General features: G+C 40.3%; 2 protein-coding genes across 9 annotated transcripts; both read left to right on the top strand.

Moving 5' to 3' along the window:
* The first annotated feature begins 42490 nt into the window (after positions 1 to 42490).
* On the top strand, positions 42491 to 241236 carry NCOA2 (nuclear receptor coactivator 2). Of its 8 annotated transcripts, XM_075023431.1 has the most exons (25): positions 42491 to 42667; positions 52552 to 52631; positions 114513 to 114739; positions 144105 to 144202; positions 159551 to 159652; positions 160577 to 160749; positions 185145 to 185248; positions 190173 to 190350; positions 191772 to 191957; positions 193438 to 193539; positions 193630 to 193770; positions 197187 to 197334; positions 199497 to 200766; positions 209794 to 210004; positions 213056 to 213265; positions 215282 to 215497; positions 216139 to 216268; positions 219297 to 219462; positions 221445 to 221723; positions 222592 to 222669; positions 223206 to 223446; positions 225158 to 225335; positions 227650 to 227848; positions 233396 to 233485; positions 237494 to 241236. In XM_075023431.1, the coding sequence occupies exons 5-25, from the start codon at positions 159570 to 159572 to the stop codon at positions 237503 to 237505; spliced, it is 4395 nt and encodes a 1464-aa protein (XP_074879532.1). In that variant the 5' UTR covers positions 42491 to 42667; positions 52552 to 52631; positions 114513 to 114739; positions 144105 to 144202; positions 159551 to 159569; the 3' UTR covers positions 237506 to 241236. The 8 variants fall into 8 exon arrangements, with proteins under 8 accessions (XP_074879532.1, XP_074879527.1, XP_074879535.1 ...); XM_075023426.1 differs by lacking the exon at positions 144105 to 144202; XM_075023427.1 differs by lacking the exon at positions 144105 to 144202 and having other exon boundaries at positions 42516 to 42614.
* A 9025-nt stretch (positions 241237 to 250261) lies between these two features.
* PRDM14 (PR/SET domain 14) lies at positions 250262 to 257562 on the top strand. Its single transcript, XM_075024345.1, is given in 7 exon segments — positions 250262 to 250578; positions 250651 to 250819; positions 251034 to 251405; positions 251593 to 251863; positions 253145 to 253347; positions 255015 to 255116; positions 257335 to 257562. Coding segments are annotated over 7 exon segments (1662 nt in total).
* Positions 257563 to 264876: the final 7314 nt, after the last annotated feature.

The raw sequence follows: 264876 nt of genomic DNA, 5'->3' as shown, positions 1-264876 counted from the left end.
GCACAAAATCATGTTTCACGTCTGATGTTTCTAGAAAGACTTTCACAGATTCTGTGTGCCTTGCTCTCAACTTGTACCTTAAGCCAAAAGGGACAAATTTTTGAAGTTTCTAGTTTGGTACTTTGACTCTAAATCAGTTTGTTTGTGATACCTGGTTGTACTGGGGCTGTCAAAATCATAAGGGGTGGAGGAACAAATTATGAAGGGAACATTTAAGGTACTTCTTGAGATCTTTAAGACTTACGGGAGTCTGAGGATTGTAATAGTTGTTCCCCAAGGCAAACACTTTCTTGTAAACCTCATTCTTTGGTGCAGTAGTCTTGAAATGTAAACTTCAGGTTCACTTCCAAAAACTTCAGAAGAGTATATTCTTGCTTGCTAATGTCAGTAAAGAAACTAACATTGCTTTTTGTCCCCTTTTGGCCTTATGGACATTCTTCGCCTTTGGACTTTTTTTAAAAGCACTTTTGTTTTCACAATGGCTTAATCTTCATCCTTGCCTTATAAGAGTTGTTGCTTTCTGCCAAGTAACAGAGAATAATTTCGATTGTTCTAGAATCTGGATACAGTATTGGAAGCCAGTATCTTTTGTTTCTTGTGTCATAAGTAAAAATACATATTTATCATTTTGAATGAGGCAAAAGCAGTAACTTGTTATTTTTCTGCCTTGGGGTGGAAACACCCATGAATTTAGAAGATTTTGAGACTTCTATTTCCAGTTTGATATTACTTGTTTTGGCATAATATTATTGTTTGCCTGGATAACTTCTTTTGAATTGCTTAAAACTGATTTTCAAATGTTGCTGCATTTTGGCTCTTTGTTTGTAATCTGGGATTCAGTAAGCTGGAAGAAGATTAGTTGTCTAATCATGTTTTCTTAATTATGGAAGCAGGAAAATCAGAAATGGAAATGACTGAAGAGCTCATTGCTGTATTCCTATGCCTAATAAAATAATTTTTGCTTAGGGTGTAGTAATTTATCCTGGTCAATTACCAGGTCCCACAAAGAGAAGGCTTTGTCTGTGTAGATGGATTCGAACTGAGCAATTCATACAGACTTTGGGTAAGGTTTGTTGGGTTGGTTTGTTTGTTTGTTTTCTTAAAACCCCTCTTCCCTGCCCCATCCTGTCAGAACTTTCAAGACTTACTACAGGTGATTTCAAGCCTTTCTCCCTCCCCCCCATCTATGTTTGGTTTATGTGCCAGAATCTACTATCAAAACCAGTATTTTACTAAGTAATTATATATAACTTTAAAGTACAAACAAGGAATGCAGAGCAGCTGAAATTAATTTTCAGAGTTTTTGTTTTTATCTGGACACTTTCTCCTTTTGACTAGTTGCAAAGATTGATTTCTGCTGCGTGAATTACTCATGACTGTGGCTCTTTGGAAATACTGCTTTTTGGGTGATCCCAGGCCAAAACTTAGGAATGATCAAGGGATTTGCTGTGCAGAGAAAATGCATAGGCTATTTCTGCTGACACGAGAATATGCTGAAAGTAAATGAATATGTTGGGATAATGCATTCAGAAAAATCAGTAGTTACTGGTAAGCATTTGATATTTTTCTAAATACTTTTTTCATGAAAATTTTAGTTGTGTTTATGGAGTTACATTACCCAGAATTGTAATAAGCAGTGTGGTGCTTTGGTACAAGTCATCGGACTTCTGTTAAAAGGGTTAATAGACATCTGCAGTCCTTTTGTTCCTTGCAGATTTCTGACTAACTGCACTTGAGGTGATTTTGTTGGGGGAAAGACTTGATATTAAAGGGAAGAGAGCATGTTTATGGTCATGCTAAGCTGAAAGTAATGTAGGTTGCTGCCAAAATTGGGGTTCTGTCCCTTGCCTTGTCTAGCACAAGCCTTCTTGGTTGCATGGTAAGCTAGATGAGGGAGCTGGTGCATCTGCAAACTGGCTTGTTTGCTTGTTTTTCTGCTGGATTAGTTGCCCAAGAGTAATCCTGGAGGTACACGAGCATTTGTGTATAAGCGAGAAGAGATGGAGGGGAAAAGGTGAATTAAGCTCTAAGGCAGCTACCCCTTTCAACTGCACGTTTGGTTGAAAATTACACTAGATTACAGTATGAGCTGGGAGACCACTGAAGGACTTCCAGTCATCAATACCAGAAGGGAGCTGGTCTCTGATAGCTTCTACATGCCAAACTGTTCATTTCCTTAACAGCCAAGAAACTATGGCTTTTTTGGTGTGGCTTTTTTTTTTCCACACAACCCCTTTATGCATTGAAGTAGGTCTTCCAGAGAGCTTTGTAAGAATTGCACTGTATGCCTGTCTAGGTACGTGGAGGAGAGGGTTGCTTGGTGTCTCTTATTTTGTTTTTCTGTTTTCAGGAAGTTCACCAGCTGATGACTAGGTCATACTTGGGTTTGGTTCCATTTGTGACTCAGCCCTTTGGGCCTGTGTTGTAGAAGATGGAGACTGGCAGCTTCAATAGGCTCCCTATGCAGTGTTGGTCATTGCTGTTCTAATTGTTCTCTGTGGAAAATGTCAGTATTGAAGGCGCTTGAACACGAAATAGAGATGGTCGTGATATTTGTAACGTTTACAGGCCGATGAGAGCCTGCATGCAGAGATACTGCGTTCCAGGGGACTGTGGTTTAATGCCTGGAGGCTGTAGTAATAGTCATCTTGGTATGCAAATACTTGGGTTACTTTTTGTGCAGAGTGTAAGAATGTCCTACAAAATTAAGTCTTGGGGAAAATTTAGGAGATCCTTTAAAAAGAATAAGACTCTTCAAAGGACTGACATTGGTTATCATCTCTTCATCATATCTGAATTTCTCATGTTGTTAGTTGTGGATTATCTTTAGAGCACTGATTAGCCTATGCTTGGGGTTTTTTTGGGTTTTTTTTTATACTGTAGGTTGTTGTGGTGGGTGTCTGATGGTTATCCCCTCTTCTCATTGCTCCCCAAACTACTCAGTTCAGGATCTGATAAGCCTAGTTCTGTACACATTAAGTAATTTGGCATGCTCTTCAGAACTAAAATAGAAGTAGTGTTGGAGTGTTTCTGGATCAGACGTGCAAGAAGTAAGTGCATCCATATGCCAGGTGTCATCAGAACCCACTTAATGGGAACTGAAACTCTAGGATGAATACGTTACGATACAACTCATATTGCAATGTAGTGTTTGGATATAGCTCACATCCAGAGAGCAGGTGCCTTTCTGTCGGTGAAATGGAACTGCTATTAGCATCTACAGCCATCCGTTCCCCTTCTGTGAATGATTGATGAGGAGTGCTGGGCTGCAGCTGCAATGGCTTCTTTCTGCCTTTTAGAGAAGTGCTTTTGATGTTGACAAGACAAAAGGCAACAACTCTTAGTTCAGGTTTAAAAAAATAAAACATGCTACCTAGTTTTGAATCCAGTACACTTGCTCTTGATCTCTTTCTATGCTTCACTTTTATTTTAGGTTTCTGCAAATACTTTACTTTTATCCGACTCAAGAATGGCAAATCTGTGATGCAAGTGCCAGAAATGACAACTCCTTTTTCTTTTTTTGTGTTTGAAACTTTTTGCAGAATCAGAACAGCTGAAGTGTAGCTTTATAATTTGATAGCTTTTTCAGTATTCATTCTTTCCTTATTTATTGTGGTTAACATTAAAGGTCAGGCATTGTCATGCAGCACAACTCAGTTGTCACTTCTTCATTCCAAATGCAAGCGTGTTAGGCGATTTGATATACTGAAGTGAAAAAATGTATTAGTAAGTGTTGACTGGTTTAGCAGAAATTTGTGTTCCTGGATGGTTTTGTTTTCCATATTGCAGTTCACTATTACTGCCTTTCTCATTTAGGAAACTGGGCACTTAAGATATCTGAATCTCTAGACTGTAGTTTTGCTGTATACAACTTGACAAATTATGGTCTAGAACTTCAGCTTTGTGTCTCCTTATGTTGGTTATAAATGTTGAAAAATGTATCTTGCGTTGTGATTAACATGAAAATTCAGCCCATGGAGATAAGAATACTGTAACGGGGTAGGAATTTCAACTCATGGCTTGACTTCTAGTCTGGAGTTCAAGACTATCCTGTGTTCTCACACAGGTGATTCCTCCTGTTTGTTTCTTGATTAATCATAATCTTTGTTTTCTTTATTTAGATTGTAAGTTCTTTGTGGCAAGGGTTGTCTTCTGTGTGTGTGTGTGTGTGTGCGTGCGTGCGTGTACCCAGGACAATTAGGCCTGGAGCCCCAGTCTGTGGAAGCTGTAATAAGCAATCACCTTGTTATTGTTTTCCTGGATATCACAATAAAGAGCATCAAATTAAAACTGTGCTTGAATAGTCTGTTACAAAAGTGGAGGCATGTAAATTGCATCTGGCCTTGCTTACAGTCCAGCAGCATCACTAGCAGGAGATACTGGTCACAGACAAATACAATGTTTTGTTTGGGGATATTCACTTGAACCAGTAAACACAGAGCCAGGAAATCTTACACTGAAGAGCAATGCCTTGTAACTCAGGCTGGAGCTGGAGCTTGCACAAAATTATCGGGAATTCTGAGTTTCTCGCCTTCTGTCAACTTGAGAAACTGCATGGGTGGTCCTTCTCAGGAAGGTGGAGCTTTTTTGCTGTAATGCTTGTACAGTGTTTTGTATACTTTGAGTAGCACTTTCAAGCTTGAGAGGGTAACCACGAATGGAGAATACCAAAAACTGCACTGGGCAGTGTCTGGTATGGCCTGGGAGCTTACTATTCAAATTTAAGTGTCTCCACTCTCTTCAGCTAAGCACCTTTTAAAGCCTTCGTAGGCTTCAGCTTCAGTGATATAGAAGAGTTCAATTTCAAATTAGATTAAATTTTACAACTACACTGATCCATCAGTGATCTAGGCAAGATGGTAGGGAGCTGGGGACAGTCACCTGAGTTAGGGAAAGTTAGACTGTTTTGGGGAAACTTTTGCCATGAATGTTACTGTCCTGGTTTCAGCTGGGATAGAGTTAACTGTCTTTCTAGTAGCTGGTACAGTGCTATGTTTCGAGTTCAGTATGCAAAGAATGTTGATAACACTGATGTTTTCAGTTGTTGCTAAGTAGTGTTTAGACTAAAGTCAAGGATTTTTCAGCTTCTCAAGCCAGCAAGAAGGCTGGAGGGGCACAAGAAGTTGGGATGGGACACAGCCAGGGCACCTGACCCAAACTGGCCAACGGTGTATTCCATACCATGGGATGTCCCATCTAGTATAGGAACTGGGAAGCAGGGGGGGGAATCGCCACTCGGGGGCTGGCTGGGTGTTGGGTGGCGGGTGGTGAGCAATTGCCCTGTGCATCATTTGTACCTTCCCATCCTTTTATTACTACTGTTGTCATTTTATTAGTGTTATCATTATCATTGGTGGTTTCTTCTTTTCTGTTCTATTAAACCGTTCTTATCTCAACCCATGAGTTTTACTTTCTTCCCGATTTTCTCCCCCATCCCACTGGATGGTGGGGGGGAGGAGTGAGCGGCTGCGTGGTGCTTAGTTGCTGGCTGGGGTTAAACCACGAGAGTTACCTTCCCCTGGGTTGATTTGTTGCATGGCAGAGAGGTTGACTAGAGATCCAAGGATCTCAGTATTCAGTTCAGCTCAAGATACATCAGATTTGTTGCTTTTGAAGAACTATTGAACTACTTAACCATTCTTAAAACCTGCACCTGTAACTTGTAAATCCTCAAATTAATTGAAAGAAAATGTTAAGTGAAGATTAGTCTTCCATGAAGACGCATCTAGTTCTTGGCTTTGTTGTTACACAATGTAGCTTAAACTGTAGCTTAAAAAGAAATTGTGTTAGAAGATCAATGGAAAACACATAATTTTAAGAACCAATGGGTATACCTGTCAGGTGCCTTAACCATAGCTGGTGAGGACAGGCAGATACTGATACATAAGTGGCATCTAGGACGACTGTAACAAGTCCTGCCTTATCTTTCTGCTGCACCTCTCAAAATCATCATTTCCCCCTGCTGCCACTTTCAGAATGATCTAGCAAATACTGATGGGAAGTAGAGCAGATTGCAGTCTTACGAGCCAAATCATGTGATGAGTTTGGGATGTTGGAAAAACAGCCACTAGAGGCCATCACAGCCTGCGTCAGCTGTGTTTGAATTTGGGTGTCTGGTAGCCAGCAAAAATACATCCAGAGGCCCATGTTTTTGCTGCACTTTGAGCAAAAATGACTTGTTTCCTTTTAAGTAGCATCTCTGCTATAACTCAGAAAACAGAGCATTGAATTAAATTAGACACAACTTGTAGTTTTGGATCTTGGTGGTAGCATAGTAATAAAACCCATGTTGTATTCTGCAGGCCTTGGAAGATGTACTTATTTGGCCAGAAGCTACTTCCTTGCTTCTGGTTGAGAGAGCAGGATATAGACTTCCAGTATTAAAGCTTTAGCTTAATGCAAAAGTGCAACATCTTGGATTAAAAACAGCGTTGAGAATGCAAAGTAAGCCTCAGATTACATCTACTGGCTGTGTTCTGTTTTGTAGGCAAGTACGCAGTGCTGTGGCAGATGCTGATTTCTTTGCTTAATCCTTGGGGCAGGGGGAAGTATGGAAAATCTCTCTGTATTTCCACCAATTTTTTGATGCTTTCAAAACAAAGTTATTGTTAGAGAAGCTTATAAAATTGTTTCCTGCACTGAAAAGAAATTTCAGCTTTTATCTGCCGATAGGACACCCTTATTTTGTGGGAGAGTTGCTTGTGGACATCTCCCTTTAGATGCTGCAGGAGCTGTATGAAAACTACCTGCAGCAGTTAAACCAACTTCTCAGAAAATATAAATTAAAATTTGTAGCTTATAGGTTTTTGTCTTCAATAAAGAAATGTCTTGTTCCTTTAGCATATGCCCCCTTTTATATAGAAGAAAGTTTGGGGGTGACACTGGAAAACAGTGTGTGATATGCTAATTTTTGTTGTTGTCTTTGGGGTAATTTTACCCTGGTCTGCCCAGGAAAAAAAAAAACCATTGTGCACTGGCTTAAGCTGTTCTGAGCCCCAGTAGGATTGCTTTTGCTGCTGGAAGGCATTGCAGTGCAGGGTAATCTAGCTTTGGAAGAATAGTAAGAAATGTGGCTCTCCTTCAGGAATGTCTTGGGACTTTGGTGGAGTGTGGGCAAAATTTTCCTGAACATCTGGATTTGGGTGGTCCTGGTAAGAGATGGCAAACTAGCTGAATCATGTTATGAGCTGTGAACGTACTTTGATTTGTAATTCATGAAATTGCTGGCGACAGGTTGAGTGTCTGACTGGCCTGATGACTGACTCAGTATTGCTATGCTGACCTCCGAGACAGACGTTGTGCAAAAAGTCAATTTGTGTGACTCCACATCTATGAAATGCATTTGAAAACAGGTCACAGGACTTGCAGTACTTGCACTGAGAAGACACAATGTCGAGCACTCTCCTCTTGCTCCGGCTATGGCTTTTGAGGTGAACAGCTGCCCCGAGACCTGCAGGAATGCAGCAGGAGCCAGGAGCTGTGGTTGTGCTGGGAGCAGTTGATTCCCTCAGGACTCAAATATGTACCCCTGTTTCGCCACCACCAAGCCTGCCCTGCTTCAAGAACTTAGGAGATATGAAGTGGAAATCTTTTAATTTGTAGTGATAAAAGCAGTTCAGCAGCATGGGGAATATTAGGAGCCTCTAACTGAATAGAGGATAGAGTATGCCCCACCCTGGAGAGAATGATGTAAATCATTCTAATTCTTGGCACTGGTATTTAAATTTTGTTCATAGCATGCCATAAAAAAAACTTTCAGACATTGTAAACTGTCTGTGCTGTCAAGAAAACTCTCAGAAGCTTTCTAGAGGAAAATTTTTTAGAGGATGAAGGAAACATTGGTGTAGTTTCTAGATGTGGCATGAATGGTGCCATAGTTCTCTTGACCGCCTGTGCTCCTGCTCTCTCCTCTTCCCCTTCTCTGCCCTGCAAGTCAGTGAAGTCATGAGAATGAGCTGCAGTGAAGGCTGAGAGAAACGATGGTTAACCCTGGAGGTTCCTCTTACAGAGGAGCCTGGCAGACTTCTTGTCTCTGCCGCTGTAAGGCTCCTATGCAAAGAGCTGCTGTCCTGGGCAAACCCAGAAGACCACATGCTCCTGTCTCTTGTATTCGTGGCCCTTTAGGGAAAGGATGCGAGACTGAGAGAAGTGTCGTCCTGTTTCATCCACCCAATTTCTGGCAGTCATCAGCTTAGAGACTTCTGAAGCATCTGGTTGCATCAAAACTTTTGTTGGTTGTTTTTTTGTTTTTGTTTTTTTTTTTTTATAGCCACCAATGGAAGTATTCTACATGCATTTGTATAATCCCTCTTGAACCCATTTAAATACTTGGCATCTTCAACACTCAATAAGTTACACAATTTAACTATGCCTTGTTTGGAAAAAGTATTTCCTTTGGCTTGTGTTTTAAACCTGATGATTTCCTTGTGTGAGTCTCAAGCAGTGAATAATCATTCCCTCTTCATCTCTCTTGTAGACCTCTCTGTTTCAAGCCTGAGGGTTCCCGGGCTATTTAGTATTTTCTTGTGCAGAAACTGTTCTGTACATCTGATTGTCTGTGCTATCTTGTATGTACCTTTTCTAGTTCACTGAAATGCTTCATCTTTGAGCTTCTATGTTATTTTAAGTTTATTGGGAAGTAGCTGATAACAATTCATTGACTTCAAGATCTGATTTTTTTTTTAAATCTTAAACTGCATTTTTCTGTTATGCATTTCATGTTGTCTTAGCTGGTTCTGCTGCATGTGTTTACCTGTTAGTTGAGTTGCATAACTTTATTCCCAGAAGAGTGAGATATTAAGATATTATCAATTTTAAGACATTGATCAGCGATACAATAGTTCCTTAACAAGGAAAATAAACAGTAACTTGCCAACATAGAAGCAAAAGGCTTTATCTTGGTCTTCCTTGGCCATGGTCACTCTCAAGTGGCCTGTTGGGTTTGTTTGTAACCTAGTGCCCGTGGAGTGGTTGTTCTCTGTTGTCGTTCCTGCTGATGCTATTAAAACATTTTTCAAATGATTCAGGAAAATGCTTTCCAACAGTAGCATTTGTTTGCAAGCGTATGGCCTGAACTGGCCATAATACCTTAGTTCTGCAGTATTCCAACAGCAAACACTAGATGTTTCAAAGGTCTGGGATCATGAGGTCTTGAAAAAAGGCAGCGGAACAAATTAACCCCTTTTGGCAGGAGTATTGCTGGCCTGCCCTCATTGCTGGAAGTATTTCTTTCACTGGAGACCAGCTAGTCCTTAAAGGGTCATAACTAATCACAAGACTTACTTTTAGAAACAAAAATCTTCAAGATAGAGCTACCTTATTAGTTGTTTTGCCCTCTTCCCATTTTATTAGTTACTTATCTTTGTTCATGGTAATTTCATAAAGTGTGAAGTTGTTCTCTTCCAATGAGGAGCTATCTTTTGGAGTTCAGAGCAGTATGGTTTGATCACCCCAACATCAGCCTGCTAATACTTCCAAGGGCAGATTTAGGTCTGATACCAAACTGAGTTGCTGCATAGTATGGTTAAGACGTTAACTTGAAAACCATGATGAGTTAAATTCTGTTTCTGAATCTGTATCAGTCTTTTTGTGAACCTTGGACTAGTTATTTTAAGCTTTCTACCTGTTTTTAAATAGTGGATCATGTTTAGCTCACGTAGATACTAGGACACTGACTTAAGGATCTGTGACCTACAAATATATTTAATCTGCTGTGCCTTGCAGTTGTTCCTTTAAAGAAAAATGGTAATGCATTGGTTTCTGTATGGCCAGGTGATTCAGCTTCATGGGAAAGGTTGTCAAAAATCACCAATAACTTCAAAAGAAGATTTTCCTACTGAAGACACACTGTGATGAAAACAAGATGCTGTACTGTAGCACTTTGGATTTTCCATACTTTCAACTCAGAGTCCTTTGACCTGGATATCTGAATGACACTATGAGTTAAAATAGCATGTCTGCTCTAGAATAGCTAACGGCTGCAGGACTTGCATCTAAATGTGATAAAAGGTGATCTGTGTATCAGACAAGGAGAACTGGAGAAGCAATATGCTCTCATCTTAGAGCAGGAGAACTGGAGCTGATGGTCCAAAGGCTTCTGTGGTACCATGGGGAACCAAGCCTGAATTACAGTTCAACTGCTGGATGTGTGCATTGGAAATACTGCCCTAGATGCATTGTTAAAATTCATCTGAAGCCAGAAGATGTGTTGATTTTTATATTTGTTAATAAGAAAGAACTGAAGAAAGACTGGGGTTTGAGAGGCCTTCTGATAACCCAGCCCTCAAGACTGTGGAGTGCCAACGTTTAGACGAGCTCGCGAAGCGCCTACAAGAAGAACAACTTTGTTCTGGAAGTCACATGCCTATGAGGGAGCTGCTGACTTCAACGCTCCGGCTGAGAGGTACAGTATAGCCATTTATACAGCTCCAGAAGCATCCCCAGGGCATTGAAAACTTTTTCAGGGTTTTTTTCCCCACTCTGGCACACGGTCCCTTTTCCATGCCTGCAGCTATGAGCAACATTTGTATCTGGGCCTGTAATTTGGTGCGGTTTGGGACTTCCAAGTTCTACAGTGCCCTTACGGTTTTTGGCAGCAGCGAAGTTGCTAAGCGGCTGAACGTTTTGGTCTCCGTTCAGACTGTAAATGCACATTTCATCTAACACCTCCATACCTGTGTTCCCCAGAACAATCAGACTCTTGATTGCCTCCTCCTTCCCTCCCTGCCTCCCTCCCTCCCTCCCAAACCGGAGTACAGCGGAGTGGCTCCACAATGGATGACTATACTTCCAGCAGTGTCTGGAGGACTATAAATAGCCCTAAATAAATGCACGTAAGGATCCAGCGTATTGTCTGAATGATCTAAAATTAGATTGCTCTAATGTTTGTGCATCAGTCTTCTTTTGCTGCAGGAAAATGAATTTCTTTCCAAAGTATTTAAGCTTGAGTTACGGTTCCTTAATGATGGGGGAGGGTGGGGAGGCTGTTTGAGGGGAAACTCCTGTAGGGATGGGTCTAGTTTTCTTAAAAGAACGAGATCAGCTGCAGCCACTACTGAAGGAAAAAAAGCAGCTGCAAGTTCCTGGAAAGCGTGGACATACATAGTTTTAGTTTGCTCACAAAATATCACCTTTATGCTCTCGTTCTTTTTCGCTTTCAAGGACATTCGCACCTTGAATGCAACAAACATTTTGAAAGAGATTTACAGAAGGTGGGGTGGAAAAATCCCAGAGTGCACATTTGCTTTTTTGTCTGGGATTAAATGACATTGTCTGTCCTATGTTCAAGGTATTTTAATTCTTGGCCTCGGACCATTCTTTGCAACAAGTAACAGTAGCTATGTATTTTAGATAAATTTGAATGTTTCCTGTTATCAGCTGGAAATGCCCGAGTTAGCTGTTACTCCTGTGAATAAGCATATTACTCATATATTGAAATAATGCTTTCATGTACAAATAACTTGCTATTGAGTTAAAAGAGAGCACAAATTTCAGTAACTCCATAGTCTCCTATTCCCATCTTCATACTGCAGTGTTTTGAGGGAGGAATTTATTGTACTATGATATTTCATATAAAAATTCCAATATACTTGGCTTTTTATATAAATTGTGATTTGTTAGTGATGAAAGCATAGAAAATCCATTGTTCTGTTGATTAAATTGCAGCTTGACTGGAAGTAGTACTGTTTATTTTATTTTTTGCCTTTGGGGACCTGTTTTTGAAAGTTTATTATGCAAATCTGCATAAAGAAGGGTCCACCGCTTTGAGACAAAATGAGAGGCATCCTCTGTTTTGCTACCAAATTGGAAACCAGGGCGAGGGAGGGGCCTTCAAGCCATTCGAGTGCATTGGTACAGCTCTGTTAAACAGCATTAATAATACATCTCGTATATACTTACACATAGTAAGGGGCTGTGTCATTACACTGTACGTTGAACTTATAATGGCCATTCAGGTGAATTGTATTGTTGAGGTCTCTGGACCCACCAAAGTCTTGAAATGCTCGCAGGAAGTCTTGTATAGGATTCTGCACACCCTGAGAAGAGATTTAAGGGTGTGTGTTAATCCTGTGAAGGAATCCAGTAGTTTCACATCTTTAATTTCCCAGCTAGTCTGTGAGTTTAACTCTTCACTATCTAGGGGGCAACAGTTCAGTCAGTGTTTGTTTGTGGAAAAACTCAATCACTTACAGCCTCTTTTGTATGGAGTTGTAGATTTCTGTACATCAGATCACTGGTAAGTTGGTTTTTTTTCTGGTTTTATCAGCCTTTTGAGGGAGATAATTATTTTTTTTTAGCCTTTTAACACAGAGATACTAGGTGAAAATGTATATGCAATATGAACTCTGTTGCATGGTGCATTATTATAGTCATACTTTTGCGTGTGCGAATATGTATGTGACTGCGCATTGAGGTGCAAATTTAGGCGAATAATACTTTCTTCACTGAATTTTCATGAAAAGATTTGAAGTACCGCTAAGTTAGCAATAGTTAGTTTTAGCCACAAGAGGGAGCGATGTTTATCGTCACTGGGACCATTGCTGTCACTAGAAAGGCTTAGCACTTATTTACAAGGTTAGAAGTCTTTATTTTCCGTTCTTATCGCTCTTCTGTCTTCGTTTTTCTATGTCTCTAGGCGAAGCACATGATAAAGAGAACGTTAAGTAAAAAGTGTAAAGTGCAACATAGTTGATTACAAACCTCCAACTGCATCAACTTTCACCTGAAAGTTGCGAAGTGGTTTTGAACAGAGTTTATCCACTGTACCCTCGTTAATTAAGACTGAACCTACAGCCTGGGTGAGATACTGCTTATGTCAGAGGATTTCTCTAGCAGAGTTGACAGTTGTAGCCACATCTCCTGATTCTCCAGAGCTATGCTTTTCTCTCCAGTTCGCTTCTGTTCCCTCGGAGGCAGCAGTTGGAAATATAATTTTATTTCATAATTTACTTGAGTTCAGAAAGCAAACGACTGTCTTTTACTGCTGCAGGCTGCTGGTACATTTTTTCCATTTGGTTTTGGGTGGTGGTTTTTTTTGGTGGTTGGTGGGTTTTTTAGTTTGGTTTTTTTGGGTTTTTTTTACACCTAAAATATTCTAGTTAATCTATTAAAAAGTTTAAGTCCTTGAGACTGGCCACCTTATTATGTGATTCTTGAGCTGGGGTACAAACACCTGCAGAGGGGAAGCCGAAAGGGCTAAGAAGGGCGTCTGGGTTACCTCCACCAGCTACAGGCTAACGAACATGCATCCAGTTGTACAATAGCAGTCATAAAACAAAGCAAAACAGAGGGGCAGGTGGGAAGCAGTTAGCTGCTGTGGGGAGATATTGGAGATAAAAAGCTTGAAAAAGAAAAGCAACAGCAGTGTGGCAAGGAGGGGTGAGGAGCAAGGAGACTTGGCAGCTGGTCAGGGAACTGCTAAGGGGTGGGAAGGAGAAGTCTTCTGCTGTTCAGCTTGAGGTCCTGTGGTGAGAACGTGGTAGGGAGGGCCGGCGTCCCCGGCTGCTGCAGGGAAGGCAGTGGCTCTCCGGAGGAGAAGAGGTGTAAGGGCTGGTGAGCCTGAGACTGGGAAGTGGCCTCAAGCCAGTCCTAAAAATCCTCAGATCTTGTAGGTATGACCGAATGGCTGCTATATGTATCCACATGGTGGATAAAGGTCTGGGTTAGATGACCATCTGCTGCCTCCGTATTTAGCCCCTTAATAAAAAAATCTCGGTGATCTGGCAGCAGATAGCGATATGGTTTAACAGAAACCTCGTATTGTCATTATGTATTACTCCCAGCTCCACCTAAAGACTTTATATGTGCTTTCTTGACTTACCAAATGAATAAGGCTTAAGTAAAGTTTAAAAGTGGTGTTACAAATGAAAGACACTGCCATTCTCGTGTTTCATTTTTCTTTACATGCAATTTAGCATTTTGTTTTCATGCAATGGCTCTTGCTTGTGGGTTTTTTTTTTTATGTATCTTCCTGTTGATTGCAGGCTAGAGAGCTGGTCTGTAATACTTAGACATTGCTCTCTTAATAGCAGCCTTGTCACTGTTCATGGGTTCTCTTCTCTGGCAAAAATGAGAAATGACATGTATTTGCAGCAGCATAGCTGCAGCAGCCCCTGCTAGCCTGGTGCAGCCTCCGGATACCCAGCAGTGTCCTCTCCCTCTGGAGGAGCTTGTGTCTTTTTTGGGGCGGTAAAGGGAAGGGCCACGGGCAGCTTGGTCTATGGGGTTTTGTTTTCTGGGATCTTACAAGGGCACCTAGCAGTGCTCCCTGCTCTTTCCAAGATTTCAGAGGCATTGTCTAACAAAACCGTGTAGGCCTGTTGTCTGAAAACTGGGTTTTAAACTAATAACAACATATCTGAATTTGTTGCTTGTGATGTTAAGGCAGTTCTTTTCCTGCTGTAAGATGAACACGACAACTGGATTTTACACTTTGGCCATGCCTAAAATATGAAATGATGAGGAACAAATGCACCTGTGGCAAAGTTCTCAGGGTAAGTAAGGCTGTGGATGGTCAGTTAGGCTCGGGGAATCAGTAGAAGTTCAAGTATTTGCGTATGATAGAATTGGCGACTGTTAGACTGTTTTATTACAGGGTTTGATCTAAGCTATAATAAGAGTCTGAGCCTAGAAACAGAAAATGGTCCTTCCTATGAACAAAGCTCTATGTGCGTATTTGACAGCCAACATCACCAAAAATGTTGGAACTTCCCGCTGGGTGTATCCTGAAGAAGGCTGTTTTGTAATCCAGCCAGAAATATGCTTTAGGCCAGAAAGACTGGGTAGTTTTGCTCTGCTTTTCTTTACATAGATATAGTAAAGAAACTTGATCTTAGTCAGAAAATCCTTTGTACGAAAGCTAGTTCTTATATCTTCTAGCTGTTTTGCTGATTAATTATTTTTCTCCGTCTCATTTCTCATGGAAGCTTGGTTGCTTAAAAGGTATGTGTTTACTTCAGTAACAGATACGTGGTTAGTTCAGTTGCCGTTCTTTCTTTTTACAATCCATTTATAGGAAACTAAATTATCATGGTAGTTTGTGATGCCTCAGATTTTTTCCGAAAACATGGATTCCCCTCCAGCACCACTGGACCCAGTGAGCTGTGTCCTCGGTTGCTTTGATACTGTGGCAGGCATCATAGTGTGGCTTTCATTCTCATAGTGAGGGCAGTGGTAAGAAGAAAAAAAAGAGAATAGGAGCACATGTCCTGTTATAGTCATGTTCATTGTATGAATATGCTTGTTTCTAAAAAGGCAGAGGCAAGCTAGTCTTTCACTGTTTGTTTTTCTCTATAAAATACTAGCTTTGATTCACAAACACACCACTAGAAAGTTCCTGGCAGCATCATCTGGAGAATGTGAAAAGGAGTAATGTTGTAGAAATGTTTTAGCAATTTTTGAAATGTTATGGAGGGGCAACTCTTTATAGTGAAATAGTCAAGAAAGACAGCCAGAAGAAATCAGTGCTGAGGTACAGGTGCTGGTGACCAGAAGTTTGAATTTGGTTTGGAAAATAAAACATTATAGGTGCAACATTTTGGGCCCCCTGGAAAACAAACAAATTAAAAAACCCAAACAAAACAACTGAAAAACCCCACCAGCCACAAAAAAACCCACCCCAAAACAAAACAAAACAAACCCCAAAAAACAGTGGGTGACTGGCAAGAGAGAGTTAGTTTCGAACTCAAAGGATATCCTGGTTCACTTTTAGGGATGCTGAAGAATAAATGTTAGCACAATCTGCGCAGAGCTTCTGTGGGGGGAGGAGGGATCTTTCAAGTTCAGCTTTGCCAGTCCCATGATGTTACATGCTTCTGTTGTGCTTGGACATCCTCTTTTCTCTTTTTTTAGTGAGATGGCACGATGAAGGAATAAAACCATATTTCATAATATTGATCATGCTACTAAAATGCAGCTGTGAAGTGCACAACCTTATTCCTGTTTGTAGTGAAAGATTTCCAGTAGTGTGTAGTCAGTCGTTACTAATGAGACATCACAAACATAAAGATAATAACACACCAATATTCACCGAAAAGCTTAGCAAAACAAATTCTTTGTATTTCTAATTGCCCTTTTAATTCCAGTAGAGCTCAGGGAGTTTTAGTATCGGGAGGGTTATTTCACCAATGACTGAATCACAGCCACTTCTGCTTGAAAGAGCAGTATCAGTTTGACAACTCAGAGCTTTATTGCTCAACAGCTTCGAGCAGGAAGAGGAGCCAATAGTCATCTCGGAGGAGGCTGAGGACAGCTTCCAACGCTGGAGCCTGGCCAGGAGTCTGGGCTAGGCTGTCTTGCCGAGACGTCTGTGCCAAAGCCTTTCCCTTCACCCAAAGTCACCCAGCACTTCACGTTTTGGTCTCGTTCTGTAAATCCTGACTGTTTTTTTAAAAAATGCTCTACTTGAAAATCTTTTTAAAATACCAATGATCTAAAAATAGGACTTGTAATGCAAAAGCAGGGAACTTTTTCCTCCAGGCACTAGGTACTTCTGGATATGCTCATTTTAGACATGTTGTTCAAGTGTCAGCTGGATGATTTGCCCACTTCATTATTTATCTGTTTTACTACTGTGACTATCTTAGCTGATCTCCAGTTGCTGTTCAAAAGCACACTGAACAGAGTTGCCCTCGGCTCTAGTCCTAGGCAAGCAAAAGCTTATAGAAATTGTATGATGTTTGATAGCTTTGCCTGTTTTGTTTGAGTCTTCCGTGTTTCCAGGTATATAATCTTACTTTGTACAGTTACACCAATGGAACAAACTGGTGTTAAGCCTCATAACATCCCCATGGAGATCACACCTCTTCCACAGATGAACCTATAGTGTCTCAAAATACACCTTGCCCAGAGTAGATCTGGGAATTTAACACAGACCTTTGTTTTATTACTACATTAAATTTCCTTATGTCTCTTGTCTTTCCTTTTACCTTTCTTTGCTTCCTTGTTGGGTCCCAATTTGGGTCCCCATATAAGATCTTAGATTTGATGGGATTTATTACCTAGGATTCCAAGTGAATCAACATAGCTGTACTGCTTCGGGGGGGGGGGAGGTTGGTTTTTCCGTTTGTTTGTTTAGTTTTCCAGTTGTCTAAGGTTTCCCAGGTCTTCTAGTGCTCTAAACGCTGAAGAGTTGGTTCTATACAGGGTATAACAGCTACAAAAAACATAGCAGCTAAAAGCACATAGTGTGAAGCTAAAAAAAGTCTCCAAATTCCTATACCTGTTCTTACATTGCTGGATTCTTTCTGACAACCAGATCTCGCCTTTTAAATCACCACCTCCTTGCTGCATCCTTCATCTCTGCAGAGACACCCTACTTAGGTAACCTTCCACTTATAGCAAAACAGCCCACATTCCTGTGCAGTGCATCAGCCTCACTCAAGAGGTGATGTTAATAAAATATTGTTACAATGGTAAAGCATTATTCTCCATCTTTCTCTTTCATTTTAGAGTGCTTTTAATTTGTGGTGATCAGCTTACAGGCCAGATTGTGTTAAGAATATTCAGAAAAGTAGACTGATAGGACCTTTCAAACTGTAGTGAACTGGGAAAAAAAGGTGGTCCAGTTTTGTCGCAGTAAGGAAATCCCATGTGCCTTGCATCTGATGAGGGCCTAGCTGTCAGCAAGGTGAGATAAAAAGGCATCTCTCCTCTGCATTGCAACTGACTTGGAGAATGACCTAGGGATAAAATTATTTAACTACGGGTTCATACACCTGGCAAAGCAGTAGTTGGTATCAGTGCTGCCTGTTGCTCCCAGCTGCAGTCAGATGCTCCCTGATGCGGAACGATGACATGTTATCTGTTAAAGATGCAGGAAATGGGACTCACAGGCCACAGATTTCTGAAACTTGCTGAGGACTTTTGCATGCCTTCATTTTTGTTGCTCTTCTTGATGCCAGCTGCCTTTGAGATGCCTGTCTGTTGCACTAACTGCCAGGCCAACTTCTTAAATGCTCCTTTTAGGATTTCAACTTGGGTTCACAGAAAAATACACTCAAAAACAGTAATGATTTTTTGAAATGTCTGAAACTTTGTGAAGCATTTGGAGCTCATTAACAGAAAAGCATTAGAAGCAACTGTGAGAATATTAGGAAATGATATTGTGTAACACACAAAGCATTTGGCTAGGACAGAGGCTCTAGCTGTGCCATTCACTTGTTATATGCTGTCATCCACCTTTCTTTGTTGCCTACTGTACAAAAGAGATTTTTCCCACCTTCAAGGTATAAGAACTGCACTTTATTTCATATTTAAGACCAGTAATGGGGTCACCCAAAGGACTTTACAGACCTTGGACCTCCAAATTCTTGATCACAGTCTGGGGGCATCTACAGATGGTTAAATGGCACGTGCACTGTGAGTGGATCAGGTTGTCTTCATCATACTGAAGATGAAGATTCACACTGTTCACAGGGAGACCAGTGTTAAGAGTTGTTGCACATGGACAGATCCATTTTGTAATGCAATTCTCTTACGTATATCCAGCTCTATCCCCAGAAAAACAATGTGTTCCTAACAGAAAAGCTCTGTCCCCTGTGCTTTTCACATGCCATGTTTGGTTTTTTTTGGTCATATACCATGAAATCACGTAGTATTTGCTATGTCTTCCAGCCCTGCTGCAACTTGTGGGGACTCTCCAAATCTGTGCTCAGGCTCTAGATTCCACCAAGCCCTCTCCTTAAGATGGTACCGCTTGGCTAAAGAGCCTACATAGCCACGTGAGAGCTAATTTTCACAACAGGGATTTTCCATGACCCTTACCTTAGAATACTGAGAAGAGCCATAGCTCTTCTACAGTCCTTTGCCATACTCCTTTTGCAAAATGGAAAGCTTCTGTAAAAAACCTTAATTTTAATATGTGTATAAATAAATCTTAAAAACAGCCACAAAACAAATTAAAAGCAAAAGGAAACACAACAAAATGTTGACGAAAGTCTATCAAAAGACTCTGTGTGTGTATGTGTATACCCATACACACATGGCTTTCTGGATGCTTTCTGGATACATCCTGGTCACAGCTATGATGTATTCTGTGCGTTTAGGTTATTTGGTTTCTTTATGTTGCTTTTGCATCATATATGAACGATACCGTTTAAAGTAGATAGCTGCTATAAATCAGGAAAGAATTTATTCAGAATGACGTTGAGAATTTCTTGGAAATCTGTCTCAATTTTTTGTGAAGCAGTTAGGTTTGATTTCTTTTTGAAAACCACCTGTCACCACAAAAGCAGCATTTTTACGTCGATGATTATGTCAGAGTTTGTGTACTGTAGATCTACTGTCCTTCTCCTTGTAGAAACTTTCTTATAAGCAATGGATGCATGTATAGATGTTTAGGTATAGATTTAGGTAAAACACATTTCAATAACTTTTTTTTTCCTTTAACAAAATAGTTCCATATTTCATGAGGCTAGGGACCGCTTTTGCCAAGGGACTGTTTTTTGCCACTTGTAAAGTCATTACCCCATTGGCTTTAGTCAAGATGGCCAAGCGCAACATACGGAATTGCTGTTCTGTGGAAATGTGTTTATTTTTCCAAGAGGTGATTGTGGCTCCCAGAATAGCTACCATATGACTGTGTAGTAAATTTTAGATTTGCCAGTCTTGGCACTATCCTTTCAAACAATTTATTTCCTCCTCCATATTACTTCAATGGTATCTTTAATGAGTATATGTCTCAAGCAGTCACAAGGGCAATTTGCGCACATCTCGTTTCCTGGTAAACAACCAGTCTTCAGTGAAATAAGTTCTTCTGCATTTTAAGTTTTGTGCAAACTTTCACTTGCATTTATTATCACTTCCTTGGATTAGTCAGTGGATATTATAGCAGCAAGTGAAAAAGAAGACATTTCCTCCAATTCTTGGGGGAGGACGGTAACAGGAAATAAAAGCATAACATGTATTTTTGCTTCTCTTTAAGTATTAATGTTGCTGAAGTGGGTAGTGCAAATCAAGCTTGATTGCTTTTATTCTAATAAGACCATTGAATGTTTGTCATGGTTTAATCCCAAGCGGCAACTAAGCACCACCCAGCTGCTCACTCACTCCCCCCGTGTCAGGATGGGGAAGAGAATCGGAAGAGTAAAAGTGAGAAAACTCGAGGGTTCAGATAAAGACAGTTTAACAGGTAAAGCAAAAGCCACGCACACAAGCAAAGCAAAACAAGGAATTCATTCAGCCCTTCCCATCAGCAGGCAGGTGTTCAGCCATCTCCAGGAAAGCAGGGCTCCGTCATGAGCAACAGTTACTGGGAAAGACAAACGCCATCACTCTGAACATCCCCCCTTCCTCCTTCTCCCCCCAGCTGTATATGCTGAGCATGACATCATATGGTCTGGCATATCCCTGTGGTCAGTTGGGGTCAGCTGTCCCAGCTGTGTCCCCCCCAACTCCTTGTGCCCCCCCAGCCTCCTCGCTGGTGGGGTGGGGTGAGGAGCAGAAAAGGCCTTGGCTCTGTGTAAGCACTGCTCAGCAGTAACGAAAACATCCCTGTGTTATCAACACTGTTTTCAGCACAAATCCAAAACACAGCCCCATACCAGCTACTGTGAAGAAAATTAACTCTACCCCAGCCAAAATCAGCACAATGTTTTCAGCCAAAAAGACACAGACAGGTATAGAAATTGGTAGAAGTTTTGTCTGAAAACCAGGGAGAAATCTCAGAGCACTCATAAGTAATTGGAAGAAAAAATATATTACAGGGATGATACATCAGGAACAAAGCATCAGAAATGCAGAGAAGGCAGAAGAAAGGCTAATGAAACACAGGAAGGTCTACCTGAGGCACACCAGCAATTAGAGGGCTGCTCCTCCTTGCGGGTTGATTAAGGTTGTGAATCCTGACTAAGTCACGCTTTTTATTAAAGACATGCTGTATGGTATTTTCCCTTCCTGCGGAGCAGTATCATTAAGCGTTTCCCTCTTGTGTGGGCTCTCTTGCGTTAAGATGCTCATCTTCCACAACTTACTGCATCCTTCGTGCCCTGTGGGACAGAAGCCAAGGTGCCCTCTGAAAAGGATGTATCCCTTGTCCTGCCAGGGGATGGAAAGGGACGGTGAAAAATAGATTAAAAGAAGCAGCAACTGTCTTTGGGAAGGGCGGCCAGTGGTCTGGGACCTACTGAGAGCAAGGGGAGATGACAGCCCTTTGGAGAGGGGACGTTCCTCAGTGGGGTCCCAGCCAGAGCCCTATTTTTCAGGGCTTTGCCAAGGGCAAGCACTTGGGGCTGGAAAGCAAAGGGCTGCGGGGCAGGAGGAATTTTCTGCTCGTGAGCTCTCAGTGCTTCTCAGCTCTGTAGGGAAGATCTGAACTGCTCAGATCTAATCGCTTGGGATGGGGCAAGTGTAATGCTGGGTGGTGTCTTCTTCAAGGTCTTATTTTAGAAATAAACTTTATCTCACAGTCTGCTTAACTTACTGTTCTCAGAAATAAAGTAACAGGCCTGTTGTTATTCTCTGAAAATGACTTCTGGTCCTAAAGGATTATTTTCTTCATTTTGGGAAAGATATTTATAATTGAAATACCACAAAAATTGAGTTGTTGCTTTACAGATAAGGCGATGTTTACATTTATTTGTGGACTGCCTCCGTAACACCAGTTAAAGACAGATAGCAAAGTCTTCTAGTCTACATAAACCCAAATGCTTTCCACCTTGCTTTCTTTCCAGTTTTAATGCTGTGTTGTCCTATATAGTGAGTGAGTTATGGTAATTAGTAATAGAAAAATCCTTTAAAAAAAAATACTGAAGGCCTGACTTATTTTTATATCAATAAAGCTTCTGTAATTTCTTGGCTGTCTTGTAGCTTCAGAGAAAATTCAGAGTACCAGCAGAGTAAGTGTAGTGTGGGAGGGGTTCAGCTGAAGCATAAATTAACTGTATTTCATTTCCCCTTAATAAAGAATTTCAGTTTTTCTACAGCTAACTGTATAATCAATTTGCTCCCCTGCTGGCTTGCTAACTTGCTGTTGGCTTTGCTTCAATAATATCAAGCCTGTAATGAGGGAAATGGGAGGCTCTAATCACACAGAGGAGAAATAAGCAGCTGCGATTGAACGTGTAGTTTAGCTGTGCAGATTTTTGCTGCGGCTTTTATTGCTGAAGAGCTCAAATACATTTCCCCCCATGCCCGCCTTGCTTTGGAGACTAAAAAGCAGTGTACTCCTCCAGACTCATTAATCATATTTCACTGATTGGGTGACACTAAATACTTAAATCCTATTCAGTTTTCAGCAGCCTTGAGCTTACTCCTTCGTCTCTGTAAAGTTTTGTCTTTAAGCTGTACTTGCATAGCCAGGGTGCATCGCAGCTCTGCTTTTCTGTATTAGTAATGTGACATAATTTCATTTCATTCTGCTGTGAAATTGTTAGTCAAAGTATACTTTAATTGTAACATTATTGTATCACAAGTCTGGGAGAGATTATAAAGCAAAAAAAAAAAGGTATAACAACTGCTGAGTTTGTTTTTCCTGCCTTCGCCATTCCTAGAAATTATACCCTGTGTTATGGGCTTGTTCAGTTACTCACTTGTAATTCCACATTTTTTTCTAACACTTTGGATATACAAGACACAAGTTAAACATACAAGATAAACAAAGATTATCTTTAGTCACAGTATCGCCAGACAAAAGGCTCTTCTGAGCTAGCAGTCCCCACCCCTACATTTCTATTTCTGCTCTTCATTCTAAATGCTCTTCTAGTTGCAGATAATCTGCCTGGCAGAACTCTGCAAAAAGAAAAGTCTTTGTGTCAAATTAAACATACTTTTTTTTTTTTTTTCATTTTTTGTTTAACTTCAGTATTTGTGGGGGAATGACTTCTGCTTCATATTTGGATTTTTTTTTTCTTTTTTTTTTTTCCTGCCAGTGCAGGGGGGGGAATAACTGGGGAGAGGAGGTGGGGTTAAAGTTCAATTTTAGTTTTCTGCGTCATTTGGTCTCATTTTGACTTGTGGCCATGTGATCAGGCAGCATTCAGTGCAAGGAGAGGCAGAATGGGGGAGGCTGAGCCAGTGTCAGAAAAGCTTGGAAGAAAAGTAAAGATCAGTAATTAAAAATGGATTTTATTTACTTTTCTGGGTTTTTTTCTGATTATGAATATACAGTTATAGTTCATAAACAATTTCTTGTTGCTATCTGGGGTGTTTTGGAATCTCCTATGTTCAGAGGCCTGATGAAAACAGCTTTTTTTTTTTTATTGCACACCAGCAACAAAAGTCAATATTGCTGCAAAAATATCTGCCTGTTTTCTACGTCATCAGAGAGTCCTTGATGTCATTCCAGAATACGTGCCCTGTTGTGATGAAAATTTAAAAAACCAAGTGATGTAAATGTAATTAGGAAAACAATCTTGTTTCGATTTAGAAAGGGGATGAATCTTACCATCGATTCTGTCGATGTAGTACCTAGAACAGTGCACAAAATGGTCCTTTTTTTGGGAGGAAAGCAATCAGACCCAGCAGCACCCACCCACCACCTCTTTTTGTGGCTTTGACCGGCTGTCATGCTGTGTGTGCATGCACGCGGGGATGTGAACGCCTGGGTGCGTGCTCAGCTCTCAGAAGTCGCCCGGCGGTGGGATGGCCCACGGCCTTTGCGCTCTTTCAGACTCAGCGGACCACGCCGATGCCCACGGCGCTGGAGCTCTGGTTTTTCTACTGCTGTATTTGGGCTGTACCCGCTAGACACAGTCCGAAACCGGAGCACAGAAGAAATCCTGCGGGCTACAGCCTGGCAGGGAGGGGTTCTGGACACGCTACTCGGTGCCGAGCAAAAGCTGGAGGTGCCATGCAGGAGGCAGTCTGGTTGCACTGCAAGGATGAGCCGAGTACATGTGCTTATTCCAAATGCCATGGGTAACTGCCGGAGGAAGAGGCTTTAAGGAGTAGGGGATCCTGGATATATGTTGGTGAACCTTCTGTTTTCTGTGCTGGCTGGATTGAGCACACCCAGTCCCACTTTTACTTTATTTTCTACTTGGATCCCAAGATTTATGGAGCATACGAGGCTTTCTGTCTTGGCTCAAAAGGCAGAGTTGCATTGCCTTTTAATTCTTGTGATTCACCCTTTTCAAATCTGAGTGCATAAAATTAAGAATGAGAAGTATGTTGTTTTGGTTTTAGCACTTCAGAAAGGGGAAAAAAATCAGTTATTAATGAAGTTTTATATTTCTCGCTCTGCATAGAGTGGTTCATATTACAACATGACTACTCCAAAGTTTCAGAGAATAACAGCAGCAGTGAGGAAAAAGTGCACACAGACCCTACTGGGGCTATAGTAGTTGTTGTTATATTTGTTAGAAACTAGGCTAGAAATTGTCCGTCATCAAGGCAGTTGTCAGTAGCAGCCATTACCTTAAGCACTGGTTGAGAGAGAGGAGCTGGAAAGCCTTGAAATAGAGTCAGGGACAACATGATTTAAGGAAGCTTTGGTGGGATGAGGAAGTAACAAAGTCTAATGGCAGCGGTGCTCTCTGCTGAACAGTGAAGTTTGTGGCTTTCCACTTCAGCTGATTGAACACGATTTGAGTGTCAGCTTTCTGACTGACACATTTTTAAAACATTGGTCAGAATTCTTGTGACAAATGTAGATAATGAGCCCCCGGTCCTCACGATGAATACTGTTCATGATATAATTTGAGCATTACTGAGAGCACGTGCTTCTGAAAGGAAGATGCCTGTCTTCTCCTTCCAGACCTCGACTCTTTTGTTGTGACTGATGGAGATACCATTTGGCAGGAGGCCTTTACAAAAGGAAGCCAGTCTCCCTGGGACTAGTGGAGAGAACCACAACTCATTTCTAATTTGCTACCATTCTTCTGCAAGAGACTGAATGGTTTCTGGCTGGAATGAATTGACTCCATCAAGAAATACACCCATTGCCAACCCCTCCTTCATTTTTCTCCGTCATGTTTTATTTAATCTTTCCAAACTTTTGCTCTCATAACATTTGTAAAAGGGAAAATTCAAAACCTCTTAACAGTTCAATGTTTTCCTTGCAACCTTTAAGCCCTTTACTCTCTTTCTACCCTTCGTTTCAGTTCATTCCAATCTATGCCAGCGTGCTGCATGTCTTCTGGGAATGAAAACTGAACCAGATTTAGCTAGCTCAAGTGGCTTTCTCTGCTGTATTAGAAGAGAAACGCCACAGCAGCAGCCTGAGTTTTATGTACTTTTTGTGCTACTCCAAGACATTGTGAAACCTCCTCCAAACTGCTGTCTAGTGTCACCTGCAGGGCTGCTCTGGCACGCCTGCTCTCACCGGCTCAGCCCTCCCTTCACAGACTTTGCCTGTGCTCTCCCTGCCATAATTTTCAAAGCTTGTTATTGTATTTTCTTATAGTGTTTCCATCCTCTCTGTCTTTTGTATTATCTCCATTCTCACTAATGCCATCAGAGCCTCTTATTTTAGCATTATGTGATGTGATTAGCATGTTGTTTACAACACGCTCTACCATTTTATTAATGAAGATGCTAAATGAGATGAAGCCAATTTATAAACCTCCTTAAGCTCATAGAGAGCTAAATAAACGCAAATACTCACTGCTTACCTTTCTGTTTTTTAAAGATGGCTTTAAATGGTTTTCAAGCCATATAAGCCAGCTTGAAGTCACTCTTTATGGAAGATTAAGAAGACACATCACCGACCCTCACGCAAATCTGTGAAGCAGGCTCTGCTATTTCATGAGGACAACCTGGTTGGGGACTACAGGTGTTACTTCCATTTGTAAAGCATTTTAAATAAGATTCTACCATCAATTTTGTTTAAGCAGTTGATATTTCTTTCAGGTGTACTTGCTGCACCTTATTTGGAACAAGCATTTTCTCTTCCAACCTGCTGCCTTGCAATAAAAATCAAAGCACTTGAGCATTTTCTTTGTCGGGTTATTCATGACGAGTATTGAAAAGGTACGCTGAGGGGCAAATATTCTCCAGAATACACATCAGTAATTCCTGACTTGTAATTTAGAAAATAGGCACCCATGTGACTACAGGTCCAGACTGTGGGCTATAAAATCCGCTTGATGCAAGGATGAGGGAAAAGGAAGATTTTAAGTAGACCCAAATATAAGGCCTTATATATTTTTTTGTCTGATCTTAACTTTCTCTAGTACATATTCAAATATCTTTGAACAACTGTATCTTACTTTTTCTGGACAACAGTCTTGAAATGCATTGGTATTTTTTGTTGTATCATCATGCTTGAGCTATTTTCTTATTGTGGATATCCTATACACTTGGGTATGTTAAAACCTTCTCAAAGACTTACCTACAGTTTTCTGGCTGAAAAATAAAGAGCATTGTAAAAGTAGTAATAAAAATATAACATGTATCACTTTATAGTGTTCTATAGAAATTAAAACACCGCTGAACCCTGTGCTATTAGTATTAATAGCACCTTATCATGGTAATGTGGTAAGAGAGATCTTCCTCAGCATCACACAGCAGTGTGGTTAGGTTGTCAGACTGAGAGGTATTGGCCATTCCTGGCTTTTAGTTTGGTACTGTCCAAAAACATTTAAATACGTCTGATATTGGTTTGCTTGTTTGTGATTATTCTGCCAGCTGATGCGCTGGGGAGGTTGTTTCTCCTTCTCGTAAATAAGTTGGAGGTTTTTTTTCTTCATAACCTTATCAGATAGGATGCTGCATCTTAGTTTTTCTTTTGAGGAGGTGTGACTTACGTGTCAATACTCATTTTTGGACTTTGTGCTATATTCTGTGTTTGCCCAAAATTTTATTTGGAGTCAGTCAGAATATTCATCAGACTTTGTGAGGTTATCTATTTCCTGAAGGTACTTTCAGGCCGCAGTTTTAACAAATTGCTAGTTATTCTGCGTGCCCTAGTTTTTGTGGAAACATCAGAAGGGACCTGATTTTCAGAAAGCATTGAGGACAGGAGAACAGACCACATTAAAGTTTGAAGTACCCTGAAATTACCAACTGTTAAATTTTGGCCATTACTGCATTCATTTCCCCAGATTGTACTCTGTGCTTTGCATATCATCTAGCATAAAAATAACAAGCATTTTGTCTTGCTAATGGATGTATAATTCCTGTGCTTTACTGGATTTACAATAACAATTTCAACTGCCTTAAAAATATGTAAATACCAATTTAAAACCTCTCCCTCAATTGATTTTATCTTTCCTATTTATCATATAATTGAGTATTTTTCACTTTGTTTTTATAATTTGCTTGGTATTCCTGTGGAGAAACTGGAGTTATGAAGGTCCCACTGTGTTTCCCCTTGCATTCATTTGTTCATATCAACTTTTTTTTTTCTTAGGAAGAAAAAGTACTTCCACTGATTTCCTAAAGATACCTTGCTCTGCTATACTATACTCTGCTTTCTGCACAGTGGCTATTTGTTTGTGGTTTGTTTTTTTTTTTCTTTTGAAATTTACTTGATGCAGGTATAATTCTTTCTTTGGCTTTCATCCTCAGAGATGTGGCTTCTTGTTTAATTTCTAATGAGATTAAACATGCATGTCACAAAAGTTGCGCTCAGTAAAAAACAAAGATCTGTTTTGTGTCTTAAGTTATACTGTAGTATTTCAGTGAAGGGCTTAGAGAACTGTTCTTCATTTCTTAATGGAACTGTAAGCAAACCCGTGTTACACGGAGGGGTTTTTTGCTGTCCATTATTTTGTTCATTTTGAAAGAAGATATCTCAGTTTTCCATGTGAAGGTTCTATGATCCTTCTCCAGCTAACCTAAGAAAAATATGTTGTTTACTTTAAAAGAATTCAAAGTCTGGGCAAGCTAAGATAGGGAGACACAAATCTGTTTGCATGACAATATTATACTACAGGCCTGTATATTCTTTTCTTCATCAGAAATGGGATTATGGCACGAGTATACAGGATTTCTTATCCATATAATTTGATGGCAGGAAATATTAAAATAAACTATAAACTCAATTTGCAGCTTGTCTTAGGGAGGAAATTGGGATATGACTGGGTAAAATACAGATTGCAGACTAGCAGCTAAAAAACGTGGATTTGCAGAAATAGAACGATTACATAAGGTTCTCTGTCATTTTCTTTTAGTAACATTGAATATAATTACCTTACCACTTATCTTAGTAAATGTTAGGTTCCCAAGCAAAGCTGTATAAACACAAATTTTTGTATCCCTTAAAAAAACTGAAGAGACTTGACTGTATTTTTGGTGAAGCTTCTATGCCTTAATTATGCAATCAAATTAACTAAGGAATTGAAATCCAGAGAAAACAGTTATTACTTTGTAGGAATATCACTTCCACAAACAGAATTAGTATTTTGTTAATTTTTTAGAACAATGAGGGCCTAATTTTTAAAGGTGCTGAACCTCTTCTAATTAGTTTGTAAGTGAATTAATTGCTTATGGAAGCTATTCTATTGAGATACAAGGAAATTACAAAATGGGCTCCATCCCTGTGCCTCAGGCCTGTCGGCAGCAGACCCGTTTTTCTTATGCTCATTTGGGCCTGTTCTCTTTTTGCATGAAAAGTCAAAGCGGGGGCCTGTTGGTACTGACTTCTGAGGCTGCTCTTCCCGGGCGTGCTGCCTGGTACCCGAAGCCATGCAGCTTCTGATGAGATGCACTGCCTATGGGAAGCGGGGGGTGGTGGTGGTGGTGGTGTATCCTTTTGTTACCATCTTGTAGGGGTTTATTTTATTTTATTCTATTCTATTTTATTCTATTTTATTTTATTTTCCCCACATTTGCCTGATGGCCAGATTTCAAGAAAAGAAGTTCCACAGAAAAGCACCATTTGGGTGTTTTTTTAAAAAGCAAGAAACAAACAAACCTCAGAATTTTTATTATTTTTGTATTGTTTCTTCACCAAACTATTGCTTCGAATTGCCAATAGTGGAATGAATTATTTTTTTTTTCTGGTGCCTGTGAGGGACCATTGAGGTTGAGCACTGGCTTTGGAGGGCTGCAGGACCACATTGCACTTGCCAGTGCTCAGCGGGGCAGGAGCCCCCCGGCCCCAGCCACCCCTGGCAGCACATCCTTCCCCCCCCAACACCTCCCGTCCAGCCACGCTTGCTCAAGATGGGAGAGAAAGCAACTTCTCTGTGGAAAAGGGAGCCTGGGGATTTTTTAACACTTTCCGTGAAAGAGGAAGTAAAGACCAAGGGAAGGTACGATGGAGGTGACAATTGTTTTAAAGGTGTGCAGCTGGGGCAAAAGGAGCACACCGCTAGAAACTGTACAGGTGCAAATCCAAGCGGTGTAAATTTGTGCCTCGGTCCTGGCTTGTACCAGAATGGGCCCCTTCGCCTGACTGGTAAATAATATATCATTATTCTGGCTGAAAAGTTCAAAAAGTAGTTGATTTGTTTTCTAAAAGTCAGATGCTTGCATTGCTTTTTTTCACCATTTAAACCATGCTGGGATTACTAGTTGATGTCAGCTTTGAAAATTTGGCTTCCATAGTGGTTTTGTTCAGAAGTTTCACAAGTACGTTCTTCAGTGCCTACAGATTTTCCTGACTTACAATGCCTGAGCACCTCCTGCATCTGGAACCCCCAAACACACAGGCGTTTGGATGTGAGGGTAGGGCTTATCTTCTGATGTATAAAACACACTATGCAATCGAGCGTGAAATAGTACAGCTGTACCGTGGTTTTTAATAGAGTTAAAAACATAGTATGTTCAGGGAATTTTAAGCCCTCAGTTTGGAGCTGGTGCACTGCAAGCTGTTTGGCTTCCATTGCTCTGCTCGTAGGAGTGTTTTCTCCGGGGTATTATTTGTACTTAAAACAGGCCATAAGTAGCAGTATCAATAGGAAGACCTTGCAATGCAGAGAGAGGACTGCTACCGGCTGGAAAAAAGCGTGGGTTATAGCTGGATAAAGGTTGTCTGTGGTCTGGTTTTAATGCTGTACAACTTACTTGGCTTTATGTCAGTGATGTCAGTGCTGCAGTTCCATCCCGATGCATGGGGCAAGGTAAGGGTAACACAAGGCGTTCATCTAAAAAAGAGCTGATGCAGGGGTTTGATGCAGACCTTCTGCCTACCTGTGTGTGAACCAGTTACACAAGAAGTACAAAGTGCTCTTTTCTTTTTTTTTTTTTTTTTTTTTTTAGGAAGTGGTGGTTGCAGACACTATGATTTGAGGTAGGGCGAGGTTCCTTTCTGCTTGTATTTAGAATAATACTTGCATTTACAAAACACAGCACAGGGTTGAATCTTCTCTTTGTCTCTCTTGGCAGTTCTTTTCAATAAAATCATGCTGTATTTCAATGTAGATTTTTTCCTTATTGCAATCTGTACAGTATTTTCTCATGTTTTTCCTATCTGGATTATAGGTAGGTAGGTCTTCGAGGAACATATGAAGTTTGGGATTGCTGCACATATAAATAAAGAGACAATTCCATACCTTGACTATTCAGGAATGTCTTCAACCCCCCCCCCCCCCTAAACTTTTTCACTTGCTCTGAAGTAGTAATTTAGTCATGATTTGGTTATGGATTATGGGATATCTAATATGTATGTATACTTCCTTGTTTAAGAAACAACTTGATTTTCAGTTTCACCTTAATTTGCATTTAATTTCCAGAATTTCTTACTCCAGTCACCAAACTGGCATTTTGCATGTAAAGAGGAGAAATTATCTCTTGAAAGCATTCTTGTTTATTAGAATTTTATCTGCCCAGAAATACGCATAGTTTCATCTTTTCCTCTTTTAGCTTCTATTACTTTGTCTCTTTGCTTTGACTTCAGCATATTTAATTACAATGAGTATGAATAATTAGAGCTGGTGATTTTATAGATGACATTTTATGCCTATAATGTGTATATAGGTACATTTCGCGATGTAATGCATTATATTATAAACGATAAACATAGGTCTTAAAAGCAACATATTCTGAATGGTGGTGTTCAGATGAGATTCCAAATGTTTAAATACTCTGCTTCTACAAAATAAACAGCATTAATTAGGAATTACTCTTGCATTACTTCTTCATTCCATTGTTTGGGGTTTGCCAGCTCACTTGATTTTCTTGTTTGAGTCATGTGAATTAGGAAGGCTTACTCGATGAAGTCAAGCCTGCTAGTCCTTGCTCATGCTCTCCCTGGTATCCGTGGTCGTAATTTACTTTTTCTAGTTTTTGACAGAATAGTGAGAAAGTACTTGAGACATAAGCTCACACAGTGAGTAAATTGCAATTTATTACTACATAGTTGCATAGGCCATCTGATGGTTAAATAGAAATACAATACATGACTTCTCTAACCAACGCGTTTTCTTACTCCACCAAAATTTGCACGTATTCACAAGCAATATGTCATTGAAGAGGATACTAGGAAACAGGCACTGAGGAATTTAACGCACTTTAAAGTAATGAAGCAAATAGAATTCTTGAATAATATCAGGAGCAGCTTCTCCAGAGAAAATGAATATAATCCTTTTAATAGGAATGTGTAATATTTTACTCAGTTCTTACAGGTAGTCTATATACTAAAATACATTTTGTCATAAAATTGCATGTAAGACAGTCAGCATGGAAAAGCAAACCGTGTGTTTTGTTATAGAACAAAACAAAATGTATTATATTTATGAATATTGACACATTCAAAATTATACACAAGTTATACACAATGATACATTGCTTTCCTTGAATAGTACTCATTCTACATGTTACAATCCAGGCTTCCTTCTTTATCATTGTTATTAAAAGAAAATGAAAGATTTTATCAAAGCAGTAGGGGATGAGATTTAAGTAATTTCTGAAAAAGCCTTTTCTGTTTGCAAACATGTTTTGCCTCAAAATTATAAGTATTTTATGAATACTGAAGTGTTGGATTGATTCATTTCTTTCATTGATTTCATTTTAGCAGAAAAAAGAATACATGGATCTACAATAATGAGTATGAAAAAATTATCTTTAAAAAATATATAAGTAGCAAATAAATTCAACTAAATGCATGTTTGGAAGGCATGTTGTATTTTGCATCATTCTGTCTTGCAAGAACTAGCTAAAACCAGGCCCACCAGCTTCACACAAACAAACACATTTCAATTTCTGACTCCAAATAGCTTAAATAGCCTCCTGATTAGCAAGGTACTTAGGCATGTAAGTAGTCTCGGTGAGTATCCCCAGCAAAGCTAAATATATTTGCCAAATCACTTACCTAAGGGTGTCTCCTGAATTTTTTGAATTGTTGCATTGTTTACCCTGCTCTAGTTTCTACCAAGAGTGACTCAACAACAGTTAAGCAGCTGCTGGAGTAGGACACCTCTCTATCATACCAAACCCTGTACTTTAATTTTGCTTTGTTCCTTTTAACTCCAGTCTCTAGGTGCAAGGTGGGGATGGGGGTTGTAGACTGGGGTTTTTTGGGGTTTTTTTTTTTCAGTCCACCCATTCCTTACCTGGTATTTAGCTTGTAATGTTTAGCCAGGGAAAATCTTTTTGCAATAAACTTGTACAGTCCTTAGCAAAATGGGATCCCATTTAACAACTAATCACTGCAACAGCCAAAGTGTAGTTCCCTGTCTGAACCTATAGTTAGGTGACCTCTTTCAAAAAATATATAGGTATGAATAGAATACCTGAGCAAATGTGATCATCTCCATTTTATAGACATACATAGTATCTTTCTCCATTCTTGGAGGGTTTTTTCTACAAATCAGGCTGTTTGGCTTAAGACCATAATGAGATGTTGTTAATACTTTTCTGTAGTTAAAAGAGTGGTTCTCTGATATTCCTGATCCTGATTTGTAGAGATACTACCAGTACAGAAAATAAAGTGTGTGAAAAAATTCAGGCAGACCTATACACAATCTGTAGCAGTATTTGTTTATTACGCTTTGATTTAGAGTTTGGATTTTGCCAAAATGTACAAACATTAGTGCTCTGAGCACCTCTGTTAGCTGTCTGTCTTTCATATTTTTTTAAAAACAATGACTGGGTGAGGTCTTCGGTTGAAGTAGCATATGTCTTTATATCAATATAATGTCTGTAATAATGCATTAAACTGCATTTTTAAATTTGAGGGTCCTGAAGTTAGGTTGGTAGATCCGATCTCTGAACAACAGTGAGCAATTCCATGTTGTTGGAGGGGTGGACGAGGAATAAAATGCTTATTGGAATGTGGAAAGGGACATACAGCCTGCGTGGCAAATGAAGTAATGCTCTCAGCATCAGTAAGGCCTCAAACTAAGCAGCATGCTCAGTATCAAAAATGCATCCTCTTCTCTGTACCGGCTGGAGAAAGTCCCTAGCAGCTTGAATGAGCAGGGACCGGCGTAACGTGTCCTAAAAGGAGAGCTGGAAGGAACTGGGCTTGCTCAGGCTAGAAAAAGACTGAGGACAAAAACCGCAGCTGCTCTGCACAGGGGTGAGAACTGGCAGAGGGAGAGGGAAAAAAACCCCTCCGTATCGATGGTAGATTTGAGGAGAAGATAAAGGTCTAAAATGCACCAAAAGAAACCATGTTTAAGCATTGGAAAAATGAATGGTGAGGAGAGGAGAGCAATGCAGTAGCCTGGGAGGCTGAGATGTCTTCACCACAGGTCATTAAGAACAGGTTAGACCAATGCATTGGGAGTGAGATAGGTGTTGATCATCCTGCCTTAGAGGAAGGGGGTGGACACAGATGGCCTCTTGACCTCTTTCAGCCTCATGATCTTGTTGTTTCTTTTTTTCTGGATTCAGGGTATATATTTAACCAACCCAGCTGTATTTAAACGAAGAAGGAGCGTGATAGTTTTCTACATAGAAATTAAATTCCTCCTCATACTTTTGCACTCTCTGATGTAAAAAATGGACACCTTTGTCTCAGCTCAGTCTGTCCTTCATAGGACTAGTTTTCCCTTTGGTAAGTATAAGGCTGAGACTGTGGATAGAGGAGTATACAAAGGACGAATGGTTTTGGAAGCCTGCATCCCAGCAAGCACGGTGTCTGTAACCATCTCATCAAATATACTTGAATTGTCTGACGCAGGATCTTTCGTAATTATAAGAGTTAAAATGGGGAAGGGAAAGCTTAGGCTGCAACTTTTCTTCTGAGAGGGACAGCATAGAAAGGACTGCAAAGAGGCGGGGCGGGGGGGGGGGGGGGGGAGGTGTAGCTTTATACCACTTGTCTTCCAAACCTTAGGGCTACAGTGGCTCTTGCAAAACACTTGTTGATTTAAACAGTGCAAGCACAACTATTGACAAATCCATTACCTTAGCTGTCAGGTTGGAGTCACCAGGCAATGGTAAGGTTGAATTGGTTAAGTTACGTGTAAGTACACCATGGTTACAAATTGTGCTTTTCCAAACGATTCAGTGCATTTGCATCATCTTTCAAGCACCTATTCACCAGGTATTATCTTACTGCAAATACAAGCCCTAAGTTAGTGTATCCATTTCTCTTTCGGTTCCTTTCCTCTTTTTAATTTATTGTTTTATGAAACAGCTTTACTGTTTAGTATTTGTTTTTTCAAACATTATGATAATTATTACAAATGTATTTTAGAACTTAGAAGTGGAACGGCTGGAGTGGGATGGCATAAGAAAAAATATCAAAGTTTAATCCAATTGTAGCCTCTTCCTCCTTCAGCCTTGGCTTTGCTAACCTTGCTATTTCCTGATGAGCTATATTTAATGGATATATAACAGGCACATATAGTAAAACCAAAAGCAAAATCTCTGTCCACAAAAACCAGAGATGTGAGAATGTACTAGGTAGGATCGCAACTTCAGAAACATGAAGTATCTTTTGCTGATATAGAGCTGTCTCCTTGAGCATGCAAGGAGGCTGGAGCAGAGACTCATTTTGGTGAGGTGCTAATTCTGATGCCCAGTGTTTATTTAAAATTCATCACCTTTCCTTCCTCGTACAAGAGGAGAAAGAAAACCATAGAATTTCTTGCTGTGAGCAATGTGTCATTTGGATCCTACATATGGAGGTTCCTGTGGTAATAGTATCTGCTCCTAAAACCCAAAAGTGGGGGAAGTCAGTTCAAGGAGACCGCCACAGTCTGAAAATCCAAGGAACTGCTTGGGGAAGGAAAGGGCAGATGTCCAAAACTGATGAGGGAAATCTTCAACTCTTCTGGTTGCTCTGCACTCTCTGGCTCAGTCTTCGAAGGTGTGTGTTCCCCATCCCTGATGCCTTTGTCTGGTGAGTCAGATGAAGCTGACGCTAAGGAGCTTTCAGAGGGCATGCCATTAGGGTGAAATGGAGGTAGTCTCAGGGGATGGAAATCCTCTCTCCTCCTACATAGTCCAAAAAGCTCAGGCACAATATTTTTTTCTAATATTTGTTAGATTAAAATAATTCCATACAAAAATTTGGTTATTCTAGAGTCTAGAGTTGGAAGTCAAACCAAAAACATGAGCTTAAGAAACTCTAATGAAAATGTAATTGTTTTAGTAATAGAAATAAATTAAATTAAAGCAATAATTTTAAAAAAGCCATTAAGTAGCTGAATTCACAGAACTTGAACTTAAAACTCTTAACTCTATCCTGAAATGAAGCCAAACTCGTATATTTCCTTCTTCATACTTTCTGGACTTCATTTAGTTCAGTTAAAGGTTTGTAAGATCAAGCTTCTGTGCTATCTGTAAATCAAAAAGCTATCTGTGGCCTCAAGTTTGGAAAGCCATTTAACTGGTTCTGTGACTAAATCACTGTCATCCTTCCATCTTGATTTCATCTCTTTCATAATGGCATTAAGAGCTGCAACAGAGAGAGGCAGATCTTAAGTCTGCTGCATGAAATGTGCTACTTGTACAGACATGCTGAGTTTTTGCCAGTTGAAAACATGCTTCACCACCACTCTGATTTTTGTTATATCTTCTGTGCTCTAATTACATGAGCTAGTAAATTTACATGTGTACATAACTCTAAATTTGCATGGTAAGCGGCCAATGGAAAACACAGATTGATCATCCTCAGGGTGTAATCAGCTTAATAGTGAATTTAGAAAGTACGTTCAACATAAAAGATGTAGGGTCACTTAGGCTGAGGGTTGCACAACCATTACGATTTAGGAGGAAGGCATCCTAATGTATGTGGTCAGTGATGAGAAGTAATTGTTAAATATGAATTAATAAAGCTGCCTTAGAACAATTTTTCAGAGGACATCCCAAAGACAGCAGCACAAAGGATGTGTCTAGGGGGCTTGTTAAACTGTACATCTCCACTTGCTAATGGTGGGATGGCTTTTAATTCTGACCTTCCTCGGCAATGCTTTTTATTATGAAATTCTTGTGAAGGTACCAAAATTTTTGATTTCAAGTGCAAGAAATCAAGGGAAGAAGATAGTGTTACACAATTCTAAACAAAAGGTAAGTTAACATATTCAACAATGTAATTACAAGGGGAAGACAACATTGGTCTTTAAACAGCAAAACCATAATGAAACAATTCTAATTCTGTTTCTTGTATGCAGCTCAGTTATACTCCTTAATGTGTATGCTTGAGGGCTGTTTACATTTTTTGTTAAAGTCAGAGTATAGGGGTGAGCTGGGCTTTTTTCATCCTCAGTACGAGGAACGGCAATGTCTTTTTGAATAGACTGCATGATTATACAGAATATGTCATAGCATAACTCTTCTTGAGCACATGCTGCAGGATGAGAATATGGGAGAGACTGAGCATAAAAGACTAGCAAAGATAAAGAGAAAAGGGGAAATAAGGGAAAAAGAAAAAATATGGCTAAAGAGAATAACGATTGGAGAAGTTGGGAGAGCAGTGTAAAGTAAAGCAGAGTAGCAGAAAGAATTTTGTTTTCCACAAAAAGTGTCACAGAGCCACACAATTCCTGAGGTTGGAAGGGAACCTTCCTGGAGGTTATCGGGTCCAACCCCCCTGCTCAGGCAGGGCCATCCCCAGCAGGCTGCCCAGGGGTGCCCAGCAGGCACTACCCCTTTTCTCATGGTTGGAATTTGGTGCTACCTCCTCAGCAGTCCCATCACAGTGTGTTGGAAGAACTTTAGGGGCAGATATTGTTTGTCTGATCCAGCACTTCATGGGGTCACAATTGCTATATGTAGTTGAAGGAAAGTGGAGAAGCAAATGGGCTGGGTAAATGGAGGTGCAGATCCAGCAAAGTAAAAATGCAAGGTGTTTGGTATGATAATTACAATATAAGAAAAATATATACACTTCTGGTACCAGCATAGCAGTTGTGCTTCAGCTCTACAGGTGTATTTCCCTCAGTTGAACATTATTTTGTCTTAGCATGAACTGCTATTAGAGTAGCATGAGTAAAATGAGTCATTTCTTCTAGTATAAAAATATTTGCACAAATATTGATTAAAATTCTAATTCTTACCCTATGCATTTATAACTTTCTTCAAAACATTTTATAAGGTGAAATTGATCTTGATTGATTTCTTGTATTAAAAAGGTATGGAGCTTCTCAAGGTTATCTGATTTTAAAAAAGTTAATGTGAGGCAAATTATTGAATTAATAAGTCATCAACATACAATAAGATGTTTGATTAGCCACTTTCTAATTTACAAGTTTGTTTTTTGAGGCACAAAAAATATTTTTTTTATGTCTGAAGTTTTTCTAGGATGAAATAAAATTCTTATTTTTAGTTTTAGCACATAAGCACTATGTGCCTAGGATATGCTCTTCACTGCAAGCTCTTAGTGAGTCTGCTGTATCACTGTATCAAATGGCAATAAAGCCAAAGTGCCACTGAAGAAGCTGAGCCAGATCCCAGATACTTTAAAAGAACACAGCGCCATGTGTTATTTTGACAGGGCAGAACATGGTAAAACGCTAATGGAAGGAGGATAATCAGCAATAGTTTGGAGACGTCATGTGAGGTCAGAGGAGCACAGTAATTGTAGTAGTGGTAGGGTATGTGTATCATGACAGGTGTGTGTGTATTGTGTAAAGGTGATGGTGACTGGGGGAAGCGCTGGGTGGCTGAAAAAAGACAAATGTTGTGTCCATCTTCAAGAATGGAGATCCAGGGAACTACAGACAAGCCAGCCTGACCTCAGTCTGTGGGAGGATTTAGTAAATCCTCCTGGATACCATGTCCAGGTGTTTGAAAGACAAGAAAGTGACCGGGGACAGGCAGCAAGGGTTTACAAAGGACATATTCTGCCTGACCAACGTGACTGCTTTTTATAACGAGAGAACTGAGTCTGCGGAGAAGGAGAGAGCAGCAGCTGTCGTCTGCTTTGACTTTAGCAAAGCTTTAGACACAATCACCCATAGACCTCCTTTAACCACATTGGAGAGGTATGAGCTAGGTTAAGTAGAAGTTAGGTGGAAAACTGGCTGGACCGTTGGGCTCAAGCGCTGTGATCAGCAGTAGCAGGTCTCCTGGTGGCCAGTATACTTCAAGGGTGAGTACTGGCACTGACACCGCGTAACACCTTTACCAGTGACCTCAGTGATAAGATGAAGTGCAGATGACAGCAAATTGGGAAGGAGTGATCAGTGCACTGGAGGGACCTCAGCAGGCTGGAGAAATGGGCTGGCAGAAAGCTCATGAAGTTTAGTGAATGGTGGTGCAGCATCCTGCATCTGTGACAGAAGAGCCATCCACTTTATGAGCTGGGGACCAAGTGGATAGAAAAGAGCTTTGCAGAAAAGAATTCGGGGGTCCTGGTGAGCAACAAGGAAATCAACAGTGACCTTGCAACAAAGAAGGTCAACAGCATCCTGGGCCACAATAGCAAAAGAATAGTCAGGAGGTCGAGAAAAGTGGTTATTCCCATCCATGGGAGTACTTGTGAGATTGCATCTGGGTTACTATGTGCAGTTTTGAGCGCCCCAGTGCATGAAAGATGTGGGCATAGAAAAGCAAATCCAGAGGAGGGCCGTCAGGATGGTGAGGGCGCTGTACACATGGTGTACAAGAAGAGGCTGAGAAGGTCAGGCTGTTAGTCTTAAAAAGAGAAGGTGGTGTGAATTTTATTGTTCTCTTCAGCTACCTAATGGGCAGGTGTAGAGAAGATGGAGCATTCTTTGAGGTCCACAGTGGCCTTTTCACTGTGAGAGGCAACAGGAACAAGCTGGAACAGACCTACTAAATATCAGGGGAAAAGAAAAATTCACAAATGTGGTCAAACACTGGAATGGGTCATCCAGAGAGGCTGAGGACTCTTCATCCTTGTAGACAGTAAAAACTGAGCTATATATGACCCTGGGAAACCTGGCATAACTTAAAAATTGGCCCTACTTGGAGCTGAGGGTTCAGCCAGAAGACCTCAACAGGTCCCCCACATCCCTAAGAGGCTGAAGATGGTATAGTAGGTTTAAATGGTATTAAATTTCATTTTGTTTTCTTTGTGGGTTTCAGTTAGGTATATACTGTGTCAACAAAAATCTTACTGGTTTCATAAAGACCATATTTAAACCCACTTGGGGAGGTTAATGAGTAAGTGGGGACTCAATTCCCCATAAAGGTGGGCAGAGTAATTCTACAGGGTAAATGCAGCTGCTCATGAAAAAGGCTTTGTGCACCAACAGCTGCATTACATATAGTCCCGGTGTCAGCAGGTGCACATAAACCCTTCTTCCTTACGTGTTAAAGCTGCAGATAGAGGTTTATGAGACAGCAGCCATACCTTAGTGGCCCACCAAGTTCATAAGCATTCAACAATTTGTTAATAACCTTTCACCTTATGGAAGAATAACTTTAATTTAATTGAAAATCAGTTAGAAACACACCTGCAAATGTTATTTTTACTCACAGTATCCCATGTACAATTTTTTTAAGAAATATGTTGCATAGGAAAAGTAAGTACAAAAAAAGAACATTGACAATATGTGGCTATACTGATCGGGAAGACATGCTTGCATTCAGATTCTGGTTCTTTTCCTGTTGATTTAGGGGGGGAAAAAAAGATTTAGAAAAAAAAAGTTATGAGAGGAAACTTAACCAAACTTCACTGAAAATTCAAAATAATTAAAACCTTCTCTCTATGTTAAATTTCACACCAGGAAAGGTTTGCAGATCACAGTGAATAATCAAGTGAATACATAAAGTGATGCTGTGAACAAAATAGCCAGCAGAAGTATAAATGGGAGGAGGATGAATATGAGAGGATGACAGAAAGCTTATATTACTCTCGTTTAGAACGGATGAAGCTTCTGTTGAAAAAATAAGCCCAGCTCTAGTCAGCACAATGCAGCAATGGTGACACTGGAGAAGGTTCAGAGAAGAGCTGTAATGCTGAATAAAATCCAGCACTGAAGTGCGTTTATCAAATTTGTTTCCCATCTGGAAGATGGTGCTTTCCCTTTAAAGAATAGCAGTTAGGAATAACATAATTACTGGCCTTTGCACACAGTGATATTTGTAACCAGGGGTTTGGGTTTTGGCCTTAGATGACAAAATGTATTTGCTCATGAGTTAGAAGCTGGTAACAAATTTCAGTGGATCTGGGCATATATATGTAGATAAATCCCCTCTCTCACCCAGTTTGACAAGGACACTCAGCCACATCAGACTCAGGGGGTTTTGTCAATGTTGAGACCATAAACTTTGTGTTGCATAGGCTATCTTTTATGCTTGTACTGCAGCAAGTTAAAAGGTCTTCCTTGCTTTTCCTGGTGGATTTAGGTACTAGTTTAATAAAGACTTTTGGTTACATTAAAGGAAGTGTGAAGTTGGAAAAAATCAAGCTTCCATAAATAAGAAATGCTGGAATTAAAATTACCTGTGCAATTCTAAATTGGGCTGCTTATGGTCATAAAATTAAAGGCATACTTTTTTTTTTTTTTTCTCCAGCGGACCACTGTTTCACTTAGCATAGGAGAACAAATGAATCATGACTGTGAGGTAAATGAGATTATTGCCTGTATAACTGTTAGCTTATTTGCTACAGAGATTTGCACAGATATAACAAATGAGGCCAGAGGGAAAGCTCTGTCTCTCCAGAACTCTTTGCCCCAGGTTTTTTCACATACAAGCTACTCTCATTTGCCATGTTATTTCAAGGTAATATTCTGATTTCTCTGCTCTCCAGACAGAATTAACCTTGAATCTCTTTGCTGCCTGCCTGTGTACGGGCTGAGTGGAAGAGCTTCCTGAAGACGGAGTAATTTCCCTGCCGAGTACGACTGATGGGCAGGGACACTGAGAAAGCTTGTCCTCTCCAGCTGCTGCAGCCCAGTGCTGGAGCATGCCCGCTTGTCTTCTGGAGATGATGCCACAAGTACTCCCCCTGAAACAGTGGGATTTAATGTAGGTAGGATCTCTGGTTAATTTAGCAGCAAAGCTCTAATTAAGCATATACGAACTACAATCCCTCCACTCCCATTTCCTAATGGGGGCTAAATTCCAATAGATTTCCAATGGCCGGCCCTCCCATACTGGAGTTCTTTCTCCAGAAGAGGAAAATATTAGAAGTTTTCAGCGACTTGGTTGCAAAGACTTTTTTAGCATGGGGAAGGATAGTGGGAAAGACAGTTTTCCTTCAATTTGTTTGGAGAAACAATTGAACTATTTTTGCCCAATGAAAGAAAAAAGCTTAAAAAAACTTGAGTCAGAGGCAAGTATGGGAAATTGTGTGCAGCACAGTAGGGCAAAATGTAACCATCTGAAAAACCAGGATTATGATCAAAAAAGTGTTGGACAAGCCTAATTGCAAGCAGAGTTAGGCACGCCACCAGCAACGATGTATAATCTGTGGCTAGCTGCAGAAAAACTTGGGGCTGCACACCCATGTGACAAAATGTCAAAAATAACAGTTGTTACAGTGTGTAGAGTACAGCTTGCCATTATCGACACGTGAAAATGTAAAGCTTTTCTTTTAAGATAGGATTTCTGCGTCCTGGATTGCTTCTTGAACTAAAGGGCAATGTTTAACAATCACCCTCCAGCCCTTAATAATTTTTAACTCATGCATTCACTCCTCCAGCCCAGGAAAAGCCTGCATCTCCATCCCCTGGCTCCTCCTGCGAGTGAGATACAGTTGATGCTGTGTATTTGTGACATGATTTTCAGCATGTGTGTGTTTTCTTTCTCTTTCTTTCTCTCTTTTTTTTTTTTTTTTCCCCGGGGGCAAAGAAAGGAAATAAGACTGTGTCCCGTCCGTCCCCCCCCGCCTCCCTCTCCCTGTTTTTGGGAACATGGGCCACCGACAGCCCTCTCAGGGCTGCTTGCTCGGGTCCCGCTCGAGAGCCAGGTTCCTCCGAGGGCGGACGGCCAAGGGCCACATTTAAAGTCTCGCCCTCCGAGGGCGAAGGACTTCCCCCCGCCCCCCCCCCCCTCCGCTCGGGTGCCGAGGAGGAGGCTCCCGGGAGCGCGGCGCAGGGCTGCGAGGGAGCGGGGCGGCTGCCATTGTCCCCGCGGGCGGGGAGCGGGGCAGCCCCGCGCTCCGGCGGGCGGCATCAGCCAGGGGCGGCGGCGCCCCGGGCCGCGCCGCGGTGCCGCCCTCCCGCCCCGGCCCGGCTCGGCCCGGCCCGGCTCGGCCCGGCCTCCCCCAGCCCGGGGCCCGGCCGCTGCCGCCGTGCCCGGGGGCAGGGGGGAGTGACTTGTGCCTCCCCCCGCCTCCTCCCCGTCCAGCCCTCCTCTGGGTAGAAGGGGAGGAGGAGGAGGGCGAGTGGTGGGAGGGTCTCCATTGAAATAAACAAGCAGGCAGTTATTAAAACGGGAACATGGCGGCCGCAGCCCCAGCTTCAGCTTCATCTTACAAAGCGAAGGTCAGCGCCGGCGGCAGCCGCGGCGGCAGCGGCGGGAGACGGCACTGACCCCGGTAACGGCTCCCGCACGCCCCCTCGGCCCCGGCGCGGCGGGGGGTGTGCCCGAGCCCCCCGCGCCTCCCCGGCCGCCTTGTGTAATGCCGGGGGGACGCCCGGGGCCGCGCCGGTGCGCGGAGGGGCGGTGTTGGCGGGCGGCACCGCGGCCGCGGAGAGGCGGCTTCCCCCGCGCCGGCGGCGGCGGGGAGCGGGGCGGGGGCCGTGGCCCCCTCCGTGGGGAACCGCAGGGGAGCCGGGGGCAGGGAACCGCGGGGCCGCCCCTCGCCGGGGCATCGTGCTCGCGCCCCCGGGGCCCGGCGGTGGCGGGGGGGGGGGGGGGCGGCGGCGGCGCGGGTTTTACTTCCCCGGGACGTCCCCCGTTTCGGCGGGGGGGGTGGTGGTGGTGGTGTGGGATACGGCACCCCACCCTGCCGGGCCGAGGGGGCTGGTTTCCTGCTCCCACGCCAGGCGGAGGTCGGGTGCCGCCTCTGCGCGCCCCTGGCTGGGGGCGGCAGGGGGAGAAAGTGCGAGGAGCCGGGGAGGCGAGGGGTGCTGCGGCTGATCCGGAGGGGGGCAGGGGGCTGCCCTGCCCGTGCTGGGGGAGGATGGGGCAGCCGGGGTGCGAGGGGGGGGTGGGTGGATTTTCAAGGGATTGTTTAGGAGAGTCCTCCCTCACCCCGGGCACACACCGACAAGGAAACTTGAGGGAGGGTCTCTCCCCGGCGACAAAAGGGGTGATCTGGGGAGCTGGGCGGTGTTCCCCCCCTCCCCTTCCCCGGCTGACAACGACTTGGTGCGCAAGGGTGCGGGCCGCTCCGAGTCCCTCCGCGGGGCCGAGCCGGGCAGGGGCCGCGGCGCCCGGTGCCCTCTCCCCTTCCCCCTGCGCCGGGGCCGGGGCGCCCCGCCGCCGCTCCGCGCCCGCAGGAGACGCGCGGGGAAGGAGGGGGCAAAGCGGGCAACTTCTCTAACTTTCTGCGCGGGGGTTGCGCCTGCGTGTGCGCGCCGCGCAGCGCCGAGCCGAGCCGCGCCGCGGGGGCGGGCGGCGGGGCGCCGCAGCCGCGCAGCCAGGCCGCGGCGGCACAGCTGCGTGCGAGCCCAGCCCGGGGCGCCCGGCCGCCGCCGCCGCCGCCTCCCCGCGGCCCGGGGAGGGGTGGGGGCCCGGCCGCCGCAGTGCCGTGTGTCTGCGTGTGTGTGCGCGGGGCGGGGAGCGGCGGCAGGAGGAGGAGGAGGAGGAGGGGATGGCAGCCGGCTGGGCGCGGGGCCGGGGTCCCTGGGCGGGTGCCGCTGGCGGGGCGGGCGTCGGCGCTCGCTCCCGCTTCCCGGCCGCGGGGCTGCGCGCAAGGCGGCGGCGGTGGCTGCAGGCGGGCAGCTTCGCGGCCGCCCCTGCCGGGAGCGGGCTTCCCACCCCCCCCACCCCCCCCACGCGCGCAGGGAGCGGGGGAGGGGCGGGGAGATGCCCGCCGCCTCCGCGGAGGGCGAGTGCTCAACCCCTCCCCGCCTCCGCGGGGGGCGGCGTGTGCGCCGCCGCCACCGCGGGGCCGCCGCGCTCGTCGGAGGCTGCGGGGCGAGGCGTAACTGGAGCCCCGTCCCCTCTCCCTCGCTGCCCCTCGCTCCTTCGCCTCCGCCTGGGCCTGAGCGTTTCCCCCCAGCCCGGGAATCACATGCTTCTCCTTCCAGAGCGGGGCATTCAGGCCGTGTAGTTTGTCTGCAGGAAACCTGCCCCAGAGCCTGGCTAGAAAAGGTTGGGGGGGGGGGGGGGGAAGGCAGGGAGGTTGCTGGTAGTCACCGGGAAATAATGGTATCTGAATCTTAGTTCGTGTTAGCCTACGTACTTCTGCCTGAAGTGTGCGTATGCGGGAGCCCGCTGTCTAAATGCACTTGTAATTTAACCAGGAAAGAGTCTCCTTGTGAAAGGAGGGCAGCCTGCTTGTTCAGTAATAATCAAATTGGTTTTGTATCTCTTGGTTGTGGTTTTTTTTTTTTTTTTTCCTTTCAGAGTAGTAGGAAGCAGGTGAATAGGCTTTAGAACTGAAGAGGTGTAATATTTTTATGGTATTTAAGTATAGTTTGAGCTAAGCATATAGTGTCTGGCTATGACAGTTACAGATCTATTGCTGCTGTAAATAAGTAAGCAGTTTAAGACTGCCAGTCTTTTTACTTAAAGCTTTTTTTGTTTTGTTTTGTTCTTAGTTTGCTGCCATTGTGGCTGAAGGCAGTCATTTGGTTTTTATCCCTTTGGGTTTTTATGTACTGAACTATAAAATCAACTCTAGCCAGTTAATTTCCTGGCACTTTACAACCCGATAGTGGCGTTGGGCCACCTGGTGGGCTCCTCTCATGGGGGAATCCTCTTCGAGCGCCGAAAGGGAGGGAGCTGCTGGTCCGCTGTGTTGGATGCTCTCAGAGAAATGACAATGTTTCACACTGTTGTTAATGTCATACCGAAACTATTATTCCCCAAAGCAGGGCTCTTGTTTGCTTACATGCAGCTTAAGACCACTGTGAATGGAAACCGGTTGTTTTATCGCAGTCGGTGTACGTACTGCGCCTCCTACATATTTTTCAGGACATTTGCTTGTTTACGTCAGTGTCACAGATAGGATATACCAGGCTTGTGCATATTTGCATGTACAGACGTGCATGCAGGCATGTATGGACCCTCATGCATTTGTGTCCCTTACTTTGGCATTTGTGGTACAGCTACTTGGGGACTGGAACATAGAAGTCAGCTCTTCTGTGCCACATGAGATAAAGAAAGATGTAAATTGCCCCCAAATGGTTAATTGTCAAGTTTATGAGAAGTGCTGTGATAAGCTTAATGTTCATAGCCAGTCTTGGTCATCTGTGGTCTTGAAAGTACTTTATCATGGACTCAACCTTCAGAAATATTGAGAACAACTTTAAGAAGAAAGGTTGATCTTTTTAACATCATGCAAATACTTGAAGAATCATGTAATTTTTCATATGTTTGTATTGTTTTGGTGAGCATTATGCAGTAAATGCCTGACAAAGGTGATGTAGTCATTGCATTTTTTTTTCAGCCACCGTACTGTTTTATTTGACATAAAACCTGAAGATTTCTCAGCTTTGTATTTTCTCAGGCTCGTGGTCTTTACTGGTGGCAGGATCCATGTATGACGTGCTTCATCAGTATCTCTGCAATGTCTGAAGGCACTTCTTTACTAAAAGTGAAAATCTCCTTGTGTTCCTTGTTGTGTGTCCTGATGGTGTCAGTGCTAAATTTGAAACTTGAGACATTTGAGGAAGGAATACTTTATTGCTATCAAGAATGATACTTTTGGAATAAGACAGTTGAATTTAAGTTTGTAAACTGGAACTATGTTACTTGAGAGAGAAAATAAAGATTATTTCTGGTGGAAAAATTAGAAAATACTAGGGATTTACATATATTGCAGTGTATTGCATTAAACTGAAGCTCTGAAGTAAAAATTGATTATTTAAGAAAAATATTTATGTTTTTTATTATCATTTAGGATGTAGTTTACTTATTATAAGGCTGAAAGGCTCTTTCGTAAGAGGCATGTAAGCAGTCTGTGTTGTTGACATTCCCAACTTTTTCCCTTGGTCCTCAAAAAAAAAAACCCCATAAGAGCTAGCCCATCTGCAGGGAGCCCAGGTTTTGCAGCAGGAAGAACAAAGTCAGTGAGGGAGCCAGCTGCTGTTACAATGCCCACTGTCTTCTGCTTCTTGCCTTTGTTGCTGCTGTCACTGTCTCATTGGCAAAATCTGGGCTTCTTGCTCAGCTGGAGTTTCTCTAGCACCTGACATCAGAATTGCAGAGGCTTGTGAGGTCTAAGCTTTGAGGATGCTGTTGGTTCATTTGAAAGAAAAAGCCAAACTAAAGCCTGGTACCAAATTCAAGTGTAAACGTAACTCTCTTTGTCTGCCGAGTGCAAATAGACTGTGCATTGAAGAAGAGGAACACTAAACTAAAACTGTTCTTGCCATGTTCATTTTTCGTATGTTTGCCATGGTTGGCCTCTCCAAACAATGCGGTTTGTATGCAGGTAGGTATAAAGTATTTAACAAACTCCACATGTTTCTTCAGTATTCTTATAGACATTAAAATGCTCAGTATTCATTTATTTCTGTGTTTGGCTTTGGAGGTCAGAGGTTAGGTGTGTTGTTACAGTATATACTCTTCTGTGTGACACAACATTTTAAACTAAGAACAGAGTTACATTTATATTTACTTTGTAGAAGCTATATTACAACATCCATTCATCCACCCATTCTCTACTATTAGTGATTTTAGTTACAGATGGCTACTCTGGCAGGATCCCTTCTTTTTATTTTTAAATGAGGTGAAGTTCACTGCACTACTTTATTTTTGTTAGTTGTTAAAACATTCTCGTACTCCTGGCAGCAGATAATGACAAATTCTTCAATGTAATGCTGGGAGCAAGGGAGGTGGAGAGGGAGAAATGGGGAGGGAGGGGGGGAAAAAACCCTCCTGAGCATATGGAGACATCCAGAAAAAGATGTGCATCGTCAGCTGTGATTCCATTGTGTGCTTGCAGACGGGATCTGAGCTCTTCTTCTCTTGGGAATTTAAACCTTACAGAAGTATTCTTTGGCTTTTACCCATCAGGATAATCGAGCTTAGATAACATATATTTCACATATTTGTTATAGATAATATTTTGATAATATTTTAAGATTTCAGGGAATAAATACAGTTGCCAGGATTCCTGCTCTGTGCTGGAATAACATTTTGAACAGGCATACGTATTGGTGAAATGGCAACTTTCAGTAGTAAGAATAATTTGTAATATTACATCAGTGGTTACGTATTACTAAGGCATCTTACCAGTTCTACAGTTAGTAGTTTGTCAGCAGTATTTGCATTATACAAACACTCCCTATTTTTAATGATTCAGTAGCTTAGCCTTTTCAAAACGTAGAAATGTGATGTGAAAAATGACAGCTTGTATAGTTTAATCAATTTAGGATACAGAATTAAAACAAACAAAAAAAGCAAACCAGGGATTTTTTTTAAACAGGGTTTTAAAACAATGCTATATTGTCTGTGTTGTGAGTATTCAGAAATAGTATTTACATGATGAAAAAAACGAGTGGAATAAATTAGTTTTCTTCTATTCAGTCTTGCATTTACCTATTACCTAGACCAACATTTCCTCTCCTGAGCATTTGGAATACTTCTGCTGATTTTATACAATTATTTTGAGTTGATGAATAGTTTGAGAAATAGATTTTGAATGTGGTGGATTTACTGCATTGCGTTTTGTTACTGTTTATGATTTTTCAATCTTGTTCTATGGAAATTGCATGTTATTCAAGTTAAAGACTAATGGAAATTTTGCTTAAGAGTTTTATGGAAATAAAATAGGCACAATTCCTATGGAAAGTGTATGGTCACTGGGGTGCTCGGCATTTTTGAAGTTTGAAATTAGTTCATTAATTTAAATGTCTAAAGCTATACAACAACATATTAACAATACACACATTTTTTTCTTCTGCAGCTGCATCATTATACCATTCCAAGTCTTGCATTTCCTTAAATGACTTCCATAACAATCTCCCATTAATACAGTTACTGGCAGATATTATTCTTGCTTTGCTCTCATTTTAGCAGTTATAACTGATAGTAAATCTCACTCTTTCTGTGAGTGTGCTCCCATTACTTAGATATTCAGAAGCCTCTTTGTAATGTGCATTTGCTTTTTGCAGCTAAGATGCAATGCCTTCTGTAAAGTCTAATTACATTTTTCTGTTTGTTTTTAAACTTCAAGAAGTTACTTGCTGTTTGGAAAGAATAACTTGTATTTTGCTAAAATAGTCCACATTGTATGGAAACCACTAATCTATTAATGAAAGGGCAGAGAGTATAGGTGACAAATTAATTAAAATATCTACTGAATGTGTTGATTTACCCATAAATCTTAAGCTGTATGGATCCCATGAGCTTCTCGGGGCGGGGGGGGGGGGAATCCTGGGACATAGTAAGAACGTACATCTGATGTAGTGATGACTGAGAGTTGCTATTTTGATGCTTTTTTTTTAGTGAGCTATGTAAGACATATTGTTGCTCTTTGGTAGGATTTATAGTGGGCATATCACAATTGGCTGCTTTATTGACTGCCTCAGTGGAAAGGTCTGGGATTGAAGAATGGGCATGGAAAGTGAAATAACATTTTACTTGTTAGGTCAGAATTACTATAGAATTTTACTCTTACTCTGCCCATGTTGTAATTCATCTGTGTGTGAACAGATTTAGTTTTTCATTGCTGTCAGTATTGATCTCTAATGAGCCTTGCCCATGGATTTTGAAGAAAATCACTTCAATTAAAAACAATGCAGTATGTCACCTGTTTGTACCTCACAGATTATGTAGGAGGTACTAAATTGCATTTAAAAAGAAAACTTTATGAGAATGGAGGAAAGTCTGCCTATGAATAAATTTGATAGTATATACTGACACTTTTATTACAGGTATTTTTATGAACTTACAAATTCATCATATGCCTGTGTGATGGAATCAAATTTAAAAAAAAAAAAACAAACAAGCCAAAACCCAAGGTCATATGTTTTAATACTTGTGGAAGGGAGAGTTCAGATGTTACCTGGTCTACAGTGGAGATTACTTTTCTTCATACTTCTTTCACCATGCTGTGAGTTCACAAGGTAGCTCTTCAGTTATTATTCTTTACTATTTCAAAATTAATGTCAGGACTTGCTGACCAACCACTTATGTTATTTCCAGAAATAAATGCAATTATTGTCAACTAATTTCACTTGCTATCCTTACACAAATTTGTACCTTGGTCTCCAGAGATTTCAGCAATGCCCTCCTCCTGTTCTATGAATTTCCTATAATGGATTCTTTGTGGAGGAAGATTATGAGTGTATACAGTTAAATACATCTTTTATTTTAACAGATTTCAATTATATTCTCAAGGAGAAAAGCTCTTCTTCAAGTCTAAATCTTCATATTTTTTCCAAAATAAAAATTTACAGCTAGGAATATACTATTTTGTTTCAATGTGGCCAGAATACTTGTTGCTTTTATCTTAAAAGAAAAAGTCAACCTATTGATAATTTACTGGCTACAAAATGTAGCTCTAATGTACATAGTTTAAAGCTTTTTTTAATTGCTTGCCAATTTGTGTTGCCGTTTGCATTGCAAACATATGTTTGCTTGTTTTGCTGTTGTTTTTAAGAATCATGGCTTACTTTGATACAAAGATACTGAATTTTTAATGAAGCCTCAAACTATTTTCGTGCTACAGTTCTGTGTGAAATTAGCGTTAACTGCACAATGGTGAGATCACTTGTGGCATGTTTTCTTCTTGGTATAAGAATGAGGGAACCTGAAGGCCGTATGTAGATGAAAAAATACCTTTGCTAAGCTTGCACACTGTAGATGATAATTTCTTCCAAGTATGTCTGAAAGGGGTAGTCATTCAGTCCCTTCTAGCTGAACTGTAGTTTGTAGAGTTGATACTGTGTATTTTGTTCACAACTTAGAGTTTTTATGGGGTGAGGAGGTAACACATCTTGGGTATCTGGAATACAGGTGTCCCTTTGCACTGGAAAAGAAATGACTGTGCGTGAATGGAAAATAAAGACGTAAACCACTCTGAAGTCAGAGGATGGCGTGCTCTTCTGGGCCATATCAGTTGCTTTTAGTTATCATTTGACCTTTAGAAAGTGTTCTTTTACTCTTTGTGGGATGGATGGTGTTGGAAAATGGCAAGTGTGGAGGCTGGTGGCTATGGTGTCATTCCATTTTTATATCATAGCTAATGCTGATAATTTGTGTACCGTTTGAGGCAGAGACCCGTTCTTCATGTAGGCCTTTGCGTGAGGCCTACCTACAGGCCTTTGAGCACCACCATTAACAGCGTTATGCTACTGTGAAATCTGGCTTGTATGCAAGAGTGATTTCTCTTGAGTTTTGAGGGGCATCCCAAGAACCTCCTGATTCTTGTGGGGATGGGTGGGAATTTGCATGGGTACTAGCATTGCCTGTTGCTGCAGAGTTGGCTTTCCTTTATTTCAAGCCTCAGAAAGGGCTTGAGAAGGGAAGGCAAAGGACTAATAGGTAATTTAATTGTCCATCACTTCATGTTCATCACTTTTCTTCATTCACAGTCCAGTTTAGTTGTAGGAATAAATCTGGAATATACCAGATTATACATCTATTCAGGTACATAAGCTTGTCACTAGTTGCTGTATAATTCAAGAGTTTTATTTGGAAAGAAAGATCTCAGTAGTATTTTGAAGGTAGTTCTTCTACTGTGAAACTACAATGTATTGTCTTTGTTTTCAGACAGTGTTATTATTAAATGTTCTATGAATAGAACAAATGAAAATCAGCAGCTTGTCATTTCCATTGTTGCCATGTGGCGATCCGCGGGCCCCAGCATAATGGTCAGAAGCCACGTTACTCCTGTGTGGGCTCTGAGCTGCAGTACTGGAGGGCATGTGGATCAGGAGGTGGGACCCCAAAATAAATTGGCAGTAGGAAAATACCAGTGAGCAGCCATGCTAGTTGGCAAGAAACAAAGTGGTAGTAGTCATTCACTGGCGTGCAGCAGCTGAAAGACAGGAGATGAGTGGGAAATGCTTCTATCTGCACAGGCACTCTCGTCATTAGTGCTCCTCTGTGGGAAAGGTCTCCCCACCATGGGGTGGTGAGACAGTGGCTTCCCTTTGGTGGGTCTCTCTGAACTGCAGGTGTGTCTAACAAGCACTGGGAGTCTTGCCAAATCACCGAAAGATCTAGTAGTGTTTTACTTAAAATTTTATTCTAAGACAAGATGATGTTTTCTGTCAGTGAGGACCCACTTGAAGCCCCATATTTGTGATCTGTAGAGCTTGTAAGCTTTTTGGGCATTCCTGAGGAAATAATGTAGTCATAGCTTCTGTGTGTATATTTTGTAGAAGAATACTTCTTTGTTAGTGGCACCCCTGAATAGCCTGTTACTGTAGTGGTATCCTGCCTGTGACTGAAAGAACTTAAGCAGAGTTTGTTTGAAAAAGGTTTATGTGAGATGGCAGAAATGACAGAAAGAATGAAGTTGTTTCTAAATTCCATTTCTCTTGACGCATAATTAGTGTGCTGCTTTTTTTTTCTGTTGATGACTCTTATAGTGTATCTTTCATTTTCTTTATGTTCTGCCTTTCTGTTTGTCAGAATAAGAAGGCAGAAAACTCTGGTAGCTTGCTTGGATACATTTGACATAAAGTACTGTTTGACTTACAGACAGAAATGGCAGGTACAATATTTATGTGGCTAGTGGCATTCTCCTCTTCCCTGAAGGAATGTGTATTGCTGTGCAATGTATGTCCTCTGCTCTACTGGACTCTTAAGCTCTATACTAATTAAGAGCTTTCTGTTTATTTGTCCACTGATACTTGTCACTTGGGTCAGGAGTATTGTAAATGGAGATTCAGAGAAGAAATGTGCTTCTGTATGTACAACTTTTAAAAATGGTTGAAAGACGTTTTATAAGAACACCAGTTTCTCCTTTTTAGAGATTTGAAACTAACGTGTTATAAAGTCAACCAGCCGAGCAGTCAACCAAAAAAGGAACCAACCACTTTCACAGAGAGTTCCCACAGATTCTTTTGTGAAAATAAAGGCTGTGTACTGTGTAAGTTAATGTAAACATCTTAGTCGCTATCACTGTGAATTTGCAGTAGGCAGCAGGTAGAGAGGAAGTTGTGTGCCTGGAGTGATTGTGCAACTGGAGGGGGGTTGTAGTTATGTCTGGAAAAGCAGATAGTGCTCTGCAAACTTTGTTTCCCTCATTGTGTTATGCTTAAAACTGCCATGTGCGAAGCATCGTATTTTTATTTTTCTATGCCTGTCTCCAGAAAAAGACTAATATTTTTCTCTCAATTTTGTTCCTAGCGTGCTTGAGATGTATCTGAGTAGTGAGGCCCTCTGCATGCACAGTCCCTAGAAATCGTTGCCTGCCTTGCTGAGCCTTGGTGAGTTGTCTATATCCTATTGCATTTAATTGGATTGTGTTACAGTTTTATCTTCTTCACTGGGGAATTTGATGTGAGATGTCTTAAGTTGATTGTGTGAATACAGCAGAACAAGCCTTGATTCTAAGTAATGTATGATATTATGAGTTGAAATACAAACATTTTAGACACTTTCAAAAATAATGCCCAGGCTGGTTATGGAAGCAGGGACCTTGCTTTAGTGCCAGGACCAGGAATGAGACTCTCTGCTGAGACAGGCTGAAGAGATCAACATATCATGTTCTTTCACATTAAGTTTGTTTGATATTTTATACTGTAACTAAGGAATTGACATTTTTCAAATGTGCTGATTATGGTCTGTCTTACGGCAAAGGTTGAGTATGAAATAATACAAGCCTTTCCACCCAACTATCTGCACTAATAAATTACTTAAATTGAGGGTTGAAATTGGTATAATGACACTGATGACTTAAACTGCTTGTTGCTCAAGAATTACTGTCTGATGACTCCATCAAGCAGTGCTGTGCCTGTTTAACTCTGCTCACAAGAAGGGATAATACTGCCGAGAACTAGAAAAAGGGACCCCTGCAGATTGTTTAGATGCAGACTAATAATAGTTTGGTAGTGCAGTGAAAGAAAGTAGAATATAAATGCTGTGTTTTTATTTTAGGTGTGTTTAATATATCAATGTACTCACTTGGTATAAATCTTTCTCAAATGCATATTTGTAATTTTATGTGAGAACCTTTTCAGGGTACTCATGAATAAATGTTGTCTTTTAACATGTAGAGTGACTTATTAAGGTCAGAAATATGTATTTTTGAGGCTTGTACACCAAATAAAGAGCTGGGAAATGAGCTTGCTGAAAAGGTTTTCAGTTGTTTGGGGGATAACTGTTTATAAAATGCCAACTGTTTATGGGTAAAATTATGTATGTCCACATCAAGTATCATTTCCTCTTTTGTTAATTATGTTGAGCAATTTTTGCAAACTAACAATGATTTTCTTTAAACTTACTGAATTTTCTAGCATCAGTGAATGAAAACAGATTAAGAAGCTTTCCAGTGCTTGGTTTTTTTTTTTTCCTGCCTTTTCCCTCGGCTATTCTGATAAAACACTTTGTAGTTCACTGCGTTCAATGAAGTTTATAATACTGGTTAATAGTTTGTTTATGTATTATATTAACTTGAAAATGCTCAGCCACATAGATGTTATTACTTATTTACACTTATTACTTACACTATATTACTTATTATTTATTTACACTACTTATCTGGGCTGCATAATGATCATAATGTGCATGTGCAGGTCTTCTCAATAATAAGCTGCTTTTGTGATCATTTAATCAAAGTGTTTTTAAAAAAAGGAAATAGTAAGAGTCTAATTTTTTTTTTCTAGTGAATAGGACTCATAATATAATGAGTTGGGTATATGTAGTGAAGAAAGAGAAAAATGTCACTGCCAAAATTCTCCAAAGAGAACATGAAATTTTGTTGCCAAGTTGATAGTATGTTTGTTTTCAGTTTTCTAAATTGTAGTTTCCCATTAAAAAAGGAATGCATTAGGTAAAGACTGAAAAAGGTAAATATTCAAATAAAAAGCAATTTGCATATAATTGCGCTTTTTTTCCTGATTAATATATGTGGCGAAAAAAGCCCCTCTCTCTTGCTTAGTGTTGCTACATTCTGCAACAAAATTATAAATTTGCTTGTTACTGTGCAAGAAAGTAATCTGGTACCTTTATAGATATTGACTAAAACATAGTTGCTGTGTTTCAAAAGTTAAAAACCTTTAATAAGAACAAATAGGAGATGAATATTTGTATATGAAGCCAATGGTGATGACAGTGAGGAAGAAACCACTGTAAAAAATAGGTGTCATGAAAGGATTTAGAGGGCAAGGATGAGGTAGAGAGGTAGTTCTCCGCACAAAATATCCTTTTGCTCTAAAGGGGGTAGTTATCCATGTGTTCATACCATAGTTCATGCAATAGTTCAGCCTCGGCTTTTGGCTGGAGTTGCTTGTGGAATAGATGTTGGGTTTGACTGTGTGTTGTAAGACTACCACCACTGTGACTGAAATTATGTGTGTTCAGCCTGTCTACCATTGTATTAAGTTTTTTTTGAAAGTGAAACTACTGCTTAATACTTACTGGGTCTACTTTTATATGATATAATGGAGAAGAGTGTGAATCTTGGAGTGGTTAAATGGCTTTAGAACATGTGTGTATGAACTGATAAGAAATAATGTAGATGACAGAATTTGTGGCTGCTACCTTGGAACACTGGTAGTTGGGGTGGTAGGAAGTAGCTGCTGCATGCTACCAAAAAGTCATGCAATTAAAGATGGTGAGAAGTTTAGACTTCAGTTTAAAGAAAAAAAAACCAAACAGATAAAAAGACTAACTTTAGTTTCTAGTCTAAAAGTTTTCAGTCAGAAAACGTTTTTTTTTCCTTTCCTCTTTTCTTTTTTTGCATGAAATGGTTTACTTTGCAAGGAACATTTCTCAGCAAAAAAAGAACGTAGATTAGAGAAATCTGTTTTCTGTCACTCTTGATCTGGAGAGTCTGTTTCAATCTAACTTTGTAGTGATTTCATTGGTGTTTGTGTTGTAGTTAGTGTCAAGTGTGATAGAAAATATTGTGTGTCTGTTCTGAGTTATAGTACTCCTTATTGTTGTTTACAGCAGGAGTAGGTAAAGAAAATTCTGACAGATGTCTCATTTTTGACTGTTCTCCTAATTCATGTGTGTGTAAAGGGAATGCTGTCAGAAAATAAAGCGCAATACTGAAAATAGAGTGCCTTACATTGAAATGAGTTTTAAGAGCCTTCAGTATTAGTTTAAGGATGCAAGTGAGGAATCCGCAGTAGGTTCCAAGTATCAAATCTGAATAAGAGAGAGCTCATTTCTATCAGCATGCAAAGCCAGGCTGGGATGGTGCCTACCTAGAGCTCTGGAGCCAGTTCAGAGCACCTTAATTCCCACAGGAGCTGTGTTTCTGAAATACCTGAAATAAAATGTAGGTATCAATCACAGGTATGGATAATCTTTACTGAATTGGGTTTTCTCATTTGTGGAGGGATCTCTGAGGGATATTTAATCTACATTGAATTGGTTTGTGATAAATAAAGGGAATGTGTTCCCATTCCTAGACCTCGAAATTGGGGAGTTGTGTTTTGCATGAAATATGATCAGATTTTTCCTGTTTTCAGTCACTCCTGTTCAGTAGCGACATTAGTTAATGTGAATTGCCTATAAAGATGCCTGTAAAAGCGGATGCTTGATTATAGTGAATTTAATGCAATCAGTGTTAAAATGATACTCCTAATCTGAGAGTTAAGTTCTGTGTGGGTGGTACAATGAGACCAGAGGTATTGAGAAATGAGCATCTATTAAGATTTATACAATTGCACCCCACAGATACTTTTTTTTTCTCCCTAGAATTGGAAATGGGAGCTTATGGAAATGTTTGGGTTTTATTTCGTGGAAAAGCTGAAATTTGCACAAATGTAATATATTGCATTTCCTTTAAAGTTGATGAAAGTTGAGAGTATTGTAGAGAGAAATCTCATCATGCTTGCAACTAGCAGAACTAGATTTTTTAATAATGAAAGCACTTTTAGAGTACTTTCATAGTTTTGAGGCCACAATGTTCAAATTCATTATAAATCTGGAGTAAACCATTCTTAAATATGTAAAACTCATTAATTACTGTGAATGGATCTAAATGGAGTGCTCTGTCAGTGAACTTTTTACCGAATTGATGGAACCAAGCTTCAAATATATCCAGGACTGTTGAAAACACTGTCATTCAATTGATTGAAGCTTGCCTTTTTTTATGTAGCTATATCCTGGAAGTTATTTTTAACATTTCAGTTTCAGTGACATAAAAAATATTTAGGAAATGAGATTGCTAACTTGATTTTATTAATTTCTTAAATATTGGTTTTGACTTAGTAATGGGCTTTGCTAAGACTTTTTCACTTCTTACCTTGATAGGAACCTTTTTATATGGGCAAAGGTATAGTATATATGCATTCTCAGAAGAAATAGCTGTCATTATCGTCCATGGAAAATCAATATTTATTTTAAATATAGATTGATGACATTGTACCACCAGTATTGGAGCCTGGGAATTCTAGAGGGGTCAAGAACAGGACAACTGAGCACTTGCATCATCAAAGAAGATGAGATGCATTTACTTGGGCAGATTTTCCTCTGGGCCTGCCTTTAGCCCCTGAATTGGGAAGAGTGAAATATTTACCTGGCTTGGCTCTTGACAGTAAATAGTATTAATTAAATACAGGGCTTGAAAATGACACTGGTATTTCAGATTAAGGCCAGTAGATTTTTGCCTTGGCTTTCTGGAAATTGAATTCCAGTAGTCTGTTTATTTGACAGCATTATAGTACAATAATTTCAGGTTCATGGATATTTCTCTACATTAAAGTGGGTGAATTTTTATAATGTCACAATGCTGAGATGTTAGGCTCAGAAGACTTATGTGACTAGAATAGTAACCGAATTTGCAGCTGATTAATATAAAGTGTGGCACAGTGTGTTTCCATCTGATTAATTTACCTTTATATTAGCTGGACTGGCAAGATATTACAGGTTTCCTCTTTAAAACAAACTTTGGATGTTGAAAAATTCAGATTAAAGGTCTTAGATAAATTACAGATGTTAAGAAGGTAAGTATAATTAAAATGATTTAGAAGTATTACAGTATCGTTGAGAAGGGCTCTGTCTATTCAGTATATTTTACAAAATCCTCCTCTAGTCATCTCACCACAAGCAAAAAGGGGTACTGATGCTCCTATGTACACAATATTTGTTAGCGTGTAAATGCTTTGGTAAAACTGTTTACAACTGTGGCCGTGATAAATGAAGGATATGCTCTGTTCTATTGTCCAGATTCTTCCCTTTTTTCATTATTAGTACTTTTATTCCTTCAGTAATCACAGTTCAATACACTACAGTGTTCTGTATACACCAAACTCTGTATCTTTCAAAATGACAGCAATAGGCAATCTAGCAATATTTAAAATTAGAATTGAGAAAGGAGTTAGTTTTATGGTAGGTATTGCAAATCAGTTCATCCTTGAGGGAAACTGTAGTAGTGTCAGAGGGAGTTAAAATGTTTCCATTCAAGTTTTTTCAGCACGTTTTTCTTTTGCTTATTTTTGGAAATTCTCACTTAAACTTTGAATCATCATCTTTAAAAGTAACACATGGAACTGAAGATCCCTTTTTGCATTGGATTCCTTTGTCCTTCAATCTCTAGGTATCTGCTTTACTGCTACAAAAGAGTGAGATGTCTCTGACGTTTCTTTGTTCAGGTTGTAAGCTTGAAACTCTACTGTGTGGTGCTACAGTTTAGTAGTATTTTAAAATGGGATTAAAACATCTACATTACTCTAAAAGTAGGTGGCCAACACATATGAAATTTCACTTGGGCTAATTTTTATGGCCTTTCAGTTTTCAGTTGTGGTTTTTTGCTTGGCTTCTCTTCACAAATCCTGGTTAACTGTGTTTTGATTGCTCAGTCCTGCTGAATAGACTCATGTAAAACTTTTTCTGTCTGGAGTTACAGTATGTAACTTCCAGAATGTATCCTGCAGTGGAATAGGGTTTATGTGCAGCTGATGGTACATGAAGCTTGATGTATGACTACTGATGTTTAAAATAGTTCCTTGTCCTTAACTATGATTTTAGTCTTTCCTTCCTCATAAGCTCGCTCTTTTGTCCTTATCCAAGTTCTAGACTCTTGATCAACTGTGAAATATATCACATGCTGTTCTACTGCTATCACACCGCAATCACACTACCACCGCTACTGTACACCACAGGCTACGTGCTACAACCTAAAAGGTTAAAATGATATTGTTTTAATTTTCTGCTTTTCTTGGTTAGTGTCTAATGTAGTGTGTGTATAGCACATCAGATTCACAGTAGTATGTATTTATTTTTGAATATCAACATGGAACCATGCATATGGTGCTCTGGTCCTGTTTTAGGTACTGTGGGCACTTCTTAAAAGGAAAAAAAAAAAAGTAATGGCCTGCTTATGGTGAACTTGATTCCAGTAACAGCAGTTATCGAAGCTGCCTCCTACTTAGTCTTCATCTTATTTGCTTCATCACTCCATTTCTGAGCTATTTCCTTCCGCCCCCAGCTTCCAGGAGAAGTTTTGTGTGTGTTGTGGTCTTCTGATACAATCTGATAAAGCTTTGGGATAGTCCATTGTCTTCCACCTTTGCCATCAGTCAAAGCTCCCAGGCAGCCACATAGGAGGAGCAGTGTTTTGGGTCAGGACAGCTTGATCCATGGTTGTGAGACGCTCTGATATGACTTGGACATATTTGGGTATGTGTGAATTTTGGGGGGGAATTACTGAAAATGTACTTTTGGCTAGCTTGAAGCTATTAATGAGTTGGCTTGAATTTCGTAGGTAGCTTTGTTGAGGAAGGGGGAAAATTCCCTACTAGTCAGAAATGCTATAGTGGCTTACTTAGGAAATTCTGAAATTAAAAGTTTTGGATTTTTGAGGCTAGATTTGCAGGAAGACTTGGTGGTCAATAAGCTGTGGGGAAACAGCCTGGCTACGGGGTACAGCTCTGAGCGGGAAGCGGCTGCGGGGGTGTGAGGTGAGGGCTCTCGCTGGCTGCGGTTTCAGTGGCACAGCCTGCGCCCCAGGTAGAGGGACAGCTTGTGACTGGTCAGATGGCTCACCTGCTTGCTGGTGTCTGGTCTTGCTCCCCAAGAGCTGCAGTTTACCCTGCCGCTCCCGGCTGCGGGGTGGCCCTGCCTCTCCCAATTGCACCGGGCTGGGGACCGGCAGGTTGCCAGTGTTTTACAGCTGTGGCAGAGAGCAGCTCCCAAGGTCACACGCTTCACCTGGGATGACTGCAAGGGCTGGGGAGCCCTTTCCTGTACCCACAGGGGCACCGGCACTCATGGAAAGGGGGGGTATGCCCGTTTTGGGTTGCCGCGGAGGGTAGAGGCAGGAGGGCAGATTGCCACACATTGCCTCCTTCGGAACACTGGGACACGGGTGCGCAACGAGATGGAGGAGGGAATCGCAACGCTCCTGATTCAGAGCAGAGGTTTGCATTTGGGTCTCCTGCCTCTTGGGAGATTGCTGCCGTCTCTGGGCTGCTGAATGTTTTTGAGTGGAGCTTTGCTGCCTCAAACAGCTCTGCTTTTTATTGGTGTGTAAATGCTTTGTCAGAGAACTGAATTTCCTACGTCGGCGGTGAGTGTCCTATCTGTTGTGTGCGCCCTACGGTAAAGGACAGTAGTTTCTTCATTTGCCCACTTTTATGGATTTAATTTATTTATCTGCTACCTGTAAGGTTGTCTTCTCAGCCAAGGTACTGCAAAGGAAGCTAAGGTATACATTCACAGATATATTTAGCAATTAAATCCCCTCGTGGATGCTCTTAATGCTTTGAGATAGCTTACCCTACTTTGACATGAAGTTAGCTATCTGAAACAAGGCCATTTTTCCTGGTGAATTGAGTACTTGCACAACTTGAAACAGTTTTAAAATATGTTATTTTTTTTCCTGTCCAGTGGCAGAAATGAAAAATCCATTATAGGCACAGCTCTGTTCCTTGTATCAGAGGTATCATTGTCCATAGTTAGATGGATGCATTTGACTACAAAGATATAATACAAATTAAAAGTTTCACATGCATATGCCATCTTCTTTCAAATTCCTTTGATAAGGTCAGTGTGAAGTATTTTACCATGTAAAACTGATGAATTCTTGACAACCTGAAAAGATCAAAATGAGACATATTTAGATCTCTCATAGCAAATGAGAAGTTAAAATGTGAACTGTATATAACATGTCTGGCAAAGGTAGAAATAAACCCTTAAAAATTTAAAACCAGTAGTGAGTATTTTGTGCTATGGTGGGAAGGGCCATATGCCATAACTTTTCTTGCTGTTGACATGATTTGGGGACTGTTCTTAATGTTCTGATTTTGCGGAAATACCGTTGTACAAGCATAGTGGTAACTTTTTCATAATGAGCTGTACTCTGTTCTGTTACACTAGTGTAAATAATTTTTACTCAAGTTGTATTGCAGAAACTGAGAAAGGAAAATGGTGAGCCTGCCCTTAGAATTTCCTCGGGGGAGGAGGGACTTTTTTAGAGAGATGAGATTCTGAGAAGGGAAACAGGAGGGTTTCTTGCAGAAAGGTTGAGCTAACTAGCAATACAGGAAAGATGAAAAATATAAAATCCAATATTGGTTCAAACCTTTTTCTGCTAATTGAAAATATTTCTCACTTGCATTAGCTGAATGTAAAGACAACACTGTATTTTACTGGTTTTGACTGATTTTGCTTACCACTGGCAGAGAAGGAAGTCAGTAAAAGGGAACTGGTATTTTCTTACACAGACAATGTCTTGAGGAGCAGAATAAATTAATCCAACGTGGTTTTCTGTGAGAGTGCATACCTGCAACATGAGAATTTTTTAATTTAGTATTTTAATAATTGAAAATGTGTCGGGGTTTTTCTGTGTGTGTGTGGTTTTTTTCTATGTTGTAATTTGTACTGATTGTATTATCAGTTTATAGTTCTGTCTTGTTGCTTTGTTCAGGGTGCTGGGTAATATCAGCCATTCTTATGCGATGCCAGTGATGGGGTCTGTGGCTTTTATTCTGCCAAGATTCTGCTGTTCTTGTGTTGTGTTGAACAGGCAGTTAAAATGACTTATTCAGGCTGGCTGAGGGTCAGCTACAAAAATTGAACATATGGTTACCTTGGACAACTTTTTCTTTTTTAATCAACAAATAATTTAGATAAGGTGGCAGGAACCATTTGTAGAATTTGGGGACTTACAATGTTTGCCCCTGCATGTGATGGAAATTCCCCTATAATTATGCCCGCAGGAATGATCTTATATGGGTAACAACAGAGATGGAGCTAGTCCTTGTGCTAGAGAGCCAGTCAGTGCCAGATTTGCAGAAGTGTACTAAACAAGTCACTTGAGCCACAAGTCCCTCACTTTATTAGCTGTAAAATTGGGTCAACCCTCATTATTTTCTCTGTATACAGAATTCAGATTCATTGATGTTTGTGGATTGTGTAGGGAAAATAAATAAAAATATATTCAAGTATTTAATTTCCTCAAATGTACATAAAATGCCTGCTTCTATCTACCTATGTTGTGAGTTAATACTGAAATTGTAAAAAACACTAGAGAGAACCTGCCTATTAAAACGTAGAAGCAATGGTCTTTTGCTATTTTATTAAACAAGAATCAACCTAGATTGTTTTGAGTTAGCAGTATTTTTGTCTGCTTATGTCATGAGATAAAACATGGAGTATTGACTTCACATTTCACAGAGGAAGAATTAAAAATTATCTCTGTGAAGGGTGACTATGGAGTTACTCTTTGAAATTCTAATTTAACACTTCAGTAATGGGTCAAGCCTGCTCTGAATCCTCTGTGGGATTATTTGATTTGCTGTCTGGTTAACCTCAAGGAAAATGGGATGTCTTTAAATTACTAGAGGTGCTAGCTATCACCTTATAATGGAGCCACATGGGAGAATTTGTTGTTTTAAATTAGGATTGTCACCTGATGACTAAGGGATTATATGAATGGGGCTTATTTTTCAGATCTATCTTGAGGTTGAAAGTTGTAAATTTTTTTTCTTCTTTTACTTACCATCAGCTGTATAATTGGAGATTGATATAATTGAGGGATAAAGGGAAAATGTTGTCTTTACCTGAGGGGGGGATGGGGTTAGGGTTTTAGTATTTGTTTTGTCTTCAGTGTTATTTATGCATGGAGTAGTTTTACTTCTGTGTTTATTTGAATAAATGTTTTGTACCCCAACAAGAAGAGTCTTTCTTTTCCAATAATAAAATTGATTATTAAATGACATTCATGTGACTGTGGAACTGAAGGGAGAGGTTCTGCTTTTTATAAGTAGACAAAGAAGCAGCTTGAATATTTTGCAAGTTCATGCATGTAATGTTTATCCTGCCGAAACCTTTAAAATTAATTTGCAAAGTATTGAAATACAAGTACTCAACTGTTTTATGCTGTGTCATGCATTAAGGGAGTATTTGGCAGTTAATTAGTAAGTTGAATTTGGGAGGGTAAAGGCAGGATTTCAGTTAGGAATGAATTCACTCCAACATTTTACTTTTCACTCTATGTTGGATATTCTGTGCATATTGCTGTTATAATTTTTTCAGCTGCAGTTCATTTTTAAGAGCCATATAACATACCTAGTCATATTTTAGCAGGTTAGATATTTCTCTATCTTACAAATTAAATTGAATTTTTAAACATCTATAGTTTGTGATGTCATAGGGTATAAATTAATATAATGAAAAGCTTAGCCTAATACATCATTTTAATGGCACTTAGTGTCTCTTCAGGAGTATTGAATGGACACAAGCTGTGCAGTGTACATACTGAGAAATTTTGCAAGACTTTTTGACATCAGTTTTGAAATGAGTCATGGGCTCAGCTCTAGAGCTGCTCTGAGAGTAGCCTGTCCTGCAGAACTTTCCATTGCCAGTCTGTCATGTACCACGTGCCTGTATTTCACCTAAGATTTATTTCTGATTTGAATAACTGTGGCTATACATCGTTTGAATTGCATATTTAACAGAATTTACTTACCATTGCTTCTGAGAATTTTTTGTTCTTTTTAAGAACACAAGTATATTTATTCTTGTACAGTTCCATGTATATCAACTTGTAATCAATTTTTGATTTGTATATCAACATGTTGTGGCACGTTTTTGAAGTTGGTAGTAGCTATGGAAATACAAGTCTTGACCAGGTCTGAGGACTTGTGATTTTGGGAGGAAATACTGGGTAAAACAACATAGTCAACAGTTTTGTACACGTGTAGGGGAGGGAAATTTTTTTAGGATGTGAAAGTTTTTCTGTGCTTTCTAGGAGCTGACAGAGATGTAAATACCCTACTGCACTAAGGATTATAAAGATAAAAAATATGCAGATTTATTTTACAATACTTCCATCAAAGGTTTGTTTACAAAGACAAAAAAGCCCTTCCTCTGTCTGCTGCATTAAAGTGCATACAATGAAGTGCTAGTTGCAGCAGAAGCAAGCAGGGCCGGGCTCGCAAGCCTCTATCTGAAGAATTGCTTGCATGCACGAGTTGGGCTGCTTTGCCACTTCAAGCTGGATAGCTTTCTGGTGATAGGAGAGGTCCTACAGCTACCCATTTGTTGGTTACTAAAAATAGTGGTGCTGAAGTAAGGAGGGTACAGCAGCACAGCACCAAAAAGCCTCCCCAACCCTCCATACCCTAGGATTTTAACAAGTAAATGCTTAAACAAAACACACCATCTCCCCATGGTAGGCAGAGTTGCAGGCTAGCTCATCCCCAGAGTCTGGCTGACTGGCCAGCTTCTGCAGCATGCCCTGAAGGTCATTCATTTGAGCTATTTGGAAAGAGGATGGATTCAAGATGCACAGGTAAAAAAGCTTGACTAGGGAATGCTTGATTTGCTTCTCTTCTTCTTCCTACAGGGGAAATACAAACTGAAGTGTCTTCTGACTCCAGCTGTATTAGGGGAGTATGGGAGTTCACACAGACAACTTCCAGACAGAAAATTAAATACAAAATATTATTGTGAAATAATTAGAAATCTTTAGATCAGGGCTGCTGTTAAGCGTGCAGAAGAGTGATTTTATTATTGGTAGATTAAGTGCATCTTGATTTATCTTTCCCTTAACCCTGAGGTAACCCTTCAGAAGGTGAAAGGTGGTTCAAACTCTTATTAGTTGAGATCTGGAGATTTCCTGAATATAAACTTCCATGTTTTGCTGAGTTGTAAGGCCACAAGTCATCAGGCTTTCTCTAGAATTTCAACTTGGCCCAAGCTGGGACTCAAGAAAAAAAGAATAGCACTTAGTAACATAATTTACACAGAAAGTTTTGTGTGACAACATTTTGCTTTTATTAGCTACTGTTTTGTCTCTATTCTTTTTAATAGTAGATTGGTAGTTTAGGCTGTATTTCAGATAAGTCTTCCTCTTCTGTATTTATGTACAAAATACCACTAAGAATAAAGCAAGAGATACAAATTTTTTTCAAGCTTGCTTATAGCATGCATAGAGAAGTAATAAATGTTCGAAGTCCTAATGGAAAACTTCTTCAGTATTGTAGGGTTTTTTTCTGAGTCATGGTTTTGAGGGATCATTCACCATGAAAGGACTAGTTACTTGGCAAATCTTCCGCTAGTAGTTTGGGTTGTATTTTGATAGGTAATTCGTAAGACATCTTCTCTTTGTGATCATGTCACTTCCCCCAATGGCGACAACTGCTTTCATGGGAAACTAGTAGTAAAAACATGGATTGATGTATTTTTACTTTAATGCAATTAAACATCTGGAAGTAAGCAGCGCCATCATCATGTGAACAGCCAGCTTTCTACAGAATCTCAGGAAATACTCTTGACTGCTTTTTGCAAATGTCTGCTACAGTTATCTGGTGTCTATTTTTTGTTCAAGATACTCAATTTAGTGGCCTGTAGACATTGTTAGGGTCAGTTTGACATCTGGCCAATAGTCCTTCCTGCTTACTATTAAGTACTTATTGTGCTTGTTGCTCTGTGTGAAATTAATATATATTAGGCTTCATGACGGTCTTGTGAGGTAGGGGTGGTACAGGAAAGTCAGTGGCAGAAACTAGGGTAAGAAACTAAACTGTGTGTCTTCTGCATATTAATGAGAAAATGAATAGGATGATGGCTAGTTGCAAATAAGAATTTGTAAGCATGGATAATAGCTCAGTCAACTTGAGTTTCATTTGTAGAAGCACACTGTATTGCAGAGTGAGAAGTTGGTAACTGAGTAGTATCTGTGTAAATAAGTTCTATCCTAGTGAACTTTTTCCCTTCAGACCTGTGCTATGTTTATATTAGCTGGGTCTTTAAATACAGAATAAATGAACAAGAAAAATAACTCTCTGGCAACAACTAACACGAACACTTCATAAGGTGTTTAAGAAAAACAATCTTGATTTCCCTCTTTCCCCCCCTACTTCTCTGCCTTCACAGTCTCTGCTTTCTGCTCATGTCCGGCTAAGATAATATAGTAAATGTCTAAGCTCTCGCAAGTAAGGCTGTCACATTGATGTTTAACTGACTTTGAAGCAGTGCAGCTGTAAAGGGGAAATGAATTCTGTTCTCTGTCAAAGCCTGTAAAAGAGTGTTTGTTTTAGCAGCTACTGAAGATGGAAGTGTTTATTCCATGACTGTGTTGGTTGTCAAAGCTGGACATATTTTCCTGTATTAATAATATTTGGAATTTTTCATTAGTTATCATTTCCTGTTGGTTCTTGAAAGGAGTATTGAGATGCTGATCACTGTCACAATCTTTTTAGCTCTTCTTTCTGCATTTGAATGGAAGTCTTGGAATTCTGGGGGTGGGGTGTGTATATGTGCACACACATGTGTAATTATGTATTATATAAAACTTTAAAAGCAGTTGCAAATGTCTGATACTTTTTGATCCAAAAAGGCAATAGGTTTTTGTACAAGGGACAAAGGGGCAGCTCTTCCAGTTTGTCAGATGATGGAAGACTGTACCTAATATGCATGAAATGCAACTGATTAGTCATCTTTTTGTGGTTTTTTTATTATATGACTTCTGCCACAGACTTTTGCTCCTGATATACAGAATTCTGTCTTGATATTGAAAGACTGATCAGGATCTGGATACTTACTCTTACTGAAATGTAGGTTAGTCTGTGTAATTTATTTCAAAAGTAGCTTATCACACACACTTGCCAAATCTCAGCCATTCAACACAAACAAAATCCTCCTGAACTGTTTCTGACACATTGTTGCTATAGTGAGGCGGGGGGGGGGGGGGGGGGGGGGGGGGGGGGAAGTGAAGTAATGGGGTTGGAGTATATTTCTGATTTTTTTGGCTGTTTAAGATAGATCATCTAGAGCTGAAACTTAATTAAGTATAAGGGTTTGAAATGGGAAACAATAACCATGCTAAGTAAGCCTGTCACGATCTTGGCATCATTAGAAGAGAGAGCAAGTGGTGAGGGAAGCTGGATTTGTGCGGGTGTTGCTTACAATGGTGTGTAACTTACTAATTACCTTTGCTGTAAAATGGTTGGTAAAAAGCCAAAATACTGCTTCCCTAGTTCCCTAGGATCCTTGTTTTGAGGGGATTATACTTCCCGCTGTTTTTACAAGAATTATGTGGATGCCAAAATGTTTCCCAAGCTTCTCTTTGATGATTGGTACAATGTAACAGGGAAGGCTGACCAAAAATTACTGAGGAAGTGAGTAGGAGAGAGATAAAAAGTTGTGAGAATAAATTAATCTGATGGCTGTATATTTATGCATCTTCCCTACCCTCCTCATTTTTAGTCTGGTTTCTAAAGGAAACGAAACTCATGTGATCATGACTGAGACAAAACATGTTTATGTGCGTTTGTGGGGTAGTGTGTGTGTTTGCTGTTTCCTTCCTTTCCTCCAAAGACACTGTGCTTCTACAGGTTGCAAGAAACTGCGTGGTCAGGTCGATGATTGCCATCCTGTTAGTGAAACAAGGACCTTACCTGTTGACAACCCTGATTTGGCATCAGAAAATCATTATGGAAGAGCAAAATGGATGGCTGAGGGCACAAAGCTGGTCAAGTGCAGAGGTGTTGGTGTGTTTGTCAAACTAAATTTCCATGTGCCTTGCTCTTTCTGCTTGTCAGCTGGAGATTGAAACACCTTTTGATGCAGAGGAATTGTGAGGTTTAAGACTTCTATATTAAAAATCAGAAGATATGTTATATCAAGACACTGTCTTACGTGCTTCAAAATCTATTGATAGAAGTCATGTACAGTATTAATATAATCTTCTGAGATATATGGGTAATTAAAATTTAGGGCTCCCTTTCTTTAAAGAAAAGTGTGAAAAGCTTTACATACGTACCCTGAGAAATTTAGGTTGAATATACAAATTATGGATCCTTTCATTGTACGAAAGTAAAGTTATTGCTGATAGTTGTAGCCTTATTTTTTCATCTGTGGGCTAGCAATAATGCCATGTCTTAACATCCATTATAAGTCTCTGTTGATTTTCAAGGTAGAGGCAGAAAGAAAAGATACAGTATTGTCTGGCAGTGGGGCAGTGCAGGCCTTCATTTGTCCTTCCCCATGTCTAACATAATGATTTTGGCTGTCAGTGCTGCAAGTTGTTTGTTTCAGCCTCAGATAATCAATCTGATTAAGTATCTTGGCAGTATTTGATATTATACAGAAAGCATTTGAAATGGCAGTGATATTTCACTGAGCTACTGCTCATGTGGAAAGCTTCCTTTTAATAGTCTTAGTGATAACAAAAACTTACTGAAAAGAGTGAGGTAGATATATATATGTGTATACGTACGTATATATATCTTTTAGCATGAGTGATTGTAGACATAAACCACTATGAGAACTTTTTCTTATGTGCTTAGTTCCTATTTGGATGAGTGAAAGCAGCAAGATTTATGTAGTTAGTCTATTTTAAGTGTTACTCAATAAAAAGGTTGAGGAAAAAGTTCTCTGAATGGTAACATGGTATACACAAGTGTCACAAACTCAATCTTTTACTGGCCAGCTTTGTGTTCATCAGACATTTCTGTGAGGTAGAAGATGCCCTTGGTCAGGTCTGACGCCCCTGGTGAGGCCAGCTGTACTTCAGGAAAACGGGAAGATGCAGTATCTTCTTACTTGCCCTGAACAGAGGTTCTTCAGCGTGATTGCAAGCCAGCTTTAGCCTAGGCTTCATTTAATTCATAAATTCAGTGGTTGGATGACTTTGCTTCAGTTTAACTTGCAAAATGACACCTAATAAACCTTTTTGTACTGGGTTTTCCCCAGAAAAACCTATTACTTGCCAGCTCCCAACAGGACTCACCAAGTCCAGAGCCTGCTGCAGTGTGTCTGCTAGCCAGGAGTCTTAGTTTCATCCCTTTTGTCTCACCTGTCTTCCCTCCATTTCTTACTGCAGAGTCAGTGTAAGAAAGGCTAAAACTTTTCTACTTCATAACATCAAGGCAGAAATTAACTTTGCAAAGGAAAAAAAAATCCCCAATCAAACTGTAAATAAATTTACTTTCTAGTGAAAATTTCCTTCATTCACCTTCCTCAGCATTAAAAGTAAAATGGCATGGTGTGCCTGATATGTGAATAAATGCAAGCCTGATTTAGCTTCCTGACTACAGCAGAAAAAAATTCAGGCATGCTTTTTAAGGAATGGTTATTTAAAAGTAATGTGTTTTTGTTGCAGCATGATTATATATTTAACAGGAAACTAGGTTGCAGTCTTTATGACTAACTCTTATTACTACTGCTCCCTTGGTTTCCAGGAGATGAGTATAATGTTATATAAAATCTTCAGGTATGTAGCACCATCTCAGACAATTTTCTTTTGTCCCATGGTATTACTGCTCAATCATAATTTTATAAAGCAATGTATTAAATTCAAAAGCTGTATCAATATAATGTTTTCATTTTCTTTCTAACTCCTTGTTGTTGGTCTGGGTGCACCATAGGAGGACAATAATGCAAGCACATCCTGAGGTTTTTTGTTTTTTAGTGTTTTATATGCACAGGTACAAAATGTATCTGGAACTTGTGTTTTACATGAAGGAAGAACATTGGCTTTTTAAATCAGTAAAACATACCAAAAATTATTCCATTTTTGAGATTAAATCAAGGAGGGAATTATTGGGAAGAATTTTTTTCCCTATTACATATATTTTTAAAAGACCTTTTTTATTGACAAAGGTAAGTATATAACGGATAGCATTTCTTGACCTATGCCACTTGTCACATAGGAGCAGTATTTACCTACAGTAACTCTATAAAGGATTGCATGTGTAATTGCTCAGAACTCCATGCAAACCTTTTCCAAAAAGTTACCTGGGAAAGAAATAATCTGGGATCTGTCCTGCACAGACTTCCATTTGAGAGTCAGAAGCATTAAGCATTAATATTTTTCTAAAGACCACCAGCCCTGTTCAGTTACTTTGGTAGCAATGCAGATATTTTCATATAGCTGCATGTATTTTATGATTATTCTTTAAAATACCAGGAATGTTGCTGTCAGTGTGCCTTTTACCATCGTATATTACGATGATTTGACAGCTGACAAAACAAGCATGTGAAGGCTGACATTTGTGCCAGATGTCTTTCATTATATATTTTTATAGGCTTAATTTTTCATGTGTGCACTTTATATTGGCAGCTTTAATTTTCTTTGCAGATGAAGCTTAATTGTCTTTCTTTTATGCACATTTATATTTTAGTAGATTAAAATTTTACCACAAAATGTACTTGTAAATGTAACCTAAAAAGGTTCGACCATTCTTTAGGCTTTAGAAAAAGGAGTTGAAAGCATCTTATTCTGATACGGAAGCTTCTGACCACCTGAGGAGCTTAACGCTGTGTTTTTCCTTTCATCGCCTTATGGGGCAGTCCTTGAGAAACTCTTGTGATGCTCCTTTAAGGAGCATACAGAGTCCTGTTATCCATAATAAAGTGTATAATTTAAATTTTTGCACTGACTTGGCTGGATTCTGATGATATATGTTATTTTATGGCAGTCTCTGAATCCTTGACAAACAAGTGAAGTACCCCTGAAGCTTGAATTGTCTCTTGGGTTTGGCCCTCCTGCCAATTGGTTTCCTAATGCACCTGGGAGGTGTCTCACATGGAGGAACTAAACATAATGGAGTCCCTCAATGGTCCCATAGCTCCTGCTATACATTCACACCAGCTGTCAGCCCCTTTTTACACGAGTACCTTAGGAAATGGGAGTGAAGGGTAAGAAACATGGTTTAAGCCTTTAACAAGTGTCAGAAGTTAAACAGGTGTCAGAAGTTAAACAGGGTAGGACTAAGCCAGATTTTTATTTACCTTTTCTCAAAAATAGTGAGATATCTGATATATGCTTGTTATATATAAGTATGAGATTATGGTTTCAGAAATTTTTCACCAACTGTGTGGATGAAAGAGAGATTCTGAAATAACAAATGGCCAGTACTATGGCACTTTCCTGCAGTGACAGGGACTCGAGTTGTAAAATTGCCAACTTGTCTGATTCAAGTTAGGGTTTTAAATGTGTAGTAAGCACCAGGACTGTTTAGTGGGTTGTCTTGGGGTGATACTTTCATCCTCACTCGAAGGTTCATCCTGAATCTTACTCTAACAGGACTCTTGTAAAACTGGAATGTTCTTGCAAAGGAACTGGTTTTGGTAAGTTAGTGGGTTTTTGGTGAATGCTGTCTTGTAGAAAATCTGAGTGCTGCTAATCTGAAGTTGAGGAGTCTGCAGTTCCAGCAGTGCCCCCTTCTCCCTACTTCCTTGCAGTGGGAAGATACATGGAAAGGAGTGGAAAGCAGGTGCCATTGCTTTTGCCCAAACAAGTTTATGATCTTCTTCCAAATGAGATTTTGATTCTGGAGAAAACAAAATGGTGGGAAAAAGACCTGTGGTGACAGCAATAAGATGATGAGGGAGTACACTAAAGTCTTCTGAACATGATGGAACAAAATTTCATGGACATTTTTAAAACAATAAATATAATTGAGTCTTTTATGTATTTCCTTTTACATAATGTCCCACCCGCCCACACACACTTGTTTTGGTCCACTGTACTTTACAAGACTCTGTGTTTGTGTGTAATACTGTGCTGTAATCCTGTCCTTCCCTCCCTCAACTTCTCCCTTAAGAGCTTTCAAATAATGGTTTGAAATGTTAACAGTTCTCTTTGAAAAATATTTTTCCTCAGCTTTCAAATGAGCACCACTTTTAATTGTACTTCTGATACTTTTCATTTTTCTGCATTTAAGAAACTGAATGGTGCACTCTCATTCTTTGTTTCCTTTTGGTAACAGAAACCATAAAAATGAATAGGACCTAATTTGTGCCAGCATTACAAAACTGGTAACATTATCTGCATACATTTGAACACCATTCAGAATTCTAGTTTTATGAAAATTTTTCTCTCATCTCACTTTACCAAATGCAGAATTTATCTGCATTTTAATATAACATAGTCATTGAGATAGATGGAGATAAACATGTGGATGTGGAAGGGCAATAAAATGAGAAATTTGAACTGCAGAAGGCTTTAAAAACTTAAGATACTTGTTTATTTTACTCAAGCGACATGTTTTTGGCAAAGAGACTGTTATGTCATGTTAGTTCAGTTGTAAATATATTAATTTGTGTATTTGACTACAAATAATATGATGGATATTTTTATAACCATCCTTTAAGAATGTATTTTATTTTAAGATATTACAATCTTAAAGTACATAAATTTCTGTTGCACTGTTTACATGAGTAATAGCCAGGAAATTCTAAATTAGGACATACTCTTATTTTTCATGCAAAACTGTATTCTACGGTTTCTGTTCCCAAATCTCTTAAATTGAGAGCTAAAATGGTGATTTCAATAGTCATGAATTTCTGTGTTTTAGTATGGACAACATGTATGGCATTGTTTCAACATAATTATGTGACTTAAGTGTTTATATACTTTCCATATATCTCAGGATTTGGTCAATAGAAGAAGTTAAAAGTCCAGCCTCTTGTGGTTCAAATAACCAAGTAAATAAATAAATTGTCATAAACTCTGGCAGAAGCAGAAAGATTGGGCTATTGTATCTAGTGCTGTTCTAGAAATTAAATGAGTGTTTAGCTGTCTCCCAAGTGTAATACACAAATGGATGTTACTAAAATATGCACTGTTATTACCCTTTGAAAGAGTTACAAGAAAAAAACCTTTAGAGTAACAATTTTACTTTTCACATAAATGCGTTTTATTCCTCTCCTTTACATGTTGTTTTCCTGTCCTTTTTCTATCTACTGGTGTTACATCACTTGCACACTTGGTTTTTAAAGGCTCTTGTGAAAGTATCACTCTATTACTTCCAGCTGAGTAAGTACTCAGTTGCACCTCATAAGCTTTCCAAGTCACGTCTTGCAACAGTGACAACCCTGTTAGGAAAACAACTGAGTTTTTAAAGCCCTGTTCTTGTTCTCATGCACCACACTAGTGATGCTTGGAGCTGATTGCGGGCCTATCGATGAATGACGGTGCCGTAATTTCAATTATTCCATTCAATGGTGATTTAGATGTTGATTGGTTTTCAGATACTAAGCCTGTTCCTTAATATAGCATTTGGCCACATGTGTGAACTTGTCCCGTTCAGGAACAGCCTTCGGGGAAAATGAGTCCTGAAACATTTGGGCCTGGAGTTTATACATTTCCTAGGAACTGGAAAGTAAAGAAGAAATGGGTGGACTATTTCAAAGGCATTTACAAAGTACCACTGGCCTATGCCATTGAAAAGCAAATAAAACATCAGCCTTTTGTAAGGCAGAGTATAAGACTTATTTCCTTCATTGCATTTTATGAAATTTGTCTTGTACTTAAACTTTTAAACAAAGTTCTTGGTCCATTCAAGTGCTGTCAGTAGTGAAAAAAATGTTGGAAGGATATGCAAGACAGTTTTTAGTCTAGTGCCAGTTCTACTATTCAACCTTTATGTCAACAACTTTTGTCACCAGGAATGTAATATAACCAATAGCAGAGTAAAATCTCAGCCCAGCTGTCTGGGGATGATTCCTCTGCTGTTGTAAATTAGTGGGAATTCTTGTGAAAGAAGCTTTCCAAATTGGGAGTGCTTTGAGAGAGTATCAGTGCAGGCTTCAGCTGCCTTTCATTTGCCTGCCTTAACTGTATGTTATGTTCATCTTTGCTCCTCAAAGTTGTACATAAATAATTACCTGCCATCCTACAAATAGCCCAACAGAGCTGCAGTTGCAAAGCCAGCTTTGAATGGGCTGCACACAAAAGGTATTTGAACTGTGTGTTTGGTTGTATTTGAAATTACTTTTTGCCAGAATTTTTCACTGACCTGTTGTTCTTTGCCTCTGTAATTTCAGAAGGCTACCGTACATAAAGTTCAAATCCTTATGGTAAACTATTAGTACTCTTAAGTCCATTTATTTTCTAACATTTTAACATTTTCTGCTGAATTATGGATGTTTGGTTTTGTTATCTTGCTTTAGCCAAACATTTTTGTCTGATACTGCCAATTTCATGATCTGTAGGGAAGGTATGTTTAATTTAAGATCCAAGGACACTTGTGAAGGGCTTGTGTGTGTGTGTGTGTTCAAAGACAGAATTAAGAATAAATCCTCTGGGTTTTTTCTTTTTGACCTTTTAAAACTACAAAAATGTGTTTTAATGGGTTTCCTCAATACTGTGATGCATGGAAGCTTTGTTCTACCTTGTTCTTAACCTGCTTTTCATTGTGTCTTTCTTTTAGTTTGGCTCCTATGAAATATGAGAGTCGGATTTCTAACATACAGCATGTTGAAACAGGTTTTACTGCATCTCCTTTCTTACCATTTGTGTGTTTGGGTACATGCAGGTTTCAGAATTATCTATCTTCAGTTGCTGATTAGAACATTTAATTTCTTGCAGTGTTAAAAAGAAGACCTACTTCTGTAAATCAGTACAATTTTACCTTTCTTCAGCTTAAGCTATAGTTATCTATTTTTGATAGATATGACCTGCTTATTTTAATTCACTTTTGGGCAGAAGTCAACAATACTGAGGGGGGAAAGACCTCAGACAAACCAGGTCTATATTCCAACTGTTGGGGTGGCTAACATTTTCCACTTACTCTGAGAAGTACTTCAGAATGATATTACCTTGTTTTCACATTAAAACTAGGTTCAAGGCTACAGCCTTGAATACTTGCTCTTTTTTTTTTTAGATTTCTTTTTTTGTCCTGCTTCCCACTTTTTTAAAATTACTATTATTTTTTGTATGTTCATGTAGAAAACCTTTAATGAATGAGGCTTCTAGAGTTGAAAGGTCAGGGTACTCCTCAACTTTGCAGCAGAACTATGTATTTTAACAACTTTATGTGAATTAGATATGAACAGTGTTTTCTTTAATTATAAATTGTGGGTGTGATAGTGTTTGTTTCTGGTGGCATTTTGAGCAGATCTACTGTCATAAGGATATTCTTGAAGGGTTTTTTTAAGCATTAGTTGAAATTTTTGCAACACTAAAATATTGTACTATGGCTAGAAATCAAAAAATAGAACTTGTCAGCCAAACAAGATTTTTTTCAGTCTGGTTGAAATTGAGGAAATTAGAAGAAATAATTAATTCCAAGGGCATCTCTAGTATCTATGCAAGACCTTTCTAGGCCTGATTTAGTAAAGTAATCTGTGATTTTTGTGTTCTGAATGACTGCACGGAGAAACGGTCTTAAAATTTGTTTGTATAGTTCTTCTCTCATGATGTTTCAATATGGTGTTTCCTAAAACCTCTCATTAGCTGTTTTAAGATAAGCAAGAGGAAAAAAAATCTGATAATGGTCTGTAACTTCTTAAATTTTGCCTTATGGACTTGGCTTTTAATAAGAATGGCAAGTTCAACAGTTAGAGCAGTTACTCCAGTTGTCCAGATTTCTAATGCCCCTATCATGCTATCTGGTTTTGTGTGAGTTTTTTATTTATTTGGCTTACTTGTTTATGCATATGTTTTTTTCTTTGAAGAATTTCCCTTTGGAGATGTGTTCTTTTTGCTGAGCTAATAGAAGCACTAGAGAAATGCTTTCTTTTTTTGAAAGTGTTACATTTTAATTCTTTTTTAATTTTTTTTACTGCTAAGGCTCCTAAAAATGGAGGCAGTAATGGTTTGTTACTTGAGAAACTTTCATGCTCTACTGGGACATATATATCTCTTCAGAGAACTTTACAACACTTCTGTAACTATAACTGTGCATCACTAAGTACCATCAGTTTTTCATTTAAGAAACCAGAAAGATACATGTTTGTTTCTGCACCAGCATTAAACTGAAGAGTTGCTGGATACCAGTTCCATGCTTAGTTCCCTAGGTCGTGCTGCTTGTGCAAAGGTATTGATCTTCAGGGTGTTCAGCAATCTTTGTGAGTTTCCCCTGTGTACATAGCAGAATTTGTCACACATGGGATATCTTGCCCTGGAAGAGGGCTCATTTGTCAGGAGGCTGCGTGTTCTTCTATTTGGGGCTTTTCTGAATGTTATGAAGCACAATTTAAGTTTTGCAGGAATGCTCAGCCAGTAATCTCAGTTGTCTTAAGTTTTAACATATGTCATATTAGCTTTTTAACACATAAGACAAACCTGAATGTTTCCAGCTGTTATTTGAAATCCTAGTTCACAAGAACACTTGTTTCAAGAACTGAAATTTATTGCATTTGTGTGACAAGGAATAGAAATAAATATGCTACTGTATATACTTGTTTACTAACAGCATAAATCGATGGAAGCAAAATATTTATGTAGAATAGTACTACTTGGAAGAACATTTTGGGGAAACAAAATCTTCTGTAATTCTTTACAAAAAATTATGAATACTAAAACTGAGGGATTGCTGACATGTCTTTTTATCATATCGCAGAGTAGGGCAACCCTGTTCTGTTTTTTTATTACGTTCTGCACAAATCCAGTGGGTTTTTTGACTTCCTGGATTATCTTTTAAACCTTTTTAGCTTCATGGAAAGGACACACAGACTTGGCACTTGCTGTGGTTGTAGGAAACCCAGAAGAAGATGCTTTGCATGGTAAAGTAGAACCTACTGTGTGTTCTGTTCTTAACAAAACTTAAAAGCACAGACATCTAACTCTCCAGTTATAGCTAGTGTTTGTATGGTGTATGTGTTACCTAGGGAAGTTGTGCTGGTGGTGACAGAATACATAGAGCAGTATTCCACAGAACTTGTGACTTTGTACCCTGAAAGTGTTTAGCAACCTGTAGAGATTATAACAGCAAACATTTTAACCAACTCTGAAAAAGTTGCTATTACAGGAAGAAAATAATCATTTAACCTTAAACAAACACTTTATGAAACTTGTTAGGAAAAAAAAATACTGTTTTATTTTTATTTTGTGGTTTTGTTTCTGGATAAACTTTGCACATGCACAGAGGTTTTGCCTCCTTTTTAGTATAATAGTTAATGATGTTGGCCATACAGGGTGGTGGGTAGCAGCAGCATTTTATATGTAGTACAACAACATAAATGCCAATCAAGTTATAAACAGCAAAAAGTGCTAGCTTAAAATACAACTGAGTTAGGAAGAAAAATCAGATTTTGACAGTACAATGTAAATCTGACTATTCTGTACAAAATACAGTCTGGATCGTATATACCTACTTATTGCCAATCTTATGTGTGCGTTTTGGCAAAGTGCATTGGTGTTTTATCAGGTGGACAAAGTAAAAAGTAAACTTAATAGGTATCAGGAAGACTAGCAGTTCAATTCTGGAGCAATATATTATTGCCAGGATGTAGTTATTATGAGGCCATAGTGAGTTTAGTAACAATAATAATACTGAAATTGTTAGCAATTTGAAATCCATTAAGCCCATCTGGAGGTGGGTGAGACTGTACAAACAGCATCCTTTTCTCTCCTTATAGCTCTATGAGTATCTTTGTAACAAGCTTGCCTTATGTACAACTGAGTTGGCTTTAGCCATTGATAGGTTTTGAATATGAAATAGTAGTGGAGCATGTTGTATTTTGGACATTTTTGGTTCAATCTTTCTGAAGATGGACCATTTAACATGGGTTTATTTGTCAGCCATGCATAAAACTGTGGTCCACTACACACTCTAGAGTATGAGAGATCCGTGCCACATTCAGAGGAGCTTTGTGTCTACCTGAAAGGCTGGTGTGCCAGCTTAGCACAAAAATACATGTTATGGTACAGATTTAGGTGTTTCCTCAATTTCTGCAGTGGGCAGAAATTGCCCCTGTGCTTGGGCTTGGCTGAAGCTAAGGGGTAACTTCCCACTTGGTTCCTGCGCTTGTGTGTCATGTTTGACTTTAGGTAAATGAAAACCAGTCCATTTCTGACAAGTGTCTTACTTTACATTCTCACTTTGGTGTAGAGTTTAAGGGTTACTTAAGGAATAAAATGATGCTTCTGATTTGTTCGCCAAGGATAGTAAATTCTGCTTTAGAATTCCAATGAGTCATTGAAACTATACATTTAAATATTGAATAGAATGGTGTTTCCTAAGCAGTTATTTAAACAAAACATTGTCTGAGTGATGTTCAAAAAAACATCTTTTAATTGGCTTAGAAAGCTAATTATGAGAGGGCCTTTAGGTCTTGAAAAACCCTGAGAGTTAATATTTGCTTTTCAGATGTAAAAAAGGGTTATATAATTGATTAGTGTGAGCAGCCTCTGCCTTTCAGACTATAAATAAGGAACATAGCTCCAAAGACACCAATTTGCCAAAATAGCTTGGATATGTTTGAAAACACTATTAAATAATTGCTAGTTTTGACTTAGGTACTATTTCTATGGAGCCTCTAATAGGTATTGAATAGGTATGAAAGGAAAGGTTAACTGTTTGACTTCTTAAATATACTTTTTTTTTTAACTTAAACTGAGCCAGGGTTTTCCAGAATTTTTTAGCAGTGGAACAGCTCTCCTCCTTCAGTATGTTCAAGACCACTGTGCACTTCTAATCGAGACTTACAGGGAAAATACTCTAAATAGGACCATGTACCAACCATGGGCTTTTGGACCACCATTTGGAAACTGTTGCTTTTTAATATTTATTTGGAAGCCTATAGTATAACTCTTTTGGCCACAGCATGAACATATGTTTTAATAGTGTTAGTACTGTAAAAATCATAACACTGACTGTCATGATTTTCTTCTTAGATAAATATTCCACTGTTACTGCATTTTTCCAGTTTTTTCATGTTTGATCTGCTGTATTGGAAAATATAAGTTTTTATACTTGAGTATCTCTACATGTGGCATCATTTAAAAATAATAAATACATTTCCACATACAGGCTTTTCATGGGCCCTGACTTTCAGAACAGCGATTAAATACATGCTCTTTTTCGAAGAAAACATTTATGTAACATTTAACTGAGTAACATACGCCTTGTTAAATAGGGGTATCTCCTGAGCTGGAAATTAAAATTGCTAAATTCTTTTTCCTTGATTCATTCTTTATGAAATGTGAGCAAGCCCAGCTTTTGTAGCTGATTATTATGGACATATCAACTTGGATATTATCAAAGTACAATTGCAAAATTGCAAACAGTAACTGAAAAAAGTTAATATGGTTAAATTTATTCTCATGTTCAGGCTGAAAAGGGGTTGAATGAAATCTGACCCGCTTTTATACTGAATGCTTTCAGGTTTTGGTTGATAGTTTCTTACATGTTTTCCATTGAGAAGACTATAAATACTTGAAAATACTTCTCTTTACCTGAAGGTAGTTAGAAGTTACTTTTGCTAGGGAAGTTCTAGTTAAGCTCTTTGGTTTTAACCATTATGTAAGGCATAAATCATTGGGTTTTAATTTTGTTTCTTGGTACCAAGGTCTGTGTTTGGCAGTCAGTAGGTGCTTAGCCTGAGAATGTCCATAGGTACAATTTGCCCTGCAGACTCCCCTTTTCTAGCGCACCGCTGTCTTGTGAGCTGCCCAGGCCGTATGTCTTGCTGTGCCAAGCAAGTTCTAGGCTGCCGAAGTGCTTCAGGTTGTGTGTGTGCTGGAGGGTGCTCTCTGACTGCACCTGATTTTTGTATCTCATTATCAGCAGAGCGAGTAGGTCCTGTCTTGTTGGTGGCCTTAGGGCAGCCCTAAAGAAGCACGGTAGTTAAAACCAAAGTATTTGGTCTTTGAAATGCCTCTTGCTGTATGACAGTCATTTGGAGGGCCTGCTTTCTAGAATTCCACTCCTCTTTTCTAAACTCTTGATGGAGACTTTTTGGGAAGTCTGTGAGGCTCTCTGAGAAGTCTGTGATACCTGTTTAAAATGATTCTTAATGGAAAAGTTCATGAAGAGCTGGAGTGACCCTGAGATGCTGTCTCAGTAGCAGACTCCTGCTTTGAAGTTGGCTCTGTCACACGTTCTGGCTGCAAGAGCCAGCTCCAGGAGACAGGAGGTCTGTTGATTGACAAACTTCATGCCATGAAGAAATGCTCTGACCAACTTCATCTATCTGTCTGGGGTGGCAGTTACTCCTTCTCCCTGAAGCAGGAAAGATCAAAGATTCCCAGGTGTGGCCCAGCATTATTTGTTTTAACAGGGCTGGCTAAACAGGGGGATAAGAGATTTCATGAGGGTTTCTCTAAGCAGGCACATCTCCTGTGTCAAAATCACGTCAGTTCTGTGAGGTTGTTATGGCTGGATGATTACATACCTTGGAGTCAGTACTGAATCCTTCATCTTTGAGTGAATCAAAGTACAACTGTTTCTGCGATGTTAATGTTGACATATGGGTACTTCTTGGTAAAGGCCTTGTTTTCTTCTGCCAAGGCTGCTTGGTGTCTGATGCAGGTCTGAAATCTTCCACCAAGGTAGTTTTATTCTCCAGGTATCTCAAGTCTCTGTAGTAATAAAAAAGCATTACTTTTTACTCTTAGTGTTTTGGTTTTTTTTCCCCTCACTTAGGCATCCCTTGAAGAAATCTCTGTGTTAAAAGATTCTTTACTTTGAGAAGTCTTCCTACTTTCCTCTCTTACTGCGTAAGAAGTGCCAATGGAACACAGGACTGAATTGGTCTGCCTTGCAAAATGATCACCCTTTCTCCTTGGCTTCTTGGTCAGTTCCATCTGAAGCAAAATCAGTCATCTTTGAAAGGTCTAGGAAGATTCCAGCCTCTTGCTTGCTAAGGCTATGTCTCTTATTGCTCTAGCCAGGACTTCCTCAAGCTTTCTGGAAGTTCTTGTTGAGATACGATGGATATCATATGGGAAGATCTCAGTTTTCTTTGATATTCTGCAAGTGAGCTACCGAGTTACTCAAGTCTTGTTCAGCTATTTTCATTAATGTGCATACTATGAACTGTAGCAGGTCTCTGTCTCCCTTCTAGAATTGCACAGAAAGACAGATAACAGTTATCAGTTTTTCTTTAAAGGTGTAAACGCTTTTTTGAACATTTTAATCAAACCATACAAAGCCACTGAGCTCTAGCCTGTAGATAGATTATGGGAATGTAAATAGAGTTGGGAAGAAGTTTTGTGTGGAGAGTCTGGTGACTGTGCTCAGGAAAGCCTGCTTCTTTCAAGTGGCTTTGAGACATGTATATTCCCAAAGTTGGATGACTCTTTCATGGCAGGAAAGACCAAATACAGTGTTTGGATGGGCTCATTGTAAATGAAAAACTACATAGACTTTGGTCGTTGCCTTGAGAGGTTCTGGAGTCTCCATCCTTGGAGATATTCAAGACCCATTTGGACATGGTCCTGTGCAGCCTTCTATAGCTGACCCTTCTTTGAGCTGGGGGTTGAACTAGATCTCCAGAGGTCCTTTCCAACCTCAGCCATTCTGCGATTCTGTGATAGTGTCACAGTGATTCCAGTGTAAATTTCCTCAGTTTGGGGATGAGGGTGGGATGACAGGGGTAAGTCCATGCAATTCGAAGCAACAAGAAGAAAATTTTGGGCAGTATTGGCCTCTCTTTGAGATTATATCTCTGATTGGGTAATGCCTGCAGCTCTGAGCCTTCCTGAGGTAGGATCAGTTGAAACCTGCAGCTGCGGATGAGGGCTGTGGCTGTTTCCCACCTGTCCTGGTTTCAGCTGGATAGAGTTAATTGTCTTCCTAGTAGCTGGTATAGTGCTATAGTTTTGGGTTCAGTATGAGAAGAATGTTGATAACACACTGGTGTTTTCAGTTGTTGCTAAGTAGTGTTTAGACTAAGTCAAGGATTTTTCAGCTTCTCATGCCCAGCCAGCAAGAAGGCTGGAGGGGCACAAAAATTTGGGAGGGGACACAGCCAGGACAGCTGGCCCAAACTGGGCAAATGGGTATTCCATACCATGTGATGTCATGCCCAGTATATAAACTGGGGGAAAAGCTGTCTGGGGGGGTAGATTGCTGCTCGGGGACTAACTGGGCATTGGTCGTGAGTGGTGAGCAATTGCATTGTGCATCACTTGTTTTGTATATTCCAATTCTTTTATTATTAATATTGTTGTCATTTTATTATCATTATTATTATTTTCTTCCTTTCTGTCCTATTAAACTATCTTTATCTCAACCCACGAATTTTACTTTTTTCGATTTTTCTCCCCCATCCCACTGGTTGGTGGGGTGGGGAGTGAGCATGTGGCTGCGTGGTGCTTAGTTGCCAGGTAGGGTTAAGTCACAACACCACCATATTCCCCTCTTAGTTCACTCAGTGTGATCAGCTGTTCTTTTGGGTGTGAAAATGGACCTCTACTGTCTGGAGAAGAGACAGTTGTCTATGCTATGGCTAGAAAGGATAGGATAGAGGTTGATAGATCATGAATGACATGGAGAGATTAAAAGTGGGATAATTGTAAATTGATTTTTATTTATTTCCCCAGTCCAAGAACTAGGGGCACTAACTGAAATTATCAACGGTTCTTAATTCAAAGTATTGCGAAGCTATGTATGTCCTTCCTTCTGAGGCAGAGGGATGTAGTTTGCATTCTGTTCTGTTGGTACTGTCCTTTGCGAACACTCTTGTAGAATAAACCTTTGTTCTGCACTTCTTTATTCTGAAGTGGGAGGGGAAAAACCAAAGCAAAAGGGAATTCAGAGTTCAAGGTTCCCTAGCTTTTTCTCATTAATACTGAAAAAGTATTTTGCATCTTGAGGAAGAATAACATTACCAGAAGAAATCTTCCTATGGCAATGAATTGAGAGTATGTGAATTAGAGTATGTTCTTCATCTGGAAGTTGCTACAACAGGAGGGTCCTGGTCTGCTTGTATTTGGTTGCTGTACTCATTTGCCTTTTTTAGACATTTGTACATTGTTTTTCTTCACAGTAAAGAAGATAAAGTTAATCAAAGAATGGTATTACATAAGTAAAAAACCTCAATGATAATGCATTTGCATGACACTGTAGAATATCCAAAGTAGCACTGATGACTGTCAAGCTACCATTTCCCGTATTTCAAAGTCTTCAGTGTGTAACCTAAATTAAGTTCTCTGATAACTTGTGCAGGTACATTCCTGGGCTTACTTAGTGGGAAACAATAAGGTGGTAATTTTGAATGGCAGCAGTGATGCCTTGGAGTATTTGACTGAACTACAAAATTGTCATCGGTCTTTGGTGGGATAGATAGTTCAATTTAGGTTTTAAGTTGTTTGGATGGGCAAGAAAATGTCTGCTCATGACTGCTTGTGCAGGTTTTTTTTCCTCTTGTCAAAGACTTAAAAAAATTATTTTGTTTCTTACCACCTTGTGGAAAATCAGCTGCTGTAGCTGTGTGCTGAATCTGTTTTTTTAGGAGCACTGTGTCATGGTTGGAGGTAAGGGCTCTTCTGACCTGCATGGTGACTTTTAGAAGGCAGATTGAGAGGATGTGGGAAGAAAGAGTTTTCTGATGACCAGTTAAAGTGATTCTGGCAATTCCATTGCTGCTTTGGTGTTGAAGTGAGCCCAGCTTTATAACTGCTGGTTATGACTATGGTATGCCGCCAAAAATTTTGCAGGAATGCAAGAGAGGAGAAAAATCTGACTTCAACAGCTTATACATAATCCAAAAGTGAATGGAATTCCATGGGACAGAACAGTTACATAGCCCACGGGGACTTCTGCTGAATATCAAAGCTATACCGTAAATCATTGAGGTGTAGGCACTTCTGCTTGAAAAGGTTTCAAGATCCTTTATGGTGAAGGGAGTTAAGTAGTTGAAGTATAAGGGCTACTAACAAGTGTCATTAGAAAGTACATGGCAGTGTTATTTGAAATGTCCCATTGACCTCAATAGGTCTTTGTTTTATTTCTTTTTTCATTGTTGCTGTTTGACATTTGAGACTGTTGAAAAGATACCCAAAACCATCAAATAGTAGTATGCCTGGCATTTTCATCTCAGTGGCCTGGCTCTCACTGGGCCAAATTCAACTTTGGCAAACAAATGTCCTGAAATTACTAGAAACTTTATTCTTTTAAAAGCAAGTCTTGCGATTACAGGAGTTTGCATATCATGGTTTCTCAAGTTTTCAGGGCATAATGCATTTGTTGGTAGCTAGATGTCTTTATTCTAGTGCATGTGTATTATGCACTTAACTGTTGGACAAAGAATTATTATGATGTGTACTAGAAGATTATAGTCTTTTCCAAATCTACAGAAATTCTAACCAGATTCTTACTACCCTGCAAACAACAGTCTTGAGAATAATAGGAAGCCCCTGGAGGGTGCCATTAACTTTCCTAGTAAACCTTGCAAGACAGAGGCTGTCACCTTATGTTTGTGCAGCTCACAGAAAAGCGAAGCTTTAATTCTAAATAGGGTCTTTGAGAACAACTGAAATATTTGCTTAAAAAAAAGGGGGGGGGGGGGAAGTTTGAGGATGTCTGAGTCACCCACTCCTGATTTTCATTAAACTTCAGATGTATGGGATGTTTTTCTGCCTTTTTGAGCCTTGAAGGCCAGTTGGGTCAAAATTTGCAACTGGCAGACGTTGCAATTTTGAATGTGTTGCTTCCCTAGGTATCCATGCTGAAAACCAAAGAGTTTATTAAAATTGTAAAAGGCAAATATATTTGATAACTTTGTAATAAAAGTTAATTTGTTTGGTGTATGTAGAGTTAATCAGGATATGACTGGAACTGTCTTAGTCTCATCTAGCAAGCACCTTTAGTGACTAATTGTAGCTTGACTTCTGGAGCTGCTGTTCAGAGATCTAAGACTCAAACAGTTAATGGAAAGCAATGTGATGAGAAGAGTGCCACCGAAGACTGGGGAGCTTTCCAGTTTTCATTTTAAAATATATTTTTAAAAAGTGAAAATAATCTGGATTTCTGAAAAGGATACTTAAGATAAATTATCCTTCAGGTAATTTTTTTCCTTTATATTTTTGTGAGGTTAAATAAGCAGAGATACAAATGTTTGTAATGAATCTTAACTACTTAAACAAAAGCTTTTTGGAAGGTAATATTCCTGAAGACTGCAGATTTTAATGATGCAGCCATGCATATCGATGCCACTGGTAAACAAAATACAGGATGGAATTGCAGGTAAAGAAAATTAAGTTCTTTGCCAGCAATACCACCCTTGTTGCTTTTTTTAGCTGAACTGCACACAGGGCTCCACAGTCACACAGTGGAATAGCAAGTGGTTTTATTCCACCAGGCTGGCCAATATAATCAACATTTATGTGAACAAATTACAGATAACTGCAACAGGATTATCTCTAATATTTAACCTGTGATCTCTAGAAGCTCAGTGCACATGTGTTGTCAAGAAATCAGTGGGAGTACCACAGCCAGACTGGGTATGTAATGAGAAGTGTTAGTTGTCTGAGTGGAGTTGGAAGCGGAGGTTTGTTCCGTGCAAGTTGACTGTGGGGTTGCTGGAAGACATTTCTTGACTCCCCCAGCTTATGTTGCATGCCGTCAGGTGAAGCAGGAATGATATTCTTCAGGAACTGCATGTTGGGTTTTTTCCCCCCATATTTTTTCTAAAATACTGTACAGACTTTGTGTATTTTACATGAGAAGCTTAAGGAACTTTGATTATATCGATGTGTTCCTCATCTGTGCACATTGTTCTAGCTATGTACCTTATGAAAAAGGCAATGTAAGGACAAGCTAAAGTAAAAATATAAGCAGTAGTATTGTTTTAGTAGAGCATACTAAGATGGCAAAGGATGTAACAACGAGAGGCATAATCAGAGGGTCTGTATACAGAGGTCTTGCTCCCATTGCAGCTAGACTGGCTGTGGCATAGCAAAATTACAAACAGGAATGTAAGGAATTAAAAGTCATAAGATTACCAGGAGTTATAAGACTCAACTGAATCTAAGTATATAAGAACATTTTAATGCTTTATTAAAATCAACAGTTAAAACACAACTTGCAGAAAAAGATAAGACCTAGAAAAGTCATAACCCCAACCCAATAGCACAGATATTTTTTTTTGAGCAGCAGCATATTAGTAAAATAAATTTTGAATCTGTGCTCTTAATAAGAATCCAGTGGTAGAGTTGTGTAGCAAGGAAAGACTCCTTTGAGACTTTGGTTTAGCAGCTAAATCTTACAAAATGATGAATTACTTGATATATGAATCAAATGAAAACAAAAGGAAGTAGAGAATTAAAATAAGCAGACTAAACTGAAGTCAAGAATCAGAATAAGCAGACTAAACTGAACATTTAATACTTGTATTAACTTGAGTTCAGCACAGGTTCTGTACGTGTAAAACTGTGCTTACTAGTTGAGCTGTCTTGTTTGAAGCTAATGGTTAATAGCTTAAAAGTTGATTAACTTGTCATACCAGTCTCACCCTACTTTTGTTTTTCTCAAACTAGATGAAAGGTTTCTTTAAGTATGGTTACTGTAGCACTGCATTCCTGATGATGCTGGTAGCTAATGACACTCTTTGTTGTAGAAATCAGGAAATGTAGGTTGAGCCTCTGGGATCTGTGTGGCTGGAGTATGAAAATATGTCCTAAATGGCAAGGTCTTGCTTGGAACAACTTGGTATGTATCATAGCTAATAATACGTGTCTGTGGTTTTTGCTTTTCAGCTTAATTTGCTCACTTGCTGTAGTGCTGTTTCACTTCCACGCATGCCAAAATGCTACTTCTAAAACTAAAAAATATCTTTTTATTAAAAAAAAAAAAAAGACTTCTTCATATTTCTTAGGGTGTTTGGTGTAGGTGTCTGACTTCTGTCACCAGTACTGTCTGATGGCATTTTTATTCAAAATCTATTGGACGCACAGGTTCTGGTTGGTTAAATAGGCTGATATTTAACATGAATTCATTTCATTATACTAATTAAAACAACCCTTGTGGTATGCAGCCTTATATTTCCATTTTAATTTTTAATTTAAATACAAAGAAATGATTCATAAATGTTTACATAATAGACTGTTTGCCATAAAGTGCACTTAATGTATGCCAAGCTCAAATGTTCTTGCTCTGAGACTTTATTGCCCGTTTGGCTTGTTTTTCTAAGTTTACAGTGAAGTGTGGGTGGGGCAGAATTGGCATTGGGGACTAGAGGAAGATTTCTGGATTTGCGATTCATTTAACTGAAGTATTGGGATCCTTGTGTTTCTTAGAAATTTCATTTTGACTGTTTAATGAAAAGCAAGATGATTTTACTGAAGTGATGTTGACATGTCTTCCTGAATTAAATATCTGTGTAGTATGCTGGATGTTCATGGAAGGTCCTAGATTACTCGTTCTCTGTCCAAACAAAAAAGTTGTCTGTGGAAATACAGCTCCTGCTGAAGTATCCCTTGGGCCTGCTGCTTGGGTTGAGAGCATAGCTTAGTCTTCTTTTCAACATCTGGTCTCCCTACTAAGCATTGCATCCCTTGGAAACTTTATTATGTAGTGACCTGTTATATCTAGCTGTGATAAGGACCAGCTCCTCAACCACGGTCACAGAGGATAATGTGGATAGTTCAGTTCTGCAGAAACAAATTTCATCCGATCGAGGACACAATAGCTGTTTGCATGATAGATGTTGCAGTTTAACTCCTGCCTCCCCATGTTGACTCTTAAGTAGTTGTTCTGCACGTCCATGTTCTAAGCCATGTCCTTTGGTGCAAAAATGCAAATGGAAAGATCTAAACCTTTAGGTTTTCAAGCATGCCTGAACAGATTGATGTTGTTATGGCATGTACGCAGTCAATTCCGTGGCATGCCTCTTGTGCGTTCCTCATTTCTTAACAAGAAAAAGTCATCTAGTTTTAGCAGGATCAACTTACTGAGAAAGCCTGATGATTTTAGTTTTCATGAAGACTGAAATATAAAGAGAATGTACTAAGGAATAGGGATGAGCAAGGTTTTCCTTCCCCTTGTAGCACGCCTATCCTCTCTGGCCTTCCTGGAAATAGGGAGTTGTTGTGCAAAGAACTGAGAACAGACCAGAATGTGTACTTATCTGCTTTTGGGAAACATGGCAAAATTTCATCATTTTCTTCAGGTTTACTAGACAGTAGTGAGGTTTGAGGAATTATATAGTGGTTCTAAAATAACTTTTCAAATAAACTTTTAATATGAGAAGGAATCTGGAATTTCTTTAGTATCTCCCACCCTGCCTCCATGCTATGATCCTGTAGAATGACACAAAAGTCCTAGAATTTATAGCTCTCCCAATTACATTCACCTGTGGACAGAGTGAAACTCCTAGTATCCTAACTTGAACTTTTTCTTTTATTAAAAATATAACAACATTTTGAATATAAAAGCAGTGGAATAAATAAAGTAGACTTATTTCATGAGAAGGCTACAAATGTTGAAAGGGTGAATTCATCACAGATAAGAACTGGAAAAGTGGGTGAGTTAGAATATGACAGTTGGATTTTTGGAAGTAGATTGGAAAATCAGTATTCCTAATTGTTCTACAAAATGGCAAGTTGCCTATCCTTCAGTTTTTAAGTCTTTTAGTTATCTTTGATATGATCTTTAGAAAGTGCTCACTAACATAATTGTGATTCAGTGGAGTAATGCTTTCTCCATTTTATTGCCTTAAAAACACATTTTTTGCCTTCTATTGAATACCATGTTGGTTTCCCATCTACTTTAAACAGTTGACTTGTAAAGGTTGCAAGCAAAGTTTGGACATAAAGATATGGCCAAAATAAAATACAGCAAAATGCTTCTTTTGTTTTCAGTTGACTAAAGCATTTTTTAGCTACAACCACAATTTCTGTACTGTTGAACAGTAGTGTATATGGGTGGGCTATTTCAGCTCTAGGCAGGGATGGAAAATGGTTACTGTTTTAGGATCTTGTTTTCAGTTCAGTTTTTGGGGGTGATGGGGTGGTGTTTTGGGTTTTTTTTACTTTGTAGACCAATATATTAAAAAACCAAACCCAACCAAAATAGCAACACCCCCCTTGCCCCAACCCCAAAACTGTGCTAGGCTTCAGATTATAAATTGGTGTTACAAATCTGTGCTTCCTCCTAATAGAATGACATATGCATATCTAGCATTTCTTAAGTTTTCTAGAATGATATTAAGTCTGTGAAGAAATAACAAGGTGGTGAATACAGTGCCTTTTAAAGGTTTTGTTTTCCACTTTTCTGCATTACTTTTCATGTTGTTTTATTTTTTGCTTCATGAATAAGAATCATGAAATTATAGCCAATGTCAGAAAATCTGGCTATTTTCAAATATTATCAAATCTAGGCGTTCATGAGGTTGGAGCCAGTTTCATGACTTACCAAGGCAAGAAAGTTTCAGTAGTAAGAAAAACTGAGTACATTGTCTTCAGGAAAACATTCAAGTCTCTAAGACTGGAATTCTGCTGTTGGTTACATCATTCATGGGGACCTACATGCATAAAATAAGTACCTTGCCTTAACTCACCTAAGAGAAGGCCAGTCTGTAGAAATACTCTTTCTTTTTGGCTAGAATACTATGTCTTTTCTGTTTAATGTGACTAATGCTGAAGCAATTTTGAAGGAAAATTATTATATATACTGTTTGTTCTAAAATGTAGCTTAGAACTATCAGGACATAATTTTACCACAGTCCATTGAAAATTCTCCTTCTATAAAATCTGTAGTGTATTTGGACTACTTGTTAGATGAGGAGAAAAAATAGAAAACTATTAAAGTATGTATTTGTTAAGCTCTGTGTAGTGTGGCTGTTGCATTTAGTCCTGTGTTCAAACTCTGAAAGGTGGTGGTGCTGGTCGAGAGACTGAAATTGGGATCTTGCCTTTTTTTTTTTTCTCCAATCATCTACATTATTTTGCAAAAGTTAAGGGAAAATAGTTGAATAAATGTTCAATAATTTAATTAGGATTTTAGCATGACATTTTAAATATGTAATCAGTGCTTTGGAGTGATTCAAACTTAGAAAACTTTGCCCTTATAAGGGAGATGGATGGAAGATGAGCCTAAAATAGGAGACTTGGCACATGCTTAACGTCTACGGAGGGATATGAATGTAAGGACTGTTTCCAGCAAGATAGCTCTAGAAAAATCACAGCATTTTAATCTGCTCAAAGCTTCAGGCAGCAAGATTTCCCAGTTGTGTGATAACCTCAAGTAAGACTGCTCAACTTCAAAAAGCTGGAGAACTCCTGGTGCAGAAAATAATCTGGAATTGTTCTATCTAACTTTTTTTAAGAATAGAAATGTGAAATTAATAAATCCCTCTTGCAATAATCTCTGAAGTAGCCTGTACACTGTGGATGCTCTTATGTCCTACTATGCTGGGATCTTTGCACTTGAAGCCATAGTAAAAAGAAAATATACCTGCATGGCATGTACTCTGCCCCTTTCCAGAACTACTCATATTCCTAAAATGTCTAAGGAGTAATGAGCTGCCCTTTTTTCTCAGTTAGAATTAAAGTCTTGCTTAGTCTGAAGTAAGGGAACTCGTGTTGGTGCAGTGCAAGCAAGTTATTGTTTGTCAGTTAAACCTCAGTTTTCTGTGCATACTCTTAATATGTATTCCCCTTTGCCATTATTTGTGGTAACTGTACAGCATAGGTTAACCCTCAGTAAAAGGCTAGACTACTAATGAATGCAAGGTGCTGTGAGTATAATACCATATACCAGGAGTGCATTCATGCTGGTCACAGGCGGGACCTTGCCTCCACTACAGAATTGTCATCGTGAGTTCAGAACCAAACCCAGTTACAGATAATATCTTGCTGAAGGCTTCATCTAGAGATATTAGAGCTAGACCTTTACAGTTTGAGTAATGCTGGAAGATGGTAGCCTGTATCCAATGAAAGGAAAAGTGTATGTTGCGTTTAACTGGCGTGTATTCACTTAGCCCAACATAAGATTCACCACTTTTCTTTGTTACAATAAACCTTTAATCTGTTCATATTATTGCACCTTATAGGCGTTGCTGCTTACAAGTCTAGTGGGATATTTGCTAGGCAGTTATGCTAATAAGCATGCTAATAAATTTATCCACTCAATACATATTAGGGTTAGGCCTTGTCTAGTCCAGGCTTTCAAGGTGTGATCCTGATTGATTTACCTAGCTTGATCTAATTAACATCTCTAGTTAGTGGAGTTAAAGCCTAGGGGGAAGCTTAAACATTAACTTGTGAGGTTTAGTGCTTTTTGAAGAACAATTGTTTTGTATTCCTAGAGTTTTAGTAAGGAGTTAATTAGGTCAAAACAGGTAACAGATCCAACATCATTCTTAATTTCCAGGCAAGGCAGTGCCTTAACTGTGTGCTTCCAGAATTTCAGGCTTTCTGTGTTTCAGTGCAGTTTCTCTTTTCTCATCAGCTTTTGAGAGTTGTGGGTAGTACAACACAAATGTGATGAAAGGTGCTATGCTTTCCCTGTATACCAAGGTATATTTCCCTTAGAAAGGATTTAATGACCATTTGAAACTCGGAAGTTCTATGTTTAAACCTGTTTTGCATTAAAAGCAATGATTATGATTAGGCTGTCTGCCTGTCTTAAGGTTTCATCACTTGTTATTTTTGAATTATTAGCTCTTTTCAATCAATATTGGCAAATATCTCAAGGGGAGGAGGAATAAATGTCTCAAAGACATTTATAACAACAAAGTCAAGTAAAGGAGACAGACTTTTATTAGTAACTGAACTGAGGAAGAAACAGTGTTAGACCCAAAGGAACTGGCATAGGTTAGGATGATTTCAGAAATGTCTCAGGCATGGGAAGAGCTTTAATTTGACCAAAGTCAATCAACTACATGGCACAAACCTGTAGGAAAATAAGCTTTGTTAGTCACAGTGCTTGTTGAATGACTTTGTTTAGCAAGCATGTATTTATTTTACAAATAGCTTTACCTTAAGCAGTCTGTATTAAACAAGATGGCTATTAGAAGTCAGCAATTTGTATGCATGTTGAATTAACTGATAAATCAATTTTATTTTAGATTTCAAAGGTGCATTCAAGACACATTACATTGCCATTAGTAAAGTCAAAGCTTTGTCTGAGATCATGGACTAAAGTTGTGTCAGAACAAAAGTTAATTTGGAACAGGCTTGCAAATTCATTTATTTGTTAATGTTATTTTGTAGACTCTTTAAAAGCCATTCTGTAGGATGATAGAAACATCTCTTATTTGGGTGTAATCCTCCATATAAATGGCGGGGTTTTTTTGCTAATAAGACTTTAAGTAACTTGTGTCAAGGTGTCAGATCAGAGAGGTTGTCTTTCCATATATAATAGTGGAAAAAAATATTTAGGTGCAATTGTAGGGGAAAGGTGCTTCAGTTTTCTGGGAAGCATCAGTCTGTCATCACAGTTAGATTAGCCTAGCTTCATATACCAGCTCTAAGTCTTTCATATCCCTGTTGTTTTGTAGAGTGACTTGATGTCTTGATTTTCTATATTTGGGAACATGTATAAGACTTTTCTTTGACTCTTGACATCAATTAGATTGTTGATTTATCACTCTTCACTGTATATGAAAATGAACATGTATATGTATGTAAGGGTTGCATAATGGCATCAGTAGGCTGGTCACTTTTCTGATGTATGTACAAGTGCTTAGCAAAGGGCATTTTTTAATGAGGAGTTTGTTTTCTTTTTCCCATAAGAATACTGCTTCATATTTGTAATGTTATCTGTTTGTTTAGATAATCGGGAAGAAGTGGAATTTTCTTTGCCTGCAAATGTGTTGTCTTTTCTGTTAATTCAGAAACTCATTTATTGTGTGATGGGATGAAGCCTCTTTGGCAAATCCTAGAACTATCTGATATCTGTTTCTAACATTGTCACTGCCTTGGAAAGGTTTTAATTTAAAGTATTTCTTACGTCAGTAGGAAATGCAAAAGTGGTAAACTGATGTTTATTGCTTTTTGTTACAATTTTGTTAAAATTTTAATAAAATTAAAAATGTATAAAATGTCTTAGAACTGCTATAATAAAACATCTTTTTAAAATTAGTCTTCTACTTTGAGGGCATAGCTTCATTTTTTCTTGTTTCTCCTCTCTGCTTAATTAATGACTGGGATCAGTATGGTTCCTGTTGTTTACATTTCTGTGGACTGAGATTATTTCATTGTCCTGCTTTGCTGTTTTATTCACTGCATTAATAAGGAAAATATAGTTGGTTTTTTTGGGTTTTGGCTTTTTTTTAAAAAAGTTATGTGGGTCAGAGACAGATTATGATACTAATTTAATAATGCCCTTTTTATGCATGGCAGATCTTTATGCATCTGAAGACTAATGATGGAAACAGACTGGGGTGGGTAAGATACACTGGAGTTGGTGAGCAGAGATGCAGGGGGCCAGCCATTCCAACCCAAAGTGCTTTTGTTCCTAACTGATGCCATGAGCAAACCAAACCAGCCATGTTTTTATGGAATCATGACCACATTCCACAGAGAATGTTGACAAAATTTAGGGATTTAATGTATCTTCAGAAACAAAGTAAAATTATTTTGGAAGGCTTTAGTAATGCTGGCCCTTAATTTGAGCAAAGTGATGGAGTTCTCGTGCCCTGCATGCTGGTATGCAGATAGCAGTTCTGTAGCTCTGCTAATGTGAGTACAGCTGTGATTAACTTGTGCTGCAAAAACCTGAAGTAGTTCCCAGTTTTGCTGCTTTCTGCTTCTTATTTGAAGAAGATTTTTTTTTCTTTGTGTTGTGGTTGGAATCTTCCGGTTCCATTCGGTTCACTTTCTATTCCAATAAAATGGAGATGGTGGTGAAGGTAGTGAACTTTCTTCCCCAAAAGGCAGCTAGATGAAATGAGCCAAGGATCAAGTTAAAGCATCTCTTGAGAAATCATTGTGGACTCTTTAGAGTGCTCTTTCCAGTATATGGACATCTGATCCAGGTTATAAATACATAGCAAAGACAAAGTATGTATACAAACACTGATTAGGTTTTTTCCTGTGTTAGCAAAGTGAACAATTTATATAACACCAAAAAAAAAAATCCAAAGATCAAAAAGCACTTGATGAGATTGGTTTGGTTTGGTGTTTTTTGGTTTTGGGTGTTGGTTTTTTTTTTTTTTTTTTATTATTGACTGATGCTTTTTTTAGGTGGGGAAGCTACACTAGTTAGAGAAAACATGACCATTAGAGATTTTGTCTCATTCTTTTCAGTTCCTTGGTGAAAGGACACTTTTAAGGTTCACTTCTTGGTGTATGAAAATTGGAACACAGCGTGCTAAAGAAGAGCAGTACTACAAATTCAGTGAATATTTTTGTGTGAAAAATGTGAGCAAAAATACAATGTTTGACCCAAAAATCTACTCTGCGGAATATTTGCTTCCATAAGTAAATATTTGAAAAAAACCCAAAACAACAAAAAACCCCAAACACCACCCCCAAAAAAATCCCTTCACATGCAGATCTATGATTGGAAAACTGAAACAAACCTAGGTGTATTGAGGACATCTGACTGTCAGAAATGGTGTCATTAATTATCTGTGATTTTTCAGACAACCCTGAGGGAAATGATTTTAAACGTTTATGACAGAGCATAAGCTGAAGATGTGCTAAAGTCATGGTACAATGAGAACAGTTGACCCTCCAAGAGATGAGGAAGAGGAGGAGAGAGGAGGATATTGTGGGAGACTTCAAGCTGAGGACTACATACTAAGTCTCCCTCTGGTAGTACCATAACTTTGGATGTTCTAAATATAGAGATGGCAACTTCCTTGTGGAAGAGGTTTTGCGTCCTACTCTGAAAAAAGGCATTACATCCCACTGTGTGAAACAAAGAAAGATTGAACACACAGTTAAAGAAGATTGCTGCAAGTTTCAAGGCATGACCAAGTCTGAACCATTTGGGGGTGGGGAACGACACATATCTAAAGCTAGGTGCACATAAATTTGTATATATTTGTGTATTTTACATTGCAGAAAGTGTGAAATACACAAATGATAAGCCACATGATTTGAAAAAATTGCTTTTAAAAAACCCCACACCAACAACCCAATACTCTGCAGATGAAAAATGATGGTTTAAAAACCTTCAATATTACAAAGAGAATTAAGGCAGTTTGGGAATGATGTGTAACAAATCAAAGGCAGGGGGGAGTGGGGAAGATGAATCTAAATCAGAAGCTTGTGACTGTAGAAAGTAACAAAAGAAAATGCAAAGCAATGCAAGGAGAAAACTGTAACAGCAATTAACAATACAGAAAATGAAGGATGTATTAAAAAACAAACAAACAAACCCCAAACAAAACACAAGCCGAAAAACCAAACACACACACACACCCTGCCCCCCCCCCCCCCCCCAAAAAAAAAAAAACAACCAACAAAAAAACCCCAGCTAACCTCACTATGTTTTGATATCCTGAGCTGATGATGAAACACTCACCTTTGCTGTACTGGCTCAGCAGGCTATGAACCAGCAGAGTAGTTAGGCATACTGAGCATACTAGGTTAGTTTGCCAGCTTCTGTCTATAACTTCATGGTATTATCTGTAGAGCTATCTGTACTGATGATGTTGATTTTTCTTTTTTATTCCACACAACCCACACCCCCTGCCCCAAACTTGTCGCATGTGGAAAATTTAGATATACTTGGAAGAAGTTTAATATTGTCTTGGGCAGGATGAGCTGCTTATTCTAGACTTGACAGCCTGACTCCAACCTTAGATAAAATCTTGAAAAGACTGACCAAGGACTTGATTAACCAGGAAATAAAACAGAGCAGTATAATTAGTGATAGCCAATATAGTTTATTTGACAAGATCATCTCTGAGTTTATCTGGAGGAACAATTAGTAGTTTTCATGTAATATGCTAAGATACAATATGTTCTTGAAACAGAGCTCAGATAAACTTTAGGTGACTAAGTGTAGAGGTTGCTGTCCTTCCTCTCCCCAGCAGTAGCTGTACAAGGACAGTACAATGTTCCCTTAGCATTTTTAAGAATATTCTTGGTTTGGTTTTGGGTTTTTTGGTGTTTTTTTTTTTTTTTTTTAATCCAGAGCCATTGAAAAACAAAACAGAAACAGACCTGGGAACAAAGAGTAGGAATCAGGACTTTGTTTCTCCTTAAGAGCTCCCTAACTCTAGTCTAAAAAAAAAATAAATTCACATTTGCTATCATATTTTGCCCATGTTTCTTTCAGTCATTCTGTGCAGTGAAGTACATATACAGAGAGAGAGCAAATGATGAGAATTTGGATACTGCAGGGATTCAAGGTATAACTGGAACAATGACTGCCATTGATTCTGGATAAATTTTTAGATGGCCCTGTGGACCATACCATTTGAGTTGGTATTGCACAGAATTTTAAGAAATTAGAGCAAGGTAAACTCAGTGATACATACCCACTACATTAACACTGGCTAATTAATATGTTCTAAATGGGGAATCATTGAGTGACTAGTTTAGCAGAAAACAGACTGACTTATTTGGTCATGTGCCCTTTGACACTTGTGATATGAAATAGAACTTTGTATATGAAAAAAGTCTGCAAATGATACAGAAGTGTTTGAAGTGATGAACAGTGAAGAGAACAAGCAGTTACTACAGAGCCATATGGATCACTTGACAAGTGGTAGCAAGCTAACAAAATGTGCATTTGAATACAGTCAAATATGGAGTTCTACATCCAGAAACAAAATTTAAAAGGTGGCTGTTGGAAAGGTGGTGGTGAATAATCAGCTGAATCCAAATAATCAGCTGAGTTTCCAAATAATTCTGGTGAAAAGGACTAATACAAATGTGGTTGTTTAAACAGAAAGCATAGAGCAGAGGGAAGATGTATTGCAGTAGTCAGGATGTTGTATAATTGTATAATTAAGCTACCGTAATGATTTAGTTTGCTAACACCCACAAGTTGGGTTCATAAATTGGAACTGCTCCAAGTCAGATCTTTTGATTAAAGAATCAGCAAAGAGCTGTAAGAGCTGAGAACCTAGTGTGCTTCCCTTCAAAAAGACAAGGCTGAAGTTGGAAGAGATGACCTTCGCCTGCCACTGTTCCTACACAATGAACAGTTCTGTGATAGCAGGCCCATAAGTTAAGTAAACAAATCTATAAACAGATCCAGGGGTAGGAAGGCTAGATAAGCTTAATTCAAAACTAAAGGTGCAAGTTTTTATAGGAAGGATAACAGCAGAATATTATATTGCCATATATGGGAGTAGATTTTGCAGCAATTTTTAATCAAGATCAGATGTCTTTCTATGAAGAAAAGCACTACTTCAAAGATTAATTCAAAAATTAATTTAGTTTTATCACCTGTAGTAAGATTGTCAGATCACAATAGATCTTTTGGTTTACTAATCTGTGCTCTGTAATGTGATCAGGTGTTTGCTTACTACATGCATAATAGCGCGAGTCTCCTAGGGGAACCCAAAAGGGAATGTGGAAAACGTCATCATATGAAATCCCCAGTTCCCCAGCATGATAAACATCTGGCTCTTCATATGAGACTTGAATTAGTTTATTATTTTTAGTTCACAGACATCTTGAATTGGGGCTGTGTAATTTACACATTACATTTGTATTCAATCTTCTGCTAGTAGTCCGTAAATGAATAGTTCAGCAACAAATATGATGCCAAAGAACCAGAGTTGCCTTTGCAGTGTATTTTTAATGTATTTCATATTTAGTTGCCAAGTTTTTCATCAAATGCCCATTTTTTCAAAATGGATGCTTTATTCTTCCACAATTCATTTATTTAAATTATAAAACATTGTCTTCCCTATCCCCCCTCCCCAAAGTCTGATTTATTAATATTTAAATAAAATTTTGGCTGTAGTCTTTTATATGTATAAAAACCATAGAAACCTATTTATATAAAAAGATATATAAACATGTGGAAACATATATATATAAAAATAAAGCTCAATGCATAAAAAATTGTGGCCTGTAAAGCTGACAACCCACATAAAAGGGGCAAAGAGTTGGAGAAGGCAATATTTTAAGCCAAACTGTTAGTATATTATCTATAACTTATGCTGACAGATCTCAATATAAATATGAAATTTTATTTTCAGTTGCTTCCATCTTTACCAAGTTTTTGTGGTAGCTGTCTACCTAAAGCTGAATTAATAAATACTTGTTCTATATTTTTCAGTGGAAAATTTCAAGCTGTTTTTGTGAATGAGACTAGTTAAAACTGTATTGTGTCCTTTTTTAACAGTTCTGTATACTGTATGCTTTGGAGTAAAGATTTTTTTTTTTTGAGGGGGAAAAAAAAAGTTTTACATTTTTTTTCTCTCCCAATGAAAAGACAAGCAAACTTGGCCAGGACATAAGCTTTAAGGTAATTTAATGTCAGTAGACGAAACATCAGAAGGTGTTGACCTTAACAAGTATACTTGCGCTTCGCTCAGCTTCTTTTGTGAAATAAATGCATTATCTGCACAGACTAGCTCTGCCCTCTTTTCTTTACATTTCTCATTCCAGATGGGGATGTGGTGCTTGGCCAGGAGGCTGGTGACTGGGGCTGGGGCTGGGAAGGGAAGGAGAACCATATTGGGTTGAGCAGCTGGAGAGGCATTATGCCCAGCAGACCACGCTGGTACTGCATGCTGTGCTGAGGAGGCGGCAGGGGGCATATAGATTCAGAAAATAATCTTACGTAAGAATGAAAACAAAGATTAGAGACTTACTGTCTTTCTGCTCATCATAATATCTGTGAAATAAACCCATATTAGAAGGTGGCTGTCTTGCTGTTACTTGCCCTGTGAGCTTGAGGTGCTGGAGATCTGTTCTGGGACTGCGAGGTATTCTCTCGCCCTGTCTTCATCATGCTTGCAGTCATGATGCCAAGTGGTGATTTGTTATCATTGCTGTTGCTTATTCCAAAACACAATAAATGACATACCAAAAATACTGAAAGAATACTAAAGGTGCAAAAGCTATGGTGCAGAAGTTAGAAATGCCAAAATTCAGGTTATTTGTGCAAGTGTACCTCAGTTCTCTGGCTGCGTATGCATCATGCCACAGGCTTTGGCTTTGCCACTGCATGTAATTTTACTACTGGACCCCTGTTTTATTTAGCACATACCATGGACCCATTCTTCACAGGAGTTCTGTTGGATTGCTGTCTTACTGGTAGGAGAAAAATGGATGGTAAGAATGGAACAGGGCAAAGATCACAGTCAGAAAATAGTCTCCTGACCAAGGCAGCTGTAAAGAACTGAATTCTGCCCTGGGCTCTCCCACCTGCTTCCTGTGTGATGCTCGCATGTCACTCAGCTTTTTAGGAGGTTGGCACTAAATATGCATCTTGCTTGCATGTGCTCAGCTTTGGGCTGATTTGCAAAAATGCTGAGTGCTCAGTCTTCTCAAGGAGAAGCTGTACTTTGAGTGAGGAAATGATGTGCTTTGAATATTTAAATAAATATATTTTGTAAGTACTTTGGAAAATAAGGGCCTAAGTTTCCATAATAACCACCTACATTTATATACTGCCTGTTGCTCATGCTGGAAGCAGGCATAATGCTGATCCTAAATGCAAATGAGGCTGTAAGTGAAGCAGGTCAACTTACTCATGAACTTCACAGAAAGTTCTCTTATGAAAATAATACTTGACACCGAACTCTTCTGAATACTGCAATAAATGGTGTGCACAGTCATGCAATGGATAATGAAAGTAAGACAAAACATTGAATAGGGTGAATATTGTAGTGAAGTACAGAGGGCAGCACAGTTGGACAAGGGCATGTGTGTGGCTAAATGCATTATAATTCATCCATGTGAGGAGACTGATTTGCTCAGGCAAACTAAGTTAGGTCCTAACTCAAGAGCTTGATTTTCCGTTCCTGTGCTTTATTTGTTTGTGGTTCTTTTGGGTACATGAATATGGAAACAAAGTGAACGAGGTGATAACCCTTATTGTCACATGAAACCTGCTTTTGATGGTGCTAAGGGATTTTGTGAGGGTTTTCTTCGTGCTTTTTCTTCTCATGATTTTATAACTTGACTCTGTTGAATGCTGAAAAGCTTTATATAGATGGAAAGGAAGTAGTGTCCTCTTCAAGATACAAAGGTAATAGAACAAAGAAGTAGCCCTAGGATCACTTACTTCCACTTGATGTCTGCAGGTGGTTTTAATGGCTTTGGTCTCCTGCAGATACTCAGTTGCACTCACCCCAAATTAACTATTACCTTGTAACAGGTTATAAATACCAAGGGATAAAACAACTCTAAAGAAAGCTAATTTATGGTTGGAACTCCAAATCTTCTCTTGTAAATATTAAATGTTTTGTTTCATTCCCCTGTCAGTCTCAGTTCATTGCCTTCAGCCTTTTGTCAGCCCTTTGGGGTGAGGGAACCCAAAATGCATTGCCTGAGATGAAGGGTTTTGGGACATGACTAGGACCTGTAGGGGTATTGCAAATATGAATAAGTACAGAACTTGCTGGTACTCAAAAGTGTATGTAATAGAGGGGTTTATTCTGTCTCTATGGATGATTAGTGCACACGTGGTACACCTGGTGTGAATGCTTATGGTCTTTTTCGGGTTTTTTTTTGTTTGTTTTGGGTGTTGATTTTGGGGGTTTTGTTTCTTTAAAGTTGTCTACTTTGAGAGAAATCCTATAAGCTCAGAAAGAAAATTTTTACTTTGGAACTTAAATGAACATTTAAGAATGGCCACTGTAGGAAAGATTCATACAGCGTCACAGAGTTTGGTTAAAAGTCAGTGTACCTCTTCCTTCCCTCTCTAATAAATGACCAAAACCTCCATTAGCTGCAGTACTTGTGCACAACCAAAAGTGAGTTATCAAATCATCTCACATATATACTGTGTATGTAACAGAAAGGAAACAAGTCTGGGACAGATAGCATGGAATATTTTTTGTGCTCTGCCATGTGAAGGGAAGCTCCGCAGTTCCAGAAATCCAGATGTACACATAGTAAATTAAAATGTATTGAATATCCAAACATTAAAATGAGTAAACCTGTAAGTATTAACCAGTATTACTTGGGCTTGTGTCTTTCTGGTGCTTTTCTTCTGTTGGTGGGTTTGGGGGAAGGGGGAGTTGGTTGGGGGGTTAGGGGATTATTACTGGAAAGAAGGCTTAGTATCTCTGTGTTTTCTACTCTGACACATGGGCTGAATGTATTTTTCTTGAAACCAAAAAATCAGTTTCCTCTAATGATATAAAAGTCCAAAGTTAGAAAGCCAAGAGAAGATGAGGGAGTAAGCAACTATAGTAACCATGAAAGGTAATGTGTACACCGGAAGTACTATACTTTCAATAGCTAATACTGTCATATATTGAGATAATATAATGTAATTTGAATATTTAAATTTTGCTGTTCCATTGTCAAATTTTATTGTTCCATTGTCAAAACACTGTTTTTAAAAAGGCAATTTTGTTTGACAAATAAAAAAATTTTGCTCAGAAGAACTTCAGTACATGGATAACTAACCAGCACTATGGCAAAGCTGTGCACGTTTTTGTATGCATTATTGATAGTGACAGCCAAAAAAATCCCAAGTAAACAGAAAGGGATAGTTGATTTGAGATTAGCTGATATACAGATATTTTTCTCTATGAACAAAAATATGGTTCTTATATACTGAAAGCATGTTTTCAAGCAGTTGCTTGCTTTGTAATTTTAGGTAATGTTGTGGAATTTGATTCTAAATATATTAACAGGTACTACTGGAAAAATAGTTATTAGATTTCCAGCAGCCAAACAGTATCAGTATTCCCAAAAAGTGCTGTTAGATGTAAGTGTTTTCTTTCTGGCTCTCAGCCTTTTCTCTTGATAATGCTTGATGCTTGTGACCATGTGTCGTCTGAGCATCCCACTGCATCTTTCGAGATGATTTACATAGACCTGGATGTGTTTATGTCTATATTTTGAAACAGAAGTAGATAAAGACTTACAAGTGCTTTTTTGGCATTAGTGCAGATGCTTCTTGCAGGGAAAGTAGTATTGAGAAAACTCAGGGTCAAACCTCCTGACCTTATTTGTTGATGTTGCTGCCGTTAACTGAACTCTGTACAACCACATATTCCCATTGTGCACTTAACTACTGTTGCCTTTTGTACTTGAGCTTTCTTTTCTAGCTCTGAGTGACTTTAGCCCATCTCTGCATAAGGACTGAAACTCAAATTACTACTTTTCTAAGTGAGAGATTTTGAGCAAGGTTCCCCCCTCCCCGCCCCCTTCTGAACTGTTTTAAATACTGGTTTTAGAAACTCCACGCTGCTGCATCTCGGTCAGAATATAACCTTTTTTTGGTCCAGGTCCATTGCCAACTTTAAAATTAAAATGAAAGTGAACATTTCTAGTCAGTTTAAATATCTTGTGGTTTTTTTAATGTTATATTTAAACATATATGTAATGACTGTTTAGTTTTGCCTCCCCTTTTTTCCCATTCCAAGGAAGCTCATATGGTCAGGTATTTAAAAATAACCCTCTGAGAAAAACTCCTCGAGTCGTATTTACTTGCGCAAAGCTCCAGCTGAGATCGGCCTAACATTAAGCCATGGAAAGCGTTGGGTTGCCACTTCGCCTGTCCCAGGCCAGGCCTGCGATACTCTACTGCACTGGTGGTGCTCCATGCTCGTGCCTGCCCGTCAGCCACCCTCTGGCTCATCACGACAGCTCAGTTTTCCTGTGACAAGCACGATCGGTCGACTTTCTTTGCCTGTTTGTGAAACTAGCTTTCAAATAACTTGTCTTCCCAGCTGGGCAATAGCTCTGCTGCAGCCTTCCCTATGGCCCAACAGCCTCTGTAGCTTCCCCTATGGCCTTCCCCACCAGGTACCTGTCTCCTCCTTCCCTAAAAAGATGAACAGAATCTTCTTCAGACCTTTGACAAATATGGAATATATTTCTGATGCATTTGTTATTTAGAATACTTAAGTTAGTGCTTTAATGATGATACTAGTATCATTTGTCATCTTCAGGGCCATGGCTACTAAAGTTGCAGCTAATTGCTGTGGAGCTGGGGTGAGTGGAAGCCATTGCAGGGAGCCTTGTAGGACAGTATTTGGAGGTATTCGAGCAGGATTCATTCTTGGGTTTAGTTATGTGGTAGGCTTGTATTTGCATACAGATTTCCTTTGTTTTTCCATGAATCTGCTCTGACTAATCCTTTGGCCTGTATTTCATTAGAAGTGTTGACTGCAGAATGATGGTTTTGGTAACAGATGAAACAAAACTTTTCCTTTTTTCCTTTGCATGTGCATGTACAAAATAAAAAGTACAGGATGACCTTGTTTATTTGATAATTGAGAATGTGCCTGACTTTGTTAGGAAAGCCATAGTCTAAGAATACAATTCACCGGTCTTTTTATAAATTAATGCCAGTATGGTGTATCAGTTCTCACTCCCACTTATCCTCTTATTCTCTCCCCTTCCCATCCCCCACTACTCCCTCCCTACTTTTAGAGGCAACACAAAGCTGTTTTGCTTCAAGCTAGGGACAAAGATTGGGAGAGTTTTGAAGTTTTGCAGCAGATTTCTAGGAAGTAGGTGAGCCACGTTTTTACATTGTACTCTTAAAACGGTGATAAATTGTTTCTGTGTTGTATTCATGAATGCTGAGTTTGTTTACTTCCAAAATTTTTACTCCTTACCCTCAAGCTATCAGCAAATTATGGCTGAAGTTTGAATTGTGGCAAATCTGTGTGTGAGGAGTACAGATTCACTCCTTCTCCATGTGAGGAACGGTGCTGTGTAACATTCCCTGTACTCTTGTGCAAATAAAACTTAAGTTCAGAGTCTGTGCACTCCTGTGATCTGCAGACTGCATAGCGAGGAGAGGAGTATTAAAGAGGACTGTTTATGTGGTGGTGATAAAAATCACACATAGTTTCAGGAGACCTAAAGAGCCTGCAGATTTTATTAAGCTTTGAAGAAAATCACGTGCATGTTTGCATGTTTATCTGTATTGATAAATATATGTAACTTGAACGGAAGGGTGTTGTTAAAACTGCTAATGTTCACGTTTGTGTCAGATGCAAGTTTGCAGCATTGTAAACCTAGTACTGAATGAGAACACTAGACTTTTAGCTTATGTGAAGTGTACCGAACGTTTCACAAGAATTACTTGTTTTAACTGTAAAATAATTACAGTACTTAATAATGTAGGAAACACTTGTGAGTTAGTTTGCAGTTCTTTTTATCTTAAAGAATGCAATAGAATCCATTGCTAAAAAGATGGGAGAATTTAAGCAAATGCTGTCAGTATAGACAGATGCAGAGCAGTCAGCATAGCAAGGATATTTGAGCTGAATAAAATGATTAATTAGTTCTTTCAGTTTTAAAGTCTGAGACTTAGAAGTGTTGCGGGTGCTGTTATTAATAAACTTCTGCTATAGAAAATGTAAGATTGTGATGTTGGCTGTGTTTACTGAAAATCAAAGTTTAATATTTTTCCCTGGATGTAATATAGTGTGCACCTGATTCAATGTGAGAAGTACCTTTTTAACAAGGCAGCACATTTTAATCAGTTCATCAAAGCCATCTAGGAATCTCTCCTTGTAGTTAAAAGCAAGTCAATAACTCCACCCTGGTAGTTTTCTTCCTTCCTGAAAGCTCTATCCTTCTAAAGAAATGTTCATTTTTCTATCTCAGGTTGCCATCAGCACCCTTTCAGCTTAAGGCCTTGCCCTGTCTGTCCCCATGACAAGTTCTGGCTACCCTGCAATCACGAGTGAGGTGATGAAACTGGCAATTTAAGTAGCATAGGTGCACACAGTAGGGCTTGGAGCAATCAGAGTTATTAAAATTAAATAGTTACCCAGCTTGATTATCCACTATTGTAGGAGATCTAGTTTTATATCTTTATGCAAAGGTCATCTATGAAAAAAAAATCTATCTTAGATTTTAATAAGAATTTAATTTGGCACTGCCATTAGGGTTTTTTTGTCTTTCTGTGTTGAACTGTCAGTTCAAGTTTTTGCTCTGTTTTATAAAGGGTTGCAGCAACACTCGTTGGAAGACACCAAAGGTTCATCTTTTGTGAAGTTGATACTGATAACAGGTTGTAAAGAATTATGGAATCTACACATGGCTGAATGGATCTGGGCTTTTACAAAGCAGGTTTGATACCCGGCCAGTTTTGGTCTCTGTAGACCTAATAAATGAAAGAGATTTTTCCACTGCCCTGTCACAGAAGACAAAAACGCAGCTTACTGAATTGGCTGTTCACTGCCAGTTTAGGAAAAAAATTGTCATTTTCTTGCCCTGTATAATAAAAGCAGTACTAATTAGTAGAAAGCACTAAAACAATCTCATATGCTTTTCATCTAGCATTTGAAGCTTTAAAAAAGTTCTCTCTTTTATGTGTGACTGTGATAAGAACTTTTGAGAACTTTAAGTGTTGTTAAACTTCAGCAATCAAATTGCATATTTTCAGACAGCTCTTAAGCAGACATGAGTTGTTACAAGAGTCTCTTTCAGAGTTAAACTGTTGGTTTGCAAACTCTTTCTGACATCTTCTCCTATGAAAGCAAAATAGCCCTTTTCTTCTTTCTAAATTAAAATAAACCTATAATTGGTTTACAGGGCCTTGCCCTCAAGTTGATGGCATTTCTGTCCGTCTGGGATGCAGAAGGAAGAAGCGGGGGAAAGAGGGAGCCCCTTGCATCTGGTTAGCAGGCCCAGCTCTGTAATTGTCTGGAGATCAAAGAACCATTTGATGGTGGCCGTTAACACCTTCCAGCATAATATCCCCAGCTCCCTCTCTGCCCATCCTCCTACTGCAGTGCAGAAAGTTGGCACTTTGAAAGACCTACCTCCTGAACAGAAGGAAGATAGATGGGAAGGAGAGATTGGGGTGCATGGGAAGTGGGGTGAAAGAGGAGGTAGAAGAAATGTGAGGTGGGAAGCCCTGGTGTTACCAAAGGATGATTTACAAACCTTTTGCAGGCTTCTGGTAGGAATGGGAGGCTGACTGTCCTGCTGACATGCAAGGGAGGAAAAGAAGAGAGTTAGGCATGCCAGCTGGCCACTTATTTAAAAAAAAAAAAAAAAAAAAAAAAAAGCATCTAAAGATGATTTGTTTGCATGCTCAGATGCCTGTGTGTGTGCAGTGGTACCAGCCATGCCAAGGGTACAGCACAGATGTGGTGCAAGAGCTGGGAGTCTGCAGGGACATGGCCAGGAGTGTGCACCAGCGTTTCCACACACCCCTGGTGGAGTGGCTACTGGGAAAACTGGAAAATTCAGTTGTCTCGTTTGCAGTCATTAAGACAGCAGTAAAACTGGCCTGCCTAGTTAGAAACCAGTCAGGTAGCAATCATATAAAAGGCCCTTAGCTTCCCAAAAATGGCTGAAGGGAGGAGGAGTGCTCATGTGACTGAAGGAGTGGATGAGGTGGATCAATAGTCTGTGAAATAGAGGGGGATGGAAACGTGGCACAGGGGTGTTGGGGCACTCCAAAGAGGTGCAATGAGTGTGACTGACAGTTGTAGCAAAGTGTGAAGCTCTCTTTACCTTCTTTAATTTCTATGTAGTCAGAATTTCTTTGCACCCTGCCTTGCACGATAGCATTACTTTAACTTGGTGAAAGCTGTGGACTGCAGTTGCACTGAGCTGTAGATATGGCAGCTTTTCCATTTGCTCCCACTTGCACTTCAGGAACACATGAAGCAATTAAAATATTTTCTTTCTTGTGAGAGATGCCACTTATTCCATTTGTGTTCAGCAGGAACAAAATCAGTTTCCTCATTTTTGGGGGTGTCTGCAGAAAGATCCTGGAACCAAAAAAGAAAATGAGTCATCAAATTTAGTCACAAAATTTGAGCTGTTTTGATATTTAGAAGAACTGAGTAGCATTTTTGGGGGCATTTTTTTTTAGCCAGCATTACAAATTATATATATTGTATATGTTTTATAGTTTTATGTATACATGTGTGTATATCTATATAAATACATATGCATGTACAATGCTATCTGATTTTTTTAGTAAATTGGGTAGAATTATCTCATTTTAAACTTGTATTTTAATGCTGTACATTCTTTTTGACTCAGAAATTAATGGGATTAATATATAATAATTCTTTGTTTCTGTGTTGTAACTGCCACTGGAGGTAAGTATTAAAACCATTTCACATTTGGGGAGATTATGTGATAAAGAAGCTGTTTCTTCATCTGGGTTCCATAGTGAGTTGCTGGTGAGTTGGCTTAAAGGGGAAAAAAAAGGACACTTGGCAAGAAATCAAAAAATAATAGAAAGCAGGCAGCTCAATTTGAACCAAAATACTGAAGTTACTGTTGTTGTTTTTTTCCTCTTTGCTGAAAGGCTTACAAAGACTACCATAACTGCTGCACTGTCCAGTTTGAAGTGTATTAAATGTGTGGTGTTCATGGTGTCCAGCCACACTGGCTGAAGATGACAGAAGTACCACTGAGACCGTAGATTAAGATTGGGGCTTGCTTTGGCCATTGACTGTACTGGCGGCTTTCTTCAGTTCTTGCACAAGGACCCAGGCCAGGCGAGCTTTATCATCATAAGTTTTTGAGGGTGTTCTCCCCTTTACTAAATTTTGTCACTGCTATAGCCCTGTGAAATTTAGGCATTTATAATTATGGTATACGATACAGTTCTGCCAGACTAGCTATAGACCACTTACCATGGCTATTGACCATAGATTACAGTTCGGAAACTACAGTTTGGGGTATTCAGAGATTCTTCACCCTCAGTAGGAGAGAGACAGGAGCTGGTGACAGTCATCAGGCTGCAGAGGCAGAGGTACGTGGTTCAGGGGGGTTGTCTAGCCAGGACAGATGCACTCACTTGCCAGCAAGCATGCTTGACTTCTAGTCTTTGGGCTAGCCAGTGTTAATCTGTCTGTGCAAAGTGGAGAAGCATCAACAGGTGAATGAGTAGGTTTGGTATGGCAGGATAAATTGAGCTAATCTGGTAGGGGCAAAAAACTGGTGACTTCTGGAAATGAAAGTCCTTTTCCCTGTCGTCTTCTCCACAGTCTTGGCCAGGTTGTCATGTTGTCCCCCCCGTCTTCCTGGCTGTAAAACTTGTCTCAGTCCTTGATGAACTGATTCAGTTGACTAATCTAAAAAAAAAAAAGTGTAGAGTTTTATGCCAGATTAGTGAACTGAACAGGTTTACTAAAGAATAGGATGAATGCAAGGAAAGGGAGGGGAGCACAAGAACTTTTTAATAGTAGTTAGATGTTAGGTTGGCTTAGCACCCTTGTATAACAGCACACTTTGAACATTTCTGTCCAGAATAATGTGGTGGTGTTTGGGGTATTTCCATGAGAGGAAGGATTTGTGGGTTCAAATAAGAGATCTTGAAAAGGAGATTATTAAGTTTTATAAATGTAGCCCAGGGGGTAGAGGAGAAATCAGCATATTAGATCACAGCTGTCAAGCTTTGAGGCACCAAAACCCCATTTTCTCAGAGAGTGTCTGTTAGAAAATATTCTCTGCTCCATCTCATCATGGATTTCAGGCTCAAAACCTACAATTTCTGGAGATAAGCACGTTACTGGAATAGCAAGATGGTGTAAAAAAAGGACATTTTATTCAACGAATCTCACAAATTAGGCACAAACAGTATAATAGAGTTTAATGATCATTGTTTTATTAAGGAACCTGTGCGTGACATGCATTTTTGTATGTTTAGGAGCAATAGAATTTCTCAGTTCTTCTATTTTTTATTCTCTACTCCATGGAGAACTTTCTTTTGTCTTTGGCAAATGTATGAATATTATTATGTGTTTTCAAATTTCTGAAAGTTACCTAGGTGAAAACTAAAGCATAGGTTAAAAATAGTCATAAAACCCTGTAGCAAAAAAGGGAGTTTTGCTCAGAAAAATAAAGGTCACAGTGTATTCCTGTTCTAAGCCACAATAATAAGAGTGGGGATAACTTTAAAAGGTTTGCTTTAGTACAGTACTGCCAAATGCATGCCAGGAGTCATCTTCACTCTGAGATGTGTCCTAAGAGCCAGCTCAGTGGCCACAGAATACTACAGGTGTATTTGCATTTATTCCAAGGACTTTCTGTTAGCTTTCTCTACATCATACTTGAGAAGTTGTGGCAGTGTGGGGAAGTTCCCACTGATGGGAAAAGGGGAAACATAATCCCCATTTTTAAAAAGGGAAAAAAGGAAGACCTGGGGAACTACAGGCCAGTCAGTCTCACCTGTGTGCTCAGCAAGATCATAGAGCAGATCCTCCTGGAAACTATGCTAGGGCACATGGAAAATAAGGAGGTGATTAGTGACAGCCAACATAGTTTCACTACGGGCAAATTGTGCCTGACAAATTTGGTGGCCTTCTACGATGGCGTTACAGTGTTAGTGGATAAGGGAAGAGCAACGGATTGTCATCTGCCTGGACTTGTGCAAAGCATTTGACACTGTCCCGCATGACAGTGGATTTGACAGATGGACCACTCAGCAGATAAGGAACTGGCTGGCTGGTCGCACTCAAAGACTTGCAGTCAATGGCTCGATGTCCAAGTGGAAACTCGTGACAAGTGGTGTTCCTCAGGGATTAGTATTGGGACCAGTGCTGTTTAACGTCTTTGGTGACACAGGCAGTGAGATCGAGTGCGCCCTCAGCAAGTTTGCCGACACCACCAAGCTGTGTGGTGCAGTTGACACACTGGAGGGAAGGGATGCCATCCGGAGGGACCTTGACAGGTTTGAGAGGTCGGCCTGTGTGAACCTCACAAAGTTCAACAAGACTAAGTGCGAGGTCCTGCACATGGGTCAGAGCAATCCCAAACACAAATACAGGCCAGGCGATGAGTGGATTGAGAGCAGCCCTGAGGAGAAGGACTTGGGGGTATTAGTGGATGAAAAACTGAATATGAGCTAGCAATGTGTGCTCACAGCCCAGAAAGCCAATTGCATCCTGGCTGCATCAAAAGAAGCATGACCAGCAGTTCGAGGGATGTGATTCTCCCCCTCTACTCCACTCTTATGAGACCTCACCTGGAGTACTGCATCCAGCTCTAGGGCCCCCAACAGAAGAAGGACATGGACCTGTTGGAGCAAGTCCAGAGGAGGGCCATGAAGATGAATAGAGGGCTGGAGCACCTCTGCTGTGAAGACAGGCTGAGAGAGTTTGGGTTGTTCAGCCTGGAGAAGAGAAGGCTCCGGGGAGACCTTATAGCAGCCTTCCAGTACTTAAAGGGGGCCTACAGGAAAGATGGGGAGTGACTCTTTATCAAGAAGTTTAGTGACAGGACGAGGGGTAACGGTTTTAAACTGAAAGAGGGTAGATTTAGATTAGATATTAGGAAAAAAGTTTTTCACTGTGAGGGTGGTGAGGCACAGGAACAGGTTGCCCAGAGAGGTTACGGATGCCCCATCCCTGGAAGTGTTCAAGGTCAGGTTGGATGGGGCTTTGAGCAACCCGGTCTAGTGGAAGGTGTCCCTGCCCATGGTAGGGGGGTTGGAACGAGATGATCTTTATGGTCCCTTCCAACCCAAAACATTCTATGATTCTATTCCAAGATATCCTCATATTTGTGCTGTTACTCAGTTTTGCTTTTATAACTCTCTGATTTAATTAAAAAAAAAAAAAGTAAAATCACACATAAGTATGTAACTTCCAATTTTTACAAATCTGAGACTCAAGTGCATTATTTTGAAAACTTACCAGACTATAAGTAGATTTATTTTAGTTGATACCATATGGATAATGTACTACTATATACGCTTTACTATTTGCTCAGTAGCTATTTTTGGCACCGTCATTCATAGAGTAAGAAAAACAAATTATTTTGTAGAGTACATGAAGTGAGGTGAGCTTAAATATTGGTCTAAAATAAGTGCTTATGAAATGACCAACTAAAACCTTTAGTCAGTCAGAACAGTGCTTGAGGTGCTGGAAATTGCTGAAGATCCTAAGAAAGTCAATGGGGGACATGAGTTGATGTCTATAAAGCTATGGTACTTTTCTTCAGTTTGCACCTGGTGTTTCCCTGGATGGTTGGTAAAGAATGGAAAAGGCATTCGACCTCGAAAATATTTAACTGAAGCTAAATTCTCTTGAACTCACGATGGTACTGGGGATGGGGTTAGCAGTAGAGGGTTGGTGTTGTGGGTGCTTCTTGTGTCAGGCTTGGCTTTCAAGACATCGACTTCTTTTCATTTGACAATGAGCCACAAAATTAAGGATGCTGTGCCACAGCAGTGGGAAGTTGTAGGTACTGTTGTCAGTACTGGTAACTCAGATTTCTTTAATTTCTTTTAATAATATGCCATAAGTCAATAAAATCAATGGAATACAGGTATAAGGTTCCTATTCCATTTTAATCTACATTTCAGTGTGAGGACAAGCTGTGAGCAGCTGTGTGCAGTGTATTGTAGAGCAGTAACCTTAATGTGGGAGTCTTTATTTGCATAAGAACCATAATGTTTTATACTGAGCTCATTGTATCATGTTATTTGAACAGATTGAAATAAAAGAGTAAACTACACTATACATGTTGATCAATGCATGAAGTAGTTTTTGTGTTGATGCTAGTGTAGCGGTAGTTATATAGGATATTACAATCCTTTGAGATATGTCTTGAAATTAAAAAGGGAAGCATGATTTTGGGAATTTTGATGATTGAAAGTTCTAGTGTTGTAGGAAATTATGTTCCTTATGATGATTTAAAGAACAGCTTCCCTAAACAAACATAATAACAGAATTAAGTTTACAATGTAAAGAAGAATCCCTCATCAAATAATGCCAGTACATTGATCATAGCAAATATGCTATTTGCATTGTAGCATGGCTTTTGTGATAATTGTATTAGTAACAAAAAGCTGCTGAAGGTTTTCAGGGTATAACTTGTACTTTAAAAATGCTGGAAAGTACTTAAAAAAAAAAAAAAAGGAAACTTACCTTACAATGAATTAATGGTCTTGGATGAATCTTTGCTGTTGGGTAAGATGTTCGATACACTTCAGCCAGCTGGCTTAAGTCCTTGTAAGAACACACTTGTCCTAAGGAAGATTAGTCTTTTTGATGATTAGTGCACTGCACTGAGCCTCACCTTTTTCTTGACGTATATAACCATGTGTTTATATATTCACAAATCTTATATAAATACATGTAGTCCTAGAGGCTTTTCAAGCATTTCCATTATCAGTGTTTTATGATTTGTTTTACATTAAAGCTTTCCTACTTGATGTAGGGTTTTAGCCCATAAATATTGATTTCAATGACAAAATAATTGGGTTAGTTTATGTTAAACAAACAGCATTTTTGGAGGTCTGGTGGATTTCAGATGAGTTTTTAGGAACACTATATAGTGGTCTGCAGGTACTAAATTTATTACAGTTGCTTACAGTTGAGAGACATCTACCAGTGCCTGATACTTCTGATCACTTGGGCAGTGCTGTATGAATGGAAATAACTTTCTTTTCCTTTTTCTTCATTGAAAAAAGTCCTTTGCTGACAGCAAATATGTTATACTCTGCCAAATGAAATAGTGCATGAAATTCTGCTCTCTTTTTTAAGGAAGAAGTTTCGTGTAGTTTCCATGATTGTACATTGAAGTGCTGAAGTTTCATTCAACCTAATTATATTTTTAATCTTAACTGTAACTAGTGATCAGATAATTATTCTGACCTTAAAAAAAATATTATGGATGTTTGATAGCCAGTTTCATTATTAAATTGAATCCAAGCTATTATAAAATTATTTATTATTTATTTTTGAAAACAGAAATGTGCTTTTAATGCTTCATTATGTTTTACACACTGATATTGAAGCTTCTCAGTTTATTTTTGTAAGAATAAACATGGATGTTCTAGGAGTGTGCATGTGGGTCACATACTTTTTTTGCCATAGTTAATAAGTGCTTTTTGAAAATTAGGAACATCAGATGTCTCAAAACTAAATACAATCTCAAAGGAATAGTTAGTCATTCCTTGGAAATAATTATTTCTTATTGAAAAATAGATGTCCTAATGCATTTAATCTATACTATAATTTGCATCCATCCATGAGTATATGACACTGTTTTTCTCTTTTCTTGGTCTGCTTTTCTGGACCATGTTTGTACAGAAGTATTTACAAGAGCCATCAAGAAATTGTTGTCTTGTTTGCTTTTAAGAGCTCAGTAAAAAAATCTGTAAATTGGATTTTGCTCTAAAAGAATGTGTTGTCTGTTTTGAGAGGTTTTCCTCTTTCTGTATATTACCTGACAACATGCTGCATTTGTTTTTCATGCTGAGATAAATAACTGCTAAATAGAGAAAAGGCAAGAAAAAGTTTCCCAGAGTTTCATACAAGAACATTATTTCTCCTCCAGGCAGGGGCAGATGATCACAAGCAATAGTATTATACGAAGTTACTCTTCCGCTTTGTAACTGATACACGACTGCTCCTAATTTAGTGCAAATGTGAAGTAAAATGGATTTGCTTAAATTATCTCTGTTAGTTGTGTGTGACCTTCCTCAGGAATGAAGCTAACCCATTTTACTTCAGGTTTTCATGGCCTAGAAGTATTTTGTGAGCAGCTGTAGCTTTTCAGGCAAGCATTGGTACCTCTAGGAGGAAAACAGTGGCATCTGAAGAAACACTAGCTGGACTGTGTGCTGTCATCTGATGATGCTGTTTGAACATTGCTTGTAGACATGCAACAAAACTGGTGGTGAGGACAAAGGCAACTTGTGTGATGTTCCCTCTGGCACTGTCCACCTGCAACCACTACTCCTCAGTTTGACCACTGGTCTCAGGTGTTAATATTTGCACAGTTACCATTTCAACAAGCTGAATGACTTAGGCTATTAAGGGTTGAAAGGGGTGTGCCAGGAATTGCAGTAAGGAAGGCTGTCTGATGCTTCCCAGTATAGGATGCTGGTTGGAGTTTTTTATAACTTTGCAAAACATTAGCCTTTGGGACTAGGCAGTTGCCTCTAGCTTAATCTTTTTTGTCTGTCAAAATTATTTAGCTATCTGTAAGAATGTGTGGAAGAAGTTATTTCTCATTGTAGATTTTAATTTTTTTTGAAGAACCTTTTTTTGGAAATGCTCCGTGTCCCTCCCTTTGAAGCAGAGACTAGGAGTTAGATGGCAGTGTGGGAAGCGCTGGTGATAGGCACTGGGGAAGAAGAGCAGCTTATGAGTCACAGCTTTGCCTTTGTCAGCACTGCGAAAATCTCAGATCTAACCAAACTGTAACCTTTTAAAGAAATCACAGTTCTCACATGCTGTCTTGAGCATGTGAGAGCTGTATGGCCTGGAAGGGGAGGGGGAGGCTGAGCTGGGGGATGAAACCAGTGCCTTGCACCCCAGCGCCTGAGAGCCAGAAGTAGACCCGTGGGCAGTGGCACACACGGGGCCCTGGCGTGGTCCTGGCCCCAAAATATTGTAGGCTGTGAACAGGAGAGAGAGACCCATGGTGAGAGTGTGTGTTAATACGACAGCATGTTGGGGAACGAAGGAGGGGAGGAAGGAGGGGAGACAAGGGGGAGAATGTGGCACTGCCAGCCAAGCCTGGAAGTGACTGAGCCAGGAGAGATGAAAAGCCTTGGTGAGTGGGGGTGAGGAGAGACTTGGGAAGGGCACTGAAGGTAGGAACGAAGAAGGACCAGGGCTTGAATCGACATGGGCCAGAGGATATGGCTTGAGGAAAACAGGCAGAGGAGTTTGTTCTGGAAGGTCCTTTTCTATAGAGATCTTTGAATAAATAAACACTCTTTGATTTCAGTAGCTCCTTGAGAATATGTTTTTAACCATCACTTATGGCTCGTCCCTATGCAGAGAATTGTTTTGTGCTTGCAACCATTTTACTCCTTTGCCACAAGAGCTGCATGGTAAATCTAAGGATTTTGACCCCACTGCTGGTTTTTGTAGGTGTCAGTGTGACTCCGTCGTACAAGGTCTGATGTGTGATTTTCTTTTTTCTAGAAGTGGTGAATGCAAACATTTTTGCAAGTCAAGGAATGTTAAAACTGAGCTTATCTTTGCAAAGCTCTTTTGTTTGGCCCCTCGTGAGGAAGCCTTATAATGTAATGATATTTAACCATGCGCTGACATGCTGTTTTTTTCTGCAGGACCACTGCTTCATTCAGTGCGCAGGATGGACTTGCTCTGGGAATGAATCTGGTTGATGCAGTGGAGAAGGCTGTTCTCTGTAGTACCCCTGCCTCACTTCCAGCAGAAGTCAGGACGTGCGTGGCGGGCGAGGCAGGGGATCACAGGAGGCAGAAGCCGTTCTGGTGCTCTCTGCAGCTGCATGCTGCCCTGGCGAACGGGACTCAGACTTCCTAGGTGATGCTAGGTAAGTTGCTCAATCTTGGCTTTTCTCATGTCCTTGCTAACTGTACGTGTCTTGCTTTCTTGCGGATGACTTGAGATCTTTGGATCTGATTTGGAAAAGTGCTGAGCACTGATAACAGCGAGTGAGGCAGTGGGGGTTGAGGTTTGAAAGTGCTGTATAAAGCACAACGTAATGCTAAGCACTGTGAAAAAATTAGGTCTGAGTTATGCCAAACTGGAGACAGAGTTGTCTTCAGAATTGGAGAATCATTTTGACCTTAAAGCTGTCACTGCTTTGTAGTTAGGAAGTTAGGAATAACACAGTTATTCTAAGTTAGGAGTAACAGAGTAACAGTAGGACTAACCATTATGATGATGAAGCATTCAGCTGCACCATTGAATTCACAAAGAAATTTCTTGTTCCGTCTTCCAAAAAAAATTTGAGTAGCATGCAGTAAATAAGGTATCGGACCATATGCCAAATACCAAGAGTAAAACAGATTACTGTTTTGATTAGTGGTAATTCTGTACGCTGAATGAAGCAGAGGTGCTGTGGAAATGGTATGACATAACTGCGGTGTATACCATGCCACAGAAGCAAACAAAGGCAAAGTTTAGGTTTCTCTAAAACTTACTTTTGACATTTCCTCTTGTGAGTGCTTGCCTCTGCAGATTGATTTTAGCATAGATGTTTGTATCACATAATACAATTTGGGGTGCAAGAAGCACAGCATTTTTTGATGCTGCCAACTCAGATAATATATGTACATAAAACCAAAATGACACATAAATTCATCATTCTTTGCAGGCACATGCCTCGTGCCTGGTTATTGTATGAGATACAAAGCAGACAGTGTTTGTAATGCCCACTATCAGAATGACTTGAGGTCAGAATTTCATCTGCATTTCTTCCGGCTCGGGATTTGTATTTTCCCAGTGTGATTTCTATAGCTAGCTACAATGCTGTTGTAATCAGTAGATAACAGAGAATTTTTTGGCCAAGGCATGGTTAAGCTAAATATTGTTTTAACTTAGCTAACCTGAATGCAAAATATCTAACATTAGATCAGATTTTATGAATTAACCAAGAGCGTGTCTTCGGTGCCTAGAAACATAGTGAGTGTGCTTGCCAGATAAGCTGTTAACTCTCTGTTGCAGGAGAGAGACAGTAAAAGCTATGAAGCTTTGATAATGGCTAAATATTATATTAAATACACAGAGTAAGAATGCACATTCCCCTTCCAGCCTGCTCATGGGGGATCTACTACATATGGCTCTGTGAAAGGCTGCAGTAATGCTTTAGGCACAGCAATATTTTTAAGTGCTGCTTTCTAAGAAAACCTGAGGTATTTTTGTTTGACTACTGCTGTGCAGTGCAAGTTGTTCTTTAAATCTTTAAACATAAACAAAAAAAGGTAGGGAAAGAATCTGTATTTTATGAGCAGAAGTTAAAAATGAAATTATTTGCTTTACCTAGAGCATTGAAAATTATGTTGCAATTAGACTGATGCAATAGCACACATTACGAAAGGATCGCACGGTTCACAGAGCCCGCTGGAGAAAAGCACGGGACTGTAACAGCAGGGGTGTTGTGGGCCTGCGGGGCAGCGCACTGGCAGAGCTACGCAGGGAAGATTATCGGCTAATGTGGAGAGAGGAACGCCAAGAAAAATAAAAACTCTGCCGTTTCTGTGTATCCCATAAAATGGGAGGCAGGGGGGAGGAAGAGGGCGACTTGTTTTATCAATGTGCCTACTTTATTTCGGTGGCACGTCTAATCCGGTATGGAAAATGTTTTCTGTTATGTGAAAGAAAGAAAGAATGGAAATGGAAGCTAATTTTGAGCTAATATATTTTGAAAGCTGCTAATAATAGTGGAATTTTATTCAGCGCACTCTATTTCTACAATAGAAAAGTAAAATTCCTTTGGGTTAACTGAAACATCTGTTGAACAAATTGGTTCAGTTTCATGAGTCTGTTACTAATTCTGAGAAGTAGATGGTGTTTTATAAAACCAGTAGAGTTGGGGGTTTAGTGCCCATATTCTTTCTTTTTTTTTTTTTTTTACTATTATTAAAGTAGGTCATTTTGAAGTGTTATGTTTTCATGAATACAGTAATACTGTGGTTAATATTTCTAGTATTTCAAGGTTTACCTTTGCTTTAATGAGTTTTCTTCACTGTTTTTAATCAACATTACTAATATTCTTTAAAGTAGTGGGTTTCCGGCTTTTTTTCAAGTTCTTAGTAATGAAGTAACTGAGTAATTTTTTTCAAAAAACCTCTTTTGGTGCATTTCAGCTTGTATTTCCTTGTTTCTGCAGGTTTTTTCTACTCTGCTTTACTTACAAAGTTTGAATGTTAACAGAATTTTAGTTGCTCGTACTGCTCTTTTCTCGTTTGGACTAATTATTCTTTGTCTGTAACTTCACAGTTGTGGGAAGAATATTGTAGGTGACAAATCAGTTTATGGCTTCATATGGTGGAAGCTAAGAATGTCCTAAGAATCAACAAGCTGATGTCATATGAATTAATAAAAGAAGAAAAAGGGAGAAATTAAAAACAGTTTGTAAGATTCTGTTCCTATGCATCAGCAATGCTTTAATTTAATTTCCTACACATACACGCATCTTAAAGCAGTTTAGGTTTCTCAGGTACATATCCTATCAAAATCATCACTGAAAGGAAATCACAAGTGTAATGTTAGTATGCAGATAAAACTAAGTTCTGTGTGCTTTACTGTTAAATATGTAAAATCAATACAAGTTCTTGTGTACTACATGTAACTAGCTGTAATACTTTGACACATTTAAAAGGAAAAGCTGAGCTTTGAATTTAGACAGTGAATATATATTTTCTTTGTAGTGCATATATTATGTGGAAAATATAAGACTGACATTAAGCATGTACATTCAGTATGATTGTAAGCTATGGCAATTTCAGCTTCGTGGTCAGGGTGTCTGACTTCAGAGTAGCTCAGTGTATGAAGGATGTGAACGGAAGTTGATAATACTTTCTAATGTTACTTTAAGAGATAATTTCTTTTACTTTTTATGGCTATTTTTGAAGCTTTAATATATGTTAATTATGTGGTAATTCGGTTGTCTTCTTTAAAGTAGAAGATAATGCAAGTATAAATAAGAGGGACAGCAGTGTGGGATAGCATTGCTTTTGAGGGATTGCTGGGTTGAGGAGGAATGGAGATGTATAGTTGAGTTTTGTGAAGGTGCATGTGAGTATTGGCAGTGCAATGAGCTGCCCCACTGTTGATAAGATGTTCCAAACAACCCTTGTGTCAGTTTTGTCCTTGGTGCAGCTCGCTGAAGTTTCAGATGACGTGCATGAAATGAAGTGAGGGGGAAGTTGCGTGGCTGAAGTCCTGTGCCAAGTCTTTTTGAAGTTGTATGCAGCAGCTGTGCTGTAGCTAAAGAAAGGCTTTCTTTGACTCCATTGTAACATCTGCATGATCTTTAACAGCAGAATTGTTCCACTGTGATGTATCGTTTAGCTAATCCGGGTTGCCTTCATGAAGTATTTTTTTCTTTTCCTTATTAGAAATGCTTGCGTTACTTTTGGGAATAAGTTTGCAAAGATCTGGACTTGAGTGCTTCTGTGTAGAAACAGTAGGCTTCAGTCAAAAAAGAGCCAAAAGAGGAGTTGAGACTTTGAGTTTGAGTCTGTGGCTCAGTGAGGCTTTTGAGGTAATTGGGCAGCTCTAGACTACAGCCCATGAATTGGATTTTTCTATGTCCTCCCTTCTTTGGATGATAGGGGTTGAACGCGGGGCCAGTTTTTGTGGAGATGTGACAAACGCGTCATCATCGTAGCTAACCTTGGTCTAACGGCTTCCAGCAGCATGGTTTGCACCCTCCGTGCTGAGGTATTACCCCGTCTCCCTCACACCAGCGCCGCTGCTGCTGCGACTCTGGGGTGAGTTGGCTCAGCCAAAGAGTGGTCAGCCAACTGCATTTTTAGTTGGGTTACTTGGCTGACTCTTTAACTCTTTGAACTTGCTGACTGCAGAGTTAGACAAACTGTGCTGAAGATGATCTGGAAGAGGGACAGCGGGGCCAGCCTCTTCTAGTTGCAAATTGGCTTTTCTGCCACTTCGAAACCGTGCCTTGACTCGAGGCAGGAAGAATGCAACCAAGGGAAGTGTTTTTAAAGAAGTGCATGAGTTAGACTGTGTACTGTGTTTACTTTGAAAGTGAAGTGAAAAGAAATCAATATCTCAGGTGTAATTGAATTAGAAATTTTAGCTTTAGTGTTTCTTTTAGTTGGAGGTTTTTGCATAAGGACTTTAAAACTGAATCTTTATTTAATCTTCTTCCAGTTTGAGACTAAGAGGTCTGTAATTGTTCACTCTCTGTTAGCACCGCAAAACTGGCAAGTTCTCATAGTTAAAGGGTGGGACCTAATGGTCAGAAATAAGAGGCTGTGATCTTGGACAGCAAACCAAAGGTACTAGAAATGCTGATGCTTCTCTGTGTTAAGGATTTTGGTGATCTTGACTGTAAATATCTTGCATTTATGGGCTACTTGGCTCTCAAGCAGTATGTCACAAACTAAATCTGCAGGAATACATTGTACATTAAATGTGGGTGGGGGTTTTTTGTAAGTGAGAATTATTACATTTTATCATCAGGAATTACTGGATATGTGTTTGCTTTTCAGTTGAACAATATGATCAGTCTTCCTGCTGTAATCTCTTAGGAGAATGACTGTCAGTGGAAAAGCAGAGTGCTGATTTATGTAATTGTACTCATTGCAGAAGTTTGGTTTGTGAGATCCAATTAACATAAATAAGCAAAGTAAGAGAAAAGGCACAGGAAACATACTGCTGCTTATTAGGGTTGTTAAATGGTATTTTCAAAATTATCTTCTAGTCAAATAATGATTTTCTTCGATTTATGCTGGGCGGGCTGTGTTACTCCCCATATTCAGTGTCTATAAAATTGAACATATACTTTCCACAATGAAGAATTAATACCGTACTCTGCAAAACAACAAAGCTGGTATTACAAGTTACTTGAAATACTGCATATTGAGCGGAAAACGAGAGATCTGCCAGCGTGTGTAATTCAGAGTGCAGCCTGCCTGCTTGGGAGAACGCAACGCGCCTGCCTCCCTGTCCGAGAGTGACCATGACCACGTCACCAGGGACTGAGCATGGCCTGGGTGACAGCTGGGCGTTTTAGTCTCACACGTGGAAAACATATGTTTCCTAATGCCTAAGGAGTACGGTTAGGTCCTAGAAACAGAGATGCTTGACAACAGTAATCCAATATATGCATTTTATCTACACTTTTAAAAATAGTTAGTAAAAGAAGACCTTAAGACCAGTCTTCAAAACTGAGCACATTTAATACATTCTGGTTCCAGCAACGTTACTGTGAGGTAAGGGCGAGCAGCCGAGGACTTGTTTCAAAAACAGGAAGTGCCCACATTTATATAAAATTGCATAGTTTCAGCTGTCATAAATGTGGTTTCAATGCAGTTGCAGGAGTAAAGCCCAAAGTAGTTATAACCAGCTTACTTCCTCTTCCAGTCAAAGTGCAAACAGCCATATAATTAACAATCTGTGGCTCATTTTCTCTAGCTGGGTTAAGTATTCTGTTTCGCCTGTTCAGTCACTGTATAAACAGAGGGAACTTGACTTGCTTAAGAACATTTTAAAACACAAATATTCTCAGTCATAACCAGATCTGGAGATTCACAAAACGGGATCTTCGATTGCCCCTCGAGCTTGGCAGCAGCAATGAGACCTGTGAGTGTGGCTGGCGTGCTGCCAGGCTCCTTGGAGAAGAGCTAGCCTTGCCAAGTTGGCTTCTTGCCATGGTAAACTGCATGGGGCAGCAAAACCTGCTGCAGAGCTGGTAGACAGTTTTTCTCTTTAGGGACTTCCCTTCTTACATTCCATTACAAATTGGCTTTATTCAAAGTCTTTTATCATTAATTTTTTGAGGACTGATTGCTCAGCTTTTTTGGACAGCTTTTTTCTGAGTTAATTCACCCATTCTGCCTTTGCCTCTGCTTATGCACTTAGTATGGCAGAAAAGTGTGAGTACAAAAGGACAAGAGAGTTCCTCTTCTGCTCCTGTATACTCTTGGGTTGGTTCAAATATGTTTTAGGCTGCTTGGGGCCTTTGAGGAGAGCCCTAACTTTTCATCCAGAAAGGGCCTGTCATCACTTCTCGGTCTCTGGTGATACCAGGCACCTGAGCAGCAAATACCTGCTGAATATTCCCCACGTACTCTGCTTGCTGGGAAGAGCTGGTGAGGAGCCTTTCCAGGGAAAGGGACCTCTCCCAGGAGAGTTTCTCCAGGGAAGCTCTGCTTGGTTACTGAAGCTGCAGCACTTGCTGCATATGGTAATTGACAGCGGACCTTTTCTTCTTGTGACAGATTTTTAGAGAGAGGCTTTTCTTCATGTGAGAAGTAGCACTGCATTTTGCAAAGCCCTGTGAGAAACCTTTAGGCAGAGCTCAACAAACATTACTCTGTCCTAAACATAATATGAAACATTTCCCTTCCCTTTCCTAGCTGTCCTCTTCAACTATTAGAAAAATAGTGGAGAATACTTACTCAAGACCTTTTGAAATATAAATTCATAGCGACCATCTTTTGACTTTATGCAAGAAAGTTAATAGTCCTTAAAAGGACTAGTTCATCCTGTACTACCTAAGTTTTTCCTTTCTTCAGGAAAAGCTGGCTAACCCATTTTGTTGTCACTGGAACAACCAGAAGAGCTACATCAATGACCAGAACCTTGACTCATCTTTCTGAATGGGGTTTTAAAAGCAAAAGCAGTCTTAATAGCCTCTGTGTAAAAACCAAGATATATCTAACAGCAATTGCAAAGAGAACAGAAATCAGGACAGAGTTCTGCTTCAAGCTCCCTAGTGTTTTTAGCTGTAATTTAGCAGGGGAGACAACGGAAGACCAATGAAAGTGAGAACTCGTTTGCGTCCTGTGAAAATCTACGGTTGTTAGATATATTGAGGTATTTCTTTCATTCTAAATAAAATTTGGAAACTTTCAGAACACAACAAGGTCTATAGCATTTTTAATTGTGTAAAGGATTCCTTCCTATTCTTGTCTTCCAATGTTTTAAGAGAACATACAGCCGCCACTCTGAAGAGAATGGTTGCACAGCTTCTGCTGCTGCTTCTGCTTACTCTGTGTCTGTGTGTGTAGGTAATTATTATAACATCAATATAACATTACCTTCAGTCATTCAGAAGAGCCTTATCTTAGGTGCTTGCCAGAATTACTCATGTGTTTCTTTGCTTAGCGTGACATGGCCATATTTTCCTTCATGGCTTAGTTCCTAGCCCAAGCACAGGCAATGAAATGTGCTTACATTGCGCTGTGTTTTATCACCGAGTTAAGGGATTGGATAGGGTTGTGCTGTAAAAGAGGACAGTAGGGCCAGTCAGTTCGATGCAATGAATAGATTGCTCTTATTCGTAGAGGAGTATGGTCCAAACAGTGGTCTGTGGGCCAAGACCAGCCTACAGGAAATTTCCATCTGCTCTGCTTTTTACCAAAGGAGATGGAGAGCAGCTCTGCAGCAGCAAATACTGCCCAGCAACTGGACTGTATTGGAGGCTTGCCACAATCCAATTTAGAGGGCTGCCTCCAGGGGAATGGAAGAAGGTGGAGTGGAAGGGGCCAGGTAGAAGAAGAGCCTCCCTTCTCCTGTGGTCCGGTCTTATTTCCATGATGACATCTTGACAATATTTTTAGGATAGCTACTTGTGGCATGTGCAGGTTGGTCAGGTTGGTGACTACCCTGAGGACTAGGAAGTGAGGCCTGTGAGAATTAGCTGGTGGGAGGTTCTGTATCCAACCATCAAAATATAATTGCAAACCCCTTGTAATAAGCGACCTCTTTTAATAGAAAACCACATCCTTTAAAACAGTTCATTAAAAATGCCCTTATCAATTACAAGCTACCATGCCATATAAAAAGCATCTTATTTGCATATGAAGTAATTCAGATTCAAACTTCTAATTGCCATTTGTGAAGTCAAATACTAATTTTTGAGTGGATTTTGATATTATAGTTTTATATTGCCTTTTAGGAGAATTTAGAAATTAATTTGAGACCATAACTATTAAACTTGAAAAGAGCATGGGAAGCTGGAAAGCTCTGTATATATATGAAATAAAAATCTAAAAAAAAAAATAAATTGTATGTGTACTCGTCATTGGCATGCAGTGATAGTCTATAAAGTTTTTATTATCCTGAGGTAATAGGCATACCCATTACATGAGAGCACTGAATACCTTTTTAATCTATGCAGGTCATCCAAAACAAATGCCTCTAACAATTATCTCCACACTTGGTTGTGTATTTTTATCATCATAAGGTTAAATACTAAGTGAAGATTTAGGTTTTTACACGATTTATATTTTTTATCTTTTGTATTTTTTCAGATTCACTGTTACAAGAATTTTCCCACTTAGAAAACCATTAAGCTCTTGTAATAATGAAGATGGCTCAGGTGAAAATGAAATAATAGAAAAATCATGTACAAAGAGGGTGCTAGCTTTAAGATCTCGACTTACTATATTTCTTTCAGCTGATGGTAGAAAAAACTTTGAAGTTACTTTTGTGTATGTGTATTTATACAAATAATCTGGATTACTTAATTCAAATACAGTCAGATAGAGAAATATATTCATTGTTGTAAAGCATTATTGCAATTAGCCTGGCCGCTAGTATGTATAGCAGAATTGTTGTTCTTAAATAAAACTGAATGAAAGCAATTCTCCTGCATCACAGTTCCCTCATGTCATTGCTCTATGGACCTACATGAAATCCAGGTACTTGTAAATTCCTCTGAGCCTCATCAGACTCCTGTAAGGTTTCTGAGTCTGGCATGAAAGACCTGTTTGCTGCTGGGGACAGATTGTTTCCCCGTATCAGGAATGGGGCCCGCATGAGTCAGCTAACCAAGCTGCTAATTGCCCCAGTAATATAAAGAACAGTATGAAGTCATGCTCAGTTGCAAACTTTCTAAAATCACTTTTTGCACTGTAGAAAAATGAGAAGAGATGCACAAACTTAGACAAAATAGCAAATGGCTTTATAGCGTTTCTGTGCTACTGGATCACCTTGGGGTTTGAGTCAGGTTTCCTGAGTTCTCAGCTTCACTCCTTCAGTCTTGTCGTCTCTTGCAGTTGTTTGAGCTCTGCTCTTGATCAAACTTTTCTGCCAAGGTAAAAAATTTCCCTGTGTTCAGACATGTAGATACCTTTGGGTACCTTCAGACTTCCTGTTTGTGTTCTTAAGAGTCAGTTCTGTCGCCTTGTTTTCTTTGTTTCTTCTTTTATACCAGGCTTTTTCCACTGTTGTTTGCCCATTTTGCTGCTGATAAGCTGCGTGGAGTGAGTTTCCTCTAAACATCATCCATCTTGCTTTCCCCTGGACAAAAGACTATTCACTTGTTCCTGGCCTGGATCATAGGTGACACCAGTCCTGTTAGCAGATGTCTGAATGCTGGGTGTATATGTGCACGCATTTTTTATATATATATATTTTTTATATATATATATATTTATATATACACACACACATATATATATGTATGTATATAATATATAAAATAAATATCTGTGTTGTGTATAATTTTATGTAGTATCTAATAGCTGATGTCTCTATACGATTGTTAGTATTAATCATTTTATAATTCATTATTTTATATATAAAATAGCATTAATTTTATATTTATGTATAAAATTAACATTTGCCAACATGTTTACCAGTTGGATAAATCTGTTTCGTAGCTTTAAAATGTTGATTTCTATTTTCCTTTTTTTGTTTGTTTGTTTAGGAGAAATACAACATTACCAGTAGCTTTCTAAAGATCAGGCATTGACTGAGACTGATCAGTTTATGGAAGTAGTATATGACTTGATGGAGAGCATTTTAAAGAGATGTGCCTCACTGAAGAGTGTGTAACAGCTTAGGTTCAGTTCCTGTGTATTTTTATTCTGGTGGGACTCCTACTTAGCAATATTCTCATTTAGAAGATTTCTCTAAGGTTCCAGTTCTTACCTTTAATAATTAAAAGGTGGTCTCAGGGCTTCTTCCAACTTTTGTTGGTTGGTTGTTCTTTCAAATCTGGTTTCCATTTCAGATAGAGTTCCTACATTTTTGTACAGCAAGAAAAATTACAGGGTTCAGTAAACTTGTGACACTTTAAAATTCTGTTTGTTTCTGCAGGATTTTAAATTAATCTTCTGTCACTGTTGTTAATAAGGGACACAAAAATGAGAAAAAATTCAGCATCTTCACAGGCACGTGGAGAATTATTCAACTATTAGGTAGGCATATAGATCAAAGGTTTACCTTGCCTGGAAGTTTGTTAAAACTTTTAGACGTGAATGACAGCTCATTGAGAATGGAACAACTTTTTTCTAACTGTATTTGCAGAACAGAGCCATGGATGTATCTCCAAGCACAGGCGTTGGTTTAGGAGTGCATATTTTGTTTGTTCTGCTTTTGACAGTACATGTATGTCCAGATGTGATCAGGTCTAAAATGGGTAGGTTGTTGGTAACAACACACAAATCCAATAAACTTTGTTGGTGAATGCCAGAGTATCAGACTTGCTTCAGGAGCTGCTAAGTAAAATCCTATGGTCTTTGTTGTACAAGAGGTGAGATGATGGACTGTTTTGCCCTCAGAATCTATATTTTGATTTATTTGTTTGGGGTAGTATTTATTCTGTCTTTCAGAAAATGATTGGATTTCATAACTATTTGAATTTTGTATGAGAACATATTTTATGACCTGCTTAGAAATGGCTTAATGCTGTTATTTTTTTGATTATTCTCTGGTATATATTACTTAACTGATCTTCTCAGTGACATGTGCTTGCTTTTGTTCTCTGTTACATTTATGAAGGATTTAGCATCTAAGAGTCAAACATGAAGTGGAGCAATTCATGTGAGTGCTGACTTGTGTTTATATCCTTGGAGACAGAACATGCATAAAAGCTAGATTAAAAAAAAATTAAAAGATAGCAAATCTATCACAAATCATAGATTACAGTAAAACAGATGATACAGAAAAAGTATCTTTTTATCTATATCTCCTATTAGAATATAAGTGGGGCCTATGTGTCTGTTTTCCTTTGAAAACTGTCTAGCAAAATCTACGAGATGGATTTAAATATTGTGATACTACTTTTAGGTGATCTGTTAGTATAGCCAGCTGTTTAGTTTGGTCCATCTAAATTAGCTTTCTGTGAAATTATAGGAAGGTCAAATAGTCTCCTTTATTTATAGCCTCATTTCCTATGGAAACAAGGCTCATGAGGTCACACCATGCACTTGTGTACATACACACACATCCCTTCATCTCCTCTCAGTAGCTTTTGAACCTATTGGTGATTTTGATCACATTTTTTGGCACAGTGGAAGTCTCAAAATTCAGATCCTACAAGTTTTGTAAAAATAAGTAGCTGAGTATAGGTGGAAGCACCTAAAGGTGCCCTGACAGAGGGAAAGTTTACAGCATGAAATAATCTTATTAGTTGCCTGGGAATCCTAGTGATGGGAAAAGAGAGACTTTAAACAAATGGCCCAACTGTGGGAAAAGCTTCATTCAAAGCTTTCACCTTTCTAGACACCAAAGTCAACCAACCAGAAGGTGTAAATCTGTGGGAGATGAGGCTTAATTAATTCTGTTGTTCATGGGACTACTTGTTCCCTAGATGTAATAATGATGATGATGATGATAATAATAATAATAATAATAATAATATCAGTAGCATAAATGTTTCCATGCAATATATTTTTTGCATATGTAATTTTTAAGGTAAATATGTAGGGATATTCTTATGACAATCCTCATTTTCAGAGACAATTTTTGTTTTCACTGTGAACATTAATTTAAATGTTTACAGAGCATCTTTTCTCCCTATTAGGACAAACTGAGCAGTTGCTTCCCCCTGCTTTTAAAATGACAGGTACTTTGAATGCTTTCCAGCCCTGTTTTGCATGTGGTTCTGGATTGCGACTAGCCAGAAATGCTGGAGCATTTTGTGGGCAGAACTCATGGCACTATGGTTGTGCTCCAAGGGAGTTAACTGAGAAGAACAAGGTCAGTACAGTACACTTACTGAATATGGAAATAATAATAATTATTAAGCCAACCAACAAGAAGTGTATTCTTAATAAAATGTGTGGGTTTTTTCAGTTTAATCATATGACTGTATAATACAAAAATTGCTTTGAGAGCGGGTCAAAGATTACACATAGCAGAGACTTTTGTGATTGGTTATGAACAAGCGAAAATAGGGTAAACTTTTGACCTGGCAGCAGCAAATGGAACTGTGTAAAGCACCTACAGATGGCAGGATTTAACATATAGTCGGTCTTTCACCCTTTCACAGCAATTACGATCATATTACACCAGACACAGAGGGGAAGGCGCTCCGTAACTGTAATACAGTGCGTCTTTGAAAGTTTTGAATATGCAGTTGCATGTTTCGTTTTTGTAGGACCATCAATTAGCTTAGCAAGAAGAATTCCACTTTTGTTGCTGGTGTTTGACTCAACGAGTTCCTGACCAGCGTGCCAAGTCCATTTGGAACAAAAAAATCATTTGAACAGTCTGAATAATTTTGATAATTCAGACTGCAGCAGATTTATTGCTAAGCTTGAAAGATTCGGTGAAAGTGTTATGCTATTGTGCTGCTGATGTGGGGTTGAAGGGATGAGGAGAACGTGGCTTCAGAGAGAGGTCTGGGAAACAACACTCACAACTGGCTCCTTATATCCTTTTGTAGATGCATGCATCTTCCTGGTTGAGTTTTAAGTTGCAAAAGTTAAACAGCAAAAGGACCAATTGATAAACTGTGTTTATTTGACAATATTGTGGCATTTAGACAATTCAGTGGCTTTCGGTTTTGTTCATACCTATGAAATACTTCACAAATTAGAAAAAGTGAAACAGTCTTGTGAATTACAGATGACTGATTGCCATTTTCCTGTGAATTTTGTCAGTTAACAAAATCAGAAGCCTACTTGCACTTTTGGCACAGAGCAATAGTTCTGAAGTCATCCAGGCATATTTCGTGTAATTCACTGCCTTTCAGGGAACTGATTGAAGTAGGGGGGATGTTTGTGTGTCTGTTCGTGCACATGTGTGGAGTTCTCCCATGTTTGGTTTTATTTATCATGCTTTGACATACCACCATTTGGGAAAAAAGTCTGAAATACAGAAGGCATGCTTCCTTATAGTTGTGATACAGCTATTATCTCCCTTTCTGACTCTCCACTTTGCCTTCTGGCCTGTAATCTGATGCGTGTGCCAGATGTGGGGAGGTGGAGCAGAAGCAATCCAAGCTTTTAGACCATTTCATGGAGGGGGATATTTTATTATATCTGTGGTTCACAAAAATTTTCCTTTGGTTTTCCAGAATTACTTCTACGGAGAGTAGAAATTGCAAGCATATGGTAATATGCTAAATAAGATACTGAAAAATGCTCTTTGGAGGAAGGGAGAATTTTCAAATACTGATAAAATAAAGAGTGGTTGGTTGGGTTTTTTTCTTCTTAAATCATGCTGAAGCTTGCACTGTACATAGATTACTGGGTTTAATTCCATTTCTTTTTGGAGACAAATTGTATTCATTTTAGCCATGCCTGTACCTGCAGCAAAGAATTGCTGCTGAAAGCTTTAAGGCACTTAAACAGCTCAGTGACTGCTACCACATGAGTTTGATCTGGTCACACAAGATTTTGAAATGAAGATTTTCCTGGTTGTTAAAATACAGTGAAATGAAAACTACACTTCTCAAATGCCAAACAGCATACACTGTTGTAGACTAATTCATTCTACAGTTTTCTACCCCTTCTCACACCAAAAAAACCCCCCCATCACCAAAACAAACTTTAAGTCATTTAAGAACACCACCCATGCATTCCCTGCTTTTACTGACGAGCAGCCTTCAAATATCCAGGTTTGAGCTGCACTTGAAATTTGCCTAGACCTGTTGAAGGCCCAGCTCTTCAGGGGAGACTCATGAGCAACGGTGCTGCCCCATGCTCCTCACCAAGGCTGGTGGGCTCTGGGGCTTCTGGCCAGCGTCCGCCAGAGATAGTGGGTTGGCAAATTTACCCAACAGAACTTGTTAAAGTGTAATTGAGTAATCTTAATCTAAAGGTAGTAGCGTAATTCTTCAACGTGAGGTGGTTATCTCTGTTGTGTTAATGACTTCTATGAATTAGGGCTATTTGCATGACAGCTATTCCACCTGAAAACAGGGGCAGTTATTGCCAGTATTGCCAGTACCAACTTCACAGAGGTATTCTGGATTTGTTGTTAAGTGGGAAATGCAAAAAACAAAAACAACTTGGTAGTGAAAAAATGTTCTTAATATATGAAGTAGAAAGAAAAATGAATTAAAGAGATGGGTTTCATACTTGAGAAAGAAAGTGATTTTATCTAGTTATGTTCTTCCATGTTCTTTTTGAGTACAAAAAGGTATTGAAATGTTATTACTGAAATGTTACTATTGAAGCATTATTGAAATATTATGGGATTATTCCCATTGTTTCCCTGATGAAAATAGAAATCTAATTGAAGGACGTGTACTTTTCACAACTATTTTGTAAATAACAGACTAACTAGTTTTGTATTCCAGTAACTGAAGTACCTCCAACAATTACAGCTACTTAATAAATACCCTGTATACTTCTTTAAAACATAAAACATGTTAACACATCAACCAAACTGATTGATATATTAAACCTTTAACCAGTGACATGTGTTTTATAGTGCCTGCATATTCTTCTCTTAATTCTGATCATTTTTTCTTGCGACAGAGACGCTCATGTTTCCTAATAATTGCTGGAAATAAACTAGTTAAAGTGACTCTTCTAGTATTGCTCAAAGCTAAGTACGAAGGTTTCCATTATGAGTTGCACAAAAAGTTCTTATCTACCCTTTGGTAAGTAGGTGAAACGCCTGCGTGCAATACATGTAAGCTTAGTTTCCTTTCAGTGTTATCTAAATATCTAATTTAGTTTTCCTTTGTACATGCTCTGAGAGAGTAACTGACAAAAGCTATCATTGCTTTGACTGCATCTCACATACAGATACAAATAAGGCACGATGGGCTTTTTCTGCTCCCAGAAGACAGCTTTCCAAACCTGGTGGAATCTTTCCTTGTTGTCCCATATCAAAACATTGCTCGCTCGTGTCAATACTTACCTGGTCTAACTTGTGCTTGAAATTAGTGTGGCAAGAGAGCACCATCACCACTATACCAGTAATATTTAGGTTACTACAAGCTAATTACTGTCACAGGAATGTTCTGGATATTGAGATGTTTTTAACTTGTCATTGAACCATTGTATAATTGTTACAAATAAATTAATACATAAATTATAGTATATAGTATAACACAGTTGCCTGCTGCTCACCAAACTAAGTGCTGGCTGTGTAACTGGAGAATAGAAGTAGTAATTTGCCCGTACAGATCTAGCTAAAAGAACTGTTTTTCCTGATAAATTTAATTTGCTAGTGGAATAGTAGAAAAGGTGCAGATTTAGACCTTTTTTTTTTTTTTTTTACATAAGGCACCAAAATTAAGATGAAATATTTATTACAAGAAAGTGTTGAGCTTGGCTCTCTTCATTTGTAAACAAGATGGGAACTCAGAAGATCCCCGTTCCCGAGGCGTGTGATCTTCTGAGAGAGATTTTTCTCTTCAAACAACTCCCCACACAAGCTGTGGAGATCAGCTGGCTTTGCACAACATACATGATGTAACAAATACCTTGAAGATGAAAAAACCAAAGTAACTCCACACATTCATTTTCGATAGACGTGAGAATTAGATTGATACTGGCCTTTAGCAGAAGAGAGGGAGACAGGAATGTGATTTTTGTGCCCCCCATTGGGTCAGGGGATGGTTTTGACCTCCTGACAGTCAATCCCGAGGTGCAGTGGGAGAACTGGTAGGGTGCAGATTAGTGAAAGCAGATTGGCACCAAGCACCAGCTCTTGCCATGTTTGTAGACATCACCACTTACAGCTAATAAGCTTATAATAATTTCTGTAAGCGCAGGTGGTGAAAGTAGTAGCAAAAAAAAAGGTAAGGAGCTTAAATACGAAGAAGGTATGGGGAGAATTGTGGTGAAACATGTGCTGTGTGTGGTAATCATAATTGTCCGGCTCCTTTCACACAGGGGCTTGTGTTCATCCCGGTCCTCAGTGCTGATATTCCTGTTGACACGTCAGCTGTAGGGGAATCGGAGACTGAGCTCCACCAAAAAGCATTACTTATCTCTCCATTACATTAAAATATTTTTGCATTCAGGCATAAATATCAAGACTTTTGACAGCTTCTTGTAAATCCTCACAGGAATTTTTTTATAACATATATGCACATTTTGTTTTACTGTCTGGAGGACTCCATTTGCACAGAGAAATGTATTTCATTTGGTCTTCCAAATGATTTTATATTTTGAAAGCTTAAAAAAATTCTTTTCTCTAAACCAGATTGCTTTGCTGTGGATTTTGCTTGATTGGAAAATAACACATGCCTCCCTGCCTACTTTGCATTTGTTACCTAAATGGAGTAAATTTAGCTTGGAGAGGCTTGGGAAGAAGAGAGGGATTTAAAATGATTCCCCTTTAATTAATCCCAGGAAAATTCTGGCGAATCTGTCTTTTCTTAGTGCATGCTGTATGTCTTTTAACTCCATTTCATTCTGATCGCATAGACAAAAATCAGGTTTTTTTCCCAATGATACTTTCCTTTGTCAATAGCCAGGTTTTGGGTTTACCTCATTTTAGCACATGCAGAATAAAGACTCTGTGTGGTTTGTGATTTTTTTTGTCTTTTTAAAAGCTTGTTTTCTGTAAAGGAAACATTCCAATGGTGGTGTTAGTTAAATCTAGCTTTGAAGTGCTGACCTTTTATGAAATAATGTTTTACTACCAATTGTTATAAGCCAATGGCGATAACAGTGGTGATAATTTTTTTCCCCTGTAAAATATAAATCTTTGGTTTGTTTAAGCATGATGTTATTTGAGGAGAGTAAGCTCCCTCTGTGGCAGATTATAGTATGTTCTTTCTTTGGGGAAAAAGAAAAAGAAACAAATACAAGCAAAACAAAGAAACAACCCAAGGCTTATTTCTTTGTTATCTTTCTTGGCTAACACATAAGGACCTTGGGTCCTACTACTGCTGCACTTCAGAGGGCAGCTGAACAGATAATTTATGCATGTTATATGCGTCTAAGTCCTCAGCAGTCTGAGACAACATAAAGACTCCATCCTGAAAAGTAAAGAACATTCTGATCTTACTCCAAGAAAGCATTTACACATAATCTTTACAGTTAAGGACATGAATGGAGCCTTGGACTTAACGTTAGGTAAGACAGTTCAGAGAATTGCAAGATTAAGTATTTAATCCAAAGCATTATTGCTGTGGAGTTAACTAGCAAATAAACTGTCTTCCTACAGTGGTACATTCTCATAAATATTCTCATATTTATATATCAGTTTGGGGTTGCAATTAGACAGTTTTCTATACAAAGCTTTTTGCATGTTTATTTTTTTATTTAAAGTATTTTTCAGAAGTTGAAGTTAAATATTTAACACCAGGGAAAACACCACTTTTTAGCTTATGAAAATATAAAAGAGTATCTTAGATTTCCTAGAATTTTAAATGTGCCTCAGTTCTGTTTTACATAACTTAAGTTCTAGTAGTGTACCTTCTTCTGGTAATGTTGCTGTAAGTAGAATCAGTCTTTCTAAAATGAATTATCTTCTGGTTGGACTGTTCACAAGGTGTCATAAAATCAATATCAGAAAATAATCTGCTGAAGTACCTCTTTGTACAATTCATATAATAGTAAACTACAACTACTACTACTTTCTTCAAGCTCAGTCTGGTATCTGATACGGTCTCCAAGGAATTCTCAATGTGGAAGAGGACAGCTTTGTTGATTCCTGTTCAGCAGATCCTGACAGCTCTGCCTGTGGAGCCGGTGCCATTTCCAGAGTGTTTGCACAAGGTGATTCTGGAGCATTTCTGTACTGTCCTTGTCCACATTCCTAGAGTTAGTAATTTTTTCTCCTTTTCCCTCATGAATATGTTTAGACTTCTATATTTGTAAAAAAGCTGACATCCATTGTGCATTCTCATGAGTAGCATTGAAGTTCAAGGCAGTATCTGACTGTTTTCATACTGTCATTGTAAGTTGCAACCTGAGTAAAAAGGCATCATGCCTAGTATTGCCCACTTAAATACACCTGGCTTACTGAATTACCTTGAATAGGTCATTTTGTTTCTCTCTTCATCCCGAGATCTATAAACTGCAGATAATAAAACATATATCCACCTTTGCAAAAGTTCTTTGAAATCCATGAGTAAAAGGTATCCCATAAGGTCAAAATATGAATTATTTATTGCTACATGACACGCACAGCATGCAGACTGTAGAGTTACAGAAATCTTGTCTGTTACTTTTTCCCCTGAGAAGAGAAGTCATACCTTCAGAGCTCTGCTTAGAGAAGAAGTATTTGTTGTACGAAATCTAATATAATCTTTATGAGTGTGTGATAATATTGAAACTTTGGTATCTCCAAGGAATTGGTTTCCAGTGATAATACCCAGCTTCCTCTGACAAGTGCAAATGCAGTTTTCAAAGTAATAAACATTTTAAAACTAAAGAATGAATATGAGAAGATTAGAAAGAATAGTCAGAGGTGCGGGAAGACTGGGTTTTGAAGTAAGGGAATTAGAATTTCATGGCATCAAAACTGTGATAGGGTTACTACAGGGTAACAGATCAGTTGACTTCCAGGGGATTAACAATACTGGTAGCCATTATCCATTTCCTAATGTTTGAAATGCCTGCCAGCAGTGTGCTTTGAAAGAAACTGATTTTTCTTTTAGTATATTTCCTAGGGTTTGTTGTAGGCCCTACTTGTAATTAAAGTATAAAAGGGGAAAAAAGTTGTGTTCTCCGCTATTTATATTATTTATTTTATTAATTTAGCTATGTGTTATTCAAGATGAGCTATATATACACATATATGTAGGTAGATATAGGTATAAAATGTATGGAAAGCAAGAGCAGGCATGTTGCAAGCCAGTTAGGGCTTTACCCTTCATTGTGAACCTCTTCAAATGTACTTGGAAATCAGTAGGCAACTAGCACGGATTTTGGAGAACTGGTATACAAGTTCCTGCTGAGATATGCTACTTTAATAATTGGGTTTCTCTATATCAGTTTTGGCCTCTGAAAGAGTTTCAGGAATGGTCTTCAGCAGAGCACACTTAAATTATCTAGCACTTAGATCCATGACATTAGCATACACTTGAAGTGCTTGGTCTTTAATCCAAGTCCAAATATTAGGTCAGAATTGTATCCAGCTAAATCCAAAAGAGCCTTTAACTATTTGGGATAGGCCCAGACTTTCTAATACTGACAGTAGAGGCAAGAGGCTTCTTGCACAGATTTTAAAACTCCCCTGGGGATAACAGACTCCCAGGTAGCTTTGGTTCTCTACTGCACGATTGGATGAAGTGCAGTTTTACAGCTGAAGTCACGTCCAGTTGGAAAGACTGGGGAGATGTTGCTAGAAAGAAAATTGTGATGGAGAAGGGAAGCAGTGCTATGCCTAAGTAAGAGATTTTTGAGAAAATTATTCAAAGAAAAATTACTTCTACATGTCTTAATACAGTTGGTTTAGAAGACTGTACTTTTAGGCCATAGTAAATTGACTGGTTAAAAGGAGCCATCTGCTTGGAAATATTTCCCTTCATGTTGCCTTCCATTTTGGTTCTCTTCCATTACACTTTAGGCATGGTTTTGCTTGTTCTTTGTATTTATTCGATACTTTCATCTAGCCCTCTTCACAGCTGTAGAGTCTGAGGACTTTGCTAGTCTGATTTTTCGTATCTTCCCACTGCTCTGACTCTGAGAGTGGCTGAGGTACTGCAAGCTATATATTAATAAAGGTACTTCATCTATATAAATTTACATATAGCATAGATACTAAGTGAGTCTGATGTATTAAAGACTGCAGGGATCCTGTGTCATGGAAGCTTCCCAAGTACCTAAAATCTAAATGGGTACTTTATCACTTCCTCTTCTTTCTCCTTATCCTTCTCAGTAATCTTCATTGCAAATACAAATGTTAGTGTCAGTGTTATAGAGGGGTATACCCAGTGCAATATTCCCTTTGCTGTTTTCTCCCCTTGTATTATGAAATATTTAAACTCATAAAATAATATTGCCACCACAGAAGTTTTTTAAAACCCTGCTTTAGTAGAGAAGAGCAACATTGCAGCCAGAAGCTGTAATCTCATTTTGCCTGGTTTTCTAAAACGGAGGGATTTTAATTGACCCTGTTACTTAATTCCCAACGCATCACTCATTACTTCCACAGGGGGCTCTCCCCTGTTGGTCCTCTCAGAAAGTGTTCTCACGTATACCCCTCCTCAGTGCCAACTAGTATATGCCTATATATAGTATGTACAGCTAGCATATTCAAAATTGTGTTAAATCCAAAGTCTCCAGACAGCAGGTAATTTAAGAAATTGCATCTCTCTTGGCTAATAAGGACATAGATTTGCCATTCTTTATTGGCTTCTTTCCACGTTTTTTAAAATTTCTTTTACTTTAGATATCTTTGCCTACTGATCTGGAAGGGCTTACACTTCTGAATGGTCATCACTGTGTTACACCCACTCCCATGTAAGATCAAAAAAGTGAAAAAGTTTCTTTTTCAAAGGCCTTTCAAGAGGAAAAATAAATCCTTCAGCTGCCCCCTAGTACCTTAACTTTCTTTGAACAGTAACATCAACAAACACATGCAGTGTCAAACATGCTTATTAAGAGAATCACTCTGGGTTGAGAGCAAAACTCCCTTTAATATTAATTAATGGTCTTAGTTCACTTAAATTATATTGTATCCACTCCTATTAGGCTGTTGTTTGGGAGAACAAGTCACTGGTCCTGAACCTTGGCTCTGCTGAGCTAAGTTAGAAGCAATTTCCAAAATCTGAGTGGCTATCAGAGTGTCTGTGTAGATGTTCCAAAACAACAGCATCCCAAACCCACAAATCCCATCATATGCAATAAAGAGAAAATCAGCCTTCCAATGTTCAGGACCCTACATGGCCTTATCAGTCAAAATTAGCACCACAGCATCATCTGTAAATCAGTTGATACAAATGCATGTCATGCAACAAAACCACAAGATGGTCTTGAAATGTTGCTCAGCAAGTAAGGCTGGCTGGATTACCCTTGGATGACAATAGTGGCTGTACACTTGGTGTTGAAGGTGGCCCCATGGGGCATCCTGCTTCTCAGGTGGAGGCATAGTTTGGAAGCACAGAGCGCATCAGGTCTCTCACAGTTGCTTTGGTTGTCTGTTGGCTTGTGGTTGAATTTCTGACTTTTGAAAGCCATATATGACTTTACATCCAGATTATTTCACAGATCATCTCTGTCTTATTTTGCCATACTGCTGTTAAAACTGCCAGTAAAATGTTCTCTGTGAGGCATTTTTGTCTTGATACATTGCATGCCCTGCCTATTTTCTCTGTAGTTTTGGGAAAGAAATTGCACAGGAGAAAGGACAGTTCATTTCAGGGACTTGGCTGTTCTCTTCTCAGAAGGATACCCTTTTCACTCAAGGTAAATGGCTTATACAGTGTTATTTATTATTACATTATTAACTTGAAGCTTAGAAAATGTGGGTTCTTAAGAAGCTGGGACAGGCAATTTGTAAAAATCTAAATAACTCATAAATCTCATATTAAGGGTGATTTGCTAAGGACTGTAAGAAATAGTCCTGTGAACTGTGAAGTACTGCAGTTTCAAGATGAGAGAGTCATCACAACCATGTGTTTGAAAGATGGGAGTCTCTTTGCTAAAAGCAAAGCAATGAAATAGTCATGTATTCTTCCAAACTTGACTTTTCTCCCCATTTAGCTGACCTTGTGTCATCTCGTGCTTCAGTACAACATGCTCAGGCACAGCCTTTAAGAAAATGAAACGTGCCGTCCATATTGTTGATATTTTTGTTAGATTAAAGTAATGCTTTTGAGATTGCTTTTGTGGAAAATTTAAAATGTGTAAACATGGTAGGGGCCACTAATTTTACATTGAGGGAAGATCTGTCAGCCCTGCTATTTGCAGTTGGTAGCAGCTGTAATGTGCCTGACATCTATTTTCAAGGATTGCGTCTGATTTTTCATATTGATGTACAATATAACATCAATATGTGTGTGTAGGAGTTCTCAGAATGGGACAGGTTTTGCTATATGTTCTAAATATTTCAGATTAAAATGACTGAGCTGTATGGTGTTTCTGAGCCTTTCCCTTCAGTCATACATATGCACCTACTTTGCAGTTAATTTTAGGGAAAAAAGAACAAACTGAAGTTGAAAAATAGATTTCTGTTTTGGAATTCAGTGTGTTGAACTTTTCTCTTAGGAGTTAGAAATAGACCCAAGTCCTGACATGTTTCCTCTCTTATCATAGACTTAAGTATTCAATGCTAACCACACTGGGGGTTATTTAAGATTATGTAGCATTTCTGCTCAGAATTAGGTCTCTGTTAGAATGTTACGTCTCATTTCTACTGCAAATAATTACCAGCATGCCTAAGTGTTGCTGTTTCTTTATTTAGATGAAATTACTATTGTATTCCATGTTTTAGAGGTGCCATTTGTTATTACTGGCACTAGTAGCAAACCTGCACTTTTGTCGGATGAGAAGTGAATGAATCCGGTTTCTGTTGGAATATGTAACTGTGATTGTTTTAAATATTTCTTAATACTCTACATTCAGTGATTGCCATTTTATTAGCACAAGGTTTGGGGTTTTTTATCTTTTACCCTCAACAAGTAAAATTTGAAGTTCTTAAATTTTCACAATACTTCAGTTACATCTCAATTTTGGTGCATCAACATCATAAAAAGGAGCACAGACCAATTGTCCTAAAGTTGAGAGTATTTAATTATTTGATTGTAAATCAAATGAATTCCAGCTGCTGCTGCTTTTCCTTTCACTTTTGTTTTACTTGGTAGGCTGCAGTCTGGCTCTTGGTTTTCTCATCAAATAGTGTTATCTCTGACAGTCCTTGTAGTTTTCAGGAGTATTTGTGCTTGGGCTCAGTTAAACAGGGTTTTTTTCATTATTCTGTCTGATACTGATAGAAAGTATCACCAGAACACTTTAAAATTCTTAATAGAAAAGCTAACTTTCTTTAGTTTCTCTTGTGTACCTTGTATAATCCGCTGATACTCTGGATGTTTAATAACACCAAAATTTGGGGCATGACCCTGCTTTACTGTGCACTAAATTCCTAATGGTTAAAGCAGGAGGTCAGTTTTCAGTGTTTACTGTTCATCACTGTTTACTGTTCAGCATTTACACTGCCTTAGTGCTGTTTGACATGTTTGTAAGATTTGGCTAGAGTGGGTGATGCAGCATTAAATTGTCTTATTATTTATTCTTAAATTTGTAAAGAGCAACCGTCCCTGTGTTCCAGTTTCCCCCATGTGAATCTAGTTGTAACTGGTGGAGTCTCCCTTCTTCAGTGAGGTCTCCTGGAGGAATTTGAAAGCCCAGAATTTCAGGGTCTGCAGGATAGCCTCTGTGTGTTTCCTCCTTGCTGCTCATGGGAACTGGCTTCTCAAATGCATGGCAATGTCTGCAAACCACTAGCAGTTAGAAGACAACTACTGAACACAGACGAGACACGAGACTTTTATGACTTACTGGGAAATGTTAACTTTCTCTTTGGAGAGAGGTCTAGGTGCAGAGACCCACATATTCATTACCAGGTATGGTAGAGTAATTTGCTGTATCCTGAACTGAAGGTAGAGGTCCTACTTGCATTAAACACAACAGCAATTTTCTGTTTCAAGGAAAACCACAGGCAATGTTATCAAATCTTGCTGAGTTCACACAGCGTTGCTGTTATGGCCAGATGGAGCGTTACACTGTGCTGCCCTGCCTGGTTATCAGAGACCATAAAATTTCACCAAATGATTTCTTCCTCAATCCTCTACCTTGATTGAGCCATATGATGTCGTTTAGAAATATCTTTGTTTCTAGCTGAGACAACGTTAAAGAAAACCTACCTTATCCTTGGGTGAATTAGTATGATTTTGTTCCACTATTAATAACAAACATTTTCTAGTCTGACTTTTGTCTAATTTAAACTTTTGTCTAATTTAAATCTCAGCCATTGAATCTTGCCAGCTGTTGGTCTGCAGGTTTCAGGAACCTTTTATTATTAGAAGTCTTTTCCCATATAAGTACTTCTGTTCTGGGGTGAGGTGAAATAAAGAGTTTGAGCTGATTTAAAAAATACATTCAGTGAAAGGCACATTCTGTAGAGCTGAAAGTCACTCCCTTAAAAAAAAAAAAATCCTGGACTCTTCATAATTTAGCTACATTCCATTAAAAACGGATGGTAGCACTAGATGTTATTACATTTATGTTAACGTATCATGTTAATACAACATTTATTTCTGTGCTGTAGTATTTCCATTCTAGTTCTGGTTTTCTCTGCTTGCTCAACTTCCTGTGCTGAGTTCCTCTCGTGTGCTGTCAGTGCGGATGGAAGCAACTCGCTGGCTTGAACTTGGGTCTCTGTGGGTTGAGGCCCATCTCCACCAGAGAGCACCTCGCTGTGTATAACCCCTAGAGAGCACTGGCAAGCACCCCAAAGCAGAGACTCTGACCCTTTTTTAGTTCACAAAAGGAGAAAGAGCTGAGCCAGTTGACCATTTTCCAGGTTGCACTGAAAGAACCCCTTTTTCTTGTCTCAAATGCCTTCTTAATTAAAGGTGAGTGAAGCAGTAGAGACTTTAAAAAAAAAAAAAAAAAAAAAGACAAAATCCCAACCAACCATTACTCAAAAATCTCAGTTAACCATAGTCATCAAACTTGTATTAAAAAAAAAAAAAATCACCACAATTGTCAATGGACGTGCCCCTACAGAACTTAATTGCTATATATAGCACACACTGCAGTATTGAACTCTCCAGTTAGATATTGCAGAAACTTGCAGACAGAATACTCGGAGTGGGTGGCTGGGTGCATGCTTATGAAGTTATGAGAGCTTTGGTAAGCTGTGTTCAAGAAGCACGGACATTTTCATACTATGAAGAGAAGTCAACAGTAATATCTGAGAGGTTGAGAGAGGAGGGAGTGTCTTTTCATTGCCCTCGTATGGACAGAAGTCGCAAGGTACTTAGCACTGTAGGTATATGTACTGTTAATACAGAGACTGACTGTGAGAAATGCCAAGTGCTCCAAATTCCAGTGGAAATACATTTGATATGATTCTTGTGTCCCTCAAGAGGAGATGAAAAGCTCAGAAAAACTAGATTTATCTACAGTATCCTATCTATTTTTCTTCAGCTGGTAAAGGAAAAAGAAAAATCTACTTTGTTTTCAAGTAGTGGTGAATTAGGAGTTCCTGAACTGGTAAAATGTTAGTATCGTTGACACATAAGTAACACATTTCCAGTTTTGATGAGGAAGCCATAATGGTTTTGTTAGTGCTCAAATAGAAGAATTTTAAAAATTGACCTAATATTTGAAAAATGGATGCTTGCTTCTGCATTTACTGAAATGTAACACATGAAAAAAATATTTGTACTGTCTTTGTTCCTGGCCTGAGCAGTAATATCCTTATTGTGCTTCTTGGCAGTCAGTCCTAGTAGTTTCTGCTTGTCGTTCTCTGTGCTGGTGCGGGGCTTTGCCCTTCCAGTCTTTCTCACAAGCAGTACTTAAAGCTGCTTAGTCAGCTTTCCTAAAAGTCAGCGGCCTCTTGCCTTGAATAAAGCCTAGCAAGTCAGCTTTGTAATCTTTCAAACACATTTTGAAGTGTCTTACTATTCTGTGGTGTAAACAAGGGCCATCACTATAGCTGGCAATTATGGTGCCCCTTTGGGTACTCCAAACTGAGAGGATTGAAGGGATTATGAAGGTGGAATTGGATCCTCCTGGATGTGGTATAGAGTGTGAGAGAAAGGACTAAAAAAAATCATGTTTGGGGATTAAAAAGACTTGAAAAGATGTTTTGGGATTGCTTCACCAGTCCTTGCCTCAGGTGCAGGTATGTTAGAAGAAGGGCAAGCAACACCAGATTGTGTCGTGATATGTTCTTGTCTCTGCCCAATTCACTCTTTCTTAAGAGAAAATAAAGGAAGAAAAAGAAAGCACAAACTCAAGAGAACTGTGAAATGCATGCAGTGAAAGCAGTTTTCTGTTTAGCAATTTCAATTATTTGATCATGTTAAAACAAAAATTGTAAATGTTTCAGTGAAGGTGCAGCTTCCCTGTGTCTACTGCAAAGCCACCTATGGCTGGGCAAACAAAATGAAGTATTAATGAAATATATTTCTTAGAGAAAACTTAGATGAACCTCTTCTGCTGTGTAAGATGTCTGTCTGGTCCTGATCACCTGCTCATCCCCAAATTATGTGTACGATTCCTGTGAAACTGTATTTGAAAGGAAGCAACAATTCTGTCATTTCCATTGGAAGTGTGTATTCACTGCCTGATAAAACCAAAGAGCCTTTCCTCCTTTGCAGTTGCAGGTTTCCTTATTTATATTCAGACCGGTGTTTTCTAACTGGAATATTTTTTCACTTATTTCTTCTTTCCCTTTTTGTCTAGAATCAGTCTGTGCATTGCAGTGATGGGTTCCCTCTTCTCCATTTGCTTTATCTGTACTCTGTTCTTCACCAAGCAATCTTTTTAACAACATCTGTATACTTTCACTGCTTTCAGTCTTCAATTCGTATTTTATTGCTACAACGACCCTTTTCTGTTACCTCCTCCTTTTTATTTACACATAATACCTTCCCTAACACTGTGATGATTGTGTTTGTGCTCACCATATTGTGTTGTCTTTGAATTTATTCTCTTACAATTCCTGCAAATGTCAGCAGTACAGTTCTACCTATGGTATCTGACTGGTAGGCTTGCATTTTTTGTTTTCCTTAGATTTGTACTTCACAAGTGAAGTATTTTGTGTGTGTGTGTTCTTGTTAAAGCTTATTTTCCTTCTGGTGCTTGTCTATTAATATATTTTCCTGAATATCAGAGATGCTTTCTGTAATCCTCACATTTTTTCCCACATTTGTATCATTTTCCAATTTAACCAGTATGCTTGATGCACGTTCCTTCAGCTAAGGAATTAATACAGAAAATGCAAGTGACAATTTGTTTTAATAAAAGAAAGTTAAGATTGCAAAGCAGTTCTTGTTCTATTGGGCTTAAAGTTATATGTGCTCCGAATAATGTTCATTTTGCTTACCCTATGTAGTGTGGCGCTTTGAGATGGAAGGACATACTTAGAAAGCACTGGCAAAAAAAACCCCTCTCAATTTAGTGTATATGTTTATATGTTTTTCTGCTGAATGTAGTGTATTATATAGCCTCCTTTTGGAACCAGATTATTTTCTCCTGGACTGAGGCTCTTTCTCACAGATTCTCTCTAAAGCATGGAAAAGGGAAGAGTAGAAAAGAGGATTCATGCTGCTACAGAAAGGACCCCATTCCCGTTTCGTTTCCAGCTCCTCAGCCGCAGAAAGGTTATGCCTCAGCTTTGATCGTAGCCCAGGAGCAGGGATCCCCCAGAGCCTTGGGCAGGGCCCCTTCCCTGAGGAAGGCTGTCTCTGGGGAGAGGATTAAACAGAAAAGGTGATGGGCAACGTTGGCAAAGATGGTGTGTGCGGGATAGCCACTATTTCATCACAATTTCCACCTTATTTCCCTACAAGTACAACCACAGTCTCTAGCACTAACCTTTTCAATTTCTGGAGAAACTGTAAGTTTATGATCAATGTCGTCTTTAAGGAGAATGATCTGGTGTAATGGGAAAAGATGGAAGTAAAAGGAGAAAATGAGATAATTCTGTTTCCTAATCAGATTGGAAAAGAGTAGGTATAAAGCTGCAAAAATTGTTTTGCGGGCTTGAAAATTACTTTAAGATGCTTCATCCACAGCTTTCTTAAACAGTTTGCAAACCCCAACACTGAAATGTCAGCTGAAAGGCTGTGCCGGTCCGTGCCCTCTTGCAGTGCCCAGCGCTGTCAGAGGTGGACAGACCCGGGGGGAATAAATTGGATGTCTTTATGCTGTGCACCAAGGTAACAGGGAAACAGTGTGCTAGCACAGATGAGGAAAGGTTCTGCTTTCAGCCTGTGAAATATTTCAGTGAAGGTAGAACAGAGCAGTATGTTTGCTTGTATACTTTGCCTTTTACAAGCAGGAAACCTTCTGAACAGTGAGGTGCAAACCCGTCCGGGGCTTGGCGCTCAGGAGGGATGTGAACTCTGAAGCTAAAGCTTAGGTAGGTTTCCCCACTGGGCAGTGTATTTAAAACATGCTTAAGATGTTTGTCAGGGTACTGAGCTGAAGTAAGATAAATGATGTTACTTTAAAAAAAAAAAAAAAAAAAAAAAGAAGAAAAAGGGAAGCACACTGGAGTTTGTAGTGCAGATCATTTGTTACTTATGCTTTTTCGTATTTGCAGGAGAGTTGGGTGCTGGGAGGAGTTGAACCATACGATGTTGCTGAGAGAAGAGTATTTATTGCAGCAGAACTAAAATTAAGAGCAAAAAATTAAAGTACTCTAGGGGGAAAAGAGCAATTCTGGCATGCCATCTATTCAGTATTAAGCGTGCTTAATATTCAGTTTAGTCTCATATGACATGTTTATGACCAGTGTGTGTGCCCCAACGAAGGCACTGCCTAAAACCGTATTTGTTAATTAGGTTTGATGCAAGAAGTAGAGAGAGCGCACGCATTCCTCTTCTCCAACAGCACAGTTTGCTTTTCGATAGAGGAAGATGCAAAATGATTTCAAGTGTGCCGGGTTTGGGTTTCTCCTGGAGTCGTACCCTTAAAATCAGCAGAAGGGAGGGAGGGGAGTTACTCTGTCTATTATCATCAAGCTCTGCTAATGTAGCCCGGGCGCCACGTGACTGCAGAAAAGGCTATTATCTCAATGAAAAGGAAACTGCTTTTTAGAGCAGCAACAGAACAGAAGCAGGAGGAATTTTCGAGTACTCCACCATGCTGGATTGTCAAAGGGGGATCTCTCTGATCAGCAGTTAGGGAAGGATTAGCGTGGCCAGTTTGTCAGCTGTCATTAGAAGCAGATGACAGAGATGATAAGCTGCTGTGTGCGCACGTCCTCACTCAGCATGTGCTTTGGTTTACATCAAGACATAACACTGGTTTGGGATAATGGAGAGCTGATATTTTTAAGGCTGTAAATTTACTGGTAATTGTCTCCTCTTTTTTTTTTTTTATTACTCTTTTTTCCTTTTTTTTTTTCCTCCTCCTGTTTTTAATAAAAAGCCAATGTGATGGATGGGGAATTTATCTACATCTTGATCTGAAGACGCAGAAATACTAGTGAGATCTGCCTTCAACTGCAAAGGCTGGAAGACGACAAGGTGTGTTTCTGAAGTGCCGTGACTTCATTGTTAGTGCTCTCTTTTTGCACGTATGTGTGCTCCCATGTGAGCATTGTAGGTGTCTGGATGTTGGGGGGGGGCGGGCAAGGGAGGTGTAGTTTTGGGGGGGTGGGAGGAAAAGCTAATTTCTTTTTGAGCAAGAGAGTTTAAAGATAATGTTTCTAAATAACAAATACAAAGAAATAATGTAAATTTGATTCTCCAGTTTCTGTAGTTTCCCCCCTTTTTAACGGCTACAGGTGTACTTGTGGTTGCCTGTGACAGTTTTATGGGTTTATGAGGCTAAATATATCTTAGTCACTGCACAGGAAATATTTTTGTAAGCAAGTTTTCTGGCATCCAGAATAATACGCAAACCCATCTATATTTTCCCACTGTCACGAGGAGGTGGAGCCTGAGAGTGTCTTTTCATTGCAGTAATTACTATTCAATATTCAGTAATTTCTATGCACATGAAAAAAGTACAGAGTAAGTCAGACTGAGACATTTTTGCAATAAAGCTTTCTCTTTCTGACCAAGAGCTTCAGTAGAAAAAACACACTAAAACATTCATAGTCGTTATATAACTTTCTCTCTAATCTTAATAGTTTTCTTTACAAGTATGTGATCCCGTAAACAGAATGACATTCAGTTAATCTTCAGACCTCATATTTATCTCATGGTTATGCATGCTGATGTCATTAAATATCTTGGCAGTATTTACCTTTCTTTTAACCTTGGGAGGACAACATTTAATATTGCAGATTAATTAAATAATAATATCCCCTGAAAAAGGTTATAGATGGTTACTTGTAGTAAGTGAAGATAGTATGCTGTCTCCCCTGCTCAGGAAGTTATTGCAGGCTTGTTGGCTTTATTTTCCTGTCGTACACAGCATTAAGCCCAGCATTGCTCGTTACCTCACAGCAATACACTAATTCTGGACCACAAAAAAAAAAAGATAAGATGAAGTGTTTGGATTTGCGTAGGAGTGCTGATTGTCACTTGCCTAGAATTTTGCCTCCAAAGTTAAGGGCAGGATTGCGAAGATGCATATAACTAGTCATTACTGCAGCGCGCTGGCAGTTTGCTAAAAGTGTGTTTTCCCAGATTCATATTGAAATGGTGGTGACTATCATGCTTAGAATCCGTTTAATAATTAACTAAATACATACAGGAAATGCCTTAGTTTATTTTATTTAGGACTTTGAAAAACTCATGCTACTTTGAGATAGGAGGGGGGAAGGAAAATATTATTGTTTTTCAAATTAACGTAGAATGTGTTTGAAGAGACTTTATTTCATACTGTGAGGGCAGAGCCAGAAACATAAACAAGTTAGCGCTATTTATTTGCTTGTTCTCTTTTGTCTTGGTTTGATTATTTTAATTGCAATATACCTACATCTTGATACAGAGGCCTGAGGCAGGCGGTGCCATTGAGTAGAGGCTTGAGAGCCCGTCACGTTCGTGGCACCAAATGTCGAAGCCGCAAGAACAATGAAACTTCCTCTCTGCTTCTTGTGTTTTCTTCCTTTATTTCATTACGGAAGATCTAACAAGATAGCGGGGGCCGAGTAGTGCATACTGAAAATGTTGGCACCTATGTTTTGTAGAAAAATAGATTTTTGTTGCTTGTATGGTCATTTTGATTTGCCTGATGCCTTTTAGGATGTATTAAGGGGGGAAATTTGAACAAAATCAACCTTTTGTGTAGACTGTGTTCCGTGGCTCCGTGTTCTCACAAAACTCAAGTTTGGGTGTTTTCTTTCATAAGCAATTTCTTACAGAAGTATAGTATGTAGCATATATAAAACTTCAAACATTATCTTTGACCAGAGTAATTTTGTTTGCCCACTCTTCAAAATTCTGTATGCTACTGTAGTCATAAAGGTTACACTGGTAGTGTTCAAAAAGTTTTGCGCCCCCCCTTTTTTTTTTTCTTCTTTGTTGTTGTCATCTTTGTAAGGTAAATTTCTTGTGCAAGGAAGGAGGGAAGACATGACTACATTACAAAATACACCATGTTGTAAGAAAAAAACCCTTCTTGGAAAGTCTGAGCTCTTAGCACGATATTTAATAACAAATGTCATTAGGAAATCAGCTGGCTGGTTAGATTTTTCAGTGCGATTTTATTTAGTTAGTTAGACTAGGAACAGGGGAAAAAAATGAGGAAAGGTGTGAAAACAACCTTGATTTTCAGAATCTACTTCATTAAAAAATGCAATAAATTTGTTAGCACACTACTACAGAATAGCCACATAATTGCAAGAAGAAAGCTGAGTTAAGGACTGAGGACTGGTCTACAAGCCAAGCTGTCTGAGCTGAGTAAACGAGAAGACTGTCTGTAAGTTGATAATCACTGTACCTGCAAGGAAATCCCAATGGAGTTGTCTTACTGCCTGCATTCCTCCTTAGCTTTTCTTACTCGCTTACGTTCAGCTGTGGCAGGCCTAGAAGGATGCCTGAATTGGACTAAAAATTATTATTAGCAAGTAATGCTTTAGTCTCTGAAGGTGAGAGGTAAGATTTGAAAGCCTGTGTCTTTCAGAAGTGAGCTACTCTCAATGCCTGGGAGACTGCGGCTGACCCTGCGGGTAGTTTCTCTGATAGCTGGAGTTGTACAGTGAGAGATTGGGAAGGGCTGGCTGGGATGTGAGGATACAGAGTGTAAGGAAGACCGCAGGAATTTGATGAAAATCCTAAATGAAGAATCAAACCAAAAGTTTATGGTAAATGCACTTAATTTGCAGTGTGTGTTGTACCTGAATCTCCTCTTTGCTGTTCCCATTTAATTTTTTCCTATGCACGCTGTCCCTAAACAAACTTCATCAAGATTCTGTAGTGCTCTGATTTTCCATTCCTGATAGCATAGGCTGTTGTGATTGAGCAACCATTTAACACAAGATTCTCATTAATAAACTTCTGTTGGAACTGCATGGTAATAAAATTATTTTTGTTGCTTTTCCTGAAGTTTTTCCAGGTGTTCAGTCCAACTAGTTTTAAATGTGTTATTTTTACTTTGGGGCAGTGTATTGCAGGCTTCTGGTCAACTCCTTCTCTGAATGTAGTGGGTGTTTCTTCCCCTCTTTAGTAATTATATTTCATTATATTCCAAAATTAAAAATACTTGGAATATATGCTAATTCATTCTTAGCACTTGTGGTTCTTCTTTACCTTAAATGGTTTCATTATTAACACAAATTAATTTCAGGTTATTTTTACAAAGAGAATAAAATGGCTGGTAATGAACATTCAGCTTTAATAGTAGACTAACCTTGTTTTCCTTGGGCTGCAGGATACAAGCATAGTTGTGTCAGACCCATGGAGTGATTTATGTCCTACAAAAGAGAGAAATAACAGTTTGACATCTTCCTCTAGTAGACTTGGAGGAAAATCCAAGCTTCAGTGAAGTCAGTGATAAAATGCTGATTTATTTCAATTGAGTCATAGCATCCCCTTAGAACTCTTCATCTTTTTCCAGAGTGTCATTTCTGCTGTTAAGGGAGCTGTGGTAAAGCTTATAAGGTGTTGCCTGTAAGTGTTGTGGAGGCCAAAGGTATATATGGATTTAAGAAGGAATTAGGCACAACTGAAGACAGGTTCAGAGGGAGGAGGAGGGACAGCAACACCACAGCTAAGCTTGAACCACTGATTGTCAGAGACAGAGAGAGGAGACACCAGGGGAAAGGATCATTCTGCAGCTGCCTTGTACTTTTTACTGAGGCATCTGCTATTAACTTCCATGACAGACTAGTCACTAACTAAATGTCTCTTTCATTTGACTTATACAGCTATTCCTATGTATGTTTTATTTGGTCATAGTCTGTATTCATATATAAGTGTGTGTGTATATGGCAGTTGACTAACTAAAGCAACAAGATTTTTGAGTCGTGTTTTCCTTTTAAATGCTTTAAAATGACAATTAAACTTTCATCTTCTTTTGTTATTGCTGGTTGCGGTATTTTACTAAAGCAAATAGAATGAAGACCGACATGAAATTTGAAGTCATTAGTAATTGTTATTTGTGTTCATCGATCAGTTTTTAAACTCATGGGTGTATTAAGAATGTATTTGATTAGGGTGTACAGGCTACTATGGACATTTAATTTTTATCAAGTTAATTGTACTTCGTAAGTGTTTGCAAGACACTTGTGGGTGGCTCTAGCATAATTTATTCTATTAGTTTTGATTTTTGTGCTTAGTAACAATGTGTGTAGTTAGTACTCTCAATGGCTTTGCCAAGAGTTTGACATACATCTAACATACATCTGTATTAAGTACAAAACTGTAATTCTGCATATTGGGAGATGATACAAGTATAATCTTTTATGCGTATAGCTGTACTGTCTCAAAAACCATGTATTAAATTGGTTGTTCTTCCAACTTTAATAAGAAAAGAGTAATAATTTTTTTTTTTACTTCCCAGCTCTTACACTGCTGCTCCAGTACAAATGGATGATACTGGCATGGGTACCAGTATCAGCAGGAAGCACCTGCTGAGGGGAACTACCTGTTCATGCAAACACGGGATAGGGGCCAAACTCCCTCTGGTCTCTCCCATAGCATCCAGGACCATGTCCTTGTCACCAGGGCACCATCTAGGACCAGGGCTGAGGCAAACCACCTTAGGCTGAGGAAGGACACCGAGTTTTCCAGGGGAGATGCTCTAAATGCATTTCAGAGGCAGAGAGGATGGGTAAGCCAGGCACTGTACTGAAGAAGATGACTTGGGTATACAATTTCAAGAAGTGATGCAGGGTTCTGAATCCTGTGTGGGCACCAGCCACATCCCTGACTGACAGAGGATGTGAACGTGAAGTCGAATTCACCTCATAGCCAGCTGTTAACATTACTATGACTGTCTGTGGCCGTTTCTGGAGCTGAGTGCTAGCATTTATTTAACTTGAACATAGGTCTGTTGTTAACTTCCAGCCTTCTGGAACAAAGTGGCTTGACTTCTTGATTCTTAAATTGAAACTTTATTGTTATACACTGTTAACTTATATGCATGCTTATGAGAGCATCTCAATGTTTTAGAAGGAAGTGTGGAGTATATAGGTGTTACTTGTAGGTAGGTATGTGTGGAGTATGTTATTCGTTCGCCATGATAACAATGTCAAAATGTGTAGAAATGCTTTAGGTAATGTTTAGGTACACTTCTTGCAAATCAGAGTTTTAATGCAGTGCTTGGCATTTGAAAGAATGGCCTGAAGTTTCAATATGCTTCCTAGTAATAGGTGGTTTGGTAGAAGAGAAAAAGAAACCCTCTTAGTGCGGCAGCTACGTGTAAATCAGTAACATGAGTTCAATTTTTCATTAGGCACCAGAGAAGAACAGAGGTGGGCTTTCGGAACTGCCACAAAAATTTCAGTAAGGTCATGTGTTTTCAGTAACAGTATCTACTCTGGGACTGAAGGAACATTATTTTGACGACCAGGTTAGAGCTATGAAAGGTGGCATGCAACATAAGCATTTCTTGCTGAGACTTCAGTGCAAGCTTGGGTTGCACATCACGTTGTACCTTAGAGTGTAGAGGTGCTACCTTCTGGGGACCAGGAGGACCAACACCTCTCTAGCTGTGTGAAGTCATTGAAACTGAGATTGATAAGTGATGGAACTCTAATTCAAATATGATAGGTTTGATATTTCTGTGTATAGGTTCAATAAGTCTATGGATTACTTACTGTATACAACTGATGCAGAAACACAGTGCTGTTCTCTCTGGCTTGCCCTCGGCTTTTTACTTTTTACCCTTTTGGAACCCAGTTTCCTGAGCTTTTTATTAATGGAATATGTTTTATCTAAAGTAAACAGACTGGTATTTGACAGGCAGTTAACTGTCAGGAGTTAAGTCCTAATGTAGGCATGCCCACACCACAGAGATGCTTAAATGCCCTTGTCTGTTGTGATCTGTCATATTTTTCTCACTGCTAAGATAGGCATCTTGAAAATCACACTGAACTGTATAAGCTTACTGGTATTGTAAATAATGTATACATTTCTATCAGTTATATTTATGAGATTAGAAAATGTTCCTGGATTTGAGTTTTTCCATGGTGCCTTACACTTGTGAGAGCAGTTGTTTCACTCTTCCCCTCTCTCTGGTCTGGTTTTCCCCTTGCTCTTTGGTAGTTTCTGGGGGGTGAAAGTTCGTGTGGGAATTTCAGTGGACAAGCAACAGTTTTGAAACTGAGATTGGCAGAGAGGACTCAGTAGGAGTTAAAATATGCTTAACTCACTGTTCCAGAAGTATCATCAACTGGAAATGAAAGCTATTTAAATACAGAATTTCCTATAATAATATCCTTTTCTATGTTGTTAGATTTGCTTCATTTGTCAGCTATGCTATTCACAGTTTTACTTTCAATCACAGTAGATTTGAAATACTAGGCTTCTGAATCAGTCTCATAAGTAAAGTTGTTAATAATTGTGAACTATAAGAAAAATTCTAGATTAAATAAACATGGGAATTTGGACTCCTCCTTTTCTAGTGAAAATGCTTGCAGGCTTAATATTTTCTGCAGCCATGGTTTGATACTTATCAAATGCAACCTAGAAGGTTAAATGGTTTTTGAATGACTTGTGTTTTCTTTTTTCTTTTTTTTTTTTTTTTTGAACTTAGCTACCCATGACAAACAAAAGGATGCAAGAATGACTGGCATAGATAAAACTAATGTTCTGGCATTGTATTTTGTTTTATAATCTGGTGTTTTAAGGGGAGCTTTAGTGGTATTAAGCTACATTTCTTTTGTCCTTGAGTATCAAGTATCAGAAACAATTCTTGATAACAAGAGAGAGGTAGAATCCCAAACCTGAAATTACAATAGAGTCTCGAACAATTTTTTGCAGTAGTACCACCTGCCTCCTCTTTGATGATGTTTTGGTGAAAACAGACCTTTTCCTCTTTAAAACTGGAAATGGAGCAGACCTCATGTATGTTATATAAAAAATTGGTACTTTCTTCCTCTGATGTTTTTTTCTCTGTTGTCTTATTAAAGCCTAGTCTTGCTATTCCTGGGCATATTAGAGGTAGCTGACGTAGGCTAATCCGTAAGCAGCTGAGTGAGTGGCTCTGTTAAGAGCCTTAGCCTATGGGAATACAGAAGGTAGGAGCCATCTTACAGTGCTGGAGTCAGCCTGGAGGGGTTTTTGCAAAGACTCAAGCAGAACCAGGGGTTCCTCAAACCCGTGGTTTTGAGTAGCTGAGAAAAACCTCTTTCTCCTTCAAGATTTAGGTGGATTTTAAAGAAAGTCCTATTAAATACCAGTCTGTAACACTCAACATTAATGTTAGCCATTTATTTGATTGTTACAGCATGTGTTAAAGAGCTGCTGCTGCCCATTTGCAGCCTAATGTGTTTATTAGACAGTCTTCCCAGTGGCATCTTGAAGTGTCTTTCAGGTAAAAAATTCATGAGCATTATTGGCTTTCAGGCTGCAAATGGAATATGTCTTCTTCTTACTGTCTAATACACCACTCTTAAAGCCATTACCCAGGAGTGAGGGAAAAGATATTGTTGAGGAAGGAGCCTTTGGCTTAAACATTTGTTTATAGTCTGTTACAGCTTTTTGTAGACTGAGCAAAAATGTGAGTAGTAGGTGTTGGAGCCAGTTTTTTGTTCTTTCATATCCAGGCTCAATGGCATTTGCTAGTAAATTATGTTCCTTTTCTTAATTATAGTTTGTGGAGTTCAAGAATACAGTAGAATTTAGTAAATATTACCATAAATCTTGTTTTAATGGTACCTCTAACAGGCTGTCTTTCAAATGAAATTGTATCTTCTAAGTAACAAGTGTTATTTTCAGATGGAAAAGGCTGCAGGTGCCCATCAGATTTTAGTACAAGTACTTTAAAGGTGACTAGAGTTTTTCAGCTGGCTGCTACCACCTTCCTTATAGAAACTCTGTTTTCTGTTTTTGCTTTATACTGCGTGACTGTTGTAGGGTGGCAAAAATTTTAGGCAGTTTCATCTATAGTGAAAGTGGTAGTGCTGTTTCAGGAAAAAAGCATACCCTTGAATAAATTAATTTATATTTTTAATGTGAGGTTACCATCGCCAACCAAGGTGTTGGACACCTTACTTATTTTGGCAGACTGGCATTGGTTTGTCTGGGGTATATCCCAATTCTAGGTGTTCAGTGATGAAAGATGGGTATAGTAAGTTGGTTGTAGAACACGTGGCTTTTGTATACCAGGCACGCAGGAGGGTGGTTTAATGTATCTTTAACTTTCTTTTCTGTCAAACCTTTTAGTGGTGGATCTCTTGCTTTAATTTAATTTTACCAGACAATACAGTCTTTTTTTCCCCGCTCCTTTTATTTCCCTTGATTTTTACCTGTATTTTTTTACTCTTTTCCAAACCCTTATCCATGTCTCCCTGGATTTGTCGAAATACCCATGCAAGAGAAAGTTTGCACATGAGGAGGCTGAGCTTTTCGGAGCACAGTGTGGTGTGTGGGGCGGGCAGGCTCAATTAGCTGATTAGGATTCTGATGGGTGCTACAATGAATAGTACTGGGAGTCAAAGCAACCCTTCCTCCTGAACTGCTGTGGCTCACCAGTAAAGGGTTGGCCTTAGGCTCCAGTGACTCCAGTCTCTGATCTAGCATCTTATCCTGCCTCTGACAGCGATTTCCTTTGGGGCCAGGGAAAGTGGCTAGCAAATGTTGCCTTCTTCAAAAGGGTTGAAGATTGCAGTATGTATCAATATTAGATATTTTCTGATTCAGAAAGGGAGCCAGTGAAAAAAGAGTTCATAAGCAGGAAAAAATGTGAAGAATCAGAAGTTGCATGTGACTTCCAACTTTCCTCTGGCTTCTACCAGAATTAATGCTATACAGAGTACATCAGTAATTTTGAAACCAAGACTGAAAGCTTCTAGTCATGAGAACTTCACAGGAAAAAAGTATGAATTATAATGGATGTATGTTTGAGTTTATAATTAACCACAGGAATATGAGCTGGTTGTATTTTTAAATTGGGCTGTTAGAGAAAATTTTTGCCAAACTTTTCACTGTCTTGTAATATTTTGGGCCAGTAAACAGTATTTTTGCTGTTTTGTTACTCAATAAGACAGTGACTTTAAATCACTTCTGTATTTATCAGTTGTATGTACACTAAATGCATATATTGGTGTGCTGGAAGGGTGGTAGTATAGTCCTGCTACCTGATTGTCCGCTATATGGTAGTTTACCTTTTGTTTGCTACTTTTCAGATTGAAACAGCAGCTTTGAAGGTGTAATCCTCATTTATTCTTTAACTGCATTTGTTAGGCTTATAATAAATCTGACAGTTTAACGGGCCTTGTTTGGAAGATGGCCTGCCCTGATAAGAGATAAAATGCACATTATCTTCTTCTACATTGAGTCTGGATGATTAACTGGATTCACTGATGCTGAGGATCAGTGCTGGAAGGTTTAGTCTGCATACCATGTTCCTTCACAGCATTTGAGGAATGGAGGTGATGTTACAAATTCATGCTACTGATTTGTGCTAGATTTTTTTCTGTCTCCTCCTTCACAGGGCCTCCGATTTTCTTTTTCTCTCTCGTGTGTTTTATTTTTGGGTTTACATTGTTTTATTTTTTTTCCCTTTGAAAGATGAATGTCCTGTAAAAATATGTTTACTATTGCTTTATAATTAGGTTAAGTCTCTCTGTGTACTCTCAACTTAGAGCGGTTGCTGGTAGAGGATGTGAAGGAGGATGTGCTGTCACGATGAGAGCAGAAACTATTGTTTTATTACTGATAACGAGAAAAAAAGAATTTAAGCCTCTCTCAGGCTCTGTCGTTTCAGTCTCCCAACATCTGGTAGAAACTGGTTAGGTCTCAGTGACTGTAATTACTAACATACACTGCCCAAGAATTTATTAGTTTAATTTTTCAGTGTTTGTGATTTACATTTAACAGTTGGAAAAATTAGGCAGTGATTTTGCCTATTAGGATTTTGGATGCTTAGGCCTGTGGTAGCGAAACGGAGAGAGCAGGAAAATACACTTATGGTGTTAAATGTAAATACAAAGAAAGTATTTACTTACCTGAGATGCCCTGTCGGTACAGGTCATCTGTTGGACCCTAAAATTAGTTCTTTAGGTATTCTTAGTAATAGTAATTCTGCCTCCCTAATTACATCCTTCCTTGTATGAAAATTCTGTGGTGAGTGAATTTATCTTTCCATTGCTCCATTGCTCCTCATTGATGCCCAGTGGAATTGAAGCTTGAGGGGCATCTGAGTCAGCATTAAAAGTTCGGCTCTTAGTTACTGTTGTAGGGGTTTTTTGTAGGACAAACAGAAAAAATCTTAATATATATTGAGAAGAAAAATCTGCTACCACCACTGAAGGCAAAATACTAATCCCACAGTGGGATATTATGTTTGTATTTTGGAGTGCAGTACAGCTCCCAAACAACTTACACAATAAAAAAGGGAGTGCCTGGTCTTGCATGACAGTTCATTCTGGAAGACACGCATTCAAATTCAGCTTTGTAAGACATTTTCTTTCAAATAAAAATTGGTTTAGTTCAGCATCTGACATACCATTATTTTTTTCATTAACAAACATATGTCTCCATCTCTCTCTCCTCAATGCAATGATTACTGCTGGTTTTGTTTTTACTAATTCCCAATTTGGTTAATCCTTTTCCTATTCTATACCATGCTAGATAAGTCTTACCCACTTTTTCTTGATTTTTGTTTCAGAAGACATATGGTAGAGCTGATACTACATTTCCATTTCTTCTAAAGCACTAAATGAACTGAACTGTTCAATTTCTTTATCTTTCTTCTTTCTGGAAATTCCTGCAGAGATGTATAAAAAGATCAGAGGAGCAGGATGAATGCTGCTTTCTAATCCAAGGTAGTTCCCTATAGGAGAGGTTTGTTGGAGTAAAACTTTGAGTCTCTGACTTGTCATTCTACTTGCAGTGGCTTCAGTTTTGAATTGTCGTGTTTCCTGGAAAAATTCAGACTTCAAAATTAGGAGTTTTATTTTCTGGTCTGAGAAACTATCTACATGGTTCAGGAGCCTAAGAATATTTAGTACAACTTTAAAAGTTCCTAAATTATCTTGTTAAAAATACTAATTTATTTAATGTTATGAATTTTTGTGTATTATAAAGCTATTAGTATTAATGAATAACCAAGAAACTTTGAGATGTATAAATTAATGTGTATGGAGGCAGTTAGGGCAGAACGTAAAAAGTGCTTTATGCAGTTTAGCTGCTCCTGACCCACAAATGTTTGTTTGCATGTCTAAAATTCATCTATCAATTCAATCTAAATTCATGAGGTTTTCCCCTTCTCACTTGAAAGTTTCCTAGGTGCCTGCTTTTCGGTACTACATGTGCCCAGAAGTACTTTCTTCCAAAAAATGTGATTTCAGTTCCTTGCTTATGTCACATTAAATTTGTAGAGGTACCTAGACCCTCCAGAGATCTTCATCTAGTAGTATGCATAGACCCTGAATGTGAATTAGCTCATGGAAAAAATTTGAAATGGCTTTCTTTTTAAAAGACATGAGGAAACTGGGAGGGTACTCAACTCTTTGATTTGACTTTGTTAGAGTCATTGCTGAGAAATGGGAGATCGAGGTTTGCTACCTTCCTCAACCTAAGGGATTCAAACCTCAATCCATTGTGTCTTAAGGCAGTGTTTGAACTACTTACCTGTGAGTTTAGTGGTATGGGCTACACACCTGAAGATTCCTGCTGCACTGGAATAGTTAATTAACTTTGCCCTCTTTGCTTCATAAATGTGCAGTTTTGGCAAGCAGATAGCCTACCACCTAGGACGCTGTCCTGTGTAATGAAAAATACAGGCTTGAAACCCCTCTGCTAAGAGGGAACTAAATCTCCATCGCCCGGTTTCTGGCTGGTTTAGTTGGTATGTAGTATTATGGAAGAGCAGGAAAGCAGATTATCTATCCACAGCTTCTAAAAGGTGATTCATGCTCATTTCTTCTAACTCAGGAGAGGATTTTAGTTTCTGAATCCCAAGAGAATAGCAGAACTTTACCTATCCCAATCAGCCCCTAAATCCCTAGGGAGATAGGGTTTGAGGGCACATCCTTTTGATTTTAGTACTGTGTACTAGATATTGCTGAATGACTTTAATTTTGGCCTGTGAGCCTTTTTTGGATTGTCTTAATATGATCTGTCTAACTCTCCACTTTCCAAGGCACCTAACTCTGGATTTTGCACTCTGCTCTGGAGCACAGGCACCAACAACACAGGAGCTGCAGAGCCGATACAGATCTTTGAGGTATAGAAAGTGATTTTTAATGAAGACATAGGGGAGAGCAGAAAGCGAACACGGTAGTAGGTGGTAGATTTCCAGAAAAACTTTATGATGAATAAAAAGAAATGGGTAACTCATTCTAAGAAAAGACTGATAAATGCTGCTGAGAGAAAGACGTAACGGCTTGAAAGTGCAAACAAAAATAAATAAATAAACTGTTTGTTTAGAACCTTTACTGTGTTTAATAAGGAGAAAAGAAGGTGCTAGTTTCCTAAGAATGATACCACTTATGTTCCCTTAAATGCAGAAGGATGAAGTTTAGTTGTTTATGGTGGGAGGTTAGTTTTAATGTGTCCTCCGAAGGCTGATACTGTAGACCTAGTGAAGTTCCTACAGAATAGCATCAGAGTGAATGCCAGAAGAATTGAGCTATGCATTGGTGGGGCTACTGGTGAAACTTTGGTTCCTGCAAAAATAAACTTCCCTTTGAAGTAAGTCTGACAGGGTAGGTAGAATAACTGTCAATAACTGTTCCTATTTGCTTTCTTAGGGAGGAAGGGAGAGTGGAGGGGGTTGTTCCCCCTAAATGCTTACCTCTGACTTTAATTCTTACTGCTCCAGGGGGAGAAGATGACAGCTGAATGTTTGACAGGTTTTTGTGAATTGTCATGCTTGCTTTTCTGAAGAAAAATAGTTAACAGGTTTATATTTCTCAGGTATTACTTGGGAAGCATGAGAAATGAAGGAATTCCCCAGCCTAGTTTTTCTTCTGAACTTCAGGTCACCATCTGAGTCTGGCTTGGAGATCAGATGATCTTGGGAATGTACAGCTTTCATCATGCTGATGATTTTTTCTCACCCTGGTCAGTGAAAAATTTAGTCATTGGAACAGAGCCCCAAGGACAGTTCCAGCTCTCCACTGACAGAGATGTGGAACTGTGGTCTCCTCACCAATTCTCTTTAATTATTGTCACAGTTTTCTTAATAATATCTTGCTCCTTCGTTGGAGCTCTACTTGTGGTACTTATGAAACTGTGTATTTTCAAGAAAGTGCTTAGTTCCTAACAAATCAGATGAGTGTATATTTCTACTTTTGTACTTAGATAAATTAGGATGTGAATGACTGCTGGGGCTAGAAATCGGCAAAGCTCTGTAGTTGTTAAGGAACAGCCAGTGTCACAGACCACACTGGAGGCTGCGGCAGATGTTTCATGCTCTGCAGTAAGGTTGGCGTTGGTGTGGAGCTCTGAATGCTCTGACTGGGGTCACTGAGAGTTTTCCAGCAAGTACTGAATGATAGAGTTTGTGATGGTACATCTTCCCTTTGAGAGCTCAGCTCTGCTCCGCTGCAGAACCAGGGCCTTCTTGCTCTTCTTACAGTGGGTTGTTCTCCAAACGTTGGCAGTGTGTTTGTGCATGTAGATATACATATGTGTGTATAGACTCAACAGAGAAAAAGATAAATCCAGACATTTTTCAAATAGAATCTGATACCATCCATGTCAAAGACCAGCTGGGAGCTATATGTTTCAGGCATGATCCAGTCTTCTTCATGAAACTTGACCAGTATATAGAAAAAGGAAAATGACTCTGCTTTTTCCGCAAACTGGTTAAAAAGTATTTTCAGTACAAAGAAAGGATTTTTTTATTCCTCTTTGTGTTTGTTTTTTTTTAATTTAGAAAAATGTTAGATGGTGTTCAGTTCTGAATCTGAGATGGCTCCGAGTCTTCGTCTGCTTGCTCAAGTTTCAATAAGTAGCCTTTCTCAGTATCCCTGCAGAACTGCTTGGATCTTAGTGTCCAGGCGGTTTCTGTCAGTATCCTCATTCAGCCAGTTCATTGGGAAAACTAAGATTTCCAGTGTGAACATCCTATTTCCAACACATACTCTGGCTGCTAGATTTTATAAAGTGTTGAAAAAGAAAAGGAGAAGGGGACTGCGGTTTTAACCCATAGCAGTCGTCTCATTAAGTTCAGTGCATGGCTGACTGGGCCAGCAGAGGGAAGGGAGCTGGTAGGGCAGAAATGAAGGGCTTGAGGGAGGTGGCGAACCCCCTTGTTTTGACACCCAATTTCCATTTTATGCCAGTCTGAAGTGATCATAGAATTATGGGCTCCAGCTCTTATTTTAACATGGTATGAATCACCTCCTGGAGACACTTGCCTTCTTCATGGCCCTCTTGTTTATTTTTCTGCTAATCCCAAACAATACAGGAGCTCTCTGAAATGTCTGGCAGCATCTCTGCCATCATCCTTACAAAACTGGCAGCAACTAGGCAGATGGTGAGCTAGGACTGCCCTGTCTTGCGTGAGCTTTTTGATCATTTACATCATCTCCCTATGCCCTTTGTAATAGTGGTTTCTGCCTCCAGAATATTGGTACCTACTGAGGAGTATGTAATCTGGGGCAGGTGAGTTTCAGGTGCTCCTACAGTTCATAGGACAACAGACGGCCAGGAGCGAGGCAGGATTTCCACAGGCTGTTTATTGCACAAATTATAATAAGCTTGTGTTGTTTTAACACATGATAGCTTGACAAGTTATTTTCCTTATGAGGTAGATTTTATGTACAAAATATTTATCAGTTCCTCAGTGATCTCTAGTGTTGACAGATGTTTTGTTTCTATGATATTGTACATGTACTTGTGCAAGCATTTTTTTCTCATTTTTAACTAAAGCTGCATGTGCTGCCTTTTTATGTAGCTGGGATACATGTTTCATTTCATGTATTTCAGTTCTGTTGTATTTTTCTTGTTGTGTGGCACTATGGCTTTTCCTTTGTCTTTCCTCATGCAGCCTTGCAAAACTGCCATGAAAATTCAGCAACCCAGGCACAAAACGTACTTATCTGTTCTTACATAACTGGTAACAATCAAAGAGATGATAACACTTTGCTTGCCCAGCACAGATTTTCTTCTGAAGGAGATTTGTGTAGCATTTTGTGGCTTCATAAACACAGTGGTTTTATTGGTACCTTTCAAACAAACTCTATTTCAAATTATAGATTTGCTGAGTAAAAACTGAGTTGGGCATGGAACGAGAAACTTGGAAATATGAACACGGAACTCATGACTTTTCCACCATAACCCTTTCTTGCACTTTCTCCATTTTAGTTGCTGATATGTGTTCAAGATGAGTGGGCTGGGAGAAAATACCTCTGACCCATCCAGAGCAGAGTCAAGAAAGCGCAAGGATCCCGACCAGCTTGGACCCAGGTTAGACCATTTATATCTGAAGACACTGAAAGAAAAAGACTTAAAAAAAAAAAAAAAAAAGTTACATGTGCACTTACTTTTCAGTTAGAAAATGACAAACTTGCCATTCTTGCAAAGAGAAGTCAGTACCAAACTACTCTGATGCAGTAATTCTGTGTTGTTGTGGGTTTGGGATGGGGGGTGGGGGCTATTGTCTTTTATTATTATTTGTTTGTTTGTTTTGAATCCAGTGTAGTGCCAAAATACAGAATTTTGGTGACAATATAGGAGCTATGTAAAAATCTTTTTTGGCTAATCATTGCAAGGAGTCTTCAGTCACTCATTCTGGCAGTCTAAGATTTTTTTACCACCTCTTTTGTACGTCATAATCAGGGACTTGAAAAATATTTTTCAGTTTTATAGCAGTTGCATTACCAACACAAATTTTAAAGCATAACCACTCATTCACTGTTTTTTTCTTACAACTGCCTGTTGTAAATTCATAAGGAGGCAGGGAGTATGGATTGTTCGGTTTAACTTTTTAAGCTGTTTTATTTTCTCATACACTGTCTCTATATGATACTTCTTGGATTCTCAATGCCATGTGGAGGGGTACTTGTAAATGTTCAAATTCCTACCCCCCCCCCACCCCCCCCACCCCCCCCCCGGTCAATCTTCTGTTTTGAATTTCAAATCCCAAACCTCTTATGAAACAAAAAAAATGACTGTTGGGAAAAAATAACTAACATCTTTTTTAATGCTCCTTTCCTTGTTCCAGAGGAAACCTTTCTGCTTGAGAAACTTGCAAGTTATATTTTTGTAGTGAGAGAGGGCAGTTCTCTCTGTTTTCGTTAAACTACTCTCAAACCATTTGAAATCATCTTTGAGCTGGCCAGAAAGCAAGCAAACTGATATTAAATACATTTTTATAAACTCCTCTTTCAGCCCTAAAAGAAGCACTGAGAAACGCAATCGTGAGCAAGAGAATAAATACATAGAAGAACTTGCAGAGCTGATTTTTGCAAATTTTAATGATATTGACAACTTTAACTTTAAACCTGACAAATGTGCAATCTTGAAAGAAACTGTGAAGCAAATTCGTCAGATAAAAGAACAAGGTAAGAAGACTAATTAATTGACTTTGAATATTTTCTCTGTAGATTTTTACTTTATTTTTGGCAAACCTGATAGTCTCTTCAGCTTTTCTTTAGCAAATTCCCAGGTTTTTCATTAATTAATAATGAAAAATGCTGTAACATCATGTGAACGGAGTGTGTTAAGTATCATATTCAGTATTTTAAAAATAAGCTTGACAGAAAATTAAGAAATTGCTGAGAGAGAGGAAAAATTGGTCAGTCTGATGTGTGCATCTAATGGAATTGAAATCAGTTGTGCTTTTACAAAAGTTAAACTAGCAGATGGCTTTGGGGGGAAAAAAAAAGACTACTTACTCTTACATGGATGATGAATCCATGCAAAATATGAATAATCTAGGACAGTGGGGTATGAAAGTGTTCTGCATCCCCCCTTCTGCTTTCTTGTGTTGGTATGAATAGATATTGTGGACTATATTATCTGCGTCCCTTAAATGATGACATCATATCCTCAACTACAATAGATTTGAAACTATTCTAATCTCCAGATAGGGTCCTGTTATAAATGTAAACCAGAGAATGTGACAGTTTTCTTCCTGTTCTTTGTCTAGAAGATTAGTTTTGTATTTCTTGTCTTTTGATATATTTCCTATTTAAAGAAAAAAAACCAAATATTTTAGAAACTTTAAATTTTTGGAAGTGGGTTTTGTGGCACAGGTCTATCTGGGCAGGCATGAATAGCACTGCAGTTGTTTGGGGCAGATTCAAATTCTTAAAGTAGGTGCGTATCATTTTTCTTTTAATGTAGAAGAGTTCAGTCTCTTTATAAACTGTGTTTAGAGTGATTCCTTTGGTTTTCAAACACTTTAGTTAACATCTTTCACTTCTTCAGTATTCTGTGATTTCTGTGGGAAAATAATGCTTCCTTTTCCATACTGTATGTGTGAAGTTATAAAAGTGGTGATTACGTGTTGTATAATTTAGGTACAGATTTATTTCTAAAACAAGTAAGTAAGTAGATCTGCAGTTTCAGACATCAGTCTGTTCAAAGCTAAATGGAAAGTGGGAAGTGTCAAATTGTGTCAACTGCCTCCAAAGTGGCTCGAATTGATTACTCTTCGGGATGTTCCTATTTTTCAGCTTGTTCTCTTCTTATTGCTATTAGGTTGACATAATTTTTTACATGGATGTTCTGGTGAAGTTGCTGTGCCCCATATTATGAAGTAGAACTCTTAACCAGACACAGTGTCCATCATCATTTTGCACCTTGTTGGCTTTTGAGTTTGGGGGTTTTTTTTCCTTATTTTCTTTTCTTCTTCCTTTTCTCACTTTCAGTTTTGGATTTTTGTTTTGCTGTCACCAAGAGACACGTTCTCCTTATCCTTACCTGAGAAGGGATAAGGACAAAAAAAATGTGTTTTCCTGCAAAGTGGGTGCACAGAGAAAAATCTGTTAATCCACTTGGTAATTCTCTCAGCAGCTCTAGAAAATCTCGTAAAAAATCTGGTTCTAACTAATGGCAACTTTGTAAGATCCAGGGTTTTGTTGTTCAGGACCAGTATCATAAAAACAATTTTCATATTGTTATAAAATGTTCACACTCATCAGACCAGGTTGCATGTAAATTATTTAAGTCATCATGGGCCAGAATTGTACCAAAGCTGAATGTGCACTTAATTTTCTAAGCTCATAAAGTTTTATTGCAAAAACAACTGAAAATATAATTCTAAAGACAGAGTAAAATGCTATGAATACTGTTTATTTTGACAAGTAGAAGTAGGTTTTTATTTCAACAAGTAGAAGTATTTTGCAACCCTTGAGCAATAAAGATACTAAATTACTCTTTATAATGTTGATTTGTTGCACAAGGTTCTTCAGCTGAGAACAATTAGATTGTCTGATAACTGTTTGGGTCTTTGCATAAAACTCATAGCTGGTACAGACTAGACTTTAAGCATCTCTAAGGGGCATTGCAAATCACTGAGACCTTCAAAGCTGTCCTCAGTAGCATCTCAGGATCTAGAAACAAAGATTAGAATACTTGAAATTACTACTTTAAACTAATGAAAAGTTTGATACTGATTTCTACATAGAAGCTACACCTGTTTGTTGTAATAGCAAGTTTAAAAGGCTTTTCCTTTTAAGAAAAATTCAAATGACAGCATACTCTGAAATGCAACATTGTTTTGGAACAGGCATTTTATTAACAAATAGGTCTCACATATAGTAAATATTCAAACTGCACAAACAGTACAGTACACCTGTACTTCTGTTGAGTGCCACAAAAAACCTGACCTAAGCAAAGCAAACAGATTGAAGACGTAATGAGGCTATTACTATTGCTTTCCCATGTTTTTTAGGTAGTTTACCACCTCACATTGGGAATCCTGCACTTTATATATATTCATCATTTAAATGCATTAACTTTTAAGTTGTTCCAAATCTTTCTGATTGCTTTTCCAGTGCCAAGACGTGTTAGAAGACCTTTACGATGGTGAAACATTTGCATTATCTTAACAATACGTATTTCTAAAACAAAGTCATGAAAATAATACTATACTTACATAAAGTACCATGAGACTCAGGTTAAAAATCACATTTTCTTACAGTTAAGATGTTTCGTTGATTTTTGGTGTTACACTAAATACCTGTAGGAGGAAACTAAATGAACATCCTGAAATTCTGAGTGATTCTGCACTAACACAGACAAATTAAGATGGCTTAGCTTTTGCGCAGTGGGTCTGCTCTGCATTTCTTCAAAGACAGATTAGATTAAGTTAGTGTAAACTTACTTTACAGTTTTATTATTCAGAAGTTTTAGTAAAGGGGTTGGATTTTTTGAGATGAATGCTAAAAATTCTTCACAAATTTTCTTCTTCATCTATAAATAGAATTGCAGATTAAGGTCTAATTACTTACAAAAGCGCAGTCAGTTACAAATACCTTGTAAAGCCACTGAAAGCAACAAGTTTTATAACTGCTACTGAGATTTGACAAGGCGACCTTATTCTAGGTTCTCGGAATGAAAACAAGGAAGAAAGAAATACAGATTGATATTCATTTCCCATGTCAAGCTTGCTGGGCTGGTAGCTGAAAAAGTAACAGATTTTTTGCTGTAGTAATACTATATAATTTAGTATAATGTTATCCTGATCTATTTTATATGCAAATATGTATTTGCAATACACTTATCTGTTATCTTTTTATCATTTCTCACAGTATATACTTCAAAGATTCTTTAGTTGTGGTATGTTAGAGATTCGGTTTATTACAATTTGAAAGCATGTTATAAATATATGCGTGTAACTGAATTAAAAGAATTAAAGATATTTGAAAGATGTAACCATTGCATGTAGTTTTAATCTGGGTTTTGAAACGTTTTTAGTACTGGGGAAAATGAAGACAAGTTTCTTTACAAAAGCTCAATTTTCTACTGAGGACTTTTACCGTATTATCTTACAGTGATTGGACAGAGATTTGTGGATGTCCAGAGGAGGTGAAAAATTGTGATTTTAGCATGAAGATGAATCAGAAGTTATATTCATGTAAATCTTAAGTGGATATTTCTACTGGGGATTTGAGACTTGTGTTTCAAGCACTTGGGAAAAAATTCATTCAGCTTTTTATTTGTAGCATGAAAGTGATGTTAAATGGTGGGTTTATGGTTGTGTTACATGCTCATGAAAGTGTAAGCTCTCCTGTTATTTGCAGTCTATGTTAAGTTACTTTGGAAGAGTAATAGTCGTATAAGTTGCAGATGTGTTCATAATATACACAGATGTGTACAAGCACAGTAAGTTCCGATTTGCACGTGCTTAATTAAAAAAGCTTGGTTTAGGCAAGTGTAAAGACCACTGGGGATAAATGTTCTTTTATGTTCTAGACAACCAAGAAGCTATAAAACCATTTGATTGTACTTAAGAAATATATTTAGCAAAGTAGTGTCTGATTGATTTTAGGATCCTACCTTAATTTTAAGAAACAACTTCAGCACTTAAGACAGATTCATTTCAGTTGTATAAGTACTGCTGAAAATGTTTTCTCATAATCTGAAGACAACAAAACTCTGAGAGCAAATAAAAGGAGTCTGGCTTCTCTTCTTCCTTAGTTTACAATCAGTTGAACTGCTTCACATGAATCTCATTTGATTTCATACGTACAGCAGTCCTTTTCCTTGAATCTTGTCATCTGCCTGACTCCTCTCATTATGTTAGCATTTTTCTTTCTCATTATTGTTTTTGGTTACTCTGTCACCCTTTAGGTGATTATTTTTCCTTCTAGGTATTAAGCAGGATATAAAAATTAAACCTTTGCCCTTAGTTTAAGGCTCTTTTTATCCATCATGCTAACCTCAGTCTCAGCAGATTAATAGCTCACATTTTAAAGCAGAGACTATTTGTTACATTTCACTGCTTGAACATCTCCTGCTTCAGGCTTTGAAACCTCCTTTTCTTCATTGTCTAGTTGTGCTTTTACCCTCTTCTCTGGGTATCAGCAATGCAGTAGGTACAGAGGATACTGAAGATCACCTTAAGCTTCTTCAGCAGTTTCTCTAGCTAAGCAGTCTCCTCTGGCCCCTTCAGTAGGAATGCTGAAGAATATGTCCTGACATCAAGTACAAGACATGGGTTTCTTTCTCAAGTTCCCCGAGTACCTCATTTTAAACCTCAGGTCTGCATCTCTTATTTTTCTCCTTCTACTTTCCATGCCTTTTTTTAGGATGGCATCCACTTGTCTTATTTAGATTCACATACGGTGGGATATAACCTACTGTGCCAAAGTATCCTCAAATGTGATTTTCTGTCTCATTTCCATTTTCCTGCAGAGTCCTGCTTTCATGTGTCACCAGTTTCTGAAGAGGTTTTGTGTTCTGTAGATCAGCTTTTCAGTAGTACAGGGAAGGGATATCAGGGTGGTGATTATCGGTCTAGCTTTTAATGTACAGTTTTGAGTTGTCAGATCTTGTTTTCAGAATAGCCTTACAAGGCAGACCTTGGATAGAATGAATCACCATGTGAAAGCTGAACAATGTTGGGAGAAGGAAAAGTACTTGGTGAAGAGAGACATGCAAGAGCTATGGAACCTGTATGAATTTTAAAAAGAAGGCTTGTTGTTAATCATACATATCTTCTTTTTCTGGTTTCACATTTGCTAGCAAAACCAGGTTTTACTTCCCCGTAGCAGTACTGCTTTGTCATCACAGGGTCACTCCAGCAGATAGTCTATTGTTGCCTCCAGTGCCAGTATGCAAGTAAAATCGCTTGCTAAAGGAAAACAGCATGGTCTTAAAGCTGTAATGAGGTGTTACTTTGGCTGCTGCTACTTTAAATTTTTCAGATCTGAATTTAGATTCATATTTCACAACGTATTTAAGCAACTGCCTAACTTTAAGCAGATGAGTAATCCCTGTTAAGTCGGTGGAACTACTTAAAGGTTTAAAGTTATGTGCATAAATATCTTACCAAATCAGAATATTCAAGACAAGAGAGCATATGCAGACTCGGGTTTTGTTTGTTGGTTTTTGTTTTGCAAATATTTAAGTTGGTCAATTTTACTGTAATTATATTTTTTTATGTTAATCGTATTTGAGATGGCAGAAGATCTAAAATTGATGGCAATTTTTGAATCTTTTTTTTGAAAGAGTTCTGCATAGCTATTATTATTTATGTGCTGCACTTTCAGCCTGATAAGATTTTAAGACTGAATTAAGTGTCAGAGGAATTTGTGCTGTGAAGTCAAGGAATTTATGCAGAACATCTACAAAAAAATCTATTACTGAATTTGCTTTGCTGTCTCCTCTCCTCTACCTACAGCTAAGAGTGATGCACTGAAAATGGCTTTGATCTTCCCCTGAACATTGTAAAGCTTTTTGCCTAAATATCCAGTTATGTTGACTTTACTACTTGCAGGCCTCCAGAGAACTACTGATTCACTGAAGAATTTAAACTGGTTTTAGGTAATGCAGACCATCAGTTTCTTTTCTGGCTCTAATGAAAAGTAGTCGTTAGCCAGCAGATCCATCAAGTGGGAAATTTCCTGGGGTTTGCTTATTTTACTGGAGTTGCGTATCGTGCAGAATAGTTGGCTTAGGCCTTACCTACGTGTAAGTTATGGCATTTTAACTATGCTAATAGTTTTCTTTGGAAGCAGTGTTATAATTTAATTAATATGACTTATGAAAAGAATAGCTGAAGACGCCTTTATGTCATATATCTGTGTCCACACTGTGCTCAAAGTATTGAGAGAGTTGGGATTGTTCAGCCTGGAGAGGAGAAGGCTCTGGGGACACCTTATTGCAGCCTTTCTATATATAAAGGGGGCTTATAAGAAAGAGAGAAACTTTTTACTGAGGCCTGTAGTGACAGGATAAAGGACAATGGTTTTAAGCTGAAAGAGGGTAGATTTAGATTGGACAAAAGGAAGAAATTTTTTCCTGTGACAGTGGTGAGACACTGGAACAGGTTGCCCAGAGAAGCCATGGATGCCCCATCCCTGGAAGTGTTCAAGGCCAGGTTGGATGGGGCTTTAAGCAGCCTGATCTAGTGAAAGATGTCCCTGCCCATGGCGGGGAGGATGGGGACTAAATGGTCTTTAAAGCTCCCTTCCAACCAAAACCAGTCTGTGATTCTGTGATTCTCTTGCTTCAAGAAAACAGACAAAAATAATCATCAGACTGGTAATCAAAATTGTGAAACCGGTGTAAAACCTATGCACTTAGTAGGATTTAGTGGATTGTTGTTGGTTTTTGCTTCCTAATCATGGTTAAAGTCCGATCTGCTATATAGCCTTGTTTCCCAAAGTTAATAAGACTGTTTACTTATCACCCGATTAGTAGATTTAGGTCAATTTTGTTATTATTTCTTTAGACTAAGAACAATAATAGAGTGGTCCTAAAGATGTTGATGTGCAGGCTGCAGACTAACCTACGGGAAACGAGGCAGCTGTTGAAAGCCCTGGTTCCACCATCCCTGCCCTCCTTCTGGTCATGAGTTTCCATTCCCTCCCTCACCCTGACCGTAGCATTTGTGTGGTTGTGTGGTGAGCCTAAGCAGTATTTTTTTATTTGACCAGGAGGAGAGGATCTATTGCCCCAAGGGTCCTTGGTGGGGCCCCCTCCAACACAGGTCCAAGCGTGCCAGCAATGACTGAGCCGTGGACTAACGCCTACAGCTGTCTTGGTGCTGTTGCATATTGCAGGGTGTCGGGCGATGACTGTCACTTAACAAGACATGTCTCTTGTCCGTGGGCTTCAACTTTGTTGGTGGTGGATGACTTCAGTTCTAGAGATAATTTGCTTGACCAGAAATCTAAGCTTTGACTCCCAAGTTGTGACTCAAAGTTGAAGAGAAACTAGATGTTCACTCCTAAAGTGGTCTTTTACAGGTAGAAATAGGAATTATTGGCAGGTATTACAGGAAGACTTGCTTGTTTGTTTTGCATCCTACTTGCATTTTGCTTTTCTTTGATCTTTATTTTGTTTTCTTTCATAACTTCTAAATGACAAAGAGAGAAAATAATTCAAACTCGTGGAGCATGGTTGTTTATTTTATGTTCTGTAGCTGCAAAGATGGTTGCGATCTAAGAGGTCTAGAATACCAATATTGGGGAATGCTGTAAAGGATTTACCTTCTTCTCCCATATTTAACATGCTTTGGGGCCTATGTCTCAAGTGTTCCCTCTTTGCAGGAATATTTTCATTAAAGTTTTGTTTTTGTTACTTTAATATTTAAAGATCATAGAGTGGACTATGTACTTCTGGAAGTGTAGTAAAAATGTCTTGTATAAGAAAGATGGAGACATCTCTTCCTCGTATTTAGGATTTTGGAGGCCACCTCCTTGCAGATAGTCTATTTTCTCAGGCTGCATTTAAACTGTCACTGAGCACTTTAAACTTCAAAACTATACAGTTTTTCTTTTGTAGTTTGTCATGTAATCTCTTATGAACTGTAAACATCATAAATACATTTAGCATTTTTAATTAGGAAAAAAAAAAAAACCAAACCAGAAATATAGGCTGGCATCCAACCCTCCACAATATGAACTAAGCTTTTGAGTCTAGTGTTTCTCACCAGCTGCTCTGTCTTCAGAGGTGTCTGGTCAATAAGAAATACTGAGTTTAAGTGCTAAAGAATAAATACTGAGTTTAGGTGCTAAAGAAGAATTGGGGGCTGCTGATTCAAGTCTTAAATGTTTTGTGTTTGTAGTCTCTTATTGCTGGAAGGTATGCAGTGTAAAGATGCTGACTATAGAACGTCAGGGCATGCTGTGTGCTTTAGATTAGTGAATGCAACGTACTATTCTCAGAAGCATGTAAAGCAAGTAAATGAAGAAGGAGACTTCGTGTTACCTTGACTGTCTCTGTGGAGCTTAATTTGTGGAATAGCAAATTAATTTACTGAGAGTAGTGATGATACTTCAGTCAAAATAAGATCATCCATTATAAGGAACCTAGCTTTTGTTACACAGCTTTTATCTTTTCTTTTTAAAGGCTGCAGCCTGAAAAGTGATAATATAATATTTACTCACAATAGGGTACAATGCCTTTCATACAATGTTTCCATCCTGAAAACCTGTGGATTCACAGCACATTAAAGAGGTATTGATCAAAGGCTCCTCTGTGTTCAAACTAGAACCAAGATAATTGCATCTGTTCTAAGTCATTGTCATGGTTTAACCCCAGCCGGCAGCTAAGCACCACCCAGCCGCTCACTCACTCCCCCGCAGGTGGGATGGGGCAGAGAATTGGAAGAATAAAAGTGAGAAGACTCGCCGGCTGAGATCAAGACAGTTGAACAGGCAAAGTAAAAGCCACGCATGCTAGCAAAGCAAAACAAGGAATTCATTCACCACTTCCCATGGGCAGGCAGGTGTTCAGCCATCTCCAGGAAAGCAGGGCTCCATCATGCATAACGCTGACTTGGGAAGACAAACGCCATCACTCTGAACATCCCCCCTTCCTCCTTCTCCCCCCAGCTGTATATGCTGAGCATGACGTCATATGGTCTGGAATATGCCTTGGGTCAGTTGGGGTCAGCTGTCCCAGCTGTGTCCCCCCCAACTCCTTGTGCCCCCCCAGCTACTCGCTGGTGGGGTGGGGTGAGGAGCAGAAAAGGCCTTGGCTCTGTGTAAGCACTGCTCAGCAGTAACGAAAACATCCCTGTGTTATCAACACTGTTTTCAGCACAAATCCAAAACACAGCCCCATATCAGCTACTGTGAAGAAAATTAACTCTACCCCAGCTAAAACCAGCACAGTCATGCATTTTGTTATTTCTGTAAAAGATTCTGCATATGAACAGTTAGAAATTGGGGTCCTTGAATGTGAAATGACTGAGGGTATGAGAAACAATTTGTGGTGAGTTGACCCTGGCCGGATGCCAGGTGCCCACCAAAGCTGTTCTATCACTCCCCCCTTCCTCAGCTGGACAGGGGAGAGAAAAATATAACAAAGGGCTCATGGGTCGAGATAAGGACAGGAGAGATCACTCACCAATTACCATCACAGGCAAAACAGACTCAACTTGGGGAAAATTAACTCAATTTGTTACCAATCAACCAGAGTAGGGTAATGAGAAATACAACCAAATCTCAGAACACCTTCCCTCCACCCCTCCCTTCTTCCTGGGCACAACTTCACTCCCGGATTCTCTACCTACCCCCCCACCCCCACCCCCCCAGCAGTGCAGGGGGACAGGGAATGGGGTTTATGGTCAGTTCATCACAAGTTATCTCTGCTGCTTCATCCTCCTCAGGGGCAGGACTCCTCGCACTCTTCCGCTGCTCCACTGTAGGGTCCCTCCCACGGGAGACAGTCCTCCATGAACTTCTCCAACGTGGGTCCTTCCCACGGGCTGCAGTTTGTCACAAACTGCTCCAGCGTGGGTCCCTTCCACGGGGTGCAGTCCTTCAGGCACAGACTGCTCCAGCGTGGGTCCCCCACGGGGTCACAAGTCCTGCCAGAAAACCTGCTCCAGAGTGGGCTCCTCTCTCCACAGGGCCGCAGGTCCTGCCAAGAGCCTGCTGCAGCGTGGGCTTCCCACAGGGTCACAGCCTCCTTTGGGCATCCCCCTGCTCCGGCGTGGGGTCCTCCCTGGGCTGCAGGTGGAGATCTGCTCCACCGTGGACCTCCCTGGGCTGCAGGGGGACAGCCTGCCTCACCATGGTCTTCCCCACGGGCTGCAGGGGAATCTCTGCTCCGGCACCTGGAGCATCTCCTCCCCTCCTTCTTCACTGACCTTGGTGTCCGCAGGGTTGTTTCTCTCACATGTTCTCACTCCTCTCTCCAGCTGCGGTTTCTGTGTCCCAGCAACTTTTTTCCCTTCTTAAATATGTTAACACAGAGGCACTATCACTATCGCTGAGTGGCTCGGCCTTGGCCAGCGGTGGGTCCGTCTTAGAGCCGGCTGGTATTGGCTCTGTCGGACACAGGCAAAGCTTCCAGCAGCTTCTCACAGAAGCCACCCCTGTAACCAGCCCCCGCTACCAAAACCTTGCCACACAAAACCAATACACAATTACTACTTCAGCTTTCCGTTTCTTTTATGAAAACCCACAGTGTGCAACTGGTGGAAAAAACATAGACTGAAGTTTGAAGGATGACGTGGCAAATGATCAATTACTTGCTCTGTCATGTACATTGTTGAGCTCCTAGTGAATGTCCTCAGACAGATGGTTAGAGAGCGAAGGCATATATGCCTTCTGTTTCCTTTCATCGTTAAAGTGAGTTGGCACATCTGTATGTATTTTACAAGACAATGGGTACTCTAGTGTGCACACTACATGCTTAAACACACACATACTCTCCCTCTTCCTTCTGAAAGCTAACTACTCTTTAGTTTGCACAAGATCAGAGCAAATGTCAGAAGAAGGAGACAGAAAAGTACATAAACTGAAGTTCTGCTAAAGTAGAAAACTTTCAAAGTAGATACTCCATAACTGGAGATGCTCCAGATATTGCCATGTTGCCTGAAATAGTATACACGTGCCCCTTTGGAAGAAGCAGCAGTGTGGTACCTCTATTCACTGAAGCTCTATTCATCTTGAAGCAGAAAGGCATGTCCCTGCAAACTTCGCTTTGCTTACTGACACAAAGCAAAATGGAACTACACAGTGTGCTTGCCACAGAGGGCTCTTTAACACACAAAGGCAGGATACAGCCTAAGAGCTGGAATCTGTGGCCAAAGCCAACTCATACATAAGGTGCAGATTCTTAGTGGAAAGTTAATTGAAATTCAAAGCAACTTAATGAAGAAATTGGTAGGTTCTATCAGCCCTCCCAAACAGATCTGAACGCCCTTCAAAATATATATTGTAATTCTGTGGATGTTCTTGCCATGATGCAGGAGTCACTTGGTGAAATGCTTTTGGGATGTGTTAGAGAGATCCGGCTAGACAGTTAGAGTGGTCCCTTGTCATCTTAAGATGTGTGAGCATGAAGAGTACTCTCCTTTTACTGGTACTTTTTCTTCTGAGGCACAATTTCCTAGAAAGACTTGGAACAACCTGCAGTTCCCATGATCCTTCTGAGGAAGATGTCTTCCAGAGACAGGTTATTCTATGTCAAATTAGGTCTGGGCCTACGTTCAACATTGAAGAGGAAGTGTGCTTAAATATAACAATTGATTCACTTGGAAATGAAAAAAAAGAAGAGGAAGAGATATCAAGGTTGTAAATTCTAAATATAGATCGGAAAACTCAGAGGGACACTCATTTAGATTTTTCTTGGTTTGTTTGTTTTGGTGTTGGGTGGAAAAATATCGAGGTATTTTGTGCCAATAACATAAAATTCTTCCTGTCTTCCTTCTTTTGTACAAAACCTTTCACCTCCTTAGCTTGGAGGAAATATTTGAATGTTTGAGTTTGTTTTTCTATCTTTAGTTATTTCTTAGTATTCTTATTGACTTTTTCTGAACGCAATGCTCCCTGTCACTAGCTGTCAAAAGTGATATTTTATGTGGAATGGATTTTCTTTGTATTTCCCTATTTTTCCCTTTTCTCTTGAAGGGCTTTGTTTTTCAGCCTTTGCTCTTTTGTTTTCTCTCCTTTTTAATAATTGTCCTTGTCCTGGTTTCAGCTGGGATAGAGTTAATTATCTTCCTAGTAGCTGGTACAGTGCTGTTTTGAGTTCAGTATGAGAAGAATGTTGATAACACTGATGTTTTCAGTTGTTGCTCAGTAGTGTTTAGTCTAAAGTCAAGGATTTTTTAGCTTCTCATGCCCAACCAGCAAGAAGGCTGGAGGGGCACAAGGAGTTGGGAGGGGACACAGCCAGGGCAGCTGACCCAAACTGGGCAACGGTGTATTCCATACCATGGGATGTCATGTCTAGTACGTAAACGGGGCGGGGGGGGATTGCTGCTCAGGGACTAACTGAGCGTCAATCCGCAGGTGGTGAGCAATTGCATTGTGCATCACTTGTATATTATAATCCTTTTATTATTACTATTGTCATTTTATTAGTGTTATCATTATTAGTTTCTTCTTTTCTGTTCTATTAAACCGTTCTTATCTCAACCCACGAGTTTTACTTCTTTTCCTGATTTTCTCCCCCATCCCACTGGGTGAGGGGGAAGTAAGTGAGCAGCTGTGTGGTGCGTAGTTGCTGGCTGGGGTTAAACCACGACAGTCCTGCATTTTGTTTTTCACTTCTTCCCCAGTTATGCTCTCTCTTGCCTTCAGTGTGGCTTTAGCCATAATGTCGGGACCAGCATCACCGTACCTGTGACAGTTTTATTCCATTCACTGTTGTCTCTCTGATACTGTTTTTTCTCTTGGTGCTGCAGTAAGAAATAATCAAATAGTTTTAGGGAATGTGACAAAACTTACTAATGAATTGTTGAGTGTTACACTGATCGATATCAAGGATTATTGTGATTAATAATAAGCTTGAAAGTTGAGTCGCCATCTGTCTAGCTGCTCGACATGCTGATTTTAACTGGACATTATAATACAGCTTGTCAGGCCATTGTACTTACTGTTCAAAATATAATTACATGTTTGCAAATAGCAATCTAAAATGTAAAGATGCCCAGTAAGCTTTTTTTTTCCCCCTTGCTTTTTTGTATCAGTGATACAGGCAGAGAAGCCAGTACATAAAATCTTTATTAAATATAACTGAGGGAGGATATTGGCTTTCTCAGGGTCGTCGTGAGTTACAGTGCAGGAATACTCTTCCATTCCCTGAGCTCTGTGATGGTCATGGGCGTTGTCATTCATTCTTTCTCTGAAGCTCAGACAAGGGACATATAGCCTTTTTCTCAATAGCTTAAACCCTTTCCAAAGGTGGGGGGTTGGTTTCTTTCGTTGGGTTTTTTTTGTTTGGTTTTTTTGTTGTTGCTTTTTAAATAAGGACTTTGGCCCAGATACACAAAAGGCTTAGAATTTAGATACTTACCTCAAAACCCAGTATCCTTAAATGTTTAGGCTGAGGCCTAAATAATCCTGTGGAAGTAACAACTGTTATTTAAAAGGTCTTGCCTATTGTTTCTCTAACGGGTGAAGTGAGGAGCAGGCAGCTATGTTCCTTTTTGCAAGCAAATAAGTCAATTGCAGACTGGAGGAAAAGGTTCTGGATTATCACTTCTGATCTGACACATGGGCTTGGCTGCAGACCCGCATTACCAGCCTTCGTGCCGAGGAGGGACATGACTGGAGTCAGACCTTAATTTTCAGCATTTCCTGGTTAAAGCCACATTTGTTCAGCATACTCAGTGCGATGATTGCCAAACGGGGGCATCTCACTCCCAGCCTGTGCCGCATCAGGAGCTTGGGGCTGGGGAAGAGCAGTAAGGCTACGCAGCTGGCTATGGCAGCGCCCGCCGCTACGACATGGAGCATCCTTTCCAGTGAGCTGCTAGTCGCCTGTGGGTTAAGGGAACTGTTTTTAAGGCAGGTCAAAGTTTCTTCTCGGAGGAGAACTGATAAAGCTCCCTGAGAAAATAGAGAAAGCAATACTGTTGGTGTTTAATTATTTTTCTGTTTATGGATTATACTGATTTATTTAAGACTAGGTGCTGATCCCTACTTCATGACTCTGAAATAGAGAACAAGAAACGATAATGCGTAATTAATTAAGCTGTAAGTATGGTTCAGTCTATTGAAGGGAGCCCATTTGTACCTATCAGTTCTATTAGCAGGCATTTTAAAATGTGACAGAAAAAAATTAATGTAATTGAGATTAAAAGTGGCTTTGTCTGGATGTAAATCTTAGCAACAAGATAAGCCAAACTTTTCTAGGGTAATGAAAAAAGATCTTCTAATTTTAGAGAGTATCTTAAACGATACGTGTTAATAGTCATTGCCATCCTTCCAACAGCCATACTGTATTCATAATGTACCTGAAGTAATGTAGCCACTGTTGAAGTATATGAAATGAATCTTAAGCACAGTTTCATAAAGGATTTGGATTAAAAAATTCCTTTAGTAACTAACATGCAGAAGTAAACAGGTTCTTTTAGGAAGCTTTTGGGTTTCCTTCTGCTTTCCTTGCAGTAATAGGAACATTTCTGTTTCTAAATTGGCCTAAATGTTTGGCTGAGGCCTGTGATGGTGGGATAGACAAGCAAGAAGAGGGGCCCCAGCTTCTATTTCTGAACACTGGGCTATTATAGGAAGAAAAACTTTACTTGTCCTTAATGATTTAGAGCTTTTTTGTAAAAGATTTATCGACTATAATCTGGACTATTAGAAGCAGTAGGAGCCCTGTTATCCATGTTAGCATGGACACATTAAATTAAACTTGTTTCTGTTCTTCCTTAGCTGTCTTCAATTATCTGTGCTCTATTTTGGCCTATGCTTTATTATGGAAACTTTTTTCTTTCATGGGCTCATAGGGAGCCCATGATCCATCATATTTCTTTTTGGTGCACCATATTAGGTCTCTTGAAAACTTTTGCAGTCATCGATGGCAATTTATAAAAGCAAAAAGATCTTTGCCTGTTGTTGTGAATGATCTGGTGTGTCACAAAGATTTATCATCAGCATCCTAAAATAAAGAAGATATTTTGTAATCATGGCAATGTGGCATTCGAAGAAAGGGAGTCATCTGTTTCCTTTTAACAGTTGGTTGAGTACATAAGAGTAAGGCTTCAAGAAATGGAGTCTGGCTAGATTGATATTCCTTTCCAGTATGTTATTTTGGCCTAAGTTTTGGAAACCTATAAGTTTAATTAGCTTGGCAATTGCATCTGCAGATTCTAGTCTAAAGAGTGTTAACCCTTGTATCCTTAATTTCAAAATCTTGCCTGTGTTTTTACACGTCAGAAAACCAACTGGAGAGCTGTTAACTTTTGCGAAAGCAATATATTATTTCTGAGATAGTGATGGAGCCCTGTTTTGAAAGAAATTATCAGATCCTGCCATATTTCTTGTCTTTGAAAACGTCAGCTCAGCCAAAATGTTAAAGAACATCAGGCTCCCACCATTTAGACATTCATATTAATACTGTTTTTAGAGATGAATTATCAAAACAAGATGAGGTTACTCATTAAGTAAATATCTAACACTTATAAAATTGTAAATGCCAAAAAATACAGTAAAATTTTCTGTCCTAATTCAGTACATACCAAAGAAAATAATTACTTCGTTAAACTGAGGGATGCCAAATATTTGTATCTAATATTTCAGTGCAGAGGTCAGTTAGCTTGGCTCGCTCTTTTGAAATTCAGCCATGTTAATGTAACAGATTTTAGGTCAATGCTGATGGATGCATGGCGTTTGTTATCATGTACAGTTGAGTAGTTTATGTGAGTGTTTTGAAGCCATCTAAATACCAACAGAGGCAAAACTGTTTCCTGGATATGTAAGTGTGTATACAGCTACAGATACCTGTATTTGAATCTGCTTATCTGATTCCAGAATAGAATAATAAGTGACTGATTAAATTGAGGGTATTTTTGGGTAAGGCACTGATAGCCAATGTACTTCATCTACCATGTGTACTCCTTTGTTGTCCAAGTACTCTATTTTAGGCTCTTATAAAATATCCTAAACTACAACACAACCAGTCAGATATTTGAGGTTATACTGGTTACGACACATTCCTAGGAAGTGTAAATGCAAAAAAAGCCCCAAACTCCCAGTATTTAAAAAAGCATTTTAAACCAGTGAAAATTATAAATTCTCAGCACCATCCTGGAGGTTGGCCTTTTGATAAGGAAGTCTCCTGGGCAGGCAGCACCTTTAATGATTAATTTATTTATGCTCTTTCTCTAGTCAGTCAGTATACACTGGAAAGATAACGTTAGTGATCTTTTTGGAGAAAAGAGAAAGAATATAGCTTAAAACCATAGGAATATATACATACACGTTTGATTTTTTTGAAAATTTAGTGGAAAAGGTCCATGTTGCAGCATGCACAGGAGTTCAACAGGTGATGGTCTTGATGGAAGCTTAATTCCTCATTAAAGAGATGAAAAACAACTTTCCACTCACAATGTCGTAGTCTGACGTATCCTCACAGTTTAAAATGAGGCATGGAGTAAGAAATAGTTTCTGGATCCAGGGTTGCTTTTAGTCTTAGTTTAGATTTCACTTAAATGGTAGGATGACAGTTGTCCTTCTGTGTCTTTAATGATAAACAAAAATACTAGAAATAATCTCAGCAGGGAAATTACTTTACTTGCTATGTTCTTTTCTACTTTTATTGCATGCTGGGAATGGGTCAAGCCATTGAGGATTTGGGGTCCTGGATAGGACACTTTATTCTTCAGTTCAGCAGCAGCAAGTGGGTTGTAATTCTGGGGTTTACTTCAGTCCCCAGTCCTTAACTTGGCAGAACCTGGTGACCTTCTGAGGTAATCTCAGGTGTGAATAATCTCTGCCACTGCATTAAGTAGATAAATCTGGGAATAGTGCATACATATTTCTGCAAATAACTCTATTTCTGTAAATAACATTGTCACTTTTAGTTGCTGCTGTTAAATCCAATCTTCAGAGAAGCTATTTAAGTGTATTTATAGAGGGTGATACTCGGGCTCAGTGCACTGAATGGAACCGTGTGTCGGGAGCGTGGCACTGCAGTACCCCAGCTCAGGGGGCTTGGAGCCAGCCAGCTCCTGGGGTGCAGGGAGGAAGGAGGGGGCACTTCCACTGCTGCCACCTGTCCTCTTCCTCACTTCCAAGAAGTAGACCATTGACTTTTGTAATAACGAGAGAAAAACGGGATCGTAGATGTGACAACAGAAAAGACAGGCAAAATGAGAATGGGGAAGAGAAGAAGCCAAGGAAAAGGTAGTAAAACGCATATTGAAGTATTTGGCAAAAAAATACATACAGAGATACTAGACTTCTTTCTGTGCAGCAGTTAAATATTATTCTTGGTGTGTTGAATTTCGTGATTTTTGTCCTTGTTCCAGCTTAACTGAGCTGGGGGCAATTATTTCTCAGGCAGTACTTCTTACAGAAGTTGTATTGGGTGACAAAAATGCTGACGTACAAAAAAGAATGATGGAGAAATGTCAAATTAAGAGAAATGAAACTAGTATTAATTTTATGTATTATTATCTCTGTTTGTTGCTGTTCCTAAATCCATCATGGTTTTTCAGCGCTTGCTTTACTTTCAAGTCCATGAAAATTTTATACACTGGCTGCTGTTACTGAATCTTCCAAGAGCAGACTTCGCTCAAAGCTTGAAAAGCTCCATGAAAGTTTACGTGTATTTGGTGGTTTTGTGAGAATGCAAAGCTTTTTGTAGAGGTAGTGTCTTACTGATGCTTCCTTACCATGGGAAGGTTGGGCAGGTATGTGTGGGACGGGAGAGCGGCTGTGCTAACTGGAAGTTGAAAACACTGCAAAGAAGAAATTGTGGTGTTACCGGTGCTATTACTCCTGAGCGAGTAATTGAGCTTACAGCTTTCTGAGGGCTTTTAGCTTAAGCTCTGGGGACATTTACCATTTAAGTGTGCTTCCACCAGCAGTAGTAAATATGAAGCTAAACCACATGAGTGTGGTGAGTGGAGTGGGGCATGGGGAAGCGTGGGGCTGGCGAGCGGGCGGGTGGGCGCGCGGCCCTTTCCAACCGGAGGGGAGCCGAGCCGTGCTAACGAGAGGGCTGGATGTCAGGGAGGTGGGCAAAGCTGTGCTCTCAGATTGCTCGCAGAGAATAAACGTGCTGAGAAAAAGTGCAGCTGTGCTTTTTTAATATGCACTGCAGGAGATTTCAGCAGCCTGATGATATATCGTGCATTAATGTTGAAAAGATAAACACATTTGGAGAGCACAGGAAGGCCTTGTGTTTTTATGTTAGCAGAATGCTTCCTAATGAATAAGAACGTGCTGCTGGCTTCACAGAGCCATATGGCAGCTTTTCTAATTTTAGTTCGGTGCAGATGCATAATTCTGCCTTGTTTTACCTCCTAAAACCTTCCTGAGATGTTGCATAGTTTTTCCTGTAAGACTTGATCTATAGTTTCTGGGGGAAAAAATGTATTCAGGAGTCTAATAGCTTCTTTGCTCTGGACAGATGCATGCAGTTTGATGAAAGAGCAACCTCACTACATAATCACCTCCCTAAAATAGTAGCTAACTTTATTCACAGGGATGGGATAAGCTGGTCTTAAAATTGATTGCTGAAATAGTTGCTGTTTCTTAGGCACCAGTCTTTTGAAAAATTACTTGCTTTCAGGGAGAAAAAACAACTTGTGTCGAGGCAATGGGAACTGGGTAAGAAACGTGCATGTGGATCTCAAGTTCCATGTGAGCTATGGATCGTAGTGCTTTGAATTACGCAGCTACAAGGCAGAGCTGCTTTCCCTGTGGTTAACCAAGCATCAAAATAACTTACACGTTCTTCACTGCTTTGCTTCATCATGTGTAGTGATCCAAAACTACTCACGTTACCAAATACAAGGTTTCTTTTTTTGCTGTTTTTTCTGGTTTTTATTCAAGTCGATATATTTGAAGGTGTTTTTTGTATTGCCTTATTTATGTTAAAAACCTCCTGTCTGCTACCACAGTCAATATCATTACTTAGCAATAGTCATAAACAGATGTTACTAAATCTAATATTTCAAATGTTATTAAATCTAATACTTAAAACTGTAATGTCCACTAAAATTTAGCAGTTTACTAAGTATACTTTCTAATATATGTTAACATTAGTTTTTAATATTGTATCTACCCTTATCTTTGGCCAGTTACATACTTTTACTGTTTCCTTGATTGTTTGGATTTTATTTTTGCATGGCAATTCAGGAGAGATCAGAAGGGCCACACAGGGTAAACTTAGTCACAATTATGAATGAGGCAAGACAAAAGAAGCTGGCTAATGCATACAAAAAAATGGAGAAGATAAAGTTGTTTTCAAGATAGTTGCAGTGTGAAATTTAATTGCATGTTTAAACATTATATAGCATTTACAATCACTTTCAAGTGATGTTGCTGTTACTGTTATAAGGATCTTTCTTGATTTGTGTGATTTTTCTAATGTGCAGAGTTGAGCTTTATAGTATCCCTTATAATAAATTTCTTTGCTTATATTTTTAACCTGTTGTTACATAAATGAGGGTATATGGTTTGAGGTGGGTGTGGCATTTCAATAGCAGTTCCAGAAAGTTTTGAAGAACAGGAATTATATGGGGCACCTGAGAAAACCTGTTTTAAACAGTATAAGATAATAAATTTGATTCTGCCTGTTACAGTTGTTTTTTCCCTCTCAATCTCTTTCCTCAGCAGTTTGTAGAGCACGGGTGCTGGCCTGTCCAGGGTTTCATCAGCATCTCTTCTTTGCTCCTTTTGTTCTGTGAAGAACCTTAGGTGTTTCTTCTATGAAAAATAAACTAAATGAGTGTTGATGCAAATTTTCTCTTTCAGATTATGCTTCATCTTTTTGCAATCCCTACAGAAGTTATGGTTTTGTTCTTCACTTGGAAAATGCATTTTGGTTTTGCAGAGAGCATCAAGGGGGAAGTATTTCTGCAGCTAGTATCATTAAGGAAGTCGGAGTAAAGCTTGAATACAGACAAAGAGAGCTTTTCTGGTAGTTCAGCGGGTCCTGCCTGCCCATCTGTAGGAAGGGAGGGTTTGAAACACAACCAAGAGAAGGTGATGCCCGTCAGTAGCACTTCTGAGTCTCCTGTCAGAAATCCAGAGAGCACCAACATAGCTTGAGTTGGGAGGATGGAGAACCAGGAAGGCTTCCTAAGTTAAAATGTAGCAGGGGAGTTCAAACTATTGCTTTTGGCTTCTCTTTCTCTGACTTAGGAATTTCTGTTAAACTAATGTGATTTCACAAAGGTTCGCTTTCAGAATATGGAATGAGCTTCAAATAAAGCTTGAGGCTTTCCCACTGATAAATTTGTCAGAAAATATTTGTGAGGGCTTTTTTTTTCCTTCTTTCTTCTGTATATTAACACAGAAAAGTAAATACAGTTTATGATCACTAGGAAGATGCCCAATTGAAAATATTAATATGTATTTTAGTATATTACTGCTTACACAGTTGTAAAGATACCCACAGTTTAAAGTCTAAATTACACACGTCACTAAAATGCTACATAATTGGGTGTATATAGTCTTTGTAGTATCTCTCTCAGGAGTACTTCTATTTTATTTAAATTTTTTCTCTCTCTCTAGGCTAAACTCTTAATTGAGCAGAGCTTATAATTATTTCATGTGCGTGAAGTTTATTCTGCTGTAATTTAGATAAAATATGCTTGATCCCTGGTAGCCATATTCATAAGGATGGGACCAGTTTCTAATTCAACACTCCCTCTCCAGCAGAGAATTCCCTGGGTGGAGGTGAAGCCATGGGAAGCCCCTTTCCACCCCGCTCACTTCCTCTGCCAGCACAAGGCTGTATTTCTCTTTCCATACTAAACCTCCGCTCTGCTTTAGCCCCTGTGCCCGTAGGATGCCTGGTAACGCTTTCCTGGCGTTTTTACATTTGAACAGGGGCATCGCTGTTCTGGGAGGCAGCATCGCTGGAAGGTGTGAGCGAGATCAGGGAACCGGCTCCCGCTCTCCGTGTTAGTGGCTGCAGTGGAAAAATCTAGTGGCTGTGGTTAGTCACAGGGTAATACCAGCAATTCCCATGGGGCTGGAAAAAAGGCTTCTGAGAGGCTTTGCAAGGTTGGGCCTCTGCAGCTATTTTCCTAACCCCTAACATTCAAAAATCATTAATCTAGTGTAGAAATAATAAACTCTCTGTGCTTTTGATTTGTTTGTAGGGCCCCCAGTGAACCTAAAAAAGATAGGAGAAGTAAAAAAAGAAAAGTAAACTTTACGTTTTTGTACCACTACTTAACACCAGAAGCTGGAACTGTTAAGAAAAACAAAAAATACTGACTTGTGATAAATGCATGAGTGTTGTTGGCACTAGAAATTTGTGTATCAGTTGTTGGGTTTTTCCAACCTTCCTGCAACAAATTTTTGTTCTCAATTAGCCCCGTGTGCTGTATCACTGAAGAAAAGATTTGCATTTCAAGACGTTCCCTGTGCCTGGCTGTCAGAATGACACTGCTGACAGGATTTGCACTTACTTTTCCTGTATGTGCTGATAGAGTCTTCATGAGGGGCTTTGTAGTTCAGTCAGAAATGGATAATTTATTGCATAGTTGAACATTGTCAGTAGCTGCAGTTTATAACATTGACATAATTTACTGCTAGTCCTACTCAGAGGCTGTCAGAGGCCATGGTTTCCTATACAATGCCACTTAAATAAACGTAGAGGGAGCTGTGGCCTGAATGTGGAGCCTCTGCTAAGCTCTCCAACCACTTAACTTCTTACATATCCAATTATGAAGTCCATAAGTTTGGAGCACTTGTGATTCATAAAGCTTTTCAGAATGCCTGACCAAACGTCGTGAGTAGTGTAGTGTACATTGTCACCATCACTGAGAGAGGCAGGTAGGCAACGTTTGTGTCTCAATAGCATTTTCATATTTTCTCCATTCTTTTCCTTGAGCAAGTGCTGTGTTTATTGATCCCACAAAGGTGTTGGGCCCTCTGTGGAAAAAGGTGTCTAAGGGAAAGAAAATGGAGAGGTTGAGTGGTTGTGAGGGATAGCTGATAATGGAACGGAAGCAGTCAGGGATCAAAGGGTCGAGATGGAGAAACGGGGAACCAGAGGGGAAAGCAGCCACTGTCAGGGACTGGATGTGAGGCTTGGAGAGGTCCTTGGTCAGACCTGGTATTGCAGCTTCTGTGTTGATAACTTTTATAGTAATTAAAAACTTTCTCCTTTTTCTTTGCATAAAACCTCACCTGTGTGCATAAAAAGGAACAGTTATTTTTTATAGATAGGTTATTGGTCATTCATATGAACTCCGTGGTTCTAAGAGTGAAAAAAATCTTCAGCAAATGTTTTGTATTATGTGATAATAATTAGTAAAAGTAGTCTTTGTAAATTGGTGAAATGAGGAAACACCGTGTAATGAATGTGCTTGCACACTGTTGCTGGACTGTATCTGCAGCCCTCCATTTCTAGCGCATAGAGAGTAATCCCTTGTTCTCCCGATACTCGAGATGGTATTGATGGCTGAAGCAGTGAGGGGATGAAAGCAGGAAGCTGCTATCCATATCCATTATAATATTTTGCAGTGTGAAACCAGGGATCACTTTATGCTACCAGGAACAGATGGGAAATAAATATCATCACCAACTTTATTAAAAACTCAACCCTATTTTTAGAATCTTTAGAATTCTTTCACAATTTTGAGAACATGTTTTCAGTATTGTACCATCATATGCTGCTAACTCTGCTATATTGTAGTATGGGAAGGATTGTTCAATTTTTTCCCATTACACCTAATGTCTGCTTTTTGCCAAAAGAAGAAGGAGAAAAAAAAGAAAATCCCACTGCAGTCCACAGTCCAAACCAGAAATACTGATTTGTATGCTGGTGAGTTTAAGTGGCAGAGGAAGGGTTAATTGTTATTTCTAGCAGATTATGCTAATCAAAGTGATTTTAAAAGTATTCCATTAGTTGCAACAGTCCATTTTCAGAACAATTTTGTTTCATCATTATTCACAATGGTGTTACATTGTGTATGAACATATCCTAAGAAGACAGCTAAGGTTTTCCTGACTCTTTTTTCATGAAAGCAAGAAACTGTAGAAATCTAGGATGAGACAGCCTGAGTGACGAAAGCCTTACTGCCAGCAAGTGATTGCTTGTGGGAGGACACCCAGGAGTTCTCAGAAGCAGTTCCTTTACTGTATGTCTAAGCAGCGTACATTCACGCTGACCTTATAACCTCTGCTAAAGAGAGAGTTCAGAGGAACTTTGGCTGCAGTATTGCAGATCTACAGATAGTGGAAAATACTGTACATTTAGGTACATTTCAATTTGTATGACTGATGCTTTAATTTTCACTAAGGGTGATTTTCCACAGGCCCTTTGCTTCATCCGCACCCAGTACTTTCAGTAATTCCTACAATGAATCTTGTTCTGGTTTATTGTTGTAGAAGGCATATATTCTTGTTATCATAATTCCAGCGTGCTTTCATGTTTATTAAAATAATCTATTGCATAATATTAAAAATAAAAGATCTTTAATTATTTTTAATATTCTAGATTGCAGTATAGCCCTAGATTTTACATAATTGCTCGAAAAATAATAAGAATGTTTTGAGTATAGAACTAGCAACAAAAAATTACTCATTTCATTAATGCACAATGTAGAACATTTATTTTGTATAGTGGTTTTATTACTTTTATTACTTCTCCCTTAAACACCAATATCATTCTTGGAATAGAAAAAAATAATACAGTCCATTACTTGATAGGAATTATAAACCCTCTTGATTTGAAAGTTCCAGTATGTATGAATATCCCTTACATTTAGAGTTGGGTATGATCTGTGATACTGTATATAACATATTGTAATATGTGTAGCATTATGCTCCAGAAACATTAAATCATTATTTTCTTGCCTGTGATTTTCAAAAACAGCACTTGAAATTGTATGTAGTTCTAATAACATACTGGTAAATAAGGCAGTACGAAAATTATGTGATAGTAAAAATGTGGGTGGAGGCATGGGAACAGAAATGAGACTGCTGTTTCTCAGTACTGAAACAGTAGATTGCGCACTTATGTTTTTCCTTCTAAATATAGCGATCGTGGAAAAGTTGTGCAGCTGTAAGCTTTGCATGCTCTTTTAGTTCAGTCTTTTAATACACCTTGGTCCTGGCTTTTGCTCATTGCACCTTCATAAAGAGCCCTTGTCTTTCCACAGTGTTATGTTATGTAGTTTAGTAAAATGTCTAGCAGAGAAACAACATTTGTGTCATAAAACTTCAAAACTGAGAACCAAATATACTAGTTATGCTTCTGTTGAATCATTATGGGAGACTATTTAATCTCATTTTCAGAATTGTTGCACTGCAACCGTTTCATAGCTAGTCTCAATACGCTGTGGGCTCTTACTGTGTCACTTAGCACTGCTCTGTCATTTAACACATAGTTTTCTTTATTGCAGAAAAAGCAGCAGCTGCTAATGAAGATGAAGTGCAAAAAGCAGATGTATCATCTACGGGTCAGAGTGTCATCGACAAGGATGCACTTGGACCAATGATGCTTGAGGTGAAAAGCACAAAATTCCTTTATTTAAGCCAGTTCTGCTCCCCCCTAGGATGAAGAGCAATGTAATGAAATGAAAAAGTGCAGTCAGAAGTTGCTGCAAAAGAATGGTCAAGAGAGATAAGCCATCCTGGCTACTTGGGATTATGTCATTTAAGAGCAGGCAGCATATTTCTATTGGATTCAGTGATGAAACTCTCTTTAACTGGGGGTGAGGAGAGGCAGAGAAAGAGGTAATTCTGCTTTGTAACACAGACAACTTGAGGGACTTCAGCTGGTAGTAAGTCTTGGGTGTCTGCATGTGCATGTTTTATTCATTCTAAACCACGACAGGTTTGGAAGACCTGTTGTACCTAAACATCGACTTACATATACAGTACTATACACGTGAATAATACTTCTTCTGAAATTGCATGTCATTGCTATACTCTTCTAATGGTTTGTCATTTTAGCACTGACAGCATGACTCTTCCCTCTAGAATAAGAAAATAATCCAGGAGAGCCTTTCAAGACATGTATTTCATTTTGTTCAGTTAAGATTTTTGTCTGATATTAGCTGTTATTTTGATATCCCCAAAGGCTGCATGGTTAACACCTAGCTTCTAAATGTATTAATAGTAATGTTGGGTAGGTATGTTATCTGGGATCCTAATGTCATATGCTGCCGTCCTTTGGCACTACTGCTTTATCTGCCTCAGCTCACTTGCAAACTGTTTATTCCTGTTCTGACTGTGGACTAACCTGTAAGGAAGAATAAATGTTACCTTAGATGAAACAAAACACAAACTCTGAATCAAGCTAAAGGAACCAACTTTGGCAGAAAAGTAATTATTCCGTCATTTCTGAATGTTGCAGGAACAAGATGCATGTTATAACAGTTTTAAGTATTTGCATTGTTTTTCATGATTTGTTAGATGAAAATACAATTTTCTGTACTACATATGAAATAAAGACTCCAAAATCACAGCACTAAACATAAGGAAGATTAGTCAGGTTGGAGTGAAAACATTCTTCTTTGAAAAGCGGGGGTAACAAATTAATTGATTTAATGTAATATTTATTATATGTGCTCACTGAATTGAATGTTGTTGGGTTTGCTATCAAACAAGGTTAAACATTCATCTCTTACATTGCTATGTTAAAATTTATCTTTAATTTCCTATTAATTTAATTGTAAGTACCTGTTTTAATCACAGGGAAAATAAGGATAAGATGATTTTTTTTTTCCTGGCTTATCTTGCATGATTGGCTACTGCAGCAAACATGGCATGTAAAATCACCCGTCTGTTCCATTATTCCATTTAATTTAGTTTTCTTTTGCAGTAAAACCATTGCTTATTAACAATGAAAGATTGTGGAACTAAATTAATAAGCCATGGTCCTTTTGCACCAAGAAACTTAAAAGGACTGAAAGTTGTTATACGTTTGTGGTGAAAAGACTACAGATACTTTCTTTGTGTCTTTATCTCCTTAAGGAAATGCAATTAAGTTATTTCATCTTTACAGAACCCCTTTATACAACCTCTTCAAAAACCCACCCTTTTCCATTGCCGAATAATAATTAAAATGGCCATGCTGATGAACAGTTTATTAGTTGATTTGGTTTAGAAATATAATCGTCTGTTTTTATTAAAGAATAAAACTGAAGAATCCCCAAAATAGTGTTTCCAGCTGAAGAAAGGGAGTAAAATTCATCATGCAGCTGCCTCTGAGGAATATTTTAACAGATTTCTTGGTTAAAGCATAAAGTAGATAAGAAGAGAGGGTGAAAAAGTAGTCAAGAGAGAGCTGACAACATCTCAAAGAACACAAATGTATTTTCTGTTCCAGTGTATCATCTAAAATAATATCTGTTCTCTTGTTTTCTCTTCCAGCATGTTGTCCGTTATTTGTTCCCCCATTGTCCCAATAGCTCTGAAGAAAAGTTGTTTATTGTGGTGGCATACAGCTGGGGACAGAATTAAGAAAATATTGCAAAAGTAGAAGCTTCCAAAAGATATAAGTGGCTTGGTGCATCAAATTGCTCAAAAGCCTGCTGCTGCTTACCTACAAGATTATTTTATTAATAGAATAGAAAGAAATGGGAGACTGGCATATAAGGCCCTGTGTTACTCCAGGCTCAGATGACCACTTCTGTGGTCAACCCAAGAAGCAGCTGTGAGGAAACAGCACAGAGCACTTGCCAAAGAAGTTGCCATAGTAGGAAACAGTAGGGAAAACTGCAGATTATTGTGGGATGCCAGTAACTCTCATAATCTCTTGCTTGCCATCTCTGCCTTTGAAAGTTTTCTCCAATAAACATCTGCTATGGTTTTGGTTTTGCAATCCCTTTGAATTGATGTAAGTGTGGACCGCTGCCAAGCAGAATGGTTCAGCCAAACCCACACCCTTCTGCCAGCTCTGAATGCCATGTGGTTTCATGGTGGACCAGTTCAGGGGACTGATGTGGCTAGCATCTTTTTTTTTCTTTTTTTTTTTCCTTGCATTAGTTTTCAGCCAACTCAGTTCTCTGGTCTAGCTCTTCATATCCTCCAACAGTACAGGGAGCTGTCATGATGTAGAAAGGACTAAACCAGAGGCCATGCTTACATTGGCTTCAAGCAGTGGTGAAATGCAGCCTAAGACATTAATCCAGAGCAGAGATGCTGATACAAAATTGTATTAGAGCCTCAATTAATTAAATCTTGTAAATCAGTGTTAGTTAAACTAAATACTAGTCAGCAGGAAAATGTCGTGAATGTTATGAAAGCAAATGGAAAGGAGGGACCTCTCCAAGAATGTGAATTAACAGGTGGAACCAAGAATGATCAGAAACAAAAAGAAAGCAATGATAAAAACAAAGCCAGAGATTAGAATTTGTGACAATTAACAGGAGAAAAAAAGACCTAGTTTATCTTAATTTAGAGGCAGTCAGGAAAAGTATATACCTGTACATTTATTTGTGGTTTGTTTTATTTTTTTATTTAAAAATAGAACAAACAAAGCATTTTGCAACCCTTGGCTCAGCCGCTCTGCTTGTGCGTTGTGCTTTCACTCTCTCTCCCCTTTAGCAGACTCCTTAACTAACTTAGTTTGGGAAGGACCCCTGGAGCTTGTGTAGTCCCGCCTCCCACTCCAAGCAGGTCTGGCTAGAGGGGGTGGCTCAAGTCTGAGTCCAGCCAAGGTTTGAATATCTCTGGGGAAGGAGATTTCACAGCCTCTTTGGGCAGCCTCTTCCCATATCTGACCACCTTCATGGTGAACAATTTTTTTTCTTGTATCTCCGCGAAGTTTCCTGTCTTGCAACCTGTGTCTGTTGCATCTTGTCCTTTCCTTGTGAACCTCTGAATAGAGCCTGGCTCTGTCTTCTCTTCAACCTTCTGCTAGGTGGCTCAAGACAGAAATAAGATGCCTCCTTAGCCTTCTCTTTTGTACTGTCTTGATTTGCTAACTGCTCAGTAGTGTACAATATTTTAATACGTATTTGTAGCCTGAGGACTTGAGAACTGCCTGCTAAGACCAACACACAAGTTGTACAGTATCCAAGTTTGGTCATATCAAAAATCCTGTATGCCTGTATATGCTTGCTAAGGCAGCTCCTCCTTGTTAGACTTTTGCAGTGAGCCAAGTTCAGGTTTAGTATGAATCCACTCGCTTTTAATTAACCCATAATGAATCATGGATGCCTGTTTTTCTGACTTGTTTCTGTCCCTGGAGATGCAATAACTAACAACTGTTCCAATGATTTCCCACCAATCCTTAGAGAGGTGAATAAATCAGGCAAAGCTGCAGAAGTCTGTATGGGTTAATTGTTAATTGAATGCTTAGACCAAAAGCTTTGGTGCTTTAAGTTTAAATGTATCCCCCTTTATGTGCTCATGTGACATAAAATTAGAGGGATGTATTCTGAAATATTTCTACCATCCACAATCATGCTTGCATCTTAAGGAAAAGAAAGTTTGCATGAGAAGTTCTTACCGATACTCAAATTGTTGCTTTATCCTCATCAGGTAGAAGTGATGTAGTATTTGGCTTAGGTTTCAGATAACATACAGGAGATATCTCAGAAAGAATGCTGCAGCTAGGTTTTCATCGTCACAAGAGGTAAGGGAGGAAACCAATCAGCAGAAATGACTAATTTAGACACTTCCGTGCAGAAACTTTTAAGTCCTTTGGAATACCATGGAGCTGAGTTGAAGAGGTCAAAGTCAGGTTCCTGTTCCCTGTGTGGATGATGTGTGGACTGAATTAAACTGATGTCAAATAAAAAAAACCGAAAGCAGTCCTGGGAGTAGGGACTAAAGCTGCCCCATCCATGCTGCTCACTGCCTGCTCTCAGCTCTCTTTGCCCTTCTCCGCTTTTAACCCCTCGTGTTCCTGGCTGCATGGGGCCTCACTGCTATGACGATGCACTGCTGGGGATGGGGAGAGAGCCTTTCTCTTTCTTTCTGCCAGTGTTTTCCTTGCCTTATGGCAGCACATCTTGTGATGTTTTCGTGGGATCAGTCTCCCTGTGCTGCATAGAGGAGTGAACAGGCTCTAGGTTTAGCAGAAACAGCTTCTGGTCCAGGTTTCTGACTTCACAGGCAGGCAGATAGGTAGAAACCTCTTCCATTATTTTTGTTTGTTTGCTTGGGGCGGGGGATTTGGGTTGTTTTCACGTGTGGATTTCATTATTTTGCAAGGTGTGCACCTTTCTGTGCTTTTACACTGGTTTGATATAGGTAAAATTAGATGCTCGGTCTGAAACGTGTCCTTTGCTATTACAGACAAAAATACAAGAACTGAGATGGATGCAGAAAGACTCAGCTATGTCTTCTGAAGGGAATATTTATTTTCTGGGTATCTTGTTGTTAATCTGATTGTTTGGTGTTGTGTGTTTCTCTCTCTCTCTCTCTCTTTTTTTCTCTTTCTCTCTCTCTTTCTGCCTTTTTTTTTTTTCCTTTAGGCCCTAGATGGGTTCTTCTTTGTAGTGAACCCAGAAGGTAATGTTGTGTTTGTTTCTGAGAATGTGACACAGTACCTAAGGTACAACCAAGAAGAGCTGATGAACACAAGCATATATAGCATCCTGCATGTAGGGGACCACAATGAATTTGTCAAAATCCTGCTGCCAAAATCTTTAGGTATATATCTTTTCCTCATATCATACCATTACTTATTTAACTTCGGTTTCATAAATCAGCGTTTCAATAACTTAAGTTAATGTCCTTCCACTACTTACAGTTTCATCATATATACTCTATTTATTTTTAATGTATATAAAGGCTGTATGAATGATTAATATTATTCTCAAAAGCATCCTCCGCTCTTTTCAGATTCTTCTTTGTTAAAATTACTGTTAGTAACTCATGTTAGCTGATATTTTTAATGGATCTCTGGAGTGAATCACTAAAAGACAGCATTAGCTATATGAACTCTGTTAGTTCTCTGTCTAGGCTGGTTATTCTAAGAATGGCCCAAGAAAGGGGGAATATAAGAGAAAAATCAGAAAACTCCTTATGCTACAATTCTTATTTCAGTGTTTTTAGTCTCACCAATATTTACCCCTATCTTTCAAAAACTGTTTTTGTTAGTTGCAGCCATTTTTTGATTCATATTAATATTGGTTTTAATGTCATTGGTTTTTTGAGGACATGAAAAGAAAGAGAAAGTCAATACTGGGCACCTAATTTACTCACAGCAGTTTAAAAATTATTAGGCAATTCACTTTAGCATTTTATGACTTTACTTATAAACCCCTGAAGAATCAAAAATGTAAATGGCTAAGCTCCATAAATTACTGCCTTTATTACATTTTATGACTGAAGAGGGCAAGTGAAGAGTATTTTAAATATGACCCTGCTATTTCCTTATGTGGTGTTACATTCATTCGCTCTGAGTGATGTCCAGTACCTATATTTGTACATCTCAGGATTTTGTTTCCTTTTTTACTTGTCTTAAGCACTGTGTTAGGCTTTAGTTTTATCCATCACTGCACCCAGGTCATTCTCATCCCTTCAGTCTTTCCCATTGTAGCTGAGACTATGAGTTTCAATACATTCCCAATTGTGTTGCTTCCTGTTATTATAAATGCATATTAGTTTCTTTTCTTTCTATTTATAATCTGGACACAGATTTTTATACAATGCTGCTGCCTCTTTTGTATTAATCACTTTTAAATTCACTGGACAGATCCTACATACTGCCTTATGTCTTCCAGGCACATAAATTAACTTGATCTACCCCATAGGCTTTACACTGTCCTGTATAACTTTTACATGCACCAATATTTAGACTCTTATCCTGCTTTTCTACTATGTCATTATAAGTCACTTGAAACAAACATGATAGCTGAACAAATCAGCAGTGCTCTTAAAATCTGAGAATTTTTTAAATTACCTTGTTATGTGCTGGTTTGGGCTCTAATATTAAAAATAGATTGTTGTTGTTAAATGAGCTTGTTTCCCGACCAGTCTGCAAAGCACCATGATTAATTTCCTGTGGATAAGCAGCAGAAATGACTGCTACCAGATTTATCTCACTATATGATCTTTGCTTTGCTCAGTGAACGGAGGATCTTGGTCTGGTGACACTCCTAGGCGTAATAGCCATACCTTTAATTGTCGGATGCTGGTAAAACCTCTTGCCGATTCTGAAGAAGGCCATGATAACCAGGAAGCACATCAGAAGTACGAAACTATGCAGTGCTTTGCTGTTTCTCAACCAAATTCCTTCAAGGAGGACGGTGAAGGTAATTACCGCTTTCAATTTCTGTTAGTATTTTCTCTTTCCATGCTGTTGTGGGTCAGCAGTTTCAGTGCAGTTGATGAAGTGAGGTAAAGTTGATAAAGTGGCTTCTAAATATTGAAAAATGGAAAAATTGTAAGTTTTTTTTCTTTTTTATTTAACTGTAGAAGTGTACTTTCATCTTGGATTATGATTGTATACACTTGCATGCACCTGTTTGTTAAACCAATGTAATTGAAATTGAGAGAAACTCTGTTTACCTTAAAGAGTGTCATGGTTTAACCCCAGCCGGCAGCTAAGCACCACCCAGCCGCTCGCTCACTCCCCCGCAGGTGGGATGGGGCAGAGAATTGGAAGAATAAAAGTGAGAAGACTTGCCGGCTAAGATCAAGACAGTTGAACAGGCAAAGCAAAAGCCACGCATGCTAGCAAAGCAAAACAAGGAATTCATTCACCACTTCCCATGGGCAGGCAGGTGTTCAGCCATCTCCAGGAAAGCAGGGCTCCATCATGCATAACGCTGACTTGGGAAGACAAATGCCATCACTCTGAACATCCCCCCTTCCTCCTTCTCCCCCCAGCTGTATATGCTGAGCATGATGTCATATGGTCTGGAATATGCCTTGGGTCAGTTGGGGTCAGCTGTCCCAGCTGTGCCCCCCCAGCTACTCGCTGGTGGGGTGGGGTGAGGAGCAGAAAAGGCCTTGGCTCTGTGTAAGCACTGCTCAGCAGTAATGAAAACATCCCTGTGTTATCAACACTGTTTTCAGCACAAATCCAAAACACAGCCCCATACCAGCTACTGTGAAGAAAATTAACTCTACCCCAGCCAAAACCAGCACAAAGAGATATCCTAGTTTTATATCACTGCAAGTGTAAGAAGAATGTAGCTGACTGGGAGGAAAGTTTCAGTGGGCAATTTTTTGAGTTCTTAGAATTTGAAGACAATCGTGGTTCACAATTTCCTTTACCATTTCCTACTTCAGCAGGTAAATTTCCTCAGATTGTATTTTAAGTATTCAGATAAGTAAAAATGGCTTATTATGAAGCTGCTTTCTCAGGGACAGCAAGCATTTAGGGCGTGTTTAAGAAATGTGGCTTAGAAGGTATGAAATGGTGAGTGTTGAAAAAATGTGCCCTCTGTGCATGCAGTATATTCTTTTTTTATTACTTAATCTCCTGAGTGGTTGAGCTACTATAGATGTATGCATAAACACGTGCCAATAATTATGGACTGTGGTGGAGTCCTTGATAATTTTTCTTCTAAAAAAAGAAAACAAACCCACCTCTGATGTACTGTTTAATGTTGTAGGAGATAATGAAGATGTAAACCCACTGAGTTCTGTCTGTCCTTTTATTGGTACAAGATCTATTTTTTTGGTCCAAAAACATTTGAAGAACTTTTTAAAAATATTTCTGAATTCTTTATGGAAAGAAAATCTTCTTCCTCTTTACAAATTACTGAAGTAACATTTTTCTTTAAGATTTGCAGTCTTGCTTGATTTGTGTTGCAAGAAGAGCTCCAATGAAGGAAAGACCACTTCTTCCTTCATCAGAGAGCTTTACTACTCGCCAGGATCTACAAGGTATTGTGAAATAGGATTTTTTAATATTCCCTCCCCTTCCCCCCTCCCCAAAGGGGAAGTTGCTGTAACAAATGTTTTACCTAATATCAGGCAAAATAACTTCACTGGACACAAGTACCATGCGAGCAGCTATGAAACCTGGCTGGGAGGATTTGGTGAGAAGATGCATTCAGAGGTTCCATTCGCAGCACGAGGGAGAAGTATCTTTTGCCAAGAGGCATCACCAGGAAGGTTAGGTTTCATATTTTTAGCACTTCCTATATTTAAACTGTTCGTCATTTGTATCTCTTGGTTGTGTTCTCTTCGTTATGTTTACATGGAACAATCAAGGGCTACTGACAGTCCCTTTTTCAAGCTGGTTTGCCTAACACACTGATGGCTCTCTCTACAGAGGTTTTGTACCTTTCCCCCTGTTTGTTTTAGCCTGCTTGTTATAACTGCCGTATTGCAGGGTGCTTTCAAATTGTCACAATTACTTTAGAAAGACAGACCCTTGCTTGTTGCCCACCAGAACATTCACTACCCATCATTCTTCAGAACCTCATTTCATGCATTGCAGTTCATCGACCTGTATTCCTTTTCTCTACAAAAATGGACTTTCACTGTCACATTTCCTGTGAGAAACACTCAGTGTGAATTATCAAAGATACAGCACTCATACTATCTGGAAACCTACATTGTTGTACTATATCTGGCTGATAAGTGTTATAGGATTACACCACAAGCACATCTACTCAGTCAAGATTATGATAGGTAAGATGTAGGAGAGTACTGCACTGTGAAAGGTTCCCAGTGAGGTTTCTGTGGTAGTGACTGGGTGAGGATTTTTCTTTTCATAAAACCCTGATACTGCTAATGCTAGTAACACAGATTCAAATTACTAAAAGCAAATAACCCTTTCTAGTCCACAGGAAAGTCTGTTCAAAACCAGTGGGGAATAACTGGAACATTTCCAGTGCAGGAGCATCATTCTTTGGGTTCATGTTTGTAGAACAGGGTTTACAGCTGGCCTGTAACAAATAGTTGGCATGGTCATTAAACAACTGGCATGCTGTCTTGGAAACTAAATTGTAACTGGAATCTCAAATTATTCCACCAGATACACACACACACACAAAACAAAAACAAACAAACAAAAAAAGAAAAGCAAAAAAAGAAAAGAAAAGCTTTAGTCATGCAGCATTAGTTAAATATTCTTAATATGTTCTGCTTTCATGAAACCTTCAGGTTTCATTTTGGGAATGGGGGGAGCACAGAGATGCTGTGATATTTTAGATGACATCTTTTGGGGTATATACAGTAGGAGTGCTAAAAGTTCACAGCCTTACGCTGTGATTTCAGACAGAACTGAAGAAGGTAGTATGCAATTAAAGTTACAGCAGGGGTGTAGAGAGCAGTTTCAGGCAAGGACCTGTCTGTGCCATAGGTGATTTAGGAGTTTCTGTTATGGCATCCAGCCACTTGTTACTTCAGTCCTCTTCAAATTATTCCTGACCAAATTAGCAGCTCTGACATCCAGTGCCGAGGTTTGAGTGGGTCCTCTCTAAGCTATCTGTGAAGTGATAAAAACATATGTGTTTTGGAATTTACACTGTATCATTTTGCAGGAGAGGCTTAGGATCGTCATACAAACTGTAGAATTAGTCTAAACGAGACGGCTCTTTACTTCTTCTGGAAGTGAAGAGAGTGAGTGATAAGAGGAGGAGGAAAAACCTGTGGAATTGCTCTGCTGCAAAAGATCCAGCACTAGAGAGGAAAAATGGCTGAAATGTTTCCTTCCCCTGCTCCGCAGCATGGAGAAGAAAAACAAGGCATACCTTAGGCAGTCATCTTTGCACTTGACTGAGGAACCCCTTGCATTTTTTTAAGTCATTATGGTTGAGAATAGAAGCAAAGACAGGAATGGTCTCCTACATGTAATTCAGTGTTACAGTGTGAAAAAATAATCAGGATTAGCTTGATAAACAATAAAAACTGCAAAACTTTCAAATTAACTCTCAGTATAAAGTACAAAATATATGGTAAGTTTTTATTGGCCACAGTCAGAAAAATAGCATTTCCTCAAGAGGAATACGGAAACATTCTTGTTTGCTTAAAGAATTAGTTTGGAAAATGATTTAAGTAGAGATTTCACTTGTATCCTGTTGGCATTGAATACTGGAATTTCCTGATGTGGTATATGCTAAAGTTAAGAGCTTTGGACCTTCTGGTGCCCAAAGGTTAAACTGAAACAATGACATACCTAACAGTGAAATTTTGCTTTGTATTGTTTCACAGTTGTAGGGTTTTGTTTTTCTTTACATTTTTACTCTGAAAAACCCCTTCTGGTTGTTTAAATTGTGCTTCCTGTTTTCTCACTGCCTAAATAATACTTTAAAACCTTGCAGAACAATATATAACAGTGGGGGGGACAGGGAAGGAAAGCAATCATAACCAGTCCTGCAAGGCTGAAAATCTGGTAGCTCTGTAGAGGAGACTATTTAATAAAGCCACACTTGGAAAACCGTGTCATTTCATTACAACAGGAAATATTGAAAGACAAGCAATGAAATGAAGATCAGATGATACTCTTAATTAAAAAAAAAAAAGAAAGAAAACCAAAACCACAGAAAATGTGTATGTATGAAAAAATAGGAAATTAAAAGTATTTGTAGTTCTTCATTCCTGTTTTTTCCCTAAACAATTATATGAAAATTCTGAAGTATTTCCCTCCTGCCATATCTGCAATCCTAACATAATAGCTTTTGGACTAGGAATTGAAAATGATCACACTTGTTTCATTGATGGCAAAAAGTGAACAGTAGAATGAATGTTTGGAGATTTGCTTTTCCATAACATGATTTTCATTTTTAAAGAAATGTCACAGGGGTCTACAGAAGTTAGAGAACTGAATTTGCTGAAGTTCAGATTTACACTGAAAACTTAAGGGCTGCAGAATATGTGCAGTGAAGTAAACCCCAAACCTGAAATGCAGTCATATCTAACACTGGGGAAGGATAGCACAGCCCCAGTTTTGGTTTAGGTATTTGTATTGTAATTTGTTTGAGCTGTGTATTTTTGTATTGGTTCTTTAAAAAGTAATAATTTCTTGTTCCAGTTCTTCGTATTTTTAATTGTTCCCATGTAAGAGATTTATGTACTTTTAAAATTAAAGTAGTGAGAGTAACTGTTAGAAGATAATTTAAGTAGGCAATAAGGAGGAAAAGATACAGGCTAATGGAAACAGGTGATCTGGAAACTAAAGGCATTTATATTAATCATCATGATCTATATGATACAGATGAAAAAATGTATGAGGAACAAAAGGACTTAGACACATATTTGATGAAAAGTGAAATAGATGTCGAGGACTTCTTGGTCTACTCCTGAAACACTCTGTATTTCATAGTATCTGTCCTGTTATTGCTGTCACTCCTTGTAAGTTTTCTTTTGATCACCCTACAGTATGTGGGATCCTTTATTTTATATGCATCCCATCTATTTATTTTCAGAATTTTTCTTCTGTTTGTTTGTTTGTTTGTTTGTTTTATTAACACAGTGTCTGTGGTATCAGTGCTGGTGGATTTAGAACATCAGATGTTGAGCAGCTAAGTTACCTGTACTATAGTTTCTCATTATTATAATTCTGTCATTTTGCTTGCTTGCAGTGCTGAGGCAGGGACTGGCGTTCAGTCCTGTTTATCGGTTTTCCTTGTCTGACGGCACTATCGTTTCTGCCCAAACGAAGAGCAAGCTCATCCGTTCTCAGACGACTAGTGAACCTCAGCTTGTAATCTCCTTGCATATGCTTCACAGGTAATCCTGACTGGTTTATTACATCCACACTCTGCAGAGAGACAGGGAAAGGAAAAAGGTGCCAAACCAAATAGATTGTTTAAGGCTGATAGACATTCAGTTGACTTAGAGCTGATAGCATGAAAACAAAATAAGTTTTTTAATTCAATGCTTGCAGCAGGAAAAGACTAAAATTATTTCAGGACCTACAAATGGTGTGCTGGATTTTCACATCAAGACCTTCCATTAAACATAGAAAATTTCCTTTAATCTCATGCTTTTAATTTCAGTATTTTAATTTCCTGTATTTTGCATAGTAGACACAAGAAACTTTCCAAATGTAATTAAATCTAGAAAACTTTGAAGGATTAAATTCCTGTAGTTCACAGTTACATGTTGGGCCTGGGTCTTCTTTAAAGAACATGCTGTGATTATTAGAACTGCATTTTAGACAAACTGCATATTTTTAACTCCTTGTCTCTCTTCATTCCTTGTCTTTTCTGGTGCTTGGAGTAGTGGCTATCACATGTCCATTCCTGACAAATCCACCACTGTTAGGGTGGTTTTTTTTTAAAAAGACACAGGCAATACTATGTTAAAGTCAAGGATAAGTAATCACTGACCTCAGATCTTCAACGTAAAATTTGAATTCAGTCATTGCATATATTTGTGTCAGATTTTGTTTCAGGTTTTATTTGTTGATTATAATTACAATGCTGTTTTCCCTGTATCGCTATTTTGACAGGAAGAAAACAGCGTATTTAAAACTGAAACCATTTTACAGAGATTGTAGATTTGGAAATTGACCTGATCGAAAGCTGTCTGAGATTTGTTTTGTTTGGATTGCTGAATATACTTGGTATTTCATGAAGTGCTAAATTTTAAATTTAAAAAAAACACCATTAAGTTAAAAATGGTGCTTGCAAATATTCTTGCTTTTTTTAGCAGAACACTGGTACTATTGTATTTGTGATAATGTTTTAAAAATCCACTTCTCTTTTTATAGCTAATGTTGTTCACCTTTGCCTTTATACCTAAGGTAACAAATGCAGAGTAACAAGCTTCACTACTCTGTGTGCTTCAGTCTTCTCATGCTTTAGCAAAACGCAAAGGTTTATCTGCACTTACCTTGTGGAACTAGAAATGGTTTTCGTCTCATTGAAAATACATATTAGGAATGTTCCACTAGTATTTGGTTTTCGAAGTCCAGAGTTGATTTGATTTTTCTCAGAACCTCTTTTTTTTTCTTCCTAATCTACTTGACTCTGTCTTTTTTACAGCTTTTAGCATTTGGGAATATGTCTGATTTTTCAGATTTAAGTTTTAGCACAGAAGTAAAAAGTATATCGCATCCTCCCATAAACTAATTAAAATCTACTGAGGAAAACAGAATTGACCTTCAGGTGTTCTCACAAGAGCTTTTTCTGTGTGTGTGTGTGTCTCTTCTGTTTCCTCCGTCATACAGCCTATATCTCTAAAATACGAGTTTCAGCAACTTATATATGCGTGGGTTTTTTTCTTTCTTCTCTTTTCCTAAATGCCTGTGCAGTGCTGGATTGCTAACAGACTGTTCCCATTCTGAAGTAGTATCCAGTAGTTCTCTTGACTCACATGCTGTTTTGGAGCAGTATCGAAATACTCTGGCAGTATAGAAATACAACTTTTTCAACTTTCTTTTCACAGTGAACTTGGTGGGCAAATAGCCCACTCCAGCCTTGTGGTGGGGCTAACTCATAGGAATTCAAAACTCCAGCAAACAGCTGTCCATAGCTGCCTTGTAAAACATGTATTTGGGTCATATGTTTCAGATGAAATTTCTGTCAGTTCTAGAAAAGTTCTAGCTTTTGCCGAATTGTAGAGAAGAGATATACATTAAAGGGAGAGAGTCTGAAATTGTAACCTATCTGCATTTCCAATGACTGTCATTTAAATGAGGTATAATTTTGTTTTTCCTCTCTTCCACTGATTTGTTAATGAGGTACTGAAGAACCATACTGTTAATGTGCAGCCGTGTTGAGAGTTGCATATCACTTTTGTCAAATTGTCAATTTGTTTTTAATTGTAGGTTTGTTGTGTTATTTTAAAGCAAGGGTTGGGGTTTTGCTTCTTTTTCTGTAATGTAATTGCAAGTTGGCCACTGTCATTTTAGCTAATGGGTTGTTTTTCTTCCCCTTGCCACATAGAGAGCAGAATGTCTGTGGAATGAATCAGGATTTGACTGGACAAGGAATGGGGAAGATATTGAACCCAATTAGTTCCAGCAGCCCTGCCCATCAGGCCATGTGCAGTGGGAACCCAGGTCAGGATATGACCATCAGTAGCAATATAAATTTCGCCATAAATGGCCCAAAGGAACAAATGGGCATGCCAGCAGGCAGGTTTGGTGGTTCAGGGGGAATGAACCATGTGTCAAGCATACAAGCATCCGCTCCTCAGGGTAGTAACTATGCACTAAAAATGAATAGCCCCTCACAAAGCAGCCCCGGCATGAACCCAGGGCAGCCAAACTCCATGCTCTCCCCAAGGCATCGTGTGAGCCCTGGAGTGGCAGGAAGTCCTCGCATCCCACCCAGCCAGTTCTCCCCTGCAGGAAGCTTGCATTCGCCCGTGGGAGTCTGCAGCAGCACAGGAAATAGCCATAACTACACCAACAGTTCCCTGAACGCACTTCAGGCCCTCAGTGAGGGCCACGGCGTTTCTCTAGGATCGTCGTTGGCTTCACCTGACCTAAAAATGGGAAATTTACAAAATTCCCCTGTGAATATGAATCCTCCCCAGCTAAGCAAGATGGGAAGCCTGGACTCTAAAGACTGCTTTGGACTATACGGGGAGCAATCAGAAGGTACAACTGGACAAACAGAGAGCAGCTGCCATTCAGGAGAACAGAAAGATAATAGCGATAGCAGCATGCCACCGATTGTCAGTGGCGAGAGACCTGATGGACAGAATAAACTGCACGACGGAAAAAGCCAGACAAAGCTCTTACAATTGCTGACCACCAAATCGGATCAGATGGAGCCTTCGCCTTTGTCCAGTACCATGGGAGACGTTAGCAAGGACTCCACAGGAGGGTTGCCTGGGTCTGGTTCAGCACACGGAACCTCGCTCAAGGAGAAGCATAAAATTTTGCACAGACTATTGCAGGACAGTAGTTCTCCTGTAGATTTGGCCAAGCTCACAGCAGAGGCCACAGGCAAAGAACTGAACCAGGAGTCCAGTAGCACAGCTCCTGGTTCAGAGGTGACTGTTAAACAGGAGCCAGCGAGTCCTAAGAAGAATAATAATGCACTACTTCGCTACTTGCTAGATAAAGATGATACTAAAGATATTGGTTTACCAGACATACCCCCAAAACTGGAGCGGTTGGACAGTAAGACAGACCCTTCCGGTAGCACAAAGTTAATAGCTATGAGGACGGAAAAAGAAGAGATAAGCTTTGAGCCTAACGAACAGGTAAGCAAATCTTTGCATTACGTGTGAATGAGATGTTCTAGGCCTGCATTCCTGCCATCTGACTTCCTCCAAGAGTAATTTCTTGACACTTCAGGAGGCTGTTACCTGTCTTTTGAAATCCAGTCTTCACTCAGCTTTCCAGTGAGAGTTACTAAGTTGCGATTGTCACTCTGTCTAAAAGAACAGACTCTGACTGGGAGGAGACGGTAACGCAGAGACCGAACGCTGGGGAACCTTTCCCGGATGATAATCAGACAAAGAGAAAATACTTGTAACTGCTGGTTAATGCTAACTTATTGACAGCTTTTCCCATAGGTTGTTGTTGAACTTTGGTGTGCTAGATGGGCTCTTGACCTAGCCCAGCATAGCTGCTACTCTTCTCCTATGTGTAAAGCAGGTTCATGCTCAAGGACAAGAGTTGTTTGAAAGGACTGATACCGACTTTGCATTAGTGGTCTTTGTGCTATACTTGATCTGCAAATTAAAATCAAGGCAAATAGGCTTCCCTTGTTTCTGTGCCAGTTAGAGGGGTTTTGTTGTTGGGGTTTTTTTTACTTAAAAATTTTTTATATTCAGGCCCAAGTTCCCATGGATGAGTAATTGTTCAGTGCAGAGATCACGTCTCCCTGTGCAAGGTTATCTGCATTGAATTTTGCATTCAGAATTTTTTCTCGTTCTGTGCAAAATTGCTTGTTGCACTGCTGCCCAACATACTAATAAACTGTATGTTGTTAGGACCTATGGTAAAAGTGTTATTTCACTGGCTTTCATGCAGAATTCACTTTCAAAAAGCACCAGGTTTACATCACCCAGAATGCTCCAATTTTCAGAGCTTTGCAAGAAAAAGGGACGCAGCAAAAGCAATTTGCTCCTTCAATATTACTGTTTAGTTTATTTATAAAATGGGTAATTACAATATCAGTTTTAGTATAAGGCATTTTCTGTGGAGTTTATAACTAGCTGGAGTTAATGATCCTTTGCTTTGTCCTACGCTATCAGCTCTCATAGGTGGTCATTAATCCCTGGGCAGTGCCCTGTGCATGAAGCCTTAGTTTGTAAATCATGATCAGATTGTACACTGTGCAAACATTCATGACTCTCATTCACAGCAATATCCTTCACTTTTGTTTATTTTTGTGAATCTATTGTATTTTTATTATGGTGTGTACATAAATACATCATTTTTTATCTTTTCTATGTTGTATGTTGAGGCTGAGGAGGGATAGACAACATTTTCTTAGCCCTAAGTCACAGCATTGGATTTTGTTTTTTACTTTGCCCTTTCAGCAGTCTCTAACCAGTAGACAGTTCTTTCAACAGTGGTTATAACCACAAAACGTAGAGGCCAAACATGCCACTAGAGTGTGGACACAGCATTGTTAAAATCTCAGTTATCCAGGCGTCTCCTAAGGTTACTTCACTTCTTCTGTTTCAACAGAATTTGACAGCTATTGCCATTATGTAGGAGCAATTGTGGTTTTTCAATCCTGCCCATGCTTTAGAGGGAAACTGAGCCAAATTACACTAATATCTACAGGGATTTATTCTCAAGCCTGGATGTTCGTTTAGTTCTGAATACAGCTGCTATTTTGTAGTGCCTGTAGAGGGATGGCTTAGATTCTCCATGAGAACTTATGCTTTGTTAGGTTAGAAAAACACAGATATCAAGAAATTCACAGCTAAACTGGCAAGAATAAACGATTTTTAAAATATCTAATAGATTTCAATTCCTAGTTCAGATCCTACACTTTGAAGTCAATACTGCATTGAAAGCAGAGATCCTTCAGTCCTCAGTATGTGATACTGGACAAGAATGTAGAATTTGGTAATCACCGAAAAAATTACGGCCCTCGAAGTAGATCAAAATTATGGCCTGCAGATGGTTTACTCCCCAAGATTTAAATTTCTAAAAGAATTAAAATTTCCTCTTTCATGATCTCTGTGGAGTAGACAAGAAATAGCTTACCTTGTGAACCCATTCGCAAAGAGCAGGTTTCGTCCCCTCTAGAAGTTAGCTGTCTAGTCCAAGGTAGTCCTACAACCTCCTTTTATCATTGGTAGAAAAATACTCCAGGATTTTTTTTTGTCTTACCCTAATGTGTGTCTAAAATAGGGAAGGTAAGCTGCTTTCTAATGATGTTCCCATTGACTAGTGGTAGCCTAGATGGCTAGCTTAAACTAGCTGCCTTACTTTTTCGTGACTCAAGATAGGCAAGTTGTGTCTCACCCTAAATGTAAACATGTAACTATAAGACTAACTTTAAAGAAAGAGACTTCAGTGTCTACAAGCATTGCCAACCTCAAGCATTTGAAAATCAGGTCCCCAGTGTTATGAACTTTGTAAAGTGAATAGTCTATTCATTTTTTATTTTTAGGCTTCATGTTTCTGAGGTCAGGGGAGGGATTTGAGGGGGTTGGAGTATGGACTATGGATGTATTGCCTTTTCTTCAAATTTGAAGACAGAGATTGTGTCCCAGCAGGGAGGGAACCAGAGGTACAAGAAGGTCCAGGAGTTGGGGCTGTTCAGAAAACCACAAAGTAGTACAGGAGTCATGATAAAGTGGTAAGGCCTGAAGTGCTTGGGCTTTCTCAGCGCCAAGGTGAGAAGCCAGTCCTGCAGCTGTGATGGAAGACTGCTGGATAATGACAGAAGGGCTTTTGTTGCTCCCATTGGTTGTAAACAGAGTTTTAAAACCTACTTAAAATGCAGTGAAACCTGGAGCTGAATAAACAGGAGAAGTCCAATGTGGAGTAGGAGAGGAAATGGTGGGGAATATAAAATAATGTAAGCGTTTATCTAGCTGAAGGCCAGGCCTTTAAACAAATAACCACTTTACCCCAATTATAAAATCACTGAAAATATTTAGCATCAAAAACTCTTCAGCTTTGGAAGACGGTCTCCCACAGGAAGTGCTCATTGCCTAAATTTAGATCAAAGCTGGAACTATTTAGTACAAGACTAGAACACAGATTCTTGTGCTAAATTCTTCCATCCTCCTGCATCCTCCCCCCCCCTCTTCTTCCTCCCGTATGTAAAAATTAGCCATGTGCTTGTGTTACCTATTTTGCAGGTTTATTTAAAACTTCTCCTCCCCGAGGAATGTTGTATTTTTAAGTAATTAGTCACTGGAGTGTGCAGTTTCTCTGGAAACTGCAATGGAGCAGCAGTGGGATGGCCTCTCCAAGGGGGATCAGGGTGTTGGGAGGCAGCAGAGCCATTACGTTTTCTCCTTTTACTTTTGGTGTGACTTTCTGAGCAGGAAATTCTTTGAAGTGCTCCACTGTACTAAAAATAGCAGTCTTCTAGGTAGTGTGTTTAAACATACACTTCTGCAGAGAGCAGCAACTGACAGGAAGCCTTTCTCAAATGGCAGAGAATTATTTCCAGTGCCGCCGTACCTTTTTTCCCTTCCTTGGTGGGATGATGGTTATCAAGCTCTATTAGGCTGATTGCTGTTCCAGTTAAGGCAGCTGTGGGGGAGAGGATGAAAGAGACCTGCTGGGGAGGCTCAGCGGAGCTTTTCCTACAGCACCAACAGTCGTAGGACTGTTGATATCGAGCACCACCAGTGCTCGTACCTTTCTCCACTATTAAAAAGGGAAGGCAGTGGAAACATGAGTCCTGATTTGCCACGGATCTGTTTTATAGGGTGTCTCTCAGCAGTAAGCCTGCCTTCTCCCGCTCTCCCTGCCAGCCTATCAGCGGCTGCAGGGCTGCAAGGTGGGACTTCGTCCTGCACCTTCCTTCCCTGGGCACCACTGCTTGTGCTGTCCCTCAAAAAAACCCCTCGTTGTGCTTCTGGCTGTGGCCAACGCACGCTGCTGCTGGTCGGGAGCTGCCTGTGCAGTGGTCAGCAGATGGTCAAATCCGACAAGGACTGGCTAACAGCTCGGGGAAAGGAGAGTGAAAGTGTAGGGGGACGTCAGAGAAATGTCATGTGCTGAACAATGTCAGGTATTGCCTTGCTAAACAAACGTTTTGTTTAGCCATATTGTTTTGCACTGCAAAATTCTTCTGTAAAATTGGGTGTGGATTATTATATTCATATTACAGATGAAGAAACCAACATGTAGAAATTTGAAGTAGCTTATTCTCTGAGAATGCATTTGGCGTAGTGTGGAATAAATCCTTATCTTCGTAAGTGTACCCTCCCCTTTTTTAGCCAGGAGACAATATAGACAGCCTGTTTGTCTGACAGGGACTTTGCAATGCCACAGTCTCCACCAGTGCTGTTCCAGCAATCATCTTAAGCATGTACCTTTTTGTCCTAAAACTCAAAAACCGTTCTGGTGTTCCTCACATGCTTTATCAACTCTGGTGTCCTCTTGCTTTATGTGGAAACCAGTATCTTCCCAATACTAACATATTTTCTTTACACATGCCACTCATCTTCCAAAAACCTATTTCTTCATGTCCAGAATCCATTAAATTCATGAAGGACATTAGTTTCTTCTTTAAATTCTATCAGAACCTTAGAATGGGGATTCTATTTTCCAAATGTCTTTCAATTAGAGTTCTGTTTCCAAAAGTTACTAGTAGATTAGCCTGATAATGTAACAGGATTTCTAGCCAATTGTGTATTTATTGCAGTTACTGGGGAGAAAAAGACTATATTGATTCGACTTCGTATTTGCTTTTTCCTTCTTTTCATAATCCTTTATCACCAGTTTGGAGCAAGGGTTTGGGTTTTTTTACCTTTTATGGTCAAATGCTTTGCCCATGCTACAGAGGTAGCTGATGAGCTAACTTGGGGTTTATAGAAGGCAGGTAGAGTTTCAAGTTGTGTCCCCACCAAAAGACATCCTGTTGTAAGGAAAAAGTCCCAGATGCCTCTGTCATACATGGTCTTAAAGAAAATGTATACCTATATGAAATTTGGAACACAGGGTCTCAGTGCAAGCCATGGGCATTGCCTGTGGTGGAAAAGAGATCTCCAAAGAGTTCAGGATCTTATCCAGTCCTTTACAATTCATGGAAGCTAGACTTTGACATAGCAACGTTTGTAAACCAAACTTCATGTTGAGGTGTAACTGCCTTTCAGTAGAGCTGAAAAAATTCCATAAGTAATTAACACTTTAACCTGCCTTTCTCTACATGACAGTGATAAGTATTTTGAAAGTAGGTACTTTCTCAAATGCAAAAATATTTCTAAGCATAATTTGTCTTATGTTTTCTGGCACTTAGTGTCAAAGTTCTACAGAGATTGTTGTAATTGCATTGCTTCGAGATAGTGAAAATATGAGCACAAGAACTTTCTTGTGATGCTTAGCACTTTATCAGGCTCTTTTTTTAATTCATGACAAATAATTGTTTTACAGGGAGGTTAAGGTATGCCTTCTATATACATGAAGTTCAATTTAGATCATTAAAAAAATAAATATAGAATATAATTAAAAGAAAAATCCAATTAAACTAACCAAGTAAAAATTTTAATGCTAGTTTCTGCCCATATGGTGCCATTTGAGGGTGAGTCTGGAAAGACTTAGGCTAACATCATAGCTTGGTGTTAATTCTAAACCTATCTTGGAGCTTTTGCAGCAATTTGGAACCCTCATCAAAACATAAAGATGAAATATTTGATATTGATTATGTTAAGCAAAAAAAAGGGAAGGTTATGTATTTGTGTTGTTATAATACACCTGTTGTATTTGGCCTTTCTATGGCACTTCGTGAGAGGAATTAAAGGCATCTTAGGGAGTGCAGTTTTCTGACACATTTGAATCAATATGTTCTTCTCTGGCTTTGTTTTGGGTTTCGGGTTGTTGGTTGGTTTGGCGGTTTTTTTATGTCTAATTTTTAAGCAAAGAATTGCAGTAGCCAGAATGTTAAAAGAAAAAGAAAAGTCCCGCACAAAGTCCCACACAAAACCAAACCAAAAAAACCCTGCAACATATAGAACTTCCCTTCACTGTTGTCTCAAATATGTTTAATGAAGGCCATATGTCTTAATTCCAGCAAAGAGTACTGACTCATCTGTCTATAATTTGTGATACTCTACATCAGTCTCCTCTCCACTGGCTCATGCAGTCTTCTTGTACCAGATCTCCCAGTGCTCAAAATGCGGCTCCTACAAACATCGCTCGCGACTGTGTCTCGGAGCACCTTTTTGCATCTGCTTATCACCTGGCCGCACCATGATTTAGGCTTCTTATAATCACATTTGATTCCTTCTGGCTCTACCTTTTCTGTGGGTGTGCTGTGTCCACCCAACTGCTTGTAAGTGCCTGGGCAGCAAGTCAGCAGGGGGATTTGTCAAGAGCAGGTGATGTCAGACCGATCTGTTTCCCTTCTGCAAGAGGGTAGCATAAGAGAAGCAGCGTATGCCATGTGTCTTGGTTTGAGTAAGGCTCTTTGGTGCTCTTTGATGCTCTTACACATGGCATTCTCGTAAGCAGATTAGAGTAGCATGGTCAAGACAAAACTTCTGTGAGTGGGTAGGAAGCTGTTTGGAAATCCTTACACACAAAGTAGTTATTTAAGGATTCACTGTCAGAATGGAGGTGCTGCAGGAGCTCGTGCAGCGTCTGGAGTTGCTCAGTGTTTTAGTTAACCTAAGTGACCTGATGGGAGAATGGAGTGTATGCTTGGTGAAGATGTGTGTGACACTTGAAAATCTGCAAATACACTGGAGAACAGAATTCAAATTCAGCTGCAAACAGGAGATATGGAGGAAAAATTTTAGGAGAACATTCAGGATAAACAAATGCTATTTATTATAATTAGCCAAGAATAATGTCACAAATTTAAAAAAAAAAAAAGGAAAGGACAACTGGCTAGATAGGACTTTTTCAGAGCAGTGTCTAGGGATCACAGTGAGCAGAAGGTGAGTGAGAGTCAGTAATGTCATGTAATTTAAAAAATCACAGGCTTTTTTGGAATGTGCCATCAGAGTGTACTACGTGTAGAGTAAATTTTCTGCTTTACTCAGCAGTTGCAAGGCTTCATCTTAAGTCCTGTTCTGGACATGGCACTTCAGCAAAAGTGTGGATCAACTGAAGACAGTCCGCAGGAGCAACAAGAGTAATAAGAAGTCTAGAAAACAGGTTATATGCTGAAGAAAATTCAACAAGTTGAGATTGCTTATTAACTTCAGCTTAAAACGCCAAAAGGCACATGGTTTCAAATACAGAAAAGGTTAGAAAAAGAAAGGGGAACACAATTTGTTCTCCAGATTCAGTATACGACAGGAAGAAAGAGCCTAAATTTCAGCGAGGGAGGTTTTGCATTGACACTGAGGAAAAAAACTCAAATAGTAAGGATGGCAAAGGGCTGAAACCAATTCCCCAGGGAAGCTGTGGATTTTCTGTCACTGGATGTCTTTAACAAGAGGCTATATGTACTTCTGTAGGGAATGGCATACACAGATTTTGCCTTGAGGCTTTAAATTTCTTCCAGTCCTCCGATTCTGTGATTTCCTACCATTTTGCCAATAACACCAGCCTCCAGATCACCCACATGCTGCCTTTTGACGGAGTAAACTCCTTCCTCTTTTGCACCATGTATTCCAATCTGTAAGACTAGGAGGTGATGTGGAAGGAGTAAAGAGTAATACCATGTTTATCTGTAGCCAGTCATCCAAAAAAGGTATGTAGAGGTGTGACCTCTAGGCATCGTAGCTACCTTTGAGTAAAATAGCAGGGCTTCCCAGGAGCAGGTTGGCTGTGGCAGCAGGAGTTTAGTATAGAGCTAACGTGCACTGCTTCCTAGCTAGGCTGAGAGCACCTCGGTAGGTAGTTTAAAGCCATCTCAGCTATTTCTTCATTATCCTGTGATCTGCAGCATAAGCTTGCTCTCAATAAGTAACAAGTTCACGATGTGGCAGTAGGACAAAAAAGAACAGGAAGAATTGTATTTCAGTTGTGTGCATGTTTGTGGTGTTATTTCTCAGTTCCCCATCCTTCACGGCTGGCTGCTCACTCTGCCTTTCTTCCGTCATTGCACATTTCCTAATGAAGGCGCTGATTTTGAGTAGGTTTTTGTTATAAATACTGTCATGAAATGTTTCCTGTGCAGCGTGGTGGTAACTGAGACTGGACTGCCTGTTGGTAATTATTAGCCCAAAGAGTTTTACCCTATTTAAAGGTTTAGGATTGGAGAATATACTTGTAACAATTTCCAAATCACAGCCAGAAAAAGTTTTCAATTCTGAGGCTTTATAAGACAGAGAAGCTGACCGAAAAAAAACGCCCAACAAAAAACTGGCGAAAATCAACATTTTTAAGGAAAACATTCAGGTCAGTATTTATGTTAGTATAGGATGAACTTTACTTTTTTTTTCCCATCTTTATTTCATGGTAAGTTTCTACTGGATTGAATGTAACTGGATTTCTCTTTTTTTCCCTTAAGGTAGAGAAGTTATTTTCACTGTTTTGGGATGTTCTGAGCAAAATAAATTCCTAAATCTAGTAACTAGTTGACAGGTTTTAATTTACAGAACTTCGTTGAAATGTATGTTTCTTGCCAGTTAACTTGTATGGAGTTATTTGGTGTTAAGGTTTTTGAATGTAACAAAGAAAACGCGTATGGGGAATTGTTTTAGCCGTGAAGCAACTTTTCCATCGTATGCTTTTAATCAAGTCATAAAGAGACTAGAAATATGACTGTGCTGAAAGGAATATTGGTTATACCTACATAAACCCCCATCTTCATCACTGCGGGACCTCTTCCCCCGCCAAACGATCCCTGCTGTCTGCACCGATCGCAGAGCGCGCGGGGAGGATCTCCCCTTTGCCCGAGGTAGGGACCACGGTGCGGATTCGTACGTGCCGACGTTTTTGGGGTTTTGAAGGGGCGCCGGTGCCACCCCGGGCTCCCCGAACGCAGGGCAAACAAGCCCCGGGAAGGCTGCGCAGTCCCTCTGGGACACCCGCGAGCTCGCTCCGCATCGGGCTTCGCGCCGGCAGCGTCCGAAGCTGGCCCGGGCGCAGCGGTGGCGGGCGGCCTGGCTCGGCGCGAGCAGGACGCCGACAGCAGGCGAGCAGCAACGTGTACTGTGGGTTTGCGTTGTGTTTTTTTCTTATTGCAGCCAGGCAGTGAATTGGATAACTTGGAGGAGATTCTGGATGACCTGCAGAACAGCCAGTTACCGCAGCTTTTCCCAGACAGCCGCCCAGGCGCGCCAGCGGGCTCGGTCGACAAGCAAGCCATCATCAATGACCTCATGCAGCTCACCAGTGACAGCAGCCCCGGCGCGGCCGTGGCCACCCAGAAACCAGCAATGAGGATTTCACAGAGCAGTGAGTCGCCCCCCCGCGCGGGCGTGGGACAAACCAGCGCCCCCCCCCCACCCCCCCCGCGGGCGCCGGGCACTCCCGGCCGCGGGTCCCGGTCTCGCGCGGTGCCGTGGCGCCACCTGCGGTCGTCCCGCGGCGCGGCGCGAGGCCGGGGGTCACGCCTGGCCCACGCCGCGCGCCCGCCGCGGGGTTTGGAGGGAAGGGGGAGAGGCCTCGGCGTGAACCAAGCGGGATCCCTGCGGGTCGCCGCCCTGCGGGTCGCTCCTCTCCGGCAGCGATTTCAGTTGAAGGGCCGAGAGGGGCAGCTTCTGAAACGGCGAGATGAACGGAAAGACCTGCGATTCAGAGGAATGCCCCAGCTTCGTTGGAAGCCGTGGCTTTTAACTGAGTCGCTTCCAGCTCATGGTGCTCCTTAGCTTTGTTCGTTAACTCACAAGTCGGCGTTGAAATATTGGTCTGCCACCGTAGACTAATGATGGCAGGCGAGCGAGACGGGAGTCTTGCCCGCTATGAATGGTGAAGAAAATAGCATAAAAAGCCGCCGCTTCATTTTTTGATCCTGTTGGCTAGGGTGGCAGCACCTGCTTACTTCCTTAAATGTACACTGGTGGGTTTTTTATAAAACATAGGGCCTAGACGGTGCTGTTAGCCATTCTCATGATACTAAAATAACACCATGCCACTTTCAAATGAACTCAAATTATCGGTTAGGTGTGTCTAAAGAAATATTAGTATTAATATTAGTAATGAATATTAATGTTCAAATTCATATTAAAACCACGACAGATCCTTAAATTATCATTTGCTGTCAGCGTTGCTCAGAGAAAGATGCTTGGATTTAATGTACTCATTTTTGTAAGTATGAGGGTACTAACAGCTGCAGCACGTAAGTCAGAAGGAAATCTCTGCGCATCCAAAATCTTCAGCATATTCTTTCTGAAGCGAGGTCTGCTGGTTCCTGCCACAGTAGCCCTTTGGCTTTCCAGAATTAACCTGGCTTTAAAGCTGCTTTCAGAGCTACTGGCAGTACAATAACAGTATGATTGTAAATGAGAGTGTCTTGGTGGTTAGTAGCAGTTCTGTAAAAGCAGCATCCTGTTTCCCATGTAAATTAAAACCCTAAAACTTTTTCTCCCAGCTCAGTCTTGTGTCTGTGCCTGATTCCCCTAGGGAACTTCTGCCTTGTTTTCAGTAGAAGAGCATACAGAAAACAGGTGCACAGAAATAGTGAGTGGCTTCTTATATGCTCACAGAAAAGCAATGTAGAATGAATGTCAAATAATATACAATTCCAAAAGAAGTTGGGCTTTTTTAGAAATTTTTTTCTGAAGAAATAACCAGCTCTCATTTTACAGGTTTTTAATGAAAATACTTAAAATATTTTTATCTGGGGGGGAAAAAAAAAAAAGACTTGAAAGCTGCTAGATTTGCCAGATTGCTAGAGTTTGTTGTGTGGGAGACAGGGAATCTCCTTCAGTCCCATCCTGACCAAGAGTAGATAGATTATGTGATCTGAGCACCGTCACATCTCATCAACTGTGTTGTTATTTTGTGAGGCATTTCCAGCTTTCCTTTTTGTAGGATCAATGAGTGCTGGCAAAACTACTCATCTATGTGATTTTTCAGACTTCTGGGGCAAACTGTTCTGAAACTGTCACTGAAGTTCAGTTTCAATCCTTAGACTTTATGATACCCCTAAGCTTGGGAAGGTCATTTCTGTCTCATAAGTAAGTTTTGTTTGCTTGTTTGAACAGATAGTCAAGACAAAATTTTGATCTCATGGTTAGAAATTTGGTGTATGTGATGGGATATATTTCCTCTGCATGCATAGAAGCAAATTCACCTGGCAGAGAACTTACATTAAAAAAGTAAATATACAATGGGTTCCTGTAGTCTGTTTTTATAAAATAAGAAGAAAAGTCAGACACCTTTGTCATAAGATGTTTCTGTACTTTTTAACAAGCTTAATAAACCTCATCTAAGTTCTCAAATTCAAAAGTATCACGACTTTGAGCTAAAATAAGAGAGAAGTTCTTTAACTTCATTGTAACGTAGTGAATATAAAAATGCAGAAGTTGCTGTAAGGATGCCATTATATCAAGACTCTCCTAGGGGGAACTATCAGGAAGTATTGCAAATAATAATTTCACAAAAATGATTAATTTATTTGTATGTATTTTGTTGGTATGATTGGAAATGGAATCACAGGCACAAGGTCAGTGTTTGATGCATGTTCGAGAACTAGTTGTGCACATAGGGGATGCTTTCATGCACTGGAACATTGCCTAAAGACCAGCTGAGCCAGATGCTTGCCAGTCATGATCTGACGCTCACTTTCCTGAGACAGTCTGCAGTTTTCTTTGCAGAGGCTGATTTTAAGAGCACAAAACACCTCAACAGAAGAAATTAGTTACATAAAGGTGACAGTAACCATCAAGCATGGTTCTGTTTACCAGAATATTGTGGCGGCACAGCTCTAATTCTGGACTGCTTATTTGTTGTTGCAGAATTGTGGAAGTATTTATTTTTATTAATGACAAAAGATGTAAAAAAAAAAAAAAAAAATGAAGAGGGAGATGTAGAAATGGGGCTACAGGATCTGATACTCAATCTGTCCTTAATTTTGGTAACTTCTTCAGGGGCACAGCTTATGCTGGAAAACTTCCAAAACTGAGATAATTCCTAACAGTCTGCCTCTGGATGACATCTGCATGCAATTACAGTCCTACTAGGTATAAGATTAATTGGCAGTAGTATGCACATCACATAGTGGTATATTTTGTTATAGTGGCTGTTCTGTCAGTTAAATTGCACCATTTAAAGTTCTAAAACTACAGGTCATATCTGCTTTAGTGTCAGAATGTTCCATTTTGAAATTTACATAAAAATGTCAAGAAGGGATGTTTCTCAGACAGATATGGAGTGGGTAAATTATGCAGCATTAAATAGCCCAGCCCAAGAGCTTAAAGTGTGTTTGGGTTTGGTTTTGGTTTTTTTAACAAGTAAAGTTTCCATTCTTGTAACTTTGCTTTTTTCTTTGCTCCTCCTGTCTAGCTTTTAATAACCCACGAGCAGGGCAACTGGGCAGGTTATTACCAAACCAGAATTTACCACTTGACATCACACTGCAGAACCCAACAGGTGCAGGAACTTTCCCACCCATAAGAACGAGTAGCCCCTATTCAGTGATACCTCAGCCGGGACTGATGGGCAGGAATGAAGGGATGATAGGAAGTCAAGGAACTTTAGGCAACAGTAGCACAGGTAAGATGACTTTCCATTTTTTAAAATATACTTGAGTAACAGACTATAGCGTGTGTAACTTGATGTTGGGTTATTGCAAGTGCAGGTTATTATAAGTACTTCCCAAAAAGTCTGGAAAAAATTGTGTTTCGTGGGCTGTTGTATATTGGCATATTTATTTTGAATTTCTGTTTCTGCACATTTTAAGTCCTGTTCTTTATGCACTGCTTTTCACCTATCTGAAAACTTCTAGATGAACCCAGTGTATTAGCAATTAGAGGCTGTTCACATCAATGTTCCAGATTCAGCTGAGGCTTAGATAGGTAAAAATCCAGTCTTTCTGCCTCGCAAAAGCAAATAAATGAACTGCTTGTCTCTAGAGGTAGTTCTTTCAGAACAAAATTGTGGGCAATACTGTTGCCCTTATGATGTGTATCTCTACAGACCTTGGTTTTGCCCTTGGTTATCCTTTATTTGTTAGCCTTGGTTCTCATTTTAAATTAAAGAATTGCTAATGTTTTCATTATTTTCTGAAACATAAACTTTTTGGGAACCATCAGATGTTGCAGTGGTATTACCTCTTGTCATGGATTATGCCTGATCTGTGGTGCATTGATTTCTTCCTGTTGCCCTAATATCGTACAAAGGTACCGTAGGGGGTTTCACAAGAAAAGTCTGGCTGATTGACTTATTTCAACTAGTACGTAGCCTGAGACTGTACAAGTATACAACAACCGCTAAGAACTCTGAGTAAACAAATGGGTATTGTAAGTCCTTTCAGCTGGCTATTCACTCAAAATTTTATATATAGTTTGCATCAGTATTAAAAAAGACAGGCTGCCAGACCCTGGAATATCCTATTTAAGCAGTTTAGAGGTCAACTTGTAGTCTTTCAAGTGTCCTATTACTTCCATGTTCTGTATACATATTAGAGGGTGATATTTATCTTATGTATACAAGTTAGAGAGTATTATCTGTGTTCCTGCCATTTGCTCTAGCACACCACATATTTCAGCTGATGGAATACGTACACAAATAGAACAAACCTGAGGATGTAACACTGAATTTTGTACCGCAGCTGAAATAATGACCCTCTTCAGAGGGTTTTTCTCCTTGCTTATGTATCACCAAATAATTGAACTGAGGAATAATAATTATTTGTGTGGCTTTTAGTGTTCATTTAAGGATGATGCAAAATGCAACTGGAAAGACCAGTAGTCCAGTCTGAAATCAGTGTTTTATCTGCTGTCTTGGCTGTATAAAATTGAAATGTATAAATACTATGAATGCACATCTTTGGGCTTGGGGGGTTTTTGTGTTGGGGTTTGGTTGGGGTTTTTTGGCTACTGTCAGAGTGTAGTACTCTATATATTCCAAGTGTAAATAAACTGTATCAGTTGTTTACAGTAGATGTAGGAGGACTTCCCCTAAAATAACGGTAATGAACTTCAGCATCTATCGGAAAGTTCCTGTGAGTAATTTCCCTGCACCATATATTGGTTCAAGATTATCTGGGTGAGCCTTGAAGCTAAGAAGCCTCTAGGTTCCGAATGAAAGGACTCACCAAAGATGTTTGCAGAATGCGAATTTAAATTCAATCCTTCTAATTTGTAAGCGTGTGTAGCGATAACATGTTGTTACTCAAGTCTTCATTCTCACTTAGCACTTGGAAAGTAAAGCACTGACACACACATCAGCAAACGTGATTCATTTCCTGAGGAAGGAAGTTAGGGCTATCCACACACCCTCGGCACCTGTTGCAGACTACATGTGGGAACACTCACTCTGAACAGCGTTTCGGAAATGATAAAAGGATCTTCCTCTTGTAAAGTGTATAATAATCTCCAGTCCCTTGACTAAGCAGTGTAAGGCATCGTTCTGTAGCTTTGCACATCTGGACAGGCAGTTGTGGTACAATGTGCTTTGAGTGAAACTACCACATTTTCGTCACTAAAAATGCAGCTTATCGGGCGTTTGTAATGCTAAAGCTGTTCTGAATCACGTGCTGGCACCTGAGTCTGTTTGGCTTTTGTGCAGGAATGATCGGTGGCAATGCCCCTCGGCCTGCCATGACATCTGGAGATTGGGGAAGCCAGGCTCCTGCTGTGAGGGTGACCTGTGCGCCCACAGCTAGTGGCATGAACAGGCCAGTGCAAGCAGGCATGATTCGCAACCCCACGGCCAGCATCCCCTTGAGACCCAGCAACCAGCCTGGCCCGAGGCAGATGCTTCCATCTCAGGTCATGAATATGGGTAAGTCAGGGCACGTGTAGAGTCGTGCCTTTTGGCGTACACTGGATTGTCAAAGATGAAGCAGAAAAAAACCCCCAAAATAAAAAAAAGACTCAGTTATAGATTTGACGAGAACTGTGTTCCACAGTGAAAGTTTCCTGTGTAAGTGGGAAGGAAGGTGTTTAAAACACTAACTTTTAGCACAGGGATGGATATGAACAATTCCCGCTACTCTTTAGCTCCACAGTGATGTGGCCAAAGAAAGGGGATATGAAGTTGCCCTTGTTTATTAAAGACTGGAGGGGGTTTTAAGAGGAAACGCTGTGAACATTGTAATTGCTCTTGGTCACTTTTAAAGCAAGTATGTTATCATACTGACTCTATATACTATCTTTTTTTTATGCTTCTCTTACTAATTTTTGCATCTATGATGTCATATCTGCTATTTTATGGTTTCAAACCACTTTCAGGTTCTCATGTTATTTACTCAAATTTTGAAATCAATTTTTAACAAAAGAATCATGATGCTTTTAAGTGTAATGTTACTGAAGTCTTAATGTTTTTGTTTGCTTTTACTGTAACATAGATAATCCAATGGAAAGAATTAACATGAAAGTAGATTCTTTTCACAAGAGGTATGTGGTTATTTTTTCCTTGATTAGGGCCATCTGAGTTGGAAATGAACATAGGAGGACCTCAGTATAGCCAACAACAGGCGCCTCCAAATCAGACTGCACCATGGCCGGACAGCATCTTGCCTATAGATCAGGCATCTTTTGGTAATCAGAACAGGTGAGTCTTAATGTCACATCAAAACATGGAGAGATTTTACAGGCCTGTGTTTTGTACACCTCAAGGAAGCAAAGTTCTGTATAAAATATTCACCAAATGTACATCAATTTAATGCTTACTGTATTTTATGCTCGTGACATGCATACATGTTCCAGTAATACTTATAAATGCTCTTTTTGCCATTTAGTGTGTTGGAAGAATTGGAAGTTCTGTATCACAGTGAATGCTGTCAGTGCTTCGGGTAGCGGCACCACTTTCGCCTCTCGAGCATTAATGTGTGCATGATTCTGTCTGATTTTGCTGTTCTTATTGTTAACAATTCTACTTAATGCTAAATGTGGGAAAATGCCAGAGCCCTTACAGTTATGACATAGCTGGTTTTTCCTGCAGCGGGGTAGCATTTTAAATAGTGCAGGACATGGTTAACTTATGTTTTGTTTGGGGGTTTTTAATTGATCTAAGTTCTGTGAAAGACGAGGAAGGAAAGATGAAGTGAAAGGGAGACTGCCTCTTCCCTGAAGTTAGCTCCTTCTCAGGTAACCAGAACTACAATTGGATCACAACTCATTAACTCATCTGTAATGTATTAACTTTATTCATTATTAAGACTCCTAAATAATGCCAAAACTATGAAAAGTGGTTTACACTTCTTAAAAAAGAGCCATGTCTTCTCCAAAAAGTTTGCAGCTTACATTAGAGAAACCGTATATATATATATGGACTGTATAAGTGATACAGAATAAATAGGTAAATGAAAAATGTTGAAGTATTTTGAATTGCATAAATTGCGATATTTTTCAGTAGTAAATGGGAGCACTGAAAAGAAAATTAAGAGGAAGCGGTTGTAAAAAAGTGTGTTTGAAAAATGGTTAATCTTCTGACTACATTGTCTTAATTTTCATTATGAATGGATGTCTGAAAATATTTTCTGTAAAATTAAGTGTGGCATTTTCTCTGTTACTTTTCATGCTTTTCAAGATGTTTCCTGGTGCTAATTCTCCCCAAGTTAGAGTGTCCATATGCCAAAAGCACTTTTTGCGTAACTTTATTATTCACTTAAAAAATGACACCATAAAATAAAATACAGGGCCATGTTTGTTCAGCAAGCCTGGCAGATAATTATTCCATTTTGTTACCTTTGCTTTTCTCATAATTTCCTTGTAGCTGAAGATGGTGAAAAAAATTCCAATTGTGTTGCATCTGAAAGTTACCATATTTTGATCATTTACACCCAAAAAGAGATGACAAATTGCTCTGTGCTGCCATTTCTTATTTTACTAATCCCTGGGTTTTGTATTTTTATAATCTGATTATCGTCGTGACTATTAAATTTGATAAAAGTTAAATCGTGAGTAAAAATAATTCTTTTAGAGAAAAAATTAAACATTATCATTGTGGTATATAAAAAAGGGGGGGGAAAAACAAAGTAATTGTCATTGTTTAACATATAGAATTTGACAAATGTTTTAAACTTTTTCTTATCATATGTATTCATGCCCATTTACAATTTGAGGGAGTTTTTTTGGCTAGCCTCATTGATTATTTTTCCAGATCATACATCCCTTCTTGTAAGTCATCTTTAAAGTTTGCAAGCAATTTGATTCAAAGGATTTTTTTCTTTTTTTGCTCCTCCCTTTTACTGATTTATAATTCCATCTGTGAGAGTTATAGAAACTCCTCTATCTATGAGATTGATTAATACTTTGCGATGTTTTAAAGGTACATCATATATATCCTTATTTTTATTCTTTACAGTCCAGGATCTAATTAAAAAGAATATGGTTTTGTTAGTTTTCCTGCATGCCATCCTTTGGTTTTTTTAGGCGTATGGCCTGACGATGCAGCTCTTTCCTTCTGCTTAGCTTTGACATAGAGATTAGACTTCCATGGCAACCATATATCTCATTATGGAAACTAAATACACAAACATGTTTCTTTGTTTTTCCAAACAGACGTGTAAAAAGGGTTCACATATAGTGCTGTTTCCTCCCTCCATGTGTGACAGTTTTTGTTGTCTCCGAGCAATTATCTGGGATGAGACTCTGCCATGATGTGCATATAGTAGCTGCCCTTGCTTGCAGAATGCTTTGCTCTTTATGTTTTCTATTGTAGTCTTGTAGTATTGTGTGTGAAGTAGGGCTCGTGTGTGAAATGCAAAACAAAAATATGTCATTTGGCTGCAGATAAGGTGTTACTTAAGATTTAGTTTGTTTCTTAGTAAGTTTTGTCCTTTGGGTTTGGAACAAACCTTTATTCTGTCTTTGTAACTGTAAGTGTGCTTTGCATACAAATTCAGGGGCGAGGTAAGCAGGATTTATAGAGCCAGCACACTCTGCCTGACAGTATCCAAATTCTTGCTGACACCCTTCTGAGGCACATAACCAAGTGCATAAACGGGTACCCAAGTGTGCAATTCCGTAAGATGGGTTGAGCTGATGCAGTGTTTTGCTGCAAAGAAAAAGGGGAATGTCCTTTTCCCCCTGCTCCCTCATGCTTCTGGCCAGCTCTTTCAGATGTTCGGTTTGTGCGAGCTCAGACAGTCCTCGGACCCTTCCATGACCTCTTCAGCTTGCTTAGTCTGATAGAAAACCAATTAAGAAGAGTGTCTGTGCAAATCAGGTCTTTTTCTACTTGTGATAGTATATTTAATCTAACATCTAAATTTCAAAATTACAGTTAGTTAAAAAAAGTTATTTAGTCTTCTGTGTTCAGTGACTATATTCTATACTGATTTCTGTACTCCTCTGTTGACCCTGTAATATGAAATCAGCACTCAGGCATACCTTTGGTGTGCTTGCTTACTTGTCGGATACACCATGCTTGTAGGGTCTTGACAGGCATTAATCACGCTATTTAGTTATTTCTTTGTGTAACATAACTTTCATCCAGAATAGTTTTCTAAACAAAATTGGCAGTGATTAAAATAATTTCTGTCTCCACTTGTTAGCTCAATTTGAGTACTAATCCTCTGGTATTATTCCTTGTTTTTCAGCAGCTGTTTACCAACGCTGTGTTCATGTTTTGACAGGCAACCGTTTGGCAGCTCACCAGATGATCTCTTGTGTAATCATCCTTCATCAGAGTCACCAAGTGATGAGGGGGCTCTCCTGGATCAGCTTTACATGGCATTAAGGAATTTTGATGGTTTAGAAGAAATCGACAGGGCTCTAGGAATACCAGAACTAGTTAGCCAGGTATACTGGACATTGCATTGCATGTATTAGGTATTGCATTTAAAGGATATGTTGTCAAGGTGGAGGTAAAATGTTTGTTGAAAAAGGGGATTGTAAAACATTTGTTGAAAAAGGGGATTATAAAACACTTCTTGCAAGCTAGGATGGAGTTGCATATTTTGGTGGAAGTCCATCTAACAGCTCAGGGTCACCTGAAAAGCTTCCTTCAGCCCCAGGTTTAGTCTTCCTTCCTCTCCCCTGCCACGCTCGTCTAGCTGTCCTGCTTGTGACCTGTGCTGAGCCACTTCTCTTTATGCAACTAACCTGACCAAAACCAAAAAATTAACAGGCTTCTGCTTATCTGGTGGTCAGAGGAACAACTCTGTGGGAGAAAGGTAAGATCACGGCCAGCAACAGGGTACAGGAAAGAAGAAAAAAGAATATGAAGACCTAGGAGCAGAAGAGCAAGATCAAGACCTTTGTGTGATGGGGGCAACAAACCTTTGCATGAGCAAACCTGTAAAGTGTAATTTCACCTGTAGTTTTTCCCTTAGCTGATTAATATGTGTTAAGGGATGAGTTTCACCTGAAGCAGCTGATCGCATTCCAAGCACTTAAAACTGTAGGTGTTTTTTTTAAGATTACCAACGTGCTTTCTAAACTTTGCAGCATGAATTTGTTTTATTCTTTTTCATCCATTTCCCCCCCACCCCCCAGTTATTTTTTATTAGCTTCCAGTTGCTTCTTGTCCATTTTAGTCTTAGATGATGCAAAAAAGTGTGGTTAAAAAAAAGGGGGGGGGGGAAGTTAGCGTTTGATGTTTCTGGCATCAAAATTGTATTTCCAAAAATAGCTGTATGTCTCTATAATGATTTAATATTCTCAGGCAAACCTAGAATACCTATTTCATTTCCCAGCACTCATCAGCACCCTGAGCATAACTTCTGAACTAGCTCTGCATTTTAGATATGAAATAGGACCAATGAAATCCTGCTTTGGGCATGCGAAAACTATCTCCAAGCCTATTTGGTACTACACAGAACTCAGTGAGGTGTTAAGCTGGAGATATAATTTATTGGTGAACTTCAGTTTTGCAGTGTGAAACTGTCATGCAATATGACATGGCTTTTGGAATACCACCACCAAAAAAATATGAATAATGTTTTGTTTCAAACTAAGTGGTAAATATCTTTCTATTTGATTAATATTTCAGTGGAAACAGTTAAAGAATTTCACAGATAAGAGAACTGTTGCATTTTAGAACGTGTTTTTTAAATATCTATCAAACATTTTATAGGAGCTTAAAGTCTTTCTTTGATGAGGGCACTAAAATTTATATTAACTTGATTTCCAAGGTCAATGTGGAATAAGCTATAAAATTATTCTGGCTAGAGCAAATATTAGGGGAGTATCTAGAATGCAGTTTAGAATTATGTTAGCTTTTTTATGCTAACGGATAATCAGTTTGTGCAAAAGTGCCCTGAAAGAATTAGGCACTCTCTTCACATTAACTCTTGTAATAGTTTCAGGCATCTTTATTGGAAGCCATTATTTTGTTTAAAGATACTGATAAAAATCTACTTTCTTATCCTTATTCATTTGTAACATCTTTGGATTTATCTCAGATTCAATGGCAAAAATATGCTGGCATCGCTTCATTTACAGATTTTCATATAGCAATTGGCATGTCAGGTTTTTATTCCTTAGCAGAATGATACAATGGCTGTATTAAGAACACGACAAACGTTGTGGGTCTTTGTTTAAAAAAAAAAAGAAAAAATAAAAGAGAGGAGGAATTTGTCTCCTCCATGAATATGTTTTGACACTCAAAACCACAATTCTGTTTAAGTTTTATATTTAGGTAAAGAAAATCCATGTAATTTTCTGTTTACAAACATTCACATCCTAGAAGGTTGGTTTTGCAAGGTGACCGTATTAGTCCGGTATAATCCTGGTAAAAGCCACATCCGCCAACTGTTTCCATTGTTCCCGTACGTCTGCAGAGCCAAGCCGTCGACCCAGAGACCTTCCCCAGCCAGGAGTCGAGCATCCTGATGGAGCAGAAGGCGCCGGTGTTCTCCCAGCAGTACGCAGCGCAGGCTCAGATGGCGCAGGGCAGCTACGCGCCCATGCAGGACCCCAGCTTCCACCCCATGGGGCAGCGCCCCGGGTACGCCGCCCTGCGCATGCAGCCGCGGCCCGGCCTCCGGCCTGCCGGCATCGTGCAGAACCAGCCGAACCAGCTGCGGCTCCAGCTGCAGCACAGGCTCCAGGCGCAGCAGGTACATCCCCCTCCGTGCCCGGTTCCGCGCACCGCAGCGCAGGCGCCTCTCCTGGGCGGCACGCGCTGTCAGCTCGCTCCGAACAGGACGGGGCTTAAGTGCGTGCCCTGTTTTGTTATAGCCTAATTCCGCTTTCAGACTGAAAACACCGGCCATAACGAGTTTTGCCGAGACAGTACCTTGCGCCTTCTCTTTTTTGTTCTTTTTTTGCACCTTCCCGTTATTCTTTCTATAATACTGTGCAAGAATGCGCCTAGTATTTAAGCCCGGGTCTCGCTAATTCTTTGAGCAAGGCTACAGTGGTGCTTTTTGTTCTATAAGTCTTTTTCTGTTTGCTGTATCTTGACTCTTCCAGCAATCTAAATGCTTTTATTGCTGCCTGTTACCTACATCCTTTTTTTTCCTTGGCCTCGGTCTACTTTTGAGGATCGTTTTAAGTTGTTGTTTCTAGTTTCGTTTTTAAATATATAGGTTCGTAGTACAATAAATAAGATATTAATGCTTTTCTAGGGGAAAGATCATTTCTGCCTTCGAACATCAGGTTAGGGTCTAATTCAGAGTAAACATCAACAGTCCAGTCCCAAACCCAAAAAGGACAGGAACTGTAAAGGCAGCATGTTTGGTAAATAGCTTAGCGCCTGTGTTGTCACTTGTATGGTGTGTTATCTCCTTAATAAACAGGATTCAGTAAATGATAAGAGGACCTGAGCAGGAAAACTAGTCCCTGCTTGAATATGTAAAACTAGGTCCTCAAACTAACTGATCAGGAAGTAGATGTATATACCTCTGTACGTAAAATTTCCCTTTTCTTGTTTTCCTTCTAAAAACTTTCGGGGTTTGGTGTTGGGGTTTGGGTTTTTTTCTTTAGAATCGGCAGCCACTGATAAATCAGATCAGCAGTGTCTCCAATATGAATCTGTCTTTGAGACCTGGAGTGCCAACGCAGGTGAGAGAAATAGCAATTAAAAAAAAAAAAAAATCATTTTGTTTTCTTCTTTCTCCCCTCAGTTAAATACAGTATTAATGTTATGTGGTAAATACATACAATAAATTCTAAAGCTTGAATACAACTAATGCAGTCTGTATGATACAAAGTATTTTGCTGTTTTGTTTCTGAGAGTCTTTCTCATATTTACATGGGGTGGATGGTTGTTTACTAGAGATACGATATAACTGCATTTTTAACCAAGCTTCTCATTTCCTAAAGATGCATTTTCTTAATGAGCTACTCTATTTGCAATTACAAATCGCTGCAATATTAAGCACTGGTATTATTTCAATTACTGACTCTTGCACTGCTGGAAGTCTTTTCCAGCAGAAGTATTAATAGGATTATTTTCTCCTGTTTAATATTATTGTTAGTTGTGTGGTGGGGAAAAAAAAAAAAGCTGGAATCTTCCAGGTTACTCCAGTGGAGATGCCTCCACTGGTCAGGTTGCCTTAGAAGGGGTTATTGATAGGTGGCGGTGGTTTTCCCTGCAGGGCCCTATCAACGCGCAGATGCTGGCGCAGAGGCAGCGGGAGATCCTGAGCCAGCACCTGCGGCAGCGGCAGATGCAGCAGCAGCAGCAGCAGCAGGTGCAGCAGCGGACGCTGATGATGCGAGGGCAGGGATTGAGCATGACCCCCAGTATGGTGGCCGCCGGTGGCATACCAGCAACCATGAGCAATCCGCGGATCCCGCAGGCAAATGCACAGCAGTTTCCGTTTCCTCCAAACTACGGTACTGGTTCCAACCCCCCGTGCATTTCGGCAGTCCTTACTCCCCCATGTTCCCCCAAGTGCTGGGTCCAAGCCCCCCTCCCACAGCCCCTTGCCTGGCTCCCTGGGAACGATGGGATACATGGAGGTTTGGGCCCTTTGGGAGTCCTTAAATGCAATGTAGTGCCTTCTACTTTCCTAGCTCTAGCACCACGTATTCTCCAAGCACCGCTCTTTTTTTGAGCAATAGCAGAAGTGCAGTGTGTGTGTTTGTTTAGATATATGCAGATAAAAGTGTGTATGCACACACAAACACATACATGTGTATGTATTGGCTTGATGGACTCTGAATTTTGACTGAACTAACCAAACCAACATATGCGATAAAAGTGCAAATGAAGAAGATTGATGTGAATTGATGTTGGCCAACAGCATAGTGACCAGAAGCAAAGCTGTATGTAATTTTTTAAAATTTTGATAATGAGATATTGCTTAAATATCAGACAGATTCTTCCCCAAGAAAGAGAATTCTTCATGTGTACGTTATAATGTAAAATTAACAACTAACTGTTGAATTTAAATGATATAAATTAGCTTCAGATAAGGCATTCCCTTCCCTCTCCTTAAACCTGTGTGTAATACAGTAATTAATACCATTCTGTTTGTATGTTTTACAAAGCTGCATACCACTTTGTTCTGGGCATGCATGGGGCAGTTACCTCCATACGGTTATTGTTTTACAGCCTCTTTACTTAACTTATAAGTATTATATAAGTTATATTACCATTATATTAAATAATGTTATGTGCAAGTTCTGCTGATAGAACAAACTATGTCCATCCAATTCTAAATTTGCTACCTACTCTTACTGATGTTACCCTTCACACCAGTTTCTAAATCATAATAGTGCTTTCCCTCCACGTATTTGTAATTGCTTTATGAAAATGAAGAGACATTATGTTATTCCCATTTTATGATACAGACAAAGATACAGAGAAGTTAAGTCACACAGACAGTGAATATAAGAATAGATTTCACACCACCTGACTCTTACCCCAGCATTAAGAGTGGCTTGTTTCTGTTGAGTATGCCGTTCGTGATGTACTTAAACAAGGCCAAAGTGACTGTGTTTAAAGCAAAATTTTTGCACACAGTTGGCATTTTACAACTTAAATTAGGTTTTCTTTGCATCTAGGTAATTTTTTTATTTTACAAAATCATTAAATGCTTGCACAAAATGGCATTACCTGTTCTTACAGGGACACAGAAATAGAGATACTAAGGTTCTAGGAACTTTAGAAAAAATTGAAAATTATAGCCTAAATGTTAAAAGGTGGTGCCATGCAGTAAACAGGTCGTGCATCACTTTCACCAAAATGGATTTATAGACAGAAGCAATACGTTTTATTTGTTGTTTTGAATGCAGTTTCTGGGGGCGGGGGGGAAAGTCACTTACCAGTGTTTTTCTCTTGGTCTGTAGAGGGGAGAGACCACTTGTGTGATTAGGACACACAGGTAGCCAACATACTTAGGCCAAATGATTTTTTTAAAGTTATACATATAGTATTAGTTGATGATGTCTTGCTTTTAATCTAGATCCCACATTAAGACACAAGGTTATAGGTTCCAGATGACGTAAGTAGGACTGTGCAAAGACATGTCTGCAGGTATGAGCTCTTGGCTTCTTTCAACTTTGAATGTACAGTGGCTAAATTTCTCATTTTCTTCTTCAGGTATTAGTCAGCAGCCCGATCCAGGCTTCACAGGGGCCACCACTCCTCAGAGTCCACTGATGTCCCCAAGACTGGCTCATACTCAAAGCCCTATGATTCAGCAGTCTCAGGCTAATCCTGCCTATCAGTCCTCTACGGAGATGAATGGGTGGGCACAAGGGAATATGGGTGGAAACAGGTAAATCCAGAACAAAATGAAAATGAACACACAGAGTAACAGGGTCATTTATGGTCTACACTTATTTGCGGAGTTGTTTTATGTAGTTGTTTGCTTGTTTGTTTGTTGTTAACTATCTATCCTAAAAGAGATTTCTTTTCAATTTGGCTTGACAAGTTGGTTTAAATTCTGTCTTCCTACAAGGCAAAGTGAGTTCATAGCTAAAGACCTGCATCCATACAATGCATTGCTTTGTCTGTGGTAACTGATAAAACACTGTGTCCTTAAGAAGCACTCCTGCTGCACAGTGAACTCCAGCCCCTAACGTTTGTGTGGATGCATTTCTTCTGCGTATGATTTTCATGTTGTGCTCCCACACTGCTTTCCACATGGCTGGATCAGCTGAGCCGGAGCCTATGCATTCCCTACTGCTCTGGAACTGCAGTGACTGGATATCACCTCCCACTTTAAATGCTGGATGGAGTACAACCAGGTTCAATCCATTAGTGCTTGCACATACTGGCGGTCAGCATATAACTGTCATTCTCTGAGAGCGTTGTAGCATGCCTCATGCATGCAGTCACCTTTTCAGTTGAGGCCCATGCCCCAGTCGGTATAGCTCTAATAATCAAGTCTGTCCACACTGAATGGGTCGGACGTTGAGTGGTGTCAGTAGGCAGCAACGAGCTTCCAGATGGCAATGATCTGTGCTTTTCAGTGGCAGACAGGAGGAGCTATCAGGTTGGTGTACTGCCTGTATCACTTGACACTGGGGTGCACACAGTTGTCTCTAGCACAGCGCTCTTGTCATCCTGAAGTTCTCAGGCTGCTCTTGCTATCCCAGCCCAGCAACAGATCTTTTTCCCGCTGGTTGACAAAGATTCAATAAACCCAACACACCAGTATTCAGTGATGAGGCTGATCCAGGTAAAGTTCCCCTTAAAGCAGCTGATTTATCCCTTATCCTCATCCTTGTCCATGCCTCTTCCTCACTGTCTTCCCGAAGCATCTGCAGGAGGCATAGCTACCGCAGTTGTGGCTTCTGCTGAAACGGCAGCAGGGGCAGCTCGATGAGACTAATGGTTGGCTTGCTAAACTGCAGCTCTACAGCAGAGACATGTCAAATGCATTTACACAACCCACTGAGTATTCACAATGATCTGTAGTGTACTGTTTCAGCCATCCAGATAACAACTTAAAAATGTGGTTAGGTGGCCTGAAAAGACATGGAATTGGAAGGAAAAGAATGGTGGGATTTTCCGAGTTTGGTCCTGTGCCCAGAATGCCATTGCACTCCACCAAGTCTCACAGTGTGCAGCAACAGCCTGAGGGAGTACCCAAGTGCAAGGTTGAGTGTTAACCCTGAAAGATTTCCTCGGCTGTGGGAGCAGTGCTTCACAGGGAGGTAAAAGTCAGCCATCGATACTGAGGTGGTTACTGCGTGCCATCTGACACACAGCAGCCCTTCCACAGTATTTCAGTCCAATGCAAATCCTCTAAACAGACACATTGTCAGTAATAATTCCTTCACTGACTGATTATGCTCAAAGAGTAGAAAAGACTGATATGTAAACAGTGAAGTGCATTTTAGGAAATGTAAAAAAGTTTCTCATATGACTTCTGACATAATGGGAAGCAAGATACTATCCAGAAAGCACTTGGCTTCGAATAAAATCTGGGATGAGATCTTCCACAGTTACTCCTCCTTAAGTTATTCTGAAATGGCCTTAAAGGAACATAGAGGGTAATTGTCTTAGACTTTATGTTGTTTCTTATAGTGCCACATTTTCAAAACCTGATGCTAAGATTTGGTAAATAAATTTCTGCACAATTGCATGTCTATATTTGTGAGCCCACTTGCCATAATTTTATGTGCAAATCTGGTATTCATATGTGCAAATAGCCTCTTTTGCGAAAAGAAAGCTTATTAGACAAGATCCAATTGCAGCTCAACAGTCCTGTGCTGTGCTAACACTGGAAGGAGAAAAAGGTGTTTTCCTTTCCCTCCAAAAATTACTTTCCCAAACATATTTAAAATAAGCGAAAAGCCCATTTAGACAGCTAATTGGCTGTTATTGCACACGCATAACAGATTTGTACTTTGCCATAGTTTCACACGCAAAGGCATGCATTTTTGTGCACAGACATGGGAACTTAAATTTTGAAAATCTATTTCTTTGACACTAATGTAGCTGAAAACTAGTTTTTCCTTTGAAGTTGGAATAAATGACAGTATATACAAATTCTAGCTTAAGATATATTAAAAAGAGAGTAGTTTCTTAGTGGCTTCAGCATTCTAAGTCTGACACATTGCTTTTTCCATTCCTTGCTGTAGCATGTTTTCACAACAGTCCCCACCACATTTTGGGCAGCAAGCAAGCACCAGCATGTACAATAATAACATGAACATCAGTGTATCCATGGCAACCAACACAAGTGGTATGAACAACATGAACCAGATGACAGGGCAGATCAGCATGACCTCAGCGACCTCTGTGCCTACATCAGGGTTGTCCTCCATGGGTCCTGAGCAGGTGAGAATTTAAGGATGTGAGATGACAGCTAGAGGATTTGCTTCGACTTTCAGTAGTTTTTCAGGTCCGCTTCACTGGGCTGTAACTGCTGTAAGCCATTACGTTTCTTTTACTAGTTTTCTTGAGAAATGACGATGTTAAAAAGGCTTTGTTTTCACTCAGATAACCAAGGTGACCGATGAGGTAGAGAGCACTTTTTGCATCTAGTTTTCCCATTTTGGCCTAGCACTGCTGTAGCTAGCACATGTAATTGTTCCTGGACTTCCGTGGAAAGTGTGTGCTGATCTAGCTCCTGTTTTCAGTAGGTAAGTTTCTGTAGCACAGTTGCAGGTCACCAGTGTCCTTGCTAATTTTCTCATCAGTGGGAGGCTAGGACTGAATGGCAGGCGGCTGTTTCCTAGAGATAAGAGTGAAAGATGCTGGCGTGGGCAGTGTGTGGAAGATGCTTCTACTGCCACTGTGTTTGTAGTAGCAGACAATAGGCAGTCAGCTTCAAGAACTATCAATCTGGTACCTTCATGAGCACAAAATCCACACTTCTTGTAATGTGGTGCATATAAAATAGTTTGCTGAATCAATAGGTAAGTAACCTGTTCTTTTCTGCTGAGAGGAAATTTACACACCTGATTTTATTTGAGACTGCTAGTTAGGGTATCTGAAATAAGGAAAATAACATTTCTGTTTGTCAACCTGCAATTAAACTTGCAAGTACATTAATAAGTATTTGACAAATGAGTCCTCTTAATTAACAGGTTCATATGTTTGTTTCAGAGCTGAACTCCCATTTTGTTCAAACACAGACTTGAAATTATGGACTTTTCTTAGAAATATTGGCAGGAAAGTACCTCTTGTGTCTTCGGGCAGCATCTCCTACTATGGTGGACAATATCGTAAACCTTTTTTCTGAGACCATAACATTCCTGTTTAAAGCTGGTTATGTTATTGGCTTGTTAATGTATGTCCTTTTTCTGGCCTAAATTTGATAAAAGAGTATTTACTTTTCCAATATTGTCCTTTAGCTTAAATAGCTCTTTTTACTTCTTGTATTTTAGAAAGAGCCATTCATTCAACATGGTTTTTTGTTGTTTTGGGATTGAAGTTAAACAAGGAACAGTGTTTCAGTCTCTTCTTGTAGGCTTTAAATTCCCTTTCCTTTTCTGCACCTGTTCCAGTTTGAATCAGTATTTCCTAAGCACCAGAGCCATGTGCATAACACTAGTTCTTCCCCATTTCTCTTGGAATACTCTGACAGATATAGCCCCAGATCACATTTGTCTTTTACAGCTGCCACATACTGGTGACCTGAAGTAATTTTGATACTCCCAGATCTGTCACCTTCTCTGATATTCCCAGTTGCTAAGCCCAATTATAGCAACTTTTTTATTATTATTAGTTCCCAAGTGCATACTGTTGCACACATTTAATGTAGTAAAACAATAGTAAAACCAAAAAAAGAAAAGAGTGGGGATTTGAAGGTGACAGCCCAGTCTGATTTCTCAGAATGCCCATGCTACATAATTTTCCCAGGAACCTGAATTGAGAAACATGCGTTATAGAAAGAAAACTGGGTTTATTTCAAAGATTTCCATGCAGACTACTCTTTCCACTGGCACAGTTGTTGCACTGCTTTTCCTTCCTGTTAGACTACAAGATATTGTTTCAAGATAGCATTTATCTAACTTCCAATAAGCTGAACAGGCTAAGATTCTTTACCCATCTCAACATTTGTTTTTCAGCCCATCAGTCCCTTTTGTGGATCTACTTTAAACTCCATTGTTGTAACCTCCTTCTAGAACTAGGAACAGAGTAACCAGAGATAGTGATTTAACAGTGACTGCACCAAACCTGTGTAGAGTCAAGTTCTGCTTGTAATTTCTCTTTCAATCCATGGGTTGCCTTGGCTCTGTTGGTGACAATGTTGCACTGGAGAGCACATACTGAAACCCTTACCATGTTCCCCAAATCCTCCTCAGCACATTCTACATAGATGAAACCTGCATTCTTTGTTCCCAAATGTATTGCCTTCCTCTTGTCTACATCAAATTGCGTTTCTTGGATTGAGTCTGTTTAACCAAAGTGCTGTGGCTCGTTCTGTAACAGTAACCTGTTTTCCTCCTGATTTACCACCCCAGCACTGTGTCATCTGCAAACTCTGCAAGCAAATGTTTTATGTTTCATCTAGGTCAGAGGTGGCCAATTGACAGCTGAGGGCCATTTCTGGGCCACAAGACAGTACTTTTTAGTCCTCAGGAATGTTTGCTGTGCTGCTTCACATTTTCTTTTCTGAGACACACGAATAAATAAAAATGTATATTTGAATACTAAAATTGATACATTTTTTTCTGTTTTCAGGGCATAGCATTGTACAATTTGGCATCTTTATTTAGCAATTGACCTAGGCTGTACTGAACTTTTTCTTGTAACTGGTCGTTTTCAAAATGACTACATTGTCTTTAATTCTGCTGACTGTTGCCATTTCATTAATTCTTTTGTTTTGTTGGTTTTTTTTTTTAATACTATCACCTACACTTCTACTTACTTATTCAATGCCATTTTTTGTTCCATAATACATAATTTTAACTTCACATGCTCATCTCTTTCTAACCACAGTGAATAACAGTGGTTATGCTACGAATGTGTTCCAGCTTTGGAAAAAAACTTAACACTTCACATGTTTTTGGGTGGGTTTGGAAGTAATATGTATTACCTGTTAGTAAAAAGCTGTGCCTGGGCTTATTTAACTGCTGAGAAGTAGGTATTTTACCTTTAGTACCAAACAGGCTTGTTTGGGTCTGTCTCCTGTCACTTTGTGGCACTATACTGTATCATACAGACATATCCAGAGCTCAGAAATACGAAGTTCAGTGTTTATCTGCTCATACTGGTGTATCTCCAGCTTCTCTTGTTTACTACCTAGGCTCCCAGCATCACCAAGTAAAAAATTAAGATTATGCCCAAAAGGCCTTGCTATTTATGATGTTTAGAGACTCTTTTATGTACTTGAGGGATCAGACCTTGTTTCATTATCATCTACTCCCTGATAATTACATTAAAGCTTTTCAGGCTGCTCTTACTAGTGTGTCTTCTAGGAGGCTGCTAACAGGAATGCTGAAATGTTAGCCGCCAGGTCTGCAGGTTCCTTCTGTCCAAAACAGCTTCCCCAGGCATCAAGAAAGTCACCATTCACACAACTTACCGTGTCCTTGTCCTCATTTTCCTGTTTGCACAGTGGACTGTTGCCATGTTTTGGCTGTTGCTTGTTTTGCATCATGGATCCATGTTATTTACTGAGCTATCGGAGAAGCAATTTGAAACCTATGCAAGAGCAGAGGCTTTTCAGTATATGAAATAAACCCCTATCTAGATGTCCACTCAGAGCTGATGTTTATTAATCTGCACAGGGCAGTACTCCCCAGGCCAAAGTCATCATGGCTTCTACAAAGAGTTATCTTGAAACGGTATTTTGATTTTGTTCAGTGTGCTAGATGAAAGGAGCTCTGGAGTGGAAGGAAAGACACCTTGTATATAATTCTGCCTTATTAGCAGGAGGCTGTATTAATGTGCTTAATTGCAAAGGAATTGTAAAACATCTTCTGTCTTGTTTTAGTCAGATATCATATTTGATAACACCACTTGACCTGTCTACAGAAAATTATAAAAGTCTTCCATTTCTTTGTCCTTCTCCATACTTTTTCTGATTGAATTGTTATTGCAGTCAGAAAAGTTGATGTGTGAATTGTGGGGTGTTTCGTTTCAAGGACTTCTGAAGCAAATGTATTCAAATAACAAAATGGTAGATTTTTTTTGTATCTGATACCATACCAGTCAGGATTCTTGCATCATCACTGGCAAAGAGATTCTGTGATAGGAAATTCACTGATGCCTTTGCTGCTTTTGTGGCACGCAGCCTGGAACCATCTCCCTTTTCCATACCTGTCCTAACTGCCATGATGCAAATCCTGCAGTCATCTTTTTGTTCCAAAGCTGCTGTTGATTCAGTATACAATTTTTTTATTTCTGCTTTTTTCTTTTCTTCCTTTGTCTACTGAACAAACAGAAAAGGCATTTGTGCTGTGCATTCTGATGAATGTTGATCAATAGCAGAAAACACTTTTCAAACATGGATTCTGTTGCTCAGTCAAATGCACGTAGATAAAGCTGCAAAGCTGTCTACTTTCTTTCTTTCCAAACAAAACAGTGTGTTTCTCTTCCCTTCTGATTTAAATTTTCACATTCGGGGTTGAAAATCTGCCCGTTTGTATTAAGAAGCAAAAAGCATCACTAGGAGGCTTCCACCACTTAATCAATCTCTTCAGATTCGAAATTCCTATGGCAAAAATATTTTTTTAACCTTTCCTGTTGAACCACAGTCTTGTCTCTCTGGCAGCATTTGAAACCACCTCTTTAGGTGATTGCATGTGATTGCATTTAGCTTTGTGACATTTTGTAAAATTGGTGAATAGCAACAGAAACAACAGTCAGGAAGACCTGAAATGAGAAGAGTTCGGTATCATAAATTCAAGACAGCCTTCCCCCCTTGCTGCAGCAGGTTGCCGTAGCTGAAGTGAGGTAGTGCCGTGGCAGAATCTCCTCTCCTTGGCAACACGAGTCTCCTAAAGGGCAGGTGACACAGAAAAACATCTTTTGCCTTCCAGCAAAATCTGGAGGGGCATATCTTCACTATTATCACATCCATCTAGTCTGAGGGAAGTAACAGAGAGAACTGAATCAACGAAAGACTCCAGAGGAAGAGGTTTCTCTCGCGGTAAAACTTCTAAGGAAAGCTGGATTTTCTAATGTTTCAGAACCTTGCTGAAGGGCTGTGTTTTGTATTTTATACCAGTTCCTACACGGTGAGATTAATCCTTTGATTAAGAAAGCAATGCTGTAAATTTGGCAAGCCACTCTTTCCACATAACTAAGCATGACAGACCCTTTGGTTGTGCAGAAATACACAGCTTCGATACTTTCCCGTGGCTGTGTTCAGAAAATTGTTGAGAGCATCGCTTTAGGAAGGCATGCCGCTGCACGTTTTCCCATTTAATGCTATCTTTCTCCCATTGCTTACAAGCAGAAAAATAAGTGTCATTAAAACTAAGTCAGTAGTCAGTATAATTCAGCGTGCGTGTTATCTCATCAGGCTTTGAAAAAAATTGTGTGGTGGTTTGCAAGCAGAAAAGCTGTGTGTTACTGAGGTTAGGAAAGTAGTTACGCGTTTCTGTTTTCAGGACTTACATAGCAAGCCTGTCCTCTTCAAATAATACTGACCTAATTTATGGAGCCTGCTTTGTAAACTATGCACGAGGGTCATAGCATCAGGAATGAAGTCTTTGTTGTTGACCAGGAAGCAGAATAGCACGAGTCAAACACATGCAGTGCAAGAAGGGTGCTCAGCTACGTGGTCACTTCCCCGACTGCAACATCATCTCAAAAGTGGATGTTGGTATATGCGAGTAGCGTAGTGGTTTATAATGCTTCTTGTTAACTGTGAGCCCTCTTCCTAATGTATTTTTTAATTCATTCTCCTTAATACCTTGTTACCAATAGGTTAATGATCCTGCTATGAGGGGAGGCAATCTTTTTCCAAACCAGCTGCCTGGAATGGATATGATAAAGCAGGACGGAGATGCAACACGGGTAAGAAATGGCATACACAGGCATACGAAGGCAAGGGAACGGTGAATGTACTGTGGTCTAGAACGGATAGGGTATCTTTTTACTTACAAAGTTAAAAGTACCCAGGGTAATAGTAATTAAGTTTTTTGCAATTAATTTTTTTAATTCCGCTTTTGGTGACACCTGTATTAAGTTCCTTGTTTAGATCCCACTGGCATTACTGAAGTGAGCAATACTGAATACGTTTACATTAACAGAATACATTACGTTATATTGAATTAACGAAGTCACATTCAGCAGAGTTATGTACAGTTGCATTTGCTTTTTACAGAGCAATTACACGACTATTTGCTGACGATGGGACAGCCTTACCGTTGACTTACATTTGCACTGCTGCCCGCTTAACCCCTTTCACGTTTCGTCCTGCCTAAGTGTTTTTCCGCTTCTCAGTTGCATTATACTTGGGGCCAAACTCTCGTGAATTACTTAATTCACCACTTTCTGCGCAGCGCCGGCCGCTTCCGAGACGAGCGGCGGGGGGAAGCGCCACCTAGCGGCCGCCGCTGGCCCTGCCCGCCCCGCGCCTCCGCCGGCGGGCGGGCCCGCTCGGGAGGGCGGGGCGGGGGGGGGCAGGCTCGGGAGACCCTCACCCCCGGCCTCCCGGCTGCGGGCGGGCGGGCGGGCGCGGCGGGGCCGCCCCGGTGCTGGGCCGGGGGGAGTCGCGGGAGGGGCCGGCCCCTGCGCCGCCGTCGTGGCGGCCCGGCTTCGGCTTCTCCTTCTCCTTGCGCGCGGTGCTGAAGTCGGAAAGGAGGAGTTCAGTACACAGGCTTTCCTCCTGTGCCGAACCCAGTAGCAAAACTTAAAGTTTTCCACTGCTAGAGGAAAGAAGTTTGGATAATAGGGGAAACTAAGACAATTTGACTGCAAACGTGTCAAGATTAACGAAAACGAGGAGTGTGGAAGCACGGAGGAAGACGTAACCCTACCTGCCTTTCACTGTACCCCCTCTGGGGTGGTTTTTTTTTTGCACACAGATGTGTTTAAAACTGCCTGCAGGCCAGTTCTTTTCACACCTTTGTGGCTCGTATGAAAAGACAAGCGTCTGTCCCCGGGAGCGGAGGGTCTGTGCGTTGAGGGAGGATTTTCTGCAGCCATCTCATGGTCGCTTTGATGATTAATAGAAAAGATGCGATATGTTCTGCTTTAGAGAAGGAAGAGAGAGTGGGTGTGACGGAAGAGGTCCGGAGACGTACGAGAGAGGGTGGAGACGAGTCAGGGGAGAGGGTGCAGGTGGAAGGAAACGAGTGGCAGGACTTCGGGCAAGGGAGTCTGAGGGGTTTAAAATTAAAATAATGGGGTCGGTGCCACAACAGTGAGACATACAGTGGCTGTGCATGGAGAGCAGTTCTGTCGCACCTGCAGAAAAGCAACTTCTTAAGCCTCCTGGATTATTTTGTAAGAGTACAGCGGCCCACACTCTGTGATTTTACTTTTGTTCTACTAATGTAGCTCTGACTGTCAAGGAAAATGTAGACGGTTTATATGCACTATAAATACCTTTTACTGAACTTTGAACTGTGATAGAGGTTAAGTAGCTACTATTTTCATGTGTCTGTGCTATAAACTACTCCTATGTAACTTCCTGTTTTAAAGCACAAGCTGTGTCACTAGAAAGCTGAGGAGAAGATAAACGTGCTTCATCCCTTGGCAGTTGTGGCTTTAACGTGTGAAAGATGAGAAGCTCATCTGACAAATGAGAAACTCATCTGACAAACTTAAGGGTTTCTTCAATGTTTCATAAAATCGATCTCAACAGCTGTATCATTTAAAGGGATTGGTTCTGTTCAGAGTCGAGTAACCAGGAAGTAACAGGCTGTTGCTGAAATCTGTACAGCTATGGATGTCAGATCTCTACTACATTTACTGTTCTAATTTGTTTGCTTAATACTGCTTCACTAACATGTTAAGGATAAAAGTTCTACAGCTTAGGACTTGCAAGGATGATACTAAAGTCTAACAGAGAAGCTGTTTTTAAAGTAACTAGAGGACAGAGAATTTTCTGTCTCGATTTCAAGGCACAAAGTACCCTTCACTTGTAGAGCTGAAGACAGTTGCAACTGGAACAGCTTAATACATTTTTTTTGCCATTATTGGAACAAATTTGTATTAACTAATTTCACATGGTAAAAGAAAATTTTGAACCTGCTCCTATTTAAAAGTAAATGTCTGAAGAATACTGTTTGTAGCTGAGGGGTGTCCAGTTTAACTTAGTACACTATAGCTGGACTCTTATAGTCAATGGTCTTTGGGGTGTTCAGATTACTTCTCTTCTTCGAAGTCGCGTATATCAGCCATGGAAGTTATTCTGAGCAATTTTCCCCCCATTCACTATCAGCCTGGAAATAATATTTTGACATATTTCTTTAAAGTCCTGTTTACTTTGTTTAAACCTAAATAAAAAGGAGTGGAGGAATTTTTTTTCTAGAGGTACACTTGTGCCTTCTTTGTCTTACTCCCTCCTTTATGTATTTTATCACCCTGTGACTCAAATCCTTGTTAAATTCTTAAAAAAAAACCTTTTGCAGTGCATGAATTTTTTTCAAGTCACTGGTATAGTGGAAGCATTTATTTAGCGTCTATGTAGAGATACTGTTTGCTAAATGTCCACGCTAAAAATGAGGACATCTTTGGATTTTCACTTCTGTTCCCACTTGACGATCGTAAAGCGCTAATGGGGTTGCTGAACTGCCCTGCCTTCTCATGTCAGGGAGAAGAGCCAAAGTTTAGCTTGTCCATATTAGTCAGGATTTGAGGGATGTGAGTGTGGTGTCTCTGTGCTGTGACGAAGCGAGGAGGAGCAGGAGCAGGAGCAGGACTTGCCATGTTGGCCTCTGGACCGTGCTCATGGCTGGTCACCCCTGAGGAGCTCCAGCTGGGCTGGGAATAAATAGCAGGTGTACGAAACAGGGCCTTGCTTCCCTGAATCGTGGGATGGTTCCTGATGCTGACTTTATTTGACAATAGAGGTACATTTCTAGGCCTTGTGTGATTGCAGAGGAAGGCATGGTAAAGTGCAAAGCATGGTGTAGACAGCTTCCAGAAGGCAGCCCAGCGGCATGCACGTGGACTGGCGAGAAAGCTGCCTACAGCCTGCGCCATCCCTGAGTAAATGGGGCCTTCCTTGTGCACGACAGGAGGCTGCGAGAAAAGAGCTGCTCTGCTGCTGGAGCCACGGGATACGAGTGGGAAGCAGCCCCAGGGGAGGAGAAAAATGGGTTTTGCCTGGATCAGCTCTCTGACCTGGCTGACCACAGCGCCCCATGGGAGAAGGAGTTTGCAGGGGGAAGAAGGCAGAGAGGCACAGATTGCAGTCACTGGAAGGGACAGTCTTAAAACAACTGTGAAAACCACATCCTGAGGGTTTTTTAAAATAAGAAAGTACAAAATAATCAACTCAGCCAAAACCAGCTTGTACGCTGTTTGTGTAAAGACACTGCAAGGGTAGTAAGTATGAAGTAAAGAACATCTCTAGGGATCAGTAGCTGAAGCTTTTTTTACTTCTCTATTCCGTTTTTTTATTATAATTCTTGGAGGGGAAAGTGAACCAAGGCAGTTGTTTCCTTTGAGGGTGATGCAGCAGTAACACAGAGAGATTTTGCACATACTCCAGGAATGGGTCTTCTCTTAAACCGTATTACTGTGCCTTTAGCTGGAGTCTACAAGAGGTAGATGATCCCAAGTTGTTATAATATCCCCGATAATTGGAATGAATTAAAGACCTAAGAATGCAGTGAAATTAAACCCCCACTGATATGACTGGAATTAAATCTCAGGTAAATTGTATCAGTGTACACAGAGAGTAGTCTAGCTTTATAAATTCCAATTATATTTCAGGTTTAAAGTAACACACCAATGTATGGTTGGCAGTGGATGCTGCAGTCCATCATCTCGCTCTCATTGGCCTACCCGTCTTCACTATCGCAGAAGGAAGAATTCATTTCTTTTTCTCCAATTTCTCTTTTTTTGCAGAAATATTGCTGACCCTGAGAGTGGTTCGGTTGCTCCTTTCTTCAGCTGACTGGGCTTGCAGCCCCACATCCTTACTGGTTTGAAGAGCTGCGTCTGTTTGTTGTGACCCAGCTGAGCTGCCAGCGCCGGCTGCCTGCTGCCGACAGGACTCAGCCCTGCCTTCCCGAGGGGAGCCGGGCAGTCGTTGCCGAAGAGCAGCCTCTTCTTTGACAGTCTGAAGCTAGCGTACAGACAGTTGCTCAGTCTGTTCACTGCATTCACCTTAGTGCAACTTAGATCTCTCCTGCGAAGTAAATGTTGACAGGCAGTTTTCATAAACCATGTCAGATTGAATGTATTTAAATGTATGTATTTAAGGAAAAACAACCATGCTCTTGTTCTGTTTCTGTTTAGTTCTAGACCTTGGGGTTTGTTTTTTTTGCTTTGTTTTCCCTGGCTTACTCAGTCTGGTGCAAAGGATTCAGTTCCATCTGAAAACTGGTGTTTTAGACTAAGGCCTGCATTTTGGGGCGGAGAGGAGGCGTGGAGGAGGGTGTAGAAGCAACGTCTGGTACATACAGAGACCTCCAACGAGCGCTTTCCACTGACAACAAGTCAGAGAAGATGAATCGATGCAGAAAACTATACAGACCAATTTTGAATGGGGTTAAAGTTGTAAAACAGATGACAATTACCCTGTGAGAGGGCTGTTTATAAAGGGCGTTTCGGTTGGGTTTTGTGGTAATGTTTATAATGCAAGTCATGAATCCAAAAATACAAGTTGGTTACATTCTTATTTAATTAAATTCCTAACAATCAGCAAATCCTGATTTTTTTACCTGGCTCTCCTGACCTCTGTCATCTTCCTCTTCTTTCTAATAGAATAAAAAAACAGGTTAACCCTTTATTTCCCTAGGTGTGTTTCCAGCAATCTGGACGGCCAGTTACTGGATGCTGAACAGCAAAGTTCCATGGTAATGCATGTACTGATTATGGTAGTGACAGAATTGGTGCATAATATCAAAGAGCTCCAGATACTTGCTTTAAAGCATGATAATTTCTGGTTCCCATCCCCTTAGCTGGGAAAATAACAATTCCTGTAATACCTATAGCAGATATCACTACAGACTTCACCACTATCGTGTGTTTCTGATTATTTTAAAGCAGTGTGGACTACGAGGATGTTTTGTAAGGTACCTAAAATCCAGTTTATATGTAAACAAGCAATAATTTAAGTTGAAAACTTAAGTGTTTTACTTGTATAATTTTTGTGAGATATACATGTTGTGAAGTTGATTCCAAATGAGGTACTTCAGTATTAAATTAGATAACTTCTTAGCCGTGTGTGTCTCCTGGAAAAGTGTTTTGTAAAGGATCACAATGCCTTGATTAGACCTAATTTGTAGGCTTGAGACTTCTCATTTTCTAAACCTTGTGATTCTGCTCATAATGTCATTTAACTAAACTATATTATATGCAGCCAGTGTAGGAACCAATTCTTGATTTTTGTATGTTTATATCCTTTCGTAACAAATCTTAGAAAAACTAACTGTTACTAAGCAGGCCACTGTTAGGGGGTGGTTTTATTTCTTGCCCACTGTGGTTGGAATAATCTTTTACTAAACTGACATCAATTTCTGAGGACTTGAAATATTAAGAAATTGATGGGTTTGACCTCTGTTTTCTTTCCACTGACCCCTAATCCACAAACTTTCTAACCTGAACGCAAATTTTTTGATGTCATGTAAAATGCAATGCATTTTATAATATCTCATCAGCCATGCCTTTTGGGAGTGGAAGGTTTATTCTGCTGCCATTTAATTTGTTTTGTTTTCAGGTGGGAGTTCAAATAAAATAGCCGCTATTCTATATTAAGGCTGAGGAAAATATGATAAAGGTGGTTCGAAATAGGCTGTTTCTGTAGAAGGCTTTTGATGAAAGCCCAGGAAATGTACAGTTGTGTCTGCCCCTAAGGAGGGCAGTGCCACTGTTCTGGAGAAGCAACATTTTTCAGCTGTCACCATTCTGTTAATGAACTCAGAGTATTTAGTCAGCTGAGCCATCCTCACTTGCTGATGGGAAACCAAAATAACTGTCAGCCCTGAGCTCCACAGCCTCGTTACTACAACAGTTGTGTTAAACTTGCATTATATATCTGACAAAAAAAAAATTATGTAAGAAATTTATTAATTTGAAGGAATTAACTTCATGCACCACAAAGTGTAAATGAGTTTTAAAATTTCAGTTCTTAACGGTAACCTCTGCAGATAGATTATTCTTTTTCACAGTGGACAAAATAGTTTAAATTTGTCCCATTTCATGACAGACCTGCAAACCCTTATCATCTGTAGTGATTATGATACTTCATCATCCATTGCCATTTTGAAAGAAAGGAGATTGTACCTATCACTTTGGCTCCGTTTGGGTTCATCGTGACTTTAGTTGTCTTTTAACTAATGAAAGAGAAAAGTGAGTGAAGGAATCTTCTGATCATATTGATCACTATAGAAACAAAAAAGCCAAATCAATTCCCTTCATTATCAGTATTTTTCATCCTGTATACAGTAAATTTGTCGGAGAAAGTACTTGGATTTTGTTAAAAGAACAATTAATCAGTGTTCTACTTACATTACTAAATGTGAAAGGCGCATAGTGTGAAAAATAAGCATATATACACGGTCGTACGACCTGTTTAAGTGTTCATGTAATGTGGTAAGTTTAAAAAGTGAAGTGAGCTGTTTTGCTACAATGAATTAATTTGTACTCGATCTTTAAACTATTGTCCCACACCGGTATCCCTTTGGGCCTGTATTAATTAAAAGCAATGTTTTTGCAGTTTATACAATACATTTTTTAATCTTTGTTTAGAAGTGGAATTCATATGGGCTTAACAGATGAAATGGGTGGCACAGCTCCACTTGCAGAACCCAAAGATACACAATCAGTTTTGAAATGCAACTTAAGCCATTAATTGTTGGTGTGAATTTAAAAGTTTTCTAGTATTTGTATGGTAGTATGCTGCCTAAGAGCAAAAGCATTCTCTGCACAAAAGAAAATTTACTGTAGTGGCTTTGATTTTAATTAGAATTTTCTCCCTGGTGTTTCTTTGTAGACTAAAACAAAATCTTTTAAGTTTCTTACTACAGGTAAAAGCTATGTGCAAGAACCTCAAAATGCTAAAATCTAGCATAATGCCTTAGATCTGTTTTTAAGTCTTGTATATTCCTACATAGCTGTCTGATGTATTATATTTGTATAGTGAATTGTGTACAATTTTGGAATAAGTGCATCATCACTTAATCTTTATGTTGTTCAATAGAGATGATGGACACATTTCTTCAAACATTTACTGTCATTTAATTTTTTCCCTTTATGTCATTTGTGGGTTTTATTTGTACAGTTCATCATGAAGTTGCATCTGAGATGTGTGTATATGAAAAGATTATACAAGGGTAAAATTAAGCAATATATAAACTATGGTTCTTCAGGAGAAAGCTTACAGTGTTTCAGGTTGTGATTTATTTTCAAAACGGAGTTGACTCTGAACATCACTTTGTTCACCTGCATTGATGTTTGTATTTCTAGTGTGAGCAGTTTATGCAAAGGTAGATATATTCAGAGAAATTTTAAATACATTTATGCAAGTTAATATTGCTTTGCTGATGCTATTTGCTTATTTGATGTTAAATAATGCTATTGTAAATAAAGAATTCTGTTGTTATTGCATCATTTAATAAATTTTAATGCCTTCGGGTTTTACATGGCTTTAGAGATTTCAACGTGTTTCTGTTGTGTCTTCATTTATTCACAGAAGGGTGTAAGATGTAGTACTAAAGCACTAGAGGGTAGATGAATTGGCAGGTTTTAAAAAGACGGCAGGCTTTCCATGTTGAAGGCTTTTATATATTCCAACTAGTTATTCTCAAATCCTTTTACCTTTATAGCACTATATTAATTGAAAATGTTTATCACATAGCTTAATGTGAAAACCGTTCATTATGAGAATCGTACTTTTTTATATCACAGTCAGCACGAAATGGTCATTTTCATGATGGTTTCAGCAGAGGCAGACCTCAAATAGCCTGAAGTGAGACTGAGTAGAGTTAAGGGCTGGTTCTCCTTGCTATGCCAAATAGTTAATTTAAGATAGTCGGCAATGTTTGACCGGTCAATTAAAAATAAATAAATAAATAAATAAATGCAGATACAAGAATGTTTCTTTATCAGAATGATCTGCTGCTCTGTCTGGGAGCTTAATGAAGGAAAAAAGCTTTATATTTTTTTATATTAAAAATTTTAGAAGCTAAAATTATTCTAAAGACCTCCAGGTACTGTTACCCTTTCACCGTTCCTACTAAAACAACAAGGCTTCTCCTGCAGTTGTCCTGACTTGGCTTCAGCAAAACGCTGGTGATCCTTGGATATGAGGAAAATACTGCCACGTTAAGGAAAGCAAGGAAGGAGGATGTTTCTTCCTGATGTGAGGTCAGAAACAAGTAGAGAAAACATCTGCATAGTAAGAGGAAAAATGTTTCCTATTCAAATTTTGCCTTTAGGCACAATTATCCCCTTATAATTTACTAATATAAAAAATAAATGGAAATTCTTGACAACAGTTTTGGCTAAAACTCCTGGCATCAGTCTAAATATGGTGAGCTAACGATGACCTCTGATGTAACTGACTTTACAAAAGAGAAGTGCTGCCTTTTACTTTCTGGGTCAGGCTTCGTTGACAGAGACCAGTGCATGTGACATACAGACAAGTTCTTCTAACCTGACGTCATGGCAAAAGAGACAAAAAGTGACACTGCCTTTTGAAGGTCCTTCTCATGGTAAACCATATGCTGAGTCTTGCAGACCAGACTTTTCACAGGGATGGAACAGGGATGCCTGGAGGCTTTGAATTATTGCCCAGCTTGTTGCTTGCTGCTGATCCTGGTTCTCCACGTGTTGTACCCGCTGTGGGAGGAGGGCCGCGTGTCGTCCTGTGCTTGGGCTCAGGCCATGGCAAGGGAAGAGAGGAGCCGGGGGTATCTGCCCTCTGCCTCGGTCTCTTGGGCTCCGTGGTGTGGAAGTAGAGACACTAAGCACAGCCTGAGCGGGCCTCTTGGCTGAACTCTCGCCCTGTCTCCTGAAACAATAATCGTGGTGAAACCTTCACGAGGAATTAGTTCTCGCACTGAAGAAACCAAAACTGGTTCTTGCACTGAACCCAGAGCAGCCTTGAGCGGTTTTGTGGCCTTGTGCTTGTAACGGGTACGTACGACTTGGGTCCTCTTCCCTGCCTGTGGCACAGCGTCTCCAGGTGCGTGTACACCGTGTACCTGCTCTACAGGGACAGAGTTCACATCAGCAGAGGCTGTCGCTCCGCTGCTCCCCGTCCTCTCCTATAGCCATAGCAATAAGCTGCTTCTGCTCTGACCTGAGCCAAATTGCAATTCGGGTTATTTCTGTGACAGCATGCAGTGCCATGACTGGGATTCACACGTCCTGCTTCACTGGGGGGGAGCACGGGCTGCTCCCTGCTGAACCCCCAGCGCTGCTTGGAAAGGTACAGGACCTTTTCAAATCCCTGCTGGGGCTTCAGCCAAGGGTCATCTGTAGGCTCCACCGGCGTGCAGGGGCTGCTGAATCCCAGCTTTTAATACAGGTCAGTCCAGAGTTCCACTAAGAGTTCCCACTCGTTACCTGGCGAAAAGAGGGAAGAATGATTGCAAATTGATGAAGTCCTTCGGAGAGGTGGGTCAGGAAAGGTCCCTGTTGGAGTTACCGTGTGAATGAACCTGTATGAACAGTGGTCCTTCGGAACGGGGAATTAAGGTCTGCACCACTTAGGGACAGACTCTTGGGACATCTCTCAGCTGCAAAAGAAATTACCCCAGGAGTTAAAGACTCAGGTGGTGTGACAGACCCCATTAACCCTTCTCTGTCTTTGGTTCTAGTCTGAGCCTCCTTTGGAACTGCTGCTAACGACCCCGACCTCAGCCAGCATGGTGGGCTCACACCAGATGTTGTGACCAGGAAGGACCCTTCGTGCGTCTTGTCTCCTTCCCTTCAGCCTCTGGTTCGGGATACTTACCTTGGGGGTGAAAAAACACAGTTGATTGCGTTGAAGGGATTAAGTTTTAAGGAGTGTCTTGGAGTCCAGAGGACCTAAGGTACCCCAATTTCAGTGGGATGTATTTTTTGATTGGCATGAGGAGTCCACCAGAAGAGAAACAGAATCACACACCAGAATTTTGAGAGACTCTCAGGAAAAAAAAAAAAAAACAAACCAAAAAGAAAGATCAAGTAGAACATCTTAAAGGACAGTTAGAAAAACACTTGACTGTGGCTGAAACAGAGCATGGTTTACCTTCTGCCTGAAAGGGTAAAATCTGGCAAGCATACACTGGATTATGACCGGAACGTGGAGTGCCCGAGGGACGAGTGTATGAGTGCTTGTGTTTGGTGCATCCAGCTGCACCAGCCAGCAAGTAAGGGACCCGTGAAGTGGGTATATGGGCTGGGATGTGGGCAGGGGTACCAGGCGGGTAGAAGGGCTGTGCCCATACTCGGAGCATCCATGAATGTGTATGTGCTTGTGAACCTAGAGAGGGGTGTGTGTGCTTTCACCAGTGAACGTACACCTCTACCAGCCAGAGAGGAGGAGGAGACTTGGCTGGCTGCGTTTATGTCCCTCGTGGGTACCACGTGTGGGTGCTGTTGAGGGCAGCACCTTGTCCATGGCAGTCTGTGTGATCGGACATGTCAGTGTCCTCTTTGCATGTGTCCTGTGTCTGTGTGTCTCTGGGATTTGTGCTCAGCTTCACTACTGGGCAAACCTGCAAAGAGGAAAGCAGCAGCCACATCCCCCAGCCTGGGCAGGGACCCTGGGTCCCCGGGTGCTGGGCTGGGCTCCAGCAGCCAGGCGGGAGGGTCCTGGATGGGGGCTGCTGGAGGAGGCAGCCACTTCTAACATCCCTTAACAGTTTTGTAGCTAGCAGGGCCTGGCCGAGTTGTGAGTATTCCCAAGATTAAATGTATACAATCCTTCTGTGATGGGAGACCGATCCTTTGCTAATGTGCCCATAGTGTTAAGTTTGTAAGCAAACTTCTAGAGCATTGTGGGGGCACCCAAACAGGACCAATGCTAGTAAATCCTCGGGTTAATTGGAACAAATGGATTGGAAAAGAAGTGTTTGTAGAACATTAGAAGAGCAGTAAGAGTTGTAAATGGCTGAAGCTAAAGGCCTAATGATCCAAATTTGTAGTGTGTGGATGAAAAGAGAGGTTTACCAGAGTATGTACAAAACCTCCTCCTGTAAGTAACAGGTCACTTCCAACTATCAAATGGATAAACAGTGTTGGCTATAAAGCAGGAGGGAAACTGAGAGAATCAGGCTATGGCTGAACTCTCTACTGTTTGAACTTTCAAAGTTGTGAAGAATTAGGTAGAAAGGGAAATGCACAGTTGCAGAGGAATAGTCTCAACTTACAGAGATTTAAACCTGATAAAGGTGAGTAGTAGAACCCAGTGGTACAGAGGAAATTGGTGAATTATGAGGGAACAATCGTCTAACTCTGCAAATAATCTACCCAGTGGAAATGTAAATCTTATGGCTGCTGTCATTAGACAAATGCATACCATCCCACTTGTGCACAAGGGGTGGCTGGGCAGGACAACCCAGGGTCAGCCAGTATGATTGTCAGTGGCACAAGAGGTCCAAGGATGCTCAGATAAATCCCTCATCCAATGGGATATATGTTTTTTTTACTTTCTCCTCCCCTGAGGAGCTGGAACCCTTCTGGGGATCATTAAAAGACTCTGGCTTTAAGAACAACAACAGTTTCGGCACAGGGGACAGGCCAGGTGCCAGCTTCAATGCCATCCAACACCATGTTCCCCCCACCTCCCCTGAAGCTGGGCACTAAAAGCAGCAGCACTCAGCAGCAATGGGGGGTCCACACAGGGGAAGGGGCCGAAATAACATTCAGACCCTCCTTCTACCAGAGAGCCACAGGTCAGGCTCATTCACTGGGGCAGCAGGAACTTTGCTTTAAATGTTTCAGTTCATAGTGAATACACTCTAAGTGAACTACTCAACCACCACTGACTGAGATATTTCAGGATGAAGAAGGTGGGGGTCAATCAACTGACACCGAGACACCCCCCAGCCCCATAACAGCTGCTGGGGAGGCAGAGTTGCTCCGGCTCCTGCAATGTGCCCAGGGATTTCTCCCTAGGAGATGTTCCTGAGAAGGTAGTGTGGGAGATGTGGGGAGACTCTCCTGTTGCTCAAAAAATGTCTCTCCCACCCCAGTTTCAGGCTATAGGTCACTTCATTGCTTCACACTACAACTACTCAGGAGGCTGGAAGGACCTATGGTGAACCTGACTGGAGTAATTTACTCAGGTCCCTGAAAAATGCAGGCAAAGTGGCTTTGAGAGACTACAAGAACAGATACTCCTGCCTTTGCTTGTGTGCCCACTCAGTGGCCCACCCCAGCTGAGGGGGGGGAGGATTGCATCTATACAATAGGACTGGTTTCCTCCAAATTTTTCTTGTGCACGTATTTTTCAGTTACTCATCTATTCCCAATGTATTTGGAATGGGATGAGAGCAATGGATTGCTTTATTGAAGTCACTCAGCTAGTGACGAAATCATTAAAATGCTGCTGTATTTAAAGATACAACTAGTACCGGTAAAGTTGAAGCACTTCAATATGTGATTTCCCTTTTTTAATAGTCCACATCAGCAGAGGCTGTCAGTCTGCTGCTGCCTGTCCTCTCCTATAGCCATAGCAATAAACTGCTTCTGCTCTGACCTGATCTAAATTGCAATTCAGGTTATTTCCATGACAGCATGTGGTGCCGTGACTGGGATTCCCACCTCCACGCTGCAGCTGGCTGCCAGTGTAAGTGCTAGGGCACAGGGAGCCCACAGGTGGGAAGCTAGGCATCGGGGTCTGCCACGGCACTGCCGTCTTTGGAGGATCAGAGGGCTGCTTGTAGGTGTAACCTGGGTGTTTGGGAATGTGTAGGAGGCGGAGCGCTTTAAGTCTGGAGTAAGGAAGGTGTAGAGTGGGAGTAAGAGTGATGATGAAGAGCTTGTGTCCAAACTGAGAGGAGGATGGGAGGCCTTGGGATGCAATTTTTTGAACCAAGAAATCTGGATCAATCCAAGGAGATGACGTCTGCCTTAGGCCACTTAGGCGACTGAATGCTATGCAAGCAGCCTGCAGGGATGTCCCTCGGTGCTTGTCTTTAATATGCATTCCCACATCCCTGTGGAGGAGGAATACCTTCTAAAATCCTTCAGCGGGGGAGGGAGGCTGATAGACTGCTGTGATTACTTTGTAACAAGCCATAAAATCATAACAAAGTCCCAAAGGAAAACCCGAGCAGCACTTCAGTAGCCAAAAAGCCAAATGCTGCAGGCACAGGTACATTGCTGGTCAGGGCTCCCTGCTCTGGGGGGGGATGAAGACGGGAGGCTGCTCAGAGCCCGGTGCTATGGGTGGGGGGCTCTGGCCTGGGGGACATCTGTAAGGTGCCACTGAGCCAGGTGCTAAATACCAGCAGCCCTGGGAGCCACTCCTGGTTCGGCAGCCTGGGGCTGTGAGAGAGTCCCCAGGGCTCATTTTAAGGCTTCTCTTTTTGTAGCCATAATTTCAGCGTGAATTTTCCCTCCTCGCGATGCTCCCCTCGCTGCTGGCAGCAGGGCTGCTCCGCACCAAGGGGCGCCTGGCTGAGCCAAGTGTGTGTGGACTGGAGATTTCCCCTCAAAGTGAATTGGTGTTTCTGTTCGCCCCTCTTTTTCACAGGCAGAAGAGGCGAGCTGTTTCCCTGGCCAGGCTGAAAACGCACGTCGGGACTAGCACCTCAAAACTGGTTTTATTTTTACAGAGCTGCTCCCCTGCCACGGCGAGCAAAACCAACCCCCGGCTTGTGTTGGCGGTCGAATTCCCAGTCGTTCCCAAGGAAGGGCCGGAGTATCCCGTCCGCCGGAGGGTTGCCGGCTGCCCTCCTGCCCGGCAGCCCCAGAGAGCCGGGGGCCACAGGGACGTGGCTGGCCACGGGGCTGGCCTGCCTGCTGGAGGTGGCTCTGCACACCTGCACTTCTGCTGCCCCAGCCCATCTCTCCCCGAGGACGAGAGTTTTTTAATGCAATAAATGCCCTTAACCTCTTAGGGGATGAAAGCCTCTGGAGGTTATCATCTGCAACACAGTGACAACGGTGCCTCACGCCCTTTTCTTCTCCTGGGCTCTGTGCCATCAGGCTTCTAGAAAAAGGAAGATCTTTATTTCTGGGCATGTCTACAATTTAGCTAATGATCAGAAGGTAAAAATTTCATGTTGTGTTTGTTTGTTTCATTTCTCCTGAATCTCCAGTGCGAGCATCTCTCCTCCACATGCCCCTTTTCTCTTCCTGTGCTGTGATACCTGGACATCGGGTAGCCAAAGGATTCCAGATTGCCTGGCAACTCTTAATTTCTAAGGGCAACTCAAACTTTTCCGTGCAAATTAAGAGCTCAAAGGCTTATTCCTGTAAATCTGATTAACTCTGCTACTACTTTTATGCTACTGATGCTGCATCAATAAAGTAATGTTAAACTGCTTGCCTGCAACTGTTTCCTGAAGCAATACACCATCAATTCTGTCTTCAAATAAAAGAGGTTTGGAACAACACAGAGAAAGTAAAAAAAAAGACTGATAACAAAAAAAATCAGGCTGTTTAAGCTAAGGGAGTATCTCAAGCAAGTTTCAGAAGACTGCATTCCTACCTTCTCCCTAAGCCTCTTGTGCATATTGGTCATCCCTGGTGGATTCAGTACTTTTGTCTTGCAAAAGGAGGTTAGGATGGAGAATGAGGTTGTAGGTAGGATAATTAGCCCAATACATTTAATGCAAAGTACATAAATGTTCAAACTCAAGTTTGGGGACAAAGCTGCCCTGGGCTGACTACAGCAGGGGTCTTGGTAGCTGGGAGAGCCTGGATCAGTTCTGGGTCTCCCTCTGTAATGCTGTGTGCTTGTGTTTGCTGTCTTATTGTATATGTCCTGAGTGAAAAAAACAAGGGGAAGTTCCAAATCAAAGGTTTTTGTAGGGAGGAATTGCAGTGCCCGAGGTCCTACGCTCTGAACATCCTCATTCCCCCAGGCAGCCAGTGATTCCTTCCCAAACTCTCTATTTCAGAGCACTTCACTCAGGCCAGATAAGAAACAAGCACTGGAAGAATGGCTTCACCTCTGGTCAAGTGCAGTCAGCGACTGTGTCTGGAGCCACCATCTCTCTGTCTGAGGCTGCTTCAAGTGATTCCTGATACATTCCTTCTTTGGGATGAAGGCAGTGTTTTACAGAAGATCACATGGAGCTATGTTAATTAATTTTTATAGCACACCATAACCACTCAAATGGCATCTAAACCTCCGGGATTCAGACCTGGCTGTGTTTGTTCCCCGCTTGAGCTGTGCCTGTGTGCAGTTTGGCTGGTGCTGTGCCGTGCTGTGCCCCAGGAAGCCCTATGCTGCCTTGCTCTGAGAAGGACCCGTGGGTGCAAGTCCTCAAGCTCTCTGCAATGCAGCACAGCCCACCCTGTCCCTTCCCTCCACGCCTGCATGTGCCATGTCACCCAGGCTGGATGCTGGCCAGGGAATAAGGTACCCAAGGAGGGGGGCTCTGCAGTAAACTATCCTGCACGGGGTTTTGCCCTGGACTAAAGGTGTCTCCATCTCCCTGCACCCGTAGGGATGACATCCTCCGATGGCAAGGCGTGCACCTGGGCCCCTGGGATCCTGCAGCCCCTTCCAGGTCCTCTTTTTATAGCAATTGCAGCACGTAGCCACCTGGGAGGAAGGGGAGATTAGAAGAAGGAGAAACCCCACAAAACCCAGGATGAAACCCTGCAGAAGGGGATGGCCCAGCAACTCTGCAAGGGGCGAGGGATAGATGTCTTCCCCCGGTCCCATTCTGGGCAGGTCTTGGTCACGGAGCCTGGGAAATCCCAGCAGGAGCCCAGTGTCCTGCCAGGCACCCAACAGGCAGCCCCAAGCTAAAGGAAAACCACCTCAGCGATGCCCGTGAAACCTACAGTGGCTGAGAGCGTGCTGCTGCGCGTTCAGGTCACCGGGGTCTGGGAGGTGGTTTTGACTTTCTGTATCCTAAACCCACACCTGCAACCCCCGAGACACTGCGCGGGGGCCGTGGGTCCTGCTGGAGAGCACGGAGGCCCGCAGGCAGGGCGCTTACCCACTGCAGTAGGTGCTCACCCGTGGGGAGCATCTCTCCCTCACCCGGCCTCCTGCTCGGGGGAGAAGCGGAGCCCACCGGGCTGCGGCCGGGCCCATCTGCCGGGGCTTGGAGAGGCGGAGGGCAGAGCCGGCGGCAGAGGAGGTGGGTCCGGGAGGCGGGGGAGGCGTGGGGTCCCCGGCCGCCCCCTCCGACACCGCCGGCCTGGACGGGGAGAGGGGCGGCCCGGCCGCTCCGGGAGTAGCCGCGGCTCCGCCCCGGGGTAGGGGCTGCTCCGACCGGGGGGCAGCCCGCCCGCCCCCGGGGCTGCGCGACCCCCGGGGCGGGCCGCCCCCGCCTGCCCTCCCTCCCCTCCCCGGGCCCATATAGCCGCGGGGGGCCGGCGGCGGCCGACCCGCTCGCCCCGACGGCGCCGGCGGGCAGCGAGCGGCGGCCCCCGCGCCTCCATCCCGCCCCCGCCCCGCAGGGGGACCCCGCGCCGGCAGCACCCGGGTGTCTGCCCCTCCGCTTCCCGGCACCTCCCTCCCTCCCTCCCTCCGTCCCTTCTCGGCCCGGCATGGCTCTGTCCCTGGCCGGCGAGCCGGTCCCCGGAGACGGCGGAGACGCGCTCGGGATGAGCCCCGCCAGCCTCGCTCCCTACTACCCCGCATTCCTCCCCCCCGCCCCGTACTTCGAGGCGGCCCCCGACCTCTTCCAGCCCGTGAAGTCCCTGGGCGGGCTGGTCCCCGCCTCCCCGTCTCTGCCCCCCTTCAGCTTCAGCAGGGTCCCCGCTTTCCTGAGCCAGCCGCCCCCCCCGCCCGCCGAGCCCTTCCTCGGCCTCCCCCTGCCCCTCTGCTTCAAGCCGCCGGCCCCCTTGCCCCCGCGGGAGGGCTCGTCCGGCGGGGCGGGGGCCCCGGGCTCGCCCCCGCGGTCCTTCCCGAGCCCCCCGCGCTGGGCTGCCCGCAGCCCGGGGGCCGGCGGGCCGGCGGGGCAGAGCTACAGGTACCACTTCACCGAGGAGGAGCTCAACGCGGTGCTGTACGGGGCGCTCCGGAGCAGCCAGCTGGCCGGGAGCCTCCACGCCATCTCGGGGCTCCGGGTGTCCCCCGCCAGCCCGGGTAAGGGGGTCTCCGGCGTGGGCGCAAGGGGCGGCCGGCGGCGGCAGGAGGGGGCAGCGGGCGGCAGGTCGCTTCTTGCGGCCGGGTGTGCGGCGGCGTTTGGGGACGGTCCCCGGAGGGGTGCAGGCGGTCCCGCGGCAGCCAGGCGCCGGGGGCACGTCGGGCTTCCTCCCCCCGCGGTTCGCTTGCGTTACGAGCCCGCACCGGGCGAGAGCCGGGGGAGGGGGGGAGAATCCGGGCTGCGGCCGGGGGCGGCAGGACCCCCTCCGTCCGGCCGGCGCCGGGCTGAAGAAGGGGTCCCTCTTGTGCAGGTGCCGCGGACTCCTCCTCCGCTCCGCCGCTCGACAGGGACTCGCTGCAGCTGCCCGAAGGTAGGGGCCCGGCGCCGGCCGCGCCCGGCCGCCGCCGCCGCCGAGCCGCGCTCAGCCCGCCCTGTCCCCCGCAGGGCTCTCGGTGCTGCGGGTGGCGTACGGGGACGTGTCCCAGCTCGGAGTCTTCTGCACGGACCCCATCCCCAAAGGAGTCCGCTTCGGCCCTTTCCAAGGCAAAGTGGTCAACACCAGCGAGATCAAGACTTACGACGACAACTCGCTGATGTGGGAGGTAGCGGAGGCGCCGCCGGGCTCCCCCTGCACCCCCTGAACGGGGCCGGGGCGAGGGTCTAGTTTCGGCCGCCCCTGTCCCCTGGCCTGCAAGGGGGGCTTGGCCCAGGGTGGGTGGTGGGACTGGTGCGAGCGGGACGTGTGCGGGAAGGGTCGGGCCAACGCGATCGGTTCTCCCCGCTCCCCAGATCTTTGAATACGGCCGCCTGAGCCACTTCATAGACGGGAAGGGAGCCTCTGGCAACTGGATGTCCCTGGTGAACTGCGCCCGCTTCCCCGAGGAGCAAAACCTGACGGCTATCCAGTGCCAGGGACAAATCTTCTACGAGAGCTGCAAGGAAATCTTGCCGAAGCAGGAGCTGCTGGTGTGGTACGGCGATTGCTACGTGCAGTTCCTGGGCATCCCCATCAGCCTGAAGGGCATGCCGGAGGGCAAGAGACCCCCGCAGCACCCCGAAGGTGAGCCTGCCGGCGACCCCTCCAAGGGCACTGCCTCTTATTCCCGCGGCCCCCTGTCTGGCCGGGACTAGATTCGCGATGAGGGAGGGAGAGGAGCTCGGGCGGCACCTTTTCCCGGCCGTGTTTTACTTTGAACGCTTCCCGGTCCCTGCGGTGAGCCGGTGCCGGGGTAAAACCTCTGGCGGGGCTGGGCTGGGCTTGCCTCGGCTCCGCAGAGCCTTGCTGCGAGGGGGGGGGGGGTGTCCCGTTTGGGGAGGAGAGGGACTTGGGGGCGCGTTCCTGTTCTGGTTCTGTTTCCTCTTACGATTGCACGTACCTGACTTCATGACATTTTTCATGCAGTTAACACTCTCGGTAAATGGGGCAGGCTGAAGTCGTTCCGATCCGATAATGCTGATGCTGCTTGCAGAGGAAATGCCAAATGCAATTACTCTGTTCTGCTTATAATGCGCAGAAAGTATGCCGTCCTTATAAGCAAAACTTCTGTATGCAGAAAACAGATTCGTGCCAATGCAGGGAAAGCTGGAGCGGGTGTGGGATGGGAACGGCTGGGTGCAGCAGTAAGGGAGAGAAACAAATTGGCATGGGAATTTGGCGTGGTCGTTTTTGTAGCTGTTGTCTTAAGGTGCCTCGTTCAGACAGTTGGTAAATCGTTCATTTCATTTTAAGGCTTGAGCCAAAGTTACTTTTATTAAAGGCAGAAAAGGATGTGTAAGCGGTGAAAAATTTCCTGTGTTGTTCCTAAATTCAGCGGTTAAGAACAGTTTGAAATACAAAAGAAAACCAAATAAACGTGTTTCTGTTCGATAGTATTTTGGAAACGCTAGAAAAGACGTGCAAATATATGTTTCTTTTTGGGACGGGAGGTAAAATTTACAGGCAATATTGATAAGAAATACCTGGCAATGTTTCCGTGCGGGGAGACGCTTTAATGTGGGACTCTGCGCTGGTTTTTCACACATTCGCTCGCTGTTTATGGAGATACAAGGATGAAATCCTGTCTTTGCTGAAGTCAGTAGCTAAACCCAATGATTTGAGCAGGCTGTGGACTCTAGTTTGTTCCCCTCCGTTAGAAAGGCAAGTGGAGCGGTGCGAACGCTTACGAGATGCGGCGTGTATTTGGTTAATGATATCGCCAGAATCCGTTTACCCACCGTTCTGACCCTCCCGGAGACTTAAAATGCCCAGCTGGGTACCAGCTCTGACAAGGCAGCAGGTCGGAGATGAGCCCCTTTTGCCGTGGTGTAACGGGGAGGTGGCACTTTCCCTTCTGCTGTACAGAAGCCGGGGAGAGCTTTAAGTGTGAGCACTGCGGCAAGGTTTTTGCCTACAAGTACTACCGGGACAAGCACCTCAAGTACACCCGCTGCGTGGACCAGGGCAACCGCAAATTTCCTTGTCACCTTTGTAACCGATCCTTTGAAAAAAGAGACAGGCTGAGGATCCATATTCTCCACGTTCACGAAAAGCATAGACCTCACAAGGTGAGCCTGCTCCCGGGTGTCTCTGCAGTTACCAGCTTTTCGGGGCGGGGGGGGGAAGACACACACTAATTAAGGAGTCTTTTCTGGCCGAGGTAAGATGATGTTCTCTGGCAGTTGCCTGGTGGGGTGGCTCTGCCCGCACAGGGAGAGTTTGGAAATCTAATGGATTTATACTGGGAAAATAAACCCCACACCCTCGTTGAGAGTTTGAAAAGAAACAGTATTTCTCCTGGGCTTTTTGGATGTTTGCATGTGGGTTTTGCTACTTTTCTTACACAGTGTGGGGCTAACTTGTGTTTGAAGATGCTCTACTTGTCCAGGATCAGGAGAGACGATGTCTCGCGTCCCTCACTCCCCCCCCTTCAGGCTGAGAACCGACAGACATCCGTGTCTGTTGGACAAAACAGGAGTTTAAAGTTCTACATTCAAGGTGGAGCAGATTTTCAATTGATGGAAGCAAATCTTTGCTGAGATACTTTCCTCATCTCCACCAAACACCTCTCTGTAGCATCAGTTTTCTCTAGGAGTGATGAGAGTAGAAAATCAGACTTTTCCTGAAGGCTTGGGAAGGGCAAGTTCCAGTGCTTGAAATGGCACAGTTAAATCAGTCCTGAAGATCCTCCAAATAATTATTTTATAAATAAATCATCCTGCAATAATGTGAATTTTTCAGGAGAACTTTTATAACTAAATCGGCAATATTACAATGTCAGAATTTCACATTGATTTAGTAACAGATGAAAAACATTCTATTAAATATGAGGTATTAAATACCATGTAATTCTTTCCCTCTTCCTTTCCTTTCCCTTTCCCTCTTCCTTTCCCTTTCCTTTCCTTTCCTTTCCTTTCCTTTCCTTTCCTTTCCTTTCCTTTCCTTTCCTTTCCTTTCCTTTCCTTTCCTTTCCTTTCCTTTCCTTTCCTTTCCTTTCCTTTCCTTTCCTTTCCTTTCCTTTCCTTTCCTTTCCTTTCCTTTCCTTTCCTTTCCTTTCCTTTCCTTTCCTTTCCTTTCCTTTCCTTTCCTTTCGCATTTATTTTGGAATGCATATGAAAGAAATACTTTAGAACAGTAGGAAGATAAACTTGTTCTGTATATGTTGCTTTTATATGAGAACAGATCAACTCAAAAAGCAAAGATGGAAAGTGCATCAGTAAAAAAGATCAGTCATAGCTTAGTTTATTTTGAACTTATGAAAGATAATTTATTTCGAATTATTGTAGGGGGAAATGTATCTTCTGTGCAAAATTAAAAATAGCCACTGGAGCTTGATTTACATTTTGAAGAAAAGTGATGATCTTACAGGAATTTTCAGATTTTGATTACTGAAAGTCAATGTTTTATGTTTACGTTCTGAAGAGGAATGCTTTTTAATGAAACAATTCTAATGACACACACACAAAAGCTTTGAAATTTTGCATGTTTGTCCTTTCTTAAAAAAAAAAATCTGTTCTTAAAACCAGATTAAAATTCTGACTGTATTTCAAATTGTTACTGCTTAAATTACTACTGTTTGTATATAGATAAATATGTAAATATATGTATATAAAATATGTACATACATAAATATATGTGGGAAAATACAGGCACACATCATCCACATACCTTATTTTTCTTTTTAGCTCTGCTGTTGTGAGCTTCCTTTTAACTTTATCCCCTTTTTTTTCCCCAGTGCTCTGTGTGTGGGAAGAGCTTTTCTCAGTCCTCTAGCCTGAACAAACACATGAGGGTTCACTCCGGGGAGCGCCCCTACAAATGTGTCTACTGCAACAAGGTAAGGCAGAGCCCCATCCTGCCGTCTGTCCTCTGCTGTGCTCAGCATCACACTGCACCTGGGAGGGGTGGCTCTTTCCATGCTCTGTTTTCAATTTTTCTGTTTCTTTTCTGCTTTCTTTCAATAAAATGCCTTCTATTTAAGTTGATAACCAAATGAGCAAGTATATATTCTGGGCACAGTTGTGAGTTGAAGTGACAGGGCTGGCTGAGACTGAAGAAACAGGGTCTGGTCTCCATCGGATGTGGAATTTGTGTTTTGGCCCAGGCCAGGGGGCTGCTGCAAGGATAAGGTCTAGGAAAGCTTGAGAGCATTTCAAATACCATCCAAGGCACATAGCTAGATCAAATATTCCCCTTTTCCATCAGATAGGTAGTTTTTGGTATTACTGACACTGCTTCTGGAGTACAGTGAACAGATTTGGCACATAAGCTGAACCTGCACAATATGACTTTGTGACTGCTTACCTTGAAGGAACAGGGCCATTGATAAGTAACAGGGCCATTGATAAGTAACAGGGCCATTGATGTGCAACTGGGCATCGAGGCTTCATTTGAAAAAGAACACGAATAGAGCCGTACAGCACTGATCAAAAATGTGCTCAGCTGTTACTACCCTTCACAGCAGGGATGATTCAGGTGAGCTCTCCCTGGAAAGCAGTGACAGCAGAGAGAGGGTGGATGTACAGGCTGCGGCTGGATGAATATCGGTAGGGTTCCAGGTGCTATGGGCTGTCCGTGCAATGCAGAAGCACTGTCAGCATGTAGTAAGGTGCTCCTGTTTTTGGAGAGAGAGAAGTTTTGTTTATGACTGGCTGGACTAACACAGAGCTGAAGTGTCCTGTAGTAAAGAACCTTAGAAGAAGCTCCTTTTGGCTGTTATGTTTTTTTCTCTCCCAGGCATCCTGAACACTTGTAGGCAGATTTTAGGCTGAAATGTCTTCCTTTAAATCTTCTGATCACAGGAAGAGATAGAGATGTCAGAGCTTCACGGGTTGCTCCGTGAGCAGATGTCTAGGATATGTGGGACCCTTGGCCAGCCCCCAGCCGTTCTGGTAGGACTGTTGCAGACTGGATCAGATTAAAGCATTAGTCCTCAGGCTGCAGGATGCAGCTATCCTGGGACACAGCCATCATTTCTGTGGCTGGGAAACCAGGGTCTATTTTAAAGCATCCTCACCTGCTCTTCCTATGCAGTCATGATTCCTCTTTGCCTCTTCTACCTCTGACTGTGGCTGGGCTTCAGGGCACCTTTGCTTTCCCTGCCCCTTTGCTCACTATCTGGGTGACATCCTGAGATTAAAGGAAAAGTATTGGGCCAAGATCACCATTCAGGCCTTCAAACACACTTTGGCCCTCTTGATGTACACCTCCAGGGACTTTCCTATAGGAATCTCAGATCCGGTTGTGCTCTAAGGTTCCTAGTGAAAGGGTATCTGAGATGTATTACTCTTTGCTGTGAAAACATACTTGTGATGGCTCAGCAACGTAAAGGTACTAAAGAGGATTTATTTTGTGGGGTCTGCAAATAGTGAAGGGCTTGAAAGTGTCTCTCTTGGGAAAAGAAAAAATGGGGAAAACATTCCTGCTCAAGTCTTGGTGAGAGGGTTTTCTCCCCAAATGGAGGAGGAGACTTCACAAGGGGGACAGAGTGTCATTGTGCATACTTTGCTACTAGAGTGTGTGTCTGTGGGGAAACAGACTGGAAGGTCTGACTGAAGGAAGAGCAGAGTATGATGGAGCAGGGAAAATGAAATTCCAAAAGATGGATGCTGGACTGCATGGATGAAGTCTGGCAGCTGAATCCCAAGCCAGTGTATGTGAACATGAAAGGGTTTAACTTTGAAAATGAAAACTGAAAGGAAAACCTGCATTATGTTTCCCAAACACAAAGGAGCTGCAAAGCTAATTAGGACAGTATTGACTTCTTATCCTTTGACATGTAGAAGGTATTTACTGGTGTCTCAGGTCAGAAATCTTTCTCTGAGCTTCATCTAACTCCATGGACTTGGCCACATCTGTGTAACGATAGCTGTTGGTTTCTGGTTCCTCATTACTGGGAGTTGTTTTTTTTTCTCCAATTACCTGAGGATGTGAGCTATTTGAGAACTTGTTTTCAGGGTACGGTGCTTCTGATAGGTTAGCTGAACCTGGGCATTATATATGTGAAAACGGATTACTTTCAACTCCTCCCCCCTTTCCTATCCCTGCCCTTTCAGGCATTCACGGCATCCAGCATCCTGCGCACTCACATCCGCCAGCACTCGGGGGAGAAGCCCTTCAAGTGCAAGCACTGCGGCAAAGCCTTCGCCTCGCACGCAGCCCACGACAGCCACGTGCGGCGCACGCACAGCAAGGAGAAGGGCTGCACTTGCTCGGTGTGCGGCCAGCACTTCCCGGAGCAGGAGGATTACCACTTCCACGTGAAGATTCATGCCGCTCATTAGTCAAGAGCCCTGCGGACGTGGCCTGGACTAGCTCATGTGTGTATCAGTCTATGTGCATGTGTTTTTGCATGGTTGTGCACATGCCGCAAGAGGTGATTTCTACCCTCACAGTGACTCTTTGGGTATGTCCAGTCTCTGGACCCTGGGCATATTTCTGAGTCCAGGGGACAGGAGTTTCTCGCCTGGGTACCCTGATACCACACTGGGTTGAAGTTGAACATGTGCTACCCCACCTTTCCCTTCCTCTCCTCCCATACCCTAATTTTCACAAAAGGGAAAAACACAGGCAGGAGGGAATTTCACCCCCCCTGAACCTTTTGTACACAAATATCACCATGAGGAGTGTTGCTGCATCCCTAATGCACCACGTCTATGGACTGCCTCATGCGGTTGGTACCAAAGCTTGTGTGAGGGTTGTTTTTATTTATCAAGTGCATTTCCCAAAGCTGATTTAACCTGTTTGTTTTGTTTGGATGCATGACCAAGTGTGGGGTCTACTTCCCCTTAATGTGCAAGTCTTTCAACGATGCTCTATTTAAATGTGAGCAGCCTCAGATATATTGACCCCTGGACCAACATAGGGGTATTTAAATCCCTTTGTTCAGCTGCTGGGACACAGGGAGCTCCAGGGCAGTGAGACCAACTCTTCCAGAGGATGCTGGATGCTGGTTAGCCCAGGGGGAGAGGAGCAGGGTGTGATGAGATAGCTGCAGGCCTGTCAGCTGCAGGTCTGTCCTGCCAGGTAGCAGAGATAGTGGAGGTTGGCTCTGCCATCTCACAGTTTAGAGGACCAAATGTGAAGATATTCCCAAGCACCAGTGAGCAGTCAAATGGCCTTGAGCAGTCAAGTGGCCTCGCAGAGGCATTGTCTTGTGGGCTCGGCACAGGCCAGGAGCGGGCATGATCCCACCAGTGGGCTCTTCTATCTGAATTTCACTGAACTTGTCTCTTGTCCTGGCCAGGTGGGCCTTCGTGATGAGTCCTGACATGAAGGTTGGGCCCCTCCGTTTCCTCCTGGCCCCACGTAGGATGGTTGCTGTAGTGGGACTCCCTTCCCCTGTCCTAAATTTAAGATTTAAAGTGTAGGATAGGTGATACTGGGACTTCTTAGACCCCAGAACTCTCTGCACATGAAATTCCCTCCCCAGCCTGCAGGAATGCCTTCGCCTCCATGGGAGGACTAGAAGGTGTCACCCTCCGTTTCTCACTGACCAAGCAAGTATAGGAGTGATTTGTGCAGGTTTTCTTTTTAGCAAAAGGGAAGTCTTTGATCATAAATGCTAGGTTTTTTTGCTGTAGAAAGAACTGCTCATTTGGCTATGGGTGAGAAGATGCACTCTGGGATACTTTTCTTGAAAGCTCTGGTTTTGTTTCTTTTGTACTCTGACTATGAGAAGGACTCAGAATAACACTGTAGATGTCCTGGCCTTTCATACCAACAAACTTTGACCCAGATCAAAGCTGTCCTAAGTGCATATTACAATGGGTAAAGGAATTTCAGTGTAAAACCTTAGATGATTAGACCCTGATTTTTGCAAAGTATTTTCAAAATTTTTAAGAATCCTTAACAAAATGGCATTCCCTGGCAATGTGAAGTCTCAACTTGATGGAGGCTTAGCAAAAAGCCTGTGCTGAAGGGCCACTGGGTATAGGGAGTGCTGTAATTAGTGCAGAAGGCTTTTTTGTGAATTGAGTGGCCAGCATGATTGGCAGGGTGCTGTGCGTTGAGAGGGGCGCCCTGTGTTAGTGGAACTGTGTGTTGCACTCAGGAGGGATAATGGAAGCCCTTGCTGGACCTGGTTGATTAACACAGGTAGTTTGAGGTTACAGGGATGATGAGATTCTCTTTTAATATCCTAGATCGGCTAGGATTAACAAGAACTTTACATGGAAGTATAAGAGAAAAGTTTTTATTTTGTGCCAACTTTAACAATCTCCTTAAATACAGCGTAGAACTAGAAAAAGAATCATTACCTGCACATTTAATTATATCATGCAGATACTGTATCTATAAATATATTGATTTGCACTAATTTTTATATGGTTTATTGCACCTGAAGTTGTTCTGTCCTCATTGTTTTCATGGTAAAAATATTTAAATATTTATAGAACCACTTACTTGTATGTAAAATATTGAGGCCCAGCACCAGGCAGTATCTGAAATAAGCAAGCCATTAGTACTGTACATACATGTAGGGTTTAGGGTAGAGTGAAGATCACATTTTCTTCTGTTGTTTTTTTTTTTCTTATTTTGATATCAAATATTACTGTAATACAGCAGGCTGAATTTTGTACATATTGAGGGCTGAACTGGTGAGCTCTAAATAAGTAAAATTCATTCCTGAGCAGAAAATTATCACAGTGTTCATGTCTACAAACCATGCTGAAGTACAGGTGGGGGAACTGAATCTTGCTTCCAGCTGCCTGCCTGTATGGAGGTGTTTTCCCCCAAGCGTACAGAACCCTGGCCAACAGGAATGTGAATTCTGTGTGTAAAGGCTTTGCTGGTTCGGTTCCATAAATATCTCAGGATTTGGTGAAATCAACTACCTAGTAATGAAATAAATGTTATGACTAGGAGTGGCTTCGAAGTGCGACAAAATGGATTATTAGCTTCCCATGGAGGCGATTTCCTTGTTTTTTTGTGAATGAGGGTTATTTATTTAAGTGGTGCATCTTCTGTAGTGTTTTTAGTTGTGTACATTTTCTTCTGCTTAAAGAACCCCTAAATATCTTGTACTAAAATATTGGCACTGTTCTACAGTATTTGCTGAGTTGTCTGTAAAACAGTATGTGAAGGGTTTCGCTTGTACTTGTGATTGAAGGTACTGGTTGTCTTGCACATTAAACCTGTATATGTAAATTTTGATGCTAATTGAGATTATTACGATGACATTCATGCAAAGGATGAAAATAAATTATTGGAGGCTATAGTGTACACTAAAGGGCTATAGGTTGTTTTCTGCCAGATGCATTGGAGTTGTATATTTGAGGTACTAGTAAATGGATGAAGGGTGTTTTCTGCATCATTTGTAAGTCATTACAGAGTCAAACTGTCTCTTAGCAGGAATTCTAGTCCTTGTCCTGCTGGGTAGCAGCTGACCGCATTAGAAGTCAAAGGCACCCAGTGTCTTGATGGATTGGGCCGTAAGTGTCCCAATAGTTCATGGAAGCTGAGGCCATTCAGTTCTGGATTGAGTTCACTCCCACTTGAAGCAAGATGATGGATCCGGATTGAGCACTAAAAAAGGCATTTAACTACCCGATAGCATTTAACTACCCTATAGCATCGTCCTTTCTCTATTGAATAGCGAGTCCCAGCTGGGCTGGGGCTGGGGGGGGGGGGCAGTGGGGATGGCACTTGGCCAGCAGCACACTTCACAGCAGGCTGGGGAGAAATAAAGCAGCAGGGAGCAGGAGGGTGGGCAGGCTGAGCTGCCCTGCCAGCCTGCGGCACATTTTAGTCTGCCAGGAAAATGCAGTGATTGTTAGTGCAAACATATTGCTGTCCTTGCCAGACGGGGTTTAGGAGAGATTAGGTTTAGATTAGGGAATGCCCCTGTAGCGTACGTGTACCCTGTGTGCATCCAATGAGCTGAGGTTTTCCTCCCCTGGGATTTGCACAATTTCTTGAACCTTCTGTGGCCACGCTGGCAGCGGCCTGGGGAATGAGCAGCTCTGGCCAGCTCAACCGGGAGTGGGGTTTTGGTATTTATACAGACAGATCAGGAGTGTGTGTGCACACTGCGCTTTTTCATCTGGCAGGCTCCCAGGATGACTGCGCGGTGCAGAAAGCCACGTGCGTGGAGGAGGCGGCACTGCAAGTTCCATTGAAGGGAGAATATTCGTGACCAAGCCAACTGTAAAGGCTCGATCCTTTCACTGGGAAGCCCCAGCTGCTAGGTCCCCCCTGAGCAGACACCATGGTACTCGATCATCCTGCTGGCCATTTCTGAGCTGAGGCTGCAGAAAGCAGGACAACCCTGCAGCTCTCTGGAGGACTGGGCTGTGGCTTTGCATGTTGTACTAGATCCACCTCTCCCATTTCTTGGCATCACCAAAATGGGATATAAGCGACATTTCCATGACAGCGACTACAGTAATAGGTACCCACGTTTTTCACAGTTTGGCTTAAGCAGTGGCTGTAGCATGGCTTCCCTGGCTGAGGGCTCGTTCTCACTGCATTCCCCAAGGCAAAGGATTACAGAAACTGTACCTGATGTGTGCACCCTGGATCTTCTTTCTCCTAACTAGGATTAAAAATGGGCCTGCCAAGGGGAGCAGCAAGTCAAGTTGTTGGGAGGAATCAGCCCTGTAAGACACCAGCTGATTTTAAGTGCTTTGCATTAACTGTCAGGGTTTTTTAAATGTTAAATGGAAAGTGATCTAAATAGAAACCAGAGGATGAGGGCAATCTCGCTGTTTTGTGCGGGCAGTGGGGAGAGAGCTGAGGGTGTGTGAGGCTAACTCCTGAAAAGCCCCTCCTTGGTGAATGACAATGGCAAGACAAAAACAAAAAGGTGGTCCCTGCGCTCAGGCTGGCGAGTTTGAGGGAGCAGAACAAAAGGCCTGGCCACCAACATCTGCTGCCTCCGGCATCTCCTACATCTCCCTGCTATTCAAACGCCTGGTCCCCATCCCCCTGCTGCCCCTGTCCTGCTGCGCTCCCCAGGGGACTCAGGGGAGAGGGAGGTGGTTAACCACTGAGGGAAGGCAAAAAGCAGCAAAGAGCCTAGTGAATTGAAGATAATGCCACAAACAAATATTGATTAGTGCCAAACTGTCCATTAAACAAGAGAGATTGTTCACCAGGGGAGTCCTGACTGCCTGTGCCCTCCTTCAGAAAGCTGTTTCTCAGGGTCCCCAGCCTCCTATGTGCCTCCGCAGCAAGTGCTGGGGTTTGTTTCACCCCTTCGGACACAGTCACCATCACCTTCGTTTCCCTTTCTCTCCTCACACATGCACGTCCCCTTGCACCTTCTCCCTTCTGGCTCTCCTTAATGCACGTAGTGCAGGGCCTCGGGCACACCAGGGGTGTGGGGAGACTCAGGCTTTGCTCTCTGCTTTCCTTTTTTTTCACCTCATGCAAAGGTCCAGATTTTCAGTGGGACCAGCAACTGCCTATGTTTTTATGGTGTTTGACTCAAGCTTTAAAAAGGCTGAATCTCCACCAGTGAATGCCTTTTCTGCAAAGCCTGTCCCTCAAAGGTGTGTGGGGTTGGGTGTTGGCAGCCGGGGGTGTGCAGGAGCACCGGAGGACACTATCACAGCACCTCTGCCTGTCCTACAGCGTGACCCGAGCGGCTCTACTCCATCTCCATCCTCAGCCGGTCACTCTGCAGCAGCTCTTGCTGTAGGGACTGTCCTGGAAACTCCAGCTTAGCTGCATTGCAGCAGTGGCAAACCAGGCTTAAATTCACACGACTAACCTCTGGCTAGCCCAGCAACTTAGTAGTGCAGAGAGCACTGTTGCATGCCTTAGTGTGAGAATGCCACACAGTCCTGCAAACTGTGGTATTAGCAGTCTGCAAAGTAGCAGTGAGAAAATGCAGTTTCTCTCCCTTTGACAGCAAGGACTTGAGCAGAGCCAGTAGGAGACACCTTGGTCCATTAGCAGAAATGCAGAGCAGAAAAAACATCCTCTGCCTATCAAGGAAGGGGAAAGGGATGAATTGGGTTATACTGGCCAAAAAATGCCATTTACAGATAACCCCTGAAGTGAAATCAAGCTGTGGAGCCCCTCCTTCCAAGGCAGAAAGGGTTGAGTCCATCCTTTGGCTTAATCCAAGCCAAGTTGGTGGCGTTCCTTCCGGGGCCATAGGACTCCGTGTGGTTTGGAGGACGCTGGCCCGGCGCGGCAACGGTGGGGATGTGGTGGCAGGCCATTCCCCAGAGAAGTCTCGCTTTCCCACAAGTGACCCCATGGCAGTGGCCAGGGCAGCCCCCCAGCCGGCGGGTGCTGACAGCCAGCTGAGGGATTACCTGTATTGATTCTCTAATAGCTGTCAAGGTGGAGGGAAAGACTACTCTACCGCAAGCTCGGAGCTCTTAGCTGAGTGGGAGCATAAATGCCCCATTAAAGGTTTCATTCAATAGCAATCTTTACTAAAGTAAATGGACAACAGAAGCCCCTACCCCCAGTCCCTAATGCAAGAGCCATTACGGAGCAGGAAGGCAGCACACAGGAACGTGTATTTCTGCAGTATCAGTTTCACCAACAGACTCAAAAGACTCTTAATGAAAAGTGGATATTTTTTTTTTCAAAAAATTTTTTTTTCAGGGATGTGAAAACCCCAAGGAAACAACCAAAGGGGAATCCGTTCACTTTCTTGAACCTCTCCTCGCAGCCTGATGTATGGCTGTTTCCCACCGATGTACCCATCAGCGAGCAGCGAGTGGGAACGCAGGCTGGCAGCATCCTGCTCTTGCTGCAGCTGGGGACAGGCAAGACAGGAGCAGCGAGTGCTGGAGATGGCAGCACTGAAGGACTCTGGTGGGGCTGGGGGCTTTCCCCTCTGCAAGCCATGTGCACTGCTGAAAAAGAGACAGCCCTGCCCTGGAGGGCAGCAATGCTTGGATCTTGCTTTCTTAGTGTGTCTAAAGCCACTTTGTCTAAGGCTTCCTTCCCCATGCTGGCAGTAAAAGAAGGCTTCACAGCATGGCTCTGAAGCCAGAGGAGCTGAGACAGGCCTCTGCTGGCTGTCTTTGCTCCACACAGTGTAACGAGGCCGATCCAGACCTTTGCTAGTCAAAATGAGTTTTTCTCTTGACTTTGATGGACCTACAGTCAAGGGTGGTATGAAACCTTGTATGGATATTACTGTACTTATCACTCTACTTTACCACAGTAAGCTTCTGTTTAACTCATGCCTCTTCTTCTGAGCCTTTTTCCCTTAGTTTTGGAACTAAAGGGTTGCCACACCCAGTCACTCTAGTACACACAAAACAAAATGCAGCATGACAAAACATGTCAGCAAAAGGGAAACTTCCTGGAAAAGAGGCATTTTGTTGTTTGCCCAAGCATCCGGGTTCTTTACCTGTCCCCCCAGACCCCTTCCCAAGGCTGTGCTCAGCCTAATATTTTTGATGTTTGAGAAAGGAGGGATGGAGAGTGAGCCTTTCAGGTAGTTTATTTTTGAGTTTCTTTCCATCAAGGAGAGAGTTCAGGTGCCAGATCTGCAGGAAGGGCGGCAGCCTCAGAGAAAACTACTTTGAGCTTAACTCTGTGTGGGGAAGGCACCTAGATTTAGGGCTTTTAAGCTTGTTTTGTGTTTCTACCCTGTTATGACACCATTATCACCATGTTAACATAGC

The sequence above is a fragment of the Buteo buteo genome, chromosome 3 (assembly GCF_964188355.1).
Source record: "Buteo buteo chromosome 3, bButBut1.hap1.1, whole genome shotgun sequence".
Taxonomy (NCBI): domain Eukaryota; kingdom Metazoa; phylum Chordata; class Aves; order Accipitriformes; family Accipitridae; genus Buteo; species Buteo buteo.
The sequence above is the reverse complement of the archived record's forward strand: the minus strand, read 5'-3'. Positions and strand labels throughout refer to the sequence as shown.

Coding starts and splice junctions, on each gene's coding strand:
- NCOA2 (XM_075023426.1), top strand. CDS start 159,570: ATGAGTGGGCTGGGAGAAAATACCTCTGACCCATCCAGAGCAGAGTCA. Junction 193,540..193,629: donor TACTCGCCAGGATCTACAAG/GTATTGTGAAAT, acceptor ACCTAATATCAG/GCAAAATAACTTCACTGGAC. Junction 193,771..197,186: donor CAAGAGGCATCACCAGGAAG/GTTAGGTTTCAT, acceptor GCTTGCTTGCAG/TGCTGAGGCAGGGACTGGCG.